The following is a 222725-nucleotide window of genomic DNA, read 5'->3' as shown; positions in this document are numbered from 1 at the left end:
CCAGCCACACACCAGTAGAATGCTCAAGAACAAATTGGAAAGCCAATACCTTTATTATTGCAGCAAACAGGGTCATCCCAAATTTGAGGGGTAATTATATCTTAGTTGGGATCAAGTACAGGTACTGTTTTATTATTACAGAGAAAAGGGAATCATTTAACCATTAAATAAACCCAATAGGGCTGTTCTGCCCCCAATAAGGGGTAATTATATCTTAGTTGGGATCAAGTACAGGTACTGTTTTATTATTACAGAGAAAAGGGAATCATTAAACCATTAAATAAACCCAATAGGGCTGTTCTGCCCCAATAAGGGGTAATTATATCTTAGTTGGGATCAAGTACAGGTACTGTTTTATTATTACAGAGAAAAGGGAATCATTTAACCATTAAATAAACCCAATAGGGCTGTTCTGCCCCCAATAAGGGGTAATTATATCTTAGTTGGGATCAAGTACAGGTACTGTTTTATTATTACAGAGAAAAGGGAATCATTTAACCATGAAATAAACCCAATAGGGCTGTTCTGCCCCAATAAGGGGTAATTATATCTTAGTTGGGATCAAGTACAGGTACTGTTTTATTATTACAGAGAAAAGGGAATCATTTAACCATTAAATAAACCCAATAGGGCTGTTCTGCCCCCAATAAGGGGTAATTATATCTTAGTTGGGATCAAGTACAGGTACTGTTTTATTACTACAGAGTAAAAGGAAATCATTTTCAAAAATTAGAATTAAAGATTAAAATGGACTCTGTGTGAGATGGCCTTCCCATAGTTCAGAGCTTTCTGGATAACGGGTTTCTGGATAATGGATTCCATACCTGTATTGTTAATTTATATATTTGAGAGACAGGGTCGGACTGGGAGGTGCAGGACCCACTGTCCCCAAGGGGCCCCCATTGCTGCCTTCACACTCCCTCCTCAGGGGCTCCCACTGCCCGTCCGACCCCCTCCCCTAAGTGTGCGTACCTTCATCACGTCGGGAGACCTCCGGCTTGAGGCAGCACCTTGCGGGGATTGGGTCAGGGCTGACCCAATTTTTTTCCCAGGTGCCCCGGCTCCCCAGTCCGACCCTGTTGAGGGATTTTCAATATTTACCTTCATCTCCTGGATTTCTACAGCCTAAAATGTAAACTGCCATGTCAGTGAGCGACCCTGCTGAACAGAATCCAGACTAACTGAGACTTGATTCAGAACAGATATAGGAAAATGGATTTCTCTACCAAGAGGTTATAGAAAAATATCCGCACTTTTAATGAGTTATGGAACCTTTGCATGCCCTTTGGATTATACAAGTGGCTTTTTTTTTTTTCTTATAATATCAAGTTTGCTTTTAAATGAGCATTTCCACCCTCCACAAATATAAAGCAATTATAGTCTCACAGAATAGAAAAGATTTGGGGTTTTTTTCTAGCTTTTAATTAAAGTCATTTTTGGTCTCTAATAGGCTAAAATAATGGGGTCAGTAGTCCAACAGCTAACATAAAAACACTCCGGAACAGTTACTGGGCAAGATTTGTTATACTGATGCGTATTTGAAATCAGTTATTTCTAAAAAAAAAACTGGTTTAAATACATTTTTGGTTTTAATGGGCAAAACGTTGGTGAATGGGCTCTATTAATCATGGTAAACTCAGCGCCGGATTTGTTATCAGGGTGCCCCAAGGTCACCCACTATCTGGGCCTGGGTAAACTTGTGACAGAACTCGAACCAACCCATTTTGCCATTCAAAAAAACAGACTAAACCAAACCCTGGTATAGATGTGCCTCTTTCTTAATAGCATTGGTTCCCAAAACTAAGGGGCTGCCATCTTTGGGAGGACTGGACCATTAGCTAAGGGGGAGTTAGGCTGATAGTCCTGCTGGAAGGTTAACTAGAGTATTTTGGAGATTTGAGTTGAACCTTTCTTTTCTGTCCTAGTTATGCTTATGTCAACCCTAGGGTTGCACTTACCAAATATCATATTCTGATTGAATTAAATGAGTTAGCTATTTGAAACCTTGCCATAAGGTGTCATGGTATTATTAGTCCATGTATCAGAAAACATCTCTGGGGAAAGAATGGTGTCCTCCAAAGTATCAAGAATCATTAACCTGCATATAAGCAGATCCGGACTGGCAATCTGTGGGTTCTGGCCAATGCCAGAGGGGCTGCTGTAAGGTGCCATAGACAGACCCTATTAATTAGGGAGGCTGTTTGGGCCTCTGTGGGCCCTGCCAGGGCCTGTTTGTGCGTCTCAGTCCAGACTTGCATATGGAGTAAGTGAAATCCCAGTGAAATCCTTAGTTCATGACTAGGACTAGCCATCTTGTGTTATAGGCATGGGTCAGCACCTACTTAGTTGCAGTCAGGGTAACCGAGCAGCCCAAAGCTCCAACAAGCTCCTTGTCACTGAGACCTCTATGCTTGGCTGCCAGGCATCTAATTGTGTACAATCAGGGGGCGGTAAGATACTGTACAACCAGGGGGCTGTACTCAGGTAGATGCCTGGCAGCCCAGCATAGAGGTCTCAGTGATGAAGAGAAGATCCCCATTCTACAAGCAGTGTCCATCAACAGACCCGGCTGGGTGAGACCATAGAGCTTTGCTTATATTCTTTGTTTAAGGTTCTATTGAACTATTTCCTGCTGTTTTATGATCACATTATTGCATTATCACTGTAATACTCAACAGCCTAGTAGACGTGTGACCTTTTACTTGCGGCATAAATAAATGTACCTTCTGAAGAATTCCAGGTGCCCATTTAATATCTGTCTTTTTCTCCCTACAAACAGAAGGCCCAGCCCTGAGTAAAAGTCCCCGGTGTGGCCTGTACTGTACCCTAGTTTGGCATATCAAGGCATATACATTATATAATGTATAAAATAAATTATGATATCAACCCAAGTGTAGAATTATTGTGATAGTATAAGGCCAGAGGGGGCTCATATAGACATATACATTATATAATATTTATATATTATATGCATTATATAATAAAGTGAATAAAGTAACCCCTATTGGAAAATATAAGGATATTATAAGTCACTGAGGCGTTCCATGACCTTTGGTCACCACTCCGAGGTGACTTCAGGATATTTTTTGCACTTGGGTATTATATATATTATATATATCATGTTTGGAAATAATTGTTAGGAACTAAGGTGGAGCTCATTTAGATTTTTTAACCAAGAAATAAAACGTAAGGCCTTTTTCCTTACCGTCTGGAATCAGATTCTCTCGCTAGATCCTTACAGAGGCACTTACAGTGGGGGGTGGAAGCTGAATGGAAGATAACAGGACTCCTACCTGAAACTTTCCTCTTTAGGGAGAAACACTGATTCCTCTAATGACACTCCATGTGATTGCTCCCCTCCCCTGTATTATTCCTCTCCCTGCACTTATCTGTGCCGCCATTTACCCAGCGAGAGCTGAGGGGCTAAATTACATGGGATAATGTATTGCATTTAGTCACAGGAATAAGGGACGGAAGGAAAGGAAATAAACATTACAGCTTTTTTTATTTCCTGTATGTGCCAAGGATGTATAAATAAAAAGCAACAAATCAAAATACAGTGTTTTATATGGGTTGGTAAAGGGAAGGGCTACAGTCAGACCCTGGTATAAGGAGTTACAAATTTAATGGGGGGGTGTTCTTAATGTGATTTTAGTCAGCTATCAGGCATATGAAGTTGTCAACAAGGTATCGGAATCCCTGCAGATCTCAAGATACAAAATAATGCATTAGGGCTCTGGCACACGGGGAGATTAGTCGCCCGCGACGAATCTCCCTGTTCACGGGCGACTAATCTCCGTGAACTACCATCCCACCGGCGAAAATGTAAGTCGGCACACGCTGCACAGGCGATTTTGTCAAATCGCCGAAGTTGCCTCGCAAAAAAAAATTGCCACCCGCAACTATTCTTTTGACGCGGAACTATTCTTATGATGCCCGCGACTATTCTTGCGACAATTTGGACGTGCAACTATTCTTTTGATGCCTGCAACTATTCTTTCGACAATTTGGATGTGCGACTATTCTTGCGTCAATTTTTGGACGCGCGACTATTCTTGCGACAATTTTTGGACGCGCGACTATTCTTGCGGCAATTTTTGGACGCGCGACTATTCTTGCGACAATTTTTGCGACAATTTTTGGGCGCATGGCAGATTTTTCTGCAGGGAATTTTTTCATCCATTTCGCGAAACAATCCGCCAATGGCGAAACGCAGAAATTCGCCACGAATCCATGCCATCACTAGTTTCTATATACAGTATGAAAGCTCATTTAGGCAGAGGATGACTGCACTGAACTGCCCTTTATACAGTACTACAGCATTATATAGAACTTAATGGCACGCAGCTGCTTACTGACACTGGAACTATGGCTGCTGCACAAGATGTTATTAAACCTAAGGTTGGTTTTGAAAGCAAAAATCTAATAAAGGGCCGAGCTAAACAATGTACAGTAATAATGCCGTACCGTGACATTTATTGTGTCTGTGGGGGATCTCAGATAAAACATAATAACCTTCAGTTTCCCCTCTGGTCCCCAGCCAAGCCCTGACACTCTCAGATACAAATATAAGGGAGGCCTGTATGGGCAGAAGAACAAGGATCCCCAACCATAACCTACTGTAGTCAAATGCCAGTGGAGACTATTATGGAAACGGAGTTAGTAATAGCTAGAAAAGGCCATGGAGAAGGCATTAAATATTAAAATCTACAGAACACCTGGAGGTCCCTGGAGTAAAGAGCATATTAGTTTTTCCAGAGCTTGAGCAGATACTAATAAAGGAAAAAAGGGGAAAATAATAGCAATATATAAGGAATTATTTCTGATCTGCTGAGTTTATATGTTCTACCCACCCATCAACCACATAAATCTGCTTGGCTACATCCATTAGAATAGAGTGTAGAGTAGCCTCACCATGGTGAAGGTTCATAGGTTTTACTTACCACTGGCATCTGGTGGGGAATGGATACAGTCAATTATCCCTGGCACAATCCCTTGTACTTGTATTTCTAAATTACTTTGTTTACATAGCACTGTACCTGAGTCTGAGCTTTCAGAAGGAGCCAGCGCTACACATTAGAACAGCTTTCAGCTAACCTATTGTTTCTCCTACTCCCATGTAACTGGAGGAGTCCCAAGCCGGACTTGGATTTCTTACTATTGAGTGCTAATCTGATACCTACTGGGAGCTGCTATCTTGCTCCCTTCCCATTGTTCTGCTGATCGGCTGCTGGGGGTGAGGGGGGGGATATCACTCCAACTTGCAGCGCAGCAGTAAAGTGTGCCTGAGTCTGAGCTTTCAGAAGGAGCCAGCGCTACACATTAGAACTGCTTTCAGCTAACCTATTGTTTCTCCTACTCCCATGTAACTGGAGGAGTCCCAAGCCGGACTTGGATTTCTTACTATTGAGTGCTATTCTGATACCTACTGGGAGCTGCTATCTTGCTCCCTTCCCATTGTTCTGCTGATCGGCTGCTGGGGGGGATATCACTCCAACTTGCAGTGCAGCAGTAAAGTGTGACTGAAGTTTATCAGAGCACAAATCACATGACTGAGGGCACCTGGGAAATTTGTCTGACTGATAAATAATGAAACTCACCCATGTTCTATTCATTCCTATAAGATTTTTAGAAGTGTATTAATCAATGGGCGAAAATTAGAGTTCACAATAAATACGCTTCTTATAACGCCATAGGAATGAATAGATCATGGCTGAGTTTTTATGTATTAAGCTTTAAACTCACATTTTGATAAATCTGCCCGTAAGTGCCATTTGGTATGTGACACAGTAGAAAGGAGGTTCCTGCCCCCTAGAGCTTACACTCTAAGCAGTTCAATGTATCTTACTGCCTACAAATGGACTGGGAATCAAACAGAACCATATCACACTTCCATTGCTCTCTGTAGGCTTTAGCTCTTTCTTGCTGTGAGGATACGGAGATATGTGAAATGATTACATCAAAGGAACGTTCTCTTTATTCCTTTGAATGAAGTTCCGCTTTGATGTTGTTTGGTGTAAAGAAACCCCTGACCCTCCCCGGTCAGTGATAGAGCTTCTTGTCTGCTACAAGCCGGCAAAGTGGCTCGCTATAGAACCATGATTCGGATCGGAGCAGATCAATAATTACTAGTTGGATCATTTTGTTCAGCGCTAATTAACTACATTACGGGTACATTATCCTTCAATTATTTCTTTGCCTTTATGTTATGTTGGGCTATGACTTCTATAAAGTATATTTAACGCATTTCTAGTCTATACATAGAAGTTGCCAGAAGGGGCAGGGCTTCGGGATGGGGAATTTTTTTATTCAGGCCCTTTCCTATTCATATACCAGTCTCACATTCAAACCACTTCCTGGTTGCTAAGGTAATTTGGAACCTAGCAACCGGATAGCTGCTGAAACTGCAATCTGGAGAGCTGCTGAACAAAAATTGAAATAATTAAAAAACGACAAAGAATAAAAAATGAAGACCAATTGCAAGTTGCCTCAGAATATTACTCTCTACATAATATTAAAAAGTTAACTCAAAGGTGAAAAAGTTTAAAAGGTCCTAATGTAACTAAAGAACCAGATAGGGGAAAAAAATCCCATTAACTCCAATGCATTTGGTGTGAGAAAATACATGGAGAAGAAAAAAATGCCCATTAGCGTTAGTTGAAGATGTAATATGTTATGTGTATAGCAGGGTCGGACTGGGCCGGCAGGACACCAGGAAAAAACCCAGTGGGCCAGAACCGATCCCTGCTTGGGCGCCCTGGGGCCAAGGACTGTTCTGCCCCCAATAAGGGGTAATTATATCTTAGTTGGGATCAAGTACAGGTACTGTTTTATTATTACAGAGAAAAGGGAATCATTTAACCATGAAATAACCCCAATAGGGCTGTTCTGCCCCCAATAAGGGGTAATTATATCTTAGTTGGGATCAAGTACAGGTACTGTTTTATTATTACAGAGAAAAGGGAATCATTTAACCATTAAATAAACCCAATAGGGCTGTTCTGCCCCCAATAAGGGGTAATTATATCTTAGTTGGGATCAAGTACAGGTACTGTTTTATTATTACAGAGAAAAGGGAATCATTTAACCATTAAATAAACCCAATAGGGCTGTTCTGCCCATAAAAAGGGGTAATTATATCTTAGTTGGGATCAAGTACAGGTACTGTTTTATTATTACAGAGAAAAGGGAATCATTTAACCATTAAATAAACCCAATAGGGATGTTCTGCCCCCAATAAGGGGTAATTATATCTTAGTTGGGATCAAGTACAGGTACTGTTTTATTATTACAGAGAAAAGGAAATCATTTAACCATTAAATAAACCCAATAGGGCTGTTCTGCCCCAATAAGGGGTAATTATATCTTAGTTGGGATCAAGTACAGGTGCTGTTTTATTATTACAGAGAAAAAGGGAATCATTTAACCATTAAATAAACCCAATAGGGCTGTTCTGCCCCCAATAAGGGGTAATTATATCTTAGTTGGGATCAAATACAGGTACTGTTTTATTATTACAGAGAAAAGGGAATCATTTAACCATTAAATAAACCCAATAGGGCTGTTCTGCCCCCAATAAGGGGTAATTATATCTTAGTTGGGATCAAGTACAGATACTGTTTTATTATTACAGAGAAAAGGGAATCATTTAACCATTAAATAAACCCAATAGGGCTGTTCTGCCCCCAATAAGGGGTAATTATATCTTAGTTGGGATCAAGTACAGGTACTGTTTTATTATTACAGAGAAAAAGGAAATCATTTTTAAAAATGTGAATTATTTAATTAAAATGGAGTCTATGGGAGATGGCCTTTCTGTAATTTGGAACTTTCTGGATAATGGGTTTCCGGATAAGGAGTCCGATACCTGTATTTTAATGGTAGTTTTATGCCCCCTCCCCACAAAAAAATGAATAAAATATATACTGAGCTGATAATGTGCCGCAGTACAACGCAGGGCGACGCTGGAGAGAAAGCTGTTAGTCTAATGTAATTAACAGTTAGTCGCGAGGGTTTCGCATATTTATACAATTAAGGTTGGCGATTACGTGTCAGTAGAGATTCCGCTCTGTCTCTTTGCACCTTCAATAGATTCCCGTATTTAGGATGAATTAATTGCTCACTTTTCATCGCTGTTCCCTAATGTGAGGGAAGTGCTGAAAGCTGTTAGCGGGAAATCGTTTCCCTTTTGTGCAAATAACGTTAAATATTTATTATTAAAGTTCATTGTTGCATTTATAGGATTGGTGGATTCTTTGTCAAGATTGGGATTTGTGACCTATGTGGTCGGGTTGGATGACCATGTCCCCGCTAGGTATCCGCTCTAGAAGAAAGGCTTCATTTTGGGTTATTTAATGTGCTGAATAAAGGATTGTGGGTTTAGATAATAAGACTCAATCCCAACGGAGCTATTGTAAATCACATTTAACTTAATGACATCATTGGGACCGTTTTATAATGATGTAATTATGCTCTATTGCAGGGGTTCTCAACCTCCCTAATGCCGCGACCCTTTAATACAGTTCCTAATGTTGTGGTGACCCCCAACCATAAAATTATTCCTAAGACCAATATGTATTTTCCGATGGTCTTAGGCGACCCATGTGATAGGGGTCCCAACCCACAGGTTGAGAACCGCTGCTCTATTGGTTTTTCATGGAGACTCTTTAACCCAGTGATCCCCAACCAGTGGCTCGTGAGCAACATGTTGCTCCCTAATCCTTTGGATGTTGCTCCCAGTGGCCTCAAAGTAGGTGCTTAATTTTGAACTTCTGGTTAGGAGGCAAGCTTTAATAGCATAAAACCTAATGTAATTGCCAAACAGAGCCTTCTATAGGCTGCCAGTCCACATAGGGGCTATCAAATAGCCAATTATAGCTCTCATTGGCACCTCCAGGAACTTTTTTCATGCTTGTTGCTCTCCAAAACTTTTTCCCTTTGAATGTGGCTCACAGGTATAATTCCCTGCTTTAACCATTCCAAAAACATTCTGTTTTTCTTCTGCTGAAGAGAAAGACTCTACGAAGTGGACTCTACCAAGTCCGTTTGTCAAATAAGGAATCAATTTATTATAGGTTGGTCATTTAATTGCCTTTTGGTGCCCCAAAACAACCGTTTCTGGACCCAAACCAACTAGTGATTAGTGATAATTCACCAGGCATGGATTTGCGACGAATTTCCCCGTTTCGCCATTGGTGAAAAGAAAAAAAATTGACGCACGCATCTTTTTTTGTTGATTCCGCCAATGGCAAAACATGGAAATTTGCCATGAATCCATGCCTGGTGAATTTTTTTGAAACGTGACATTTTCGCCTTTCGCAAATTTTCTCCTTTTCGTGATTCTTTTCAAAGATTTGCAAATTTTTCGGGGAACCAAAACGGGACAGATCCGCTACTAATGATTCTTGAGCTGCTGTTAATACGTAAGTGCCAAGGGCCGATACAATAAAACTGGCGTGACGCACGGGTGCCGTTATACTGACAGAGCTAATGAGGTATTTGTCTAGTTTGGAAGGATGAAGAAACAAAATCATTAATATATTAATCAAGAGCGCGGATGAAGGCTAAATATCTCCAGCGCAGCCGCGGGGAACTTGGCCACATCCCAATTACATGGGTCACGGGCTTCTCCTATTGGAAGAATAATGATTAAAGGAACAAGTCATTGTTATTGCTTCCAACTCAGTTCCGCTTCGTACCCGGGCAGGTTGCTCGCGGTGAAAGCTCATTGGTTGTGCCAGGGAAAATTTCAGTTTGGGAATTTTTGCATGTTTCTTTTCTTTCTGTATAGAGAGTCAGCTTGGCTGCCAATTAGACTTTTCTTGAAAAGATCCGCCATCTGCCTGTGCATTGGCCTGAACTGGTGTCTTCTCTGATCGGCTTGAGTTTGTTTAGGAATAACAGTTGGACTGGATGGAACATCTGGGCAGCCATAGTTGTTTCTGAGATTGATACAGGAATGCTCAGGCGCAGTTATGGGCACAAACACTCCATGTAACCAGTTGGAGCAGATACAGACAAAGACAGTAAGTCCTCTGCTCTCACCCTACTAGCGGCACTAAGATATTTTGTGCATTAAGCTACCTACAAATAACCTCCCCTTTAGAGCTGTGACACACGGGGTGATTATTCACTGCATGACAAATCTCCCTTGTCGCGGGCGACTAATCTCCCTGAAATGCCATCCCACCGGCGAGAATGTAAATCGCCAGTGGGATGGCATATGCGGCACCGTGATTTGCTGAAGTCATGGAAGTTGCCTTGGCGATCTACATTTTATCTCACTCACTCACCCCCGGTCTGGCCAGTCCTACACTCACTCACCCCCGGTCTGGCCAGTCCTACACTCACTCACCCCCGGTCTGGCCAGTCCTACACTCACCCCCGGTCTGGCCTGTCCTACACTCACTCACCCCCGGTCTGGCCAGTCCTACACTCACTCACCCCCGGTCTGGCCTGTCCTACACTCACTCACCCCCTGTCTGGCCAGTCCTACACTCACTCACCCCCGGTCTGGCCTGTCCTACACTCACCCCCGGTCTGGCCTGTCCTACACTCACTCACCCCCGGTCTGGCCTGTCCTACACTCACTCACCCCCGATCTGGCCTGTCCTACACTCACTCACCCCCGGTCTGGCCTGTCCTACACTCACTCACCCCCGATCTGGCCTGTCCTACACTCACTCACCCCCGATCTGGCCTGTCCTACACTCACTCACCCCCTGTCTGGCCAGTCCTACACTCACTCACCTCCGGTCTGGCCAGTCCTACACTCACTCACCCCCGGTCTGGCCTGTCCTACACTCACTCACCCCCGGTCTGGCCAGTCCTACACTCACTCACCCCCGGTCTGGCCTGTCCTACACTCACTCACCCCCGGTCTGGCCTGTCCTACACTCACTCACCCCCGGTCTGGCCAGTCCTACACTCACTCCCCCCCGGTCTGGCCTGTCCTACACTCACTCACCCCCGGTCTGGCCAGTCCTACACTCACTCACCCCCGGTCTGGCCTGTCCTACACTCACTCACCCCGGTCTGGCCTGTCCTACACTTACTCACCCCCGGTCTGGCCTGTCCTACACTCACTCACCCCCGGTCTGGCCTGTCCTACACTCACTCACCCCCGGTCTGGCCTGTCTTACACTCACTCACCCCCGGTCTGGCCTGTCCTACACTCACTCACCCCCGGTCTGGCCTGTCCTACACTCACTCACCCCCGGTCTGGCCAGTCCTACACTCACTCACCCCCGGTCTGGCCTGTCCTACACTCACTCACCCCCGGTCTGGCCTGTCCTACACTCACTCACCCCCGGTCTGGCCTGTCCTACACTCACTCACCCCCGGTCTGGCCTGTCCTACACTCACTCACTCACTTTAATCTGATTCATTAAGAATTCTACTGCTTCAATTTACATTTAACAAAGGGACTGAGTTTTCCCTGCAACTTGTCAAGGTTAAAACCCCCATACGGTTGCTCTTTTATTGCCCCATTGGGATCACCTGACTGTAATTCCTATAATTCCCAGAAACATAAATCAATGTAAGGCAGAACCACACAATCACTCATGCCAGGCTGGGAGCAGCTCCTTCGGGTAGGGTGCAATAGTATCTCCATTTTTTCTCCAGTCTACGTTCAGCCAACTGCCAGTCCAGCAAAAACATAGGTTCTCCAGGCTTACCATTGACAGAGTGTGGGGCAATTGTGCTATAAGTATTGTTGGGTTGATGGGAGGCTTATGGGTGACTCTGCTATCACTTTCGTATTACTTTAACTTATTCGTTATTGTGGTGGGATCTAATCTGAAGCAAAGAATAAATCTCTGTTGCCCGTGACCCCTAAGATCCCTCTGTTGCCTCCAGCGCCCAGTGCTGTGTCCCAGTAATGATAACTCTGATTGTACCTTAGATTAAATGGTTTCAGAACACACATTTGTATCAAAGTCATATTTTGAAGTTGAGCAAAGTTATCTCCCTTCCCCATCCAAAGAGAAAGCGGCTCGGGGGGGGGGGGGGGAACGTGTTTGGGCAGAGAAGATTTTTGAAGTGGCACCAAGAGAACAAACACATATTCAGCAATTTTCTACTGATTTCTTTCCTTCTTGATGTTCTTTTTCAAGCGGTGCTGAAAGAACCTTAAGATCTCTGTAAGAGCATATTTAGCATTCTGAGAAGCACTTGCCTAGAAGTCTGAAATGACAAATAATTGGATTATTGGCTGAGTGCAGAACTGCTGTAAATACCAGTTATACTTGTCCCAAAAAAGGGAAACAAAAGGCTCAAGTTGGGATTTACTGAGGACTTCGATGTGTGTGTGTAACAAACCAAAGGTCCCCATACACGGGCCGATTGTAGCAGCTAATCGGCCCATGTAGGGGCACTAACGACAAGCCTGCCCGACCGACATCTGGCCTGAAATTGGGCAGATTGCGATCAGCAGGTTAAAAGATTTAGTCGGGACGGCATCGGCTCGTTGATGCAGTCCCCAAACCGACTGCGCCCATTGCCGCCGTTATAGTTTGATCGTTTGTTCCCAATTAGCCTACATTTGCCCGATATTGCACTTCCGTAGGTGGGGATATCGGGAGAAGATCCGCTCGCTTGGCGACCTCGCCAAGCGAGCGGATCTTCACATGTATGGCCACCTTTAAGGTATTGTGGCTGCTCTGACATAAAGCAAAAGCCACAATTTTTCTAAAAATGTAACACATTATGAGACCAGGGAACAACGGGCCTGATTCACTAAAGGGCGATAAAACGTGCGCTATTCTTATTGTGCGCTAAAATTTTTACCGCCGCTTAATTTTGGCGATTTTTCGCACGATTCACTATAAGCATACTCGCGCTTTTTTACGCGCGATATTGCAAGCATTATTTAACTCGCGAAAGACTATTTCAACGCGGTATTTGCCTGTACATGCGCTAAATTACGCGAATAATCGCCGAATATGAATGGTAGCATAGAAATAGTGTATAAAAATTGTCGAAGCATATAAATGGTGTATATAAATATTAGCCACATATAAATGGTAGCATATAAATAGTAGCATATAAATGGTAGCATATAAATGGTAGCATATAAATAGTAGCATATAAATAGTAGATGCTTATAAATAGTAGCCACTTGTGATGAGCAAATGTGTTCTGGTTTCTTTAGTGAAAAATTAGCAAATCTTTCGAAAGATCCACGAAACGGCAAAAATGTTGTGCGGGCAAAAAAATTGTTGCTGTGACTATTATTTTTTGACACTTGTATCAATTTGTGGATGTGCGGTAAATTTTTGCGTGGCAAATTTTTTCATGCGTTTTGCCATTGGCGGATTGTTTTGTGAAACGCATGAAAAAATCTGCCGCGAAAAAATTCAACGCACGTCCAAAAATTCGCTGCGAATCCATGCCTGGCGAAACATTTCATCACTTGTAGCCAAATAGAAATAGTTGCGCAAATGAACGCACGCCATGTTAGCCATACACGCCAATACTTGCAGAAAATTACTGTATTAAAAATGAACATTTCGCTGCAAACTGGCGGCTGCGTCACTCTGGGGGAAACACAGACTTGAATAAATAACACTGTAAGTCCATATTTTATTGCAAAAAATCATTTACTGTACTTTTGTATAATTTTTCGCCTGCCTGTAGTAGGTGTTAATTTTCGTATAGCCGAATGCGATATTTAGCGCGCAAAAGTTATAGTGAATCATGCGATCGTATTCTTTTCAGCGCGGAAATTAACGCAAAACGGTAAAACTAGTGCGAGAAATACCCCATGCGAAAATGGCGATTTTTCGCACGCGATAATACTATGGTGAATCGCGCGCAAGTTATTTTGCGTTTTTTAACGCGAAAAAGCGTGCGATAATTTTTATCGCCCTTTAGTGAATCAGGCCCAACATCAGGTCGATATGGGAACAGGTTCAATATGGCATAAATGTTATGGGCACCGGTGTGTGGGGGTGTCGGTAGGGATTATACTGAGTAAATAGTCTCAGCCAACTGAGCCACGTGGGGCAGTAAATAATATGATCACGGGGATGGAAAGTTATTTACTGTATGTCTGAGGCTAGGGGTTGCAGATAGTGTTTAAATAAGAAGTGGGCTAGCCTCAGGGTTTGGATAGTGGGGAACAGGGGATCTTTACAAATGCAGCCTTCAGCCGCTATTGGTGGGGATCCAGTTGGTTGTTTATTAAGTTCTATAATGGCTAAGTTATGCTAAACAAATGGGCTCTGGTCTTTTCAACACATAATCTGCATCTGTGTTGGTTAGAAGTAGTGATGAGCAAATCTGTCACGAAACGGCAAGAAAGTTCGCCGAAAAAATAGCGAAACACGTTTTTTTGTCGCCCGCAGGTTTTTTTGTCGCCCGCGTCTATTTTTGTTTGTCGCCCGCGCATTTTGACGCAAGGTTTTTTTTACGTGACTGCGCCCTTTTTTGACGCAAGCGCACCCTTTTTGACGCGACCATGCCCAGTTTGGCACGCAACAAAAATGTTTCCGTGCGAATCCATGCCTGGCGAAAAAATTCGATCATCGCTAGTTAGAAGGTCAATGGGGGTCAGTAAAGAGGAGTCGCAAACTTGACCCTGCCCATGTCATGTAAATACTGTTCTTTAGCATTCAGTTAAATCCCACCCCCTAAATATCACGCAACATTAAACCTCTGAACAATAATATGCAATTAGGGTTTGGAGTCAATATTTGTGATTTTGTGGCATTCAGCCACATCCAAAAATGATAGTTTTGCACCATCTCTACCGACAATGGAAATGAATATAAGAAACGTACTTTCAGTTAAAACTAAAGATACATAAATGAAATACACTTGGAAATCAACAACAAAATAGATAAAGCTTTTATTTGTGATATATTGTACAAAATGGCTTGTAACCCCGTTTCCCAGCAGTCTGCATTTTGCTATGATAGTTTTAATATATAGTATTTCTCCGTTACCGTGGTTATCTTGTTTTTAATCAAGACCTGATATATTTATATGTCCACTCCAAGGCTACACCCATCACAGTTTGGGTTCCAGGTCTGCAAACTCTTGTATTCCTCTCCACCTTGCCTTCAGAAGAAAAGCTCTTAACCAAAAAACTTTAAATGCAACAGTTTCTGTTAGAAACACAAAGGAAAAATGTTCGGACCAATCATAGTACTATAAAATCTTGGGCAGAAGTATCAGAGGATGGTATATAAAAAAACAAAGTGCTGCCATGACTGGGCATGGAGAGGAGGTAGCCTCTCTCTGGTCTCACAGTCTGACTGCTCTGCTCTGTAGAGTTTTAAAAGGATAAATTAAAAAAATAACTATTATATTGGTTGAAACAAAATAGAAATAGGACATTATACGTTATTATTATTGCACACTTCCATAACATGTATTGCAAGTCTGATACATATATAATCTTCCTATCAGGGAAGTGTACCATATACTAATATTGACTCTACAGTCCTATGATGGTTTGACCATAATGGCACTTAATATGTGCAAAGCAGAAGAAATACAAGGCACCATGAACAGACTAATTCATTCTATCTCATTGTTCCACACCAGTCATTCCCCTATGCACCTCTTCACTGGCCCCCAATCTCCTCTAGAATCCAATTCAAATAACTAACACTCCCTTGTTATGAAGCCCCTCCCTACATTTCAGCTCTAGACTCCATCACACAACCTACTCTCTGCCCCTGACCTCTCTCATCTCATCTCCTCGCCTCTCGTCACTTCATCTCCTTCTTGACTGCAAAACTTCTTCCTGTCTCTGGAAGTCTCTGCCTCCACCTATCAGACTCTCCCCTTCCTTCCAAACGCTCCCTAAAGACCCATCTATTTAGGAAAGCATATTCAACGTATCTCAATTGATCAGACATTTATTTATGTACCATAAATCACCAATCTCTTTCCTTTTGTTTCCAATGTAACCTTAACCTCTTTAGATTGTAAGCTCTTGTGAATAGGACACTCTGCTCCTATTCTTAAGGTCCCCATACACCTTCAGATCCCCTCGCTTGGTGATGTCGCCAAGCGAGCGGATCTTCTCTCAATATCCCCACCTTTGGGTGGGCAATATCGGGAGAATCCAGGCTAATTCTATCATTTGGCCCTGGGGCCAAACGATCGAATTATAACGACGGGTATAGGCAAAGTCGGTCCAGGGACCACATCAATGAGACAATTAGATTTTCTAACCTGCCCGATCAAGATCTGCCCGATTTCAGGCCCAATGTGGGTCAGGCAGGCCCGTCAGTAGTGCCCCTACACCGGCCAATTAGCTGCCGAATCGGTCTAAGGGACCCGTGTATGGGCACCTTTACTCTGTAAACCCTTGTTTGTTTATGTCTATGAAGATTTTCATTCATCCAGGTCATGGTATATCTAGTATAAATAAATTTGAAGCAACTGGACTTGTTTAGTAATCATTGAAGACGTTTCACTCCTCATCCGAGCAGCTTCTTCAGTTCAACTGGCTGGTATGGGAAGCCCTCAGCATATATACTCTTCCACTAATCCAATCACAATGGCACTATGTAACTCTCTTGTTTAATTACTGTTGATCCCTGTTTATTAGAAATGAATGTAAAGCGCTGTGTCATTTGCTGGCCCTATGTAAATAAATGATGATGACTATGTGCAGATACAGTACTGTAGCTCCCTTTGCTTCCATGCAATGCTGCCATCCAGAGTTTCATTTGAACCAGGGTATTAGCTGCATGTTTGTGGCTTAATCTCTGGTACTACAGTTCCTTTCCAGACAAAACAATATTTGACTAGCTCCTTTACCCCAGATTAAAATGACCCCAGTGTGCCTCTGTGTGTATGTCAGGGAAAGCAGCCTGTCCCTTGGGCAAGGACTCGGGAAAGAAGAGCATTCTCTGTAAAGCGCTGCAGTGCAGAATATGTAAAGATTGATAATAATAAATAAATAAAAATGTCCCACCGGCTGGTAGTTGCACCCTATTCTCATGCATAATGGACTAAGGAAGCTCATGTAATACTTATACAACCACACAATGGTTAGCAATGCTGTCCCTGTGTATGTGCTTCATGTGGGGGTTACCCTTGCTTTGTATTCCTTCCACACCCCAAAAATATACAAGCAGATTAAATGGCTCCTGATGAAACTGACCCGAGTTGTTACTGTATATCAGGGGTCCCTGTACCTGTGAACCACATGAAACAAGCATGAAACAAGTGGGTGCCCAATAAAAGCTCTGATTGGTTATTTGGTAATGTAAAGGTGGCCATACACGCGCCAATTCCAGCTGCCGATATGGGCCCCTTAGACCGATTCTGCAGCTAATCAGCCCGTGTAGGGGCACTACCGACAGGCCTGCCCGACCAATATCTGGCCTGAAATCGGCCAGATATCGATTGGGCAGGTTAAAAAAGTCGGATCGGGGACCACATCGGCTCCCAGACCGGTTTTGCCTATACCCGTCATTATAATTAGATTGTTTGGCCCCCAGGGTAAAACGACTGAATTAGCCTGGATTCTCCCGATATCGCCCACCCTTAGGCGGATCTGAAGGTGTATGGGAACCTTTAGGGTGAAGACACACAGAGCTACTAGTAGCAGTTACTTGTCTTGGCTACTAAAATAAACAATGCTGATCATTTACTGATAATTATCTCTACGTGCGTTTTAGCAGAGGCAATTCTCAGTATTGTCTATGGCAGGGGATTTTCTGGCCTTTAGTAGCAACGAAAAAGTAGCTGCTACTAGTAGCTCTGTGTGTCTTCACCCTTATGGTGACTAGAAGAGGAGAGGAGGTACACATGGTCTTTATACCTCCAAAACTTGACTCCAAGTCAGAAACTCAAAAACAAGCACCTACTTTGAGGCCACTGGGAGCAACATCCAAGGGGTTGGGAAGCAACATGTTGCCCCCGAGCCACTAGTTGGGGATCACTGCTGTATATGTTGCAATTTCCAAATTAAAGGGGTTTATGTGTATGCCCCTTAGTGTTCATAGGCTTTAACTATAATTGAGATGATCTTGATTGGGAGTAAGAACCAACTAATGAACATGGGATAGGAGGCTTCGGGGCAGGAGGTAAGACTGGTATTTAATTGCATACTGATGGTGCATCTACTGCTTCTCCAAACAACTGGGACTCCAGTCAATGATCCTGAGATGGTGTGGGTGTTATAATCTCCTAATAAAATACACAGGGGTGTTGTTACACTAAGCTGCATTACAGAAGCCATCGTTATATGTACGGTGACTATAAATGAAGTGAAACAGCTGTGTTACCTCATTTCAACTGAGATTTTAGGTGAATAAACAGAGTCATTGGGTTGTGTGGGGCAATTTGGCTAATAATCTGCTGGGTGCAAAGATGGAAACACATGTGCTTTTGCCTACGATCATAGAGAACAAAGAAGGATTTAAGCCTCATACGTAAAAGTCCTTTGGGTAAAAGTAGATTTTAAGGACTCGGTGGGTTGTGTAATCAATACAAAAGAATTGCCTGAAGACCTTGACCCAGTATTCTGAGAGTAGCTCGTAATGAACGTCTCGGCGACCATTGAGAGTTTGTGACAGCAGAGGAGATTTCATGGCTACAAGCTATATATTGTAGGTCATGACTTATATTTGGATCTGTGACATGTTCCATGTATCTATGACTTTCATTTCACCCAGATTGTATACAAAGGCAACAACTGGTGCTTCATAATATGTAACAAACGAATGCAGCACTCTCTTGTCGTATCTGCTGCTGAACTACAGATGGAGCTGAACTACAAATGGAGCTGAACTACAGATGGAGCAGTCCATAACAAGCAGTGACCTGTGCATGCAAGATCGTTTGCCCCATCTGTAAGAAAAAGTTCTGCAACAATTTCTGGAGGTTTTATACACAAGCCCAATGGACCAATGTAAATGCATGACAACCTTTTACAAAAGAGTTGGCCACTAAACAAGGCAACCATGAAACATTAATGGTAGAGCAGTCTTATGCCTTTGGTTGACACGCTTTAGGCCCTCTTTGAAAGTCTAACTTTTGTTTACTTCACCCCTTAGCCCATAATAAGGTTCAAATGTAGGATACTATTGGCGTAACAGTCATTCAGCCATAGTTCCAAGAATATCCAAGACAGCAAATAAGTGTTCACCCCAGATCTCACCTAATTTGACCTTCAGGCTGGCCTTTCAGGGGTACTAAGTAGAGTAAATAGGAGTTGTCCCCAAATCTTAACCTCATTGGCTTAAGGCTGAGTCCCACCACTACAGCTCCAGGTCTCCATTTTGCCCCACAGTTTAGGAACAACTGCTATAAAGTGCCCAGTAAAGATATATATATATATATATATTTAATGTGATGGCAGAACAAGTGTCCATATTGGAAACTGTCAGAATCTGGAAATTAACCTTAGGTATTGATTTTTTCATCAAATTATGTCCAAAATGTGATTTTCTAGCCATGACTGCATTGAAGACTTGATGGTATGGAATGTTTTACAGATATACAGTGTATATATATATCGATGCTCTAACACAGCACATTGTATTCCCTTGAATAAAATAGAAATTATATGTTCCCAATGATTAAGTAGAAAGAGGTAATACCAAGTGTTCCAGATTTTGCTGATCTATCACCGTCTGGGTTAGTGGAATTATGGGAGTTGAAGTTTTCTGGAATGTCAACATTTGCTTCTCCCAATTGGCCTGAATAACACGTAGAACCACCCACAACTCAACCAGATCCGCCCACAACTTAACCAGATCCACCCACAACTCAACCAGATCCACCCACAACTCAACCAGATCCACCCCAACTCAACCAGATCCACCCACTACTCAACCAGATCCACCCCCAACTCAACCAGATCCACCCCTAACTCAACCAGATCCACCCCCAACTCAACCAGATCTGCCCACAACTTAACCAGATCCGCCCACAACTCAACCAGATCCACCCACTACTCAACCATATCCACCCCCAACTCAACCAGATCCACCCCCAACTCAACCAGATCCACCTATGACACATCCAGGCACATCCCACCTATTTTGTGTTGAGTGACGCTCCTTTTGTGTAGAGACTCTACAAAAAATTTTTGAAAAAAGGTTCAAAACGCGTAGACGCAGTATCTTCAGGTTCATTCATTTTCCTTCACGGTAATCCTATCAAGCTGCCCAAAGAGAACAACATTGTCACAGTTGGGCCAGATTGTGCATCGCGGTATATTCAGTTCCCTGTAAGATGTAGAGACGAAGGTTCTAGTATTTGGGGCCGTTTCATATTTGGTTACTGTTGTATCATCTCATCCTTGTTGGCTTCTAAGTGAATGATTCTTTATTATATTCAAACGTCGTCCCGTACTGATTAGCGCTGTTGCACAGTTTATGAAGTTCTTTGGATATTCCTTTCGGGCCACAACAGAAAACGCCAACTGTTTTCCTGGAAGGAAACAAAACAAAGCAAATGATTCAGTTTTAAGGGAAAAGAGCCGGTCTTCTCTTCAAAAAGCTTCAAAACATCAGATCACTTGAACTCCAATAACAAAACTAAGTATGCAGCCATTGCTGGAGAAAGGGGTGGGGCAATGATCAGATGGGGGCTGGAAGATTATGTCATCAATTTATTAAGCTTGTTAGGTCTTTGCACCTCAAACCTGATGGCTTCATAATAATTGCCTTGGTAGAAGGAGAGCTCCGCTGGGGCAGGGGCTGATGGGAATGTGATAGGGACCTTAGATTGTAAGCTCCGCTGGGGCAGGGACTGATGGGAATGTGATAGGGGCCTTAGATTGTAAGCTCACTGGGGCAGGGACTGATGGGAATGTGATAGGGACCTTAGATTGTAAGCTCACTGGGGCAGGGGCTGATGGGAATGTGATAGGGCCCTTAGATTGTAAGCTCACTGGGGCAGGGACTGATGGGAATGGGATAGGGACCTTAGATTGTAAGCTCCACTGGGGCAGGGACTGATGGGAATGGGATAGGGACCTTAGATTGTAAGCTCACTGGGGCAGGGACTGATGGGAATGTGATAGGGACCTTAGATTGTAAGCTCACTGGGGCAGGGACTGATGGGAATGTGATAGGGACCTTAGATTGTAAGCTCACTGGGGCAGGGGCTGATGGGAATGTGATAGGGACCTTAGATTGTAAGCTCACTGGGGCAGGGGCTGATGGGAATGGGATAGGGACCTTAGATTGTAAGCTCCACTGGGGCAGGGACTGATGGGAATGGGATAGGGACCTTAGATTGTAAGCTCACTGGGGCAGGGACTGATGGGAATGGGATAGGGACCTTAGATTGTAAGCTCACTGGGGCAGGGACTGATGGGAATGGGATAGGGACCTTAGATTGTAAGCTCACTGGGGCAGGGACTGATGGGAATGGGATAGGGACCTTAGATTGTAAGCTCCACTGGGGCAGGGACTGATGGGAATGGGATAGGGACCTTAGATTGTAAGCTCACTGGTGCAGGGACTGATGGGAATGTGATAGGGACCTTAGATTGTAAGCTCCACTGGGGCAGGGACTGATGGGAATGTGATAGGGACCTTAGATTGTAAGCTCACTGGGGCAGGGACTGATGGGAATGGGATAGGGACCTTAGATTGTAAGCTCACTGGGGCAGAGACTGATGGGAATGTGATAGGAACCTTAGATTGTAAGCTCACTGGGGAAGAGGTTCATGTGAATGATGAACAATCTCTCAAAAGGTGCCAGCACTACAGAAATAATGGCTAATAAGTAAGAAGGAGGCATAGTAATTGTTCCTATTGTACAGTACAGGCTTATCAGAATCATATTGTATTTCCCATCTACTCCCATTAATTACAAGTGCACCTATTCCCCAGCAATAAAAATGCTGAATGTTCTGTGAGTCTCTCCCGGTTTCAAGTGCGGCACTTTGATCACCAGTTACGCCAACATTAAACTTGGCAGCTGAAAAGCCTAATTCCTTTCCTTTTGTGCTGCAAAACGGCGCGGTAAACACTCCGCGAAGGCAGCCGACTGCACGTTTTTATTTTGCTTTTTATTCAAACGTATAAATTGATAGTTTGTTTGTTTAGGACAAAACTAGAAAAATCTAATTCTAGACTCGATAAAGTCAATTTATATAAATACGTGAAATCAATTCAGAGCCGTTCCCGAGGGAAACCGAGTCTGTAATACGGTACCAAGGCACATCATAGGTTTTGGCTGACAGTTGGTTAAAGGGGATATAAACCAAACTGAATTAATACCACCTATGTAAAAGGTCACCTACTAAATATAATGGCATCAAAGGTGACATTAATAAAATGGTGGCAACCTGACTCAACCCCGGCTATATACTGTATATATATCTTATAAATATATGTGTGGCTTCAAGGCATCCAGGCAGTGCAAATAGGGCTGAATTGTTTTATATCCCCCATTCTACCTTCACCCAAGGTGTTGCCTCCACACCCAGAGGTATCAACATTGGGCAACTTTTCCTGCAGGTAGCAACCCATGGCAACCAATCAAATTGTCGTAGACATTGTTCTACCTGCAGCTGACAAAAAGGCTCTCTGATTGGTTACTATGAGTAATCTCCTGCAGGCAAATTAGCCCAGTGTTGCTAAATTAGCCCCAAAAGGGGCTAGTACTAGTGTGAATTATTCTGTGTATATGGACTGGACCAATAATATAATGACCATAACTCCTTATGGGAACATAATAGAGATGATATTAAATGTATTGGTTCCATACACATTAATGCTGTGTGACCAGCCCCAGATATTGTTCCTAGTACAGCATTCACCACATGGTGGAGTCCAACTTTGGAACCTGTTGCTTAGGCTGCTGCTGGTATTTGCAGTGCACCTGGTTCTATGGGCCGCACAACTGGTAAACACTGTATCTAGCCAGGGCCGCCATCAGAAATCATGGGGCCCCTAACAACAAAGTTTTCTGGCCCCCCCCCTCCTCCTACACCCCCAATGGCCCCTCCCCCAGTGACCCCTCCCATCATTACAAAGGACATACAAACATTGGTAGCCAGGGCCCCCCTAAAACATTGGTGTCCAGGGGTTACGTTTTGCATTGGTGCCAGGGCAGGTACCTCCTAAATCATTGCTAGCCAGCCCAGGGCCCCCTAAAACTTTGGTAGCCAGGGCCCCCCTAAAACATTGGTGGCCAGGGGTTATGTTTTGCATTGGTGCCAGGGCAGGTACCCCCCTAAATCATTGCTAGCCAGCCAGGGCCCCCCTAAAAACATTGGTGTCCAGGGGTTATGTTTTGCATTGGTGCCAGGGCAGGTACCTCCTAAATCATTGCTAGCCAGCCCAGGGCCCCCTAAAACTTTGGCAGCCAGGGCCCCCCTAAAAACATTGGTGGCCAGGGGTTATGTTTTGCATTGGTGCCAGGGCAGGTACCCCCCTAAATCATTGCTAGCCAGCCCAGGGCCCCCTAAAACATTGGTGGTCCTCCCCCAAATTACTCATACTATGGCCTGCTCCCTGCTGCTTCCTTCCGCATCCTTCGGCTCCCCCCAAGCATCCTCCTGTTTCTTCCCAGGCCCCTCAAGCATCCTTTGGCTCCCCCCAGGGCCCCCCCCCCAAGCATCTTTCAGTTCCCACCCTGCCTCCTGCGGCTCAGGTGCTGTCCTCCGCTATGTGCCGCAGCTCCCCAGTACTTCTGCGCTTTTAAAAGGTTGCGCCCCGCGCGTGTGACATCAGTACGATAAAAGCGCAGAAGTAGCAGAGAGCCACGGCACATAGCGGAGAACAGCACTGGAGCCGGAGCAAGCAGGGCCCGGACTTGATTAAAGCTAAAAACACCCGGGACGATTGTCCCCCCTGTGCCCCCCTTGTATCTAGCTAGCAATAAGTTGAGGGATACAATGTGGACACCAGGCATTGCGAGAGTCTCGTCAGGGACTGTTTTCATGGCATTGTTATCAGTTGTTACTTTATGAGATGACATTATAAGTGCTACCAATGCTGGCTGGGTTGTTGTAAATCCAAGGCGGCAGTTTCTGGTTTGACGCTTTAGGCCAATCCCGTACCTGGCCACAATGGTGCTGATATTTCAGAGCAGTGAGGGATTTTGGCACTAAATGTTAGTTTCCTGATCTGTGTGAGTGAGTGGTTACTGAGGGCTTGGGGTGTAACCACGTTGGACATAAGAAGACCTTCTAACTACTTAAGGTGGCCATACACTATAAGATTTGCTTATTTGGCGTGGTCTCCAAATGAGTGGATCTTTACACTGATATGCCCACCCATCAGAGGGCGATAGAGTAATCCGATCTTTGGCACTTTGGTCAAACCATCAAACTACGACAAGAACAGGCCTCATCAAACCTGCCACACCACCAGGGAAGATGGAAGTGTGTTCCACAACAAAATGCACGGTCATAATTTTGCCTGACCAGAGCCCACCAGGAATTTTCCCATTGTCCCGATGGGCCAGTTCGACCCTGAGTTCAACCCCGATGGCACAGGAGTGCCCTTAGAGTGAGCATTAACAGGTATGCACTTACACTTTTTAATTTGAGATATAAGTTAATGATCGTTTAGGGTGAAGACACATGGAACTACTAGTAGCAGCTACTTGTCACGGCTACTAAACTAAATAATGCTGATCATTTACTGATAACTGTCTCCACATGTGGTTTAGCAGAGGCAATTCTCAGTATTGTCTATGGCAGGGGATTTCTCCGGATTTTAGTAGCCGTGACAAGTAGCTGCTACAAAGTAGCTACGTGTGTCTTCACCCTTTGAGTTTAACAGAACAAACTGACTAACCAAAAACAACTCTGAATACTGAAACTTTATCTCTACCCCAGCCTGAGACAATATACATGCAAACTCCCTAAGGTGCCGTTCCTACAGCCTCCCAACACAAGGCACTAGATATACTGAAGTTGTTTTTATGGTTCAATTAACATTTTGGCAGCAGTTTGTTTTGTTTCCACAAGATACTCCGTGTTATGCACCAGGAGCTTCGCCGGCAGCTTTAATTACAAGAATATATAAGCCGTTTGCCAGAAAATACAGCCCTTGTGCCGGCAGTTACCCTTACTCCCTGGCCGGCATTTATTCACAAGTAATAACTAAGTCCAAGCTGTTGGCGGAACCGAATTGCGAGACCAAAAAAATAATGCGCTCACGTCCAAACTCCCAATTTAACGGCGTATAAAGGACACTTGCTTTCGCTGCTCTTTTCATGCAAAGATTTAGATTTGGCGGCTACGTTTAACCTTTTCAATCCGGCGCTTGGCTCCTTTTGTGCAATTTCCCAATCGGCTGTGCAAATTGAAAAAGAATTTGTGACTCCTTTGTCCTCCTACGAGCCGGGGAAAAAAAAAATATCTGTGAGAGAATTAGATGTGACATCAGTGACTGCGGCATCTGCCTTATTAGATAAAACCTCACGAAATGGCAACAGGAAAGAAAAAAGCTATTAGACGGGGCTAATGTGCAGCCCAATTCTCATTGGAAGATACCTCGGGAAGCGGTACTCACCCTCTGCTTGACTTGGCTACCTCCTCAAACAAAAGTTTCCACTGGGGGCGTCCGATGGAAAGCCGCGAGTTCAAAGCTTGATATTTTTCGCCAATTATATTCTGCAAGAAATAGCACAGTTGGCAGGATTAGTAATCATGCAAGGCTCTAATAGCGGCACGTCTCTGATTATTCTTGCGTACGTGTTCATGCCTTTATACAAGGGCAGCCGTGCTGGGAACCTGCCTTTACTGATCTTTCCAGTCGATTGTAAGCGGTACCCGAAGGAGAGGGCTTGTGTTTGGATCAACGTTACAGGGACTGAATGGAGGATATCAATTTCGTGTCCATTATTACACCGCCTGCCCGTTTCTTCTGTCAAGAAATTACTAAATCATGTACTTGGTGTACTAACTGAGACTGTATTCCAGCATCCATGAATGATGGAGGAAACTGGAGCATAATGCAGAAGACATGAGTTGCCTTATTGGCGCCCAAAGCCGTTTCTGTTGGCACTAATGTAAATGCAATGGTAGAACCTGCCTGACTAAAAAGACCCAGTAATCATAAGAGAGAATTGTTATGAGTTGCCTTGTTGGCCCTCATGGAGGTACCATTTTTGGCTCTAATGGGCAGTTGCCAAGCAACCACACAGATGGCTCAACTGTAAAAATGACAGTTAGGATGTAATGATAGTTTCCTGCCTACATAGAAAGCATATTGAAGTAGAGAGATGTTATGCGTTGCCTTGTTTGACCCCATGACCAGGCCTAGACTGATCATTTGTAGATTCTGGCAAATGCCAGAAGGGCTGCTGTAAGGTGCCATAGACTAGGGGTCCCCAACCTTTCTTACTCATAAGCCACAGTCAAATGTAAAAAGACTTGGGGAGCAAAACAAGCACCATAAAAGTTCATGGAGGAGCCAAATAAGGGCTGTGATTGGCTATTAGGCAGCCTCTATGCACCCTATCAGCTTACAGGGGCTTTATTTGGTAGGAAATCTTGTTTTTATTCAAACAAAACTTGCCCCCAAGTCAGGAATTCAAAAATAACTCCCTGGTTTGGGGGCACTGGGAGCAACACCCAAGGGGTTGGGGAGCAACATGTTACCCCTGAGCCACTGGTTGGGGGTCACTGCCATAGACAGTTCCTAATTAATGGACCTGTGGGGGGGCTGTTTGGGCCTCTGTGTACTTGAAATGCCAGGGCCTATTATGAATCTCAGTCCACAACATGGAAAGTTGCCAGGCAGCCATACAGATGGCATTGGCAGTAAAAAAAAAAAAAAAGTAAGTTAAAATCCCTGCCTGTATATAATGACTAACAAACATATTTCAGATGTTATGTGTTGCCTTGTTGGCCCCCATGGCAGTAACCCCCCGTTTGGCACTTATATGCAGTTGCCAGACAACCACACAGATGGCACGGCAGTGAAAAAGCCAATGGAGATATAACGGAAGTCCCTGCCTACATCTACAGACTAAATAAGCATATTGCAGAACAGAGAGATAATATGAGTGACCTTGTTGGACCCAATGGCAGGAACTCCCTTTTGGTACTAATGTGAAGTTGCCAGGCAACCACAAAGATGAAACAGCAGTAAATGGAATGGTAGTTCCCACCTGCCTATTTATAAAACTGCAAAATAAGCAGTGGCCAAGCTGATTTCAGATTTACAATAAACTGTATACGTTTGGAAACGTGAAGGATCTCAGGGTAAGTGAACCAAAACTGAACAAAAATATTCACAAGCTCAAGGGGAGGGGAGGAAGGTGTTACAAGGAAATTACAGTCATACATCTCATATGTGAATTAAACAGATTGTAAAAAAAAATTCTGTGCATATACTCACACCTTAGGGAAATATAAAAAGGAAAACATTCCTATGGCAAGGTGGAACCTTGGCCCCCTTGGTCAGGAGTACATATAAGCCAGGTGGAACCTTGACCTCCCCCTTGGTCCAGGAGTCAGGAGTCCATATAAGCCAGGTGGAACATTGACACCCTTGGTCAGGAGTCCATATAAGCCAGGTGGAACCCTGACCCCCCTCACTTGGTCCAGGAGTCAGGACTTCATATAAGTCAGGTGGAACCTTGACCCCCCTCCTCTTGGTCCAGGAGTCCATATAAGCCAGGTGGAACATTGACCCCCTTGGTCAGAAGTCCATGTAAGCCAGGTGGAACATTGACCCCCTTGGTCAGGAGCCCATATAAGCCAGGTGGAACCTCGACCTCCCCCCCTTGGTCCAGGAGTCAGAAGTCCATATAAGCCAGGTGGAACATTGACCCCCTTGGTCAGAAGTCCATATAAGCCAGGTGGAACCTTGACCCCCCCTCCCTTGGTCCAGGAGTCCATATAAGCAAGGTGGAACATTGACCCCTTTGGTCAGGAGTCCATATAAGCCAGGTGGAACCTTGACCCCCCCCCCTCCCTTGGTCCAGGAGTCAGAAGTCCATATAAGCCAGGTGGAACATTGACCCCTTTGGTCAGGAGTCTATATAAGCCAGGTGGAACCTTGACACCCCTTGGTTGAAGAGTCCATATAAGCCAGGTGGAACCTTGACACCCTTTGGTTGAGGAGTCAGGACTCCATACAATGTCCCCAAACTAGGGATGCAACGAATCCAGGATTCAGCCTTTTTTGGCAGGGTTCGGATTCGACTGAATCCACGGTCCTGGCCGAACTGAATCCGAATCCTAATTCGTGTTAATTAGCATATGCTAATTAGGATTTGAAAGGGTTAAATGTTAGGGGGAATTTTTTTTTTACCCCTTCTGGATCCTAATTAGCATATGCTATGGATCCGGGGGTTCGGCCAAACCCAAAAAACTGATTAAAGGGCCACTATACCTTCATTATCTTTCCTGAGGATCTTTCTAATGTTGTTTAACCACAATCACTAGAAGTTATAGAAGGTTTTACAAAAATGAGACAAAAATGGTTGAACATGTACGTGTATTTTCCTACTACTGTATAAGGCTCTGTTCTCTCTGCCTCTTTGTGCAGGTTGGTGACAAACATGATTATAATGTAAATAAATAACAAATATAGCCCCTGGCGCTGCCTGCCCTGGGCTGTTGAATGCTGAGAGTTTCCCACCAAAGCTCTGATGGGTCAACACATATATTTCTTTTCTGAATTCTAAAGAATGTAATCATCTGTCCATTAAATACAGACTTCCCTCTAACAGAGGGTTATTAGATATTAGCTCCCAGAGAGATGACATTTTCACACAGGGAATGGTTGAGAAATCCAATCTAAAACTCAATTTCATATTTTCATATGGGGAGAGTAGGGATCGGCAACCTTCGGTGCTCCGGCTGCTGCAGAGTGGGTGTGCTGGAGTATGGGATGCTGGGAATTTATCTGAAGTAAGGGGGTGCTCTCAGGGGTACAGTATATCTGTGGTAGAGATACCGAATAACGAAGCGAATCCTGGATTCGGTGCATCCCTAGTTCAGGGAAATTATATGGAGTCCTCAGTATCGGACTGGGGTGCCAAGGGCCCACCAGAAAACCTTAGACCTTAGGCCCACTCTCCAGACTACCATTCCTTCCCTTTTCACCCACTTTCTTTGATTTCTTAATTACTTCTTTTTACATACTATTATCTATCCTTTCTTCCATTTCTTCTGTTTCTTCTCATATAGAATTGAGTAATGGCCATGGTATAGGCATACAAGGCAAATGGTTGGGTGAGCAGGAGGGCCCCCTGACCCCACCAGGAGTTTTCCTGGTATCCTGGTGGGCCAGACCGACACTGGGAGTCCTGACTCCTCAACCACGGGGGTCAATGTTCCATCTGGCTTAGAAGGTATTAGTCTGGCATACTGAATATCTGCATCTAAATTTTTTGTAAAAATGCCTGTTTTGCCTTTGTGTAGTGTAGATTTAGTTTACTATAGGAAAACAATATTAAATAAACCCTTATTAATCCCTATTAGGTGTCAACGCAGAGTCTAAGGCTTTCATTCTCTTTCTGTAGAAAAACTGAAAGCAGAGAAGGTACCATGGCCTAATTAACACTTTCTCCTGACATTATATATCAGGCACCTATTTAGCTCTACTAATCCCTATTTCTGTAGTGAGAATGAAAGCAGAACGTTGTAAGTACTGTCTCTGTGCAGGATGCTGCCACTTTGCAGAACTGACTAAATTGAAGAACTGGGCAGCAAACTGGCAAATGAGGGTCATTTCTGATAAAAGCAAGGCAGAAATTATGTAAATGTGATTTATACACTATATGGTAGTGGGTATCCTTAACAGAGAAGGATTTGGGGATTTTTTGTGGATAAAATATGGGGGTAATAGGTGCCCTTTAAGAAGGATATTAATGAGATGGAGAGAGTGCAGAGACTGCATCTAAACTGGTAAAGGGGATGGAAGGGTTAATCTATGAGGTGAGACTGTCAGGGTTGGGGTTGTTTTCTCTGGGAAAGAGGCGCTTGTGAGGGGACCTGATTACAAGTACATTAAAGGGGATTATAGACAGATATTGAGGTGTCTTTTTTCCATAAAAAGACCAAAAGACTAGAGGCCCCCCCTTTGGTCTTAAGGAACTGAACTTTTCTTTCAAGGAACTAAGGGGGTTCCTCACGGTGAGGGCAGTGAGGTTGGGGAATGCCCTGCCGGGGGATGTTGGGTAGGGGGTTCCTCACGGTGAGGGCAGTGAGGGGGTTGGGGAATGCCCTGCCGGGGGATGTTGGGTAGGGGGTTCCTCACGGTGAGGGCAGTGAGGGGGTTGGGGAATGCCCTGCCGGAGGATGTTGGGTAGGGGGTTCCTCACGGTGAGGGCAGTGAGGGGGTTGGGGAATGCCCTGCCGGGGGATGTTGGGTAGGGGGTTCCTCACGGTGAGGGCAGTGAGGGGGTTGGGGAATGCCCTGCCGGGGGATGTTGGGTAGGGGGTTCCTCACGGTGAGGGCAGTGAGGGGGTTGGGGAATGCCCTGCCGGGGGATGTTGGGTAGGGGGTTCCTCACGGTGAGGGCAGTGAGGTTGAATTCCTGACTTGGGGGCAAGTTTTGGTTGAATAAAAACAAGATTTCCTACCAAATAAAGCCCCTGTAAGCTGATAGGGTGCATAGAGGCCAATCACAGCCCTTATTTGGCTCCTCCATGAACTTTTATGGTGCTAGTGTTGCTCCCCAAGTCATTTTACATATGACTGGGGCTCACAAGTAAGAAAGGTTGGGGATCCCTGGGTTATGGTAATGGCTCCAAGAACCTATTATATATTATCACAGAATTTAAAAACTTGCCAAATGTTTGTGCGGCAGCTGGCGTACCAAAGGATCAATATCGCAAGAAAGTGAAACAACGCAAGTGAAACAGAGGCTGCAGAACTCATACCTGAATTCCATTGGTCTGGCTGAGGTACAGTTGGATATTCAAGTAGTCGGGTCGATTTTCCTGCCAAAGCTTGTAAAGTAAAATAAACATAATGAGCATATTTTTATTTTATTTCTGTTTCTGAGAGCTTCTATATAATAAGAAAAAGTCTAATTTAATTTAGGCTTTATGTAAGCAGTAAATATATATGATTTGCCCACATACTTAAACATAGCATAATATTATATTGAGCAACGATAAAGCCGTGCTTCTTCCCCCGTAATCTCTGTCTCTGGATTTAGGGTTTCCATGGAAGCATTTTATTACCAATTCCAGCAAGCCTTCTACTTTTTGTTTTATCATAACGTGACCCCCTGATGGTGCTTTGACATTGGAGCCTTTACTGAGGTTTCCTCATCCGAGCAGCCATTGCAATGCCCTCTTAGATAAATAAATACAAATATACAGAGAAGCAGAACAAACTATTCCCATATTCTATGCCAAACAGCATAAATAAATACATTCATTGTAAACATAAATACATAAGTTCTTGCCCATACAGAGTTGTGTTTTTGAAGAAATGTCTAATGGTTGATCCAGGGTCAGACTGGACCGGGAAAATACCCGGTGGGCCCCAGCGGCCCAGACCTGACCTGACCCTATTGCTGCTTCCCCTGGTCGCCAAATAAAACTCAAAAACCTTGAATATCTGAAATTGAAAATATGGCTTGGCTTTGCCTAGGGCAACTCCTATTGACTTCTACAGGAACTAGCAAGCTTTTAGCTGAATTTTTTTTTTGAGTTTTGGATTTTTTTGCACTTAATAAATAAGACATTGGAGTTTGTGAGCCATAACTCAAAAATTAGTGCAAAAAAAAAAATGTTAATTACGAAAGGAAATTACGTGTGACGTCACACGTACAGGGCGCAACCTTATAAAAGCACAGAAGCTGCTGGGAGCCGCGGCACAGAGAGGAAGACATCACGGGAGACGGAGGCCGCTGGGGGAAAATGGAAGGTGCTTGGGGGCCCTGGGGGAAGCTGAAGAATGCTGGGGGTGCCGTGGGGGAGCTGGAGGATGCTTGGAGGCCCTGGGGGAAGCTGAAGGATACTTGGGGGAGGCCCTGGGGGAAGCTGGAGGATGCTTGGAGGCCCTGGGGGAAGCTGAAGGATACTTGGGGGGGGCCCTGGGGGAAGCTGGAGGATGCTTGGAGGCCCTGGGGGAAGCTGAAGGATACTTGGTGGGGCCCTGGGGGAAGCTGAAGGATACTTGGGGGGGCCCTGGGGTAAGCTGAAGGATACTTGGGGGGGCCCTGGGGGAAGCTGAAGGATACTTGGGGGGGGCCCTGGGGGAAGCTGAAGGATACTTGGGGGAGGCCTGGGGGAAGCTGAAGGATACTTGGGGGGGCCCTGGGGGAAGCTGAAGGATACTTGGGGGGGCCCTGGGGGAAGCTGAAGGATACTTGGGGGGGCCCTGGGGGAAGCTGAAGGATACTTGGGGGGCCCTGGGGGAAGCTGAAGGATACTTGGGGGGGGCCCTGGGGGAAGCTGAAGGATACTTGGGGGAGGCCTGGGGGAAGCTGAAGGATACTTGGGGGGGCCCTGGGGGAAGCTGAAGGATACTTGGGGGGGCCCTGGGGGAAGCTGAAGGATACTTGGGGGAGGCCTGGGGGAAGCTGAAGGATACTTGGGGGGGCCCTGGGGGAAGCTGAAGGATACTTGGGGGGCCCTGGGGGAAGCTGAAGGATACTTGTTGGGGCCCTGGGGGAAGCTGAAGGATACTTTGGGGGGGCCTGGGGGAAGCTGAAGGATATTTGGGGGGGCCCTGGGGGAAGCTGAAGGATGCTTGGGGGGGGGCCCTGGGGGAAGCCTCATTATGTGCGAGCCCAGAGACAATTAACTTTATACAGTTGATATAAAATATTTTTCTACAGTATTTGCTTCAGAATCTTTTTTTTCTAGATTTTCCTCCTTTAAAATTGGGTGCGTCTTATATTCTGGAGCGTCTTATAGGGCGAAAAATACGGTAAACTCGAAAGTTAATAAATCACCCCCTATGTGTAGTCAATATGAAGTTGCTCCTCCACAGCCTCTACTCTTCTGGGAAGGTTCCCAGTAGATGTTGGTGGCATTTGCTTTCATTCATAATTAAGACATTGGGCAGTGATGTTGGATATCATGCCTGGCTCCCAGTTTCCTTTCAAATCCATCTTAATGGTATTCAGTTGGGTTGGTGTCAGGGCTCTGGGCCGGCCAGGCAAGTTCTTCCACTCCCAGCTTGGCAAACCTATTCTGTATGGACCTTACTTTGTACAAGAGGGCACTATTTGGTGCTGAAACAATAAAAAGTCTTTCCCAAACCATTGCCAAGTAGGAAGCACAGAATTGTCAATGTCATTGTTTGATGTAGTGGTACCGGCGCCGGCAATAGTGTCTGGGGCTTAAATAACCAATTCCAATAGTGAGACAGGATGTCCACATACCTTGGTCCATATAGTGTATCTGCTATTAAAGTTGACAGAACATATCTTGTTTTGCCTGTGACATTGGGTAGAATTAAATACAGACTATTGCAGGAATTCTGGGGTTGAGAGAATTCCCATTTATTTGTTGGGGTCCTGCACGTTGAAGTACATAATACTGACCAGGGAATAAATGTTAAATTAGGCCAAATGGCTGGAAGCAGGAGGGCCCCCTGACTCCTGGGGCCACCGGGAATTTTCCTGGTATCCCTGTGGGCCAGTCCGACACTGGACAGATCCCATTAAAGTCAATATAGCACCAATCCCCAGCATTTTGCTGCCTGTCGAACTACAAATCCTATGGGCGATAAAACTCCATTTCCCTAAAGAGAAGACAGGAGTAGTGATGAGCGAATCTGTCCCGTTTTGCTTCGCCGAAAAATTCACGTAACGGCGGAAAATTCACGAAAATTCACGGCTATTCTTTCGTTGCGCGGCTATTCTTTCGTCACCCGTGGCTATTCTTTTGTCGCCCGCAGCTATTCTTTCGTCGCCCGTGGCTATTCTTTCGTCGCCCCCGACTATTCACGGAATGGCGGAAAAGTCGCGTGTCAAAAAAATTGTCGCCCACGACTATTCTTTTGTCGCCAGCTGCTATTCTTTTGTCACCCACGGCTATTCTTTCGTCGCCCGTGGCTATTCTTTCGTCGCACGGCTATTCTTTCATTGCCCACGACTATTCTTTCGTCGCCCGCGGCTATTCTTTCGTCACCCGCGGCTATTCTTTCGTCACCCGCGGCTATTCTTTAGTCGCCCGCGGCTATTCTTTCGTCGCCCGTGGCAATTCTTTTGTCGCCCGCAGCTATTCTTTTGTTGCCCGCGGCTATTCTTTTGTCGCCCGCGGCTATTCTTTTGTCGCCCGCGGCTATTCTTTCGTTGCGCTGCTATTCTTTCGTTGCGCAGCTATTCTTTTGTTGCGCAGCTATTCTTTTGTTGCGCGGCTATTCTTTTATCACCCGTGGCTATTCTTTCGTCGCCCGGCGAATTTTTTCATCCGTTTCGCGAAACAATCTGCCAATGGTGAAACGTGGAAATTCGCCCCAAATCTTTTATTCCCTGCCAGGCGCTGCAGGAAGAAATTCAACCCACTTATCAGGGATGGAAAGCTTTAACAGCGCTGCAAATGGCATCCTTGCAATTGTTGTCTATAACTGACCAAACATGTATAACAGCCCCCCATTACCTTTCTGTGCAACAAGCACAAGAGATCTGCGAACCAGAGAAAGGAATGGATGTCTCTGCAAACCCACACGAAGTACAGTCTCTGCAGTTTGCAGCCATCCCAGGAATCTCTGTTGAAATATTAAATCGCCATTAGCGGCCGCGCTCTCTCATTAAAGCAAGGCAAGATACCGTCGCTCCATTTGCAAATAATAAAATACTGTATTTTCATTACCAAAATCAATTTGAGGTGATTTGCTTAACGACTAAACGGGATTAGTTTAAACCTGTTAACGGCCTAATCCATGAAAGGCTGGGGGGGGGGGGGGGAATATAGAGCATTTTTTTTATCGCAGTCCATCATTAAATGCGTGCTAATTAAGCAGTTTATCAGAAGGTAATTACACATATCACATTCAATTATCTCACACCTAACAGATTGGGCTGCAAAATGAATGAATAAATATAAGCGCCAAATGCCATTAATGTGACTGGTCAGCAATATGTATATCACTTTACAGTACCAGGTCTGACAGGACTTTAAATTTGCTTGTACAGGTATAGGACCCGTTATCCAGAATGCTCAGGACCAAGGGAATTCCGGATAAGGGGTCTTTCCATTTCCAATTTGGATCTGCATACCTTAAGTCTACATTAATTAAACCCAATAGGATTGTTCTGCCCCCAATAAGGATTAATTATATCTTAGTTGGGATCAAGTACAGATACTGTTTTATTATTACAGAGAAAAGGGAATCATTTAACCATTAAATAAACCCAATAGGGCTGTTCTGCCCCAATAAGGGGTAATTATATCTTAGTTGGGATCAAGTACAGGTACTGTTTTATTATTACAGAGAAAAGGGAATCATTTAACCATTAAATAAACCCAATAGGGCTGTTCTGCCCCAATAAGGGGTAATTATATCTTAGTTGGGATCAAGTACAGGTACTGTTTTATTATTACAGAGAAAAGGGAATCATTTAACCATGAAATAAACCCAATAGGGCTGTTCTGCCCCCAATAAGGGGTAATTATATCTTAGTTGGGATCAAGTACAGGTACTGTTTTATTATTACAGAGAAAAGGGAATCATTTAACCATTAAATAAACCCAATAGGGCTGTTCTGCCTCCAATAAGGGGTAATTATATCTTAGTTGGGATCAAGTACAGGTACTGTTTTATTATTACAGAGAAAAGGGAATCATTTAACCATTAAATAAACCCAATAGGGCTGTTCTGCCCCAATAAGGGGTAATTATATCTTAGTTGGGATCAAGTACAGGTACTGTTTTATTATTACAGAGAAAAGGGAATCATTTAACCATGAAATAAACCCAATAGGGCTGTTCTGCCCCAATAAGGGGTAATTATATCTTAGTTGGGATCAAGTACAGGTACTGTTTTATTATTACAGAGAAAAGGGAATCATTTAACCATTAAATAAACCCAATAGGGCTGTTCTGCCCCCAATAAGGGGTAATTATATCTTAGTTGGGATCAAGTACAGGTACTGTTTTATTATTACAGAGAAAAGGGAATCATTTAACCATTAAATAAACCCAATAGGGCTGTTCTGCCCCAATAAGGGGTAATTATATCTTAGTTGGGATCAAGTACAGGTACTGTTTTATTATTACAGAGAAAAGGAAATCAATTTTCAAATTCTTTATTATTTGATTGAAATGGAGTCTATGGGAGACAAGCTTTCCGTAATTTGGAGCTTTCTGGATAACAGGTTTCTGGATAACGGATCCCATACCTGTATTCAATTGTTGGGTGTTGTCCTATCACACAATAGATCAATGAGACCCATTGTCTGAGACCCTACCCAGACCCGCAACCCCCATTTTTACTTGCTTTGACCTGCTACCTGAACTGAACCACAACTGCCTTGATCCACGACCCATTGACCACCATTAAACAGGAAGTGCTATTGCTGCAAACTGGAAGTGACATCATCAGAAGTGGGGGAGGGTAAAAAAATGTTTAAATGAGTAAAATATAGATAATAAATATAATATAAGATAAGGAATATGGATAAGACCCACAACCCAACCCATGAGCCACTGACCTGCATCTATACCCACATCTGAATATCCTACCCACAACCAGATATTCTGTTTGTGTAATATAAACTGTCAGACAATACATACAGCAGCCGGTTGAGTACAGAAGCAAATGGAGTTACACCGATGCCCCCAGCAATACACAGGCTGATTTGGTAATTGAAAACTTCTTCCGAGGGGCTTCCAAACGGCCCATCCACATATATCCTGCAAATAAAAGGGAAAAAAGAAGGTGCCCAGGTCAGCAAAATGGAAAGGGTCATAGAGAATAAACACATGGATGTTAATGCTCTTCAAAACACTTTACAATATTACATTTTTTTCTAGATATTAGCAGTTTTGAAATTGCTAATGTAATGAATCTGATGCAACAGCACCACTCGCTGGTCATTTAGGCTGACTTGATAAAGTCATCTGAAAATGGATTTCCTGAGAATAGGAACACCTTGTGGTGTTGCTCTGCTTAGAAATTAAAGTTAGAGAACAAAGAAGAGTCATTTGATGATTCTCTGGTCCGTTGTGACCTATCTATAAACTCTGGCCTACAGTATCTATACACTCACATACATAAACTATATATACAAACACTAATACTAACTGTAGATATTAGTATCACAATAGCCTTGGATACTCTGATTGTTCAAGAACTCATCCAGGCCCCTCTTATAGGCATTAACAGAATCTGCCATTACCCCATCACTAGGAAGGGCATTCCATAACCTCACTGCCCTCACCGTGAGGAACCCCCTACCCAACATCCCCCGGCAGGGCATTCCCCAACCCCCCCACTGCCCTCACCGTGAGGAACCCCCTACCCAACATCCCCCGGCAGGGCATTCCCCAACCCCCTCACTGCCCTCACCGTGAGGAACCCCCTACCCAACATCCCCCAGCAGGGCATTCCCCAACCCCCTCACTGACCGCACCGTGAGGAACCCCCTACCCAACATCCCCCGGCAGGGCATTCCCCAACCCCCTCACTGCCCTCACCGTGAGGAACCCCCTACCCAACATCCCCCGGCAGGGCATTCCCCAACCCCCTCACTGCCCTCACCGTGAGGAACCCCCTACCCAACATCCCCCGGCAGAGCATTCCCCAACCCCCTCACTGCCCTCACCGTGAGGAACCCCCTACCCAACATCCTCCGGCAGGGCATTCCCCAACCCCCTCACTGCCCTCACCGTGAGGAACCCCCTACCCAACATCCCCCGGCAGGGCATTCCCCAACCCCACTGCCCTCACCGTGAGGAACCCCCTACCCAACATCCCCCGGCAGGGCATTCCCCAACCTCCTCACTGCCCTCACCGTGAGGAACCCCCTACCCAACATCCCCCGGCAGGGCATTCCCCAACCCCCTCACTGCCCTCACCGTGAGGAACCCCCTACCCGTTCCTCTTATCTAAAGGGGGGCCTCTGGTGCGTTGATAGTTTTTATGGGAAAAAAGATCCCCCCCATCTGCCTATAATCCCCTCTAATGTACTTGTACAGAGTAATCATGTCCCCTCGCAAGCGCCTCTTTTCCAGAGAAAACAACCCCAACCTCGACAGTCTAACCTCATAGTTTAACCCTTCCATCCCCTTAACCAGTTTAGTTGCACGTCTCTGCACTCTCTCCAGCTCATTAATATCCTTCTTAAGGACTGGAGCCCAAAACTGCCCCCCATACTCAAGGTGAGGCCTTACCAGGGACCTATAAAGGGGCAAAATTATGTTTTCATCCCTTGAGTCAATGCCCTTTTATATTTACGACTTTCCTTTTCTCTGGAAATCCATTTCAGTTTTGCCAAAATGACCAGCACTGTTGTTTCAGATTCTTTTATTTAAAACTTGAAAACTTGGGGGGGAAAAAAATGAATGTAAATTGCAAAAGCCTTTAGAAAATCACTCTGAGCAATTTTACATTAAATTGGGGGTTTGTATTTCCTTTAAAAGGATGGTTACCTTGAAACTAACTTCAAGTAAGAGGCAGGAAACGGACAAATTACAGCCAGTATTTATTCTTTATTCTTTGTGGTTCTGTAATGGTCTAGTCTGGAGTTTGATAGCAGGCAGTGGTTGGAATCACTGACAATTAATGAAAATCATAATAAAATCAAAATAACCATAAAAAAATCTATGTTTTTTTGGTTATTTCTCTTTGCTTCCCCTTATAATGTATTTGTTATGGAATAAGTGAACCACACAAATGCCAAATGGTGTTCTAGTTTTGCTCACAAAGGAACAAATGGGTTCCATCCCTGACTCCATAGGACCCCAACACACACATAGGACCCTCATGTACAGTGGGGAAGGAGCAAGAGTGTTACTGCTACTATAATATTGGGGTTCATTGATTTTTTCATTGAGTCGGGCAGTTACTACCACAAAGGAAAACTTCAGGGGGGCTCAAGCTAAACCATTACATGGAGACTCTGGGTATCCACCATCAATCATTCTACAAGTGTCTTCAGAGGGATTGACATACTGTAATGGTGGCTCATTCACCTTCTACTATTCTTTGAAGTTAAAGCCCTCAAGACAGCTCATCCTCACTCATTAAGACCCCGTATACAATGTACAGTTCTCCCCCAGGTTCTTGAACCCAAAGATTTAATATAGGTCTGACCAACCATTACTAACAGTCACATGATACCTAGAAAACCACCATTTAGACTCTAATGGGATATGCAGTTCTTTTCCCATCTCTTCTCATGGAATCTCTCTTCATCCAAGGTAGGTTTTGCATTCTCTATACTCACATGGGGAAACAGAGGGGCCACTCACATCACAGGAACCCTATCTGACATAACATATACCTACAATTTTTGTTGAAGATACAGGTATGGGATCTGTTATAGAGAATGCTCGGGACCTGGGGTCTTCTAGATAAGGGATCTTTCTGCAATTTGGAACTCCATGCCTTAAGTCTACTAAAAAATAATTAAACCATTAAATAAACCCAATAGGGCTGTTCTGCCCCCAATAAGGGGTAATTATATCTTTGTTGGGATCAAGTACAGGTACTGTTTTATTATTACAGAGAAAAGGGAATCATTTAACCATTAAATAAACACAATAGGGCTGTTCTGCCCCAATAAGGGGTAATTATATCTTAGTTGGGATCAAGTACAGGTACTGTTTTATTATTACAGAGAAAAAGGAATCATTTAACCATTAAATAAACCCAATAGGGCTGTTCTGCCCCAATAAGGGGTAATTATATCTTAGTTGGGATCAAGTACAGGTACTGTTTTATTATTACAGAGAAAAGGGAATCATTTAACCATTAAATAAACCCAATAGGGCTGTTCTGCCCCAATAAGGGGTAATTATATCTTAGTTGGGATCAAGTACAGGTACTGTTTTATTATTACAGAGAAAAGGGAATCATTTAACCATTAAATAAACCCAATAGGGCTGTTCTGCCCCAATAAGGGGTAATTATATCTTAGTTGGGATCAAGTACAGGTACTGTTTTATTATAACAGAGAAAAGGGAATCATTTAACCATTAAATAAACCCAATAGGGCTGTTCTGCCCCAATAAGGGGTAATTATATCTTAGTTGGGATCAAGTACAATGTATTGTTTTATTAATACAGAGAAAAAGGAAATAATTTCTAAAAATACAAATTATTTTTTAAATAGAGTCTATGGGAGATGGCCTTCCTGTAATTTGGAACTTTCTGGATAACGGGTTTCCAGATAACAGGTCCTATACCTGTATTTGATTTTAGTTGGAATTTTTTCAGTTGTATTAAGGTGCTTCCCACTGAACCCCTGGTGCACTCATTTCAATGGACAACAGCCCAGTGCAGAGGCTTCTTTAGCTCTTGGGTTGGTTTGGAGTCATACTTCCTTGCCAAAAGTGTGTCTGACATATAGTCCTTTATGTCTCAAAATTAAACTTGCATTTGCTCATTATAAATAACAAAAAATCAAAAAGTGTGCCAAGGACTTGAGCCAGAGAAACCTAGGAGGTCAGGAAACGGCTTAAAAAAAGAAATTTAGGTTTCAAAACATAAACTTAACTAAGCTGTTGGACCAAAGAAGAGGACAGAGGTAGGACGGATCTCTGCATGAATCTGGGAAAAAGAAACAGTCTCCGAGGTGCCGTATATCACTTTATTTTACTAGGTCAGAATCATTAATCCCCTACACCATCGATCCAATTTCGGACGCATTCAGGCTAAGTCTGATGCTTTTCTTAGCCAGTAAATGCTATGGGACATCAGCTGCAATATACAGTATGCCTACCTACAAGGGAAAGCTGCCTGCGAATAAGGCTGATTTAATATTAATGATACAGTAATACACGAACACAGTGGTTTTTATTATAGAGTATGTTGTGTCTGATACAGTGAAGTTCCTGCAAGGTAACCAAGCAGCAATTTTTTGCTATGTTTATAATTGCAATGGTACAGTGGGAAAGACAAGGTCTAAAGATGAAGAACTGACTGATAGAGCACTGATGGGACTGCTGCAAATGCTCCACTGATGCACCTTGGACCCATGAAGATGGAGGCAATTATAATGCACACAACACAAAGTCACCATTTTTATTTTATTTTTTATTTCTATTCAATGTTGTCCAACATACATTTCCAGACCAAGTCCAACATACATCTCCAGACAAAGTCCAACATACATTTCAGACCAAGTCCAACATACATTTCAGGCCAAGTCCAACATACATTTCAGACCAAGTCCAACGTACATTTCCAGACCAAGTCCAATGTACATATCCAGACCAAGTCCAACATACATTTCAGACCAAGTCCAACATACATTTCCAGACCAAGTCCAATGTACATATCCAGACCAAGTCCAACATACATTTCAGACCAAGTTCAACGTACATTTCAGACCAAGTCCAACGTACATTTCAGACCAAGTCCAAAGTACATTTCCAGACCAAGTCCAACGTACATTTCCAGACCAAGTCCAACATACATTTCCAGACCAAGTCCAATGTACATATCCAGACCAAGTCCAACATACATTTCAGACCAAGTCCAACGTACATTTCAAGACCAAGTCCAACATACATTTCCAGACCAAGTCCAACATACATTTCAAGACCAAGTCCAACATACATTTCCAGACCAAGTCCAACGTACATATCCAGACCAAGTCCAACATACATTTCAGACCAAGTCCAACGTACATTTCCAGACCAAGTCCAACATACATTTCAAGACCAAGTCCAACATACATTTCAGACCAAGTCCAACGTACATTTCAGACCAAGTCTAACATACATTTCCAGACCAAGTCCAACATACATTTCCAGACCAAGTCCAACATACATTTCCAGACCAAGTCCAACATACATTTCAGACCAAGTCCAACATACATTTCCAGACCAAGTCCAACATACATTTCCAGACCAAGTCCAACATACATTTCAGACCAAGTCCAACATACATTTCCAGACCAAGTCCAACATACATTTCAGACCAAGTCCAACATACATTTCCAGACCAAGTCCAACATACATTTCCAGACCAAGTCCAACATACATTTCCAGACCAAGTCCAACATACATTTCCAGACCAAGTCCAACATACATTTCAGACCAAGTCCAACGTACATGTCCAGACCAAGTCCAACATACATTTCCAGACCAAGTCCAACATACATCTCCAGACCAAGTCCAACATACATGTCCAGACCAAGTCCAACATACATGTCCAGACCAAGTCCAACATACATTTCCAGACCAAGTCCAACATACATTTCCAGACCAAGTCCAACATACATTTCCAGACCAAGTCCAACATACCTTTCAGACCAAGTCCAACATACATTCCAGACCAAGTCCAACATACATTTCCAGACCAAGTCCAACATACATTTCCAGACCAAGTCCAACATACATGTCCAGACCAAGTCCAACATACATTTCCAGACCAAGTCCAACATACATTTCCAGACCAAGTCCAACATACATTTCCAGACCAAGTCCAACATACATTTCCAGACCAAGTCCAACATACATTTCCAGACCAAGTCCAACATACATTTCAGACCAAGTCCCACATACATTTCCAGACAAAATCTAACATACATTTTCAGGTGAAGTCCAACATACATTTACAAACTAAGAGACTAAGTTCCACATACATTTCCAAGAAATGTTTTCAGACAAAGTCTGACATACTTTTTCAGGCCAAGTCCAGCATACTGTGCATATAATGCAAATTTACATTTAGCCTAGTTTTCCATTAAAGAGCTCTAAAATCCCTAGCTCTGTGGGTTAAGTTAATAAGAATACAATAAAATGGGTAGTTCTTGAGTATATCTACTGTACTTGTTTCCCAGGAAACCATTCTAAGCGCTGCAGTATCTGACTTCCAACACCATTTTAATTGGACATAATGTCACAGCTGGATATGCAGGGTTGTACTGGGATTTCTCTTTACTGAAACATTATTATTACAGGTGGGGCCAAGAAGCCAGTTGACATTATTTAACCGTCCACAAAATAAATCCAGCCTCAACAATTGCCTTTGTATTCAGACACAACATTTGTGCCATTATTTCCTCTGAATGTGTTTTGCACTTGAGCACTCACGTTGAAAGAAAAATGTAGATTGCTATTAACATTTAGTATGCCATAGAATGATCTATTCGTAGAAATGTAGCAATTATTTTTCATTATTTATTCTTTATAGTTTTTGAGTTATTTATATTCTTTTTCTGCATCTTTCCAGCTTTCAAATGGGGGGTCACTGACCCCGGCAGCCAAAATACTATTGCTCTGTGAGGCTCCAGTTTTACTGTTATTGTTACTTTGTATTATTATTTACCTATTCAGTTCCTCTGCTATACTTATTCCAGTCTCCTATTTAAATCACTGCCTTGTTGCTAGGGAAAATAGGAGCCTAGCAACCAGATAGCTGCTAAAATTTCAAACTGGAGAGCTGCTAAAAGAAAGCTAAATAACTGAAAAAAAAATAGAAAAGAAAAATCAAGACCAACTGCAAACTCTCCCAGAGTATCACTGTCTACATCCTACTAAAAGGACCCTTTAAGGAGTTCTTCTTTCTAACATGTTCTAGACTACAAAGATTAGTAAAGGCAAGCATGGAGGGGATTCTATGTAGCGTCTGGGTGGGTAGGTTCCATCTCTGTATGCTTGTCGATGCTTGTAAACTAATAATTTACAGTTGCAACAAGCTAATAAAGCCATTCAGGGTTTAACCAACGTTTCCACTGGGGTTTCCCCCATGTCAACTGGGAATTATAGTCCCTCCAGTGTGTTTACCAATGGCTTTCCGTAAGGAGGGCAGGGGGGTCATTAAAACCTTTGCAAGCTGCGCCATTGAAGCTCCAAATTAATTAACTCTCAGGGTGGTTTAATATACAGGTATGAGATCCATTATTATTATTATGAGATTTCAAATTATGGGAAGGCAATCTCTCATAGACTCCATTATAAGCAAATCATTCTAATCTGTATAAATGATTTCCTGTTATTCTGTAATAATAAAACAGTACCTGTACTTGATCCCAACTAAGATATAATTACCCCTTATTGGGGCAGAACAGCCCTATTGGGTTTATTTAATGGTTAAATGATTCCCTTTTCTCTGTAATAATAAAACAGTACCTGTACTTGATCCCAACTAAGATATAATTACCCCTTATTGGGGGCAGAACAGCCCTATTGGGTTTATTTAATGGTTAAATTATTCCCTTTTCTCTGTAATAATAAAACAGTACCTGTACTTGATCCCAACTAAGATATAATTACCCCTTATTGGGGCAGAACAGCCCTATTGGGTTTATTTAATGGTTAAATTATTCCCTTTTCTCTGTAATAATAAAACAGTACCTGTACTTGATCCCAACTAAGATATAATTACCCCTTATTGGGGGCAGAACAGCCCTATTGGGTTTATTTAATGGTTAAATGATTCCCTTTTCTCTGTAATAATAAAACAGTACCTGTACTTGATCCCAACTAAGATATAATTACCCCTTATTGGGGGCAAAACAATCCTATTGGGTTTACTCCATGTTTAAATGATTTTTAGCAAACTAAAGCATGGAGATCCAAATTACAGAGAGATTCCTTATCCGGAAAACCCCCAGGTCTCAAGCATTGTGGATAATATATGCCATACCTGTATCTATTTCCCAAACGGTCTTTATGATAATTTCTTACAGTTTCTGAGAGATTAACTAGTAAGTCCATGGTGTACATCAGGGATCCCCAACCTTTTTTACTTGTGAGCCACACTCAGATATAAAAAGTGTTGGGGAGCTACACAAGCATGAAACAAGTTCTCTGGGGGTGCCAGATAAGGACTGTGATTGGCTATTTGGTAGCCCCATGTGACTGCTGGCCTGCAGGAGGCTCTGCTTGGAGTAACACTGTGTCTCTGGGCTTCCAAAACTTGTCTCCAAGCCAGAAATGTAAAAATGGCGCCTACTTTGAGGCCAGTGGGAGCAACGTCAAAGAAGGACAAGCCACTGGTTGTGTATGACTGGTGTAGACTATAAGCCTATGAACATATATAATAAATAATGGATGAGAAACCAGGTATAAACTAATGGCTTATTCCCACCTCTATGTAAAGCCCTGCTCAACTGATTGCAGTGGGACTCACTATATAGTCCATTAGCAGGATAAAGATATCCCCCTGACGTAGAATTGAGCAGCCTGGATTGAATCACAAGCTGACAAGTGTTCAGCCTCATCCCACCCCAGGGAATGGGCTAATTTTGCAAAGTTCACCAGTTCCTTCGGGAGCAAAACAAACAAAGAGAATTGTCAAAAATGACAGGAGCAAATGGCCTTTGTCAGCACAAAATGAATAGAAAATTGCGAGAAAGGTTCATTAAAAGGCTTTAAAAAAGCCAATTTAATGAAGTCCACCAAGTAAGCGCATTACCAGCTGATAGGTAGGAGGTAACCAAGCGCTGAGCCTACGTTCTCTGCTTTATAGAGCAGGGATCCCCAACCTTTTATACCTGTGAGCCACATTCAAATGGAAAAAGTGTTGGGGAGCAACACAAGCATGAAAACGGTTCCTGGTGTGCCTATAAGAGCAATAATTGGCTATTTAAGTGCCCCTAATTGATTTAAGTGCCCCTATGTGGACTGTTAGCATTCAGAAGGTTCTGTTTGCCCCCAAGTCAGGAATTCAAAAATAACTCCCTGGTTTGGGGGCACTGGGAGCAACACCCAAGGGGTTGGGGAGCAACATGTTGCCCCGGAGCCACTGGTTGGGGATCACTACTGTATGTAATAACACAAGGTGGCTACTGATATGAAGAGCAGAATGGGAAAGGGAATTTCTACCGGTGGAAAGGCTTTTCGGAGAGATTAGTTGCCTGTAGTAATAGGCATTTTTTGTGGGTGACTAATCTCTCCGTGGGGCATTAGCCTTAGAGGAGTATTTGGTATTAGTAGGGTTTGATGTAATCTCAAACAAAGAAAATAAAAAAAAGAGCCCCCACACAACACAGAAACCCCTAATATCCCTATCCCTGTAATCTGTTCCTTCAAACAGTAGGAATAAATACCATTTTTATATGCTGAAATCCAGCTGCAAAACTGTTCTTCCCTTTCTGCATCATTTGAAATCCTGGCAGGGGAGGAGGGACTAAAACACTGATGTTACAGATTGTAACAACTTCCCCACAGCTTACAGACAGCATGCAGGAACTACATAACCCACAATGCATTGCACTGGGATGTCCCTTTCCTTATTGGCATCACGTGTGCAGCAGGGAATTGTGGGATTGGGAGGAGGCAGGCTGAGGGACAGGCGACTACTGTTACATTTTTTTTAGGCACAAAGTAGTCAGCCAATCAGCAGGGGAACAGGGGGCGGGGCTTAGGGAACTGTTCCAAACCAGATTATTACATTAAACATCATGAAAAAAATGCATATTTTGCAAAGTTGCTAAAAAATTATGTTTTATTCTCAAAAAACTCAAGTTGTATTTGGGTGAAGTTCCCCTTTAACCAGAGAATTACTAAACACGGATCCAATAAATACACACATAAGCTGAAGTGAAAATGCATTACACTGCATATGAGTTTATTATCAGAAGATATTTCTGTTGTTACTGAACACAAACCCAGAATTTTGGGTGAAAAGGAACATGGAAAAAGGAAAGTGACTGAGTGACTTGAATAAAACAGCTGCAGCTGCACTTAATTTAAGAGCAATCTTGCCCGTAATGATAGGTTTCACCATGGGCTTGTTTGTGTGACATGGGCACAGCTGTTCCCGGCAATGGGGCTTTATTTCAACTCACGCAGCTGCACTTGGTATGAGAATGGCAGCCTGGATACAGCGCAAACTCCCGCATGAATGAGTCTGGGCGCCTTCCTTCCCACTTTCCTTTCCATCTAAATAACTTTCTGCTCCTTCCTTCAAGGTCACTAGATGTTCATGTATGAATGGGAGAAGGTCATCAGCTGTCTCAATATTAACCACTCTTTCTACATTTACTCTACATTAGCTGGTTAAAACCAGGATCTGGTTGCTATGGGTTACTAGACCTAGCCAAAATGTATTACATTGGTCTACGGGTGAGGTATTAGTTCTGAAGGTATCCGCCTATATATATATTTTATATTATATATATGTCAGGGAGACCCAAGAGAAAGGGATGGAGCAGGCAATGGTTAGAGAGGCAGAGAGGTGTTGGTAGGAAGAGTTTCCAGCCAAGAGCAGAGACTAATGGGGTTATGTAATAAAACGCACTATGTTTGCCCAGGAGCAGTAACCCATAACAACCAATCAGCTGGTAGAATTTCCTGTCACCTGCTTAAAAGCAAATATTGTAGTGGTTGCTATGGGTTACTGCTCTCAGGCAAACTTAGTTCCTTTTATTACATATAGGGGTTAGAGACTCAAGGTCACTAGATGTTCATGTATGAATGGGAGAAGGTTATCAGCTGTCTCAATAGTAACCGCACTTTCTACATTTACTCTACATTAGCTGGTTAAAACCAGGATCTGGTTGCTATGGGTTACTAGACCTAGCCAAACTTTATTACATTGCTCTACAGGTGAGTTATTAGTTCTGGAGGTGTTCCTTTCAGGGAGACCCAAAATAAGAAAGAGAAAGGGATGGAGCAGGCAATGGTTAGAGAGGCAGAGCTGTGTTGGTAGGAAGAGTTTCCAGCTAAGAACTGAGACTAATGGGGTTATGTAATAAAAGGCACTAAGTTTGCCCAGGAGCAGTAACCCATAGCAACCAATCAGAATTTACTGGCACCTGTTTAAAAGCAAACATCTTATTGGTTGCTATGGGTTACTGCTACTGGGCAGACTTAGTGCCTTTTATTACGTATAGGTTGGTTAGAGACTTGAATTTGTATTGATTGCTGGATATTTGGAGGTCTCCCTTGGAAGCATTAATCCCTCACCAGACAGATATGTGCTTGCAGTTGGAATGTCCTCTTTAGTATCAAAATGGACTTTTACAGACCTAGGAAACCTATTTTCATCTGTAATTATAGTTTCAAGGAGATGAGGACCTGGGCTGAAAGCCCTCAGGTTCCTAGGGAAATGGTTCCAAACTCTGGGTCTGTCCCTCCTAGAGGGTCCCAGAACAACACCTGGCGGGTCCCAGTCTCAAGGCAAGATTGGGTGAGATTTGAGGAGAATTAGGGTTAAAAATTATTTGCTGTTGGGACTGTATATATATATTGGGGGATTGGGACTGTATATATATATATACAGGTATAGGACCCATTATCCAGAATGCTCAGGACCAAGGGTATTCCGTATAAGGGGTCTTTCCGTAATTTGGATCACCAAACCTTAAGTCTACTAAAAAATCAATAAAACATTAATTAAACCCAATAGGGCTGTTCTGCCCCCAATAAGGGGTAATTATATCTTAGTTGGGATCAAGTACAGGTACTGTTTTATTATTACAGAGAAAAGGGAATCATTTAACCATTAAATAAACCCAATAGGGCTGTTCTGCCCCCAATAAGGGGTAATTATATCTTAGTTGGGATCAAGTACAGGTACTGTTTTATTATTACAGAGAAAAGGGAATCATTTAACCATTAAATAAACCCAATAGGGCTGTTCTGCCCCCAATAAGGGGTAATTATATCTTAGTTGGGATCAAGTACAGGTACTGTTTTATTATTACAGAGAAAAGGGAATCATTTAACCATTAAATAAACCCAATAGGGCTGTTCTGCCCCCAATAAGGGGTAATTATATCTTAGTTGGGATCAAGTACAGGTACTGTTTTATTATTACAGAGAAAAGGGAATCATTTAACCATTAAATAAACCCAATAGGATTGTTCTGCCCCCAATAAGGGGTAATTATATCTTAGTTGGGATCAAGTACAGGTACTGTTTTATTATTACAGAGAAAAGGGAATCATTTAACCATGAAATAAACCCAATAGGGCTGTTCTGCCCCCAATAAGGGGTAATTATATCTTAGTTGGGATCAAGTACAGGTACTGTTTTATTATTACAGAGAAAAGGGAATCATTTAACCATTAAATAAACCCAATAGGGCTGTTCTGCCCCCAATAAGGGGTAATTATATCTTAGTTGGGATCAAGTACAGGTACTGTTTTATTACTACAGAGAAAAAGGAAATCAGTTTTAATTCTTTATTATTTGATTAAAATGGATTCTATGTGAGACGGGCTCTGAGCTTTCTGGAGAATGGGTTTCCGGATAAGGGGTCCCATACCTGTATATATATATATATATATATATATAACAATTCCTAAATGTTTCACAAGCAGTGGATCATTTCAGGAATGTCAATACATTCGTTAGATAAATGACAATATTTACTTTTTCTTTTGCCAGAGGAATGCATTGCTGAACATTGTGTTGGTTGCTGCTTATTACTCTCTTAGCTTGTTGCCCCCAGAGGTAATGTTAGCTGGTTCCTAATCCCTACCTGCCGTATTTCTCATTCCCCACCTCATCCCATCAGTGGGCAATCGATGGAGCTGCGTCTGTCTGTAACGCGCGTCTCTCCTTGATTCTGTTTGTGTTCCCGTTGAGTTGTTGATTCATTTGTGATGCACTAGTCCTTGACTTTGCAACCAGCCTCCGTCTTATTTCTCTCTGTTTTTTTTTTTTTTTTTAGAATCTACCCCCATAGCCTCCCAATCACCGCTGAAGAGAAATGTCACTACTTCACCGCTGGGAAGAAAATAGATAGCGAGCCGGGTGAAGGCAAGACGAGAGCTCAGAACAAAATCATTTATTAAGGGAGACAATCCGGAGTGACCAGCCTCACCTCCTTTAGGAAACATGAAACTGGAGGACATGATGCAAGTGCATATTATTGGAATAAAGATGATCGCATCCCCGAGATTAAGCGATGGCTCTGGATTTTCTTGTTTGAAAAAATCAAAGGCCACTAAGGGCTGGAAACGGCTTCTGTCTCTTAACCCAATGCTGACTGTTCAGTATAAGGACTCCATTAACAGAATATACCTATTAGCTAGGCTTCATTTTCATTTTGTTGCATACATCTTATTACATGGGGGGCAGATTCCACTTTGACCTTCTCACATTAATTAAAAAAAGAAATGTAAGGTAATAAAATGTAATTATTGCCACATAAAGTTCACAGGTTAATGACCCAAAAAGCTAATATGGTTCTTAATAAATGTAGGGATCCCCAGATTTGGGCCCCCTAGGTGGGTTGCCATTTAGAGGTTGGCCTTATGATAGATGTTTATGTGCTGAAAGGCAGTTTCCCCTGCATTTCTCTCCAGCAACCACTAGGTGGGGGGCTGGGATATTAAAGGGCATGCAGCCCTGTTAGGTTTTAGTCCTGGGACCTCCCTCTTGTTAATAGGTGATCAACAGGCTTGTGTTCTAGTTAGGAGAGTATGGTAATAAGTCGCTCTAGGAGTGACAAGCAGGATATTTAGAGACACAGAGATCGCCCCACCAGGGTTAAGACCCCCCCAGCGTTCATGGCTGGAGTTCAGGACATGTAGTGTCTAGTCAGGGGGACCAAGTCACCACCAGGGAGATTCCTAATCAAGGGTACTTAGGCGAGAGTACCAGGGTGAGTCCTTGTGGAGGGTCAGCCTGGCGAGAGTACCGGGGAGAGCCCTAAGAGAGGGTCTTCTGGCGAGAGTACCGGGGGGGAGCTCCTAGATAGGATCACTTGGCGGGAGTACCGTGAGTAACCCATGAGAGAGAGCTTTTCTAAGAGAGAAGTAAAGGAGAAGTGTGACTTTATCTGTTTGTGTAACATACCCTGGAAGTCCTGCCTACACTCAATAAAGCAAGTTCATCCAGTTCAACATCATAACCGGTGTCCTGGCTCTTCATACAAAGAGGACCCTCAACTGCCTGGTAAGCAGCTCCCCCAAGGGAGGGGCAAGGTACCGGGAGTTGCAGGGAGTCCCTGTCCAAGGAGGACATTACAGAGTTTCCCAGGAAGGGGAGTTATAGTTCTACCTATACCTGCCCTGGGTGGAGGCACGCCAAGTAACAGCAATGTAATACCTGCCCCCCATAGTAAGCGAGGACACAGGGCTCCTGTAGCGCCAAAAGCAAGCAATTGCATGATACAAGTAGCAGCACCGGCTAAAGTGGGCTACATAAATGTTATTAGTTGGGAAGAAGTAACACAGGAAGGTGTTTTTTTCCAGAAAGAAATGGCTAAAATGACCCTTACATGTTAAAAACTGGGCCAGTCATCTATATATAGTTAATGAATAAGCATACAAGCCAATAACTACCAACTCACTGGTTTGAGTCACCCATGGGGACCACTGGAGCAGCAGGTAAGATGGAGAATGAGTACAATGCACTTATGGAGCATTGCCGGGTAACCCAGCACCTTACTGGTATATCTGCCACATTGGCACACCATACACTACATGCTCAAATCCAGTTTAATTATAAAGGGAAAACCTAAGATAATGGTTATATATTTCCAATACATTGTTAGAAAAGGTCTACTACATAGTCACAGTACATAAATGCAATAGGGTAAATGTAATAAAGAGTGAATACTTTGCAACAGGTCTAGTATCCCATAACAACTAAATCACAGGTAGCACTTACTAGTCAGCTATTTGGATTTAATTACTAGACCTTGGCAAACTTTTCTCCTGTTATTACTTTACCCCAACCAGTGGCCCAGGAGGAACATGTTGCTCCCCAACCCTTGGATGTTGCAACCAGTGGCCTCAAAGCAAGTGGTTATTTTTGAATTTCTGTCTCGGTGGCAAGCTCTGGAGGTGTAAAATCACGTGCACTGCCAAACAGAGCCTCCAGTTGGCTGCAAGTAAATATTGGGCTACCAAACAACCAATCACAGCCGTTATTGGGAACCCCCTATGACTTTTTGTCATGTTTGCGTTGCTCCTCAACTTCCCAACTCCCGAAACCTGAGCAAAATCCATGGAAACTGAAGAAATGCATTATTTTGGCCAAACTAACATTTGTGTGACTCCATATGAGACAGAGGCCATGTGAGACCTTATATAATTCTATGGAGCTTCTAACCAACCAAGAGACCTCACATTTTTATGTAGCAAGGGGTACCCAAAAGGACCTCCAATCTTGTACATTATGAAGCCTTTTGATTCATTCTTTCATTATAATGATTTCTTTGCTTATTACAGCAGATCATCTTGCCAATCCTGCAGGGCTACAAATATTATTATATCATTTTATGGCCCCTCGTATTAGTGTTTGCAGAATCGCTTTGTCATTCGGCACCCAAACCCCTAATTGGCCCTTGATTATTACTAAAATTACTCACAGATGCTACTTCCTGGGACAATAACATTAAAGATTACCAATTGCTGAGGGAATGGATTAGACATTGCTGCATTGCTTCTTCCAATTGAATTTTATTTTTCAATGTTACTTTTAGCCATGGCTATTGTGCTGCTGGGCTCTTCTATTTGGCTGCTGAGGTCAGTGATGCCCAGTAATATTATTATTGGTCTGGGTTACTTGTCTATCCTTTTCCTATTCATTATCCAGTGTATCATTCCTCTCACTGACTTGACCTTATGTGACTCAAGATAATAGATTTCTGTCATAAAAGTCACAGAGTCTGGTAACCCAGAGCCCCCGTGCATTCCAAACTGGGGAGCTGCAGAGCATAGAGTAACCCTAATCCTAATTACCACTATTGTCTGTATTCTAGAAAACTTACTTCTAGTACCCAAGTTCTCAACCCCCATGAGAGGAAGCTACCATTGCTTTACCTTAATATTTCCATTGAAGTAATACAAAAACAAAAGAAGAACAATCAACGCTACCGCTCCATGAACAATAATGGTCTCCTCAGATACACCCAAGCTAGCTGTGGGACATCTCAAGGTTAGTATTGGCAGGATACTGGACCCACAAAATCTCGCAATGACCAGGGTCGGACTGGGGCACCGGGACACCGGGAAAATACCCGGTGGGCCTCGGCCCTTGAGGGCCCCAGCGGCCCAGACCTGACCCTACTGGGGCTTCCTCTGGCCTCCAATGTCATCCCCTGACGTGTTTCCCATATGCGCGTTCAGGGGAGGACGTTGGACAGGGGCCCTGCGGGAAGGGGGGTTAGGGGTGCGCGGTGGTGAGGGCCCCTGCGGGGGACGTGGCCGGAGGAGGCACCTTGGGGGGTGGGCCCTGCACCTCCCCAGTCCGACCCTGGCTATGCCCTATGAAAATGTTCTGTAGAACAGCACACCAGGAACACAAAGTACACAGAATTGAAACCTTCATCTTGAAGCTTTAGGTTCTACAGTTCCAGGTTCTGGTCTGTACTGTGTCAGGATCATTACTGGCAACAAAATGGGTGGTGAGATCAAATATGTCTATGCAGTAGGATTAAGGTGCTTGTTTCAATAATACTGTAGAACCTGGTATAGTAGGTGCCATTTTTACATTTCTGGCTTGGAGACAAGTTTTGGAAGCTCAGAGACACAGTTTTACCCCAAGTAGAGCCTCCTGCAGTCCAACAGTCACATGGGGCTACCAAATAGCCAATCACAGCCCTTATTTGGCATCCCCAAAGAACTTTTTTCATGCTTGTGTGGCTCCCCAACACTTTTAACATCTAAGTGAGGCTCACAAGTAAAAAATGGTGATCTACACCAATCTCTTAAATACTAGAGGGTTGAGAACACCTGATCCTAGATGCCCCGTGGATCACTTAGACATCCTATTAACTGATCCCAGAACCAATGCAAAGTTGCTCATGCCTGTAGGGTTTATAGAATTTCTAGTCATTGCCGAGAATCGAGGCTCCATAAATACACAAAACTACAGTTCATTAATCACAGATGCAGGAAACTAGGCAAAACCGACAGAACAGATTAAACACAGCTCCCAAAATAGCTATTAGTAATTACATCAATGGGATCTCAGTGCTTAGTATATCTGGGAAGCCCACAGCTGCAGATAGGTCAACTGGAAAGGCCATTGAATTTAAGTTTTACTTGGGTGCAATAAATTAACCACCAACCATGACCAGAAGGCAATTACTAATGGGGGGAAATACTATGTAATCAACCAGGCATCCACAGTAGGTATATATTTATTTTTTATTTATTTCCTGTTATTTATACAGCGCTGATAAATTTCCACAGTGCTTTACAGAGATTATTCAACATTTACATTAGTCCCTGCCCCAGTGAGCTTACAATCTAAGGTCCCTATCCCATTCCCATCAGTCCCTGCCCCAGTGAGCTTACAATCTAAGGTCCCTATCCCATTCCCATCAGTCCCTGCCCCAGTGAGCTTACAATCTAAGGTCCCTATCACATTCCCATTAGTCCCTGCCCCAGTGAGCTTACAATCTAAGGTCCCTATCACTTTCCCATCAGTCCCTGCCCCAGTGGAGCTTACAATCTAAGGTCCCTATCACATTCCCATCAGTCCCTGCCCCAGTGGAGCTTACAATCTAAGGTCCCTATCACATTCCCATCAGTCCCTGCCCCAGTGGAGCTTACAATCTAAGGTCCCTATCACATTCCCATCAGTCCCTGCCCCAGTGAGCTTACAATCTAAGGCCCCTATCCCATTCCCATCAGTCCCTGCCCCAGTGAGCTTACAATCTAAGGTCCCTATCACATTCCCATCAGTCCCTGCCCCAGTGAGCTTACAATCTTAGGTCCCTATCACATTCCCATCAGTCCCTGCCCCAGTGAGCTTACAATCTAAGGTCCCTATCCCATTCCCATCAGTCCCTGCCCCAGTGGAGCTTACAATCTAAGGTCCCTATCACATTCCCATCAGTCCCTGCCCCAGTGAGCTTACAATCTAAGGTCCCTATCACATTCCCATCAGTCCCTGCCCCAGTGAGCTTACAATCTAAGGTCCCTATCACATTCCCATCAGTCCCTGCCCCAGTGAGCTTACAATCTAAGGTCCCTATCACATTCCCATCAGTCCCTGCCCCAGTGGAGCTTACAATCTAAGGTCCCTATCACATTCCCATCAGTCCCTGCCCCAGTAAGCTTACAGTCTAAGGTCCCTATCACATTCCCATCAGTCCCTGCCCCAGTGGAGCTTACAATCTAAGGTCCCTATCACATTCCCATCAGTCCCTGCCCCAGTGGAGCTTACAATCTAAGGTCCCTATCACTTTCCCATCAGTCCCTGCCCCAGTGAGCTTACAATCTAAGGTCCCTATCACATTCCCATCAGTCCCTGCCCCAGTGAGCTTACAATCTAAGGCCCCTATCACATTCCCATCAGTCCCTGCCCCAGTGAGCTTACAATCTAAGGTCCCTATCACATTCCCATCAGTCCCTGCCCCAGTGAGCGTACAATCTAAGGTCCCTATCACATTCCCATCAGTCCCTGCCCCAGTGGAGCTTACAATCTAAGGTCCCTATCACATTCCCATCAGTCCCTGCCCCAGTGAGCTTACAATCTAAGGCCCCTATCACATTCCCATCAGTCCCTGCCCCAGTGGCGCTTACAATCTAAGGTCCCTATCACATTCCCATCAGTCCCTGCCCCAGTGAGCTTACAATCTAAGGCCCCTATCACATTCCCATCAGTCCCTGCCCCAGTGAGCTTACAATCTAAGGTCCCTATCACATTCCCATCAGTCCCTGCCCCAGTGAGCTTACAATCTAAGGTCCCTATCACATTCCCATCAGTCCCTGCCCCAGTGGAGCTTACAATCTAAGGTCCCTATCACATTCCCATCAGTCCCTGCCCCAGTGGAGCTTACAATCTAAGGTCCCTATCACATTCCCATCAGTCCCTGCCCCAGTGGAGCTTACAATCTAAGGTCCCTATCACATTCCCATCAGTCCCTGCCCCAGTGAGCTTACAATCTAAGGTCCCTATCACATTCCCATCAGCCCCTGCCCCAGTGGAGCTTACAATCTAAGGTCCCTATCACATTCCCATCAGTCCCTGCCCCAGTGGCGCTTACAATCTAAGGTCCCTATCCCATTCCCATCAGTCCCTGCCCCAGTGAGCTTACAATCTAAGGTCCCTATCACATTCCCATCAGTCCCTGCCCCAGTGAGCTTACAATCTAAGGTCTCTATCACATTCCCATCAGTCCCTGCCCCAGTGAGCTTACAATCTAAGGCCCCTATCACATTCCCATCAGTCCCTGCCCCAGTGAGCTTACAATCTAAGGTCCCTATCACATTCCCATCAGTCCCTGCCCCAGTGAGCTTACAATCTAAGGTCTCTATCACATTCCCATCAGTCCCTGCCCCAGTGGAGCTTACAATCTAAGGTCCCTATCACATTCCCATCAGCCCCTGCCCCAGTGGAGCTTACAATCTAAGGTCCCTATCACATTCCCATCAGTCCCTGCCCCAGTGAGCTTACAATCTAAGGTCCCTATCACATTCCCATCAGTCCCTGCCCCAGTGAGCTTACAGTCTAAGGTCCCTATCACATTCCCATCAGTCCCTGCCCCAGTGGAGCTTACAATCTAACGTCCCTATTACATTCCCATCAGTCTCTGCCCCAGTGAGCTTACAATCTAAGGTCCCTATCACATTCCCATCAGTCCCTGCCCCAGTGGAGCTTACAATCTAAGGTCCCTATCACATTCACTATGATCAATTTAGTCAGAAGCCAATTAACCTGTCTGTATGGTTTTGGAGGAAACCGGAGTACCTGACGGAAACCCGCGCAGACATGGGAAGAACATACAAACTACTTGCAGACAGTGTCCTGGCTGGGATTGAACTCAGGACCCCAGTGTTTCAAGGCAGAAGCGCTGCTCACTGAGCCACCGTACATTGTCAACAGCATAAACATCTTCTCTTATGTTAACCAAAAAAGTAAATAATTGTGTAGCACAGTGACCTAGAAGTCTATGGGTCCTGGGCTTGATTTTGCCAAGGCATTAAGTGCGAGGAGTTTGTATATTCTCCCCATGCTCCTTGTGTGTTTCCTCCAGGTACTCTAGTTTCTTCCCTTACTCCAAAAACACCCAGGCAGGTTAATTGGCTCCTGATGAAAGTACCTCTAGTGTGTGTCTGTTAATAGTGACCTCTGAATAAAAGGTACTGGTGCGGATAACATCTACAAAAAAAGAAGGCTGATCAATGCACATTCCCCAGGTTTTTTTCAGTAATTAATTTTTGGCACGTAGTTTTTCTAGTTTTTTTTTAGTTAAAAGTACATGACCGCGTCAAGGTAAACTATTTACATCTGGTTATATTATTCATGGGCTGGCAACTCCCTACTTAGCTGAATTTCCTGAATAAGCACTGGTCTGAAAGCCTCCCTTAAGGCCCCCATACACAGGCCGATTCTAGCTGCCGATATGGGTCCCTTAGAGCGATTTAGCAGCTAATCGGCCTGTGTATGGGCACTAACGAAGGACCTGGCTGCCCGGACTCTGGCCCGATCTTGATCGGGCAGGTTTGAATTGGCTCCCTAAACCGACGGACGCCTGTCCCCGTCTTTCTAATTTGATTGTTTGGCCCCAGGGCAAAACGACCGAATTAGCCCAATATCGCCCACCCGTAGGTGGGGATATCGGGAGTAGAGCTGCTCGCTTGGATCTTAGCATGTATGGACACCCTTACTATAGCTAGGGACGGAACTAGGGTTAGGCAGCAAAGGAACATTGCTAGGGCACAACTATGTTGGGAACAGTGGGGTGCAAGTGAAGAAAAAAAAGAAGCTATATTGCCATGATATCACCCAGTTCCAAGATCTAACAACTACCTGTCTCTCTTCTTCTATTCTGTGTACTTTGGTTTGTTGAGGTCACCAAATGAGCAAATCTTTCCCACCTTGGGTGGGCGATATCCTGCTAATGGGATCGTTTGGCCCTAGGACCAAACGATCGCATTGCAATGAAGGGGATAGGAAAAGTTGGAGCGGGGGCTGCATCAATGACCTAATGCCGTCCCTGATTCAATGAAAAATCAAGCCTGTCCGATCGACATCTGCCCAGATATTGGTCAGGGAGGCCTGTTGGAGGGCCCCATACATGGGCAGATAAGCTGCCGAGTTGGTCTTAAGGACCTCAATTGCCACCTTAAAGGTGCCCATACACCTTCAGATCCACTCGCTTGGCGATGTCGCCAAGCAAGCGGATCTTCTTCAGATATCCCCTACCTACGGGTGGGCAATATCGGGAGAATCCAGGCTAATTTGGTCGTTTGGCCCCAGGGGTATAGGCAAAGTCGATGCAGCCCCCGATCCAACTAGATTTTTTAACCTGCCAGGTCGATATCTGGCCGATTTCAGGCCAGATATTGGTCGGGCAGGCACGTCAGTAGTGCCCATACACAGGCCAATAAGCTGCCGAATCTGTCTAAGGGACCCATATCAGCAGCTAGAATTGGCCCATGTATGGGCAGCTTAACTCTATTGTGTGACGTTAAATAAATAAATAAAAATAAAACAGATAATGGTAGTTTTGACCATTTGTCTATGCTTTTTGGCAAAAGCAAAACAGCAGCTCTGTCTTGCTTTTTGGCAGGTATCCTGGACCTTCACCAAGGATCCCATCAAGGTTCTTACAAGAGACAATTTCCCTTTATCGGAAAAGGCTCGTTTAATTTATTCCCCCCAGGAGTAGATTTTTCTGATTATATGATTTGGGTCAAAAGATAATTTGCAATTTCATCCCACTATGTATATTTTTATGCAATAAAGTTGGACTGGATAAGAAATCTGAACCTGTGATGTGGCAGACACGAACGTGACACTATTACAGTCTATGGAAAACATTAAATGGGATTGTAATAAAGGTGTAATTATGTGCTGAGAGTGTTTCTATAAACCCCAGCCTGAGCTTGGACAGAGCTGAATCAAACCACACAGATGATTTTTATGATATTGTGTCTTTCTCAGCAGAAATTGACTAAACACGCAGCTTCCGTGGCATCAGCCAACCTGAAATAATTGCAGTGGTTGAATTAATCATCACGAGCTCATTAAGGTTGTATTCCACTTTGGAAAACAGCTTCCTGTCAAGACATGATAGAGAATGAGCGCCGGAATGCAAATAGCCAGATAAGTGAGAGCGGCCCCAATACACGTGTGTACATAGTGTCGGAGGATAGAAGCCAAGCAGTACGTGTAGCCTGTGACAAGATAAGTAATGTGCGCCCCACTGCTGAATAACTACCGGCAAATTACACGTACCATGCTGAAATGCCAAGGATTGGCTTATACCAGCTATAATAGCGAGCCCAGTCTGGCAGTGCCAAGTCCTCTCTACCTGCCCCATATACTATTCCATGTCATATTCTATAAAGATAAAATAGATTAGAGATGGTGCCTATAGTAGCAGTGGGGGGATAATAGCCTCTGGGAAGGGACTGGGGCTGTGGGATAGTAGGTATAGTAGGGAGAGATGGTGCCTATAGTAGCAGTGGGGGATAATAGCCTCTGGGAAGGGACTGGGGCTGTGGGATAGCAGGTATAGTAGGGAGAGATGGTGCCTATAGTAGCAGTGGGGGATAATAGCCTCTGGGAAGGGACTGGGGCTGTGGGATAGCAGGTATAGTTACATAGTTACATAGTTACATAGTTACATAGTTACATAGGGTTGAAAAAAGACCTGTGTCCATCAAGTTCAACCCATCCAAGTAAACCCAGCACACCTAACCCACACCTACCAATCAATACACTCACATACATACACTATATATACAACCACTAGTACTAACTGTAGATATTAGTATCACAATAGCCTTGGATATTCTGATTGATCAAGAACTCATCCAGGCCCCTCTTAAAGGCATTAACAGAATCTGCCATTACCACATCACTAGGAAGGGCATTCCATAACCTCACTGCCCTCACCGTGAAAAACCACCTACGCTGCTTCAAATGGAAGCTCCGTTCCTCTAATCTAAAGGGGTGACCTCTGGTGCGTTGATTGTTTTTATGGGAAAAAAGAACATCCCCCAACTGCCTATAATCCCCTCTAATGTACTTGTACAGAGTAATCATGTCCCCTCGCAAGCGCCTCTTTTCCAGAGAAAACAACCCCAACCTCGACAGTCTCACCTCATAGTTTAAATCTTCCATCCCCTTAACCAGTTTAGTTGCAGTCTCTGCACTCTCTCCAGCTCATTAATATCCTTCTTAAGGACTGGAGCCCAAAACTGCACTGCATACTCAAGGTGAGGCCTTACCAGGGACCTATAAAGGGGCAAAATTATGTTCTCATCCCTTGAGTCAATGCCCTTTTTTATACAAGACAGCACTTTATTTGCTTTAGTAGCCACAGAATGACACTGCCTGGAATTAGACAACTTGTTATCAACAAAAACCCCTAGATCCTTCTCCATTAAGGATACCCCCAACACACTACCATTCAGTAGATAGTTTGCGTTTATATTATTTCTACCAAAGTGCATAACTTTGCACTTATCAACATTGAACCTCATTTTCCAGTTTGCTGCCCAGTTATCTAATTTTGTCAAATCGCTCTGCAAAGCGGCAGCATCCTGCATGGAACTTATAGTTTTGCACAATTTAGTGTCATCAGCAAATATAGAAACAATACTGTCTATGCCCACCTCCAGGTCATTAATAAACAAGTTAAACAGCAAAGGCCCAAGGACTGACCCCTGCGGTACTCCACTAACCACACTGGTCCAATTAGAAAATGTTCCATGCCATTCCAGCATCAAGGTTCCTACTCACCTCCTCATAAAAGGCAACTAAATTAGTCTGGCAAGATCTGTTACGTATAAAACCATGCTGGCACAAACTAATAGTATTGTGAACTGCAATGTATTCAAGTACCCTATCCCTTATTACCCCTTCCAAAAGTTTTCCTACTACTGATGTCAGACTAACAGGCCTATAGTTTTCAGGCTGAGAACGGGATCCCTTTTTAAATAACGGCACCACATTAGCAATCCGCCAGTCTCTTGGCACCATGCCAGACCTCAATGAATCCTGAAAAATTAAGTGAAGAGGTTTGGCAATCACAGCGCTCAGCTCATTTAATACCCTGGGATGAATCCCATCCGGCCCTGGACCTTTGTTTACCTTTACATGTTCAAGTCTCTTTTGAATTTCCTCCCGAGTGACCCATGCGTCAGTAGCTAAATTACTAGAACTGGGCATATTACAAGGGAAGCCTTCATTATCTGGCTCCTCAGATGTATAGACAGATGAAAAATAAGAGTTCAAAATTTCAGCTTTTTCCCCGTTTTCATCAACCAACGTACCCCCCCGTGATAATAAAGTTCCCACCCCTTCTTGCTTCATTTTTTTACTATTCACATAATTAAAAAATAATTTTTTTTTTACTCCTAGCTGCAATATCCCTTTCCATCTCTATTTTAGCTTGTCTGATAGCTTTTTTGCTGCTTTATTTGCTTCCTTGTACCTGATGAAAGTTTCCGCTGTCCCAGCTAACTTGAATGCCCTAAAAGCACGTTTTTTCTTACCAACCTCGACAATAACACTTTTATTCAGCCATAAAGGTTTTGCTTTGCGATGCCTCTCCTTGCTTACTAGGGGGATATACTGTTGCGTATACCTACAAAGCAATGTTTTAAAGATGTTCCATTTTCCTTCTGTGTCTAACCCCATGAAAAGCCTTTCCCAGTTGACACATTGCAGAGATGCCCTTATACTGGCAAAGTCTGCACGTCTAAAATTGAGTGTTTTAGTTACTCCCTTATAGCGCTGTCTCTGCAGCATTATCTCAAAGGAGCCCATGTTGTGATCACTGTTCCCCAAATGCTCACCCACACAAATGTTAGAGATAAGTTCATTATTATTAGAAATCACCAGGTCCAAAATAGCGTCATTCCTAGTGGGTTCTTGAACTGCCTGAAATAAAAAGTTGTCATTTAGCATATTTACAAACCTACTAGCTTTTTCTGACTTAGCCACCCCATTACTCCAGTCAATGTCCGGATAATTAAAGTCCCCCATAACAACAACTTGACCCAGTTTTGAAGCCTCCTCCATTTGCAACAATAGCTGGGCCTCATCCCCCTCATCTATACGGGGTGGTTTATAACATACACCAATGATCATTTTCTTTGTGACCTTCAGCCCTACTGAAATTTCTACCCAAAGAGATTCGACGTTTTCATTGGTAATGTCTTTATTACATGGCTTTAAGTCTGACTTTACGTAAAGACAAACCCCTCCACCCTTTTTAATCTCTCTGTCCCTCCTAAAAAGTGTATACCCATTTAAATTCACAGCCCAGTCGCATTTATCATCCCACCAGGTCTCAGTGATACCTATTAAATCATAATTTTCAATACATGCAATAGCTTGCAGCTCCCCTAATTTACCCGACAAGCTACGCGCATTAGCCAGCATGCAGCGGAGATTATTACTTCTCCCTCTGATGTTTACATTAGCTAAGGGAGAATTAGAGCTAAGGCAATTATGAGACTGCTTTCCTTGTAACGGAAGCTCCTTATCTGATAAACTATATGCCCCCCTCACTCCTCCCCCACAACCCTTTGCTAGTCCCCCTACCCCGTCTACACTAATTTTCCCATGGAATTCTAGCTCACCCACCCCCCCCTTGTCTAGTTTAAACACTCCTCCAACCTCTTAACCATTCTCTCCCCTAGCACAGCAGACCCCCTTCCATTGAGGTGCAATCCGTCAGGGCTGTATAGATTGTACCCCAAGGAAAAGTCAGCCCAGTGCTCTAGGAACCCAAACCCTTCCTTCCTACACCAAGACTTTAGCCACGCATTTAGCTCCCTAAGCTCCCGCTGTCTCCCTAAACTTGCACGCGGCACCGGCAAAATTTCCGAAAAAATGACATTGGAGGACCTTTGCCTAATCTTAGAGCCTAGATCCCTGAACTCACTCTTTAAAGTCCCCCACCTACCGTTCATTTTGTCGTTAGTACCGATATGTACCAAGACAGCTGGGTCATGCCCAGCCCCTCCCAATAATGTGTCAACCCGATCAACCACATGCCGAACCCTGGCACCAGGAAGACAGCAAACTGTCCGGTTGAAGCGATCCGCTTGACAGATTACCCTGTCCACTTTCCTAATGATCGAATCCCCTATAACCACCATCTGTTTAGGCCTAGCTCTGCTCTCCTCCCCACCACTACTAGTGAAACTGGTCTCCCGGCTGTTAGAGAGATCAGCCTCACCTAGAACCGCCAATCCAGAGTTCACACTCCCATCTTCTTCACACAATCTGGCAAATCTGTTGGGATGCGCAAACCCTGGAGCAGCCTCCCTTTTCCTTTTCCCCACACTAGATTTTCTAACTGTCACCCAGCTTACTGCCCTATCATCCTTTTGCTGCTCCCCTCCCCCCCTACTATCTGACCCCACTAGTTCTTGTTCGGTTAACAAGAGACCCCTCTCAAGATTGTTGATTGAACGCAGTGTTGCGACGTGTTCCTCTAGGACTCTAACGCGAGCCTCTAAAGTGGCAATTCGCTCACATCCACAACAGAGGTATGCACTTTGGAACTGTTGTTCCACAACTGCATACATGTGGCAGGCTGTGCACTGTGTCAGACCTTCAATGTTGCTACCACTCATTCTCCCAGTTACAAGAACAGTTAAACTAAAATAGGTGTAAGGACTTGTAGTAAATACCTTGTTTTACCTTATTTTTAACTCCCTTAGTGTTTAATTCCCTGAGTTTATAACTCCACTTACAGAGTCCCCACTTAAAGAGCAATCACTTACAGAGCACCTACCACCAGAGCAAGCTCCACTGGAGTGCCTGTGGTTCTATTTATGCAGTCTGTAAAGGTGAACTAATCAAACCCCACCCTCCTCAAGCTGAGGGTAATTACAAGGGAATGTAACCTGCTGTAAGCCTATGGATCCCACAAACTTTGTAAATTAGCTCCAAAAACAACAATTACTTATGAAAAAAAATAAATAAAACCCAACAGTAAAAAAACACAATGGTTTTGATAAAGTTAGTAAAGAATACTTATCCCTTTTTAGTTGAAATGAAAGCAAGTTGATTCAACCAGCCACCAGCCTGTTAGTAAGCCCCAGCCTGTCCCAGCCTGGGAAGGGACTGGGGCTGTGGGATAGCAGGTATAGTAGGGAGAGATGGTGCCTATAGTAGCAGTGGGGGGATAATAGTCTCTGGGAAGGGACTGGGGCTGTGGGATAGCAGGTATAGTAGGGAGAGATGGTGCCTATAGTAGCAGTGGGGGGATAATAGCCTCTGGGAAGGGACTGGGGCTGTGGGATAGCAGGTATAGTAGGGAGAGATGGTGCCTATAGTAGCAGTGGGGGGATAATAGCCTCTGGGAAGGGACTGGGGCTGTGGGATAGCAGGTATAGTAGGGAGAGATGGACCTATAGTAGCAGTGGGGGGATAATAGCCTCTGGGAAGGGACTGGGGCTGTGGGATAGTAGGTATAGTAGGGAGAGATGGTGCCTATAGTAACAGTGGGGGGATAATAGCCTCTGGGAAGGGACTGGGGCTGTGGGATAGCAGGTATAGTAGGGAGAGATGGTGCCTATAGTAGCAGTGGGGGATAATAGCCTCTGGGAAGGGACTGGGGCTGTGGGATAGCAGGTATAGTAGGGAGAGATGGTGCCTATAGTAGCAGTGGGGGATAATAGCCTCTGGGAAGGGACTGGGGCTGTGGGATAGCAGGTATAGTAGGGAGAGATGGTGCCTATAGTAGCAGTGGGGGGATAATAGCCTCTGGGAAGGGACTGGGGCTGTGGGATAGCAGGTATAGTAGGGAGAGATGGTGCCTATAGTAGCAGTGGGGGGATAATAGCCTCTGGGAAGGGACTGTGGCTGTGGGATAGCAGGTATAGTAGGGAGAGATGGTGCCTATAGTAGCAGTGGGATAATAGCCTCTGGGAAGGGACTGGGGCTGTGGGATAGCAGGTATAGTAGGGAGAGATGGTGCCTATAGTAGCAGTGGGGGGATAATGGCCTCTGGGAAGGGACTGGGGCTGTGGGATAGCAGGTATAGTAGGGAGAGATGGTGCCTATAGTAGCAGTGGGATAATAGCCTCTGGGAAGGGACTGGGGCTGTGGGATAGCAGGTATAGTAGGGAGAGATGGTGCCTATAGTAGCAGTGGGGGATAATAGCCTCTGGGAAGGGACTGGGGCTGTGGGATAGCAGGTATAGTAGGGAGAGATGGTGCCTATAGTAGCAGTGGTGGGATAATAGCCTCTGGGAAGGGACTGGGGCTGTGGGATAGCAGGTATAGTAGGGAGAGATGGTGCCTATAGTAACAGTGGGATAATAGCCTCTGGGAAGGGACTGGGGCTGTGGGATAGCAGGTATAGTAGGGAGAGATGGTGCCTATAGTAGCAGTGGGGGGATAATAGCCTCTGGGAAGGGACTGGGGCTGTGGGATAGCAGGTATAGTAGGGAGAGATGGTGCCTATAGTAGCAGTGGGGGGATAATAGCCTCTGGGAAGGGACTGTGGCTGTGGGATAGCAGGTATAGTAGGGAGAGATGGTGCCTATAATAGCAATGGGATAGCAGGTATAGTAAAGAGTGTATAGTTATATTCTAGTCCATATTACTGATAACGGGGTACTTGGCTGTTTGTGACAATTAAAAATGAACAAAGGGGAAAAAATCATAGTTGCAATAATGTGCAGATTGCATTACTAAGGTGGGCATTGGTTATATCTGTAACTAGTTCCTAGAGTTTAAGAATTGTGTCTGGTCCCCCGATAAACTGAAAGTATTACGCATAAAACAGAGCAATGCATATTATACGGGAGCTATAAAGCAGGGAGTATTGTCAGGACAGCATTTTCCCTGTATCACTGGGCACAGTAGTACCAATAACTCTGAGCAGTTCCAGTGTTCAAGTAACTGTAATAATCCATGATGGAGATCTGTCTCCAACGCTTAAACGTTCCAAAATGAATACACAGTTGACTTGTTTCTTCTGTTTTGCCGACTGGGACAAATGTCTGTACAACGGCTCATTACTTTCTGTAAAAAATCATTGATGTGCTGGAAGCAATGGATAAAATGTATTTCTGGAAGCTCACAGTTTTCTTCAATAGCAGCCATCAGGGCTATTGTTAGGGGATCCAAACAGGTAGAGCCCCGCAGTGATGCAGAGGAGTGCTAGAGCTAGAGAGGGCAGAGAGCAAGCGATGTGGAGCAAGATCGAGACAGAGGGGCCAGGCACAGACTGGAAACACTGTTTGATGGAGCAAGATTGAGATGGAAAGGCAAGATGGAGATAGTTATGCAGGATGGAGAAAGTAACACTTGTCAATGTTGCCCAACTTGCAGTCCTTGGGCTGTAGAGTTGTAGTTTAACTACATCTAAAGGGTCAAGGTCTAAGCTCAAGGTTGCCTATGAGAGACTGGTGAACATAGAACATGATGATAACAGTAGGGCAAGATGCAGACAGTACAACATAATGGTGACAGTACTGCAAGATAGACACAAAAAGGCAAGATGGGGACAGTAGGGCAAAATGGAGAGAGAAATTGGGCAGGATAGAGACAATAGAGCGAGATAAAGACAGTAGGGCAAGATATAGAGCAAGGTAAAGACAGTAGGGCAAGATAGAGACAATAGAGCAAGTTAAAGACAGTAGGGCAAGATGGAGACAGTAGAGCAAGATAAAGACAGTAGGGCAAGATGGAGACAATAGAGCAAGATAAAGACAGTAGGGCAAGATGGAGACAGTAGAGCAAGATAAAGACAGTAGGGCAAGATGGAGACAGTAGAGCAAGATAAAGACAGTAGGGCAAGATGGAGACAGTAGGGCAAGATGGAGACAGTAGAGCAAGATAAAGACAGTAGGGCAAGATGGAGACAGTAGGGCAAGATGGAGACAGTAGAGCAAGATAAAGACAGTAGGGCAAGATGGAGACAGTAGGGCAAGATGGAGACAATAGAGCAAGATAAAGACAGTAGGGCAAGATGGAGACAATAGAGCAAGATAAAGGGAGTATGGCAAGATGGAGACAGTAGAGCAAGATAAAGACAGTAGGGTAAGATGGAGACAATAGAGCAAGATAAAGGGAGTAGGGCAAGATGGAGACAATAGAGCAAGATAAAGACAGTAGGGCAAGATGGAGACAATAGAGCAAGATAAAGGGAGTATGGCAAGATGGAGACAGTAGAGCAAGATAAAGACAGTAGGGCAAGATGGAGACAATAGAGCAAGATAAAGGGAGTACGGCAAGATGGAGACAATAGAGCAAGATAAAGGGAGTACGGCAAGATGGAGACAATAGAGCAAGATAAAGGGAGCAGGGCAAGATGGAGACAATAGAGCAAGATAAAGGGAGTATGGCAAGATGGAGACAGTAGAGCAAGATAAAGACAGTAGGGCAAGATGGAGACAATAGAGCAAGATAAAGGGAGTACGGCAAGATGGAGACAATAGAGCAAGATAAAGACAGTAGGGCAAGATGGAGACAATAGAGCAAGATAAAGGGAGTACGGCAAGATGGAGACAATAGAGCAAGATAAAGGGAGTACGGCAAGATGGAGACAATAGAGCAAGATAAAGGGAGCAGGGCAAGATGGAGACAATAGAGCAAGATAAAGACAGTAGGGCAAGATGGAGACAATAGAGCACGATAAAGGGAATACGGCAAGATGGAGACAATAGAGCAAGATAAAGACAGTAGGGCAAGATGGAGACAATAGAGCAAGATAAAGACAGTAGGGCAAGATGGAGACAATAGAGCACGATAAAGGGAATACGGCAAGATGGAGACAATAGAGCAAGATAAAGGGAGCAGGGCAAGATGGAGACAATAGAGCAAGATAAAGACAGTAGGGCAAGATGGAGACAATAGAGCAAGATAAAGACAGTAGGGCAAGATGGTGACAGTAAGTCAATATGAAGAAAGTAGGAAAAATGCAGGCAGGAAGGCAAGAAGAAAGCTGTAGGGCAAGAAACAGTAAAGCAAAATGGAGACAGTAGGGCAAGATGGAGACAGAAAGATGAGATGGTGACAATAGGGCAAGATGGGGGCAGGTGGGAATGATAAAGACAGTAGGGCAAGTTGGTGGCAGTAGATCATGTTGGTGACTGTAATGCAAATTGGAGATAGTAGGAAAAATCCAGACAGAAAGACAAGATAGAGACAGGAAGTCAAGAGAGAGACAATATGGCAGTAGATGGAGTCTGGAAGGAAAGCTGTAGACAGTAATGTTATATATTAGTGCTTTCTGCTGGTGTCAAGTTGTAGTTTAACTACATCCCTAGTTCCCATAATGATATTAAATTCTTTTTTCTACAAGAGGTACTTCCATAACAAAATGAATTTTACCGAATTGTTTTGTTCTGCTAAATATGTAAAACAACATATCAGGCTAAGAGCAAACATTAAATCTGGTCTAATATGGATACAGCAATGATACAGTTAATTACTGCAAGTAGCAAAGTTCAATCCTTAGTAATAAACTTGCATGTTGTCTCATAGCCTTCAGCTCTCCATCAAGGGTAAACTAAAAATGCCTATATTATATATATAAGTTATAGGGCTTTTTTGACCCAGGTTGTCAACACCTAAAGTCTAAAGTTCATTTCACCACAACAGGTTGGAAAAGACAGAAAAAAAGTCCGTACGGAATACATTATATTTACTCACAGAGAGCAGTAATAGCCGGCACTGCCCGACAATTCCAATGAATGATTTATTTGGTGTTAGCGGTTACTGACGTTGCCCTGTGTGTAATGTTCGGCCAAACACTTGTAAACAATATAATTTAGCTAAATAGAGAAAGAACATGTCTCCGGTCTCTCTCACAACAACCTGAATTAATACCCTGGTTGTCATAAATCAGTCGTAATAAAGGAACCTATTGAGAAAGGTGAAAAGGAATTGTTGCTTTTGTATTAACCTCAGTTTGTAGAATGATTCCGTCTTACTGCCCAACGGGGTTCATTCTCATTGGTAAAATGACTCTGTTTCCGAAGAAAAATACGAACTAGGAAAATTAAGATTTCATTTCTCTTTTGTGTTAAAAATAAACTCCCTGCCGAGCTCAAATGAAGTGGTCAGAATATACAGCGAATAAATAAAACGTATTTGGAAGCTGCCAAACTGCTTAAATGCTTTCTCCAAAGAGATCAAATTGCATTGGCTTATACATTATCTAGAGCAAATCTCAATAACAAGACATTAACAGGACTAAATCCCCAAGAATATTACTGAATTGATATCCACTATACATCCTTATTAAGTGCTTATTTGTGCCCTGGGTACCCCTGGAACTATAGCAGGGTGACTGTTACCCCAATGTTTCTATATATCTGTAACCTTGTTATGGGCTAAGGGGGCCCAGCCTGAAGGCCAGTTAGGGGGGATTTGGGGTGAGTGCTTATTTGTGCCCTGGGTACCCCTGGAACTATAGCAGGGTGACTGTTACCCCAATGTTTCTATATATCTGTAACCTTGTTATGGGCTAAGGGGGCCCAGCCTGAAGGCCAGTTAGGGGGGGATTTGGGGTGAGTGCTTATTTGTGCCCTGGGTACCCCTGGAACTATAGCAGGGTGACTGTTACCCCAATGTTTCTATATATCTGTAACCTTGTTATGGGCTAAGGGGGCCCAGCCTGAAGGCCAGTTAGGGGGGGATTTGGGGTGAGTGCTTATTTGAGCCCTGGGTACCCCTGGAACTATAGCAGGGTGACTGTTACCCCAATGTTTCTATATATCTGTAACCTTGTTATGGGCTAAGGTAGCCCAGCCTGAAGGCCAGTTAGGGGGGATTTGGGGTGAGTGCTTATTTGTGCCCTGGGTACCCCTGGAACTATAGCGGGGTGACTGTTACCCCAATGTTTCTATATATCTGTAACCTTGTTATGGGCTAAGGGGGCCCAGCCTGAAGGCCAGTTAGGGGGGATTTGGGGTCAGTGCTTATTTGTGCCCTGGGTACCCCTGGAACTATAGCGGGGCGACTGTTACCCCCAATGTTTCTATACATCTGTAACCTTGTTATGGGCTAAGGGGGCCCAGCCTGAAGGCCAGTTAGGGGGGATTTGGGGTGAGTGCTTATTTGTGCCCTGGGTACCCCTGGAACTATAGCGGGGTGACTGTTACCCCAATGTTTCTATATATCTGTAACCTTGTTATGGGCTAAGGGGGCCCAGCCTGAAGGCCAGTTAGGGGGGGATTTGGGGTCAGTGCTTATTTGTGCCCTGGGTACCCCTGGAACTATAGCGGGGCGACTGTTACCCCCAATGTTTCTATACATCTGTAACCTTGTTATGGGCTAAGGGGGCCCAGCCTGAAGGCCAGTTAGGGGGAGATTTAGGGTGAGTGCTTATTTGTGCCCTGGGTACCCCTGGAACTATAGCAGGGTGACTGTTACCCCAATGTTTCTATATATCTGTAACCTTGTTATGGGCTAAGGGGGCCCAGCCTGAAGGCCAGTTAGGGGGGGATTTGGGGTGAGTGCTTATTTGTGCCCTGGGTACCCCTGGAACTATAGCGGGGTGACTGTTACCCCAATGTTTCTATATATCTGTAACCTTGTTATGGGCTAAGGGGGCCCAGCCTGAAGGCCAGTTAGGGGGGGATTTGGGGTGAGTGCTTATTTGTGCCCTGGGTACCCCTGGAACTATAGCAGGGTGACTGTTACCCCAATGTTTCTATATATCTGTAACCTTGTTATGGGCTAAGGGGGCCCAGCCGGATATTCATTTAGGGTGACCTTTGGGGTGAGTGTCCTGGGTACCCCAAACTATAGCATAGTCATAGTTGTACCAATGTTTCTATATACTGTATGTAAAACACTATTATTTACACAGAAAATAAAACAAGGGGGGTTTGTACGATCAAAAAACCTCTACACTTGACTGGTCTGTTATTTCCAGTAGCTGGTTGGTGACTATTGGTTACTGTACTGGTGCAGTTTAGCCCCAATCTTAGCACATGAGGCTCAGCAGCATGATACATCCCAAATACCATGAATTGACCAAAGAACCATAAGACACACAAGTCCAAAGAACTGACTTAAGAGTTTGACTTACTTTGGGTGTTTTCTTTGCTGACATTTTGGGAGTATTTCTGTGCCGGCAGTGAGATGGGATTCCAGCAACTCATAAAATCTTTCTGTTAGAAGAAAATTCATTTTTGTTACATTGCAAAGTAAATGAAAGCAATTATATAGTCTGTAATATACACAGTATCCCTTCAAAACTGAATTAGCCATTTCACAATCATAGGGCTGCAATGGAACAGAACCAGAATCTGACTTGACTTTCAGATAAGTTATTTACCCTTAGGTGGAAGGACCTTTGAATGAACCTGGAGCTCTACACATTTTGTCCCCATAAAATAGTCAATAAAACCATGTAATATCTCACCAAATACATAGATCACTACTTCTTAAAGATAATTTTCAATGATATAGGTGTAAAAAATATTTTTTGCCAATGATGTGAATGGGATAAAGGAAGCTCAGTTGGTCCCAGTGTAAAACAAAGGTTTCTCATTTCGCTGACTAGCGGGATAACATGGTTGCTCCCTGTACTGCCCCACTGGGCATATATAGTTTTTTTTATATATACTTATAGATAGCCACAGTCTTACATTATCATCTTTATTCGACTCAGTATAGAGCCATCTAGTGTTACATTCCTGTAGTGCAGCATGTTTAACTTGCTAGCCCAAGTCATGTCATTGGTTACTAGTGAGCCATGTGATCATCGGGTTGGCCATCTTGTATCCCATTCTTCTTTCCTCCAGCCTAGGGTGTGAAGGTATTTTGTTTTTACCTCAAGGAAATATCTTTTTGGATTACAGTTTCTTGGATCAATCTTACAATAAAGATCATAGAATTAAAACTCATTTAGCAGTGAGTAAGATACTACTAAATGTAAGTACAATCCCATTTTCTTACTATGACTCCCTTCATAGCTGAACCATGAAGCTGTGGTTGGTATTTCCCCTGACCCACTTCCCACCACTATGTATGACCACCCTCGGTCTATTCAGTCCCCAACCCCATGATGTCCCCTCCCAGCCACATTATGGCACCACCCTGTTCCTTTCATGTACCAGCCCATATTATACACTGATGACAGCTCTGTATATAAAGTATAATGATGGTATATCAGCACTTGGTCCATTTTCCGATGGCTCTTGCTGTAACAACTTGCTCCACAAAATCAGAACTGAAGGTTTATTCTCATATCCTTTTTTCTTATATTATTCTCAGCTGTTAAATATCAACTTTTTCTCTAGTGCCTATTCTTCTCTTATTACCGCTGGTTTCTGGGACTGGCATTGCCATTTATTAGTTGATATGAGGACCAGAGAACGGCATTTGAAATCCAAGCCAATTACCTGCGTCTCCCATATCTTTCCCCAAATATAAATCCAACCTGACACTTGTGAGAGATTCTATATAAATGCCAGCCTGGTATGAGAGCGTTCATTGAAACGGCACAATAACATCCCAACTGCTCTCATTTGCCTTTTGCAGCCTTCGCCCCCATGATCTAGCAGAGACCGGGCAGAGACCTAGCAGAGACCTTGCAGAGACCTGGCAGAGACCTGGCAGAGACCTGGCAGAGACCTAGCAGAGACCTAGTAGAGGCCTATCAGAGACCTAGCAGAGACCTGGCAGAGACCTAGCAAAGACCTAGCAGAGACCTGGCAGAGACCCAGCAGAGACCTAGCAGAGACCCGGCAGAGACCCGGCAGAGACCTAGAAGAGACCTGGCAGAGACCTAGCAGAGACCTAGCAGAGACCTAGCAGAGACCCGGCAGAGGCCTAGCAGAGAAGGGCAGTACATTCCATTTCTCTGATACATTTTCAAACTGTCTCCAAGCACAAAATAACAGAATTTGTGAATCAGAGTTTTGCTGAACTTCTCTAGAAAAATAATACTCATAACATTTTTTTATACTTTCTTTTGTCCTATAGTGGCGCTGCCAGGTCTTTGCTGGGAGTCAAAATGGGCCCTGGCACTACAAGTACACAGAGGCCCAAAAAAAACCCCATTGGCCCACTAAACAATGACTGCCTTTGGCATCTTACAGCAGCTCCTCTGGCATTTGCCAGAACCCACAGATTGCCAGTCTGGGTTTGAGTGATGCCAGTTATTGCACAATAAGCAAGGTGCCTGTAAGTCATTAGATGCCTCCTAATGTCCAGCCTAGTCACTTTCCCACACTGTATTGTGAAATTGTATGGTTGTAAGACTATATATCAGTTAAAGTAGCCGTACTTTGGCCAACCTGCCAGAGCTAAAACCGATTGCTACATAGTCCAAATGGATGTTGGCTACTGTGTGTGTTTGGCCTATGGCCACAATGAGAAGATCTGTGTTTACTTCAGAAAATCTACTATAATTTATATAAATAAGCTGCTATGTAGCCATGGAGGCAGCCATTCAAAGTAGAAAAGACACAGGCACATAGCAGATAACAGATAAAACACCATTGTATTCTACAGAACTTATCTGTTATCTGCTATGTAACCTGTGCCTTTTCTCCTTTTTTCCAGCTTGAATGGCTGCCCCCGGGGCTACACTGCAGCTTATTATATAAATTATAGTAGTGTTACTGTAGCAAACACACCAATTATTACTTGAAAGCTCTTTCATTTTTTGGTGTTACTGCTCCTTTAAGGATAGATTAAGTCTAGTGTAAAGGTGGCCATACATAGGCCGACCACATACCTTCTTCACCTGACTGGCTCTTGAGTACAAGGGGCCACACATGGGATTCAGATCATTTTATGCTCTGCTCAGTATGGCTACATTCCTATTGCTTAGATCCTCCTTTTCATTAGCTCATCTGCCAGATGGGCCATAAATTAATCAACATACTCATTGACAGATGACATTTTCCAACCTGACTGACTAAAACCCAATGGTCAAGCTCAGCAGGGCACCATACATAGACCAATAATTGTTTGGAACTACTCGGAATGTGTAAGGCCATTTTAAGAAGCTGATTCAAGCATTTTAGATTCCCAAGTGCCAAAACAAACTATTGGCATTGTTTATGGCAGTGATCCCCCAACCAGTAGCTCAGAAGCAACTTGTTGCTCCCCAACCCTTGGATGTTGCTCCCAGTGGCCTCAAAGCAGGGGCTTATTTTTGAATTTCTGACATCAAGGCAAGTTTTTGAGGCACAAGGACCATGTGTATTGCCAAACATAGGCTTCTGTAAGCTGTCAGTCAACATAATGCTACCAAATAACCAATCACAGCCCTTATTGGTCACTCCCTAAGAACTTTTTTATGCTTGTGCCACTCCCCATATGTTTTTTATATTTTGATTTTATATTTTTGATTTGATAAGGTCATCAACATATATATCTAATACAACACTTGCTTAAGATGACCTTTTTAATGTTAATAAAGTGGTTTTATACTCACTGTTTACATTCTTGTTATGCTTCCCATATGCCCAATTCATACATAGATGTGCATTTATGCTGACCTTTCCATTCCAGATAGAAACCTCTTTACTGCTTTATTTTACCACCATAGATTTGTTGTAACAGCTCAGGGAGAGAGAAATATATAATATTGATTTTCACTCTGGAATTGAAGGTTGTTCCATTATTGAAGGGAAGCCATTGTGCATAATAAGGATTACGGCACGTGTAGCATGTTTGCACCAGTACCTGTCACTGCTCCTGCCTTCTGCCATTGACTTGAATAGCAAACAGAACAAACACTACATGTGCCATAAGGCTAACATTATACACAGCACAGATCTGTTTTTGTAAACTGGAGAAGACAGGAAAATGCAAGGACTGGAAGAGAAGCAAAAGACTAGTAATTAATGTTGTGCCAAAAGTGGGTGCGTCCAGCAAAGGATTTTAGGAAGGGAGCAGCGATATTACACATGGGAACCAGTAGGGAAAGGAACACTGAGCCACGTCAATTACAAAAACTCTGGGATGCTTTTGTAGCAGTGGTATAAATAGTGATTTATTTGCCCCACTAGAATACTAGGACTGACAGATAGCTAAGAATGCTCTGGGGTAGTGGGATATCTAAGAATATTGTGGGCGGGCAGGATAGCAAAAAATGCTGCGGGGGGGGGGGGGGGTGTGAGATAGATAAGATTGGGCGGTGGGATAGATAAAAAGGTCCATGGTGATGAAATAGGAAAGAACACTGTAGGGTAGTGGAATGAGAAAAATGCTGTGGGGTGGTGGGATAGCTAAGAATGCTGTGGGTTGGTGGGATAGCTAGTATTGCTCTGGGTTGGTGGGATAGCTAAGAATGCTGTGGGTCGGTGGGATAGCTAAGAATGCTGTGGGGTGGTGGGATAGCTAAGAATGCTGTGGGCTGGTGGGATAGCTAAGAATGCTGTGGGGTGGTGGGATAGCTAGTATTGCTCTGGGTTGGTGGGATAGCTAAGAATGCTGTGGGTCGGTGAGATAGCTAAGAATGCTGTGGGGTGGTGGGATAGCTAAGAATGCTGTGGGCTGGTGGGATAGCTAAGAATGCTGTGGGGTGGTGGGATAGCTAAGAATGCTGTGGGGTGGTGGGATAGCTAAGAATGCTGTGGGGTGGTGGGATAGCTAAGAATGCTGTGGGTTGGTGGGATAGCTAAGAATGCTGTGGGGTGGTGGGATAGCTAAGAATGCTGTGGGGTGGTGGGATAGCTAAGAATGCTGTGGGTTGGTGGGATAGCTAAGAATGCTGTGGGGTGGTGGGATAGCTAAGAATGCTGTGGGGTGGTGGGATAGCTAAGAATGCTGTGGGGTGGTGGGATAGCTTTGAATTCTATCTACCTGGCTGACTTTATCTTCTCCTGTGTACCCAGTATAACTTTTATATTCTAAGTTCAGTATTTTGGCTGTAGTTCCTAATAGCAGGTAGCAGGTTGGAGCAGTGTTTAGCATCTCAGTGTTTCCTTGGTTCCAGCCCAACACGGGATATCCAGCCAACTGTGTCTCAATGCAGCTGAGAGGTATGGCACGTTGATTTTACATCCAGCCTTGTCATTTATTAAAACAGCAAGGCATTTCTTGAATAATATGTATATATATAGTTTCTGGAGGCTTTAAAGCCTGACCAACATTAGCGCCACCTACAGTAAGACTATTGTAATAGCTGCCAAGTTCGTTGTGGTTTTGATTAGTCCGGTCTAGTTTTCGGCAGACACAATGTTCCAAAAAGGGGGTCTGGCCAGTATGGGAATTCAAGCAGTATTAGCTATTATTTAGCAGCTCTCCTTTTATTTTAGTAGTTGTTACTATTTGTATGAACTGTTCTTAGGACAGGAGCTCTGTAAAATCACCCATAGGCACAACATAGGGAATATATCTTATTCATAGAAGGCAGCTCACCCCAATGAATAAGCACAAAGTTGTCCTTAGGCTTGACAGCTTTAACTAAGTCACGCCTAAGGCAAGTCATATAAAATGTACCTGCTTTATTTATTTATTGTTTGTCCGGCTACAATCCCCTATTTATTCAGCTACTATGCCCTACTGCACATCCAACTATTTAGTATAAAAAATAAAAATATATTTTTTATAGTATATACTTCCCGTACACAATATGATTACTGATTCGTGTTGGCTGGGATACAACCTTAGATACACCCGCCAAGCTCAGAAACACCCTCTGAGCTCTAGACCTATGACCCCCATCTGAAATTAATGGAGACATATAACTGAAAAAACCCTAATCTGGTAGGCAATAATAAATACTTTATGGTGCTGGTTTCCCTCAGGACTAAAAGTTATCATTCACTTTAAAAATGGTGAACTCCCTATATATCTGCTACTGTCCTTGTCCATGTTTCAAATATGAGGTGGGCATGTCCTAATGGTCACTGCCAGAAGCACAGTAGGAGGGGGATAGCCAATCACAGCCCTGCAGTCACACAAGCAATTCAGTTGATTGGTTCCTATTCTACAGTGCAGTTTGCTGAGTGCCACCGGCCCCCCAGCACAGACTGGGAAAACTAAGTAGAGCAGATGGGCGGGACTAGTAGGGTTTTTGGGGAAATTTTCTATAAATCAGCCCCAAATACAACTTTTTTAAAGCATGTTCCTTCTATATTTAAGAGAGTATAATGCACTGGCACATACTTGTTTTCTACACAATATGTTCTCTTACATGATCCAAGATAATGAACCCAGCTCCACTCCAGCTCCTTATACTACCAGAGTCCTGTTTATCCCAAGGGTTCCCTTGAACACTCCCATACAGGAACTACATCACTTGAGTGTCCCCACTATGCCTACCCCTAAAGAACAGTAATTCTGCCAAGCAGGCTTCTCATCTGTTCACTCTTTGGGATGGGTCTGGCACTTGCACTTCTTGGGGATGCCTATATTTCTTCATCCATTTTAATTAAACGAATACACTGAAATTAGTCCTTTTAACCTCTAGACTTCGTTTGTATGGGAGATGGCTATTGTGGAGTTGGAGCTAGATAACAAGGAAGCTCTGGCAATGGAAAAAGGTTTTGGCTCCAATCTCCCTATACGTCAGATGGAGGTTGCCCTCAACTTCCAGCTACCTTTTGGTTAACAAGAGCTTGAGGTTGGACAACAGAGTTGGAGGTTGGACAATAAAGCTGGAGGTTGGACAACAGAGCTGGAGGTTGGACAACAGAGCTGGAGGTTGGACAATAAAGCTGGAGGTTGGACAACAGAGCTGGAGGTTGGACAACAGAGCTGGAGGTTGGACAACAGAGCTGGAGGTTGGACAACAAAGCTGGAGGTTGGACAACAGAGCTGGAGGTTGGACAACAGAGCTGGAGGTTGGACAACAAAGCTGGAGGTTGGACAACAAAGCTGGAGGTTGGACAATTTTGTTGCCTCCATTGTGTCCTTCTCTCCCTAATATTTTTGGAACTCCTGCTTGACAACAACTGCTGCCCTGTGGTGCACTATAATGTGTGAGCAGTTGCCCCTATCTGGGTCCATTTGGACATTATAGTGTTTAATGCCTTCATATACAAGCAGTGGCCATTCCTAGCATTTGTGACAATGACAACTGTCCTTATGAAGTGACTCCCTTATGGCCGCTGCAGGAGAAGTGGGGCAGCCGGAGATGACAGTATTTATAATTCAACAGCAGCTGGTTTCATGGATGATTCTACTGGGCACGGCGCCTTCAGAGCTTATCAGTCTGCATTGTGGGAAATGGAATCATGAAAATAATTAGATTCCGGCAGTTTTTGTTCAATTGCCATTTCTCTTTCTGCGCTACAAGCCAGATCCATTGGAAATTCAGCGTCTCGTATGGCTGCTCAGCCGAATCTAAGGTCCGACGCTTGGCGCGGCTCTTTGTACAGTATCGCAGCCATTCTGTCTCAAGTCCATTTTATTTTTGTGATTTGAAAGGAAAATTACATTCTTTTATTCTAAATACCCGAAGCATAAATGGGCTTCATCGTCATGATTCTTTGCACGGACTGAGCCACTATATAAATTACTATACTTATGTAATAATACATAGAGATTAATATAGCCACTTCTCTGGTTTTGACTTGGGACAGTCCAATTTTGGAAGGAGCCATTTTGTTTGGCCGAGACACAGTATAGGGAACGGTACTTGTATTCCTCAGCACCAAGACAATAGCCCCAAATGTTTGTGATTAATGACTGTTTCCTTTTGGCAATAATGGGGGTCATTAGCTAAGCGCAGGGCAGTGTATAAAGTGCTAAAAATGGGCACAATTAGCCAGTTTTTTGCACTATGGGCCTGGCCCTGCAGTACTATTGACTTCCACAGGTCTCTGCATATGTAACCCTATGGCATAAATGTATGTATATATCTTTATTTATAAAGTGCTACTTATGTACGCAGCGCTGTACAGTAGAATACATTAATACAAACAGGGGGTTATTAAGATAATAATAGATAAATACACAGTATAACAATAAATACAGATAAATACAAGATACAGTTGCAATAAGTTAAGAGTCAAAGACACAAGAGGATGGAGGTCCCTACCCCGTAGAGCTTACAATCTATATAATTAAATAAATGTGCTGCTTAATATCTTTTTGAGTTGCCCACCACTGCCGGAATGCAGAGGGTTACAAAAAACTGCAATATAATGAAGTCAAAAGCTAAACTTCCATCCCAATACAGCGGGATGATTTAGAGATGATAGAGGCAATATCCGATGAAATCCCTTCATCTAACCCCAGCCATGTGCTCTTCCATTGGCTCCCCTGGGAGCCGGACTATTTTCAAAGGAATATCATTAATTTTCAGTTATCTTTGATGGTATAAAAATACAATGATGTTCCACAGCCAGTTAAGTAAACAATGAGAAACGACCCACAAAGGAAGAAAGGAAATCGAGAAGAAGAGGTGAGAGAAGGGCTGTTGTAACTGGAAACAAGGACTGGCACAGCTCTATTATTTTTTATTTATATAGAAATGTTCAACTTATAGTCCTTCAGCTAAGGTTGAACTACCACTAACAACAACCCCCATTAACCTTCATCTTTGGCCATCTTTTCTACCACCCCCACTGCTACTATAGGCACCATCTCTCCCTACTATATCTGCTATCCCACAGCCATAGTCCCTTCCCAGAGGCTATTATCCCCCCACTGCTACTATAGGCACCATCTCTCCCTACTATACCTGCTATCCCACAGCCCCAGTCCCTTCCCAGAGGCTATTATCCCCCCACTGCTACTATAGGCACCATCTCTCCCTACTATACCTGCTATCCCACAGCCCCAGTCCCTTCCCAGAGGCTATTATCCCACTGCTACTATAGGCACCATCTCTCCCTACTATACCTGCTATCCCACAGCCCCAGTCCCTTCCCAGAGGCTATTATCCCCCCACTGGTACTATAGGCACCATCTCTCCCTACTATACCTGCTATCCCACAGCCCCAGTCCCTTCCCAGAGGCTATTATCCCCCCACTGCTACTATAGGCACCATCTCTCCCTACTATACCTGCTATCCCACAGCCCCAGTCCCTTCCCAGAGGCTATTATCCCCCCACTGCTACTATAGGCACCATCTCTCCCTACTATACCTGCTATCCCACAGCCCCAGTCCCTTCCCAGAGGCTATTATCCCCCCACTGCTACTATAGGCACCATCTCTCCCTACTATACCTGCTATCCCACAGCCCCAGTCCCTTCCCAGAGGCTATTATCCCCCCACTGCTACTATAGGCACCATCTCTCCCTACTATACCTGCTATCCCACAGCCCCAGTCCCTTCCCAGAGGCTATTATCCCCCACTGCTACTATAGGCACCATCTCTCCCTACTATACCTGCTATTCCACAGCCCCAGTCCCTTCCCAGAGACTATTATCCCACTGCTACTATAGGCACCATCTCTCCCTACTATACCTGCTATCCCACAGCCCCAGTCCCTTCCCAGAGGCTATAATCCCCCCACTGCTTCTATAGGCACCATCTCTCCCTACTATACCTGCTATCCCACAGCCCCAGTCCCTTCCCAGAGGCTATTATCCCCCCACTGCTACTATAGGCACCATCTCTCCCTACTATACCTGCTATCCCACAGCCCCAGTCCCTTCCCAGAGGCTATTATCCCCCCACTGCTACTATAGGCACAATCTCTCCCTATTATACCTGCTATCCCACAGCCCCAGTCCCTTCCCAGAGGCTATTATCCCCCCACTGCTACTATAGGCACCATCTCCCCCTACTATACCTGCTATCCCACAGCCCCAGTCCCTTCCCAGAGGCTATTATCCCCCCACTACTACTATAGGCACCATCTCTCCCTACTATACCTGCTATCCCACAGCCCCAGTCCCTTCCCAGAGGCTATTATCCCACTGCTACTATAGGCACCATCTCTCCCTACTATACCTGCTATCCCACAGCCCCAGTCCCTTCCCAGAGGCTATTATCCCACTGCTACTATAGGCACCATCTCTCCCTACTATACCTGCTATCCCACAGCCACAGTCCCTTCCCAGAGGCTTTTATCCCCCCACTGCTATTATAGGCACAATCTCTCCCTACTATACCTGCTATCCCACAGCCCCAGTCCCTTCCCAGAGACTATTATCCCACTGCTACTATAGGCACCATCTCTCCCTACTATACCTGCTATCCCACAGCCCCAGTCCCTTCCCAGAGGCTATTATCCCCCCACTGCTTCTATAGGCACCATCTCTCCCTACTATACCTGCTATCCCACAGCCCCAGTCCCTTCCCAGAGGCTATTATCCCCCCACTGCTACTATAGGCACCATCTCTCCCTACTATACCTGCTATCCCACAGCCCCAGTCCCTTCCCAGAGGCTATTATCCCCCCACTGCTACTATAGGCACAATCTCTCCCTATTATACCTGCTATCCCACAGCCCCAGTCCCTTCCCAGAGGCTATTATCCCCCCACTGCTACTATAGGCACCATCTCCCCCTACTATACCTGCTATCCCACAGCCCCAGTCCCTTCCCAGAGGCTATTATCCCCCCACTACTACTATAGGCACCATCTCTCCCTACTATACCTGCTATCCCACAGCCCCAGTCCCTTCCCAGAGGCTATTATCCCCCCACTGCTACTATAGGCACCATCTCTCCCTACTATACCTGCTATCCCACAGCCCCAGTCCCTTCCCAGAGGCTATTATCCCCCCCACTGCTACTATAGGCACCATCTCTCCCTACTATACCTGCTATCCCACAGCCCCAGTCCCTTCCCAGAGGCTATTATCCCACTGCTACTATAGGCACCATCTCTCCCTACTATTCCTGCTATCCCACAGCCCCAGTCCCTTCCCAGAGGCTATTATCCCACTGCTACTATAGGCACCATCTCTCCCTACTATACCTGCCATCCCACAGCCCCAGTCCCTTCCCAGAGGCTATTATCTCCCCCACTGTTACTATAGGCACCATCTCTCCCTACTATACCTGCTATCCCACAGCCCCAGTCCCTTCCCAGAGGCTATTATCCCCCCACTGCTACTATAGGCACCATCTCTCCCTACTATACCTGCTATCCCACAGCCCCAGTCCCTTCCCAGAGGCTATTATCCCCCCACTGCTACTATAGGCACCATCTCTCCCTACTATACCTGCTATCCCACAGCCCCAGTCCCTTCCCAGAGGCTATTATCCCCCCACTGGTACTATAGGCACCATCTCTCCCTACTATACCTGCTATCCCACAGCCCCAGTCCCTTCCCAGAGGCTATTATCCCCCCACTGCTACTATAGGCACCATCTCTCCCTACTATACCTGCTATCCCACAGCCCCAGTCCCTTCCCAGAGGCTATTATCCCCCCACTGCTACTATAGGCACCATCTCTCCCTACTATACCTGCTATCCCACAGCCCCAGTCCCTTCCCAGAGGCTATTATCCCCCACTGCTACTATAGGCACCATCTCTCCCTACTATACCTGCTATCCCACAGCCCCAGTCCCTTCCCAGAGACTATTATCCCACTGCTACTATAGGCACCATCTCTCCCTACTATACCTGCTATCCCACAGCCCCAGTCCCTTCCCAGAGGCTATAATCCCCCCACTGCTTCTATAGGCACCATCTCTCCCTACTATACCTGCTATCCCACAGCCCCAGTCCCTTCCCAGAGGCTATTATCCCCCCACTGCTTCTATAGGCACCATCTCTCCCTACTATACCTGCTATCCCACAGCCCCAGTCCCTTCCCAGAGGCTATTATCCCCCCACTGCTACTATAGGCACAATCTCTCCCTATTATACCTGCTATCCCACAGCCCCAGTCCCTTCCCAGAGGCTATTATCCCCCCACTGCTACTATAGGCACCATCTCTCCCTACTATACCTGCTATCCCACAGCCCCAGTCCCTTCCCAGAGGCTATTATCCCCCCACTACTACTATAGGCACCATCTCTCCCTACTATACCTGCTATCCCACAGCCCCAGTCCCTTCCCAGAGGCTATTATCCCACTGCTACTATAGGCACCATCTCTCCCTACTATACCTGCTATCCCACAGCCCCAGTCCCTTCCCAGAGGCTATTATCCCCCCACTGCTACTATAGGCACCATCTCTCCCTACTATACCTGCTATCCCACAGCCCCAGTCCCTTCCCAGAGGCTATTATCCCACTGCTACTATAGGCACCATCTCTCCCTACTATACCTGCTATCCCACAGCCACAGTCCCTTCCCAGAGGCTTTTATCCCCCCACTGCTATTATAGGCACAATCTCTCCCTACTATACCTGCTATCCCACAGCCCCAGTCCCTTCCCAGAGACTATTATCCCACTGCTACTATAGGCACCATCTCTCCCTACTATACCTGCTATCCCACAGCCCCAGTCCCTTCCCAGAGGCTATTATCCCCCCACTGCTTCTATAGGCACCATCTCTCCCTACTATACCTGCTATCCCACAGCCCCAGTCCCTTCCCAGAGGCTATTATCCCCCCACTGCTACTATAGGCACCATCTCTCCCTACTATACCTGCTATCCCACAGCCCCAGTCCCTTCCCAGAGGCTATTATCCCCCCCACTGCTACTATAGGCACCATCTCTCCCTACTATACCTGCTATCCCACAGCCCCAGTCCCTTCCCAGAGGCTATTATCCCACTGCTACTATAGGCACCATCTCTCCCTACTATTCCTGCTATCCCACAGCCCCAGTCCCTTCCCAGAGGCTATTATCCCACTGCTACTATAGGCACCATCTCTCCCTACTATACCTGCCATCCCACAGCCCCAGTCCCTTCCCAGAGGCTATTATCTCCCCCACTGTTACTATAGGCACCATCTCTCCCTACTATACCTGCTATCCCACAGCCCCAGTCCCTTCCCAGAGGCTATTATCCCCCCACTGCTACTATAGGCACCATCTCTCCCTACTATACCTGCTATCCCACAGCCCCAGTCCCTTCCCAGAGGCTATTATCCCCCCACTGCTACTATAGGCACCATCTCTCCCTACTATACCTGCTATCCCACAGCCCCAGTCCCTTCCCAGAGGCTATTATCCCCCCACTGCTACTATAGGCACCATCTCTCCCTACTATACCTGCTATCCCACAGCCCCAGTCCCTTCCCAGAGGCTATTATCCCCCTGCTACTATAGGCACCATCTCTCCCTACTATACCTGCTATCCCACAGCCCCAGTCCCTTCCCAGAGGCTATTATCCCCCCACTGCTACTATAGGCACCATCTCTCTCTACTATACCTGCTATCCCACAGCCCCAGTCCCTTCCCAGAGGCTATTATCCCACTGCTACTATAGGCACCATCTCTCCCTACTATACCTGCTATCCCACAGCCCCAGTCCCTTCCCAGAGGCTATTATCCCCCCACTGCTACTATAGGCACCATCTCTCCCTACTATACCTGCTATCCCATAGCATTTTAGGTAAACGAGATAAAATGTGAGAGTGGGAATGAGAAGAAATATAAGGTGATAGAGCAAAAAAAATAGCAAAAGCCTAGCAATAATCTTCAGTAAAACTGTATATGTCATTCATATTCAGCTCTCAGAGCAAGGAGTTGGCTGTTCTGACCCTGATTCCTCATGTGTTGAGAATAAAAACCCTCTCCAACTTTAAGTTTATTCTGTGGAACGGATTTATTAAAATGCCTAAAAGTTGTCAGTGATCCATAAATCAGCTCTGTGCAGTAACGCTGGGCCGGGAGAAATGATCTGACTCAGTAGCTTATTTTGCTGATATATTTAGGTTTGTGGTGGTTTTTTTGGCAAAGAACTTCTCACTAAAAACAGGTTTGTGATAAACGGCTGTCAGGGGCAACAGATCATGATTAGATAATTAGCAGTCTTGCCATCTTAATTGGCCCTTATGACATCTGCACTCGATACTGCATGTTATAACGCAAACTTAAATAGCAATAGAGTTTAAATGGGACGGGAACATTGTAGGGTTCCAGCTGCTACAGAACTACCATTCCCAGTAACTGCCAGCCCAGGGGCCCCATTAGATACACTTTAATATAGTCTAGGCCTGTGAATGAAGATTATAGGGGTTATGGCTTGAACCACAGCACAGTAGTTACTAGAGCTTTACTCATCCATTCCAAACATTCAAGGGGTTGTTCAACTCTGAGTTAACTTTTACTATAATGTAGAGTGAGTAATATTCTGAGACAGTTTACAATTGGTCTTCATTTTGTATTATTTGTAGTTTCTTAATTATTTCAGTGTTTGTATAGCAGTATTTCAATTTGGAGTTTTAGCAGCTATCTGGTTGCTAGGGTCTAAATTACCTTAGCAACCAGGGAGCAGTTTAAATGAGGGACGGTTATATGAATAGGAGAGGACCAGAATAGAAAAATAAGTTAGACAAGTAACATTAACAATAAAATTGCAGCCTCACAGAGCAATAGTTTTCTGGCTGCCGGGGTCGGTGACCCCCATTTGAAAGCTATAAGGAGTTGTAGCTTAGTATGCCCAGCTTAAACTGGCACAGGGGAATAGGAGAGAAGGTGGTGGTGGCACATTTTTACCATGGGCTGGTGTTTCCATGAAAGAGAATATGGGCTTTCCTGGTTTACCAGGTCAGTGATTATAGTGCCCCAGCCTGGGGTACTTGTAAATACAGTAGAACACCCAGTGTTTTCTTGCATTGCCCTAAGCCAGCTCATGCCCAGTATAAAAAAATCAGTCAGATTTATAGGCCCCTTGGGTGTTGGCTCAGGTCTACTGAGAAACAAAGATGGCAGCATGGTGCTCTACTGACAAGTAACTTAGTCTGGTATCCAAGGTTAGTGATAGGAATCTCTGGGGGGTGAAGGTGCCCCCACCAGTTTACAGGGTGTGCCAAACAAGTTGACAACCCCTGGAGAACTGGCCATTCATTGGCCTTCAACAAATGAATAGGAATGGTGTACTGGCATCTTTCCCAACCTTTCAGCGACTGTTACATTGCAGTTTTGGCTTGGAGATAATAATGCCCAGTACTTACCCGTCCAGTCTCCCACCACTTTAATGTGAATTGCGAATGTTGCCTTCGACTCTGTAGGACACTACAAAATAAATGAATAAACCGATTAAGGAATGTTATACAACAGCTGGAAGATGAAGAGCATTAGTACAGGGCACCCACCCCATGGCGTCATAGATATAACAATCCACACCGGGTATTTCTACCGCCTACACGTCCCATTTATGTCATTGTCATAGGGGGCAATTTACTCCTGTGTGCACTGATCCTTGTAGTAAATTAACCCTCCTGTATAATAAAACCATCTTATCTGTAAGTCTAAGACACAGATAAGACTGGGTACAGAACATTATCTCTGCTTAAACATAGCAATATATAAATAATATAAAAAAAAAAAATACGTACTCAAAATGTATATTTGTGCAAAGCAAAATGAATGGCTGATCAGGTCTCTAAATATATTTTGCCATGGGTCCTAGGGGTCATTTACAAACTTAATGGGATACTGTCATGATTTTTATTGGGCACTTTTTATTTCGAAATCGCACTGTTACATAGCAAATAATTCCCTCTGCCATTTAAAATGTTATTCTTGAACCAACAAATGTATTTGTAGCTGTAATATTGGTGTGTAGGCGCCATCTCAGTGCATTGTGCCTGAGTCTGAGCTTTCAGCCAGCGCTACACATTAGAACTGCTTTCAGCTAACCTATTGTTTCCCCTACTCTCATGTAACTGGAGGAGTCCCAAGCCGGACTTGGATTTCTTACTATTGAGTGCTATTCTGATACCTACTGGGAGCTGCTATCTTGCTCCCTTCCCATTGTTCTGCTGATCGGCTGCTGGGGGTGAGGGGGGGATATCACTCCAACTTGCAGCGCAGCAGTAAAGTGTGCCTGAGTCTGAGCTTTCAGAAGGAGCCAGCGCTACACATTAGAACTGCTTTCAGCTAACCTATTGTTTCTCCTACTCCCATGTAACTGGAGGAGTCCCAAGCCGGACTTGGATTTCTTACTATTGAGTGCTATTCTGATACCTACTGGGAGCTGCTATCTTGCTCCCTTCCCATTGTTCTGCTGATCGGCTGCTGGGGGTGAGGGGGGGATATCATTCCAACTTGCAGCACAGCAGTAAAGTGTGCCTGAGTCTGAGCTTTCAGCCAGTACTACACATTAGAACTGCTTTCAGCTAACTTATTGTTTCTCCTACTCCCATGTAACTGGAGGAGTCCCAAGCCGGACTTGGATTTCTTACTATTGAGTGCTATTCTGATACCTACTGGGAGCTGCTATCTTGCTCCCTTCCCATTGTTCTGCTGATCGGCTGCTGGGGGTGAGGGGGGGGGGATATCACTCCAACTTGCAACGCAGCAGTAAAGTGTGCCTGAGTCTGAGCTTTCAGAAGGAGCCAGTACTACACATTAGAACTGCTTTCAGCTAACCTATTGTTTCTCCTATTCCCATGTAACTGGAGGAGTCCCAAGCCGGACTTGGATTTCTTACTATTGAGTGCTATTCAGCATTCTAGCTATGCTACCATTGACATATACTTACACCCACCTCCAAAAAGCTCACATCTTTGTCTCCCCCCCCCCATCCACAGTATGATAGTTTCCCTTTAAATTGGTGCTCTGACTGTAAACAACATCGAAACAATGCAGATAAAAACAAAAACATCCTTGTGTGTGGGTGTCAAATGCCTTTTTATATACAGTATATTTGCACTGAATGTACAGCTGGGCCTCTGATGGACGCGGCAGGGAACATCTGGCTCTTTACTGGCTAAACATGCTTTGGCCAATTAGACTGATAATGTTTAACTGTAAATTTCATTGAATAGTTATATATATATATATATATATATATATATATATGTTTTCCTACCTAATAAATACTGTAATTACAAATCTTTCACGAGTTGCTCACTTCACCCCTGGCCTTCCAGGTCTCTGTGATCTTGTTGTGCCCCCTGTTGCCAGACGAGCAGCATGGCCAAGCTCAAACAGTAACCTGGCACATATATATTAATTAAGCGGGCAGAGGGGCCCCTGGGATGTAGAACTGATGTTCTAATAGAGGCAAGTGTTTCCCATCTGCTTGCCGCCAATAGTCCTACAGGCTTATAGTTAGTGTCTAGGTGGACTACATGAATGGGCCAATAAGCTGCCGGCTTGCTCTGGAGGAACTCAGCTGGCAGCGTTTATCATTCCATGTGTATTCAGCTTAAAGGAACAGTTCAGTGTAAAAATGAAACTGGGCAAAATTAAAAATATGTTCAATAGAATAGAAAAACAGAATCTATAAAGGCTGGGGTGGGCAGATGTCTAACATAATAGCCAGAACACTACTTCCTTCTTTACAGCTCTCTAAGCTGTTAGCAGTCAGTAACCAATCAGTGACTTGAGGGCGGGCCATATGGGACATAACTGTCAGTTAATTTGCATTTGAATCTGACCTGCATGCTCACAAACTAAAGCTGGCCATACACGTGGCGATCTGACGATGTTTCATCGTCAGATCCGCCACACACCATTCAGGGCTGAATCGGCAGGTAAGGAGGTAGAAACAATAGGATTTCTACCTCCTTCTGCCGATTCAGCGCTGAAGGGAGAATTTTGGTCAGGCGCCCGATCAAAATTTTCAAACTGGTCCGATCGGCGAGTCGGCCGATATCAGCAGCTTCCTTCGATATTAGTCGACTCGCCGACATACCATACAAGCACCGAATATTGTACGAAACGAGGTTTCGTACGATATTATCGGTGCGTGTATGGCCACCTTAACTGACAGTTATGTCCCATGTGCCCCCACCTAAAGTCACTGATTAACTAAGAAGTTAGAGAGCTGAAAGCAGGAAGTAGTGTTCTGGCTATTATGTTAGACATCTGCCCACTCCAGCCTTTATAGATGACATTTTTGCCTAACTAACTATATTACAAATATTTTCTATTTTGAGCTGTTTTACCCATTTTCATTTTTACACTGAACCTGTTCCTTTAAAGGGGTAGTTCACATCCAAATTAACTTTTAATATGATGACATCACACTCCCAGTGGCACCCCCTTCCTGTCTGTATCATGACATTGATAATCTGAGATAGTTTGCAGTTAGTCTTAATTTTTTTATTTTGTATGGCTTTTAGCTATTTATCTTTTTGTTCAGCAGCTCTCCATTTGGCGTTTTTAGCAGCTATCTGGTTGCTAGGGTCTTATTTACCCTAGCAACCAGGCGGTGGTTTAAATGAGAGATGGGAATATGAATAGGAGAGGGGCCTGCATGGGAAGATAAGTAATAAAAAGTAACAATAATAATAAAATTGACGCCTCACAGAGCAATAGTTTATGGCTGCCGGGGTCGGTGACCCCCATTTGAAAGCTGGAAAGAGTCGGAAGAAGAAAGGAAATGATTCAAAAACGATAACCCTGTGGGGGGTGGTGCTTTTGTTTTTTATTCTCTTTAGTTTTTGGGGATGTGGGAGGGGCCAGTCTACTCCTTGTTACCTTGAAATTCTAATGCAGTGTCAGATATTCTTCTACCCTCCTTCCTACTGTGTCTCATACCACATGGCACTTATATATATATATACATATATGTATTTATTGTATTTATTTATTATATCACTTGTCCTCCCTGTGTGTAATTTTGTATTCTGTAAGATTGTACAGCGCTGCGTCCCCTTGTGGCGCTTTATAAATAAAGTTATACATACATACATATATCTTCGGCCTATTCCCAACACCTTATTGCCTTATCATTAAACAAGGAAAGCAGCAGTGTCATGTCCTGAATCCCTACTCCCTTCTGGGCAGCGAGGGGCCCCCATTAACCAACGTCAGTGCTGCTGAGTAAGCTGTAACCCAGGGGGCCATTAATCACAGGCGCAACCCTTTGGCAGTAATGAGTATCTCTTGTACTGCATGTAGAGCTCTCTGCCCCTCTGTGTGCGCTCTACACACCCACGTACAGTACGTCTGCCCCCCCCCCCTGCTGATCAGCACTGTGCCCTATGCTGGGGCTTCTCAATACAGAATAAAAAGGATAGAATAACCGTAACAACGTACTATGAATAAGTTGCGCAGCAGGAAATCCTGGCTTTGGTCCATTAAAAATATTATATTCTAAGCCAGGGATCCCCAACCTTTCTTACTCATGAGCCACATGCAAGTGTAAAAAAACTTGGAGAGCAACACAAGCACCATAAAAGTTCATGGAGGAGCCAAATAAGGGCTGTGATTGGCTATTAGGGGCCTCTATGCACCCTATCAGCTTACAGGGGGCTTTATTTGGTAGGAAATCTTGTTTTTATTCAACCAAAACTTGCCCCCAAGTCAGGAATTCAAAAATAACTCCCTGGTTTGGGGCCACTGGGAGCAACATCCAAGGGGATGGGGAGCAACATGTTGCCCCTGAGCCACTGGTTGGGGATCACTGTTCTAAGCAAACCCAGAATTCTGGGGACACCCCATTTCTGAGAATGGGCGAGATGAAAGCTCTCCCTGGGCTAAACTATATTAAGCTCAGCGGGGGGAGCCTCTACCCCCAGCCATTCTCTGTACGGAGATGAGATGCTGATGAAACTCCCAGGATCAATAACAGATAAAACTTTTCTATGGGAAATATACAAAAAGATAACATAGGGAATTGGTTTCTAGTTAATTTGCTTTTCTGTTTCCTTTCCTTAGCAGCTGACCATCCCTAAGGCAAAAGTCTCTAGATTTTATACATATATATTTATGTATGGCTTTTAAAGCAAAATAGCAGAATGCTGGGGCCACAATTATCAGTATAGAAATAAAAATAATGTATAGTTATTAGCACACTACAGTAGAGAAAAGGAATTAAAGGGTCCTATTGGGTTTATTTCATATTTAAATGATTCCCTTTTCTCTGTAATAATAAAACAGTACCTGTACTTGATCCCAACTAAGATATAATTACCCCTTATTGGGGCAGAACAGCCCTATTGGGTTTATTTCATGGTTAAATGATTCCCTTTTCTCTGTAATAATAAAACAGTACCTGTACTTGATCCCAACTAAGATATAATTACCCCTTATTGGGGGCAGAACAGTCCTATTGGGTTTATTTCATGGTTAAATGATTCCCTTTTCTCTGTAATAATAAAACAGTACCTGTACTTGATCCCAACTAAGATATAATTACCCCTTATTGGGGGCAGAACAGCCCTATTGGGTTTATTTAATGGTTAAATGATTCCATTTTCTCTGTAATAAAAAACAACTAAGATATAATTACCCCTTATTGGGGCAGAACAGCCCTATTGGGTTTATTTCATGGTTAAATGATTCCCTTTTCTCTGTAATAATAAAACAGTACCTGTACTTGATCCCAACTAAGATATAATTACCCCTTATTGGGGGCAGAACAGTCCTATTGGGTTTATTTCATGGTTAAATGATTCCCTTTTCTCTGTAATAATAAAACAGTACCTGTACTTGATCCCAACTAAGATATAATTACCCCTTATTGGGGCAGAACAGCCCTATTGGGTTTATTTCATGGTTAAATGATTCCCTTTTCTCTGTAATAATAAAACAGTACCTGTACTTGATCCCAACTAAGATATAATTACCCCTTATTGGGGCAGAACAGCCCTATTGGGTTTATTTAATGGTTAAATGATTCCCTTTTCTCTGTAATAATAAAACAGTACCTGTACTTGATCCCAACTAAGATATAATTACCCCTTATTGGGGGCAGAACAGCCCTATTGGGTTTATTTAATGGTTAAATGATTCCCTTTTCTCTGTAATAATAAAACAGTACCTGTACTTGATCCCAACTAAGATATAATTACCCCTTATTGGGGGCAGAACAGCCCTATTGGGTTTAATTACTCATAAATAATGTTTTTAGCAGACTTTAGGTAGGAGATCTGAATTTCAGAAAGACCCCTGATCCGGAAAAACCCCAGGTCCCGAGCATTCTGGATAATGGGTCCCATACCTGTATATGAAACCGAATGTGTTTAGAAATGAGGTTCTCTTACCATTGTGAGAGTAAATGGATGGGTTTCCAGAGCAGAGACACTTGGACACAGCAGGGTGATGTACTTTAAAACAATAAAAAACAATAGAAATCATGTTAGATGAACCTATTGGTCCCAGCTAGGCACATTATCTATTAAGCATATTATTATTATTATTATTATTATCATTATTATTATTATAAATAATAATAATAGGCTCCAGAAGGGTTAAATAGAAGTGTGCTTACAATTATTTTTACTTCTGTATTCACATAAACAAAAGTCACGTGATTTTAAAGGGGTGGTTAACTTTAAGTATGTTATAGAATGGCCAATGCTAAGCAACTTTAAATTGGTCTTAATTATTTATTTCTTATAGTTTTTTTATCTATTTGCCTTTTTCTTTTAGTTCTTTCCAGCTTTCAAATGGGGGGTCACTGACCCCGGCAGCCAAAAACAATTGCTCTGTGAGGCTCCAGTTTTATTGTTATTGTTACTTTTTATATCTTGTATTTCTATTCAGCTCCTCTCCTATCCATATACCAGCCTCTCATCCAAACTGCTCCCTGGTCACTAAGGTAATTAGGACCCTAGCAACCAGAAACTGCTAAAAACCCCAAACAGGAGAGGTGCTGAACAAAAAGTGAAATAACTTAAAAACTACAAATAATAGTGATGGGTGAAATAATTCACCAGGTATGGATTCGTCTGCACAGAAAAAAATTATCATGCGCAACATTTTTGCCGTTTCGAAAATCTTTCAAAAGATTCGCAAATTTTTCGACAAAGCGCAATCGGACAGATTTGCTCATTATTAGATAGGGGGTGGGCAATGGGAGCGAGGGGCGGAGCCTACACCCCCCCTTTCCTTCAATTTACTTACCTGGCCAGGCCTTGCACTGAATTTCTCTTTAACCATACGGATTTCAACAACATCACAAGGATGCGTAATTACAGCCACGATGGTGACGGGTTTGCTGCTTCTGATATATCGGTACAACCTTTCTGCGCAGTATAAGCACAAGGGGCCGGATATCCATAGCCACGTCTGCAACACAGAAACATGCAACAGTTCCAGGAGACTTGTCCGTTACTCATTAAAGGAAAACTATAACCCCTAAGGGACCTTAGACTGTAAGCTCACTGGGGCAGGGACTGATGGGAATGTGATAGGGACCTTAGATTGTAAGCTCACTGGGGCAGGGACTGATGGGAATGTGATAGGGACCTTAGATTGTAAGCTCCACTGGGGCAGGGACTGATGGGAATGTGATAGGGACCTTAGATTGTAAGCTCACTGGGGCAGGGACTGATGGGAATGTGATAGGGACCTTAGATTGTAAGCTCACTGGGGCAGGGACTGATGGGAATCTGATAGGGACCTTAGATTGTAAGCTCCACTGGGGCAGGGACTGATGGGAATGTGATAGGGACCTTAGATTGTAAGCTCACTGGGGCAGGGACTGATGGGAATGTGATAGGGACCTTAGATTGTAAGCTCCACTGGGGCAGGGACTGATGGGAATGGGATAGGGACCTTAGATTGTAAGCTCACTGGGGCAGGGGCTGATGGGAATGGGATAGGGACCTTAGATTGTAAGCTCACTGGGGCAGGGACTGATGGGAATGTGATAGGGACCTTAGATTGTAAGCTCACTGGGGCAGGGACTGATGGGAATGTGATAGGGACCTTAGATTGTAAGCTCCACTGGGGCAGGGACTGATGGGAATGTGATAGGGACCTTAGATTGTAAGCTCACTGGGGCAGGGACTGATGGGAATCTGATAGGGACCTTAGATTGTAAGCTCCACTGGGGCAGGGACTGATGGGAATGTGATAGGGGCCTTAGATTGTAAGCTCACTGGGGCAGGGACTGATGGGAATGTGATAGGGACCTTAGATTGTAAGCTCCACTGGGGCAGGGGCTGATGGGAATGTGATAGGGGCCTTAGATTGTAAGCTCACTGGGGCAGGGACTGATGGGAATGTGATAGGGACCTTAGATTGTAAGCTCCTCTGGGGCAGGGACTGATGGGAATGTGATAGGGACCTTAGATTGTAAGCTCACTGGGGCAGGGACTGATGGGAATGTGATAGGGACCTTAGATTGTAAGCTCACTGGGGCAGGGACTGATGGTTTATCCAAACAATACTGAGTCCATCCCAAGTTGACCAGTTACAGTAGCCTATGAATGCCTTACCTCTGGGAAATGCGGCCGAAATGTCGGTCCCTTGGTGCATATTTTCTCCGAGTTATTATGAACGGACATATCCTCATGGGAGAAAAAACTTCCCATCAGCGCCCTCGCTGCCCTGCCAGGAAACTCTCCCCCATCAGCTGCCGCCCCAGGAACCTCGCCCTGCGCACTTCTGTTCAGATAGAGGCAGCCGGGAGGGTGCTCCTCCAAATTACTCTGGTATTTCAGAACGCCTCTAGAAACCAAGTGAGATGGGGGATAAGTGTCGCCATCCGAGGGCTGAAGTGCTAATTAGCGGGAACTCAAGAGAACTTGAACTGCTGGTTATGCGGCTGATTAGAAGGCGAGTGCTTGCGGCTAAAGCCCCTCTCTACTTTCCAACCTCAAATCTCCGGAGGTATAATTCCTATTACACCTGTTATTATAGATATTTAAGCAGTAAATTTGAAATGAAGTTACTAAAAATTTTTTTAAAAAAATACACATTTTTTAATGCTTCTGAACATTTTTGGATAAAGTATTCCCTGAGCAATAACAGAAGGGGCCAAAATGACCCCCCAAACTACTGTAACTGACTGCATGGTATGTATCACACACTTATAAAATAAATATTAAATGTACTTACGCACAAGCATGAAGCAGCAGCAACAGGTAGAAGATGAAGAAAAGGTTGTGTGTGTGCAAAAAGATGCCATAATTTGCCGTCCTGTAAATGGAAATGGGAGTAACTTCAGCAATATGGAACACAACACATTACAAATAACTCTATGCCAGTACAGAGTATAAATATATATATATAGGACCCGTTATCCAGAATGCTCGGGACCAAGGGTATTCCGGATAAGGGGTTTGTTTTGGCTCCAATAAGGATTATTTATATCTTAGTTGGGATCAAGTACAGGTACTGTTTTATTATTACAGAGAAAAGGGAATAATTTAACCATGAAATAAACCCAATAGGGCTGTTCTGCCCCAATAAGGGGTAATTATATCTTAGTTGGGATCAAGTACAGGTACTGTTTTATTATTACAGAGAAAAGGGAATCATTTAACCATTAAATAAACCCAATAGGGCTGTTCTGCCCCCAATAAGGGGTAATTATATCTTAGTTGGGATCAAGTACAGGTACTGTTTTATTATTACAGAGAAAAGGGAATCATTTAACCATTAAATAAACCCAATAGGGCTGTTCTGCCCCAATAAGGGGTAATTATATCTTAGTTGGGATCAAGTACAGGTACTGTTTTATTATTACAGAGAAAAGGGAATCATTTAACCATTAAATAAACCCAATAGGGCTGTTCTGCCCCCAATAAGGGGTAATTATATCTTAGTTGGGATCAAGTACAGGTACTGTTTTATTATTACAGAGAAAAGGGAATCATTTAACCATGAAATAAACCCAATAGGGCTGTTCTGCCCCAATAAGGGGTAATTATATCTTAGTTGGGATCAAGTACAGGTACTGTTTTATTATTACAGAGAAAAGGGAATCATTTAACCATGAAATGAACCCAATAGGGCTGTTCTGCCCCCAATAAATATATATATATACAGTATATGTATATATAATAGCTGCAATGATAGAAATGTTATATGAGCGTAGGGTTTACTTCCCCTTTAGCTTGGATATCCCCTGGCTGCTAAGTTCAGGCACCTTTGCTCATGGTACCCAGGAAGGTTCCAGCCAGCTTAGAGCTGGGCCTCATCTATAGTTGGGGGGGGGTTGTTTCCCATTTCAGGTTAAAGTGATCCCCCGGCAGTTCTAGATTTGGTGACAATCAGTTTCTCTGGTTTTTCTCTGTGGAACGTGGAAGCAATGAATTACCTGATGGAAGACGTAGAAGCTGTGCACATCAGAAACAAAATCAACACCATGAGGACCCCGGTCACTCCAGGAACTGGAAACAAACACAAAGCGCATTAATATCCCTAGAAACGTTGGTTTGTATTAATGCAGAACCCTATAAAGGTAATGGAGCCTGATATCCGGAACATTCCAAAAACCTAGATCCCAACAACCCACAAAAATCCTCTCCAAAGTTGGAATTACTTCCTGGAAGTGGGTTGCTGGATCTGGATCTCTACCACATCTGCTCCCATCTGATCCAGAAATAAAGGGAAAGCTGAGCAAAAGGGAATGAATTATAGATAATAATTACAGAGTAATTCTAATACTCTCTATAATCCTCCCTCCCAATCAGTCAGCCGTAAGGTGGCTATAGATGTGCAGATCCCACACAGTAGGGGGTCATTAACTTACCCCAGGGGCACAAGTGCAGTAGGGCTTAGGGGTGCAAGAGCTGCAACTATTAGCACATAGCCAAGGAAATGGGCAATAGCTGGCTTGTTTGCACTTTGCACACTGTGTTTCAGCCCTAGTTTCTGACCGCTTGGTCTGTGGGCCAAAGAGATGGAAAAAAGGGGCCATAATTGATATGGACACCTCTCTGTAGGGACCAACAGCCTGAATGAACGGTAGGAAGTCATAACACATGGATGGATATCTGTTGGGATCAGTGGGCCCGTATACACAAGCTCATTTCATACAGTATTATTGGTACATGTATGGCCAGCTTAAAACAATTGATTTTAGCACAGAGCTCTGATTTTCAGGAAGCCTCAGGTCTAGGGTTCTGGATTAAGAGGTTCCTGACTGTATATGGAATAAACAATCTCCTATTGGGTATAATATAGAGCAGGGGTCCCCAACCAGTGGCTCGGGGGTAACATGCTGCTCCCCAACCCCTTGGATGTTGCTCTCAGTGCCCCCAAACCAGGGAGTTATTTTTGAATTCCTGACTTGGGGGCAAGTTTTGGTTGAATAAAAACAAGATTTCCTACCAAATAAAGCCCCCTGTAAGCTGATAGGGTGCATAGAGGCCCCTAATAGCCAATCACAGCCCTTATTTGGCTCCTCCATGATGGTGCTTGTGTTGCTCCCCAAGTCTTTTTACATTTGACTTTGGCTCCCGAGTAATAGAGGTTGGGGACCCCTGATATATACTGTAGTATAGTGTGCCCCCTTCTGTCATTCATAAGGATTGCTAGTTTAGTGACCCAAAGAATGCAGAAAGAAAAGCTTTAATTTAGTCACAGACTAAATGCAAAGTAAATTCTAATATCAATTACACTAGTCAATAATGTGACTAAACGAGAAAATAATAATAACCACAACAATAATAATAATAATTTCCCCATTCAGCCAGACACTGCCTATAAAATCGTATGTTTATACACTTTGGGGAAAGTTGATGCAAATGGGATTTTAGGACACAAACCGCCATGTTTATTTCCCACAATGCAGTGTTCCCCCCCCAAAAACATTCCAGCCTAATTGTTGCTTTGTATGAAGCTGCACCCTCCACACTTGCGCCCAATGCACCAAAGCAAACACAAATCCGCATTTAACCTTTTCAGGTGGGGGCTGCGTTATATACAGCTACGTTAAACCCGTTGCCACAAACCTGCTGGGCAAATGGGCGCACTCCGCTGTGGGAACCCTACAATAAAACCATGGGTGGCAGTAGGTATAGAAGAGCTGAGGACAAATGCAATAGTGCTTAGCGTCAATAAGTGCAACATTTGTGTCCATTTTTGCACAACTGCATTTGTGGTTGGGTTTGTAATTGACCCCCCAGATCCTGCCAGTTACAGCCCCCAAGTCTGCCCATAGCCCTTACTGAGAGGTACCATAAAGGTATATCAGCACAGGCATTGTACTGGTCCCAATATACAGTGGCCCTTCAACCATCCCCAGCCACTTCCAATCAGCTAAATGGAATCAGGGTTGGACTGGACCGAGGGGACACTGGGAAAAAACCCGGTGGGCCACGGTGACCAAGACCCGATCCCCACCTGTCCTCCCCCATTGCTGCCCTCCTCCCCCGATTGCAAAAGCAAATATATGGTGTGCCCAGGGGGGCCTAGTGGGGGTGTAGGCAGGGTCGGACTGGGCCGCCAGGACACCGGGAAAAATCCCGGGTTGGCCCCGGCTCTAGTGGCCCCCTGGCGGGCCAGACCCGACCCTTGGCGGTGCTACCGCTCCCGACCGCTCCTCCTCTGATGCGCCAAATTTACGCGCTCGGAGGAGGATGTCGGGTGGGGGGCGCTGCGCGGGGGGTTAGGGGGGCCCCTGCGGGGGCGGGTTAGGGGACGCGCCTGGCTGGGGGCACCTGCAGGGCCCCTGGGACAGGAGCCCCAGTGGGCCCTTCACCCCCCAGTCCGACCCTGGGTGTAGGGGCCCCTAGGGTAGCAGCCCCAGTCCAACCCTGAATGGAATGCGGAACCATAGACCATGAGTAACATCTGTTGTTGGCAGGGAGAGGGTTAATACATACACTCAGTATCTCTTGGTTTATTCCACTGCTGAGAATGATAAATACACAGAGTGCATTGGGTTATTTATGCAGACGCCACTTAACCCCAGTGTGTGCGTATCTGTAAATTCCCCACAGTATTGAAAGAAAATAAGGAAAATATGACAATGAGCCCCTATGATATTGGACGCCGGAAACCCCGGAGCCGCCAGCGATGTTTGAGCTGCATGCGGATATTAACTTGACCTTGAAAAACATCAGGTTTTTGCAGTTGTAGAATTATAAAATCTTTGTTGCTAGGATATGTGCTCCATGGCGATCCCTGGCTGCTACGTGCCGTCTCCCCATTTCCAGCACAGAGAAGCAGCATTCGCTCTGCTCCCATGTCCTTTCTACTGATTGGATGTGCCGAGCTGCTGCTGTATGTTTTATGGCTCTGCAGCTGAACTACACCAGCCTACTGATACATCCTTCTGCTCTGCTCCATCTGTAATATACTCCTTATTTAATGTTGTTTGAATGAAGAGAACATTTTACTAATAAATAGGAATATATGATATAATGAATAATGATCAGCCCCCTAAATTGCTCATAGCCTGTACAGAGAGATACCATAAAACTATGGCAGCATAGGGATTCCCCTGTACTAAGCACAATTCAGCAGGAACAGCCCCCTACGTTTGCTCATAGCCTGTACAGAGAGATACCATAAAACTATGGCACATAGGGATTCCCCTGTACTAAGCACAATTCAGCAGGAACAGCCCCCTAAGTTTGCTCATAGTCTGTACAGAGAGATACCATAAAACTATGGCAGCATAGGGATACCCCTGTACTAAGCACAATTCAGCAGGAACAGCCCCCTACGTTTGCTCATAGCCTGTACAGAGAGATACCATAAAACTATGGCACATAGGGATTGCCCTGTACTAAGCACAATTCAGCAGGAACAGCCCCCTAAGTTTGCTCATAGCCTGTACAGAGAGATACCATAAAACTATGGCACATAGGGATTCCCCTGTACTAAGCACAATTCGGCAGGAACAGCCCCCTAAGTTTGCTCATAGCCTGTACAGAGAGATACCATAAAACTATGGCAGCACAATTCAGCACAATTCAGCAGGAACAGCCCCCTAAGTTTGCTCATAGCCTGTACAGAGATACAATATACCATAAAAGTGGTACTAAAATTGTTATTCATTGACACAGTTCAGCAGGAAAATTTTAGGCTTTTTAATCTTGTTTACGCCTTTGAAAATAAAGTGTCATTTTAACAGATGAGATATTCTGAGAAGTCGGGGTAATCTGATGTGACAGCTGCAAAACAACCTCACGAGAGACAGATCTGAACCTCATGAACCAGTCCGCTTATCTCTAAGAGCAACGCAGAATATTAATAGGCCCTAATGCAACTTCTAATTAATACAATAGCACATTGCATTAATATGTTCATCGTTATACTTCTGTTGTTCTTAATGGCTTTGAACTCGAGAATAATGAATTCTCTTCCTTCGCCAACTTCCATAATTACAAGGAGCAGAAACATTACAAGGGAAGCCGTGATATGAATAGAAGGAGAGAAAGCCATGTACAACAGAGACATGATGTAGGAGCGAAGGTTACATGTTACACATTTAATTTAATTGCTGTCCCTGTGTAGCTTGCCGTCCTTATTTATGGGGTGGAAATGGGCAAGGCTTGCTGGCATGACCAAACCAGATCAGAGCAATGGGCAAATATCCCAGTTTAGGGGGATACTTGAATTTATGTTCAGGGGCCCTGCAGGTGCCCCCGCTGGCCACGTTCCCTTACCCCCCCGCAGGGGCCCCCTTAACCCCCTGCAGGGTCCCCCATCCAACGTCCTCCCCTGAGTGTGCGTAAATTTAACGCTGCAGGGGAGGAACGGTCGGGCAGGGGGACCGCCAGCAAGGGTCGGGTCTGGGCCGCCGGGGCCCAGCCCGACCCTGCTTATGTTCAAATCACCATGTTTTAAACCCACAATGCAGCAGAATTGCAGCCGCATGGGAAGTTACGAACAGGGCCGGAACTAGGGGTAGGTGCAACAGTGAGGGAGCACTAGTGGTTGCCAACCCCTAGTCCAGGATCTCTTACCCCCACCGCTGGTGCTCCCCCCTGCATGGCATCTGTGCTGCAATCACCCCAATATGGCACCTCCACCAACTACACACTAGGGCAAGGAACATATTCAGAGGCAGGTAACCCATATACACAACTATTGTGCCCATTTTGGAATGACCACACTTGCAGTTACATTCATAAACCCCTTTGGGACTAGGGCACAGCTCTCCTCTTATTGGGATACCCCTGCAACAAAGAAACATTCAAGATAAAGATAAATAAAACCAGGGCTGGCCTAGGCCAACTGGACCTATTGGGCCCAATAGTGCCCCACATCCCGCACCTGGGGGAATAAACACATAAAGCTGTTCAGCCCACCCCCAACAACGATTGCCCAATAATACTGGGACATTAAACACAAAGTGGGCACTGCATTCATAGTGGGCACTGTGTATAGTGTGCCTGAGGGGCCAATACTCACACTGTCTCACACTGTATATAATATGCTTGGTATGTCCGTGCCCAGTGCTTGGGGGCCATATTGTGCCATGAAATGCTGGGGCCAATGGAACAAGAGAGAGGGGAAATGGCGGGGTTACACCATCAGTCACAGAGCGAGAGGCAGGGACTATTCGCCCCCCCAGCCCTGGAACCCTGTGCCAGCTGGCAACACTAATATCTACAGTTAGTATTAGTGATTGTATATATAATTTATGTATGTGAGTGTATACATTGGTAAGTATAGGTTCTGGGTGCTGGGTTTACTTGAAAGGGTTGAACTTGATGGACTCTGGTCTTTTTTCAACCCTATGTAACTAACTATTTAACACCTCGTGTAGGGGGCCCAGCCAAAATGGTACCAATAATGAAGATGATCCAATGATTTTGGTCAATGAACCATCACTTTCTTATTTATTTATGTATCATTTTCATCATTAGAAACATATGATGCTCCAGCAAGTTGTGGGGAAAAACAACTATGGTTTTCAAGGCAGGGTAGAGTTGGCCCTGGGCCCCAAACCTATGAGGGTGTCACCGGTGAAAATAAGGACTTGCAATATTTCCAAACAACAAGCAGTAGAACAATTTCCAGAAGCAATTTATCTGCTCCCAAGTACTGGGGATTTCTATCTTTGCGCTCGATGGCTCTACCCGCTGTGCATGGATGGGATCCAAGGCCCATCAGAGCCACTAATGGGAAGTTAATAAGAGGCAGGGCCCCCGGCAGCACCCACTGAGATCATTCCCAGCGTGAGGTTATTTCCTCCTGTGATTTTGCTTCTCAGCCACCGTGCGAAAGGCTTGAAAACACGGCTGGGGCTCAGCAACAACACCAACGTCTCGTTCCCTCCCAGGGATGAGCAGGAAAAACAACCCCGCGCCCAAGCTCTGCACCATCGCCAGGACAAAAACACTGTCTGCATTCCGACGCCCTTGCGGGGGGCTTATTGGAATCGTTTGGATACTTGCTATTAAATGGACGGTAACAACTTGGAAAAAAACGCTGCATGTTTTCCAGATTACATATTAAAAAAGGGGATGCTATGGGGAATATATACAATCAAATAGCTTCAGTTTTGCCCTCTCCGTGCCTAGGCTGAAATCATTATTACATGGGAAGCCCAGGAAGGGAGCCCTGAGACTTGTAATTAAGCACAGGGGCACCCATCCATAACAATGTGCTCTGGTACAGCCATTACAGGGTGCCATGATGCAATGGAGCCAGCCTGCCCATAGACACGCTTGTGCCGAGCCCAGTCAGTGCAAACTACAAGACTTATACTGTATATTTATTCTAAATCTGCTGCCGGAGATGCAATTTGCTGCATAAACCCACACAATGCAATGACTCCCAGCCCGGGTAAATGACGTTAATAAGCAAGATGATACTTTGCTAATATAACTTGGCTTTATTGGAGTTTCTCTTTGGAAATAGATTTACAATGAAATAAAAATGCAGATGAAAATAAACATTACATGGTTATTATAACGAGAGTTGGGTTATATATCTTTTGGGAATTCGAGGCTTTATGGCTGAGGCAAGCAGAGGCGCCTCTCTGTAAAAACAGGGAAATAATCAGACAGGAGAGACGGGGGTTCTCTATACAAAACCAGGGGGCTCAGTTGGCGATGTCATTTTTTTATTTCCCAACATGTCTAGAAGGGGTAATGCCAGGGTAGTGGTACCTTGTAATTACTGTTTGCTAATGGTCAGGCAATAGTTACATGATTATGTACTGTTAGCCGTCTGGTCATTAAACCTGCACTCTAGCCATAGTAACCAACCCATAGGAAGAGCAAGGGTCAAGCCACTGTACTCTGGCCAAAGGTACCTTAATGCTCAGGCAAGGGAGTGAGGTCAACAAAGGGTTTAAATAGGCTGAAAAATAATGCTGCTGGGTTGTAAAAACCTGAGAATTAATGAGAAAAGGGGCCCCAGGGACCACAAGAATAAAGGGATGGAGCCATGACAGGGCCAGGAAGTGGATCCAGGATAGATTGGAAACAAGGGATTATGGGGATTTTAGGCAGGCATGGATTGGCTGGAGGAAAAGGTTGGGGGCAGAGCAGGCAGACTCCGGTGCCATTTTAACTTTGCAGCCCTTACCACCCTCCCTATTGGTTAGGAGCATGGAGATTAGTTGTAGCCAGGAAAGGGGTGGCAGTAAGGGCAGAAGGGAAGGAATTGAGGCGATGGGGGAAGTTGTTTGGAGCTGAGGCTAGGGGTAGCGGATATTAGCCAATGTTTAAAGGGGAGGAGTAAAGGAAAAGGGGTTAGCCTCAGGATTGCGGAGATGGGGGTACAGGGGATCTCCATAACAGCAGCCTTCAACGGCTAGTTGTGGGGATCAAGCTGGATAGTTTGCTTTAATGCTTAATATGTTGTGAAATGTAATATACTTGTTGGTTAACGTTAATAGTTGGGCCTTTCCATCCCAACAAAAGCGTTGATTATGTGTTTAGTATGTTGGGGGTGTGGAGGTGGAAAGGGGGCCATTACTGGACATTGTACCTGTTATGAGAAAACTCCCCAATGAATGCAGCTGTTTGTAACATCAGGAAGAGCTCAGCAGTCAAACTGGTTGAATCCCCTGGATCATGGATTAAAATTCCACCTCTTTAAGTTTAAAATTTAATAACCAAAGTTGCTGGCCCCCTCCACCACTTTGCTTAGACAGAGATCAGAAGTGACACTCAATTAGGAGAGTGCAGCGGCAAGCACTTCAAGCATCTTCGCTCATTGGCTCATCATGAATAGTATGGGCAGGCTATAGGGTTAATGCTATGCTTGAGGAAGGATCAGTTTGTTGACCTGCCATATTGTGTTTTTGGATGTTCCACCCTGTGCATTTTTCCCAAGACCGAATATTCAGTTTTAGGTCGGGGAAGAGAGGGTATTTGACCTGCACCAGAAGGGACCCTAAAAAATGGCCAGCAAAAATAAAGAACATATACATAGTGCAGTAAGCAAGGGACATGGATGTCCAGCCTGTAACCCATCATGTTTAACCTGTTAAGCTGGCCGTACAGGGGCCAATAAAAGCTGTCACCTGGGCCCCTCCAAACCAAATAGGCATAATATTAGCCTGTGTATTTGAACCTTATAACATCCTGAGCAGATATCTGCTGGGTGAGGACTTTATTGGCCCACTGATTCATTCTTCTCGTATATGCCCATGGTATGATCCAACCATTGCCTCCTGGGCAATCTCTCCTGGTACTAGATCAGCCCAATCTGTCCCCACACATTGGTGTTCATCCCTCATTTTCCCCTCAGTTTGGGGCCACCAATCTACTTTCACCATACGGACCCTGTGCCACAAACTTTGTTCCAAGCGTAGCAACCATCTTATGTTTTGTTTCAGACAGCAGACTTATAAATGCTACCTGTTGATTGGTTGCTACGGGTAACTAGACCTGAATTCATCTCCCCACTTGTGATTACATTATAGCAGTATATACAATGTGGTTTATGTGTAAAACCGAAGTTATCCATTAAAATGATCTCTTAACAAATGAATAGCCCAATAGTAAAGGTGCCCCTTCCAAGGGCAAAAGCTCCCCGTTATGTTCCATAGAAGAGACTCAGACTTACCCGAAGTGAAGATTATTTTTCTCGGATCCTGAAATAAAAACACACAAAATATTTTCATATTAAGAAGCCAATCTTCTGCCTAAACAGAGTGACTAAGGCACAACAAGGCTCTAGTTAGCGACAAGTGACTCATTTCTGCTTATGAATCTCCATTTATCTGACACTCGGGAATTCAATCTTCCGTCGTTTCAGGGATAAAGAATGTGCCGAAAATTGTTTTTTTTTCCACGGGCCTCCTGAAAAATGAGCGTTCGGAGCAGCGTATGTGTTGTGCCTGTTTTCTCTCCGACACCGCCAATAGGCGCTTGAAGCTCATTTGCAGTAATAAGCATAAGAACAGCCACCAATTTAGCACTTTTATCTAATATTCCGGATACGCCATGCTAGAAAGTCTGTCCTGCATCTCAAATAGAGGGTTCATGCAGTATTGTGCTTTATCGGTTTAGGGCCGTTCTGTAAATTGGAAACAGGTAGGGTAAATACATTATTTTATAAAAGGTATTTATATTGCTATTCTGCACCATATAAAGGGCCACTATAATTTCATTTATTATTTCTATGGGAAGTAGCTGGGCAGGATTTTAGGGAGGGTGTAGTAGGCCTAAAGCCATGAGCATATGCCTTAGGTGCCATTGTCAACCTGGCAGGCTGTCCCAAGCTTCCTGAGCATTACTATTTGGCCTCCTGTTGTGTTGTAATTAATTAAAGGACCAGTAGCATAAAAAATATAAAAAACATTTCTTCCTACAAATAAACAGTTCTTTAGCAACATATATCCTATCTTATACAGGTATGGCTTTCATACTATACTCATATAGAGAGTCATGAATGTTTATCTTCCAATGTAGGAACTAATCCCATTGTATTCTGTGCAGCTTATCTGCTTTTTTGTGTGCCTTTGTGCCCTACTGGTCTTGACTGACTGCCCCAATGGCTACTTGGCAGCTTATTTATATAAATGCTAGTACAGGTATAGGACCCATTATCCAGAATGCTCGGGACCAAGGGTATTCCGGATAAGGGGTCTTTCCGTAATTTGGATCTCAACACCTTAAGTCTGCTAAAAAATCAATAAAACATTAATTAAACCCAATAGCATTGTTTTGCATCCAATAAGGATTGTTTATATCTTAGTTGGGATCAATTTCAAGGTACCGTTTTATTTCTACATAGAAAAAGGAAATCAGTTTTAAAATTCTGAATTATTTGATTATAATGGAGTCTATGGGAGACGGGCTTTCCGTAATTCGGAGCTTTCTGGATAACGGGTTTCCGGATAAGGGGTCCGATACCTGTATAGGTTCTGAACCTAGTATATACTGAGCCCTTGCATCTGTGCAATTGGTCAGTGTAAAGTACACACATATACAAAATATTTTAAAGGGAAACCTAAGGGGGAGAAATGAATCCTGTTGCTCTGTAATAATAAAACAGTACCTATACTTGATCCCAACTTAGATATAATTACCCCTTATTGGGGGCAGAACAGCCCTATTGGGTTTATTTAATGGTTAAATGATTCCCTTTTCTCTGTAATAATAAAACAGTACCTGTACTTGATCCCAACTAAGATATAATTACCCCTTATTGGGGGCAGAACAGCCCTATTGGGTTTATTTAATGTTTGAATTTTTTTTTTTTCAAAGTATAGAGATCCAGATTATAGAAAGCCCCCTTATCCATAAAATCCCAGGTCCAGAGCTTTCTGCATAACAGGTAACATACCGTAATATATACGTTACATATACAAGTAGCTTTTTGGGGCTTGTGTGTATGAACCTAGTGAACAGAAACCCATTTAGTTGCATTGTCGATGTTAAACTGCAACAAATAAACAAATTGTCATTGGCTGTTTAATGGAGTGTAAGATTATTCTGTAATTCAGGCCGATGGAAATGCAGAATGATTTGGTGGCTGTTAATTTATTGGATACTGTGTTCCGTTCCCATGTAAAGTCACAAGGCAGCTTTATAATGTATAAACTCAGAGGTGCTAACAGTAAAGAATGTATTTGCCTTTGACCTTATTTGACACTGAGGGGTATATTTATCATGCTGTGTAAAAAGTGGAGTAAAACATTACCAGTGATGTTGCCCAGGGCAACCAATCAGCAATTAGATTTCAACAGTTAGAAAACTAAAGCAAAGCATTTGATTGGCTGCTATGAGCAACATCACCAGTAATGTTTTACTGCACTTTTTACACAGCATGATAAATATACTCCTTAGAGATATTAAACGTGGTGGTAAAACATAAGTGGGTGCAAAAAACTATACAAAATACTGAGGGGCACATTCACTAATCCACGAACGGTCCGAAGGCGTCCGAATGCGTTTTTTTCGTAATGATGGGTATTTTTGTGACTTTTTCGTCGCCTTCGCGATTTTTTCGTATTTTGCGCAACTTTTTTGTCGCCGTCACAACTTTTTCGTATATTTTCCATGACTTTTTCGGCGTTTACAATTGCTCAATACAAAAAAATCACCACAGCGATGAAAAAGTTGCGCAAAATACGAAAAAATCGTGTTGGCGATGAAAAAGTCACAAAATTTTCGTTTCCAATACGATTTTTTCCCATTCGGGATTCGGATTCGTGGATTAGTAAATGTGCCCCTGAGAGTGCATTTTTTGAGTTTGCCCTTTTGAATTGCTCTAATAGCCCCAATGTACAGACTTTGTTATCTACCCAGCTGCTTCTAATTGTTTAATTTAAGACTATATAAGCCTGTCTCTAGCTCCCAGTTGCTTGGCCATTACGCTTTGTAGATAAGATCCAAACTACTGTGATTTATTGAGCGCCTGATTCCCTTCCTGGTTCCTGGTTCCCTGCCTGTTTTTTTGAGTTCCTGACCCAGTTCCGGACCTGTCACATTCTACCTTGCCTGCGGCCTGCTCCGAGCTTTGCCTATTTATCAGACTTGGACATGCCTGCCCAGGCCTTGGCCCATTATTAGACAAGTAGATTTTACTCTCTGTGTCTTCTGCAGACTTCTTATGGTCCCAATTACTGGCGTCACCCAGACTATGGCCTTCAACCTGCCTACACTTAGCCCCCTGAAAATAAACCACAAAAATACATATTGTCCAATGCAGTAGTATGTAAGAAAATTCTTTAGGGAGGAATAAAATGGCCACAGACACCGCTGTGTGATCCCCAGCTTCCCGCTATCATCACTAGGGTTACAGATCCCAAGGCATCTTGAACTCTGCTCCCCCATAGTTATGACTAAGCCACCTGGTCTGCCATAGCCCTATATTAGCAATTCAACACTTAAATAAAAAAGTCTTAAAAAACAACACATTAATAATTCACCTACCTCATTCTTGTAACGCGCAACATTTATTGAAGGGAATTCATGGTTGTAATTTACTGAAAAGTTCACAGCATTCAGGACATGCGCTCCAACATGGACGGCTGGAAAACAAAGGTCCCATTATAGGTTGTGGCCAAATCAAGCAAATATGATCATCTAATCTGTACTGACCAACTGACCATAACCCCATGCTGCCCCCAGCAATAAGAGTTTATATATTGAAATCTTTGTTGGATGGGTGAGTTCTTTTTCACAATACATTCCTAAAACATTTCTTTGCCACATATTCCCGAACCAGAGCAATGTGTAGAATTTCCAAAAATGTCAATGACTTGATAATGTCCTACTACGGTCAACTAATGACTATGTTAAGTGTTCCCTCCACTGGCAAGCCAATTACCTACATGGTTTAATGTTTTACTTTTGCTTCCACTAAGGTTAATATCTACTCAGTTCCCATGGAATGAACTAACACGTAGTTAAGCATTTGCACCCCTTGAGAAGGAATTTGGATACTATGCGACGCTTGTCATTGGCCACCGAAGAAGCTTATTCTCACCGAAACCCTAGCAACTTATCAACACAGTTTAAACTTTAAAAAGGAAATGTGAAAACTTCTCCAAATTGCTATTGAGAACAGGAAGACTCCTAATATTACTGAAGCTCATTTAGCAGCTTTAAGTACCACAAATACTTGTTGCAACTTGTCCCTGCCCAGTGAAAAGCACAATAAAGTCTCACGTTTGGATGAATCCCATCCCAAAGGTAACATAGTAAGTTAGGTTGAAAAAAAGACACACATCCATCAAGTTCAACCATAATGCCTATATATAACCTGCCCAACTGCTAGTTGATCCAGAGGAAGGCAAAAACCCCATCTGAAGCCTCTCTAATTTGCCGCATAGGGGAAAAATTCCTTCCTGACTCCAGATTTGGAAATTTGGAATAAATGATTCAATGCCACTACGGATGTTCTCAAAATTATGGCAGAATGATATACAATATATTTATATATAATAATAAATACTAATAAAGGGAGTCTGACCAAATGATGTACCACAAAGGGAGAATACAACTAAGCAGCCTTATAACCACTGACTGTAAATCTCCCCACTCTTCACTGCCAAAAAAGTGGTGGGCAAGCCCAACAGGCAAACCAGTAGGAAAAGTTGGCAACATCGGAATGGGTTGTCCAGGGTCCTCCTCCCAATGTCTGCCCAACTCTCCCCCCTGCCACACCCTATTGCATATGTCTTACCTCCTTCCTCAACTCGAGACTGTTATCCGGTGAGAGGAGGCCATGGGGGAGCATCTATAGTGCCATGGGGAACAATCCTGGGTCGTTGTAGCCCATGAAGGCCGGGGCCCACCTGTTTTTTTCCCTGTCTTCCGCCAGTCCAGTCCAACCATAAAGGTTGACTGCTTGATGTCATCTTTAGGATAATGGTTCAAGTACACCTTGATTTGCCATGAGTCACTCATCAAAATGGAAAGCTCACTGCCCAGTTGGAAGACTGGGATCAATCAAGAATAATTGCCAAAATCTTCTTGAGTGATCCTCTCCTACTGTCAGAGGCATTTTGAATTTCAAGGTTCTCACTTAGTGGACCACGGTGATCATCTGTGAACCATTACCCCCTAGATGTAGAGATATTGGGTGATTTTCCTTCTGTATCATTGCGAAGCTTGGCACCAAATTGAACCAAGTCACCCCAATGCTACCTAGAAGAATTGTGTGGAATTGCCAACACAGCTTTGTGCTAGAAAACATATTTTGATTTATTTAATGTGTTTTGAGAATGGTAAAAACAACATGGTCAGCAGAGCTCTCCAAAATCACTACACTTGCCATTGCTTTAGAAACCTCTCTATTATTTCACTATTTATGATCACATAACCAACTTGTTACTGTCCAGAGTAATGATGGTTGACAAAACGGTCTCACATTTAAGCTGCGCGCAGCAGAAAGTGTAAATAGAAGCAGAATTACACTTTCCTCCCTTGAAACTCTCTCCCTCTCCTGCATGCTAATAACTCGTCGGCGCAATAAATACACGGGAATTAATGCATCAGATAAGACTGCAGATCCAGCAGAAGAATTCAGCCTGGAATAGATTACAATCAACAAAGAGACGGAGAAGTCGTGTACGAGACAAAATGAGTTTGGGAGAAGCTAATAGAATAGATAGGATGCATATTAATATTTCTGGAAAGAAACGTAAAGGCAGCTGAATAGGCTAAAGAACGAGTTTGTTTAACACTTGGGTTGCATTTTTTAAGCCATTATGGTGGGTGATTGCTGAATGTTAGGGAAAAGCATATTACCCAGGAGTGAAGTAGAGCGGCTAAATGTATCATTTATCATCAGGCAGAGGTATATAATTAGGAGAAGCATAAAATGAGCAGACACATCAAATTGTAAAGGAGCAAGTAAAAGGAAAACTAAGCCCTAAAGAGGAATATGATATTGGAACTTTACAGTTGTCACTGGAGCTCCCCATTTTGGATTCTGTAAGAACTGCCCGGGACAGTGTGCACTGAGCAGCTGCTGAGAAACTGAGCTTAGGGGTCGTTGCAAATTATAAAACAGAAAATGAGATTGGCCTGTTATATAAACTAAAGTTACGGGTCTGAATATTAAATTCTGATGCTAATTGCACTGGTTTTTATACTGTTTTATACTGTTTTATACATTTCTATATATACAGTATATAGTGAGTGGGCCCCTAAGCTCAGGTAAGTGACAGTAGCACAGAGTATGGGCAGGGAATCAGCAGAAAAGAAGATGGGGGGCTACTGGGGGCATCTTTTCCCAGGCCTATTCCCTGCTAAAGGGCTGTGGTTTAGTGATGAGCGAATCTGTCCCATTCCACTTTCTCTGAAAATTTGCAAAACGACAGGAAAATTTGCGAAAAGCCAAAAAATCAGCGAAGCGCATTTGTCACGCGAATTTTTTGTTGCCCTCGTTTTTCTTTGTTTTGCAACTGCACCCATTTTGACGCAACCAAGACTTTTTTTGATTTTCTGCAGCAAATTTTCGCGAAGTGCGTAAATTTGCTGCGAATTCGTGCCTGCCGAAAAAATTCGCTCATCACTACGGTGGTTGTCTTGGGCTGGTACAGAAGCCCAAAACATAATGTACAACATTTCTACCATTTTTCTTTAGTTAGTCTTTAGTTCTCCTTTAAGAACTGGGTTTACAAATCCCTAGAATCTTGAATTATCTGAAACATGAAACACAGCCAGTAAATGGCACTGTGCAGCTATTTCACTAGATCAGGGCTCCCCAACCTTCCTTACTCGTGAGCCACAGTCAGATGTAAAAAGACTTGGAGAGCAACACAAGCACCATAAAAGTTCATGGAGGAGCCAAATAAGGGCTGTGATTGGCTATTAGGGGCCTCTATGCACCCTATCAGCTTACAGGGGCTTTATTTGGTAGGAAATCTTGTTTTTATTCAACCAAAACTTGCCCCCAAGTCAGGAATTCAAAAATAACTCCCTGGTTTGGGGGCACTGAGAGCAACATCCAAGGGGTTGGGGAGCAACATGTTGCCCCCGAGCCACTGGTTGGGGATCACTGCACTAGATAGACACAATAAGCAAAGTTCTCCTTATGAGAGAAAGAATGGCAAAAGGGCAGTGAAGATAGAAGGGAAAGTTAGTACAAGGTCAGAATTAAATGAGGAATGGAGGAAAGAATGGCACAAAGTGACAGGGGAAAGAGGTGAGAATTGAACAAGTAAAAAGAGAAAAATGGGTAAGGGAGAAGAGATTGGCCCAGAGAAGCAGCAGAGATAAGCTCAGAGGAGCTGAGACAAAAATATAGGGAAGGATAAGAACATAGCACAAAGAGAGAAGAGAAAGAAGGTAGGAAGAGAGAATGGCAAGAAGATTGAAACAGTAGCGGTACATGGAGGTAGGAGAAAGGGAGCAAGAGGAAAGAATCCAAAATGAGAAAATAAATAAAATGAAAAGGGGAAGATAAACTCGGATAAAATTGACGAGAGACAAGAATTTTAGTAGAAGAAGCAGAATTGCGCGCCCAGCCAGCCAGAGTTTATAAGACCCCAGTGGTTAAGGTGTCAGAGGCATCAGGCCCAGATTCCAATGCATGAGAGACAGTGAGAGCGGAGATGTGGGAGGCAGTGAGAGCGGAGATGTGGGAGGCAGGGAGAGCGGAGATGTGGGAGGCAGTGAGAGCGGAGATGTGGGAGGCAGGGAGAGCGGAGATGTGGGAAGCAGTGAGAGCGGAGATGTGGGAGGCAGTGAGAGCGGAGATGTGGGAGGCAGTGAGAGCGGAGATGTGGGAGGCAGTGAGAGCGGAGATGTGGGAGGCAGTGAGAGCGGAGATGTGGGAGGCAGTGAGAGCGGAGATGTGGGAGCGGAGATGTGGGAGGCAGTGAGAGCGGAGATGTGGGAGCGGAGATGTGGGAGGCAGTGAGAGCGGAGATGTGGGAGGCAGTGAGAGCGGAGATGTGGGAGGCAGTGAGAGCGGAGATGTGGGAGGCAGTGAGAGCGGAGATGTGGGAGCGGAGATGTGGGAGGCAGTGAGAGCGGAGATGTGGGAGGCAGTGAGAGCGGAGATGTGGGAGGCAGTGAGAGCGGAGATGTGGGAGCGGAGATGTGGGAGGCAGTGAGAGCGGAGATGTGGGAGGCAGTGGAGAATGGAGTAGGAGCCAAGGCAGTGGCAGAAAGTAATGTAGAATCCAAAAGACACAGACAAAACAGCAGGTGTGGGAACAGCTGCAAAGCTGAAATAGCCACAGGCCTATAATTGCCAGGTTAATATTGTAATCCCTTGCTAAATACTGGCATTACATCAGCTGTCCTCCCATCCATTGGTACAATACCAGATAAAAGGGAGTCTGACAAAATGAGAAAGGTGAGTAGTTTGTTATCCTGCATTGTGCCAATTACTGACAGATTTGTATCTATGTGGCATAAAGATGAATATACAGAATTGAAATTTGTATTGCAGAGATGTGTGGTGAATACAGTGAGTCCTGTTGGGAAATAAGAAAGGTGATCTGGCTAAAACTGAAATAACTACTCAAAGGTTGTATTCCATCTGGCCTCTGGGCCTTGTTCACATAAACTTTGTATAAACAGTTAAGTCCTATTCCTATGTCAGCCACTAACTGAATAAAACAACCGATTAAGCACATTTGCTTTTTCAAATTCACTTATACCCACTGCTGAACTTTTTTGGGGAGATTAGTTTTTGACTGTGATGCAATCAGTTCTTCATTTTCTATTTGGCCTTCCTAAATTGCTGCATTACAACACTTTACACCAAAAGTATTAACATGCTTTAAAAAGCACCTTTTAGCTATTATTTCTTTTTCTCTTCATTCCTATTACTAACCTTACTTCGAGTTAAGCCCCATAGGGCAGTCCTCATCAATTTTACTTCTCCTTCTTAAAGAAATACATTGAGAATAGGTTTCCTAAAGAAGAACTAAAGGCATTTTGGCATTTTACTGCCAATAGATTAGCCACAATAGTGCAACCTAGAACTCTATATTTATTCTGCAGAAAGCTTTACCATACCTGAGTAAAGAGCCCTAGAAGCTCCCTCTGTTTGTTTAAAATAGCAGCTGCCATTATAACTTGGTCTCATTAGCTTCCATGCTGCTGGTAGCCAAGATTACACATCGCAGTTGGGAGCAGGAGCAAATTCTGATGGGAGGGGGAGCGAGTTGGGATGGGAGGGGGAGCAGGAGAAGGGAGGGGGAGAGGGAGAGAAGCAAACTGAGCAGACTCATGTCCTGAAGGATATTTCTGAGAGAGGAAGTCAGATACAGAAGAACGTGTTTACAAAAAAGGAGACAAGAAATCCTGTGTTTCTTTTGATAGAGGACTTAGTGCAGCGTTTCTGAGTGCTTATGGCTGTATTTACATAGACCTTTCTGATAAAGTTTTTAGCTCTCCTTCTCCTTCAATATCCTTTTAAATGACAACCATCTTTTTTATGTGTTTTAGCTGAAAACCTGATGTCCCAATCAGCCTGAAAAATTTATGATCCTAAGGTGCTAATGTTTGATTTGATTAAATTCAGTCTTTGTTGACCCAGTGTATATTTTCTTTCCAGAATATCAAACATGAATTGAGATAATATGATGGTCTCTATTGTCCTAGTGTTCTAGTACCTGCTATTCCTTCTAGATCATTAGAGATCCCTAGATCATCATCTAATGCACAACATTAGATGGGGTTTTTCGCCTTCCTCTGGATCAACTAGCAGTTAGGCAGGTTATATATAGGCATTATGGTTGAACGTGATGGACGTATGTCTTTTTTCAACCTAACTAACTATGTTAATATTTATTAAATACTTCATGCTTCATTAATACATAAATAAAAAACAGAAACACGTGCACACATTAATGATAATAAAACACTATAAACCAGTGACCAGTAAATGTTCTGTAACTCTCCATTTAAAATCAACATTACATTCAAATAAAATATATATATGGTATAACATATGATTAAGAAATAAAAGTCTTTGGTGTAGTAGTGTATTTGACACTGACTGTTTCCATGGCAATGCTTTTTTTTTCCCTACTTATTATTCTTCCCACCTGCTCTATTCCCTAATGTCAACCTCTCGTCTTGTTTGCCGACTAACGGAATGAGCAGAGCAAGAAGTATGGTGGGCACATAGTAAAGAGGGCAAGGGAAACGGTTTAAGAGACGTTCAGGAGATCAACATGTATTATTCATGTTCCTGTGCTTCTTATTGGCCCTCATCCAAAGACAAACGAAGAGTAAGTAAGGTCAACTAGAACAATATTAATATACATGGATAATTTACCTTGATATTGGGGCAAGGTGATTACTGGGAAAAATTAAGACAGTGAAGAAGATGCTCAACTAGCTGCTGGCATGGTAGTCAATATCTCAAAATGATAATAGTCAATTAAAGGGGACCTATCACTAGTGATGGGCGAAATGTTTCGCCAGGCATGGATTCGCGGCGAATTTCCGCATTTCGCCTTTGGCGGATTGTTTCATGAAACGAATGAAAAAATTTGCCGCGGAAAAATTCACCGTACGTCCAAAAATTGTCGCCGGCGTCAAAAGAATAGTCGCGCGACAAAATAATAGCCACGGGCGACGAAACAATAGCCGCGCGACAAAATAATAGCTGCGTGCGACGAAACAATAGCCGCGGGCGACGAAACAATAGCCACGCGACAAAATAATAGCCGCGGGCGACGAAACAATAGCCACACGACAAAATAATAGCCGCGGGCGACAAAAGAATAGTCGCGGGTGAGAATTTTTTTTGTCGCATGATATTTTCGCCGTTTTGTGAATTTAACGGAACAGATTCGCTCATCACTACCTGTCACCCTAGGAAATCATTCCAAATTCTTTTCTATTGGGTTCTCCAAGCGAAATAAACTTCACTTACACCATATAAGTCATATAAATCTGGTTTCCCTCAGTGTTGGCATTACACAATAACAGCAAGCAGGCAGCCGCCATTTTGTGGACACTGTTATTCAAGGGGATGTTCACCTTGACAAGACTTGTATTAGTTCAATTATTAGTCCCCGCATTTTTGTGCAGTAGTTACCGTTTTAAGATATATTGGCAATAAAGAAGACACTCAGATTGCTGGTGCTTCGATAGACATAATGGCTAAAGGGGCTGCTGAGTGGGGATTATATGGTTATACAAGCTTAGATGTGGAGGGCCATGCTGTGATGGTTTCAAGGCAAAAAACAGGTGATTTGGAACAGAATGACTGTAAAGTCCATCAAGAACAAGGACATCTGGTCCCATAAGAGTAACTTAAGGCACGTTGGCCCTTATTGAACCTACCCCAGTGACTCATAGCAACCATAAATAATCCAATATACAACGGAATAATGAAAGCAAAGCTTTGCATTCTGTAAAAGCACAAATTATGTTTTTGCACTTATAAACCTACCCCTATATAGCGTGCTCCTTAGAGACAATGGAAAAACAAAATAGAAAGATAAGGTCGTACCTGAAAATAAACATATTGCTAAGCCGCAAGCGGCATGGAATGTTTTGTGTTTGTCCAACATCCGCCTGGTTTTCCTGCTCAGAACCTTTACAGAGAAAGGAAGAAAATACAAAATTTGTTAAAATGGTTTAGTTACAGATGTAGAAGCACAGATACAATACAGATATGGGACCCGTTATCCAGAATGCTTGGGACCTGGGGTATTCCGGATAAGGGGTCTTTCCGTAATTCGGAACTCCTACCTTAAGTCTACTAAAATAATTATTTAAACAGTAATTAAATCCAATAGGATTGTTTTCCTCCAATAAGGTTTAATTATATCTAAGTTGGGATCAAGTACAGGTACTGTTTTATTATTACAGAGAAAAGGGAATCATTTAACCATGAAATAAACCCAATAGGGCTGTTCTGCCCCCAATAAGGGGTAATTATATCTTAGTTGGGATCAAGTACAGGTACTGTTATATTATTACAGAGAAAAGGGAATCATTTAACCATGAAATAAACCCAATAGGACTGTTCTGCCCCAATAAGGGGTAATTATATCTTAGTTGGGATCAAGTACAGGTACTGTTATATTATTACAGAGAAAAGGGAATCATTTAACCATTAAATAAACCCAATAGGACTCTTCTGCCCCCAATAAGGGGTAATTATATCTTAGTTGGGATCAAGTACAGGTACTGTTTTATTATTACAGAGAAAAGGGAATCATATAACCATTAAATAAACCCAATAGGATTGTTCTGCCCCAATAAGGGGTAATTCTATCTTAGTTGGGATCAAGTACAGGTACTGTTTTATTATTACAGAGAAAAGGGAATCATTTAACCATGAAATAAACCCAATAGGACTGTTCTGCCCCAATAAGGGGTAATTATATCTTAGTTGGGATCAAGTACAGGTACTGTTTTATTATTACAGAGAAAAGGGAATCATTTAACCATGAAATAAACCCAATAGGATTGTTCTGCCCCAATAAGGGGTAATTCTATCTTAGTTGGGATCAAGTACAGGTACTGTTTTATTATTACAGAGAAAAGGGAATCATTTAACCATTAAATAAACCCAATAGGGCTGTTCTGCCCCCAATAAGGGGTAATTATATCTTAGTTGGGATCAAGTACAGGTACTGTTTTATTATTACAGAGAAAAGGGAATCATTTAACCATTAAATAAACCCAATAGGGCTGTTCTGCCCCCAATAAGGGGTAATTATATCTTAGTTGGGATCAAGTACAGGTACTGTTTTATTATTACAAAGAAAAGGGAATCATTTAACCATTAAATAAACCCAATAGGATTGTTCTGCCCCAATAAGGGGTAATTCTATCTTAGTTTGGATCAAGTACAGGTACTGTTTTATTATTACAGAGAAAAGGGAATCATTTAACCATTAAATAAACCCAATAGGATTGTTCTGCCCCCAATAAGGGGTACGGATAAGTGGTCTGATACCTGTAATCCTTTTTCCCAGAGTTATTAGTAGATTTATAATTCCGAAGACCCAAGTGGTAGAGCATTTTCCTTGCTACAATCAATAGGCCTCCCTTGTCCATGACGTTGCCGCTCTCTCTAATAAAAATCTGTTGCCCCATAACTTGACATCAAAATATTATTATTATTATTATTATTAACATTTATTTATAAAGCGCCAACATATTCCGCAGCGCTGTACAATAAGTGGGTTTCATACATTGGACAATAATAACATGCAAGTTGGGGGATGAAAGGGAGGCCAAAGTGCCCCCCTGGTCTACCCTATGGTTATAATGATGCTAAACGCAGGCAGTACTGTGTTCCCATGGAAAGCTCTGGACCTGGGCCTGTTGGTGCTAATGATAGGGCAGGGGGCAAAGTAAAAAAAAACATGATGGCTGTTTTCTGCACTTTGCACCCTGCCCCGCCATACATAAATGACCCTGTGTTCTGACCACTTATACAGTATAATTCTTTTTGAATGCATTACATTGTATCAAAACTAATTCTGCAATATATAAACCAATGAATGTTTACCATTTTGGGCCCCCGGAGCAGGCCAATGACGGTGCGGCACATTGGCAGGAGTACCAGGCTGCAGTTGAGGTTGAGGACGGACGCGGAGGCTCTGCTCACACACAATCCTAACTGAACAAATGCAGCAAATGTCAAGGGAGAATTTCACACAAAGAAATAACAGAGATAAATCACTGAAAGCAAGATGACTATTTCCTCAATAGATGGGTATTTTAGGCAATTTTGCACACTGACTCCCGGCCGTCTATAGACACATATAGAAAGGGATAAGGTTAAATATCAATGCAAAGCGCCAGGCACGGCTAAGAAATGAACCCCGTGTGTGACAATGGATTCTTTATTGTGAACACGATATTAGGAACCTTGGAAAGACAGTGACAAATAGGAAACAAATGACTATTTCAGCTTTTCATTCTCGGCAGTAGAGGGTCGGGAACGGAAGGCCGTCTCTTTGGAAAGGGTAATGCAGCAGCAGTCGAGAAGAATCTCAGATGGAATTTTTAACTCAAAAGGAATCTTCTCTCTGCTGAGTCTACGTCAGTGGCGTGCTTGGACATGGAGAATGCAATCCCTTACTGAGCGTTTACATTGGGTAAAACAATCAATTTAGCTAAATATTAAGCCTCAAATATTAATGTTGGCGGCTACATGCAAAGCACGCGCTTTGCACATGGTGACAATTATAGGAGGTATATAGCGGGCGTCAGTTGTGCCTCATTCAGATGTACTGGCAGGGCCGCCATAAGAAATCACAGGGCCCCTCCCACATTGCCCATCCCATCAGTACAAAGGACACACAGACATTAAAAGTATCAGGGCCCCCCTAACGCTATGCTGGCCAGGGCCCCCTAACTCTGTGCTGGCCAGGGCCCTCCATACACAGTGCCCCTCAATTGCCCCCCAAAGACAGGGGCCCCAATTGCCCCCTGAAGACTGGGCCCCCAATTGCCCCCTGAAGACTGGGCCCCCAATTGCCCCCTGAAGACTGGGCCCCCAATTGCCCCCTGAAGACAGGGCCCCCAATTGCCCCCCAAAGACAGGGCCCCCAATTGCCCCCCAAAGACAGGGCCCCCAATTGCTCCCATACACATTGCCCCCAAAGAGAGAGTGCCCCAACTGCCCCATACACAGTGCCCCCAATTGCCTCCACACACAGTGCCCCAATTTCCCCAAAGACAGTGCCCCCAACTGCCCCATACACAGTGTCCCCAATTGCTCCAAAGACAGTGGGTAACTAGGGGACCTGCACCCGTGCCCCCCAGTCAGGGAATGTGCAATGTGCGTACTCTAACCTTTAGATTTTCCTGTAGCATGTGCAGTGTCTCTGGTGGGCCCTACTGGGGGGGTGGTCCTATTGGTGGGCGGGTCCGGGTACAGTTTCACCTGCTGCCCCCGCAGTAGTTATGTCACTGTCCAGCACGAAGCTTGATCTGCACCCACCGTAAAAAGTTGCACACTAATAACTCTTAATTCTTCTTTAAAGAGATACTGACACCAGAAATTAAACCTTTTTTTATATATCTATTCTAAAAAGTATTTGCCCAATGCTTTCTCATTACACATCCAGTCCCCATGTACCTCTATGAGGGGGCGGCCATATTTGTGCAGCAGGAGGCCGTTAGCATTAGAAGCTGTAACTGACAGGTTGAGATGGGACAGTCAGGTTGGCAAAACAATTACTTACAAAAGAAGCCCTATAAATGAAATACAATCAACGTGACTTATAGGCAACATTTAAGGCACATTAATCATTTGAAGATTAGTTTTTTAGTGTCACTATCACTTTAAGACCAGGCATCCCTATAAAGCTTGCCATTTAATGGTATTCCGTGCCCAACTCACCCTCTTTAACCTGCAGGATTCTCTGATTGGCAGCAACTTAGGTGAGGTCAATAAAAAATTGTATTTTGTATTTGTCTGATAAACCCTCAGCCCCAATGTCTTTGCACATTGACGCCCCTATAGCTCAGCCTCCCTGTGGCCTCCATGTCTTCTATCAGTTTCAGCTCCTTTTCAATCCGCCTTTCCCACCCCCAGCTCTTTTTCCCTCCACCTTCTCTTTCTCACTCAGGGATATTCTCCATTTGTGTTGGGGGAGAGAATCCACTGATTATCTGTTAGTAGGGGATAATGAGAAAATGTACAGTATTCTTATACATTGCATGGACATGTCTGGACTTAATGCAGTCCACTTGCTATATTGTTTTGCTGGTATGTGTTTAATTCCAGAAGAAAGGGACAAAAAGAACCAGAAAATCAGAACAACCATGCAGGCACCCAATGGACTTGGGAAAAAAGTAGCCTCAGACCCAGAAACCCTCAGGAGCAATGATTTCCAGAGAGTTTCCGAGCTGTGCCTCCTGAGGGTTCCAAAACGGATACCTGCCATTACAGGGCATTCAGTCCAGCTGTGTCCCCAGTGGCCAAGACAAAGATCACTATCTACTGTAAGGCGGCAACAACATGTTGCATAGACATAAATTACGGAGATCTGGTCAGTTAAATACATGGAGACCAAGCAACAAGTACACACTGCCCACCCATTGGCCCTGACTGAGACCACTGGCCCATATATAAGACCAAAACTCACTCCATTCCTGACTGATATCTGTTTGAGCTTGATCCAATTGGCTATAGACCACACAAGCCCCTGTATGTGGCCCAAGCCCCCCTGCTTTAGGTATAGCAGTTTTTAGCTTCAACTCAAAGTCCATTCTGTCAGTTAGTATGAATTACAAGATGTAATGGGAGCTCAGACTAAATCCTAGAGCTGAAGAATCTATTTCCTCCCATGAATTCTAGTTTAAAACCTGTTTTTCCTCTTTAAGTTTCAAGATGAATGGATGGGGCCATTACAGGGCTAGAAAGGAATCTCTTAATGGAGTTTAGATCCCAGGGGGTTGTGGGAGATACAATCCCAATAGTGACTGGCCAGGGTGGCGGTGTATTGAGCAGGTACCATTAAACCAGCCTCCATCTTCCCTTCAGGTACCATTAAACCAGCCTCCATCTTCCCTTCAGGTACCATTAAACTAGCCTCCATCTTCCCTTCAGGTACCATTAAACTAGCCTCCATCTTCCCTTCAGGTACCATTAAACCAGCCTCCATCTTCCCTTCAGGTACCATTAAACCAGCCTCCATCTTCCCTTCAGGTACCATTAAACTAGCCTCCATCTTCCCTTCAGGTACCATTAAACCAGCCTCCATCTTCCCTTCAGGTACCATTAAACCAGCCTCCATCTTCCCTTCAGGTACCATTAAACCAGCCTCCATCTTCCCTTCAGGTACCATTAAACCAGCCTCCATCTTCCCTTTAGGTACCATTAAACCAGCCTCCATCTTCCCTTCAGGTACCATTAAACCAGCCTCCATCTTCCCTTCAGGTACCATTAAACCAGCCTCCATCTTCCCTTCAGGTACCATTAAACCAGCCTCCATCCTCCCTTATCAGGGGTAGTTACAGAGGCATGGTTTCAGATTCTGGGACTGCATATAAGAAGTAGCAACTGGATTGGTCACAGGGGGAGTGAAGGAAACTTAGGTCTGAGGATAGGGGGCTGTGGGTAAAAGATGGTGGTCTTATTATATCTGTCCCTACACATAAAATCGTAATAGCCACAGAACGGTTTAGTGATCAACTATATAATAATAATTATAAATAATAGATTGTGCAGGTTTTATTCTGACCTTCACATTCAAAATAAATTTTATCATAAAAGTTGGCGGGATGCTGAATAATTCCTCGAAAAGCCCCAAAAACATTGCTCCAAAGGTCAATGTGTCCTTTATTTCTGCCAACCGGAACTTGCTGGAACCAAAAGGTTATGTGAGGACGCCGGCCTGTCGGACTAATCTTCCTGCATTTGCATTTTACTTTTCACTTTCGCTTTTTATATGCTGCTAAGATCCAAAACATCTATCCACGCGTTCAGGGTAAATAAAGGCCAAATGCTTTATAGGAACAGCAAGGCTCTCGTGTCGGCGGCAGAGGTAATTGTCTGCCTGTAGAGTCGCTAACACTGAGCGAACAAATGAAAACGGAGGAGCAATCTATAGTGCAGACATTATTGAACCCCCCAGTTACAATGAGAGCTTAGGAAGAACAAACTCTTATGTCATTAAAGTGATTCTATGGACTCCTGTCCATGGGTGTTCAGAGCCATGATCAAGGCAAGGGTGTATCTAGCAGTGATCCCCAACCAGTGGCTCGGGGGCAACATGTTACTCCCCAACCCCTTGGATGTTGCTCTCAGTGGCCTCAAAGCAGATGCTTATTTTTGAATTTCTGGCTTGGAGGCAAGTTTTGGAGGCATAAAACCCAGTGTAAAGCCAAAGAGATCCTTCTATAGGCTACCAGTCTACATAGGGGCTACCAAATAGCCAGTTATAGCCCTTATTTGCACCTTACATGCACTCTTTCCATGCTTGTGTTGCTCCCAACACTTTTTTCCATTTGAATGTGGCTCACAGGTATAAAAGGTTTGGGGATCCCTGATCTAGAAAGAGAGCATGTAGCTATGGGGAAACCTATAACAAGAATGGTGCAGTCTTGGTGGGATTTGCTTATTATACAGACATGAGGTTCCCTTACAATAAAATAGTATAAGGCAGGGATCCCCAACTTTTTGTTTTACATGTGAGCCACAATCAGAAGTACAAGGTATTGGTGAGCTACACAAGCTTTAAAAAAGTTCTTTGGGCGTGCCAAATAAGGGCTGTGATTGGCCATTTGGTAGCCCAATGTGAACTTCTAGCCTGCAGGTTCTGCTTGGGGTAACACTGTGTCTCTGGGCTTCCAAAACTTGTCTCCAAGCCAGAAATGTAAATATGGCACCTACTTTGGGCCCACTGGGAGCAACATCCAAGGGGTTGGTGAGCAACATGTTGCCCCCAAGTCACTGCTTGGGGATCACTGAAACCGTATGACCTAGCAATCAACCAAGGGGTATGGTACGATGGCAGAGACCTAAATGGAACTCCTTACAGCAGGATCAACTGTCTAGGTTTGCTCATAGCCTATGCAGAGAGGTGCCCTAAGTCTATGCCAGCACAGGTATCCCATAGTACTAAGTACGACTGAGCAGGAACTATCTCCTAAATTTGGTTATAAAATGGAGATATACCCTGGTGCTAAGGGGGAAAAGTGCAAAAAAAACCAAGCTTAAGCTGTCAACTTTTTGAGGCCCTACACTTGCATCCAGGGGACAGATTGTAAATGACCCCCACAATGTATTCTATATACTAAGCACAATTAAGCAGGGATTGTGCCCTAAGGTTCTTATGTCCTGTACAAAAAGATAAAATCAAACGAGAGCAGCACAGTTTATTCCTAAATACCATCGGCAGGGATAACTGGACCTTTAGTAGGCTATTTGTGTGCATAAGGTTGTGCAGCTGGGTGCCTGTAGGTCAGATGTGGCCCTTTAATGGACATGTAAACCCCCACAAAAGATGTAATCAGTGAACAGCCTCTTTGAAATCTTTAAATACCTGCCACTCCGGTTGTTCAAAGGTTAATAGTAAGGCTGCAGCATCTCCTTAATCACTTAGGATTCCTTCTTCTCCTCTAACCCACTCAGCCCCCTCCCTCGGGAATTTTCTGTGGCTGTTGGCTACTGGGCATGCTCAGTTCTTCTCGACCCAGGTTACCAAACACAACCTCCAGTCTAGCAGCCAGTGAAGAGATGGCACTGTTGGTTTCAATAGAAACTCTGCTGGTGGAAATGTTTTTACTCCTAACCATCTCTGTTGAGCACAGCTTTAACATTATAGTGCTCAATCCAAGCAGGACTTTTTATCAAAGTAGGTTCTGCCTGTGTAAGCCTGCACTCTTCATTGCATGAACTTTACAGTGCACGTGTGCTTTTGTGCAGATGTAGATGTCACTGAAGATGTGTGGGAGGGAAAATGGCTGCTGCTAATGGAGGGGATACATGCAATACAAATGGTCCGGTTTGGGCGAGGGAGATGTGCCCAACTTATATACATAGTTGGAAAATGTAAGGTTTACATGTCCTTTAATGAGACAACTGGACAACTGCTCTGCTGATTTCTTGACATCATCTTATTATAATCTGCTCCCCAAAAAACAACAGGGACCTTTGGCTCCATAAAGGGAAAACGTTGGACATGACCAGCTTGGGAGGAAGCGCAAAGGAAATATGAAGAATAGATTGAATAAATGTGAGGAAACTGTGATTTTTAGCCTTATTAGAGAGGTGTTGGCATTCCAGCTGTAAAAGTCATTTTCTGTTTTGCTCAGTTGTTTTTACCCAGTTGAAGAATAACAGGATCAATGGGACTGGGGAACAGCTGGTTGTGATGTTAGGCCTGTGAGTCACGGGGGCATCCTGAGGCTTCTTGGCCCCGTCCCACGTTTACATAATGATGTCACTGGATAGCCGGGGCGTCGGAAACAGCAACCCCCACCAATAGCAAAGGATCAAGGTTATCAAAGCGCACGGGACGCGTGTGTGTGTATAGGGCTGTGTGCCAGATGACTAAGCAACAGGCAACAGAGGAGGCATTTATACCTAGATATTCCCTACTAGTGACTCTGGAGCCAGGAGATTGGGTCCTACTATATCATGCATGCTGTCTTACTATATTAATAAAATATAGACCTTACTCATAGCCCAAATGCAGCCTGAAGAACATGAATACAATGTGTAATGGAGTAAAGGTGACCCTTTCAATGAGATCTAACACGTTAGTAAGTAAAGATGGAAAGGGTACTACTCAGTGGTAGGTCAATGGTAATTGTGGTTTACATAGCACCTCTTTCCTTTCCTATGTGGCAGTGGATCCACATTGCTCGTGAATTCCCTATCTCAGAATAGACACATCGCATTGTATCCCTCACATACACCTTAGGGACATATTTATTAACATTGGAGACATATATCACCAGGAATTCGATTTAATCAGCAATTCGATTTGAATGAAAAAGACAGAAAACCAAAGCAAAGATCTGATTGGGTGCTATGGGCAACATCACCGGTGATGTTTGTCTCCAATGTTAATAAATACAGCCCTAAAGGTGGCCATACACGTTAAGATCCGCTTGTTTGGCGAGGTCGAGGTAATTGGCCTAGTCGGTTCAGGGACCACATCAACGAGCCGATGCGGTCCCCGATCCGACTACATTTTTTTACCTGCCCAATCGATATCTGGCCAATTTCAGTTCCTGCCCATACATGGGCCGATAAGCTGTCAAATAAGTCTAAGGGACCCATATCAGCAGCTACAATCGGCCCGTTTATGGACCTTAAGACTACAAGACTCTCCAATCTAACCTGATTACCCTACCCAATGATATAAGTTTGGTGATATATACACCAATATGATGGGTCATTTTGGCTGATTTCAGCTCAACTGATCATCCAGGCATCTACAAAAGGCAACTCCAACACACAACTCTTTAATCACGATCAATCTGAGAGAATGTCTATAAGTCTTAGATACTCCATACCAGGTAACTGAAAGGCGTCCCTCCTCATTGGGTTTTGAGTTCATTATAATGGGTGTTCCAGCACATCTTTTACAGGCAAGGTTTACAGGTAAATCAGGACCTTGTAGAACCATGTATGCCCTAGTAAATATGTAATGGTTCTCTTGTATCTCGTGTCAAAATGAGATTATGCGGTGAGGCCATGTAACTTCTAGTCATAGTGTTAGGTCTTAATCTGAAAGCAAAACATATTACTCTCTTCTTGGTTGCCCCTGCCAAGCTCTTGATCGGGTCTTTTAAATTTGCTTTTCATTTTATTCAAGTCATAAATGAAATCTTATGGGGATACCAGTTGTTTAAGGTTCTGTTTATTAATCCTGATGGTACAAACAATAAACAGTATGTATGAGGGCATGAATGTTTAGATGATGTACCATGGTTGATGAGTTACATAGGCATTTTCTATTTAAGGAGACCACTGAAGAGGAACCCCCCTCAACCATATTATACAGACTCCAAAAGTTGGGCCTACTACTGCATACCTGATGTCAAAAGGCAGAGCTTGGTCTTGTTACTTCCAGTCCCTGGTTCCCTGGTGCTGACCAGGAGCATGACCACTGAAAGTCAGGACCGGAATGGCCTCCAGTGCTCATGCTATTGTTCTTCCAAGGGTCAGAGACTGGACCAATGCAGCCAGAAATGGCAACCACCAACCCTCAGTTATGGGACAGCTTGGCCATCATCATGAGGAGTTGTGGTGTCACTGGAGGATTGGGGTTTCAGAAATAAACTTTACATCATTTCCTCAGGGACAGGGCCTCTGCCATGAAGTATAAGGTGACCACAATGACTCATAAAGTGTCAATATAAAATCCAGACCTCATCATCTACAAAAAGTATTTAGTGTTGGACAGGAACCTGGAGCCTACTGGGACCACTGTACTGGCCAATCGCCCACCATGTATTCAAACTCACATCCACCCTAACCCACCCTCTCTGCATGCTGCAATCTCCTATATAGCAACACACAACCCACCCATCACCGGGGGCAAGGTAGGCACAAGTTTGGGCATAGCTGCTGGTTGAGTGGGGGAAATTTGAGCCGAAGGGGCCCTGGGTTTTTCCCTGTGTAGCTTTTGGCCAGTATCTGATCATCTTTCCTCCCCACCGCATTACATCTTTCCTTAATGGAACTGAGATATTCTTCACTGCTGCATTCCTTCTTCAATCCCTGCTACTAAAACATGTCTCCTGCATGACGTTCCTCTAAAGCTACGTGCAAAACATGCCTAAACTGATCCGACCACTTCTTTAGTTAACAGAGCATAACCAGAGTACCACAAGAACGTAACTGCTGATGCCCACAAGAAGTGCAAGATAGGCACCCATCAACAGGAGAACAGGAGATAAGGGCCGGCCAAAGAAGCCATTGAGACAGAGCAAGTCAAGGCCTTGTTTATGGAACATCTGGAAGCCCCAGAGAGGGCAGCCCCAAGGGATATCTCTAGACATGACTAATATTTCAGTCCCATTCTCTGATATGATCCATTACTGGAAATAAAGAAGTATGAGATACACCACAGGGAGAATCTGCACAATGTAGCTGAACCATTACCTGCCTTACAGGGGGGATCAGACAATGCTGCTTGTTGTTCTGCTGAGAAGGGAGAGGTGATAAAAAGGTTCTCCCCAGGAAATATGGATGGAGCCCTGAAATCAGAGCCGTTAGACTGAAGATAAGCTCCAGCTGGCACTGCGGTAATGGGACGTTCCTATGGGCAGGAGGCTCCAGGCATGTTACTGACAATAAACTCAGCGGTTAATAATATAGTTATTCAGTCTGGGGATAGGAACCTGCTCCCCCACAGTGTGCAGCGAGTTACAGTCCCTCCGCTCAGTCCCTAACAGCATCATTTACTGCCTAATTCTCTGGGTCAGTAAGATTTACTATAGGCCCCAAGGGGGTGCTGCATAATTTGAATGTTTGTAAGTATACACTGTAAAGGCCCACTTACACTATTACACAAATTACCCTGTTATAGATATGCGGTATTGCCTGAAACTACCATAACTTACAGGGGCAATTATTTTTATGTGAGAAATTTTTTGTGTTTTTTTTTTAAGGTTTATGGCACAAGTCAGGGCAGAAAAGTGAAACTGATCATAAATGATGATAAATGCGGTGTATCGAATTAACAAATCAATGCTCATATGGGGTTAGGGTTGCCACCAGGGTTTACCGGCCTTTAGGTTGGGGGCGGGCAGTGACAGGGTCGGACTGGGCCGCCGGGACACCGGGAAAAATCCCGGTGGGCCCCAGCGGCCCAGACCCGACCCTTGATGGCGCGGGGGGGAGGACATCGGGTGGGGGGCCCTGTGAGGGGGGTTAGGGGGGCGCTGGGGGGGTAGCACGGGCTACTGCATGGCCCCTGGGAAATGGGCATATAGGGCTAGGAATGGGCAGATGGGTAAGTATAATGTGCGGGGCAAAGGCTGGCCTCTATATATATAAGGCTTGCCACCTTTATACATTTACCAGCATTTACTGTATATTGTAGATTGTAAGCTCTTTTGGGCAGGGCTCCCTTCCCCTCCTGTATCGGTTACTGATTGCTTTATATGTTACTCTGTATGCCCAATGTATGAAATGCAGTAATTCCTTGTAGAGTGTAAGCTCTTTTGGGCAGGGCTCTCTTCCCCTCCTGTATCGGTTACTGGTTGCTTTATATGTTACTCTGTATGTCCAATGTATGAAATGCAGTAATTCCTTGTAGAGTGTAAGCTCTTTTGGGCAGGGCTCCCTTCCCCTCCTGTATCGGTTACTGATTGCTTTATATGTTACTCTGTATGTCCAATGTATGAAATGCAGTAATTCCCATGTAGAGTGTAAGCTCTTTTGGGCAGGGCTCCCTTCCCCTCCTGTATCGGTTACTGATTGCTTTATATGTTACTCTGTTTGCCCAATGTATGAAATGCAGTAATTCCTTGTAGAGTGTAAGCTCTTTTGGGCAGGGCTCTCTTCCCCTCCTGTATCGGTTACTGATTGCTTTATATGTTACTCTGTATGCCCAATGTATGAAACCCACTTATTGTACAGCGATGCAGAATATGTTGGCGCTTTAGAAATAAATTGGTAATATTAGCACCAGCCCTATCTGGCGCTTTGCAGGCTAGGTCAGTCAAGGCAAGTTTATAAAAGGGGTTAGGTAATAAAAATTGCCCGGGTGCAGTAACCCATAGCAACTCATCAGCTGGTAGACTTGATTGGTCACCTAAGAAGCAAACATCTTATTGGCTGCTATGTTTTTCTACTCCAGCGCAAACTTAGTGGGGAATGTAATAAAAGTTGCCAACATTTATTCCTCTCTGCCAGCAAATTTTATAGTTTGAGTGCAATTTCACCCGATTCGACAAAATAAATGCAATAGTGTCAGATGCAAGTCTCTCTTGCAGGGGGAATTATGGGCAAATATGCTGCATTTTGGGTTAAAAAAAAACATGACTGGTGCTTGAAGTTGCACTTGCTGTTATAATTAACCCTTGTACGGGATTTGGAGCGTGTGGTTGACTTCTCCTTTAGCGTCAATCCAATTTGCTTAATTGCCCTTATTTATTCTTTTGTCAATTTCCAGGAATTCCTGCACTAAATATCAGTTCATTATTCCCCGCCATGTTCCGCATGACAAATAAGCCTCGCAGGGCCCATAGATTAGGCGCCACTCCTACATGCGTGGAACTAAATCCCATTTTAATTAGTTCCCAACAAGAAGCAATTGGTCGGCTCGCGGCTTTAAGTGCTGACATGGGAGTCATTTTCTTAGCTTTTAGCCTGGGTCAGATTGTTTAGTGTGGAACTAGGACCTGGAACCCATTTTGCATGTAAATGCAAGCTTTGCTATTGGTAACAGGACAGCAGATGCATAACATTAATAGAGTGTTATTAGCCCCTACCGCTCGTTATTTGTTTGCTATTCAAATTTCAGCTCATCGGGAATTCAAAGGCATCATATCCTGACAGGTCTCCCTGGGCTGCTGGCTGTTCCAGTTTAGGTACTGCATATCCTGAAGGAACTCTGGTTCTAGGCAGTATTAGTACTAGGTAGTAAGTATATTAAGTAGCATGGAGGCAGCAGGGTAAGGTCAACCTGCAGCCTACAAGGTCCATGATCACCACCTAGGGTACAAGGTGGAACATGACCCAAACAGTAGCTGTTGTAGGTAGTAACAAGTACAAAGTATATTAAGTAGCATGGAGGCAGCAGGGTAAGATGGTGGCACTAGGACAAGACACAACAGTGACCATGTGCATTGGTGTTAGTCAACCTGCAGGCTACAAGGTCCATGACCACCACCTAGGGCACAAGGTCCATGACCCAAAGAGTAGCAGTTGTAGGTAGTAACTATTAAGTATATTAAGTAGCATGGACGCAGCACTGTAAGATGGTGGCACTAGGACAAGACACAACAGTGACCATGTGCTTTGGTGTTGGTCAACCTGCAGCCTACAAGGTCCATGACCACAACCTAGGGCACAAAGTCCATGACCCAAACAGTAGCTGTTGTAGGTAGTAACTAGTAAGTATATTAAGTAGCATGGGTCATCAGGGTGAGATGGTGACACTAGGACAAGACACAACAGTGACCATGTGCATCGGTGTTGGTCAACCTGCAGCCTACAAGGTCCATGACCACAACCTAGGGCACAAAGTCCATGACCCAAACAGTAGCTGTTGTAGGTAGTAACTAGTAAGTATATTAAGTAGCATGGGGGCATCAGGGTGAGATGGTGACACTAGGACAAGACAACAACAGTGACCATGTGCATCAGTGTTGGTCAACCTGCAGGCTACAAGGTCCATGACCACCACCTAGGGCACAAGGTCCATGACCCAAAGAGTAGCAGTTGTAGGTAGTAACTAGTAAGTATATTAAGTAGCATGGAGGCAGCAGATGGTAACATTAGGACATGATACAACAGTGACCATTTGCATCGGTGTTGGTCAACCTGCCCTTCCTAGCAGAATTAATAGGAATAGTTCACCTTCACCAAATTTAAGGTGGCCATAAATGGGCCAATAAAAGCTGACAACACGCCCCGCCTCTAGACCAAGTCCACAGCTTATTGCCCCCTCAATGGACTGGCCAACCAATATCTCACTGAAAATAAGGCAGATTAGAAAGTCTCATTGGGTGAAGACTGCATCAGTGTAGTGTTCATGTAGCCTTCTTCTAACAGGTCCCCCTACACCCTCATTATGATGCCATTGTTGACCTAAGAACCAAACTATTGGATCATTCCTATTTGTCCCGGCCTGTTTGGGCAAAATTGGTTAACGAACAACAGATTTTAAAGTGTCTTTAGTAAAGATCTCTTTAGTTTCATATGTTCTCTGTGAATTAACACAATTAGCAAAGCCAATACTAGTGTTAATTCAGCAGACTGTGTTTGATTGCTTTGAGCAGTCCGACTATATTCTGTTCAACAGGGTGGAAGCTGCTCGGCAGAAATGCTGAGCACTAACACCCATCAGAACCTTCATTGCCTGAGGCAAATTGCATTTTCCCTCTATCATGTTTCCCAGGAATCCAGTAACAGCCCAGTAAGCCCAGCTGTTGACCATCTCAACTGATTAAATGGCAGAAACTTTAAACATAGGCAGTGTATACAGAGCATGGAGGTATCTAACTGTAGAAGACATCCTTTCTAATATACAAGGAGAATAATGAGCTACACATTCTCTAGCAGTATGAGACCCATCCTGGCAGTATAAATGTAGGAAGCCCTTCTGATCTGAGGAGCAATTAGTCCAGGAACAATCCAATTACTATCTTGGGGCCAGGAAGGAATCAGTGAGGCTGACCTGGCTGCTTATCTGCTGGGGTTTCCTTTCCCTTCCTGCTCATCAGTTTGTACAGTTTTGACATGGAACTTGCTGGTGTTATATAAATAAATGATGATGATGATTGAACCTGATGGACTCTTCGGCCTAAATCCTGTCTTCTTTCCAGCCTAATCTATGTCACTGGTACATTTCAATCCTGAGGGATTCCCAGTAGTGTTGTTCAGTGGAGTAGGAGTGCCCAGTGCTGCTTGGCACTATCACCCATCAGAATCCTAACTCCCTGATACAAATTGCACAGGGGGGTGGGGGTTAAATTATTTGGGCAATTCAAATGTAGCAAGTGTGAGAAAATACCCAGTGTAAGATTCTATCCATTCTATCTATAAAGCTGGGCATACATGCACCGATGATATCGTACAAAACCTTGTACGATATCATGGTGGCTCGACAAGGCGATCGATATCGCAAAAGGCTGTGGATATCAGTCGACTCTTCGATCGGCCTGGCTAAAAGATTTTGATCGGGCACCATTCAATGGCGCCTGAGCAAAATCTACGTTCAGGGCTGAATCAGGGCAGGGCAGAAGGAGGTAGAATTTCTATTGTTTCTACCTCCATATCTGCCGATTCAGCCCAGAACATCAGTGGAGGGAACGATCTTTTGAAAGATCAAAATTGCTATGTGTATGGCCACCTTCAGCTCTAGAAAGCTTGGTGCAACTGGTTTAACCAGACGGTGCAACATGGCACATTCCACAATCCAATGGGGCCAGGAACGAGAATTCTAATGTTCTGATCTGATCTCTTGATGTCATTGACCACAATGTGGCTAAAACTGTTGTTTTTTAATATTGAAGTGCGATATGACAGTAAACTTATAAAACCACCTGAATTTGCTATACGTTGGCTCAATCACCCTGAACAATACCTAAGTACCTTTTATATCGGACTCTGCATCATTCTGGGAGGTTTGAAAATGTCATCTCCTGATGCCCCGTGTTGGCCAGAGTTTGGTACATGAGCAGATGATAAAGTGAGGAGGAGCCTAAACTCCCTACACCCCCATTAGGATCCTATTTTTGGCCCAAGAGCCTCATACCCAAAGGCCAAGCCTAAAGGTCCCCATACACGGGCAGATCCGCTCGCTTGGTGATGTCGCCAAGCGAGCGGATCGTCTCCTTATATCCCCACCTATGAGTGGGCGTTATCGGGAGAATCCAGGATAATTCGATCGTTTGGCCCTGGGGTCATAGCAAAATTGGTCCGGGGACCAGATGTCTATCGGGCAGGCCCGTCGGTAGTGCCCATACACAGGCCGATTAGCTGCCGAATCTGCCGGGACCCATATCAGCAGCTAGAATCGGCCCGTGTATGGGGACCCTAATACCGTACAGAATCAGCCCCTCAAGTGATGTTTGTTAATCATTTCAGGTGAGAGTCCTTCAAAGATTTACTTCACCGTTGCATTTGGCCATGGTTGAAAATTTGGGGGGGTCCCGGTGAAACATTTTGAGCTTCGAAAAAACCACAGCAGGACAAAATAAACCCCCTCCGCCCCCTACATGAGCCATTAATCCTGAAGTACATAGAGGTACCAGGGCAAGGGGAGGACTGTTTCCAATCAGGAGTAGAGTATTGCAGAAACATGCAAGTTAGGGAATATTACACAACCCCCTCGCACAGGGGGCAATACATTCTGTAGCCCCAGGCTTTCCCCCTGCAGACACTATATAAGAGGTATTACAGGTATTCAACCTGCAGGGAACACAATGGCATCTCCCCCTCATTCCTCAGCCTAAACCCATGAGAGGACCTCACAGCTGTCGGAAAAGGGGGGTGGGCGACTGCCGTCTGTCACTTCATTTAAACCAAGCCAGGGGCACCTACTAAAACAAACAGGAGATTTGGTTCCTAGTGTGTCAGCTCTTTCCCTCCCCAAACAAAAGAAGAAAGGATTCAGCCATGTGGAGGGGAGTGGAGAAGGAAATGAAGGATGGGGGGGGGGGGGGTTGTCCAAATTAACCTAAATAACAAAATAATTTCCTTTCCATTTACTTACCCCCAACATCTGGTGTAAATAAAAATACTGGGGTCCGCTGTAATACACCGTAAAGGTTTTATAGAACAGCCCAATGTTGAGAGCCAGCCAGGAAAGCTACAAAAATACAGAAAAGAACCCACATTAATCATGAGTCATAATCTGTTCAGACAGTGCAGCTCTATTTAACCCTCAGTGTGCCAGCACCTGGTTCCCCTAACTCATAGCTAAAGCCACACAGCTGTTCAGCTTCCAGAAGTCTTGTCAGCCATTAGGGCTCTCAGGGGATGCTGGGAGTTGCAGTCCAACCATAGCCCAAAGGTCACAGTTCAATCATTTCCCCTCTTTCCTTTATCCTAACTGCAACAGGACACACACCAAGATCTTTACATTAAATTGTAAGCTCTTCAGGCAGGGATAAAGCCTCCTTGGCCAGTTTTAATTCACACATCCAAGCTGCCTGTAATTAATACCCTTGCCTAATTAAATTTTGTAAATCTCCCTGATATGGAAACTGGCACTTATATTGTAGTGTCACCCACTGTGACCTACAGCACTTATATTTGCCTATTTGTGTCTGTTAGTTACCCTCCCATATAGATTGTAAGCTCTACGGGGCAGGGACCTCCTTCCTCTTGTGTCTTTGACTCTTAAAAAGAGCTTACACTCTACAAGGAATTACTGCATTTCATACATTGGGCATACAGAGTAACATATAAAGCAATCAGTAACCGATACAGGAGGGGAAGGGAGCCCTGCCCAAAAGAGCTTACACTCTACAAGGAATTACTGCATTTCATACATTGGGCATACAGAGTAACATATAAAGCAATCAGTAACCGATACAGGAGGGGAAGGGAGCCCTGCCCAAAAGAGCTTACACTCTACAAGGAATTACTGCATTTCATACATTGGGCATACAGAGTAACATATAAAGCAATCAGTAACCGATACAGGAGGGGAAGGGAGCCCTGCCCAAAAGAGCTTACACTCTACAAGGAATTACTGCATTTCATACATTGGGCATACAGAGTAACATATAAAGCAATCAGTAACCGATACAGGAGGGGAAGGGAGCCCTGCCCAAAAGAGCTTACACTCTACAAGGAATTACTGCATTTCATACATTGGGCATACAGAGTAACATATAAAGCAATCAGTAACCGATACAGGAGGGGAAGGGAGCCCTGCCCAAAAGAGCTTACACTCTACAAGGAATTACTGCATTTCATACATTGGGCATACAGAGTAACATATAAAGCAATCAGTAACCGATACAGGAGGGGAAGGGGGCCCTGCCCAAAAGAGCTTACACTCTACAAGGAATTACTGCATTTCATACATTGGGCATACAGAGTAACATATAAAGCAATCAGTAACCGATACAGGAGGGGAAGAGAGCCCTGCCCAAAAGAGCTTACAATCTATAAAAGATATACATACATACATACATACAAATGAATGGCACATACAAGTTCTATCAGTGGGGTCCGGTGTATGTCTAAATGCTTATAATGCTTATATAGAGAGTGCAATTCAAGAATTATTAGTCCCCTTGCCAATGTAGATTGTAAGCTCTTGCGATCAGCACTAATTCCCTGTATCCTTTGGACGGACACTTCACCCATAGCTGCTGTCATCAGGATAATACTAATTTGTCCACTAGGGGCAACTTTTCATGAGACAGCTTCAACCTGACAAAAGAAAGCAGTATGGCAGATCCCACCGCAATGAATAAACAGGGAATATAGATTGTAAGCTCTTTTGGGCAGGGCCCTCTTCCCCTCTTGTATCGGTTACTGATTGCTTTATATGTTACTCTGTATGCCCAATGTATGAAATGCAGTAATTCCTTGTAGAGTGTAAGCTCTTTTGGGCAGGGCTCTCTTCACCTCTTGTATAGGTTATTGATTGCTTTATATGTTACTCTGTATGCCCAATGTATGAAATGCAGTAATTCCTTGTAGAGTGTAAGCTCTTTTGGGCAGGGCTCTCTTCCCCTCCTGTATCGGTTACTGATTGCTTTATATGTTACTCTGTATGCCCAATGTATGAAATGCAGTAATTCCTTGTAGAGTGTAAGCTCTTTTGGGCAGGGCTCCCTTCCCCTCCTGTATCGGTTATTGATTGCTTTATATGTTACTCTGTATGCCCAATGTATGAAATGCAGTAATTCCTTGTAGAGTGTAAGCTCTTTTGGGCAGGGCTCCCTTCCCCTCCTGTATCGGTTACTGATTGCTTATATGTTACTCTGTATGCCCAATGTATGAAATGCAGTAATTCCTTGTAGAGTGTAAGCTCTTTTGGGCAGGGCTCCCTTCCCCTCCTGTATCGGTTACTGATTGCTTTATATGTTACTCTGTATGCCCAATGTATGAAATGCAGTAATTCCTTGTAGAGTGTAAGCTCTTTTGGGCAGGGCTCCCTTCCCCTCCTGTATCGGTTACTGATTGCTTTATATGTTACTCTGTATGCCCAATGTATGAAATGCAGTAATTCCCTGTAGAGTGTAAGCTCTTTTGGGCAGGGCTCCCTTCCCCTCCTGTATCGGTTACTGATTGCTTTATATGTTACTCTGTATGCCCAATGTATGAAACCCACTTATTGTACAGTGCTGCGGAATATGTTGGCGCTTTATAAATAAATGTTAATGTAATGTAATGTAATAATATACCATAAGCTGGAGTAGACAGCTTCAACCTGACAAAAGAAAGCAGTATGGCAGATCCCACCGCAATGAATAAACAGGGAATATAGATTGTAAGCTCTTTTGGGCAGGGCCCTCTTCCCCTCTTGTATCGGTTACTGATTGCTTTATATGTTACTCTGTATGCCCAATGTATGAAATGCAGTAATTCCTTGTAGAGTGTAAGCTCTTTTGGGCAGGGCTCTCTTCACCTCTTGTATAGGTTATTGATTGCTTTATATGTTACTCTGTATGCCCAATGTATGAAATGCAGTAATTCCTTGTATCGGTTACTGATTGCTTTATATGTTACTCTGTATGCCCAATGTATGAAATGCAGTAATTCCTTGTAGAGTGTAAGCTCTTTTGGGCAGGGCTCCCTTCCCCTCCTGTATCGGTTACTGATTGCTTTATATGTTACTCTGTATGCCCAATGTATGAAATGCAGTAATTCCCTGTAGAGTGTAAGCTCTTTTGGGCAGGGCTCCCTTCCCCTCCTGTATCGGTTACTGATTGCTTTATATGTTACTCTGTATGCCCAATGTATGAAACCCACTTATTGTACAGTGCTGCGGAATATGTTGGCGCTTTATAAATAAATGTTAATGTAATGTAATGTAATAATATACCATAAGCTGGAGTAGATGTGTGTTGGGTGGCAGTATCCCAGTTAAAAGGAAAGGGGGGTTAATAAATGGAATGAAGGTGAGTTTAAAGGGGAAGTAGTCTTACCAGGAAGAGGTGCTTCAGGGCTTCATTAGACAGCCAGCTGGCGCAGGGCAAAGCCATTGTACAGTAACTCTATCCGGCAGCAGAGAATTCCACAAATGGCTGAGAGCAGTGTCCTTAGCTTCCTGCCTTCTCCTCTCTGCTCTCCATGGCTATATATATATATATTCCCAGCAGTGCTTAATGACCTGGGACAGGCTGCCCAGGGGAGGAATGTCAGCAGAGCCCCCCTTGGTGACTCCACACAAAGCAAGTTGGGGAAGTTTGTGCAGAGCTAACGCTTCAATTCCAGCCCTGGAAGGGGCAGCACAGGCTGCAGCCAAGGCAGGGAGTCAAGGGGCATTTTAGTGAGATCTCCTGCACAGCCCTAGCCTTAGTCTATGATTTGGGGGGTGGAGGGGGTTATAAAAAAAAACACAAGCTCATCATCATTATCCCATCACTGGATTCCTGCCTAAACTTTCTAGTGAGACATTGTTTTACATAGAGGAGGGATTAGGACAGGGGGGGCTGAAAGCTACAGGAGCCCAGACAGTACATTTCTAGCAGATACAGTATCCCTGCCCCAGCCAGACAAAGGAATATTTCATGGAAGAAACAAAATCAGAGGACAAGGCTGGTGTCTGCTTAACAAGCCCATGGGATATTGGGAAAGTCCCTTTACCTCCCTGTGCCTCGGGTTCAAAGTTATAGCTTGAGTTCTCTGCAGGGGAAAGACTCTGTGTGACTGAATGCAGCCCCCCATTAAATTAGCTGTACTGGGATTTCCATGTTACTATATATACATTTAACTATATAGTACTGATATACTTTATTTGTCTTAACTTTATTGTTATTATTTATATAGTGCCAACATATACTTTAGAGATTTTACATCATTGCCTTCCCCAGAAGAGCTTGCAATCTACCAGACTAACTGGGGTACCCAGTAGGAATCCACACAGACATACAGAGAATTTACAAAAGTTTTGCAGATAGTGCCCTGGGTGGAATCGAACCTAGGACCCCATGCTATATTTTACCATGGGGTCTTAGGTTCAATTCCAGCCAGGGCACTATTTCCAGCCGGGCACTACCTGCAGAAGTGTTTATGTGTCCCCTTCACACAACAGCATCCCTTCCTGGAACATTTGCATTAGTGTGTAGAGGAAGGAGTTGCCATGGTGCTTGCCTCACTCAAAATATTTCGTACACTAATTGTTTTAGACCCCAATATAGTCTTCTATGACACAGGGATATAGGGATGCCTGCATCAAGGATAATACCATTTCCAATACATATCACTATAGGCTACGAGCCTGCCCCAACCCAAGCACAGATTACTTACCATCTAATATACAAGATAGTATTTAGCGTCTACTGAGATACTTAATTCTTACCTGTGTCCTTGAAAATACTCTCAGGAAAACCCTTAATTATACACTATACAGGGAATGTTACAGGGGAGAGATAGATGACAGCGTGTAGGATGAGACACAGTAGGAAGGAGGTCCCTGCCCCGTAGAGCTTACAATCTAAGTATGGAGGTATGTGGTCTAATCACTGGGTGGGGTACATGGCAGCCATGCAGCACCATACATAAGGGCACATCTCCAGGAAAAACAAATAGTCTTATGACAGATTATATTGTCTATGTTTCTCCTTACAATCACCCTCTATAACTTTTCCCTCCATATCACGCACCCTCTCCTTAGTTATAACATTACAGTTCCCACCAATTTTTTTCCACCACCCGTCCCCAATGCCCATTTCCCCCCCATTTAATCCAACATCTCCTGCTTGGCCCATTTATATAGCACCACTTCCACACTTGCCTTTATTCCCAACACCCTTCCCACTCTCTTTAATGCCACTATACCATCCACACAAACCTCTCTTCCTGGCCCCACAGTCGCCTCAACCTTTCCCCAAACTCAGGCACATTCTCCTCTGTCTCTTCCCCTACAGCTCCCTCTCCTCAGCCAAGTCACCACCATTACCCATCAGCCTAGTTACCCAACTCCTACCCCTAACAGGACTGGGTTTGCCACCTCACCCCTTTAATACCAGCCATATATTAAATCCATATCCTGCATGGCTAATTAGCAATTAATTTAGATGCATGCTGCAGACTGAACTAAATTTTGTGCAGCCATGCAGCATGCATCTAAATGAATAGCCAACTAGCTATGCAGGATGTGGATTCAATATGTGGCCGGTATTAAAGGGGTAAGGTGGAGACCCTATACAGAAACACCACACCCCAATACTTCCCCACCCACTCATGCATTTTGCCGACAACAGTATTTTATTTTTGTTTGTTATATTCCCATAGGGGGAGTTATTGAGTTGATTCCCCTCCCCCATCTAGAAAAGTACACACAAAAGTAGAGATGAGTTACCCTTTAATATGAGGACAATATGTTACCCTCCTGCCTTGCCCTGGTAAAAAATCTCTAATCACTTTATATAAATATGAAACGATGTAGCCAAGGGGCAGCCGTCGATAGGACTGCAAGCCCACCCTGGCACCCTGGCAATTCAGGATACAGAGTAGGGGGCTTATTCACCATTGGGAGGCAATAGTACAAAAGGGCAAGTTCCCATGTTTCTGCACTTTGCATCTTGTCTGGCTTGTTGTGCCCTAATTAGCAGCTCTGTGCCACCTACAAAGTTGCCTTTCATGTTCCTTGTTCCCAAGGGGTAATTATTTCTCTGTACATTCCCTGTACATCAAAGTGCCACATTTACAGCCCAATACTCACTTAGCTGTGAGTAGGAACTGGGAACAGTCGGGATATAAGGACCAGGGCGCTCATTATCTTTATATATTAATCCGCCAACATTAATTAACAGATAAACATCATTTTACACATTTACTCTTATAGACTCTTATGTGTAACTAATAGGGGGTCCCTTTTTTAAAGGGGAAATTCAGACTAACATTAACAAAGGAAGTTGTGTTGCTTTACATTTAATAACAAAAATAGCATTTATATGTTCTGGGATTATTTCATTTTGTTATTTGCAGCTGCCAGGTTTGGATTTCACATCGGAATGGAATAGAAGAGGACAAAGGCCACATAGAGACAAGCGTTCGCTTGTGCGTTCCCTTGCGTGCATTATACCCCGGCAAATCATCCCCTTTAGTGATGGGCGAAATGTTACGGCAGGCATGGATTCACAGCGAATTTCCGCGTTTCGCCATTGGCGGATTGTTTCGCGAAACGGATGAAAAAATTCAAAAAATTGTCGCCGGCGCCAAAAAAGAATAGTCGCGGGCGTCAAAAGAATAGCCGTGCGACGAAATAATAGCCGTGCGACAAAATAATATCCGCGGACGATGAAATAATAGCCGCGCGACAAAATAATAGCCGCGGGCGACGAAACAATAGCCGTGCGACAAAATTATTTCCGCGGACGACGAAATAATGGGCGTGCGACAAAATAATAGCCGCGGGCGACGAAACAATAGCCGCGCAACGAAATAATAGCTGTGCGACAAAATTATTTCCGCGGACGACGAAATAATGGCCGCGCGACAAAATAATAGCCGCGGGCGACGAAACAATAGCCGCGCAACAAAATAATAGCCGCGGGCGACTAAACAATAGCCGCACAACAAAATAATAGCCATGGCGACAATTTTTTTTTTGTTGCACAACATTTTCGCCGTTTTGCGAATTTTTGCCGTTTCGCGGATCTTTTGAAAGATTTGCGAATTTTTCGGCGAAGCGAAACAGATTCGCTCATCACTAATCCCCTTGGGTAGATTATATAGGGTTGCCAATTCATTCCTTTAATACCAGCCACATACACACACACCAGCCTTTATAGCTTATTAGCAATGAATTTATTTGCCTGCTGCATACTGAACTGATTTTTGTGCAGCCATGCAGCGTGCCAACTAGCGATGCAGGATGTGAGTTCAATATGTTGGGCGGTATTAAAGGGGTAAACACAATATGTGTTTCTTCAGTTGCTCGCAGAGGAAGGGTTAAAATCCCTGCCATCTTTTGCCAGTCTGGCATTATGTTCGGGTGTCCTAGCAATTTTTTTTGTGAAAATGCAGCAAAAGAAAAAACTCCTCATTGACTTTAATGCAGGGGCGGGCCAAGCTGACCGAGCGCCCAAGGCAACCCGGTCGGCCACCTCCCCCCTGCACCGCCCCCCCACACGCGTGTGTGTTGGTGTTCGACACCCCCCCCCCAACGGCGCATGCACACTGAATGCAAGGGGGATGCCTGGCGCCCCCCAATCGTTACGCCCTAGGCAGCTGCCTCTTCTGCCTACCCCTAGTTCCGGCCCTGCTTTAATGTATATGGAGCATGAAAAAAGTTGCACTCGTAAAAAAAAAAGTCGCACGTAAGAAAAAATTGTTATGCGGTAGGAGAAAAAAACCCTTTGACTTCACAAATTTTTCTGGTAGTTTCACAATTTTTTTACGAAGCAAAACGGGACAGATTCACGTATGACTAATGCATGCTGCATGGCTGCACAAAAATCAGTTCAGTCTGCAGCCAAATGAATTGCTAATGAGCCCCGCAGGGTGTGGGACTGGCATGTACAGGCTGAGCGCATTTTGGACATCTAACTATACGGAGGTACACGGTCGCGCAATGAACTATACGATTCCATTTCGCAGTTCCCCGAGCAGAGCCCCCTTAATAGATGTCCTATAAAATAAATCTGTCCAAAAGCCCCAAATCTGGAATCACTTTACAGCTGTGTGGAACCCCCCCCCCCCCAAGCCACTAATCTTTCCCCCTAATCTATGGGATTGCTCAATGCCTCCCTGTATAAACACGTGCCATTCCCACTTCTACATCTTCTGCCCCTTATGTCATCTGAGCCTGCCCCTGAATGCAAATTCCTGCTATATACACAATTGCTTCTTTCTAATGGAATTCACCTTCTTGCAGTGGGTCGGCTCTGCCTCCATCTAAACACAGGCGTCTGGGCACATAGTGCTGAATTGTTCCAAAGTCATATATAAGCTGCTTCAGCTGTAAAAGATATGAGTAAGCTTGATAGGCTTTTCCTGCTGAATTGTGCTTAGTACAGGGGAATCCCTATGCTGCCATAGTTTTATGGTATCTCTCTGTACAGGCTATGAGCAAACTTAGGGGGCTGTTCCTGCTGAATTGTGCTTAGTACAGGGGAATCCCTATGTGCCATAGTTTTATGGTATCTCTCTGTACAGGCTATGAGTAAACTTAGGGGGCTGTTCCTGCTGAATTGTGCTTAGTACAGGGGAATCCCTATGTGCCATAGTTTTATGGTATCTCTCTGTACAGGCTATGAGTAAACTTAGGGGGCTGTTCCTGCTGAATTGTGCTTAGTACAGGGGAATCCCTATGTGCCATAGTTTTATGGTATCTCTCTGTACAGGCTATGAGCAAACTTAGGGGGCTGTTCCTGCTGAATTGTGCTTAGTACAGGGGAATCCCTATGTGCCATAGTTTTATGGTATCTCTCTGTACAGGCTATGAGCAAACTTAGGGGGCTGTTCCTGCTGAATTGTGCTTAGTACAGGGGAATCCCTATGCTGCCATAGTTTTATGGTATCTCTCTGTACAGGCTATGAGCAAACTTAGGGGGCTGTTACTGCTGAATTGTGCTTAGTACAGGGGAATCCCTATGTGCCATAGTTTTATGGTATCTCTCTGTACAGGCTATGAGCAAACTTAGGGGGCTGTTCCTGCTGAATTGTGCTTAGTACAGGGGAATCCCTATGTGCCATAGTTTTATGGTATCTCTCTGTACAGGCTATGAGCAAACTTAGGGGGCTGTTCCTGCTGAATTGTGCTTAGTACAGGGGAATCCCTATGCTGCCATAGTTTTATGGTATCTCTCTGTACAGGCTATGAAAAATTTGGGAGATGTTCAGGCAGAATTACATTCGTTCCTGCTAATGATATGCTTGTACTATTTAATCACTGTCCATATCCTATTAGCTATGCCCTCCAATGGCTTCAGGCTGTGCCTCCTTGGAATCCTTGGGATCCGCCCACATTTCCCAGCACACAGAGCATGGTGTAAATGGGATATATGTGATAGGGATTTATGCCCTTTAAAACATTTCTATAAAGACTGTAGATATATATATATTTCTTCTTTTCAGACTGTTACAGATTTTATCATTTTTATTCCTCTAACATAAATCTGGCAGTTTAGCAGGGGTCACAGCGTGCAACAGAATTGCTTAATCTTATAAAACTGATTGTAACCAGGACGGTAATTAAGACCTCCTGGCCCATTCCTGGCCAATAGGAGCGCTCCCCGCGTGTATATCCCCATTCTGGGGGCTTTAATGCCCCACGCAATGAGCCCAGTTCCCATTCCGACTTACAATAACAGGAAACCATGGATTCCATTTGCATTCGTCAGTATAGAAAAGAATTCCGCGCTTACAGTTATATACATTATACATTCGAGCTGTCAGTGAATATCAGCGGACAGCAGCCCCTCTGTGCCAACTACAAGGTCATAAATAAATATTTTGGCACTTATGCTGCTTGCGCGGGGGGTGCAATGCATTCGCTGGTACTCAGGGGGCATTTTTATTTCCCTTGCAAACCTTATGGCAGGGGTATTTGGGTATTAGAGATAATCTGGGGGTCACAGTCACTGCCCCACAAGATAAGGGGACTTGAACTTGGGTGCTAAGTGTCCTTAAGGTGGCCATACAGCCAAACGATCGAATTAGAACTCAGGGGGCTTTTTTGTTTTCCTTGCTAACCTTATGGCAGGGGTATTAGGGTATTAGAGATAGTCTCAGGATCACAGTCACTGCCCCACAAGATAAGGGGACTTGTACTTAAGGTGTCCTTAAGGTGGCCCTGGGGTCAAACGATCGAATTAGAACGGCGGGTATAGGTGTCGATCATTTCGGGGGCCGCATCATCCCCGATCCGACTGATTTTTAAACCTGCCCGATCGATATCTGCCCAATTCCAGGCCAGATATCAGTAGTGCAGGCCCGTCTTTAGTGCCCATACACGGGCCAATAAGCTGCCAAATCGGTACTGTTATCAGTGGCTAGAATCTGCCATGTATGGCAGTCTTTAACCATAGCAACCAATCAGATCACCTGGCCAATCGATTATTGCTTGGAGTGCAAGACCTCCAGCTACATGGGCAGGGTCCGGACGATGATCATTCAGGTCAATGGACGGCAGTTTCATGTGTTTTGGTGCCCACCAGTCTGGACTGGGATTCAAAATAGTCCCTGGTGTTCCAAGTACACAGAGGTCCAAACAGCCACCCCCCCCCATAGTGGTATCGTACAGCAGCCCCTACCGATTGCCAGTCCGGACCTACTACCCACCGAGCAAGATATTGCCCAGGCAGCAAATCACTGGTAAGTGCCCTCTGCGAGCCATTCAGTTATCAAATCTAAATCACTTCTAAATTTTTTTCTTACGAGCACTAAACAAAGGCTCTCCGAGATTGGCTTTGTCCGACTTGGCTTTGTCCGACTTGGCTTTGTCCGACTTGGCCACCAACATACAGGGCAAAGTTGGGCCGGTCCATTCATTGGCTCAGGGGCCAAGAACCTAATGGTACTACAGGGACCAAAGAGATGAGAATCCCATCAATGTGGAGATGCCTTCCTTGTTTGTAGGGGCTGTAAAACCCGGGCAGATATTGGTCAGACCCTTCATTGTAAGGGGGTGCCACATACATGCTCAGCCATATGGCCCCCCCAGTCCTATAGCAGGAGCGTTAAGCACAGGGGGTTGTGGAGGGCAGTAGTGAGTCTGCTAGTTTGGCCAAAAATTGCCTTAATGCCCTCCACTGTACAGTCCTGTGTTAGCCCAGACACATGCATGTTGTTCATATTGACACTAGTTTGGCCTAATTATTGACTTGCCCTTACCCCCCCCCCCCCGAGCCAAATGCCATTAAATATGTTATAGAATGGCCAATTCTAATAAACTTTTCAATTGGTCTTCATTATTTTTATTTTTTTTATAGTTTTTGAATTATTTGCCTTCTTCTTCTGACTTTCCAGATTTCAAATAGTGGCCACTGACCCCGGCCGCCAAAAACCTATTGTTCTTTGACACTACAATTTTATTGTTATTGTAACTTTTTATTACTTATTTATCTATTCGACCCCCTACTATTCATGTATCTGTTACTAAGGTAAATTGGACCCAGCAACCAGATAAATGCTGAAATTCCAAACTGGAGAGCTGTGAAACAAAAAGTAAAATATTTAAAAGACTACCAATAATAAAAAATGAAGGCCAATGTCAAATTGTTGAGTTGCATTGGAGTCCCTAGAGGTGCCCTGCTGGGTCCTGTCCTTATTAACCCAATAAATGTGGTGCCAGACAGTGTGTGCTGCACTGTGAGACCTATGCCATTAGTATTAATAATAACATTTAACCCAGAGGGATGGAGCCATAGGGCCGGGGGGGGGGGGGGGGGCACGGAGCACAGGGAGCAGGTGTGGGTGGGTAGAAATGATCTGCGCTGAGCAAGCCGTGCATGAAGCGACATGTTCTCCGCTCATAGCATGCACTCACATCCCCAGAACAGACACATTCCTGAGCAGCCTGGGTGTGCTTGCCCTTTAATTACAGCTGCCGTCACTCTCCCACCTGGAATAACTGTTACTGCAAAGAAAAAAAAACCCCATCAGTATTATTATTAATAAGAGTGCAGCGGATTGGCTCATTGGCTCCGTCTGTTGCACCGCAGCGAGACACTGTATAGGATCCTTCATCCAGCCGCAGCTTTAATATATAATTATATTGCACTGACCGGCCCTTGCTGCTATTTATTATAACAGGAGCTTATTTACTAAGGGTGGAACAAAGAGAAGTTATTTGCCCTCAGTTCACTTTTCTACCCCCAATTTGCCCCAGAGTGCTTCAACTTAGCTTTTATCAGTTTTAAACCCAGCGCTAGTTGTAGAGTGCTGTTAGAGTTGCCGCCTGTTGGGTTCACGGTGGAGTTGTGCAGGACTCAATGGTAATGCTTAAACAACTTGTTTATTAGAGCTCCAACATGGCAAACTATATACAGACATTTCAAGTAGGAAGTATATCTGACCATAGAGAGCAAACAGAAGCCAAGCTAGATAACACATTGTAGCTGAGCTAACATTTAGGCATGCAGCTCCCTCTAGTGGTACACAACACTCCTCCCCCCTAGCTAACGTAATCGTCCATCCACTTTGGAGGCACCCTGTTGCGTTGTGGCCGTTCATAACCAGAAGTCTGACCACAAGAGACATCTTGGGAGGAGTTATCACAGTTCCCTATAGGAGCAGAGTCATTCTCTGGTGGAATACTGGTTTCATTGGTCCCTTGGCTGCATGAGGTAGCCACTTCATCTGGAAGAGAGTCACTAGGAACCACCTTGGGACAACCCATGCTCTCCATTAAGGTACTGTTACTTGGCTGAACACGCCTCCGCAACTGATCAACATGACGGTGCCACTCTTGCCCATCATCACAATGTACCTTGTATGACACAGGTCCAGTAACTTCAGTTATTACTGCAGGGACCCACTTTGGACCAGCCCCATAATTCCTGGCATACACTGGATCATAAGAAGCAAATGTACGCAGAGTCTTAGAGGATAGGGCTGAATCCAGGCTTTGTTGCTGTTTCCTTTCTACATCACCAGTTAGATCTGGATTAAGACGATCAAGACATGTTTTAAGGCGCCCCCCCATCAGAAGCTCAGCAGGGCTGACACCTGTGTTAGGACATGGGGTAACATGCTGAGCTATAAGGAATCGTGCAAGTCTTGTTGACCAGTCCCCATTAGTAATCCTTCTGAGTGCATCCTTCGCAGTTTGAACCATTCTTTCAGCTTGTCCATTTCCTTGAGGTCGACGTGGAGCAATGGTTACTGCCCTTATTAAGTTGTTATTGGTAAAGGTCTTAAACTCCTCAGAAGTAAAAGCAGTCCCATTGTCTGATACAATAACATCTGGTATTCCGTGTGTTGCAAACAGATGACGCAGGGCTGAAATTGTCACAGCTGATGTCTGAGATGACACTAGGATGACCTCTAACCATTTTGAGAAAGAGTCTACCACTACAAGAAAGTTCTTCCCCTGGAATGGTCCAGCAAAATCAATATGAAGTCTAGACCAAGGCTTTTTTGTAATCTCCCAAGGAAACACTGGAGCTGCAGGGAGGCTGTGACGAGAGTTCTGGCAAGTGACACACAGATGTACGGTCTCCTCTATGTCTGTGTCAATTCTGGGCCACCAGACATAACTCCTTGCGAGAGCTTTCATGCGCACGATTCCTGGGTGGGCTGCATGTAGCATATCTAGGACAATTTTGTGTCCTCTTTGAGGAATGACTACTCGGCTTCCCCATAATAAACACCCTTTATGTGCAGATAGTTCATGTTGACGGTTTGAATATGGTCTGAACTCTTCAGACAACTTTTCATTTGTCCATCCCCTCCACACCCAGTTGAGAACACGAGAAAGGATTGGATCCTTTGCAGTCATATGAGCAATCTCAGTAGCTTCCAGTGGAGAATCAGGGAGGGATTCGAGCATAAGTACTTCAAGTAAAGGGGGTAGTGAGCAGTCTGGGATCTGTAAAGGCAAGCGACTCAAAGCATCAGCATTTAAGATTGATTTTCCAGGTTTATAAAGAAGAGTGTAATCATAAGCACTTAGCATGATACTCCATCTGAGCATTCGAGGTGACATAACATTAGGAGTAGGACTATCTTTTGAGAGCAAACCCAGTAATGGTTTATGATCAGTGTGGATTTCAAATGTATGTCCATAGAGGTAATTATGAAACTTCTTAACACCAGCTATGATAGCTAATGCTTCTTTATCAATTTGTGCATAGTTCCTCTCTGCTGATGTCATTGTCCTAGAGTAATAAGCAACTGGTGCCTCTTTACCATTTGGGAGAATGTGGCTAAGAACAGCGCCAACACCATAAGGAGATGCATCTGTAGTAAGTATTAATGGCCGATCTTCATCATAATGGACAAGAAGAGAATCAGATGTCAGCAACTGTTTAACTTTGCAGAAAGCCTCTGAATGTTTAGGAGTCCAATTCCATGGGACCCCTTTGTCAAGCAAGCGATGAAGAGGCTCTGCCACTGTTGCCTTGTGAGCAAGGAAGCTGTGATAGAAATTGAGCAACCCAAGGAATGCTTGAAGTTCTTGTTTAGATTTTGGTTCAGGTGCATCATGGATAGCTTTCACTTTACTTTCTGTAGGACGAATGCCTGAAGCATCTATACGGTACCCCAAGAAGTTTACACTGGTAGCTCCAATCTCACACTTTTCTTTTTTTAAACGAATGCCTGATGAATCAAAACGAGATAGTACTTCTCTAAGGCGGTCAGCCAGTATACTTTCAGATGGCCCCATTAGTAGAACATCATCAAAATATGGTACAACACCAGGAATGCTGGATAGCAAGGTTTCCATAAAGTGCTGGAATATTCCTGGTGCGGTTGAAATTCCAAACTGGAGGCGCTTTACCCTGAATGCACCCCGATGGGTAATAATAGTCTGGGCATCTGCAGAAGCTTCATCCACCAACAACTGTTGGTATGCCTGGGCAAGATCAAGTTTTGCAAAAACCTTGCCACCAGCTAGTGTGGATAACAGTTGATTCACAGCAGGCACAGGATATGGATGCTGATTAAGAGCTTTATTTACTGTGCATTTATAGTCTCCACAGAGTCTCACATCACCATTAGGCTTAAGAACTGGCACAATTGGGGTTGCCCATTGTGTGTGTGTCACTGGCTCAAAAACCCCTTGTGCTGTGAGACGTTCAAGTTCAGCTTCAATTTTTGGACGTAAAGCATATGGCACAGATCTGGCTTTCATGTGTATGGGTGAGATTGCAGGGTCTAATCTAAGTGACACAGGTGGACCCTTGTAAGTGCCTAGTTCATTTGCAAAAACTTGTGGAAATTCCTCAATGACTTTCTTTACTGATCCCCCAGTGACAACATGGATGCCTTGGATGCTGATTTTTAATGGAGAAAACCAGTTCCTTCCCAAAAGGCTTTTTTGAGTACCTTTGGCAACAATCAGGGGTAACATTCCGCTGAATGTGTTGTACTGAACACTCACATCACAACTTCCAAGAAGCTCAACAGACTGTCCATTATAGTCACGGAGTGTGCACCCTGGCTTTGATAATGTGGGAGAATTGTGAGGGAACAGTTTATCAAATAATTCAGAGCTTATTATGGTAAATGCGGCTCCTGAGTCAATCTCCATTTCACACCGATAGCCATGTATAAAAACATTTGCAGTAATTTCAGAGTTTACAGGGCTCTTACTGTTGACATGTTGGATATGATACAGCTGGTTGACCTCTGTTCCAGTGGCTGCCCCTTTATTTGTTGGTAAATTTTTATGTGAAAACTTTGCATTATCACTTTGTTTTTCCTGATTAACCCTTGCTTTGCAAACACGTATTACATGGCCTTTCTTTTTGCAGTAATGACAGACAGCATTCTTAAAAGGGCATACAGAGCGTCTGTGCTGACCACCACATCCAATACATGGTGTAAATGGTGATGCATTTGTTGCAAGATAGTCTTTTGGTTTGTTGTTTTGAAATTGAATGTCATCTCCCTGTTTGGAGGATATGGTGTGCACACTGGTTGCTGTATGATGAATTGCCTTAGTGTGTAAAAGTGCAGTTTCTGCAGCCAAGGCCTTCTCCTGCGCAGCTGCCAGTGTCAGGTTAGGCTCAGCGAGAAGCCGGCGCTGCAAGGCCTCATTCTGAATCCCACAGACTAATTGATCTCTCAGCATATCATTTAGGAACTCTCCAAACTGGCAATGCTCTGCTATGTGCTGTAATTCTGCAATATAGGTAGAAATTGTTTCATCTGCTCTTTGGTTTCTTTTGTGGAAGTGAAATCTCTGTATAATGACAGATGGTGTTGGAGAAAAATGTGCCTTTAACATTGCTAGTAACTCCTCATAAGACTTTGTTTTTGGAGAGGCCGGGGCAGTGAGTGAGCGAATGACTGCAAATGTTTTAGGCCCACAGACAGTCAGCAGCACTGCCCTCTTTTGCTCAGGGTTATCTATAGTGTTTGCTTCTAGGAAGTAAGAAAGTCTCTCTGCATATAAGTCCCAAGAAGAAGGGTCACTTACATCAAATTCCTCCATGTGTCCCAGGGCAGCCATGTCTGCAGTGGATCTGAAGTTTGTCCTGTGAGTTTTCTTTTCTGCACTTCTCCTATTCTGCTGCTCTGTCCAGACAGCAGAGTTCTAATCCTCGTCGCCACAAAAAGTGTTGGGTTCACGGTGGAGTTGTGCAGGACTCAATGGTAATGCTTAAACAACTTGTTTATTAGAGCTCCAACATGGCAAACTATATACAGACATTTCAAGTAGGAAGTATATCTGACCATAGAGAGCAAACAGAAGCCAAGCTAGATAACACATTGTAGCTGAGCTAACATTTAGGCATGCAGCTCCCTCTAGTGGTACACAACACCGCCTATCTAGAGAGTTCTTACCGGCGGGTGGAGGGTGGGGCTCTGACTTAAAATGGGCAGGACAATGATGTAAAATGGGCGGGCTATGATGTAAAATGGGCAGGGCAATGATGTAAAATGGGTGGGGCTATGATGCAAAATGGGCAGGGCAATGATGTAAAATGGGCAGGGCAACGATGTAAAATGGATGGGGCTATGATGTAAAATGGGCAGGGCAATGATGTAAAATGGGCAGGGCAATGATGTAAAATGGGCGGGGCTATGATGTAAAATGGGCAGGACAATGATGTAAAATGAGCGGGCTATGATGTAAAATGGGCGGGGCTATGATGTAAAATGGGCAGGACAATGATGTAAAATGAGCGGGGCTATGATGTAAAATGGGCGGGGCTATGATGTAAAATCTTAAGGGTATTGTAAATTTACTGGTAACTAGCCTTGGCGGCTGTTTTACCAGCTATTCCTGGTTAGCCAGAGTTGGACTGGGCCAGTGGGACACTTGCGGACCCACACTCACTCCCCGTGGATGATGTGGCGCAGTGTGGGTGGGGGGCAAACACTGTAAGGGGGCCCTTGAGATTGCAGCCCTTGAGGTCCACACAGTCCAATGCTTGCCCGACTATAGTGTAGGCCAACCTTTTATACCTGTGAGCCACATTCAAATGGAAAAAGTGTTGGGGAGCAACATAAGCATGGAAAAAGTTCCTGGGGGTGCAAATAAGAGCTATAATTGGCTATTTGGTAGCCCCTATGTGGGCTGGCAGCCTATAGAAGGCTCTGTTTGGCTTTACACTGGGTTTTATGCAACCAAAACTTGCCCCCAAACCAGAAATTCAAAAATAAGCCCCTGCTTTGATGCCCCTGGGAGCAACATCCAAGGGGTTGGGGAGCAACATGTTGGGGATCACTGGTGTAGGCATTCACTTGCACACCATAGAACAAAGCTCCTAGTCAAACTGCAGAATTCCCTTGCCCCAAAGTGCACATTGCCCCCCAGTTCGGGCTATAAGGCAGGGACACACTAGGGGCTCACAGGGCTTCCCTGCTGCAGCGCATCTTGGCATTTGGCTGTTGAAATACCTTTTTTTTAAAAATGTTAACTATGCGCAGAGGAAATACTTTTTCTCCAAATCGTTTATTCTGCGCCCCCATAAATATGGTTTATTCATTCCGTCCTTCAGAGGTCCAGCTCAATGCTGCTCAGGCACCCAGGGCCCTAAGCTGTGTGTAAAGTGCGGCCCAGTGTGTAACAGTGAGTGTAAATGTGTCAGTATAATGTATCATTCCGGCTTGGGCAATTAGCCATTTCTAGGAACGGAAATAAAGGACTGGAAAAATATACATATATTTGCTTGCTTTGTGAATTAATCCCGTGTAACCCCTTAAATATGAACCAACAACACAAGGTTTTGATTTCCATTGTTTTTTTCAGATTGTTTTTTAGTGAGTTTGGACCCAGGGATTACTAATAATTTACAGTTATCCCTTATAATACATGAGTGATACTCAGAGTTCCCTGTATAACTCAGCCTGCAGCCTTGTGCCTTTATATGGGCACAGAACCCCTCAGTGACTGTTAATATCCTTATCATTTACAGTAGGGGGTACATTATCCCTTATAATACATGAGTGATACTCAGAGTTCCCTGTATAACTCAGCCTGCAGCCTTGTGCCTTTATATGGGCACAGAACCCCTCAGTGACTGCTAATATCCTTATCATTTACAGTAGGGGGTACATTATCCCTTATAATATAATGTACAGTATATGTTAGAAATAGAAAAGCTAAAAGGCAATATATTCCTGTAGAGGCTGGGGGTCCGTAGATGCCAGACTGCTGCTGAACAGGCTGCGGATAATCCCATAGAAGTGCAGGTGAATGGGTAATTGTGACAGCTCCACCTGCGCCGCTGACTGATCCATCTGCCCCGGCTTTGAGGTTACGCACAATACACGCTCTGTTGTCGGGGCAGTTTGGGGAGTCGCATTACAGCACGGTCGGCTGCCCGTAGGTAGAATCACTCATGTTAAGTCTGCAATCATTTTCCTTAACCAAAATCCACTTTTAACCTTGAATATCTCAGAGCCATCGCTGTGTGGTCCCTGCGAGCACCTAACGGGGTCCCAAACCCAGGCTGTGAGTTCCTACTACTGTGACTGTGGCTGCAAATATCCATAATAAGCCCCCTGTCCCTGCAAAGCCCTTTCATCCTCGTATAAATCTTCATTGGTCTCTGAAAAAGGCCCCATTGTTTCAGGTGATTGGGCGGAATTCCAGGTGTTTCGGGCCACATCACAGCCCCCGTTGGCTTCAGTGGGACTTGGCTTTCAATTACAAATACCCTGCGGAGATCTGCAATCCCATAATTAGTCCCTTTATCCCCCCAACAAGCCGCAGTTACACTATTACTGCTATATCGCACGTCGCCGTATGCTTTGCCATACATTTAAAGGCGTGGTTTACCTTTGAGTTACGTTTTAGTACGGCCAGTTCTGTGCAACTTTTCTATTGGTCTTCATTAGTGATGGGTGAAATGTTTCGGGCGGCATGGATTTGCGGCAAATTTCCACGTTTCGCCATTGGCGGATTGTTTCGCGAAACAGATGAAAAAATTTGCTGTGGAAAAATTCGCTGCACGTCCAAAAACTACGACGAAATAATAGCCGCAGGCGGCAAAATAATAGCCGCAGGTGACAAAATAATAGCCGCAGGTGACAAAATAATAGCCGCAGGTGACGAAATAATAGCCGCTGGCGATGAAATAATAGCCGCAGGTGACAAAATAAAAGCCGCGGGCGATGAAATAATAGCCGCAGGTGACAAAATAATTCCGCGGGCGACGAAATAATAGCTGCGTGATGAAAGAATTGCCGCGGGCGACTAAATAATAGCTGAAGGTGACAAAATAATAGCCGCGGGCGACAAAATAATAGCTGTGTGACGAAAGAATTGCCGCGGGCAACAATTTTTTTTGATATGCAACATTTTCGCCATTTCGCGTATTTTCCGCCGTTTCGCAAATCTTTTTTGAAAGATTCACGAATTTTTCGGCGAAGTGAAATGGGACAGATTCGCTCATCACTAGTCTTCATTATTATTTATTATAGTATTTTTAATTATTTGCCTTCCTCTTCTGACTCTTTACATTTTTCACATGGGGGTCACTGACCCCGGCAGCCAAAAAATTGTGAAGCTATTGAGTGCTGCACCGCCATGTTCTTCTGGTCCTACAGGCATTCCCTTTGGGATTGGCCAACTACATGCACAGTATAGAATGTTTTTGGGAAATTCTGTGTGCCCTAATGGAAGTCCCAAAGGTGACACATAGAAGGAAGAAAGAAAATGGCGGCATGGCGCTCAGTGAACAGTACCCCAGAGAGTGGTGGGTTATTTGTTGAGATCGACCATCCCAAGGTAGCAGGTAATGACTTGAATGACTGGGGGTGGCCAGCTCAGCACCCTTTGCTTCTCCTTTAAATATCAGTCACTGAGACATGAAAGCTTAGCAAGGCAAAGGAAACAACACCCATTAAACCAATATAAATATCTAGGAACCAGCACTGATCAGTAGTGTTTTCCATTTTGGCTGAGGGTTCCTGTTTGCAACGGGCTTCAAGCCCTGATATATAATGTTGTTATGGCTGTAATGGGAATGAATAAAATGAGCAGGTTCTGCGAGGGGCTCACTTAGCCTCCTGAGCTCTGCCTGCCTGACAGCTCCTTCTGCGCCTCCTGACGCCACAGCATTACATGTAATTGACAACACCTGCCTCCAATCAGGTGCATCCCCCCCGAGCCTCGTTACAGGGAATCTATCCTGCGCGGAAATAATTGCATTAAGCAGCAGTATGATGTTATGCTAAACACTGCTGATTGCGGCCTTGCAAAGGTGACAGTTCTGTAATGGTCGGCTGTCAGATGCATCATTACGCCCCTCTGAATATTATGTTTAATTCTGTGGACAAACAAAGTCCTATTCTTACCACCATAACAGGTGTTCAGGGCCCCATTGCTCTATGTGCCCATTGGCAGTCCCCTGTCTGTGTGTCCGGAGGGCACCCATGAGCATCACTCAGTCCATTGGCCACACATATAGCACTTCCAAACTCCCTGTACTGGTGGGAACCACTGGGCTACTGTACCCCCAATCATGCCTCGTAGGGTTGCTACCTGCCCGGTAATTCATTGGCCTAGCCAGAACGTCACCTGATAGGGCTGGCATTACAAATTTATAAGTGCCAGTTTTTTTTGTAATTCTCCATATTTCCAAAGTTACTTCCCCTGTAGCACTTACTTGTAGCTGCTCTGACCTGCTCTTTATGACCAGGACCTCCCCATGGACCCTGCCCCAGAATCACATATTTACCACCCCCGACATGCCCACTCTCTGCCCCCGAATCTCCCATTCCCCATCACTAGGGCTGCCACCTCTGCGGGCAGGGGAAGGCCGGTGACATCACCATGATGTCACAGGACGGGAAAAAGTGGGGCTATGATGCAACCATCTGTGTTTGGCCAATCGCTGCGTCAATCTCAGTTTTGACCCAAACAGTCCTTCCAAAAACTGGGCTGTCCAAGTCAAAACCGGACAGGTGGCATCCCTACCCACCCCCCATGATGTCACCAGCACCCCTCCCTCAACACAGGCCTTTAAACTAGTGGAAAAAACGTAGCAACCCTATTACTCAACAGGGCATTGGCTACTCAATATACCCACTACTCTACAACCCCCCAATGGCTAGGTGTTCACTGGGATCCCCAACACTTGCTTAGGATGTCCTGTATCAGATGCAGGATCTACATTACCCCTCCTATTTGAGGGAGATCCAAAAAAGTTAACATGGACCATCCCAATATTTAATTTCAGGGGGGTCATTTAATGCCAGAGGGGCTGCTGTAAGATGCCATAGACACTCACTATTTATTGGGCTGCTGGGGGGCTGTTTGGGCCTCTAAGTACTTGGAATCCCAGGGCCTATTTGATCCCAGTCCAACCCAGTTACAGTATCTCTACTCCAGGGAAACCTCCTTGCTGAGGTTGGTTTCTCCTTACACTTTCTCCCCAGGGGCCCTACAATGCAGGGCCCAAATCTTTTAAAACATGTAAGAATGTTCATTTTCATTGGTCTGGAACTTGGAGTGCTGTGTTAAGGGTGTATTTCTACATTTGTTTATATTTTTGGGCGAAGGGTGATCAATAAAGGGCCAAAGCCTTGCCATAGTATCCAGCATACGTATGATATGCCCAGCGCCGCCCTACCCATCTCCCAGCTGAATTGGTGCAACATAGTAATAAGTGAATCTGTCCCATTTCGCTTCGCTGAAAAATTTGCGAAACGGTGAAAATTGTCACACGCAACTATTCTTTTGTCGCGAGCGGCTATCCTTTTGTCGCACGGCTACTCTTTTGTCGCCCGCAGCTATTCTTTTGTCACCCGCAGCTATTCTTTTGTCACCCGCAGCTATTCTTTTGTCACCCGCAGCTATTCTTTTGTCACCCGCAGCTATTCTTTTGTCGCGCGGCTATTCTTTTGACGGCTGCAACTATTCTTTTGACACCGGCAACAATTTTTGGACGTGCGGTGAATTTTTTCGCGGAGAAACATTTTGCCCATCACTAGTGCTACACTCAGGGCTCATTGTGGGTCAGAAGTGATGTCTTCTACATTCTTCTGTTAATCTGTGATTAATCATTACCCCTTTAGAAATGACAGAATCTTCTGTGCAAAACAGAGGCATGAATAGTGCAGCCCCAGCTTCATTGGACCTTCTGGTGGTGGGGCGGCTCGGTGTCTGTAGAAATGCATGCTGGTAATGTTTATACCACCAGAACCTTATTAGAGAACAAGACTCGGAGACAAGGTTCTCAGCATGAAACAAAGACAGAAGCTTTCAGCAACACAGAACAATAACTGAAATGTGTCACCAAGAGCTTCAGGTGGAGGTCTCAGCCTTCTATAGAGGATAGCACCTTATCTCAAAAGTATACAACACCCCTTTAACAACTTTCTGTGTGCTCTGTGGTTACAGCTGTGCAAACAGCAAAGTGTATGTGGGGACTCAGCTAGTCAGCACTAACATGTCCGCTCCTTGTGGTGCTGCCAGATAGCATATTGAACTTATATATTATACTTTACATATATGGCATATTTAGATACTTAGGTACTTCAGGAGAGGGGGACCTGTTGAGCACCCAGCAGGGATTGGTTCTGGGCCGGTCCAGTCCGACCCTGAACATAGAAGTTCTCTTTGTTTTACTCAGAATGAAAAACCTTAGCGTTTTATATCTTCAAAACACACAAATGATCAGTTTAATGACTCTTTGAGCAATATGGGCACTCAGTGACAGTAAAGGTGGCCATACACCTTCAGATCACTTGGCTACATCGCCAAGCGAGCGGATCTTCTACCGTTATCCCCACCTACGGGTGGGCAATATCGGGAGAATCCAGGCTAATTCGATCGTTAGGCCGACGGGTATAGGCAAAGTCGGTTCAGGGACCACATCAACGAGCCGATGCGCCCCCCGATCCAACTAGATTTTTTAACCTGCCCGATCGATATCTGCCCGATTTCAGGCCAGATATCGGTCGGGCAGGCCGTCGGTAGTGCCCATACACGGGCCGATTAGCTGCTAAATAGGTCTAAGGGACCCATATCGGCAGCTAGAATCAGCCCGTGTATGGCCACCTTCAGAGGGGTGCTTCTCTGGTACAGGCCAGATGGAGACCACTTGTAAGTAGGATAACAATGGCTCTTGAAGGAAAACGAAATTCTGTTGTATATAAATGTATAATTTATTAGCATCACATTTCCCATGGTTCTTAGAATCCATCATCAATTGTCTCGCCAACGGCCTAACTCCTTCATTTATCACTTTCTAAGGAGGGATCAATAGTTGACGTTAGAAGGTCACGGATATAATCACCCTCTGCCTATAAAGGCAAGCTCACGTCTCCTTCTTATCTGCCTCTTATGTCTCTGTTGGAAGCCATCAGCTAGGGTTTCATCTAGATGTTCTGAGATCAAAATAAAACATAACATTTTGACCCACCCCCTGCCCCTAACCTGCCATCCAGCTAACGTAAAACTGAGGGGGAACTCCACCCAAACACAACTTAATCTTTTTGAAATGAAAACATATTTCCAAGCAACTTTGCAATGTACATCAGTTAAAAATATGCAGCCTTTTCATGAATTAACATGATGTAACATCAATGTTTTAGTCCTTCCTCCCCTGCCAGGATTTCAAATGATACAGAAAGAGAAGGTCTGTTTTGCAGTTGGATTTCAGCATATAAAAATGGTATTTATTCACATGATCAGCCCCATACCCGCGACCTGGGTTTAGAAAATGTTCAACATGACAAGTCACAAGTAGGGGGACATTTGCACACAATGTACACTAGAGAGCAGTGTTATTGCACCCTCTGCAGATTGTATGCAATAATGCTGCCCTCTAGTGACTGACTTGAAGAACACATGTGACTCCTATGACCTGATCTCATTGGACACTGAAAATATTACAGAACTGAATGATTCCAGGTAGGTTCATATTACAGAAAGCCTGTCTCCCATAGACTCCATTTTAATCAAATAATTCTGATTTTTAAAATGTATTTTCTTTTTCTCTGTAATAATAAAACAGTACCTGTACTTGATCCCAACTAAGATATAATTACCCCTTATTGGGGGCAGAACAGCCCTATTGGGTTTATTTCATGGTTAAATGATTCCCTTTTCTCTGTAATAATAAAACAGTACCTGTACTTGATCCCAACTAAGATATAATTACCCCTTATTGGGGCAGAACAGCCCTATTGGGTTTATTTCATGGTTAAATGATTCCCTTTTCTCTGTAATAATAAAACAGTACCTGTACTTGATCCCAACTAAGATATAATTACCCCTTATTGGGGCAGAACAGCCCTATTGGGTTTATTTAATGGTTAAATGATTCCCTTTTCTCTGTAATAATAAAGCAGTACCTGTACTTGATCCCAACTAAGATATAATTACCCCTTATTGGGGCAGAACAATCCTATTGGGTTTATTTCATGGTTAAATGATTCCCTTTTCTCTGTAATAATAAAACAGTACCTGTACTTGATCCCAACTAAGATATAATTACCCCTTATTGGGGCAGAACAACCCTATTGGGTTTATTTAATGGTTAAATGATTCCCTTTTCTCTGTAATAATAAAACAGTACCTGTACTTGATCCCAACTAAGATATAATTACCCCTTATTGGGGGCAGAACAACCCTATTGGGTTTATTTAATGGTTAAATGATTCCCTTTTCTCTGTAATAATAAAACAGTACATGTACTTGATCCCAACTAAGATATAATTACCCCTTATTGGGGGCAGAGCAGCCCTATTGGGTTTATTTAATGGTTAAATGATTCCCTTTTCTCTGTAATAATAAAACAGTACATGTACTTGATCCCAACTAAGATATAATTACCCCTTATTGGGGGCAGAACAACCCTATTGGGTTTATTTAATGGTTAAATGATTCCCTTTTCTCTGTAATAATAAAACAGTACCTGTACTTGATCCCAACTAAGATATAATTACCCCTTATTGGGGGCAGAACAGCCCTATTGGGTTTATTTAATGGTTAAATGATTCCCTTCTCTCTGTAATAATAAAACAGTACCTGTACTTGATCCCAACTAAGATATAATTACCCCTTATTGGGGCAGAACAGCCCTATTGGGTTTATTTAATGGTTAAATGATTCCCTTTTCTCTGTAATAATAAAACAGTACCTGTACTTGATCCCAACTAAGATATAATTACCCCTTATTGGGGGCAGAACAGCCCTATTGGGTTTATTTAATGGTTAAATGATTCCCTTTTCTCTGTAATAATAAAACAGTACCTGTACTTGATCCCAACTAAGATATAATTACCACTTATTAGGGGCAGAACAGCCCTATTGGCTTTAATTAATGTTTTATTGATTTCTTAGTAGACTTAAGGTATGGAGATCCAAATAATGGAAAGATCCCTTATCCAGAATACCCTTGGTCCCGAGCATTCTGTATAACGGGTCCTATACCTGTATGTACCATTTGGAGAGCAGGCTGGAGCCATATAAGAGCATAATACGAGGTTACCTGCCATTTTTCCGTTACAAATAAACGCTAATCATATTGCCCAGCTGGTCACAAGTTATCAGTTCTATTTACTGTAAATGTTCCTCACATTATTTCCAATAACATATTGCAGTTTTAGGTTACAAGGGAACATCTGCGTGATATTCCTGTAAACTAGCCAAGCTACAATAATTGGGTTTATTTTCCCTTGGTTGAAACAAGTAGGACACAAATGAGGATAATAATTAAATATACAAAAAATGTTGTATAGGCCGAGGCCTGGCTAAAACTAAACTAAGCTCTATCAATGCTCAAATCAATGCAACAAATATAAATCATTAATCAATTCTAAATCATGAATCAATGAATCAAACTGCATTACAGTTCTATATTGGACTAGAACTGCCCTAGGAGTGGTGTAGAGCAGGGTTCGGCGTTGGGCCCACTTATATTTAATCTGTTTATAAGTGACTTGGGGGAAGGCATTGAAAGCAATGTTTCTGTTCGATAACAACCAACCGGGTAATTGAATCTGGGCTGTAATGTGTTCCTTCAAAAAGTAGGAATAAATACCATCTTTATATGCTGAAATCCAGCTGCAAAACAGTTCTTCTCTTTCTGCATCATTTGAAATCCTGGCAGGGGAGGAGGGACTAAAACACTGATGTTACAAATTGTAACAACTTCCCCACAGCTTACAGACAGCCTGCAGGAACTACATAACCCACAATGCATTGCACTGGGATGTTCCTTTCCTTATTGACATCACGTGTGCAGCAGGGAATTGTGGGATTGGGAGGAGGCAGGCTGAGGGGAGGCGACTACTGTTACATTTTATTTGAGTCACAAAGTAGTCAGCCAATCAGCAGGGGAACAGGGGGTGGGGCTTAGGGAACTGTTCCAAACCAGATTATTACATTAAACATCATGAAAAGGCTGAATATTTTTGAATTGATGTATATTGCAAAGTTGCTTGAAGTTGTGTTTAGTTTTCAAAAAGCTTAAGTTGTGTTTGGGTGGAGTTCCCCTTTATGTGGCTGTATTGGGCAAATCTTTGAAGGACTTGGGGGTACCTGTGGATAATAAACTTTGCTGCAAAGGGGGAGTATAGCATATATAGAGTATAGATTCACAGAAGGAGAGAGAAATTCTCCACCCTTTTAAATAGTACTGGTAAGGCCCCAACTAGAATATGCAGTTTTGGCCACCACTGCTTAAAAGAGGCATCATGGATATAGAGAAAGTTCATAAAAGTGCAAAAAATGCTCACAAAGGGTATGGGAGGTCTCAGTCAAAGTATAAGTAAAGACTGGCCAAGGGCCCGGACTGCTAGGTCGCTGGGGGGAGCTGGAGGATGCTGTAGGATGCTGGGGAGTAAAGTTGGAGGATGCTGGGGGGGAGCTGGAAGATGTGGGGGGGAGCTGGAGAATGTTGGGGACGATGCTGCGGAGGAGCTGAAGCATGCTGGGGGGGAGCTGGGGGATGTTGGGGAGAATGCTGGAGGGGGAGCTGAAGGATGCTGGGGAGGAGCTGAAGGATTCTGGGGGGAGCTGGAGGATGTAGGGGGGAGCGAGAGGAAGCAGTGGGGGAGCAGAAAGCAGCGGGGAGTGGGCCATAGTATGGGGACACTGGGGGAGGACCAGCAATGTTTTAGGGGGCCTAATAGTTAAGAAGGTTAAAAAAATCTAAAAAATCCCCTCCCTAGCTGCTCTCTACTTGCGGATGGGGATCAGAGGACAGTGATTGGTGGGGATCATGGGGAATAGACAGGAGGCGGGCAGTGGGTGGGGCACCAGGTAACAGCGACTGTGCACTGAGCCCCTTGGAAAACAATTTTTGCTGGGGGCCCCGGCACCAACTTGATATGCCTCTGAGAGTAAGTCAAGAGACCTTATTTCTGTAGACTAGAGGGTTCATACATGAACGCACTTTTTGAAGCCAACCCCTTGCCTTGGGTACCAAGGAGCCATAGGTGGGGGGAGGATTCATTATTAGGGTAGGCTAAAGGCAGCCATTCTACTAATGGTCTTGCAGGCTGAAGGGTTAATTACTGCAGTTTTTTCCATTTACATGGATAATTAAATCCCGGTATATTCTGGTGTAGATACATCAGCTTTGATTATTGTGTAGTACTTTACTTTTCAAACTTTTTTAGTTCAGGCCCTGCCCCCTCCCCAGCAACCACATAGTTAACAAAACTAAATGTGTTTATAATATATATTTATGTCGTTGTGCGCTTAACATATCAAACACAAGCACAAATCTATGTCAAAAAATGACTTCAGTAACTTGCAATGCTCAGAATATTACCCCCAGGCTTGTAAGTGGGATATTGTGTAACTATCAAAATATGTTGGTGGAAAAAAAAAAAGATTTGATAAAAATGTATAAACTTTCTTTATATGCAGAAGCCTAAACCCTTTCACTGTCTGCGCTTCAGTTTCTATTGAAAATCACAGTTCCATAGCTTCATGGCAGTAGCTAAGGTGTAGATAGGTGGGAATATTTGCTTCAGGGTCAGGGCCCCAGGCCCCCCTATACTTCCAATAATTCTTTGGCATCATTGTTCCCTTGCTGCTGGGTACACCCACAGCTAGAGTCAGCCTAGCCAGCAAATCGCCAGCTAGGGCCACCACTTTATAAATCCCTAATTTTCCTTGCATTCTCCGCTGCCAATCAGCCCTTATAGTCTCAGGCCCACCCAGGGTCAGAGTGGGCTGGCTGGTCCCGCTGGCCTAGACCCGATCCCTGCCGGCACTTTCCCAGCCCACAGATCTCCCGTCTAAGATAAGAATAAAGTATGCATGCTTGGGGGAGGGGATTGGATGGGCATCAGGGTCGGGCAGCCCTGGTGTACCCTGCACCCCCAGTCCGAACCTGGGAACACCTCTGCCCTGACTATTTCCCGGCCCAGTCTGCCTATTTCCCAGCCCCTTTAGCCACTTCCCCCATCCCAGCTCATCCATTTTCCTGCCCCTTATGTCATAACCCCGCCCCCAAATGATGTCACAATCAGCACCCCACCCGAAGGCCAGTATTCCAAACAAAAAAAGGTGGCATCACTACCCACAACTCTGTAAAACGGGTGCCGTGCAACAAAACACAATCATTTGGAACGGAAAGGGAGCCGTGGTGTGAAAAATTTATTGGACATTGCTCAGGCCACTGACACTGCTAGTCTTGGCAAGCATTCACTAGACCAAACTTTGCAGTGATTATCTGGTACAGGTGATAGTTGCTGCATGGATCAATAACACAAAGCCTACTTTCTGGATTGCTCTATGGTTGCTGGGTCTTGACTTTATCCCTTGACTTCTTCTCTTTTCGACCTCAAGTTTTCCACTCTACATGTTCATTGTGTAGCCACCACATCTGCTATTCTTCTACTTGGCCAATCCAGTACTCACCCTTGGGTTCAGTTTGCATTGTTGTTGGTGCTGGAGAGACTATTCGCCATCTCCTGGACTGTGACAACCTGGCAATTATTTACATTTCCAATATTTTCCAAAATTCCCAGGATTTTTATCCTTAGTTGAGTTTTTTTCCCTACTCAATCTTAACCCTATGTGCCAATATGTCCTTTCCTTTAGTGTGCTATCTGGGCAGGCTTACCCATTAACTTAGACCGCCTGTTCACCAGAACCAATAGGCTTTTTGGAATAAGTTTAATGGTGCCTTGGTTGAAATCAACAGAACCTGCACTACTACTACTTTTGATGGAGCTGACTATATTAGCACAGACCTAATAGAGTCCTGCAGCGAGACGGGTACCCTCAGGTTTTCCGCAAGAAAAGCAGGTTACAGGGAGATATTTCAGATGCAGGTATAGATGAGGGTCGGCAGGTTGGGTTGTGGGTCTTATCCATATTTATTATATTATATTACCTATATTATCTATTTTTAACTCCATTGTTCTGTGCAGGACTCTAGCACCTATTTCTCTACCACAACTCTTATACAAACCAACTATATCCCCCCAAGAATAACTTGTATATATTGGATGATATGATAAGAAATACATAGTGGAATGACTTGCAAATATATCTACTGCTCTTCTCAGTGCCAAACCAATAACAAAGCTCCTATCCATATCAACACTCCGTACATGTTCCCAGCACTAAATCTGGATATTACCAGCAATCTAATTAGTATGTTCAGACTTCCCTTACAAACCAGAGCGCCGTATCATCAAACATGAACATTCGCATAATGACAGACCGCAGGGCAAAAATCTATGCACAACTCATTGAGAATTCATACTGCTCCCGTTATCGGAATATTGTCTGCGGAAATATTTACATGTTGTTCATGTTACATCACTTACTAGATAAGGAACATTTATGGACGTGTCTTGTTTCCTTGATGGGTTTAAATCTCTCTTTAGATTATATAGGGCAGTACAGAAGGGTTTCTATTCTTAGCCAGAAATAAAGCATCCCTTCAACTGAGCATAGGTTATACAAGGATAGGGGATTCCTAACAGTAGGGGAGGGAAGGCCTTACATCCCCTACACTTCTTTCAGAAATAATTGGGTCAGACACCCTAAGCATCAGTCTTAGGTGTCTATTGTGATACTAACATCAACCATTAGTATTGATGTTGGTATATATGGTTTATGTATGCGAGTTTATAGATAGGTCAGTGTGGGTCTGTATGTGAGTGTATAGATAGGTCAGTATGGGTCTGTATGTGAGTGGATAGATAGGTCAGTGTGGGTCTGTATGTGAGTGGATAGATAGGTCAGTATGGGTCTGTATGTGAGTGTATAGATAGGTCAGTGTGGGTCTGTATGTGAGTGGATAGATAGGTCAATATGGGTCTGTATGTGAGTGGATAGGTCAGTATGGGTCTGTATGTGAGTGGATAGGTCAGTATGGGTCTGTATGTGAGTGGATAGATAGGTCAGTGTGGGTCTGTATGTGAGTGGATAGATAGGTCAGTATGGGTCTGTATGTGAGTGGATAGATAGGTCAGTGTTGGTCTGTATGTGAGTGGATAGATAGGTCAGTGTGGGTCTGTATGTGAGTGGATAGATGGGTCAGTGTGGGTCTGTATGTGAGTGGATAGATAGGTCAGTATGGGTCTGTATGTGAGTGGATAGGTCAGTGTGGGTCTGTATGTGAGTGGATAGATAGGTCAGTGTGGGTCTGTATGTGAGTGGATAGGTCAGTGTGGGTCTGTATGTGAGTGGATAGATAGGTCAGTGTGGGTCTGTATGTGAGTGGATAGGTCAGTGTGGGTCTGTATGTGAGTGGATAGATAGGTCAGTGTGGGTCTGTATGTGAGTGTATAGATAGGTCAGTATGGGTCTGTATGTGAGTGGATAGATAGGTCAGTGTGGGTCTGTATGTGAGTGGATAGGTCAGTGTGGGTCTGTATGTGAGTGGATAGATAGGTCAGTGTGGGTCTGTATGTGAGTGGATAGATAGGTCAGTGTGGGTCTGTATGTGTGTATAGATAGGTCAGTGTGGATCTGTATGTGAGTGGATAGATAGGTCAGTATGGGTCTGTATGTGAGTGTATAGATAGGTCAGTATGGGTCTGTATGTGAGTGGATAGATAGGTCAGTATGGGTCTGTATGTGAGTGGATAGGTCAGTGTGGGTCTGTATGTGAGGGGATAGATAGGTCAGTATGGGTCTGTATGTGAGTGTATAGATAGGTCAGTGTGGGTCTGTATGTGAGTGGATAGATAGGTCAGTATGGGTCTGTATGTGAGTGGATAGATAGGTCAGTATGGGTCTGTATGTGAGTGTATAGATAGGTCAGTGTGGGTCTGTATGTGAGTGTATAGATAGGTCAGTGTGGGTCTGTATGTGAGTGGATAGGTCAGTGTGGGTCTGTATGTGAGTGGATAGATAGGTCAGTATGGGTCTGTATGTGAGTGGATAGATAGGTCAGTGTGGGTCTGTATGTGAGTGTATAGATAGGTCAGTATGGGTCTGTATGTGAGTGGATAGATAGGTCAGTGTGGGTCTGTATGTGAGTGGATAGATAGGTCAGTATGGGTCTGTATGTGAGTGTATAGATAGGTCAGTGTGGGTCTGTATGTGAGTGGATAGGTCAGTGTGGGTCTGTATGTGAGTGGATAGGTCAGTGTGGGTCTGTATGTGAGTGGATAGATAGGTCAGTGTGGGTCTGTATGTGAGTGTATAGATAGGTCAGTATGGGTCTGTATGTGAGTGTATAGATAGGTCAGTATGGGTCTGTATGTGAGTGGATAGATAGGTCAGTGTGGGTCTGTATGTGAGTGGATAGATAGGTCAGTATGGGTCTGTATGTGAGTGTATAGATAGGTCAGTGTGGGTCTGTATGTGAGTGGATAGGTCAGTGTGGGTCTGTATGTGAGTGGATAGGTCAGTGTGGGTCTGTATGTGAGTGGATAGATAGGTCAGTGTGGGTCTGTATGTGAGTGTATAGATAGGTCAGTATGGGTCTGTATGTGAGTGGATAGATAGGTCAGTATGGGTCTGTATGTGAGTGGATAGATAGGTCAGTGTGGGTCTGTATGTGAGTGGATAGATAGGTCAGTGTGGGTCTGTATGTGAGTGGATAGGTCAGTGTGGGTCTGTATGTGAGTGGATAGATAGGTCAGTGTGGGTCTGTATGTGAGTGGATAGGTCAGTGTGGGTCTGTATGTGAGTGGATAGATAGGTCAGTGTGGGTCTGTATGTGAGTGTATAGATAGGTCAGTATGGGTCTGTATGTGAGTGGATAGATAGGTCAGTGTGGGTCTGTATGTGAGTGGATAGGTCAGTGTGGGTCTGTATGTGAGTGGATAGATAGGTCAGTATGGGTCTGTATGTGAGTGGATAGATAGGTCAGTGTGGGTCTGTATGTGAGTGTATAGATAGGTCAGTGTGGGTCTGTATGTGAGTGGATAGATAGGTCAGTATGGGTCTGTATGTGAGTGGATAGATAGGTCAGTGTGGGTCTGTATGTGAGTGTATAGATAGGTCAGTATGGGTCTGTATGTGAGTGGATAGATAGGTCAGTATGGGTCTGTATGTGAGTGTATAGATAGGTCAGTGTGGGTCTGTATGTGAGTGTATAGATAGGTCAGTATGGGTCTGTATGTGAGTGGATAGATAGGTCAGTATGGGTCTGTATGTGAGTGTATAGATAGGTCAGTGTGGGTCTGTATGTGAGTGGATAGATAGGTCAGTGTGGGTCTGTATGTGAGTGGATAGATAGGTCAGTATGGGTCTGTATGTGAGTGGATAGATAGGTCAGTGTGGGTCTGTATGTGAGTGGATAGATAGGTCAGTGTGGGTCTGTATGTGAGTGGATAGATAGGTCAGTATGGGTCTGTATGTGAGTGGATAGATAGGTCAGTGTGGGTCTGTATGTGAGTGGATAGATAGGTCAGTGTGGGTCTGTATGTGAGTGGATAGATAGGTCAGTGTGGGTCTGTATGTGAGTGGATAGGTCAGTGTGGGTCTGTATGTGAGTGGATAGGTCAGTGTGGGTCTGTATGTGAGTGGATAGGTCAGTGTGGGTCTGTATGTGAGTGGATAGATAGGTCAGTGTGGGTCTGTATGTGGGTGTATAGATAGGTCAGTATGGGTCTGTATGTGAGTGGATAGATAGGTCAGTATGGGTCTGTATGTGGGTGTATAGATAGGTCAGTGTGGGTCTGTATGTGGGTGTATAGATAGGTCAGTATGGGTCTGTATGTGAGTGGATAGATAGGTCAGTATGGGTCAGTATGGGAAAGTATAGATAGGTCAGTATGGGTCTATGTGTGTCAGCTGGGGTTCGCCTGGAGGGGTTGAACTTGATGGACTCTGGTCTTGTTTCAACCCTATGTAACTATATAACTATGTGTCCTTATCCTATGTCTGCCTTTTTAGATAGGGGGCTAAATTTGTCCTGTCAATCCGTAACTCCAATTTCTAATACTGGCTTAGGAGTTCTCAATACTGGGTCTTTCCATGAACCGACAGTTTTTGGAATATATACAAATATAATATATACATATATTTATAGAAGACAAGCAAAGCATATATTGACCACAAATGGACCTTAATGATTGTTGAACCTTAATTATTTCACAGCATCTAATAGAGGCTTATCTGCCTGGTAAAGGGATATATTGCTTATTAGGAACACTGGATTGGTGGCAAGGTGGAGCAAGTCCAGTATGATGCTTACACTGGATGGAAAGACACATACCTTTGCTCCATTTGGTCAAGGCACTGTCTACTAAATGTCAACCTAGTGTCAACCATGAAACAACAGGGTGGCCATTAATGCCCATGAAGAAAAGCCCTAACTCAAGAGTTTACGTTGAATATTAGACCATTAATAGTTTACCTTATAGATTTTCCGTTATGCTCATGGCACCTTCAGGAGAAGAAGACTATATTCCACATACATTAAACTAATCTGTAGAATCTTTCTACAAAAGCTTAAAACAGTAGGACGACAACAAAGGATAAAGTGACGGATAACCACAGCTTGGTATTTTAATAATTTAGCAGTCCTTAATGATCACCGAATATGAGAGAGAGAAGAGAAAGAGGAGAACTCATTTATCAGCGAAATCTCGACGGGCTATTAAAATTATTAGCATTCCAGGAACCCGCAGTTGTAATAAATATGTAAAATGAAATCCTAAGCTGCTTTGGTGTTAGAATTAGGGACTTAGGAAATAATTTATAGCATTTTATAGTTTTCCCTGTGTATAAATTTAATTACAATGGCTGAAGGTCTTCCCGAGCGCTGGAGAAGAATATCAGCCATCAGTCTTTCGACACAAGGCCACATCACACGGTGTTGAAAGGAATATAAAACAAGCGCGGGGACACTAGGGCAACATCTCTCTAACTGTATTTAGAGAGTGAAAAGAGTTATTTGTACTGCATTTGATATGTAGGATGTTATATATATTGTAATCTCATTTCAGATCCATAAACCCCTAGCATAGCAAGGTTCTCAAGGACTCTCGGAGATTGATATCGGAAAGGGCGCTATTCATTTTCATCTGGGCTTTTCAACCTTGTGGAACATTGATTTAAGTGCTGTAGTGTATGCAAGTACTTCTCTGTTGGAAAGTTATGGTGACTTTTGTAATACTGGCGTTGGGTGTCGATGATTTTCCTGATGAGTAGTGATGGGCGAAATGTTTCACCAGGCATGGATTCGCGGCGAATTTCCGCGTTTCGCCATTGGCGGATTGTTTTGCGAAACGGATGGAAAAATTCGCTGCACGTCAAAAAATTGTCGCCAGCGTCAAAAAAAAGAATAGTCGCGGGCGACGAAATAATAGCCGTGCGACGAAATAATAGCCACGTGACAAAATAATAGCCGCGGGCGACGAAACAATAGCGGCGGGCGACAAAATAATAGCCGCGGGCGACGAAATAATAGCCGTGCGACAAAATAATAGCCGCAGACGACGAAACAATAGCCGCGCGACAAAATAATAGCCGTGGGCGACGAAACAATAGCCATGCGACAAAATAATAGCTGCGGGCGATGAAACAATAGCCATGCGACAAAATAATAGCCGCAGGCGACAATTTTTTTTGTCGCACGACATTTTCGCTGTTTCACGGATCTTTTGAAACATTCGCGAATTTTTCGGTGAAACGAAACAGAACAGATTTGCTCATCACTACTGATGAGTATAAGACTGGAGTTCATCTGGAAAGTCTTTTGGACATCAACTTCAAAGGTCATGTTTTAAAGGAGAAGGAAAGGTAAAAACTCAGTAAGCTTTATCAGAAATGTCTATGTAAATACAGCCATAAGCACTCACAGTTCTCTGTCAAAAGATTTGTTGTGTCTGTTTCCCTCTGCCAGAGACACGCAGCTCTCGCTTCTCTCCCCTCTCCTGCTCCCCCCTCCCTCAAGAATGCTAAGAACTCACTCCCCACTTAGGAATGTGCCAATCAGCAAGAAGCTGACTCATAGGGGCAGATTTATCAAAACATGAGTTCAAATCCCGAATGGGAAAAATTCGGAAACGAAAAGTTCTGAAGATCAGAATATCATGAAAATGCTTAAAAAAAAATCGTATTAGTCACGATAATATCATATTGGTGATCCAAAAGTCACAAAATTTTCATACTGAACGGTTGGAAACAGCGGACAAAACGATCAGATTTTTTTGCACAAAAAATACGAAAAAGTCGTGTAAACGTAAAAAATTTGCGAAAGAGTTGAAAAAGTCATGCAAGCATCGAAAAAGTCACGCAAGGTATGAAAAAGTTACGGAAAATATGATTGGACTGATCCAACTAACACTCGGAGCGTTTGTGGATAAGTAAATGTGCCCCTTTGTCTAACTAACTGAGCATGTACACTGGTCTTGCTCTTGGTGCAGGAGTGAGGCATTATGGGAACTTTCTTTACACAGTTCAGGGTTTTTTCTTCCTGTTTGGCTTCTGATCATCTGAACGGGAGAAATATGGGGAGACCTAAGGGCACTATTGAGACAACTGAAGGTATGCCTGCAGCTTGAGATTAACTCTTTATTAGCCTTTCCTTCTGCTTTCATGATTAGGAATATCCGATCTGTATAATTCAGAGCTTTCTGGATAATGGATCATATAACTACTTCCCACTCAGATTTTATTTTTTCCCCTTCCTCTTCTACTACTTAGCCATTTTAACCTTCATGTCTATTTAGTTTGCCCTTCTTCCTGTACATCTCCCCTTTCTACTACCTCTTACCCTTCTACTCTCACCTTTCTATACTTCATTCTCAGCCTCTCCTCCATCTGCCCTTTGTTCTTCCCTAACCACACCATGTTCTTCTCTGCACTCCCCATTTCTCCTAAAAATGTAAAACAGTTGCATCACATGCCAAAATTTGAGCGTTTGGTTGTCCAGTCTGGTCATATTTAGGGTATGACTTTGGTACAACTAAAGGTGCCCATACACGTAAAGATCTGCTCATCTGGCAAGGTCGCCAAGCGAGCGGATCTTCTCCCGATATCCCCACCTACGGGTGGGCGATATCGGGGGAATTTAGGATAATTCGGTCGTTTGGCCCTGGGGCCAAACCGTAGAATCATAACTACTCTAATAGACGCAGTCGATTTGGGGACCGCATCAACGAGCCGTTGCAGTCCCCGATCTGACTGAATTTTTTAACCTGCCCGATTTCTGGCCAGATGTCGGTCGGGCATGTCAGTCGTTGTTTCCCCTACACAGCCCAATAAGCTGCTGAATCGGTCTAAGGGACCCATATCGGCAGCTACAATTGGTCCGTGTATGGCCACCTTAAGTGCTAAAGCTCTGGCAGAATTCCAATTGCAAAAAGATGCTGAGATTCGGCCAAAACCAGAAAGGACTGATGGATTTAGTGCATCCTTATGAAATGGGCAGAGTTTTCAGTCATTAATCAATTATCTTCTGAAAAAAAAATCCCACCATCACCATGGATACTGAATTGAAATTGCATAAAATGATAGCACAGAAGGGTGTTTTTATGATAATATAGAGAGCTATATTTATTCTCATTCATAGAAAAACCATTAACATGTCTTCATGAGATATTCTAGAATGAGTGATTAAAATGTCTTTCCATCATGAGCAAATAGCTCTGCCTCAAAGATTCTTGGGTGACTCAACTGTGTTGAAAGTGTTTCGTTGACAGATGCAAAAAATAAAAGCAATTATCTTGTCATCTACACTGTATGCCTTGCTGGACTTGCTTCTGCCTCACAGCAAGGGCAAGATGGTTATGGAGACGCGGTTAAAGGGACAGAATAGAAAAAAACACTGGTTCTGCTTTTTATCCTCACATCCGCACAGACATCTTTTAATTGTTTCCTCCACCTACAGAGAAGAAGGCTTTGATATGACTTATCATGAAGAACCAGTCAACGACCATGACTACACTGGAGAAAGGATCTATGGCCCAAAACGTGATTCTCTGTGTTTTCTACAGCACAGACATTTCTTAATGTTTGCCTTAAGAAGTTGTTTCCTGCACCTACAGAGAAGAAGGCTTTGACATGACTTATCATGAAGAACCAGTCAATGACCATGACTACACTGGAGAAAGGACCTATGGCACAAAATGTGATTCTCTGTGTTTTCTACAGCACAGACATTTTTTAATGTTTGCCTTAAGAAGTTGTTTCCTGCACCTACAGAGAAGAAGGCTTTGATATGACTTATCATGAAGAACCAGTCAATGACCATGACTACACTGGAGAAAGGACCTATGGCACAAAATGTGATTCTCTGTGTTTTCTACAGCACAGACATTTTTTAATGTTTGCCTTAAGAAGTTGTTTCCTGCACCTACAGAGAAGAAGGCTTTGACATGACTTATCATGAAGAACCAGTCAACGAGCATGACTACACTGGAGAAAGGATCTATGGCACAAATTGTGAATCTCTGTGTTTTCTACAGCACAGACATTTTTTAATGTTTGCCTTAAGAAGTTGTTTCCTGCACCTACAGAGAAGAAGGCTTTGACATGACTTATCATGAAGAACCAGTCAATGACCATGACTACACTGGAGAAAGGATCTATGGCCCAAAACATGATTCTCTGTGTTTTCTACAGCACAGACATTTTTTAACGTTTGCCTTAAGAAGTTGTTTCCTGCACCTACAGAGAAGAAGGCTTTGAAATGACTTATGAAGAACCAGTCAACGACCATAACATACAATTTATAGCTTCCAGAGGTGGGTGACAAAACACTTGCAACTGGTCCATATTGACTTCATGACAACTGCGTTTCTGACCGTCAATTACCTGATCCGTTGAGTGCAATATAGGTTCAGTCAATCACCATTAAAATCAACAAAAGTCAATTCTGAGCATTGTATTGCCCATCAAATATATTAAAAAGTGAGTCACCAAAAATAATATTAAAATGCTCCGTGTTAATTTTAATGGCAACCGTATTTCCGGCCGTCAGTGACCATTGAGTGCAACATGGGTCCAGGTACTGAACTGAAATTAAAAAAAAAGTAGTTCTGAGCATTTTATAGCCGATCAAATGTATTCAAAAGCGAAAGTCACCAAAAATAATTCTCAGCTGAGCTTCTGTTGCCTACAACAGATGATGCCTTGCTTCTGGAGAAAAACTGAGCTACCAATCTGCATAGATGGCAATAAGCCAACTCAAGTGCTAAACCAAGCTGAGCAATGGGCAGAGTCTTGACAACATAAGTACCTCCATCAACATTAAACCTGCTATTTCATGCAGAGATCCACTGAATCTAAGAATGGGTTTGGGAAATATCTGAGTATTTATGACTCAGCTGCACACCACATGATCAGACCATAAATAGAGCACCCCAAGGAATAAAAAAATAAACAACATGTATGTGGTGTGTTCCCTGTGGAATAAAGAAGGGTAAGACTATGGGAAGACTAGGGGGAAGAATTGCAGACAAAATGCTGATCTCCACCATTAGGGGTCCTAGAGCCATACTTTTCCTTGGGTCCTTGTTGTGTAAGTTACCCCAAGGGTATTTTAAAAGCAAAGGTTTGATTTGTGAACCACAACAATAGCTATATTCACAACACACAGTTTATTAGTGATGGCGTGTGGTGGTTTGCCCCACTGGCTTCATTCCCTCAGGATGACCAACCTACAGTGGCTTCACGTTAGGAGAAATATGGATATGACCTACATTGGCGGACATTTCCAACCTTGCCAACTAAAACAAGATGGGTTGGCATCAGTGGTGGATTCTTAGGGACCATAGTGCCTTCCAAATTAGTCCAGGAAATCCGAAAATAAATGTATGATCATTTTCTCATTCAGTAGAGTCTGAAGTGTCACAGGGACAGAGAGACAGATCTCCATTGACTCTGAGTTTGGACCTCCATCAATTAGATTTTCTTCCTAGTATCAGCCTTTTCATGATTTTTGATGTAATAATATGATTTGGAACAGTTCCCTAAGCCCCGCCCCCTCTTCCCCTGCTGATCTGGCTGACTACTTGTGACTCAAATAAAATGTAACAGTAGTCGCCTGCCCTCAGCCTGCCTTCAGCCTCCATCCTCCCAATCCCACAATTCCCTGCACATGTGATGTCAATAAGGAAAGAAAGGGGGTTATGTAGTTCCTGCATGCTGTCTGTAAGCTGTGGAGAAGTTGTTACAATTTTCAACATCAGTGTTTTAGTCCCTCCTCCCCTGCCAGGATTTCAAATAATGCAGAAAGAGAAGAACTGTTTTGCAGCTGGATTTCAGCATATAAAAATGGGATTTATTCCTACTTTTTGAAGGAACAGATTACATGGGGATATTAGGGGTTTCTGTGTTGTGTGGGCTCTTTAACAAATATTGGTTCGGAAGCTGGAGTTCCCCTTTAAGGCTAAATGAATGCTTACAAATATCACATAAAGTAGAGACTCCATAATTTCCCAACCAAGGCAGCTTCCATACGTAGTGTTGACTATACACACATTAATATTTCATTTATTTCCTCATTGAATCCCAATTTGCCTTAATAAAAGAGCAAGGGAGGCTTTCATTCCGTCTCCGATTCGCCGCTAGAATAAAAAGAAGGTCTTTTGAGGCAAAAGATACATTTATATTCCAGCTGTGAGCGCGAATGTAACCGGGGGGCTCCTTGATCTCGTCTCAGAGTAACGATGGGAAGAAGAAAGAGCAGCGCCGTGCCAGTTATAAAATAGACCAGCAAATAAAAATGATTTCTTTAAGACAATAACATCAAAACCCTCCCAATCAAAGGCACAGAAGCATCAAAGTGAATGGACGTTATTGTGCTGGGGATCAATGTCAAAGCCGAGACCAGCTGGGAAAGGGGGATTTAGCCTATTTCTGAATTTAAAAACAACGTATTGGCACGTTTTCCGCTTGGTGGTCATGTGACTGCTTCCTTTCTACACTGGCGTCAGTTATAATGAGGATTTGAATTATCTTTAACAAAAGTGTGTGAGTTGTTTGTCCTCTGTCTAAAGATACAGGGCTGCTATTCACGCACCTCGACAGTATGGGGTGGGCTTAAATGGGATCTACCATATTTTGTTCTGCTAGTAAAGTATTATTTAGCTTTAAGCAATACTAGGCTGAGGCGGAGGCAAAATATACACATACACATACTAGTATATTTTAGTAGTATGTGCCATTGGGCAATCCTAAATAGAAAACTGCCATTTTAAGTACTAAGGGCCGCCCCCTGGGATCATAGGATTCACAGTGCACACAAAGAAGCCAAGGCAAATATACATGTTAGGCCCCATCAGCCAATGAATGAGCAGCGTTCTGTCTTTTGCTTCCCCACTACTTCCTGTTACAGTTAGAGCTGCATCACTTCCTGCCAGCTGATCTCTGAGGGAGCACACAGCCCATCACAAAATGGCGGCTCAAGGGAAAGGATGTAATGTTTAATAGGGCACTTAATATGGTATAAACTATCTGTTGGTTAAATATTCATTCAGGGGTATAGTTTTCCCTTAACTACATTGCTGTTTTATTGAGCAACAATGAACACATATGAGAGGCTGTGTAGCTTATGAGACAGTCCCAGTGGGTATGTAGCTGCAGGATATCCGCACTAAGGAACATAGAGACTCCCAGCACATTGCCGTATCACTAGGCTCTATCTGCTGTTTACATGACTTTATCCCTTTAGTTAAATTATTCAGAAATCCCAGGCCGGGTGTTTTTACAAACTTGGAGTAAAATGAATAATTCAGTAGTATCATCTTTATACAAGAGAGAAGCTTTGTCAGAGATATACTAGCCTTCATTCACTGATCTATGGGCCCTTATATTCTGCCAGGCAAAGGACTGGACATTCATTTTATTATCATTATTATTATAACAGCGAGGTTGTGAGCTTGGAAACGAGGATGGGGAGGAACTTGGGGGTTTTATCAAATAAATCCAGACATATTAAGCTCAATCCCTGTACAACTAAATAATCAGGTTCACCATGTGATTGGTCAAGTGGACCCTTGTAAAGGGGTGGCTCACCCCCAAATATTTAGATAGAACCTAATCAGATTGGGCGCCTCCTGTCAGTTGGAAGGACCTACTGGTAAATAAAACATTAGAAAGGTTATTATATGATCCCTTTATATATTTATACATAGTTATCATGTCACCTCTTAAGTGTAAACAGACCCAACTTGGCCAGCCTTTCCCCATAACTGAGACTTTCCATACCCTTTACCAGCTTAGTTGCCCTTCTCTGGACCCTCTCTAACTCAATAATGTCCCGTTTGAGCACTGGAGACCAAAACTGAACAGCATATTCTAGATGGGGCCTTACCAGCGCTCTGTAAAGGGGAAGAATAACCCCCTCCTCCCGTGAATCTATACCCCTTTTAATACAGCTCAAACCCCTGTTTGTCCTTGCAGCTGCTGCCTGGCATTGCTTGCTACAGCCAAGTTTATTATCTACAAGGACTCCAAGCTCCTTCTCCATTATGGATTTGCCTAGTGCAGTCCCATTAAGGGTATAAGTGGCTGCATATTTTTACATCCCAGGTGCATGACCTTACATTTATCCACATTAAATCTCATCTGCCACTTAGCTGCCCAGATTGCCAGTTGGTCAAGATCCTGCTGCAAGGTGCCACATCCCGGATGGAATTAATTGGGCTGCAGAGTTTTGTGTCATCTGCAAACACTAATACAGGGCAAGGCTGACACTGGATTATATACTGCAAACCTGGGTGACTGCCCCCCAACCAACTAAAAACTGTGCGACCGTTGGTGCAGGGAAATGGGGTAATTTGAAAAGAAGTAGTACAACATTCCTGTTGTTTACACCCTTTCTCTTCTCATTTTTATTCTGCTTATACCCGGGGGGGTGGGGGGGGGAGACAAACCAGAAACAACTGCATTTTTTTTCTTCTTTTTAATCAAAAAAAGGAGTCTGTAAAATTTCAAGCATCAGTGTGTATGCATCGAAGCACTTAGTCCCTCTTAAATAAATCTGTAAATAAAAGTAGTACAGATTACTTGCGCCCCCTAGTGGTTATGTTTTATAGAATTGTCCAAAAAAACTGATTGTGGAAAGACGAATATAAGATATACGGGATGGGAATGCTATTGGGAGTCGTTAAGTTACATAAAATCAAATTCTCTCATTTAAAACTCAAGATTTAAAACAGATTTAATTTAGAAGACAGCTAAAGAGCAGATGTAAAGGTTATAGTAGCCAATAGTAACCAGATGTCTAATCAAACATCAGACCAGTAACTGCTGCTTCTTGGTTGGTTGCTATGGGTTAATAGCAGTATTGCAAACATTGCATGTGTTGTAATTTTTTCCCAACTGTTCTGTCATGTAAAGGGATGTCCTTTTCCCTCGCTAATAAATGAGGAGGGGTTACCATGATCTGGGCTCTTGGTGCTTCACCTGAGAGACGGGTAGGAATGCTGGTGGTCCAGAGGCTGAAGTAATTTAGTGAGTGATAATTAGACCCTCTCTGAGGGGTATAAGACAAACAGGGTGAGTGACCAAGGAAGTTCCGAGTCCCAACATAGGAGGTAGTTAGTACTCCCACTGCGTAGGGCAGAGTACTGCACACACAGGCAGCATAGGGCAGGCAGAGTATGGCACACACAGGCAGCATAGGGCAGGCAGAGTATGGCATACAGGCAGGGTAGGGCAGGGACAGTATGGCACACACAGGCAGGGTAGGGCAGGGACAGTATGGCACACACAGGCAACATAGGGCAGGCAGAGTATGGCACACACAGGCAGGGTAGGGTAGGGAGAGTATGGCACACACAGGCAGCATAGGGCAGGCAGAGTATGGCACACACAGGCAGGGTAGGTCAGGCAGATTATGGCACACACAGGCAGGGTAGTGCAGGTAGAGTATGGCACACCGGCAGCATAGGGCAGGCAGAGTATGGCACACACAGGCAGCATAGGGCAGGCAGAGTATGGCATACAGGCCGGGTAGGGCAGGGACAGTATGGCACACACAGGCAGGGTAGGGCAGGGAGAGTATGCCAGGGGCTGTTTTGAATCCCAGGCCTGATGAAGGGTTAAACATAATAGGAACTGTGGTACAGCAACCAAAGACATGGAACCTTATTGAGGCCACTAAAGCCAGTGATGAATGACTTTAGGACACAGATAATATTCAAACTGATCTGCACTAAACTGCCATGGTTTCATGAAAAAATTAACCAATGCTGAAACGTGGAATTCATGTGAATCCATGCCGAAAAAAATGTGCTCATCACTGACTATGACTCCTGTGCCTCTAAACTAGCTCATTATTGAGGGAAGCTGGGAGGTGCATACTCAGGCTTGCATTCCCCCCTCTACTGTGGAATGGTTTCCTCCAGCAGCCCACACTGAATTCTGGGGGTTACAATTACAATGCAGCATATGCTACTAAGCTGATAACTGCAATTACACTGAAATTTTAGGTATTAACGCTGAATTGTGAGTCGAGGAAACATGGCAGATTGCATGCGAATTTTGCACCTTGTGCTCATATAATAGATATTGTAGGGACCCATAGGGTTAAAGCTCCCTATGGACTTAGCCCTACGCTTCCTTATCTGCTGTTGCTGAGCAGAATGTTATGTTTCAACTTTAGCTATTTGCATCTGTGCAATTATTCTCCAACAAAGGAGAATTTAGTGGGTTTAGTACCCCCAGGCTCTGCTGCCTTAGTTTAGGGACCACAGTTCAGACACAGGTTTCAGGCTAGTCTTTACCCCTGAGCCACCGTTGGCTGTAGGGATCTGGGCCAGTAAAGGTAGACAACCTTGTGACTCCTGTCTATTATCCCACATCTGTCTCCACCGTGGTGCTACACCAGGGGTGGGCAAACTGCGGCCCGCTGGCCACATCCTACCCGCTGTCCTTTTTAATCCGGCCCACCAACACAGGCCCCCTAAAAGAAATATGGGCTCTGATTGGTTGCGCCCCGTGCATGCACGTGACATCAGCGCGCACTGGGGGCAACCATTTAAAAGGATGCCGGGGGTACAGAAGTCGGAGGATGCCACAGCGACAGAAGCAGCCACAAGGAGCAGCCCCTGGGGGGGTGATGGAGGATGCTTGGGGGAGGATGCTGGGGGGAGCTGGGTAATGGAGCTGGAGGATGCTGGGGTGGAGCTGGATGATGTTGGGGAGGATGCTGGGGTGGGGAGCTGGATAATGTTGGGGAGGATGCTGGGGGTGGAGCTGGATGATGTTGGGGAGGATGCTGGGGTGGGGAGCTGCAGGACACTGGGGGGGGAGCTGAGAGGCCCCGAGATTTCTGATGGCAGCCCTGGGCGTAAAGCTGGCCTGGCCCCTCTCGGCTGTAAGTCAATGTGGCCCCTGAGCCAAAAAGTTTGCCCACCCCTGTGCTACACTGTTCTGCTACCTTGCAACTGCATTTGTCATTCGTGCTATTCTACCTCAGTGGTGTGAGTATTAACCCTGCATATGCTGTGTTCCATCAATAAACCAAGTTCTAGTTCAATGCAAAAGAACCTTTGGCATCCATAATTACATTATATACACCTTTGGCAGTGGAGAGTTGCAGTTCAGCAACATCTCATAAGTACATTTCTTCCATTTTGCGAAGGCCCAGCCTGTGTGTTTGAGTCACATGTGCCCATGCTCATACCTAATAGCCAGATTTGGCAAATACTAGCCAAGATAGGGTTACAATATGATATAGATAAGTTAAATGAAAACTACACCCCCAGAATGAATACTTAACCAACAGACAGTTTATATCATATTAAGTGGCCTATTAAAGAATCTCCCCAAACTGGAATATATATATATCAGTAAATATTGCCATTTTACATCCTTTCCCTTGAGCCGCCATTTAGTGATGGGCTGTGTGCTCCCTCAGAGATCAGCTGACAGGAAATGATGCAGCTCTAACTGTAACAGGAAGTAGTGTGGGAGCAAAAGGCACTTGTATTCAAGCCCTTTTCAGCTCCCGCCAAACCAGAGAGCTTCAGAATGAGGCAAACAATAGTCACAGTTATATATTATGGCCAAATGCCACTTATATTAGAATGTCATCTGCTCTACTGCACTTCCACAGCCCATCAGTAGGTGGCAGCCTTTGCTCAGCAGCACTTGGCCCTAGGGCAACTTCGGCCTAGGGACACTTAGATTCCAACACAGGGTAACAGGGAACCCAAACATTTTCATGTAGCCAACGTGTGATCTATTTCTGCCAATTAACCTGTTCACTCACCTGTAACGAGGACTGTTATTGTTAGAGAGAGGAGGCTATTAGTTACAAAATAATAAAATAGTTTAAAACCTGACACTTTTTGATTTTCTGGTCTTCCAGAAACTCAAACTGATTGTTTTTTTTAGCGGTTCTGGACTTCTCAGTGGTCTCTTAAAGCCTTAAGTCTCTGACACATGGGGCGCTTATCTCTTATGTCAAATATTTCAAATAAATAACAGCCTATGCCACTGGATAAGCGCATAACTGCCACTGTAAGTGCTAATATCTATCCCTCTGTATTTGTATCAGGGACTGTGCTCTCACACAAACCAAGGGCACATATACATGCTAGGCACATCAGCCAATGAATGGACATGACATTTTTTTTCCGTCAGTTGACCAAAGGACAGATTTTCAGAAAATACACATTCTACCGAATCTAAAATAAATAAATATGTCTTTGTATGGCAAAGACATGTATGTCTTTGTATCGGTTATTGATTGCTTTATATGTTACTCTGTATGCCCAATGTATGAAATGCAGTAATTCCTTGTAGAGTGTAAGCTCTTTTGGGCAGGGCTCCCTTCCCCTCCTGTATCGGTTACTGATTGCTTTATATGTTACTCTGTATGCCCAATGTATGAAATGCAGTAATTCCTTGTAGAGTGTAAGCTCTTTTGGGCAGGGCTCCCTTCCCCTCCTGTATCGGTTACTGATTGCTTTATATGTTACTCTGTATGCCCAATGTATGAAATGCAGTAATTCCTTGTAGAGTGTAAGCTCTTTTGGGCAGGGCTCCCTTCCCCTCCTGTATCGGTTACTGATTGCTTTATATGTTACTCTGTATGCCCAATGTATGAAATGCAGTAATTCCTTGTAGAGTGTAAGCTCTTTTGGGCAGGGCTCCCTTCCCCTCCTGTATCGGTTACTGATTGCTTTATATGTTACTCTGTATGCCCAATGTATGAAATGCAGTAATTCCTTGTAGAGTGTAAGCTCTTTTGGGCAGGGCTCCCTTCCCCTCCTGTATCGGTTACTGATTGCTTTATATGTTACTCTGTATGCCCAATGTATGAAATGCAGTAATTCCGTGTAGAGTGTAAGCTCTTTTGGGCAGGGCTCCCTTCCCCTCCTGTATCGGTTACTGATTGCTTTATATGTTACTCTGTATGCCCAATGTATGAAATGCAGTAATTCCGTGTAGAGTGTAAGCTCTTTTGGGCAGGGCTCCCTTCCCCTCCTGTATCGGTTACTGATTGCTTTATATGTTACTCTGTATGCCCAATGTATGAAATGCAGTAATTCCTTGTAGAGTGTAAGCTCTTTTGGGCAGGGCTCCCTTCCCCTCCTGTATCGTTTACTGATTGCTTTATATGTTACTCTGTATGCCCAATGTATGAAATCCACTTATTGTACAGCGCTGCGGGATATGTTGGCGCTTTATAAATAAATGTTAATAATAATAATAATAATAATAATAATAAAGCACAAAACAGCAATGCTAAGCTAAATGTATAAGTTTTTACATAATTTCTGAATATTGTCTCAAAGCTTATGTAGGGACCCATAGGGTTAAGCTCCCTATGGCTTTACTTCCCTACCTCTTCACACCTTTACTGTTATTGGGCAAAGCCCTCTGTACTCAGGTTACAGTTAAAACACTATCCCTTATTGGTTTAGTCAGGTTGTTCACACCCCCTGCAGGCTGATATAGTGTCTGGCAGAAGGGTGTGGCTTCCTGTTTGGCTGCAGTCTGCTTTCCAAGCATAGCTCCATTGAGCCCAGGAGCAGAACCTTAGGCCCCAGAAGCCATTTTGTACCCCAGAGGATATCATCCCTCTGGAGAAAGTCGGGGACAGGGCCCTGTGAACGAGGTTTTAGTCAGCACAGCAGATTGGTCATAGCACTCTCTAGGAGAGTGAAGTAGTCAGGCTTATTTAGCAAGAGCAGCTCAGCTCCACCAGGATAATAGATTTAAAAGTACTCTTTCCATCCGGCAATGTTGCCTCAGCGTAGGGCCACGGAGTAGCGATAGGAGACAGGTTAGAATAAACCCTGATCCCTAATCACACAGAGGACTCTCACGCTAGGGGTTATCAACCTGAGGGCTGAGGTATCTATTCAGACTGTTTCCAAAGGGGTTGCCAAGCTGACCAGGCACATTAACCCTGCCCAGACTCCCAACAGAGGTGGGATAAACCCATGTGCATCCTCTCTTGTTCCTCAGAGTACTGCTATCTAATAACATCTACATCTGCTTGTATTGTGAGTATTTGATAACCCTGCTTACCATCATTGTTCATAGTTCATGTGTTCATAGTTCAAACAGCAAGAACCTTTCTGGCATCCATATTTCTACATCTGCACTACACAGCTACAGTGAGTTGTAGTGCAACTACACCCTCATCTCCGGTCAGGTCTCTTCCAACTAAGAGAAGGCCCATCCTAAAGGTGCCCATACACTATAAGATCCACTCGCTTGGCGATGTCGCCAAGCAAGCGGATCTTCACCCGATATCCCCACCTACGGGTGGGCAATATCGGGTAGCAAGTAACATCTGTGGTTATGGGGCAGTCGGTTCCAACTGGATTTTCTAACCTGGCCGATCAAGATCTGGCCAATTTCAGGCCAGATATCGGTCGGCCAGGCCGCTCTGTTCTGCCCATACACGGGCCGATTAGCTGCTGAATCGGTCCAAGGGACCCATATCCACAGCTATAGTCGGCCCGTGTATGGGGACCTTAAGAAAGGGAGTCGCATGTAACACATGCTCTTCATATCACTACTAGCCTGGTTTAACCATTTCCTAGCCAAAATAGTGTTACACTTACAATTAACCCCATTATGTGCCCCACATTTTCCAGCATAAAACATCCTGGATTGAACTATTTCATGCCCTAGATTTGAACATTTTCATGCCCAAATATGCATAGATTTAGCAATCTATGTGGTCCGCAGAGGCAAATACCAAATAAAAATAGTGCATATACATTTTCACAGCTGACACTTAGGCTGCTGCTGGTATGTTTATTATGTGCCATAAGACACCCTAACCGTACGGAAACCCTAGAAAACTATATATATTTTCCAAAAGCAAAATGGGTAAATACTTATTTATACAGGTATTGGACCCCTTATTCGGAAACCCATTATCCAGAAAGCTCCAAATTACAGAAAGCCTGTCTCCCATAGACTCCATTTTAATGAAATAATTCAGAACTTTAAAACTGATTTCCTTTTTCTCTGTAATAATAAAACAGTACCTGTACTTGATCCCAACTAAGATATAATTACCCCTTATTGGGGGCAGAACAGCCCTATTGGGTTTATTTCATGGTTAAATCATTCCCTTTTCTCTGTAATAATAAAACAGTACCTGTACTTGATCCCAACTAAGATATAATTACCCCTTATTGGGGGCAGAACAGCCCTATTGGGTTTATTTCATGGTTAAATCATTCCCTTTTCTCTGTAATAATAAAACAGTACCTGTACTTGATCCCAACTAAGATATAATTACCCCTTATTGGGGGCAGAACAGCCCTATTGGGTTTATTTAATGGTTAAATGATTCCCTTTTCTCTGTAATAATAAAACAGTACCTGTACTTGATCCCAACTAATATAAAAATAATCCTTATTGGATGCAAAACAATCCTATTGGGGTTAATTAATGTTTTATTGATTTTTTAGTAGACCTAAGGTATGAAGATCCAAATTACGGAAAGACCCCTTATCCAGAATACCCTTGGTCCCGAGCATTCTGGATAACGGGTCCTATTCCTGTACTGAAAACTACCAGACTACAAAGCTATGCTAAACATAGCAGTTTTTATAAAATCTCTGATATCGTCAAAAAGCTTGCATTTTACCCAATTATATGCCAAATATTTTGTAACGCACCAACATAAAACATCCTAAATATGAACACTACAGGTCCACTGAATAGTTTGATGCCCAATATGCATAGATTTTACAAACTATGGGGCGTACAGAGGCACCCAAATAGATATATACAGACAAACATTTCATGGGCAAAACCAAATAACAAAGAGCAATGCGGAATGCAATAAAATTACACAAATTCAATAAAACTACCAAGATCCAATGGGATTTTTTGTCGCCTAGTGTAATTTGCAGTAAGAATCACAGTTTGAATATTTTGGCTTGTCCAAATAAGTTTTAAGGACAGAGACAAGCAAACACCACCAATGTAGTGAAATGAAAATGCAAAATGATCTAAGTGTGACTATGTGGGCCAAGTTGGGCAAATTGTGCAAGTATGTGTGAGCGCTATGAAAGTATAAAAGCCCCTGATTCCCCAAAAATGTATGTGCGTGTGTGTGTAAGTGTAAAAGTGTATTAGTGTGTTTGTGTGTGATACTAACCTGGTAACAAGCAGGCTGGAAATCCAGAGAAGGCAGAAGGGATCCAGAAACCAGAGGAGGCCATTTTCTCTCTTGATCCAGTTTCCGGGGGAAGGGGCAGGGCTCCAGGAAGTGCAGACATGTAGTTGCCACATATTTTCTATGTTCTGTGGCACTTTAAGGGTTAATGTGTCAGTAATTACAGTAAATGGATCATTTGGTAACCCTGAGAATAGAACTGTCAGCAGAAACGACAGAAAATGGGAAAATAGTGCCGGAAAACTATAGGTTTATTCTTTTTTTTTTTAAAGACATCAAAGGAGTCCAAACCACGCCTGAGATAAGTTTGAATAACTTTATTTAAACAATAAATAAGTGAAAATAGGGGAATTCCATCATCTGTACTTATACAAAAAAAAGAAAAATACAAACAACTGTATGGATCTTCTTATAGAATCTGTCCATTTGGAGCACAGACCACTCGGTCGGTTGGCCCATTTATTGCCACCTTTATTTAGCAAGTCGTTAGTCTTATGGGCAGCTGTACTTGTTCATTAAGATTGCCATGGTGCTCTCAGGCCACTGTGGTCAAACCACCCTTCCCTCCCTACACAGTGGCGTCACTGAGAGCACAGTAGATCTTTATCATTATTACAGAAGAGCAGGACAACCAAAACAGGTATAGACTGCCACTTAGCTGAAGTCTGCTTGGTGTCCATTAGTGAGTCCGCGTACATATGCAATTATATGTCTGTACATTTTCATCAAACTGTGCCATAAGGATTGGAGCAGGTCCACGAATGCAGGTTCTGGTGTTGGTGTAACCTGGACATTCTGAGCTGGACTTGTATCCACAAAAAGTTGGCTATCTAGCAGAGGTGTTGGTGCACTAGGATTCTGAATAGAACTCGCTGGATCTTCATTTGGATTTACCGTTGTTTTAAACTGAGCGGCTGCTTTAAGCTCAAATGCATTAGCCAGGTATCGCTTCAGTTTTTTGGTTTGTAAAAATGGAGTTGTCTGTAACGGGAACAAGGTAACTTGATCCTCTGTTGTCGGCGACTGAGTAATTAAATGGGGAAAAGAGATCAGTTGTGGTTCAGACCTCTTTGACCTTTCGACTTTCACTTGTGTGTTTTTGTCGCCGTAGATCTTGACACCAATCCACTCAATGTAGTGTTGGGTAGCGGTGTAAACATGAGGCTGCTTCTCTTTGGGACAGCCATATCCCGAGCCTGCTATTCCAACCACCATATAGGTATAAGCATCTATTCTCCTGCATGTAAGAGGGCCTCCTACATCACCCTACAAAAGACAAAAGCAAAATCACTATCACCTTACACATTTTTGGATAGGAAAAGGCAAGTATGTATGTATAACTTTATTTATAAAGCGCCACAAGGATACGCAGCGCTGTACAATCTTACAATATACAGAATTACACACAGGGAGGACAAGTGTTATAATAAATACAATAAATAAGTATAAATACACAGGGAGTAAGTGCCATGGGGTATGAGACACAGTAGGAAGGAGGTCCCTGCCCCGTAGAGCTTACAGACTAAGTAGACCGGTTTCTATATGGAATTTCTCTCTTACCAGGCAGCTGTCGCTATTCTCTGACGTATAATGGGCACACAGGCTGAAGTCTTTGATTTTGCCTTTATACCATTGCTTGCTATTGCACGTCTTTTTAGGGATAATATTCACTTGGGCTTCTTGCATGATAGTTAAAGTTTCTGTCGCTAAATAAAAAGAAATGGGATTGAAAATGGTTTTCCACTTAAGGCTAAAGTGCAGTCAAATCTCAAATAAGAGGTTCAATGAGGTTCAGTATTCAGCCTCTTGTTAAGGTATTTGACTAAATATAACAATTATGCAAAAATGATAAAAAATAGAGACTTACGTGATTCGTTCAGAAAACCCCAAGCTGATACGTAGCAGTCGTCCTTTTCCTCCACGTTAACCGTTATAGCCGGTATACAGGCCGGCTGGGTGTAGTCATTATATTTGATGGCCGCTTCCAGCTCAACCAGAGCAATGTCATGAGTTGGCCTTTCTATAGGGGAGTAGTTTTCATGGATTATCAGCTGTTTAATCTTTCCAAACTGGACTTCTGGACCCAATCGAGCGAGATGGTGGGCTCCAAATACCAGTCTCAACGTGTTGAGAGAACTGAAACAAAGAAAGAGCATTTTGTCAATTTATGTTGGTAATCTCTTCCCTTCCATTTATTATTTCTCTACGGATCATTTCTACATGTCTCTCATCAATAGTTATTATCAACACATGGAGGCAGATTTACTACAATACAATACAATACATTCTTACTTTTTATGTTTGGTGAAGCAGCTCGCCGCTGTTAGGACCCATTTGACATTCAAAATGGAGCCGCCACAGAAATGTGTATAATCCTTCCCATTTCCGTGCTGGATGCTCACTGCCCAGGGCCAGGCTCCGGCTTGGGAGTAATGTCCCCCAATAATCCGAACGCCGCGTTGGAAGTTCTTCACCTTAGGCTTATTTCCACAATCTGTTGGAGACACAGAGAATGCAGTACTTTAGGGGGGAAACTGAAAGCAATTCTATGTAGTGAAGAGTGAATTACAAGTGTTCCAAATGTATTTTCCAGATAAAATTAAAACCCTAATCTAGATAACTAGGAGCCATATTAGTGAAATCAGTTATATGTTCAAATGATTGGAGTAAAAAGTAAAACAGGAGATGCCTTTGATGGACATTGGTAAAGTCTGTTACGTACAGTAAATCTACAGCTGCATCCCATATAATGGAAACAGCTGCCTAAATATGAATTATATATAAAGTATACTGTGAGTCTATCTATCTATCTATCTATCTATGTATCTATCTATCTATGCATGAATTACATAATATAAACACCCATTTCCTTCCAGTATTACTACTTACTGCATATCTTCTCGCTCTTGGAAGTAGAAATAGAAATAGAAATAGAAGTAAAGAATAATAAAAAGATGAAATAAAATGCTGCTAGCCTCAGGGATGGTCTCGCCATCTCCAAAGCCAGAGTGCAAATGAGTGATTACAACAAGCTGTTGAAGATGTGAGTTGTGACATCATCAGCATAAGGCAAACTGTACTGGGAGTGTTTAAGCATTGTGACATCATCAGCTCACTCACTGGCCATAAGGCAGGACTGAAGCTGGAATGTTTATATCTATTAGTCCAGTTTAGGGACACAAATATGTTATTAGAGAGTGTGACTGTACTGTTGGTAATAAACCTATCAGATTATAAATGGCAAATGAAAAACAACAGGCTCATCAGTTAAACTGTACAGTGAAAATGTTTACAAATCATTATACACACAGTGCTAAGTAGTATTGGCACATAAGGTACTATGTGGTGCTATATGGCCCAGCGCACTGTGTAAATGCCCCCTCCCATAGCTTGGTACCCATGACCCCTGCTCCCCACCGATTGGTCTGCACCGATGCTGTATGCTGACCCCAACAGTCTCTGCTTCTTGGCACCTAACTAAAGGTGGTCATACACGGGCCGATTCTAGAAACCGATATTGGTCCTTTAGACTGAGAGGATCTTAACGTGTATGGCCACCTTAACTTAACAATTTGCATATATATGTATACTGTATATATTGCATATGTGCAAATTGGTAAACCATAAGCAAAGTTATATATACAGTATATATATATATATCTCCCAGTCTTACTCAAAGTTGGAAGTCCAGCCAGAACAACTGGTCTTTTTCAATAAAAAAAATTTTTTTCACCTTCAATAGGTCATGTGTTATCTTTGCTTTAAAAAACCTATGATTAAGTGTCAGACAGATGCGAAAGGCATACTGTTCTATGAAATGAATATTCAATAAAGAATTTTTTTCCATTTTCAACTACTTCTCTGCTGGCCTGTCCATGGTTTTCCAGAGTGCCCAATACCTCTTTTTTCTCATTTTGTGTACAGTTTGTCCTTCCCCTGAACTGAGGCGCTGATGCACCTGGGCCACCCACCACCATCTCAGGGGTTTCTAGCTGCCTCAGGTGGGCAAGTTGATACCACCCCCACGTTTAGCTTTGTCGAATCAGAAGGTGGCATGGGGCTGCCATCTTTTCTGGATAACCCCAAGCTGATACGTAGCAGTCGTGCTTTTCCTCCATGTTAACCGTTATAGCCGGTATACAGGCCGGCTGGGTGTAGTCATTATATTTGATGGCCGCTTCCAGCTCAACCAGAGCAATGTCATGAGTAGGCCTTTCTATAGGGGAGTAGTTTTCATGGATTATCAGCTGTTTAATCTTTCCAAACTGGACTTCTGGACCCAATCGAGCGAGATGGTGGGCTCCAAATACCAGTCTTAACGTGTTGAGAGAACTGAAACAAAGAAAGAACATTTTGTCAATTTATGTTGGTAATCTCTTCCCTTCCATTTATTATTTCTCTACGGATCATTTCATTCCTTCCCATTTCCGTGCTGGATGCTCACTGCCCAGGACCAGGCTCCGGCTTGGGTGTAATGTCCCCCAATAATCAGAACGCCGCGTTGGAAGTTCTTCACCTTAGGCTTGTTTCCACAAACTGTTGGAGACACAGAGAATGCAGTACTTTAGGGGGGAAACTGAAAGCAATTCTATATAGTGAATAGTGAATTACAAGTGTTCCAAATTTATTTTCCAAATAAAATTAAAACCCTAATCTAGATAACTAGGAGCCATATTAGTGAAATCAGTTATATATCTATCTGTCAATATATTCTCTATAAATTATCTATCTATCTATCTATCTATTTATATATTATCTATCTATCTATTATCTATCTATCTATCTATTTATATATTATCTATCTATCTATCTATCTATATATTATCTATCTAGCTATCAATACAATACAATAAAATACATTCTTACTTTTTATATTTGGTGAAGCAGCTCGCCGCCGTTAGGACCCATTTGACATTCAAAATGGAGCCACCACAGAAATGTGTATAATCCTTCCCATTTCCGTGCTGGATGCTCACTGCCCAGGGCCAGGCTCCGGCTTGGGTGTGATGTCCCCCAATAATCCGAACGCCGCGTTGGAAGTTCTTAACCTTAGGCCTGTTTCCACAATCTGTAAATGAATATATACTGGGGATCTCACTCAGTGAGGACAGAGCACATTGTTTACTTGAATCTCATCTCTGTAGCTGGGGTTGCCACCTATGCCAGTGACAAAAGCCGGCAAGGTCAGTGGGACGGAGACATTGGGGGCAGGCTGGAGATTTTCTGGGGCTACTTGTGGGTGGGGCTATAATGTCACATGAACAAACCTGAAACCTGGACCGGAGGTTTTGAATCAGACTGCCCCTTGACAAACAGGACAGGAGGCAGCCCTATTCGCAGCAAGTATTTCCCTCAGTTCTAGGCAGACAGTACAGCTCAGAGCTGGGCAAGCCTGCATGGGGTTGCCATCTTTTCTGTATTCATGATTCGCTCAGAAAACCCCAAGCTGATACGTAGCAGTCGTCCTTTTTCTCCACGTTAACCGTTATAGCCGGTATACAGGCCGGCTGGGTGTAGTCATTATATTTGATGGCCGCTTCCAGCTCAACCAGAGCAATGTCATGAGTTGGCCTTTCTATAGGGGAGTAGTTTTCATGGATTATCAGCTGTTTAATCTTTCCAGTCTGGACTTCTGGACCCAATCGAGCGAGATGGTGGGCTCCAAATACCAGTCTCAACGTGTTGAGAGAACTGAAACAAGGAAAGAACATTTTGTCAATTAATGTTTGTAATCTCTTCCCTTCCATTTATTATTTCTCTACGGATCATTTCTACATGTCTCTCATCAATAGTTATTATCAACACATGGAGGCAGATTTACTAGAACTCAAATACAATACATTCTTACCTTTTATATTTGGTGAAGCAGCTCGCCGCCGTTAGGACCCATTTGACATTCAAAATGGAGCCGCCACAGAAATGTGTATAATCCTTCTCATTTCCGTGCTGGATGCTCACTGCCCAGGGCCAGGCTCCGGCTTGGGTGTAATGTCCCCCAATAATCCGAACGCCGCGTTGGAAGTTCTTCACCTTAGGCTTATTTCCACAATCTGTAAATGAATATATACTGGGGATCTCACTCAGTGTGGACAGAGCACATTGTTTACTTGAATCTCATCTCTGTAGCTGGGGTTGCCACCTATGCCAGTGACAAAAGCCGGCAAGGGCAGTGGGACGGAGACATTGGGGGCAGGCTGGAGATTTTCTGGGGCCGGTTGTGGGTGGGGCTATAATGTCACATGAACAAACCTGAAACCTGGACAGGAGGTTTTGAATCAGACTTCCCCAGTGTTGGACTGGGCCGCCGGGATACTGGGAAAAATCCTGGTGGCCCCGGCTCTAGTGGGCCCAGACCTGACCCTTTCCGGCGCTGCCCCTGCCCTGACATTTTAAACTTACGTGTGCTCGAGGGAGGACGTTGGGTGGGGGACCCTGCAAGGGGGGTGGCTGGGGGCGGGCACCTGCAGGGCCCCTGGGGTGGGAGTCCTGGTGGGTCCTGCACCCCCCAGTCCAACCCTGGACTGCCCCTTGACAAACAGGACAGGTGGCAGCCCTAATCGCAGCAAGTATTTCCCTCAGTTCTAGGCAGACAGTACAGCTCAGAGCTGGGCAGAAAAAAAAAACGCCTTTCTACATTTTTAAATTGGCATCAAGTATCATTTTTACCAGCCAAATGGCAACCCCAGCCCCCGTTATGCCCACCTTGCCCTGCCGCCGCTCTCATCCCTCCTCCACGGACAGTGTGAGCTCCTGATTCCTCACTCTGCTGGTTTGTTCCTGCGCAGACTCCCCAAGCTTTAACTGAATGCACCATGTCAAAAGGGGGGTATATTTTCTCTTTAAATGGTGGTTTACTACAAATACAATTGGCCATTAAGTGGCAATTCCCAAAATTCATTTAAAAATCTGTTCTCCATTAAGAAAGCAAGGTGTTGTGTAATCTCTGCAGCCCTCCATCATTCAACCCCTTGCACATGGGTGTTTTAAAGGGAAACTCTGGCTTCCAAACCAAAATTTGTTAAAAAGCCCCATAAAATACGGAAGCCCCTAATATACCTATCACTTTAATCTGTTCCTTCAAAAAGTAGGAATAAATACCATTTTTATATGCTGAAATCCAGCTGCAAAACAGTTCTTCTCTTTCTGCATCATTTGAAATCCTGGCAGGGGAGGAGGGACTAAAACACTGATGTTACAAATTGTAACAACTTCCCCACAGCTTACAGACAGCATGCAGGAACTACATAACCCACAATGCATTGCACTGGGATGTTCCTTTCCTTATTGACATCACGTGTGCAGCAGGGAATTGTGGGATTGGGAGGAGGCAGGCTGAAGGCAGGCTGAGGACAGGTGACTACTGTTACATGTTATTTGAGTCACAAAGTAGTCAGCCAGATCAGCAGGGGAACAGGGGGCGGGGCTTAGGGAACTGTTCCAAACCAGATTATTATTATGCAGGTATAGGACCCATTATCCAGAATGTGCGGGACCAATGGTATTCTGGATAAGGGATCTTTCCGTAATTTGGATCTCCATACCTTAAGGCTACTAAAATATTAATAAAACATTCATTAAACCCAATAGGATTGTTTTGCGTCCAATAAGGATTATTTATATCTTACTTGGGATCAATTACAGGTACTGTTTATTACTACAGAAAAAAAGGAAATCAGTTTTACTGATCAAATTCTACATTATTTGATTAAAATGGAGTCTATGGGAGACAGGCTTTCCGTAATTCGGAGCTTTCTGGATAATGGGTTTCCGGATAAGCGATCCCATACCTGCATTAAACATCATAAAAAGGCTGCATAGTTTTTAATTGATATGTATTGCAAATTGACTTGAAATTATATTTACTTTTCAAAAAGCTTCAATTGTGTTTGGGCGGAGTTTCCCTTTAACCTGTTTTTGCTGTGAAGTGGGTTTTCCTGCGTTCCCATGCACAGCAATGCAGGAGTTAATGCAAGATTCCCGTATAGGTGTGCACCCACAGGCATGGCTGAACCAGGCAGAAACTTTAATTCTGCACTGCTGCTTTAAGAACCGTCCTCTGATATTCCTAGACTACAGCTCCCGTCGTGCTTTAGCCTGTGATAAAATTCTGGGAGTTGCAGTCCAGCTGCACCACGGACGGCTGATGTTGGACACAGGTAGCTGATTAGCAGCCAATTCCAATGCATGCTGCAGGGCTGCATAACAATCCACCCAGGCTGCAGCATACACCCAACTTTTGTGCTCATTGTCCCTGCTGAATAAAGATTCTGTTTGTGTTTAAAGGAAAAGTAGCGGCGACTCCGGGCAGATTTATCTGTTTATACTTCTGTTTCTTTGCGTGGCCTTAGATGACGCCCGGGCAGAGTGCCTGTTGGGTGGCACCTATCCAGAATATGCCTTTTTATAGCACCCCACCCCGTTATTACAGTGGCGGAGAGCTGCCCGTGTTATATTTACATTTTCATTCCCCGTGCTTTATATAGCATCGGGTCCCATGTGGCCGGGACATTGGAAACATACTTGGAATACCTTAAACACTTCTGCTGACAATAAATTAAGAGTCAGCACAGGACTTTGACCTACCAGCCTGGCAGAGGGAGGAGGGAGCTGGGTTAATTAATTGGAATTCTTTGGGAAGGATTTGTACTTTTCATGAGAAGACTCGGGCACATTGCCTCTCACTTTATTCCCCTTTCCCTGCTCTCAGATTTCTGGGCAAACAAGTGAAAATGTTGCGACTGCTGAGCAGCGAGGAGCAGGAAACCCAAACGGCGCTGAAAGGTCTGAGCTCACGGAACCTGCTGACTTTGGCCCTCGGGGCGGTGATCTTCCTCCTTTTTGGATTCATTATAGGTAAAGTAATTGCCGATTCGCAGGCGGATATTTGTCGGGCCCTAAACCGTGCAGAAAAGGGTACAATTTGAGCTCAAAACATAGGGATCTTCAATATGTAATAATAAAACTGTTATTTATTACTTGTTACTGGTAAATTAGACCCATAGGATGCTGGGAACTGTAGTAGAACAACATCTCGTTTAAAGCTTTGGAGCTGATATAAAGGGAAATATTTCACTAGAAGTAACTTGAGCAACTTTTCAGTTGGTCCTTATTTTTTATTCCTGGTTTTGCCTTTCTATTCTGATTCTTTTCAGGGTCATTTCTGGGGCTGCCCCACCTCACAAGGGTGGCTATTTGTATTGTAATCTACAATTAAAGTGGAGCTAATTAGTTTGTTTATTTGGTTATACTTTGTCTCACTGTATGGAGCTCTGTAGCAACAGCCCAGTGCCCCTTATGGATGAAGACACACAGAGCAACTTAGTAGCAACTACTTCCCATGGCTATTAAATGCCAGACAATGACAATACTGAGAATTGCCTCTGCTAAAACACACATAGAGACAATTAGTAAATGATCAGCATTGTCTATTTATGTAGCCGGCAATAAGTAGCTGCTACTAGTAGCTCTGTGTGTCTTCACCCTAAAGCTGGCCATACACGCACCGATAATATCGTACGAAACCTCGTTTCGTATGATATTCGGTGCGTGTATGGCAAATTGGCGAGTAGGCCGATATCGACGGAGGCTGCTGATATCGGTCGACTTGCCGATGGGGCAGGTTAAAAGATTTTGATTGGGTGCCATAGAAGGTGCCTGACCAAAATCTGCCTATTCCCATTCCTATTGTTTCTACCTCCTTATCTGCCGTTTCAGCCCTGAACGGTTTGTGACTGATTGTACGATCTTTCGTGCGACCATCGGAAAGATCGCAAATCGCCACGTGTGTGGCCATCTTAAGTTATCACCCTATGTTATCTCTTTCCTTATCTCTTCTACATACTGTAGACTGCCCCCCAAACCCGTCCCTACGCATTAGCAAAGCCCCCAAAAACACCTATTATGTCACCAGGGAGAGGCAGTGCCTAAGAATGGGGTGCTACCCCTACCCAGAGACATCAACCTCAAGATAATCCACTCTAGCCTTTTTGCAATCTTATTTAAAGGGGAACTAAACCCTGCTGCACAGCACAGAATAATTTAACATATAATGAAGGTTGAGGCATGCTGGGAGCTGTAGTCCAGCAACATCAGGGTTGGATTCTTAAAGTAATATTGCACAGTAAAACTGTTCCTAAACTTTCCCCAAATCCCCAGGGCCGGCGGCTGCATTAAAATGCAAGAAATCCCCCAATGAGAATCCCAGCTGATGTGAGTAAATCCGGCTCCCTGTTCTCTGTTCCTGCAATTGGAGTTGGGAGCAATAAGCACAGATTCCCAGCACTGAACAAGTCTGTCTCTTTATCCCCATGTCTGATTCCTGTGCCATATAATGACGGGAGAATTCACATAATTATCTCTATATGTAAGATAACAGGGAGATGCCTGACACAGTGCTGGGAATCAGCATTCTCATTGGTCACTTCTCTTGCATTTATAGTGAGATTCAGTAGAATGCTCAGTGGTCATTTTTCTTGCATTTATAATTACGTTTTCTGACAACTTCTATAGCTAAACTGGGGGGCGCAGGTTGACAGCATTATGGTTGGGGTTACAACCCCTTTAATGTAATCCTTTAGTGTGAAGCCTTAAAAAAACAGGACTGGATCATAATCTTTCTCATCACATGGGCTAGTTGGTAGCCTACCTAATTTCAATCTGAGAATTAATATGGATGTGGTACCACATAACTTGATGAATCCAATGCCCCCCAAGTTTATCCTAGAGCTTACTGAGCATGTACAGTGCCACTGACTCTCAAAACATGGCCTAACAAGATCAGACATGGGGGAACCCTGTAAACAAAGGAATCCAGACATATTCAGAGATATTAATGATAATATGATTACATTGTCTTTCTTTCCAGGATGGTTTGCCAAACCCAACACAAGCGCCCTCCCAGTCCAAACGCATCAGAGTATGAGAAATGTATTCTGGGATGAAATGAAAGCAGAAAACATAAAACAGTACTTACAGTAAGTTTAATATTTTCATAATTACCTGCACAGTACTGGTGAGCAGTGGCTATGGGGTGAACACATTTCCCTTAGTGCTGAAGAGACTGTGTGCGCATGCATCCCCTTCACTAGGTTAAGTTGCCCTTTAATAACCACATACCATAGGAATTAATGGGGTTGTTTACCTTTGAGTTAACTTTTAGTATAATGTAGAGAGTACAGTTCTAAGACAATTTGAAATTGGTCTTCATTTATTATTTATTTGTAGTTTTTAGTTATGTCAGTTCATGAGCTCTCCACTTTAGAGTTTCAGCAGCTATTTGGTTGCTAGGGTCCAAGTTACCTTAGCTACCAGGGAGGGGTTTGGATGAGAGACTGATATATGATTAGGAGAGGGACTGAATAGAAAAGAAAGTTACAAAAAGTAACAATAACAATAAAACTGGAGCCTCACAGAGCAATAGTTTTTGGCTGCCGGGGTCAGTGACCCCCCATTTAGAAACTGCAAAGAGTTGGAAGAAGAAGGCAAATAATTCAAAAACTATAACCAATAAATAATGAAGACCAATTCAAAAGTTGCTTAGAACTGATCATTCTATAACTATAACTTTTAGTAAGTGAATAACTGTGAAAGATGTCGGTGCAATAAAATATCCCCAATGTACCCGGGATTTCTATTCTAGTCACCCTATTGCATGAGACGAGGTTGGTGCGTCTGTATGCCCAGGCTTATTAGTCTCGTATGGATTCACACACATGTTCAGCTGGTGATAGTTTGCCCCTGTGACTGGACATCCATCTATTTAATGCAATTTTAATGGTAAAAACACCCAGCATATATAATATCCATAAGGCTTAGGACATAACAATATGTTTCATCCAGCTCTGCTATAAAACACCTTCCTTCCATTAATAAGTTATTGTGCTGCAGCGGATAATATTGATTTTTCTTCTGGTTTTGTTTCTTATTTATTACATTGAAACCTGCTACCATATTCTCAGGTAGAGGCAGTGATACATTTTCTTCTATATGCCATTCTTTGTACAAACCCTTGACTTACACTATTAAAGGCGTAGTTCACCTTTAAATTAACTTTGAGTATGATGTAGACCAGGGATGGGCAAACTACAGCCAGCGGGCCACGTCCGGCCCGTTGGTCTTTTTAATCCGGCCCGCCGACTCCGCAAGTCTCATCACGCAAGACTTGGACTGACGAGCGGAGACAGGGTAACGTTGGCCCGGCCGTCAAATTTTAAAAGTTAATGTGGCCCCTGAGCCAAAATGTTTGCCTGCCCCTGATGTAGACTGATATTCTGAGACAATTTACACTTTAGTTTTTTATTTTTTGTGGTTTTTCAGTTATTTAGCTTTTTAATCAGCAGCTATCTGGTTGCTAAGGTACTTGTTTACCTTAGCAACCAGACAGTAGTTTCAATGACAGAGATGAATAGGAGAGGGGCCTGAATGGAACGATCTGGAATTAAAAGTAACAATAACAATAAAATTGTAAGCTCTTTCAAAGATAAATAATGAAGACTAATTGCAAAGTTGCTAGGAATAGGACATTCTATTACATATGAATAGTGAAAGGTCACCCATACCTTGAATTTGTTATTACATTACAATCGTTTATGTAAAGCCTTTCAATATCCATATAAAGATGTTCCCCTGCTGATTGGCTGACTACTTTGTGACTCAAATAAACTGTAACAGTAGTCGCCTGTCCTCAGCCTGCCTCCCCCCAATCCCACAATTCCCTGCTGCAGACGTGATGTCAATAAGAAAAGGAACATCCTAGTGCAATGCATTGTGGGTTATGTAGTTCCTGCATGCTGTCTGTAAGCTGTGGGGAAGTTGTTACAATTTGTAACATCAGTGTTTTAGTCCCTCCTCCCCTGCCAGGATTTCAAATGATACAGAAAGAGAAAAACTATTTTGCGCTGGATTTCAGCATATAAAAATGGTATTCATTCCCACTGTTTGAAGGAACAGATTACAGTGATATTAGGGATATTAGGGGTTTCTCTGTTCTACTACCCTGAGGCTACTCACTTGAGTCTATGGACTGGTGGGACACGCAAAGGCTACTAAACCTCTATACTCCTCTTGGGAGCATGTTTTGCACCTAGAGTGACTAAATGTCGGATCCAGAATTTATTTTACCTGCCTTTGTAACCCCAATGCTCTCTCTTTACTGGGGCTTTTCCTACCCTCGGCTCCTGGCATCATTCCCCCCTCCTCTATGAAGAACATCCAAGAGAACTAATAAACAGCACTACGGGAACCACCTTACCCTCTTCTAGGAACCTTCTCACCACCATCTACAGGGCATATTGTGGATGGACTGGATGGACTATATCTTGCACTCGTGCTGACAGAGACAACCTCTTTCTTTTATACACAACATAGAATTATTAAAGATGGTGTAAAAAATATATATTTCATTTTTAAAAGGAGTTGTTCACCTTTTAAATTATTTTTTCCGTGACATACAGGGTGATATTCTAAGACAATGTGCATTTGGGTGTCATTTTTTTATTATTTGTGGTATTTGAGCTATGTAGCTTTTTATTCAGCAGCTCTCCAGGTCAGAATTTTAGCAGCTATCTGGTTGCTAGGGTCCATATTACCCTAGCAACCAGACACCCTAGCAACCAGACATACCCTAGCAACCAGACACCCTGAATAGGAAAATAAGTAATAAAAAGTAACAATAGCAATAAAATTGTAGCCTCACAGAGCATTTGTTTATTTAGGTCAGTGAAAGCTGGACAGAGTCAGAAGCAAACCATTAAAAAACTATAAAAGAGAAAAAATAAAGCCCAATTGAAAAGATGCTTAGGAATAGACTTTCTGTAACATACTTACAGTACCCTTACCCTTTAAAAGAGAAGTCTATGGGACAGCCCATTATTGCTTAAATTAGCCAAAAACTGGAAATGTGCTAATTAAAAAACAATGGTTTTTAGAAATTACTTAACGGATCTGTGGTACAAAGATCCAATAAGATGATGTGGCGTTTAGTTAATTAGTGGAAGAGACCATGCTGAAAATACAATAACTGCCGCACAGCATATTTTGTTTAACTCACTAATAGTCTCTCCAAATGAAGCCATTTTTGCTACATAGTGAAAAAAAATATTTACTATATACTGTGTTTTGTTTGCTTCTAAATTGCAGCAATTTCAGCCAAGTCCCACATCTAGCAGGAACACAAGAGAATTTCCGTCTCGCACAGCAGATTCAAGCCCAGTGGAAAGAGTACGGTCTGGATAAAGTAGAGCTGGCTCATTATGACATTCTATTATCGTACCCCAACGAGAGCAACCCCAATTACATCTCTATTGTAGATGAACATGGATATGAGGTCAGCATGGTTACAATGATTAATCTTGTTAAAGAGTAATGATTACCAAATCAATGTTTAATCATTGTTATTGCTTATTACACCCACTGGTGTGTACAGGTGGCCACATACAGCATTGCTCATTTGTCGAGGTTGCCAAATCTTTTACTTAATATACCCATCTTAGGTAAGCGATGGTGAGCTAATCCGATTGCTTGGCCCTAGGGCCAAACCAGCACATTGCAATGAAGGGGGCATATCAATGATCTGATGCAGTCCTCGAACTTCGGCAAAAAAATCAAGCCTACCCGATCAACATCTGGGCGATTTTTGGTCAGGGAACCCTGTCAGAAGGCCCAATACATGGGCAGATAACCTATCGAATAATGGTGGCCATACACAGGCCACCATTAGACCGGTCCCTTAGACCGATTCAACAGCTTATCTGCCCGTGTAGGGGCACAAACAATGGGCCTGCCTGACATTGACCCTGAAATCGGACAGATATTGATCAGGCAGGTTATAAAATGTTATTGGATCGGGGACCACATCAGCTCGTTGATGCGGTCCCCGAACCGACTGCGCCTATTACCGGTGTTGTAATTCGATTGTTTGGCCCTGGGCCAAACGACCAAATTAACCCAAATTCACCCCATATTGCCCAACCTTAGGTGGGGATATCGGGAGAAGATCCACTCACTTGGGACCTCGCCAAGCGAGCGGATTTTAACATGTATGGCCACCTTAAGTCTGCAGGACCCAAATCAGCAGCTTAAATCTGCCCATGTATGGTCACCTTAAGACCACAGACCACTTCTGTCTGTCTTTGACCAATTTTGTTGGCCAAAATTCTTAAGTTCTGCCTTAACTGTACATTGCCATACCACTTAAGGCCGGTCTTTCCTCTGCTTCCTATTGGGTGTCCAATGTAGGGCAATATCAGTGGTTGAGTCTGTAATACCCTTTAGTATATGTCCAATCCATCTCCATCACCTTTACATTATGATGGTGGCCATCTCTTCTAGATGACACTGAGTTAGAAGGTCATAGTTTGAAATCTTCTGTGGCCAGAAGATGTTAAGAATCCTTCTCAGACTTTTCTTTTTCTGTTTTACGCCAGCTTGCCAAATCATAAAGCAGTATGATGTTTATTAAGTTCACCCTGCTCAGAATTCTCATTACTTTTTTTTAAGATATTACCGTGTTTCCCCGAAAATAAGACACTGTCTTATATTTTTTTAAGCTCCAAAATATGCACTAGGTCTTATTTTTAGGGGATGTCTTATTTTTCCATGAAGAAGAATACAGTACACATTTATTCCATCGTTTGGGCGAGATTTATCGCCCAGCCTAGGTGGGTGCCTTATTTTCCGAGGGGGTGAAAAATCGGGGGGGTGCCTTACTTTCGGAGGATGTCCTATTTTCGGGGAAACAGGGTAATAGTATATTCCTATGCCTTTCCCCATCTCCCTCAGAGTACCCAGTGGTATTGGATCCCTATCCCCATCCAGTGGAGGGAAGTTTCTTTATGATCACAATGTTTACTGAATCAACACTGATGGTTTTCATCCACCAATGCTATATATTATATATATATATCATCATCATCATCATATAAAACTGCACTTACAGGTCTTGCAAAGTGGAAAAAAAACGAGTAATTTATTGAACCGATGTTGTGGTCTCAGCAGAGACCTTTCTCATCTTGAGACCGAAACATTGGTCCAATAAACTGCCCATTATTTTTTTACTTTGCAAGACCTGTAAGTGCAGTTTTATATGATGCTATATAGTTTTTTGATTATGGCACCCAGGCAATTAGCTTATACAAACGGAGTGCAATCTACACACTGGTGTATATATATACACATACATATAGTTCAAAAACAGTTGCACCCTAACAGTTCCATGGGTGCTGTAGTCAAATTTAATTAGTATGGAAAATGATGGACCAGCACGTCTCCATTACATTATATCTTATGAAAAAATCTTTATTGTATCGCCATACATCCAAGTTTTGGTCCCTTGGGACCTTTTTCGAGGTATGTATGTATATATAATATTATAAAAATAACTGGCATCATGCTACCTTTTTCCGAATGTTTTTTTTAGGTTTACAATACATCATTATTTGAACCTCCTCCACCAGGATATGAAAATATTTCAGATGTCGTTCCACCATACAATGCCTATTCAGCACCTGGAACCCCAGAGGTATGATTTTGTGTTTTGGCCCTGCCCCAAGCCCTTCCCTAGCCACACCCCAGCATGGGCCAATTCACCTAAAGCCCTGCCCACTTTCTGGTAAGCTTTGTTCTTTTGGGGGTCCGCAATTTTGGTCTGTTTTGTAGAAGCTGTTATTCTTAAGAGCCACAATGTAGGCAGGAAATAGGGGTAGGCAGACGGGGCACGTGTCTAGGGCGCAACAGTGGGGGGCACACACACATATACCCCTAGTTTTGGCTCTGAAGAGGAATGCGCTCACCAATCAGTGGTGCAAGTTGAGGAGTGAAGGCATTTTTGTGCATAAAGGTGACAAGTGTGCATAGAGGGGTGGTTTCCACAATGGAAAGGCATTTTCGGGCATTTTGTCACCTGTGATTTTACTTTGGCAAGAAAAGGCCCTGTGTGTTATGACCCAAAGGAATAGACTGCATAATGATTTCCCTCTTGCTTTGTTTCCCACAAATTCTGACTTACAATACAGGCCTTTCATAAAGCTTTTTGAGCAAAACACGTGCCAGGAATTTCCTTTTTCTCTTTTTATACTGCCTTCTATTATGGCCAATTGAATGTTTCTGACTCCTAAGGCTTCATTCCGTGACGGCTTTCGTAATTTAATTTTTTAGGATACGTTAAATAATATGACCTCTGCCAGCATTTGGATACAGACAGGGCTTGGGGGCGGGTGATTGGCACACTGGGGTACTAATGTCTCCTACATAATTAGCAGGCCAGTATATTGGTTTATATTGAGTTTATGTCATATTCTGATCTGTTTCTGGACGTTGCACGGTGGAGCTATAAAACTGATAGCCATGAGTCCCTCATATTTGTTGCCATGATATTATTGCCCCAAATACAGAACATACCCAGGGTATGATGTAATTTTTTGCCTTACTTTTAATTATGTTCAATGGAAGTTACATTTTCATGTATTCTGAATATTTACATAGGGTTGAAAAAAGACCAGAGTCCATCAAGTTCAACCCTTCCAAGTAAACCCAGCACACACAAACCTATACTGTACAACGTAAGCTGGGAAGATGCATTTACCAATGCAACTTTTTGTCCTAAAGGCAACAGTTGGCAACTTATTGGCCCATGTATCTGGCCAAAAATGTATTTATCACCTACCACTTAAGCCTGCAGGGGTCAGGAGGCTTGAGCATAAGTCACAGGGTTTTGGCCTAAAAACCAGGTGCCAATGGTCTGTTCATAGCTTGTAGAAAACTTTTAAAAACTTTTAAAGGCCTATATTTTTACATAAAAGCCCAAAGAATGTTGTGGCTGATCTTGTTACAGGATCCCTTTCCCCCATCTAATTCCATATGGGGCAAAGGAGCTTATTGCACTAGTTGTAAACCAAAAAAAAAATCAGTTTTCGCTCTATTCTGTATCTGCTTAGTGAGAGAGACTTCTGAAACGTAGGGATCTCATTGAAACCATCCACGATTAATGAATAATATTATTAACAGATTTCTGTTCCAGGGGGAGCTGGTATATGTGAATTACGGCCGCACAGAGGACTTTCACTATCTGGAAAGGAATTTAAATATCAGCTGCCATGGGAAGATAGTTATTGCCAGATATGGAAAGATTTTCAGAGGGAATAAGGCAAGTATATGGTTGTAGCAGTCAATTCACTATTACTGGTATGAAGGCTACTGAATGCATCACATAAATACCGATACCATACTACATACCTGTAGCCAGCTAGCTGATTTACTCATTCACATGGAAAGTGTTGGGGAGCAACACAAACACAAAAATGTATAGGGTGCCAATATGAGCTATAATTGGCTATTTGATAGCCCCATGTGAACCGGCAGCATACGGTAGACTCTGTTTGATATTACACTGGATGAATGCAACTAAAACTTGCCGCCTAACCAGGAATTCAGTAATAAGCGCCTACTTTGAGGCCACTGGGAGCAACATCCAAGGTGTTGGTGAGCAACATGTAGAGCCACTGGCTGGGGATCACTGCATTATATGGTCAAAACTATGTAGACCCTCCGTCTTCTGCTTTCTATATTGTGGCAACAGTTTGGGGATATTTTTGATATGAACAATATAACAAATGAATAGAAATCAGAAATGAAAAAAAGTATATACAATTAAGGCTGGTCCATGTAAACAGACCCACCGTTAGTATTGGGCAAAATTTGAATAAAGTCATACCGAGTAGATTGGGAGACCCGGGTGTATATACCCTGAGCCGATCGCTAATTAGCAAAATTCCCAACACAGTCAAAACTTATATGGGCCAATAATAACTCACCGTGTCTTTAATGTGGTCCGGGTGCTTAAAGCCCCGAACCCGTAGCCAAGGGTGGTAAACCATACAGCAAAAGAGACAACTCTAAGCACGCCGGACGACAGGTTATCCACTTAAAATTTCAGCTTTATTGATACCATTAAAAACAGCACACCTGACGCGTTTCGTGCGCAAGCCCACTTAATCATAGGGGATATTTTTGCCTCTTTCAGCACAATAATGCCCACATGCATCCGCAAGTGAGATTTATAAATAATAGGTTTGTGACATGGGATTGAAAGAGCTTGACTGGACAGAGCCCTCACCTCAACCCAACATCTAGTGGGAACCTGCCCAAAAAAGTATAGGCTGTTATAGCAGCAAAGAGACAACCAAATCCTTATTTATACACTTGGTTTTGGAATTAAATATTGGACAGGCTGGTGTCCCAATGCAGTGTATTTACTGTAGGATTAAAGGCGGCCATACACGGGCCGATTGTAGCTGCTGTTATGGATCCCTTGGACCGATTTGGCAGCTTATCAGCCTGTGTAGGGGCAGAAACGAGGGGCCTGCCCGACCAATATCTGGCCTGAAATTGGCCAGATATCGATTGGCCAGGTTAAAAAATTCAGTTGGATTGTGGACCGCATCAGCTCGTTGATGCGGTCCCCGAAGCGACTGCCCCATTGCCGCCAATATAATTAGATTGTTGGCCCCAGGGCCAAATGATCGAATTAGCCTACAAGCTCCCCGATATCCCCCAACTATAGGATCTCACCAAGGGAGCGAATCTTAACATGTATGGGGACCTGTAGTTTTTTTTTTCACCTAATGTTTCTACTAATAAGGAATTTAGCAGTAGAGCTATTTTCAGTTTAAGTGCCCTGCGGAGTTTCAAGCTTATCCATTAGAGTTTAGTATTTTTCGTTGCCCTTTCTCTTCCGCGCTCTTGTGTTTTGGTGCCTTCAGTGCGAGTACATTCTGGGAAGCAGCCAGGACATTTCAATTCAGGGTAGCACACTTGACAGCCGCAGGAAAGCAGCCTCTAATTCCAAGTATTTCATTTGTGCCTAATGCCATTTGCCAGATAAACACAAAGGGAGAGGGTGCCAGCAATGTATAAAGGATATCACTGCTAGATATATTTTCCACCAGCCAAAGCCATTCATTTAATGTTCACTGTGCGAGAAATAATGGAGGCAGCCAAAAAAATGTTCAACCCTCAGCCAGTTTAGCTGGAAAGAAATGGCATTCTGTGCTCGGCTCTTGGAAGGATAAAATGAGCTACTGCTCTGACCATTTGCCCAAGTATTTATTCAGGTAGGATTTTTAACTACGGGTTCCAAGCCAATCATTGTGGCCTAAGAATGGTTCACTGTAATGGTTAATATTTGAGCTTCTGAACCAAAATCTGCTGAAGAGCTCCAAACAACATAGAAACCCCTAATATCTGTTCCTTCAAAAAGTATGAATAAATACCATTTTTATATGGTGAAATCCAGCTGCAAAACAGTTCTTCTCTTTCTGCATCATTTGAACTCCTGGCAGGGGAGGAGGGACTAAAACACTGATGTTACAAATTGTAACAACTTTTCCACAGCTTACAGACAGCATGCAGGAACTACATAACCCACAATGCATTGCACTGCAATGCTCCTTTGCTTATTGACATCACATGTGCAAAGAATTGTGGGATTGGGAGGAGGCAGGCTGAAGGCAGGCTGAGGAAATTCAACTACCGTTACATTTGGTAGATAAGTGTACCTTATATGAAGTTCTAGATTTCTCTGCACGTATTTCCGTCTAACATTTTGAAATATGATTGACTTTTGCAGGTTAGCAATGCACAAAAAGCTGGTGCCATAGGCATTATCCTCTATTCCGATCCAGTAGATTACTGTGCTCCTGGTGTAGAACCTTATCCAGATGGTTGGAACCTTCCAGGCGGTGGTGCCCAACGTGGAAATGTCCTTAATCTGAATGGTGCAGGAGACCCACTTACCCCTGGTTATCCTGCAAAAGGTATGAGTAATGGGAGCAAAACAAGAAGGTTGGTTGATGTTTCTGTCCAGGGTGGAAGTAGAGACCAGGAAATATGTATTCCCTCATCCACATACAAAGTGCATGACCATAACTGCTAGAGAAGATGACCCCCCCCCCCATAGAGAAATAAATGTGTCAAATGGCTGTTTTTCTAGAATACACATACCGATATAATGAAAAGGATGGCGTAGGGCTCCCAAGAATTCCAGTGCATCCTATAGGATACCATGATGCCGAGGCCCTGCTGCGGTAAGCAGAAGATCTTGACTTGCATCCATTCTTGTAATTTGTGCCTCCACCAATACACCAGTTCAGCCTGCTTTGATGAATTACACACAAGGTGCAAAGCACAGGGAACACTGATTCATGGGAACCCTGGAATTAACACTTGCCTTAAGTTGGTATCCCTTCCAGGGCTCCTCTTTGTGTGTTGAGTCTACACACCTAACTGACTTGCTTCTAATGAACCTTACACTAACATCATTTCTGGTGCCCCATACACCAGAAACTAGTAAGTTAGGTTGAAAAAAGATGTACGTCCATCACGTTCAACCATAATGCCTATATATAACCTGCCTAACTGCTAGTTGATCCAGAGGAAGGCAAAAACTCCATCTGAAGCCTCTCTAATTTGCCTCAGAGGGGAAAAAATTCCTTCCTGTCTCCAAGATGGCAATCGGACCAGTCCCTGGATCAACTTGTACTAAGAGCTATCTCCCATACCCCTGTATTCCCTCACTTGTACTGAGAGCTATCTCCCCTACCCCTGTATTCCCTCACTTGTACTGAGAGCTATCTCCCCTACCCCTGTATTCCCTCACTTGTACTGAGAGTTATCCCCCCTACCCCTGTATTCCCTCACTTGTACTGAGAGCTATCCCCCCTACCCCTGTATTCCCTCACTTGTACTGAGAGCTATCTCCCCTACCCCTGTATTCCCTCACTTGTACTAAGAGCTATCTCCCATAACCCTGTATTCCCTCACTTGCTAAGAATCCATCCAGCCCCTTCTTAAAGCTATATAATGTATCAGCCAGTACGACTGATTCAGGGAGGGAATCCCACAACTTCACAGCTCTCACTGTAAAAAATCCTTTCCGAATATTTAAATGGAACCTCCCTTCTTCTAAACGGAGTGGGTGCCCTCGTGTCCGTTGGAAGGACCTACTGGTAAATAAAACATTAGAAAGGTTATTATATGATCCCCTTATATATTTATACATAGTTATCATATCCCCCCTTAAGCGCCTCTTCTCCAGTGTAAACAGACCCAACTGGGCCAGTCTTTCCCCATAACTGAGCCTTCCCATACCCTTTACCAGCTTAGTTGCCCTTCTCTGGACCCTCTCTAACTCAATAATGTCCCGTTTGAGCATTGGAGACCAAAACTGAACAGCATATTCTAGATGGGGCCTTACCAGCGCTCTGTAAAGGGGAAGAATAACCCCCTCCTCCCGTGAATCTATACTCCTTTTAATACAGCTCAGTACCCTGTTTGCCCTTGCAGCTGCTGCTCATTTATGTGTAAATAAGGAAAAATATGGAATTTGGGGAAATAACGTGGGGAAAAAACGATGATTTGTATGTGCAAGTGAGTCCCAAGTTATGATTAGCCTTTTAAAGCCAAAGCTGAACTTTTCTTTCGTAGGTTCATGGGAGGTACGCCTCCCCCAGACCAAAGCTGGATAGGAGGTCTCAATGTCTCTTACAATATTGGTCCAGGATATAATGAAAGCCACAAACTATTGTAAGTATTGTTGCTTCTGCTAAGTGATTTTAATAGGCTTATTTATCAATTATCGAGTTGGTGAATTTGAGTGTTTATTTATTATTAAGAGAAACTCTTCCGAATAAAAAAATCTCAAATATCTCAAATTTGTGAATTTACAAACTTGAAAAAACTTGAAAATCTTGAATTGGAAATATGGCTTGACTTTGCCTAGGACAAGTTCCAGTGACTTCTACATAAACTTACAAGCTTTTAGATTACTCTCTGCCCTCCATTTGCCATGACCCTCCCATGATCGTTCCTCATGAAGGGAGAGTCAACCCCATAGGTGCCCAGTACACCAGCCCAAGTGCACCTTAAAGCACGTTAGCAAGAAGAAACTGGAGATATAGCAAGAGCATGGTACAAAATATTTAGAAGCTCAGGGTAGCTATGTTATTCCAGTGGAAAGTATTCTCAGCCAACAAACACATGGAGAACATACCAAACACAATTATTATGAAAGTAGCATTGTTCCTGTTGTATGTTTTGCTCATATTTAGCAGTGATCTCTTGGTTGCAGAAAGGTCAGAATGCGTATCCACACCTTCAACGAAATCCGAAGAGTTTACAATGTAATCGGCACCATTAGAGGAGCTGAGGAGCCAGGTAACGTTGAAGGATACCTGCTGTATGTCTTTGTCTTAAGTCTACCTGAATAATAATGGAGATGTTGCAGGTTATAGAGTCATCATGGATTATGTCCATGTGGACAAATGATTGCTTTGATTGGCTGCTGTCATCCTTTAGAAGAACATCAACATTTAAGCAGATGGCACACTGTCACCAACAATGCAATTTATGAAGCTACACCATCTGGGCTTTGAGTTGGCCCCAGAATACCCAATCAGAAACCCAGTGGAAGCCCCCCAGTTAGCCCTCTTTCTAAATCCAATTACAATTTTATCCAGCATTTCATATATTTTTAGACAGATATGTGATCCTTGGTGGCCATCGAGATGCTTGGGTTTTTGGTGGCATTGACCCACAAAGTGGAGCTGCTGTTGTCAATGAGATTGTAAGAAGTGCTGGAAAACTGAATAAGCAAGGTAAATGTTTTCTTTTTTTCTTACACATTTCCCCTATTTCACAGCTGTTCACTTGACTAATTTGTTATTTCTGTAGGATGGAGGCCACGAAGAACAATGATGTTTGCCAGCTGGGATGCAGAGGAGTTTGGGTTATTGGGGTCTACAGAATGGGCAGAGGTAACATGCTTGTGGGTTTCTAGTGTAACTTTGTAAATGTAGCATCAGAGCTGTCCTTAGTGGGGGGGCAACTATCCTGCACCACACAGAGAATGCTGGGAGTATTTTTTCATGCCACCACTAAGGGCATAAGGGCAGCCATGTGGGGTTTCTTTTTACATAAAATCTGTATTTTATTACAGAAAATGTTTAATTTCCGCTAACCTGGGACCTCTGTGCCTTCCTATAATGGTACAGACGCTCACAAGCAGTAAACAGGAATAACATAATTTAATTACGGTTATGTTGACCATTTTAGGACATACTGCAGCTAATTTACAGTGCACCCTCTGCATTCCAAAACCTCTCAGACCTTCATAAAACTTGTTCCCTCCCCCAAAAAGCCACTAACACCTTTCCTCTGCACAAAATTCCCTCTCCGACCTCCCTATTCCTTCCTGTCCTATCCCCCTTTAGATAATTCCTCTGCTGTTCCTTCTCCCTGCGCCTTCCCACCTATCACCCCTCTGGTAGCCTCACTCTTCTACATGTCACCCCCCTGTGCTAGTAAAACCTCCTGTGTGCTCCTATTTACAGCTCCAATCTCGTTCACCGAGGCTGTTAAAAGTTGTCAACTCATCCCTCGTGGCTTTTGTATGGTCCCAGCCGTCAGGCCTGCCTGATACCTAGTCAAAAATCAGGCAAATATTGATTGGGAAGGTTCGATTTTGCTGTTGGATCAGTGGCCGCATCTGCTTGTTGATGCGGTCCTCATTCCGTCACTCTACATAGTTCCAATTATTAACTGTTCATTGGCCCAAGGGTAGAAAATCAGTTTGGATTAGTTGAATATTGCCCACCTCAAGGTTCTTCTCTATGGCCACCTATTCCTGTTGCATGTATTCCTTCCTTCTTCCTCAGTTTGGTTTGTATACCTTGGTATCTCCCACAGGCTTAATCTACATACAAAGCCAGGGTTTTGCTGGAGATAAAATGGCAAACAAATAACACTTTCCCAATGGATGCAAATCCATCAGCCCTCCAGGTTTGCGTCTGAGTGTGAATTACCCCGAGAGGATAAAGATCCCTTTTGTCATGTGTTTTTGTCCTAATTTAGCTAATCCTTTCCTTTCCTGTAGGAAAATGTGAAAATGTTACAGGAACGTGCTGTAGCCTATATCAATGCTGATGCCTCTGTGGAAGGTAGGCATGTACTCTACAGAAATATTTACTGTGCTTGGCGTATTATTTTAGCTGTCACTATTGACCTTCATCAACGTCCCTTCCCATACATACATTGTGATATAGGAACAATATGTGCATTATTAGAACCGTATGCTCCACACAAACACACATATATACTTCCTCTGCCCATCTCCAGTGAATTGGACTTGACCTGATGTATAGCTCCTATACAGACAGGACAATGCTAAGCAACATAGTCACTATAGGTTGGTGCTAACTAAAAGCATGTTTTATTTGTTTCATTCCATGTTTTTTAGGGAATTATACTCTGAGAATTGACTGCACGCCTCTGATGTACCAGCTAGTCTACCGTTTGACTAAAGAGGTAATTATTAACCTGCATAACTTGATCATGTGTTGGTGGACACATAACCTTCCAGAGATTTAATTAAGGTTTAGTTAACCTTAATTTACTTAACACCAGTGCAATGGCCCATGCCAACCAACCACATATTGATCAAAACTAATTTTTGGTTGGTTGTTATGGATGACTGCACGGGTGCAAACACACCTGTTAAAAAATTAGCCGCAAGGTTAGGTTCTTGTGTATGGGCTGCAGTGATGTCCACTGGAGACTGGAAATGAAACCAGTAATTGTAACATAACGAACACCCCATGTCAGGTCTGCAACAAACACTGCTTACCCTGGGTTTGATTTGTATAGCCCACTGAGGCAGGGACCTATTGGAGGAGAAGGGTAAGGGTATCATTTATATAATGCTTTTTTCCTGTGGAGCTCAAAGCGCTTTACAGCAAGCAAGGCGGCCATTGTAGGCAAACTAAGAATGCTGAGACACCAGGAGATAAAATGACTTGAACAGGATCACAAGGAGTTACCACAGGGGTTCGAACCAGGGTCTCTAGCATGAGATCCCACATCAAAGGGTTACCACTTAACCTGTAGACCAGGGGTCCCCAACCTTTCTTACTCATGAGCCACAGTCAAATGTAAAAAGACTTGGGGAGCAACACAAGCACCATAAAAGTTCATGGAGGAGCCAAATAAGGGCTGTGATTGGCTATTAGGGGCCTCTATGCACCCTATCAGCTTACAGGGGCTTTATTTGGTAGGAAATCTTGGTTTTATTCAACCAAAACTTGCCCCCCAAGTCAGGGAAATGTTGCTCATGAGCCACTGGTTGGGGAACACTTCTCTAGACCATCTCATCCACTTGAATTTTCCAGCAGTTATTTAGATACTTATTCAGATAAGAGCTGAGAACAACCTCAGGAGGGCATGGTTACAGTGTTTTGAGCGTTAAAGGGTAATGCCCTAACACTTCTGCAAATCACCTGTGGAAGGCCATTGAACTTTCTCTGTAAAGTCCTACACACCAACTATTTGGCTGGTCACTACATTACAACTAAAATGTGTATTGTGGTAGAGTATAGGGAACTGGAACACTAGTCAGGAAACCAAAACCACACAGGGTAAAGACTAGCAGAGTTGCCATGGCCACAGAAAAAGAGGCATCAGACAAGGGAGAAAGGGTGGATCACTGTTTTACTTTGAATGAACCTTCAGATGAGAGCAGAATATTCTAGTATAAGATTCATTTATTTTTGTTTTCATTAAATGAGAAATATTAACAAACTGAATACACCGGGCAGCTAACTGTTTTGCCTTCCATTAGATTAACAGCCCAGATGAGGGGTTTGAAGGAAAATCGCTCTATGAAAGTTGGCACCAGAAAGACAACTGGACAGAATACAAAGATTGCCCAAGGTATGACATGTTGCTTGACTATTAACTTTCTAAGTGCACAATGATATGGTCTAAAAGGTTTTGACAAAACAGGAACCAAATTAAGAGGTCCAACTTGGTATCTTCGTATCTCTTCTCATACAATATCTGATCTGGGCTCAGTTATTGATCAGGAAGACTTGAAAGACTTATTAATGGAAGTACCATATCTGGTTATGGATGTGGTTCTCATCAGTCTGCACAGGGCTTCCAGGTGATCAGATTGTAGATTTGAATGCCAGATCTTCAGCTCAGCATGACTGGTGGGTGGCCAAATTGGGTAAAGGTTTTACTGCTTATCTCTACTTCATCAAAGAGTACAATACCTGTACTCCTGAAAGCCTAATGGTGGCCATACATGTTAAGATCTGCTGGCTTGGCAAGGTCGCCAAGCCAGCGGATCTTCTCCAAATATCCCCACCTACTGGTGGGCGATATGGGGAAAATGTAGGCCAAACGATCGAATTCTAATGGTGGCAATGGCACAGTCGGTTCGGGGACCACATTAACAAGCCGATACGGTCCCTGATCCGACTAAATCTTTTAACCTGCCCGATCGATATCTGGCCAATTTCAGGCCTGATATCGGTCGGGCATGGCCATTGTTTCTGCCCATACACAGGCCGATAAGCTGCCGAATCAGTCTAAGGGACCGATATCGGCAGCTACAATCGGCCCGTGTATGGCCACCTTAACTTTGAGGCCAGTTAGACCAAGATTTGAGGTGAACACTTATTTACCACCTTAGTTATTACTGGAACTATGACTGAACAGCTGATATAGCTATGTTTTCTTATATTTGCATCTGTTCTATGAGTTTGTTATGAGCAAGGGGTCTCTGACCATATGTTGAACCTCAAAAAGTTGTTTTACTCGGAAAATAACTGTTTCAAATGATTCCGCTAGCATGTTAGGTGTTACTGTCCCTTTAACAACGTTATTTTCTTTCTTGTTTGTGAGGATAAACAAGTTGGGCTCTGGAAACGATTTTGAAGTATTTTTCCAGCGAATTGGCGTTGCGTCTGGCAGAGCTCGTTATACTAAAAATAGGGTAAGTCTTTTGTACTGAGGCACCTGGTAAGTAGGAGGGATAGTGTGTATCTCTATCAGTCAGAATGACTCACACAGCCATTTTACCAAGTGACAGGCTAAATAACTATTATAGTTGCACAACGTCATCCTGAAACCTTAAATGCTGTAATTGTCTGAGGAGTCAAGCTGGCAGGGGAGGGCGAAAAGAAAATATGAGAACAGATAAAAAGACCATCAAGTTGTTTTCATTTCTTTTATAATATTATTTTCATTATTTATTGTCTCAGGAGTATTGTTCTAATGTTATATAAAAAAAACTGTAACACAGATAAAGGTATAGGGTCCATTATCCAGAAAGCTGCAAATTACGGAAAGGCCATCTCCCATTGACTCCATTTTAATCAAATAATTCAAATTTTTTAAAATGATTCCCTTTTTCTCTGTAATAATAAAACAGTACCTGTACTTGATCCCAACTAAGATATAATTACCCCTTATTGGGGGCAGAACAGCCCTATTGGGTTTATTTAATGGTTAAATGATTCCCTTTTCTCTGTAATAATAAAACAGTACCTGTACTTGATCCCAACTAAGATATAATTACCCCTTATTGGGGCAGAACAACCTATTGGGTTTATTTAATGGTTAAATGATTCCCTTTTCTCTGTAATAATAAAACAGTACCTGTACTTGATCCCAACTAAGATATAATTACCCCTTATTGGGGCAGAACAGCCCTATTGGGTTTATTTCATGGTTAAATGATTCCCTTTTCTCTGTAATAATAAAACAGTACCTGTACTTGATCCCAACTAAGATATAATTACCCCTTATTGGGGCAGAACAGCCCTATTGGGTTTATTTAATGGTTAAATGATTCCATTTTCTCTGTAATAATAAAACAGTACCTGTACTTGATCCAAACAAATATATAATTACCCCTTACTGGGGGCAGAACAGCCCTATTGGGTTTATTTAATGGTTAAATGATTCCCTTTTCTCTGTAATAATAAAACAGTACCTGTACTTGATCCCAACTAAGATATAATTACCCCTTATTGGGGCAGAACAGCCCTATTGGGTTTATTTAATGGTTAAATGATTCCATTTTCTCTGTAATAATAAAACAGTACCTGTACTTGATCCCAACTAAGATATAATTACCCCTTACTGGGGGCAGAACAGCCCTATTGGGTTTATTTAATGATTAAATGATTCCCTTTTCTCTGTAATAATAAAACAGTACCTGTACTTGATCCCAACTAAGATATAATTACCCCTTACTGGGGGCAGAACAGCCCTATTGGGTTTATTTAATGGTTAAATGATTCCCTTTTCTCTGTAATAATAAAACAGTACCTGTACTTGATCCCAACTAAGATATAATTACCCCTTATTGGGGCAGAACAGCCCTATTGGGTTTATTTAATGGTTAAATGATTCCCTTTTCTCTGTAATAATAAAACAGTACCTGTACTTGATCCCAACTAAGATATAATTACCCCTTATTGGGGGCAGAACATTCCTATTGGGTTTATATAATGTTTGGTAGACTTAAGGTATGTAGATCCAAATTATGGAAAGATCCCTTATCAGCTAAACCCCAGGTCCTGAGCATTTTGGATAACAGGTCCCATACCTGCATTTACAAATGGAACACTCTTTATTGGTGTGAAACAGAGCACACAATTTATATAATGCCCCATTCTTAAGCACACAATGCCCCATTCTCGAGCACACAATACACGTTAAACCCTATTCCTACAATGTTCATACATGTTTTGCTTTTAGAAGGAAGGAAGGTTCAGCGGTTACCCTGTATATCACAGTGTTTATGAGACATCGGAGATAGTTGATAGATTCTACGACCCCCTCTATAAGAACCATCTGGCTGTAGCCAAGGTACGGGGAGGCCTTGTACTGGAACTTGCTGATTCCCTGGTGCTTCCATTTGATGGCCAAGACTACGCTGAGGCACTGAAGAATTATGCCAATATCATTTTTAATATGGCACAGAAACATCAAGCAAAGCTTCAGGAGTACAGCATATCCTTTGGTAGGTACCATCAGATTATATGTTCCTCAAAGCCTCCTTGGGTACCCAACTCTCCATCTCAATACTAACGTTCCTCAATGTCTCCTTGGGTACCCAACTCTGCATCTCAATACTAATGTTCCTCAATGTCTGCTTGGGTACCCAACTCTGCATCTCAGTACTTACGTTCCTCAATTTCTCCTTGGGTACCCAACTCTGCATCTCAATACTAACGTTCCTCAATGTCTCCTTGGTACCCAACTCTGCATCTCAATACATACGTTCCTCAATGTCTCCTTGGTACCCATCCCTGCATCTCAATACTTACGTTCCTCGATGTCTCCTTGGGTACCCAACTCTGCATCTCAATACTGCCATCTGGAAGTTTCCACTCTTGCCACACATAGGTTTGTTCTCTAGTCCCATGCATGAAGCCAAAATGAGAAGTTCCCATAGACCAGCTGCTGGCATTGGTTTTTAGGGGGGACAACTTGATGTCCCTACCTTGACATCTTGATGTGTGACTTTTAATGTTCTCCAAAGTTAATTATTGGGATGCAGTGTGTGGCCTCTCCCTAATTGCTGTTCACATACTCTATCATTATTTCAGCAGTGCATGTTTTTTATTCCTGTTGGAATACTGATCACTGTATCTGCTTCTCCTTTACAGAACCTCTGTTTTCTGCAATTGCAAATTTTACAGAAAATGTGAAGTCATTTAACATGAGATTGACACAGCTTGACTCATCAAAGTAAGTAACTGCAATAAAGTCTTTATACGGTGGTCTGGCCTGGCCTATAAACATGTATTTGATAATGTGCCCCTCATATAAGGATACTGAGGAGTTCCATGGCCACTGACCTATATACAGGACATGGAACTATGAGGTGATTTCTGATAAATTGAATTTATTAAATTATTTACTTGTAATAAAATTGTATTACATTTTTCCCAGCCCCATAGCAGTGAGGTCTGTGAATGACCAGCTGATGTATCTGGAGCGAGCTTTTATTGATCCACTTGGGTTACCCGGAAGACCATTTTATCGGTAAGATATTTGTATAGGCCTAAGTATGGGCATATAAATCTGTTGGGTACAAAATTTAGAGACTGGCACCAAGTAGAACATGGAGGGCCCAGACTGAATAGTTACCATTTCTAGAAAGCATGATATTTTTCATTGTTTAATTATGTAGGGCTTTCTGAAGCTAAAGTTGGGCCTAATGGATCAAGTGGGGTTTTGTATGGCAACAAAAGATCATTATAAGAAAAAGAAATAAATACAGCACTATTGACAAGGTGAATCACTGCCAGTTTCTCTCAAAGGCAACCAGAATATTTCCATTAGTTATTAGATTGGTTTGCAGTGGTCAGATCATTACCATAGCTCTTGAATTGGAGTCTGGGTCAGCAATAAAAATATACAAAGTTTAGAAGCTACAGGCATATTCCCATTGGACAGTTCCAAAAAGTTGAACAAAATTGAGTTGAGTTTAATAAGCAAAACAAATGCTTTTCAGCAAGGTCTTTGATAGTAATCGCACTGGAGAGGGATAAATAAACTTTGCAGATTGCCATGAATTATATACAGTTGATTTGTGTGACCTTTGGCCATCAATGGGTGATAGGGATGCTTCTTTAAAAACTGAAGAGGCATGTGTTGAATCACATGGTAGAAGTGTTACTGTCACCATCTTGCCCTACTGTACCCTCTATCCTTGCTTCTCCAGCAAAATCCTGCATTGAAATGGTTTTCAAAAACCCAAACAGATTTTTTTTTTATATTTAATTTTGAAATTTCACATAGGGCTAGCCATATTTTTAATTTCCCAGGGTGCCACAGCCATGTGACCTGTTCTCTGATAAACTTAAGTCACACTTTGCTGCTGTGCTGCAAGTTGGAGTGATATCCCCCCCTCCCAGCAGCCGATCAGCAGAACAATGGGAAGGGAGCAAGATAGCAGCTCCCAGTAGGTATCAGAATAGCACTCAATAGTAAGAAATCCAAGTCCGGCTTGGGACTCCTCCAGTTACATGGGAGTAGGAGAAACAATAGGTTAGCTGAAAGCAGTTCTAATGTGTAGCGCTGGCTCCTTCTGAAAGCTCAGACTCCGGCACAATTTACTGCTGCGCTGCAAGTTGGAGTGATATCCCCCCCCTAACCCCCAGCAGCCGATCAGCAGAACAATGGGAAGGGAGCAAGATAGCAGCTCCCAGTAGGTATCAGAATAGCACTCAATAGTAAGAAATCCAAGTCCGGCTTGGGACTCCTCCAGTTACATGGGAGTAGGAGAAACAATAGGTTACCTGAAAGCAGTTCTAATGTGTAGCGCTGGCTCCTTCTGAAAGCTCCTTTGTCGGTTCAAGAATAAAATGTTAAATGGTAGAGTGAATTATTTGCTATGTTAAACAGTGTCATTTAGAAATAAAAAGCACATCATAAAAACCATGACAGAATCCCTTTAAAGGCAGCTTCATTATTCAATGGGCTTTGTATGGTAAAGCAATTCACAGTTTCCATCTCACCTCTATACCGTTCTACAGTGTCGACAGCTGGTCGTAAACCTTGATAGCTGCTCATTTAACTAGATTCCAAACTGTGGACCTTAATTTGGCTACCCTCTCTCTAGATCATATCGGGCTGATATAATCATTGGCTTGGGGTTTGTCTTGCATTGAGCAGGCAGGCTGGTAGGAGGCTCCCATTTATGGGCCAATAAAATGATGGCTTAAGGTGCCCATACACCTTCAGATCCGCTGGCTTGGAGGTTACAATTGTCCATAGTTTAGATAGGGACCTTAGATTATAAGTTTCACTGGGTCAGGGACTGATGTGTGTGTATATATAATTTCTGTATTATCGCTATTTGTTTTGCAAGTTCCCTCTATCAGGCTAAATGATAATGAAAAGAGGCAACTTGGGAGCTGTATAGAGCAGCAGCTGCAGCAGCCCCACTTTGCCTTTGCCCTGTTGGGCCGTTACAAAATCTTCTTTTTTTTTTTTATGCAATTTGCTCCTTTGTAATGATTCCCGTAGGCACGTCATCTTCGCTCCGAGCAGCCATAACAAGTACGCGGGCGAGTCCTTCCCTGGGATATACGACGCCCTGTTCGACATAGAGAACAAACCAGATGAGATCACAGCTTGGGAGGAAGTCAAGAGACAAATCTCAATCGCTGCCTTCACTGTGCAAGCGGCTGGAGAGACTTTAAAGGAACCCGCGTAGAGATATATTTATACACAACATTTTTGCCTGAAAATTGCCAACGTTTTTATGAAAATGATTGTACAGGGGTGTAAATTATATTTCAATGTAAAAAAAGCTTTTATTATACAAAAAAAAAATGTGATTGTATTAAAGGAAGCTCCTAAATCCATCTACCCACTCAGTAGGGTTGGCAGCAGGTATGATAAGGAAGCAGCCATATTGCTTTCACAACTGCCATATTGCTTCTGTGACTGTGGCATTCTCTTTAGGAGTCTACAGATATTCCTGCCTACTTTTCATTATTAGCAGTACAGTTACAGCTGCCTTTGGAGAATGGCCCTGATGTGCCAGTATGGTGGCACGTACAAACCAGTAAGTTGAGATGGAAGCCTACTGCTTCTTTAAGTCTACTTTGGGGGGCCAGTAAAGCCTCCCACATAGCTGCCATTAAAGATGAAAACTGTCACCCACAGCAACCAAAACTCCAGCTCCCTGTTCTGTGCAGTCATTCATATAAACAAGAGGGTTGTATATGCAGCCCCATACAAGGCCCTATATTTATATATAGCCACCTAAACCCATGTGCTTACTTAAAGCGGCAGCCTTAGGGGATGGACCTTGGGTGCCTATATAATCAGTATTTTTTAAAAAAGGAAGAAAAAAAAATAACACCCACCCCCCCATCCCCAGCCACCACATGTACGTGGCCAATGGGGCAGGTAAGGGTTCTGGCATATGATGTGTTTTCCATAGCCTAGGCGCATTTAGGTTCGGTGCCTAGGGTGGCACTGGACTTAAATACCCCATAATAACTCATTGTTTCGTCTTGCAACACATAACACGTTTTTTTTCTACTAATGGAGTAACAGTTACATGCAAGAGCAAGTTAAACCCGAAACCAGGTGTCTTTACAATGGAGATTTTTTTTTTCAGGACATGTGACTGCTACAATGACATATGCATTTGGTATAGGACTGTTTATATTATATTTATCATCTAAAACTGCGGCAGTTCTGAATGCCATCAGTGTACAATGGCAGCAGGGAGGTGATTCATATACGGTAAAGTTTCTAGGAAACCTTGAAATACAGACCTTTCAAAGCAAAAATAGGCACAGATTTAAAGGGAATGTTAACCTAAAAAAGAATTTTTATAACATTAAAACAAACCTTTTGTTTGTAGCTTTTTCTCTGCATATTTTTCCTTTATACTCGTGAGTAACACATTCTCTATAGAAAGCAATAGGAACAGAACCATAGAGCACCAGTGAATGGGACAAAATCATTGCACTATAGAGACAACCAATGTGAAGATCATCATTTGTACAAAGTGCTACCTGCCCATATCCCAAGACTTCTGTGAACATTATGGAAAATAAAGTTTGTTTCCATCCTATGTGGCACTTTTTTATATTGTTCTAACACTTCTGCTTGACTTTCCTCTTGGCCTGATCCCTAGACCCTTAGTTGCGCTGCCAGTGGTACTCTCCAGGTATTTGCACAGCTGACATAACTGCACACAAACAAGGAATTCTGGCACCATTGTACATGATACATTTTAAAAATCAGAAAATAAATGTATTGGATATACTGTATAACAATTGCAAGAAGTTCCCAGATAGTAACCTATGGCCTTCAGTAGGGAGGTCTGCCTACTTGCCCAGTTGTAGTGTGGGTACCTCCTGCTTCCCTGGCCTATAAAAGTGGAAGGAACCCATATTATGCACCTAACACAGCCCAATTCAAATTCTTTGAAATATTGGTGGCGTTTATATCTAACTGGGCAGAGGGAGAACTAATAATGGGAGGTGACTCCAACGTGGTCCTAGATAAACATTGGAATAGACAAGCTATAACCGCCCTAAACAACCTTACCCCAGCCTGTACTGAAGGCCGCAAAGTTAACAAATTATGTGGAACCATGGGATGGTTAGACGTATGGCGAGAACTGCATCCGGGTATCAAACAATATACACATTATTCCGCACCGTATAGACTTTATGCTAGAATTGATCATATATGGGTATCTCGTGGGTTAGCATCTTTGCCCCAGTCCTCTAAGATCCTGATATCCCCCTGGTCAGACCATTCCCCAGTATCTTTCAGTATCACGCTACAGAGCATAACGAAAACTTATACCAGATGGCGTATGAATGAACTTCTTATTAAAACCCCAAAATACTTTTCAGAGACCGAATCATTACTTAAAGAATACTTCATCAATAATGTGGGCTCTGTAACGTCCTATGCAACAATCTGGGAAGCACATAAAACAGTAGTTAGAGGATGCTTAATTCAGCAGGGAGCCACTAGGAAAAAACTGCAAAACTGTGAAATTGATCGGCTATCTACGTTACTAGATCAACAGCTGACATCCCAATCCACTAACCCGAAAATAGACCTCTCTAGCCAAATCAATAAGACCAGATTAGAGCTGGACCTCGTTCTCACTACAAAAGCAAAAAATGCAACACAGTGGACACAACAGCGGTTTTATTCTCATTCCAATAAACCAACTAGACTGTTTGCAAGGAGGTTAAGTAATAGGCTTGACTTTACCCCAATAGTCAATCTTAAAACATCAAAGGGTCAGCCCACTAACGCTCTTCCTAAAATCGTTCAAGAATTTCACACATTCTATAAGAAACTATACACAGCCCCAAAAGATATCCCCACACCTCAGCTTAGAGCCTTTTTTAAAACTATCAACACCCCAAAACTTACCGCACCCCAAAAATCCCTTATGGAAAATGTAATAACTGAGGATGAAGTTAAACAAGCTATTAAGACTCTCCAACTTTCCAAGGCCCCAGGCCCCGATGGATTAACGGCTTTATACTATAAGAAATTCGCACACATCCTATCTCCACACCTTACTATAATGTTCAATCAATTGCTAACAGGCGATAACTTCTCGCAACAAACTTTGACAGCTAACATAAGCCCAATCCCGAAACCTAATTCAGATCTGACGGATTGTAAAAATTTTCGCCCAATCTCTGTCTTAAATATAGATATAAAAATCTTAGCGAAAGTCCTAGCAGTGCGGCTAAACAAAATTCTGCCGACTATTATCCATAGGGACCAAGTGGGCTTCATTTGCGGTAGGCAAGCGGCTGATACAATAAGGAGACTCAGTTTACTATCTAACTGGGCCATTCAGACAGGAACCCCATCTATGCTCCTTAAACTAGACATAAGGAAGGCATTCGACTCAGTTGCCTGGCCTTATCTTTATTTTACGCTACAAAAATGGGGATTCGGTCCTAAATTTATCACATGGATAAAAGCCCTATATCATAACCCGATTGGTAGGATCACTATAGGCCCTCAAGTGTCGGACACATTCCCAATCGAACGTGGTACACGGCAAGGCTGCCCCTTATCCCCGTTGCTGTTTGATTTGATCATTGAACCCCTAGCTATCGCAATCCGAAACGACCCAGATATTCACGGCTTCAAACTTGGTGGACAAGAACACGTACTTAGTTTATTTGCTGATGATATCACAGTATTAATTACACGACCCTCCAGGTCACTACCAAACTTGTACAAAATCTTGCAAAAATTTGGAACAATCTCAGGATTGGAGATAAATCCTACGAAAACCGAAGCGCTAAATATAAATCTCCCTCCTGAACAGCTTAAACTATTATCTATAAATTTTGAATTCCAATGGTGTAAGAAATATATCACAGTACTGGGCATAAGGTTCACAGCCCAATATGACCAGCTATATCAGGCCAATTACCCATATATGTACAAAAAATTACAAAAAATGTTAGAGGACTGGGGCAAATATCACATTTCGTGGATCGGGAGAATAAATGCTGTAAAAATGACACTTCTACCTAAACTTCTCTATTTGTTCCGATTACTCCCCATCAACATAATTGAAAAGGATCTTAAGAAATTTGAGACACACATCCTATCTTTTGTCTGGAAAGCAAAGAAACCAAGGGTAAACAAGTCCATACTTTATAGAAAACCATTAGAGGGAGGTCTGGGACTTCCCAACTTAAAAAAATATTACCTTGCCTCACAATTAGCCCAGATACCAACCTTCCATATACAACCAGCCACACTCTTATGGGTCGACCTAGAGAACTTTTATGACACATCCATACTCAGCAGAAGCCCTCTTCTGGTCCCCAGCCCCTTCAAGGCCGCTAACCCTAAGCCCTTGCCTGAAACATACATTAGCTTTATGGGACAGATATGCTGCATCTTATTCTTGGATCTCGCCTTACACCCCAGTAGCACCCATTATAGGCAATCCTCAATTCATCCCGGGAATACAGGGGAAAACGTTTTCTTGGTGGACTGATAATAAATTTACAAGGATAAAGAACCTGCTATCAGTGAGGGGCCCATATACTATGGCATACCTGATGGAAAATTATAACCTCCCAAGGACAGAGCACTATAGAGCCCTGCAGGTATTACATTGGGCTAAAAAGTGCTGGGGACCTAGCGGCTCTATCCAGACCCCACTTACTTTCTTTGAGAGATGGTGCTCCAATAACTCTATCCCAACCAAAGCTATATCCCTATTATACAACATTATGATCTCTCCCAAAAATCTTATGGAAGTCTCATATATTAAGCAATGGAGTAAAGACCTAGGGACTAATCTCACAGAGGCACAATGGCCCAAACTTTGGGACAACTTGAAACATAGCTCCACTAACACAGTCCTATCGGAGGCGGGATATAAAGTCCTCTTTCGCTGGTACCTAACCCCAGTTAGGCTGGCAAAAATATATCAGGGCTCGAACGAACTATGCTTCAGAGGCTGCTCATCCCCTGGCACTATGGGTCATATTTGGTGGCAATGCCCTAAGGTGGTAAGGTTTTGGGTGAGAGTTTATAATATGGTTTACTCAATACTACATGTGAATTTACGCAAAGACCCATATGAAGCCCTAATGGGTTTACCCACAGCTAATGTTCCCAAGAATAAACAAAAGCTCCTTAACCACATACTATTAGCGGCCAAGCAGACAATAGCAAAGTCCTGAAAGTCCCCAACGGTAAACTTCCTTATGTTTAAAAACAAGGTTGACTGGATATTTATTAACGAAAAATTAACAGGGATAGCTGCAGATAAACTAACAGAGTTTCAGACAGTCTGGAAACCCTGGATCAGTTACAGGTACAACAATTTACTACCTCCCCACATCCTCATACTATGAATAGATACAGCTTGCCAAATAAGACTTTGAACAAGTCCATCTCTGATAATCAGGCCCGGATTTGTGGAGAGGCCACAAAGGCCCGGGCCTAGGGCGGCAGAAGTTTAGGGGCGGCATGCCGCCCCGCCGCAAGAACATTTTTTAATTTTGCTCCCATACGGAGCAGTCGGGACCTCTCCCCACTGCTCCGTATGGGAGTTAAAAAGAGCGTTCGCGCATGCGCTGGCGCTTTGCGCATGCGCAATGGGGAGCTGGCGCTTTGCGCATGCGCACTGGGGGCGCGCTTGCGCATGCGCACCGGGGGCGCATTTGCGCATGCGCACTGGGGTGCGCGTTCGCGCATGCGCATGGGGGACTCCCACAGGGGCGGCCTCGGGGCGCACCAAAGAGAAATCCGGCCCTGCTGATAATATATCTCCATTATTAAGTTTTCTTTCTTTTATGTGTTATTATTTGTATTGTTGTTTAAGTTAGTTCATATATATATGCACCAGTAACAGAATGTCACAGCTTTATATTACCATAAAAAAAAAAAAAGGATTACTCATTACAAACAGATGAGATACAGAGTTTATTGTTAATAAACGGGATCATTTTGTTGGAACCGGAACTATATGTACAAGGGGCTTCGCCCCAAAAGACAATATATGTACAGATAAAAGTAAAAAACAAATGTTACGGTTAAGATGTTCTTGCAAGATGTAACCATTGATGACACTGTTACATTATAATATGCAATCTATATGTATGTTGAAAAATATTTTTAAAAAATAAAAATGTTAAAAGTGGAAGGAACCAATGATCTTTACTTCTGGAGGGGCGCTGACTTTTTTGGAGGGGTTAAGGTAAAGGGAGAACTTAGAAAGTAAATATAATTTTGAGCAACTTTGCTATATACATCTGCAATATGCAGCCTTTTCATG

General features: G+C 43.6%; 3 protein-coding genes across 8 annotated transcripts; 1 reads left to right on the top strand and 2 right to left on the bottom strand.

The window, feature by feature from the left end:
* Window positions 1–19290: 19290 nt before the first annotated feature.
* Window positions 19291–136964, bottom strand: nox4 (NADPH oxidase 4). Of its 3 annotated transcripts, XM_004912170.4 has the most exons (18): window positions 136478–136964; window positions 133081–133176; window positions 117729–117839; window positions 115713–115797; window positions 107711–107808; window positions 104394–104421; window positions 95728–95800; window positions 94524–94604; window positions 93902–94133; window positions 92583–92747; window positions 91721–91783; window positions 85733–85793; window positions 70869–70950; window positions 36608–36727; window positions 34472–34580; window positions 30788–30856; window positions 25458–25558; window positions 19291–20406 (listed from the first exon to the last, which is right to left on the bottom strand). In XM_004912170.4, the coding sequence occupies exons 1-18, from the start codon at window positions 136532–136534 to the stop codon at window positions 20286–20288; spliced, it is 1752 nt and encodes a 583-aa protein (XP_004912227.2). In that variant the 5' UTR covers window positions 136535–136964; the 3' UTR covers window positions 19291–20285. The 3 variants fall into 3 exon arrangements, with proteins under 3 accessions (XP_004912227.2, XP_012813483.2, XP_012813485.2); XM_012958029.3 differs by lacking the exon at window positions 133081–133176; XM_012958031.2 differs by lacking the exon at window positions 136478–136964 and having other exon boundaries at window positions 117729–117835; window positions 133081–133168.
* Window positions 136965–183863: 46899 nt separating this feature from the next.
* Window positions 183864–188761, bottom strand: LOC101733280 (acrosin). Its single transcript, XM_031896236.1, has 5 exons — window positions 188754–188761; window positions 188426–188656; window positions 185427–185695; window positions 185120–185265; window positions 183864–184825 (listed from the first exon to the last, which is right to left on the bottom strand). Exons 1-5 carry the CDS (start codon window positions 188759–188761, stop codon window positions 184214–184216), a joined length of 1266 nt encoding a protein of 421 aa, XP_031752096.1. The 3' UTR covers window positions 183864–184213.
* Window positions 188762–190894: 2133 nt separating this feature from the next.
* Window positions 190895–218003, top strand: folh1 (folate hydrolase (prostate-specific membrane antigen) 1). Of its 4 annotated transcripts, none has more exons than XM_004912168.4 (20): window positions 190895–190912; window positions 192267–192412; window positions 194424–194532; window positions 197696–197882; window positions 199974–200075; window positions 201573–201698; window positions 204180–204366; window positions 204543–204636; window positions 206036–206134; window positions 206679–206764; window positions 207085–207204; window positions 207281–207363; window positions 208482–208545; window positions 208845–208912; window positions 210222–210313; window positions 211292–211382; window positions 213155–213419; window positions 214069–214150; window positions 214355–214447; window positions 216437–218003. In XM_004912168.4, the coding sequence occupies exons 2-20, from the start codon at window positions 192289–192291 to the stop codon at window positions 216624–216626; spliced, it is 2262 nt and encodes a 753-aa protein (XP_004912225.1). In that variant the 5' UTR covers window positions 190895–190912; window positions 192267–192288; the 3' UTR covers window positions 216627–218003. The 4 variants fall into 4 exon arrangements, with proteins under 4 accessions (XP_004912225.1, XP_004912226.1, XP_031753207.1 ...); XM_004912169.4 differs by lacking the exon at window positions 190895–190912 and adding an exon at window positions 191639–191715; XM_031897347.1 differs by lacking the exon at window positions 190895–190912 and having other exon boundaries at window positions 191890–192412; window positions 213158–213419.
* Window positions 218004–222725: the final 4722 nt, after the last annotated feature.

Source organism: Xenopus tropicalis, chromosome 2, assembly GCF_000004195.4.
Source record: "Xenopus tropicalis strain Nigerian chromosome 2, UCB_Xtro_10.0, whole genome shotgun sequence".
In the NCBI taxonomy this organism is placed as follows: Eukaryota; Metazoa; Chordata; class Amphibia; order Anura; family Pipidae; genus Xenopus; species Xenopus tropicalis.
This window is presented reverse-complemented; position numbering and strand designations above follow the sequence as displayed.

Coding starts and splice junctions, on each gene's coding strand:
- nox4 (XM_004912170.4), bottom strand. CDS start 136,534: ATGGCTTTGCCCTGCGCCAGCTGGCTGTCTAATGAAGCCCTGAAGCAC. Junction 107,809..115,712: donor AGCAATATGTTTATTTTCAG/GTACGACCTTAT, acceptor TTTGTTTTCCAG/CCGTCCATGTTGGAGCGCAT. Junction 36,728..70,868: donor CAGCAAAGAAAACACCCAAA/GTAAGTCAAACT, acceptor TTTTATTTGCAG/GATATATGTGGATGGGCCGT.
- LOC101733280 (XM_031896236.1), bottom strand. Junction 185,696..188,425: donor TGCTTCACCAAATATAAAAA/GTAAGAATGTAT, acceptor TCTTTGTTTCAG/TTCTCTCAACACGTTGAGAC. Junction 184,826..185,119: donor AGAATAGCGACAGCTGCCTG/GTAAGAGAGAAA, acceptor TGTCTTTTGTAG/GGTGATGTAGGAGGCCCTCT.
- folh1 (XM_004912168.4), top strand. CDS start 192,289: ATGTTGCGACTGCTGAGCAGCGAGGAGCAGGAAACCCAAACGGCGCTG. Junction 211,383..213,154: donor CTCGTTATACTAAAAATAGG/GTAAGTCTTTTG, acceptor TTTTGCTTTTAG/AAGGAAGGAAGGTTCAGCGG. Junction 213,420..214,068: donor GGAGTACAGCATATCCTTTG/GTAGGTACCATC, acceptor TCTCCTTTACAG/AACCTCTGTTTTCTGCAATT.